The 288358-nt window shown below is 40.1% G+C and overlaps 3 protein-coding genes across 3 annotated transcripts; 2 read left to right on the top strand and 1 right to left on the bottom strand.

The window, feature by feature from the left end:
- The first annotated feature begins 51565 nt into the window (after window positions 1-51565).
- Window positions 51566-52755, top strand: LOC311188475 (small ribosomal subunit protein uS5-like). The gene has a single exon (XM_084259590.1). It carries the CDS (start codon window positions 51814-51816, stop codon window positions 52720-52722), a length of 909 nt encoding a protein of 302 aa, XP_084115716.1. The 5' UTR covers window positions 51566-51813; the 3' UTR covers window positions 52723-52755.
- Window positions 52756-57585: 4830 nt separating this feature from the next.
- KLHL31 (kelch like family member 31) lies at window positions 57586-61246 on the bottom strand (the record flags this gene model as incomplete). The annotated part of the gene is made up of 2 exons (XM_084229094.1): window positions 57586-58318; window positions 60075-61246. 2 exons carry the CDS (start codon window positions 61244-61246, stop codon window positions 57586-57588), a joined length of 1905 nt encoding a protein of 634 aa, XP_084085220.1.
- Window positions 61247-159442: 98196 nt separating this feature from the next.
- LRRC1 (leucine rich repeat containing 1) lies at window positions 159443-282545 on the top strand (the record flags this gene model as incomplete). Its single annotated transcript, XM_084257471.1, has 14 exons — window positions 159443-159601; window positions 204099-204216; window positions 236457-236535; window positions 240828-240917; window positions 254110-254166; window positions 254441-254504; window positions 255137-255211; window positions 257675-257819; window positions 259312-259430; window positions 261598-261681; window positions 270956-271071; window positions 278649-278821; window positions 279951-280087; window positions 282119-282545. 14 exons carry the CDS (start codon window positions 159443-159445, stop codon window positions 282275-282277), a joined length of 1575 nt encoding a protein of 524 aa, XP_084113597.1. The 3' UTR covers window positions 282278-282545.
- Between the last annotated feature and the right edge of the window lie 5813 nt (window positions 282546-288358).

Below are 288358 nucleotides of genomic sequence, written 5' to 3'. Positions count from 1 at the left end.
AACACAAAATATAAAGAAACAAAAAGACATACCCCTATCCCTTTTAATTCTGCCAATGGTACACTTATATACTAACCAGAAAAGTAATTTGATTAAAATAAATATATAGATATGAAGGCTCTGCAAGTAAATAAATGTGATTAAGCAAGAATATGATAGAAATATTGATTGATGTGTTCATCCTTCCACTTACTTTGCCCCAGGCATTGCCAACATGCAACCAATGATTCTCAGTCCTGGCTGCCTTTTCATGAAAATTCCACTGATTAATCTTTCCTACTTTGTTGGGAACTCCTTGTCCATCTTTCTTCTGCCTTTTCCTACAATTTTAAGTTCATTTGTTGACTTTTTAGTGGCCACCCAAAGAGTTGATGGATGGATGGATGGATGGATGGATGGATGGATGGATGGATGGATGGATGGATAGTATGGGTGGGAAGGTGGGTGGATGGATGTATGAGTTGAATATCTGATGTTCTTTTCCTATGTGTTTGTTTGATCTGAGGAACAAAGCAGAATGAACTTTCTTGTTAGCTGTGAAATCTGTCCTTATTTTTGCCAGCTGACACGGTTCTGCCAATGGTATCCTGTGGAGGTCTTTCAGTCTCACTTCTGGTTACATCAGATTTTTATCTTTAGGACTGAAATTTACTGTTCCTAAGGATTTTTCTCTAGTGTGCTCCTCACACATGTCATTGCTTATGACTGTAGGTTTTAACTAGAGCTGCTTATTTTTAGTTATAATCAAATGAAGCTGTTATTTTTCAGTTAATCAAATCCTAAATTCAACACTACAACACTCACTAGGGTGCATTAGAATTTGAAATCCTCTGTGAATTTAAGTACAGTTTTACTTTTTTCTCAACTTTTATTGATTTGCCAATCATTTCCATAATTCTATAATTTGGGAAATAAAACTTTACCCTTCCATGTGTGCACATACTTTACTCACCTGCCCCTCACCAAAGCTCCAATGCTAATGTCCTGTTACCTTCCCACCCTTTCCCCTCCTTCCTCCTGCTCCCTCTGGTAACTATTATATTCTCCATAGAGTCTAAGAAATTTTTTTGCTGATTTGTTTTCTTTGGTTATTTATATTCTGAAAATGAGTAAAACCATCTGGTAACTGTCTTTCACTTTCTGGACTATTTCACTTAACATAATCACCTGAAGCCCCATCCATTTTGTCCCAGAAGGCTCTATTTCATCATTTAAAATACTGAGTATACATAACACAATTTCCTTATCCACTTGTCTGTATTTGGGCAGTTAGTTTGGGTCCATGGCTATTGTGGATAGTGCTGCTACGAATATAAGAGTGCATAAATCTTCTCATATTAGTGTCTTCATATTCTTTGGGAAATATTTAGCAGTGGTACTGCTGGATTATCTGACATTTCCACTTTTACCTTTTTTTTTGAGGAATTTCCATACCATTTGTCATAGAAGCTGCACCAAATTACATTCCCACCCACAGTGGATGAGTGTTTCTTTTTCTCCACATCCTCACCAATATTTATTGTTTCCAGTCTTTTTGATCTAAGGCATTCTTGGGTAGGTGATGCCTCATTGTGGTCTTTATTTCCATTTCATTTACAATAAGTAACGTTGAGCATTTTTGCACATGCCTGTGGGCTATCTGAATGTCTTCTTTGGAGAAGTAGCTATGTATGTCTTTTGCCCATTTTTTGATTGGGTTATTTTTGGGGTTGTTGCATTGTATGAGTTCTTTATATATAATGGAAGTTAAGCCCTTTATATATAATGGAAGTTAAGTTAAGCCCTCACAGATGTGTGAGGTGTCCGTATCTTCTCCCAATCCATAGATGGCCTTTTTATTTTTGTGGCAGCTTCTTTCACCATACGTGCAATTTTTTATTCTCAGCTTACATGTTAAAATTATTCAAGCCCTTGATTTCTTTTTTTAAAATCATGATTTCATTTTAGAGTAAGATTCTGTTACTCTCTAGCCTAAAGCTCTGTCCTTTCCCAGCACTTGACAGAGGGGCCATTTTCCATCTCTCCTCTCATTTCAATCCTTATCTCTTAGCCTTGACTGTTGAAACTAGAGCAAATGTTTTCAGACACTGTAAATATATTGAAGTAAACATAGTGTTGGCGATGTAAGGGCAATGTTTAGACCTAATGCTAACCAAATAACAGATTCTCCCTTCTATGTAACAAATCTAAAAGCAAAATAGGGTTCATGGTATTGATAATGTCCAAAAAAAAAAAAAAAAGAGAAGGAAGACAGTTCCGTTACTACCATCTGCTTCACATGGTGAACAAAAGCACTAACATTTAAGAGTGAGCTGAGAAGAAAATACCTAACAAGGCAGAAGTTCTGGTTGCTAGACTAAAAAGGAGTGAAAAAGACTAAGACTCAGAGAGTAGGGAAGATGTGAGTTGCGGGGTATTGGAAATAGAGAAAATGAAGTTTCTTTTTTGTTCTTGGAAACATAGGGCATTAAGTTACAGTAAAGATGTGAATGGCACATTGATTTTTCTCTTGTAGGCATTCATTCATTTTCAAAAAATGTTCTTTGGGCACTCACCCCTAGCTAGGTGCTCTTCTGAATGCTTGGAATATCCATGAACAAAGCAAAGATGCTTGCCCTTGTGGGGATGACCTTTTAGCAAGGAGAGACACACAATACACTCAGTAAATCATTAACTGTATATACAGAAAGTTGTTATGGAAAAATGTGTTAGAACAGGGGATCAAGATGTTAGGTACATGGTCAGGACATGATATGGACTGGATAGGATGGTCATGGTAGTTAAACTTCTTGAGAAAGAGCAATTTGAGTAAGGACTTGAAGGAGATATTCAGTCAAGTGGTTATCTGAGGGAAGAAGATTCTAGGCAGAGGGAACAGTGCCAAGGCCCCATGCAGGGAGGGGCCTGGAATGGTCAAGGTGGGCAGCAAGGACATCAGTGTGATGGGAATGGAGTGATAAAGGGGGAGGTGACAGGAGAGGAGACAAATTTAAGAATTGCTCAGAGGTTCGTATATTCCCTTTAAATCCCCTTCTTCTGTCTCCCCCACTCTCAACTTCTAAAGCACTTCTATGATTTCCTCTGGAATTCATGCTCCATTCTCATAGACATATCTATAATGGCAGCCTAGGCTTGGAATAGTTTCTTTATCTTCTTGTTCTAATGCAGACTCTGCTTCTTTAGCCCTCCTCTAAGGGCAGCTTCTTCCATAACTTCATACCAGCAGGGCATTCTAATGGGCAAATAAGAATTATAAGATGTAAATGGATTTACCTGTTTCTTGAAGTTGCCCATGGGAGTGCCCATGAGAATGATAACTTACAAGATGACTTATAAGATGACTTGCTGGTGTATGGAAAAGAAGATCTGTGTTCTAGTTCTTGCTGTGCCAATTAATTGTGTAACATTGGTAAGTAATTTGATCGGAAAGACAAAGCATAATGACCTTTCTCGTTAAGTGACTGTCTTGTATGTTCAGTTTCATTCCTTGTGAAATGGGGATAATAACCTATCTTTCAGCTTTGTTGTGAGTGAAGATAAAATGTCTCTGAAAAAGTGTTTTCTGAACTACTCCGGGCTGAGCCCTTTCACTCTATATAGCTAACCTGGTCACTGTTCTGTTCCCTGGGAGTCCTCAGCTATGTTCAACCTGCTTACTGTGAGAACCTGAGGTGTCCCTCTAGGTGCTCGGTTCTGGAAGCATGCTCAGCACATGTGTGGGAGGCCAGGTGCTGGAGAACTAGTGCCCCCCACGAGTTGCCCTGAACCGATGGTGGACAGTAGGCCCCAGCTTCCTGGGGCCTACTTGGTTGGGACAACCTTGAAGTGTGCTCTGTTCTGTCCCCCAAAATTCCCAAAGGGACTTGTGCTCCTACTGTCCCCTGTGGGAACTTGATGACATACCCATTAGCAATCTCTCTCTCTTTTTTTATTTCCTTTCTTATGTTCTGATGTTTCCTGGGATTGCCTCCCAAATAAGTGATGGAACTAGAAGTTGGCCCTAGATTGTCTGGCTTCAAAGTTTATGCTTTTAACCACTAAATTATCATGTCTCTGACAGTGTTTCCAATTTGAATTGGATAAGAATTATGTTATGTATGTAAATGGATTTATCTGCTTCCTGAATTTAAAACAACTAGTCATACTCTTTAGATTTTCATAACTGCTTGACAGCTCAAGCAGATGCATGAGAAATCTAAATAACCCCTTTTCGGGTTCCTTTCTATGAGCTGTTGAATAATTCCCCCAAACACTACTGTACTTCTAAAATCTAAGAAGGACTTTCTTTGACTGCCACAGGTGATGTGTCAGCTGTCAGCGTTCTCCCCATCCTCACCAGGCACACATGGTTACAAGAAAATGAATTCTCTCCAATCTAAGATGCTCCTGGTCTACTCCAAATGGTGCTTCCTGGCATCTCAGTTCATTGAAGGCGGATAGAAAATCCCATGCCTCCATTCTGGGCTTTCATAATGGTCCAACCCTCATTCCTTCCACACCAGTTCCTGTTTCTTGAATCACAAGAAACACGTCCTGCTGGCTTGTCAGGAGGAAGTCCAACATCAGCAGGACCTTTGCTTACCACAGCCCTTCCTTGTTGGCTCTGGGGCCCTGGTCATGAGCTCAGCAACCCAGATTAGCTCTTTCTATCCTAGAGTTAATTTAATTTCATTGGTCCAACTTGTTAGCTCCTTATTTTCACACATCAGAAGTGAGGGTGGTTAAAAATTCAGTTTCTTGTCTTTCCAAAATGTACTCATGCAAATTGATCCACTCTGTTGCCTATGTTCAATTTTATACAAATATCTCAGCCTTGACTGAGATATACAACTTTGGTTTCAGTCTAATCCCAGGACAGTGTCTGCTGTTTTGTCCTTTAAACAGTTTTTGAAAGGGTCACCCATAAGGCAAAAAAGACTTGCTTCTCTGGGACAAGTTATTTAAAAACTCTTCTTTGGGGCTCACTCCTTCTTGAAATCCTGGGCAAAACTTTTTGGCCAGCTTCTGTTTTAGGGGGATGCTATTTTCATTAGAAGCTCTAATTCCAAACAAAATAAAGGTTAAAGTTATAGGAATAATTTCCTGCTCTCTGGGCCCACAAGTATATAACTTGTAGATTTCTAATTTTGTGGGAGAGTAAGTACCAGAAAGAAATGTAAAATGTCTCTCTTCCTATCTGTTAAATTGGGACAAGTATGATCCTAGAAATAAGGAAGGAAAAGGACACAGACTCATTAGAACAATTGAAAACTTGCTTATGGGGAGACTCTGCTGACCCACTGTAGCCTGTGGTGTTTGTCCATTTCTTTGTATTTTGACTCACTGTGGCTTATATCCACAACCCCACACAGGACTCAGCTTTAGTGCTCACAGTTCTCTGATTGTTTAATATATAATTCTTGTCTCCCTGGGTGGATGGAAAATTCCTCAGTGCCTACACAGTGTCTAAACACAGCAGACTGTTGCTTATTAACATGTTCTTGTCTTTAGGTAGCCATCAAGTCCTGTTCTCAAGGCTCTCACAAAGCAGGTAGGAAAGAAGAGGGCTTAATGTGGGATTACAGCAAATTTGCCATATCATTATGAATAAAATGCTTTTTTCCTCAAGTATTTCTGGTCAGGACAGCTGTATTTATTTTTCCAAATGGGTGTTTTCTTTGCTCTGTGTTCCTTTGGCACATCGGTCCCTTTTCTTACTATTTTTACAGTGTTATTTGTAAATAGACACACAAGGAGCCCTATTCCAGATATTCCTGCACAACATTTTAAAAGCAAAACGTTTCTAGTATGTGTAGCATGTACTACCTGTGTGCGAGGGACTGTCTCTGGGTTTGCCCAGTCGCTATCCACAAGTCCCTTCAGTAAGGGTGGACACATGATTTAGTTTTAGATTAGTGTATAAGATTTTTCCTAAACATTAGAGGAAATTCTCAGACACCAGCAGAATGGCCAAGAATTCAGTTCAGCTCAATTTTGACAGTTATCTACCCAGAGACAACCTCAGGTTCCATAGGCCAAGGGCTTAGTCTGCCAAGGCAGACCTCCACTTGAGACACAGTCACTCACACTGACTGGTACCTGTGCTCATGATTGACTGACTATAAATTAGAGATTTTTATGATCTGGCCTCAAGTTTGATTCATTTGCTAGTTCAGCACACAGAATTCAGGAAACCAATTTACTCTTAGATCACAGTTCATTACAAAGGACACTAAAGGATGTGACTCAACTAACAGGTAAAGAGGAAAATAGGGCAAGGTGCCCAGCAAAGGAATTTCTGTCCTCAAGAAGTTTGGGGTCCAGATTGGTGGCACCTGCTGGAAGCTCTCTGGTAACTCAACCTGGAAACTCTAAGGGCCTCCTTTTGAGCTTTTAGGGAAGTGTCATTATTTTGGCTTGATGGATTAACTCATTGGTCAGTGTGAATAGAACTCAGTCTCCAGCAGATATGTGGTGGGACTGGAAATTCTAATCCTCTACTCACGTTGGTTTCTCAGGCAACTGACCCCCAATCTAATTATTACCTAATTATTTACAGAAAGTTACCCTTATTAACATAACAAGAGGTACTTTTTAACATATTCAACTGGAAATTCCAACACTTTGGGGAACTGGGAGCCAGGAACTGTGGCTGAAAATCAAAATGCTATGAGAAATAAATATTTCAGTCATCTGAATGAACAAAATAGTCACCAGCTTGACCGATATATGTGTTTCTCATAAATCAAAATTATGCACCTATGAACTGTAAGCAGACGTCTTCTACCTAAGGTTTGTGGAGTGGCCTTGACTTTTCTAGATAAAAAGGGACAGATTTTCTTGTCAGGACCCTTCACTTTACTCTTCCTCACTTAGTCTAAGTGGTAATACTTTGGCACTTTTCTGCAGGTGGCATCTTCAGGAAGAGCTAAGCTACTAAGGCCAACACCAGGATTCTTTGGATCCATTGTCTCCCTGCTCTATCTCTCCACACCCAAGATTCTGTGTTAGGAATGTGACTGGTGGGAGCACTGGAAATGAGGTATGAGGAAATGAGGTATCTATGGGGTATAGATTTTATTAATAGATTTATAATAAATTTTTATTTTTAACAGTTTTTTAACCATTAAAGTAACACGTGCTTATTTAAAAAATTCAAACTGCACAAAACATATTCTTCTTGTTCCTCTAGAAGAATCGCTATTTATATTGCTTATGTTTTCCTCCCAATATTTTCAATTATGTGTATAGACCTTTATTTACACAAAAAGAATTTACATGATGTTCTGTCATTTGCTTTTGATACTTATACCATATTTTGTGTATCAAATCAATTCTTTGTTGATGAATGCTTGGTTGGGTTGTTTCCATGTTTTGACTGTTATGAATAACGCTGCTATGAATATCCAATATCCAATTATTACCTAATTATTTTGGGTGTATGCCCAGGAGTGGAGTTTTGGATCATATGATAATTCTATTTTTGATTTTTCAAAGAACTGTCATATGGTTTTCTACAGCAGCTGTACTTTTTCTTCACTTCCACCAACAGTGCATGAGGGGGTTATATTTTGGATACAAACTCTTATATACATCTATTTAATTGTTAAATATTATAATTTATAGGAATTAACCAAATTAATGTAAATTAATTCTAATTATTATATAATTTAAATTAAAGTTTGTATTGGGTTAAAAATAAATGTATAATTATACTAAAGATTAATTTTTTAGAAATATGTACACGTTATATCTAAAAAACCAAGAGGTTCAAGATTGAGGAAAAGAAGAAAGAATGTGTGCAGAAATGGATCAAAGTTAAGTGGGACATGTTGGGATATAATAATTGAATAAGGTTAAAAACTAAGCCCCTACTCCTGACCCAGCAGGCAGATTTAGGAGGCTGGAGTAGATAAGAGAATTGATAAGGTTGGGAACAAGACCATAAAACCAACCACCATGACAAGAAAAAAACAGCCCAGCTCCAGGAATGCAGAATCAGAAGCCAGAACATGCTTCCGTGTCAAAGGCCAGTGCTGGAGACAAGATATCCCAACAGATGGCTGGTACAAACTGGCACCCCAAGTTAGAAAGCCCACGAAAACAGAATATAAAAGAGAGCCTCAAATCCTCCTTAGGATGCAGACATCTCCTCTCTCACCCTGTGCTTCTCTTAGCAGTGTATTGCAATAAATCCACCTGTTCTGTTCTTCACTCTGTCATCCCTGTGCTTCCGACCCCACCCTAATTTTCTCTCTACAGCAGGACAGTTACAAGGATGACTAGAAAACACAGCATTTCAGCCACTGAAAATAAAGTCTGTTCATTATTGTAACAGTCATTATGTTCAGTTTCACTTAGAGTCATTTGTAATTGTGAAGAAAAAAACTGAAGGACGAGAAATGTTGGATATTTCAGAAACTAGTAAACAAGACTATGAACAAAAGAGTAAAAAAATGCCATTTGTAATCAATTTGACATTACTGTGGTCACCAATTCCCAATTAAAAAAATGTTTTTAATAGAATTTGAACCCAACTCAGAGTAAGATCCAGGTTACCCCAGAGAATCTATTTTACATAATGATTGATGTTTGTTGCGTGTGTTCTAAAGGCAAGTAGTTTCCTTGAGATATTTTCTTACACTCCAAGGAATCTGTCTTTATTCCACCCTGCTCCCTCCATGGATACTTTTAGCAGTAATACCACAACATTTGAGTATTGGCAAATAAAAGTTTTCAAAAATTTGAAGAATTTAAATGTAGTTTGCCATAAAAATTCCATGTTTCATCGTGACACTTTTTGTAAAATGGAATTATTCAAACTGTCAGCTTAGTAGATGGTTCTTTGCAGAAAACCAAAAAATTAGAGAAAAAAATAGTGAAATATTTTTACATGTGATTTTTGACATTATTTGCAAAAATAGTTTGCTTCATAGAGGAGGACAAGAAATTATTGAAAATTGAGATGCTGGAATTTTTTTTACATCATTTTTCATTTTTGCATAATGTATGCATTTTCATTTTGGTTATATTCCCCATACAATTTTTCTGACCCTAATCCCTCTTCTCCTCCCCCCGCCTCCCACTGTAGTGTATCTTTGGTCTATAGTTGCTTGTTGATTTTTACTTTATTGCAATTAGTCTTTTTCCTGGTCCCTTATTTAGGTTTTCTAAATTCCTGCTATGAGTGAGACCATCCGGTGTTTTTCTTTTTCTTTCTGGCTTATTTCACTGAGCATGATCCCTTTCAACTCCATCCATGTTGCTGCAAATTGCATAAGTTTATCTTTTTGAATGCTGAGTAATATTCCATGGTATATATGTACCACATCTTCTTGATCCAGTCATCTATTTTTGGTCATTTGGGTTGTTTCCATAGCTTAGCTATTGTAAATAGTGCTGCTATAAACATAGGGGTGCCGGTGCCCTTTGGAATTAATGTTTCTGTGTCCTTTGGGTAAATACCTAGGAGTGGAGTTGCTGGATAATATGGAAGATCTATCTTTAGTAGGTCAGGAAATCTCCACACAGCTTTCCACAGTGGTTGAACCATTTTGCACTCCCACCAGCAATGCAGGCGAGTTCCTTTTTCTCCACATCCTCGCCAACATTTGTTGTTGCTAATTTTTTTAAATGTGCCATTCTCACTGGTGTGAGATGGTATCTCATTGTGGTTTTGATTTGCATTTCCCTGATTGCAAGTGATGTTGAACATTTTTTCATATGCCTGTTGGCCATTTGCATTTCCTCTTTGGAGAAGTTTCTGTTTAGCTCTTCTGCCCATTTTTTGACTGGATTATTTTCTTTGTTTTTATTGAGTCTCATCAGCTCTTTGTAGATTTTTGTGATCAGTCCTTTATCATTAGTGCTGTGTGCAAAAATGTTCTCCCAGTCGGTGGGGTTTCTCTTTGTTTTTGTTATTGTCTCTTTTGCTGTACAGAAGCTCTTTAATTTGATGTAGTTTCAGCTGTTTATCTTTGCCTTCACTATCACTGCTTTGGCTGATGTGTCTTTAAAGATGTTACTGAGGTGTATGTCATGTAGTATTTTGCCTATATTTCCTTCTATATATTTTATGGTTTCAAGTCTTATGTCTAGTTCTTTAATCCATTTTGAGTTGGTTTTTGTGATGCTGGAATATTTTTAAGCTTAAACTATGGGTAATTAATGGCAATAGGACTGGCCACATCACTAATCATTAAAAGGATCTAATAAAATTGAAAGTAAATCAGTGATGCTTCTAGGAAATTATAGTAAGTTTGAAATTCTACTGAGAATAAAAGGAGAAAATACTTTACTTTTGATTGTATACCAGATGTAGCCCAGTATAAGCAGTTATGTTAAATTATTAGGTATGTTCACATTATGAATGTCACAAATAAAAGAAAATTATATTGACTTTATTGAAATTAAAAAAAAACTTGATATGGTCAATTTTGTGAAATTATTAATAAATTGTAAAAGGATGGTATTAACATAAAAAGCTCGTGGCCAGGGATTTAATAGTGCAGTAAGCCTGCTGGTCTATACAAGGTATGCCAGCTATATTTCCTCCCCAAATTGATGATGCCAACTTTCTGCAGCACTCAGTTCATAATCTTAATATGCAAAATGTTGCTTTTATGAATTGAAATATGAACCATTTTTAGTACTGAATATAACATATACTTTTTTGTCAATTCAATTAATACGTGAAATATTGTTTATTATAAAAATTATATTATAAACACCCATGGGCAGCAAAATCAATTATAATCAAGGCACTTTCTATACAAAATAAAAACATTTATCAAATATTAAAAGATAAGTGTATCATGCATTATGCTACAATAGAAATCATCTAGATGCAATAGATTACACATTTTTTGAGACTTATCTGTATGAGATGGTGTTTTAAACAAAAACACAAGACCACATATAACTTAAACACTAATAGTATATTACCTTTTTGTTTATAGCAAATGGAAAAAAACCTTTGAAAACATATTTAATGATTTTAGTGCCTTAGCAAGAGATATGTATATATTTCCAGAATTTGAAAACAAATTTTTCAAAAATTAAAAAATTGGAAATTTATAAATCATTGCATTAGAGTATTAATTGTTATAAAAGAAGTGCATATCAAACAAAAATTACAGAGTATAGATATCCTAATTTCACATTTCAAATGGACATAGTGAAAATTAAATAAAACATTTTCAGATTAGAATTGTTAACTAGAAGAGAGTTATTTTCTATGACTAGATCTGATTCAAAAACCATTGGCCACTGACTTAGACAATTCAAGTTCTACAAAAGTTTTATCTGAAATAGTTTTAGGCAATATCAGTAACTTATAATATAAAACCAGCATTGTTTTTGGATTTCCTAAATTTCCCAAGTTTTGCTTAGTGCAATCTGCCCAAGTTTGCAAGTGGACTTTAGGTTTTTTGTTTTTTTTTTTAAACAATACTAATCACAGAGGTGTACTGCAAAAGAAAATGAGATAAGCAAAAGACTATTTTGATTGATGAGTTTGCTTCCATCAAGACTAGGAAAATAAAATTATAATAAGCTCTGTTTTGATGTAATCAAAATATACTTAAGCTTTAAAATACCTGTTTTTCTTTTTAAAGATATACTTATTTATGCTTACAAGAACTGGGGTACAGGCCAGAGGTGTGTGGGGGGGTGTGAAAGGATTTACCGGAGACAGAGTGGGGAACAGAACTGGTAGATTGACTGAAATATACTGCTAAGGGGAGCAGTGGGCAAGACAGGAGAGGTCTGCTGTGCCATGTGGGTAGCTTCCTGGCCAGGTGTGGAACTTGTGCAGTGGCTGTGGATAGCTTCATAGGTTGCGTCTTAACCCCTTGTGCTACCAGGGAGGCCTAATACCTATTTTTCAATTGTTTTTGTTTTCTCTCTTGATAGAATAGATAACAGATCATAATTAAAAACTAATACTTTTCATTGTTTATTGTGCAGCCTTGTTCATTGATTTAAAAAAAAATGGAAACGTTTTAAACTTTAAAAAATACCTATTTTTCAGTTTTCTAGTATTTTTAACTATTTTAATGTCCTGGGGGAAATTCATAAAGATATGTTTATAGGGGTGCACAGTTTTGCAGTTTTTCTTTTGCCTCATGCTCCACGGTGGCTCACCAGGGCACTGCAAGGGAACATTGTTCAGCAACAGAAAGGAGCAAAGTCCTGAATCATACCACAACACTGCTGAATCTCAGAGCAAGGTAGAAGAAGCAGACTCAACAGGCTTCAGTCTGTATGATTTCATTTAGGACATTCTAAAACAGAAAAAAAACAAACAAGCAAATGTAGAAAGAAAAAGATAAATCACTGGATGTCAGTGTCTTCGAGTATGGAAAGGACCATACTAGGACTAGTCTGACATACTAGATTGACCCTGAATACATAAGGGAGGAATTTGGAGCTGTGGAAGCATTCATTCTCTTGATTATGGTCATGGTTCCACAACTGTAGACTTTTGTCAGAAACGTTCAAATTACATACTAATAAGGCTGAGCATTTCTTATTTTTGCAGGTGCAGTGAGTCCTGGACTTCACAGCAGAGCAGCATTGTCTTTGGAGAGGATTACTTGGCTAGGGTAAGAAACATAAATTGGGATAATAAGATACTAGAGACCAGAACACCATTTTAAATCTCGTAGAACAGCCTTGCTGTTCAACAAAACTGTTCACTATTTTTTTTTTTTTTTTGTCCTCGATTATTTTGGAGTTGTCTACTTTGCTCAACTTCCTTTATGGCCTATTATCTAGTTAACATCTTGATTGTTTATGGGGTCTAAGTGTTCCTTGCAAGCAGCAGAACTAAAATATTAACTGGATCCTCCAGAATTGCCTAACTCTACTTGAGGCTGAGTTCAACAGTCTCTTGGGTACAAATGTTTTCTCAAGGTTGGGCTTAATTACCTTTTAGTAAAATCTTGGCATAGGGACAGCCATATTCCAGGTGCATGTCAGAGCAAATGCTTCTAATCATTAGAGGTTTGCACCCACATCTCAATTATGTTTTTCATTATCCTCTTGGCAAGCTGACTGGGTTTCTAAATCACATGATGTTCCCCAAGGACTTTATATATTCCAAGATGTGTGTTTTCCTCCCAGGCGGCTGACTGCAGTAGAGTATTGTCACTCTATGTTTTTGTCATCCACTTCATAGATAGATTATGTAACCCTGGTAGAGAAGAATTTGATAACTCGGAGTTGAAAGAAACTTTACAGCCCTGCTATTCAAAATGGCCCACAGTCAGCTTCTGTGTTACCTGGCTATTTGGGAGAAATGCAGAATCTCTGGCTTAGCTCTAGGCCTACTAAATCAGAAACCATATTTTGACAACCCCCCAATTCTCTGCTCCTTCCAGCTCTACTCCTCTCTAGTTGTGAGTACATTAAAATTTGAGAAGTGTAGTTGTCACCCGGCCTAATTACTTATCAGGTACTCAGCTCAACTGTGTCAGTCTTACAAAGAAAGGACTGAAGAAAGGTTGGTTTATTGTATTTTGGCACCTTCGATTACTGTACATACACACAAAAAACTGTATTTACATTGAGGTCTTCTTTGTAAGAACAGTTCCATAACCCCCTGTTCAAACCAATGGGCCTAGAGGTATTCTGGTAATCTAGAATTGTGTAATAAAGTACTCTTACAACACAATATGAATATTGAGCAAGATATTACATTGATTATTTTGATATCACTTATCATGTAAATAAATGTATTTTAGCAGAAGTTTGATAGCACAAAGTATTTATAGGTACTATTAGATGTCATTTGCATTGCAGTGCTGAGAAGGATCTGCTTAAATATCTTCAGGTAGAGGATCATCTCAGAGTAAGAAACAAGAGCAAAGACTACCTGTGTGGTTGCTTTACCCCTACCTTTGTGGCAACCTATGTGAGATGGTGTGGGGGTGGGGGGACAATATTAACATTCACTCATACCGGTTAGAGATATTTCTGGGACTAGTCCTAGGTCCAGCTAAGCATTTAGCATGTGTAATGCTTACAGTTTAGAAATACTTAATGCTCTCATCCTAAATGACTGATTTATATAAATGGTTTAAATTACTCAAATTTGAGCAACATACTTGATCTCCTGTTCCAATTTCTCAATATTTCAGGGTTCTTTTTTTTCATTTCTATTGGTCTTAAAGTTATTCGTAGTCCTAGGAGTGGAATTGCTGGGTCACATGGTAGCTCTAATTTTAGTAATTTGAGGGTCTTCCATGCAGCTTTCCATGTGGTTGGACCAGTTTGTAGTCCTACCAGCAGTATAAGAGGGTTCCTTTTTCTCCACATCCTTGCCAGCATTTGTTGTTGCCAGTTTTTTTAATATAGGCAATTCTCACTGGTGTAAGATGGTATCTCATTATGGTTTTGATTTTCGTTTTCCTGATTATAAGTGATGTGGAGCATTTTTTAATTTACCTGTGGAGACACAAGGCAGGGAAGGGGGAAGGAGAAGGTTGTAGTGGTAGATGTAGTGGTGGAAATTTTATGGCAATTACACCTGAAGGGAGAATCAAACATTGTACAAAAATGAACAATTTTTGTGCAAGGATTTTAAAGAAAATAGATGATTAGTCCTACAGTGTGTAGTGCAGCTTATACTCGGTGTGTGTGTGTGTGTGTGTGTGTGTGTGCAGATTCCATGGCTAGGTATGATGCCTGTCCCTGCCTTCCTAGCCACCCATCATACTGAGGGAAGATGTAAAATATATATATTTAATAATTTTTAAAAAGTTATTTGTATATGATTACACTACACTTTCTGCCAAGCTGTGTATTTATATTGAGGTCATGTTTGTAAATAGCTCCACAACCCCCTATTCAAACCAATAGACAATACAATTTACATGTAATATTCCATCTTGGGGGCCTCCCAGGTGGCACAGCGGTTGAGCACTGGGCTGCGAAGCAGCCCACAGCCTCTACAGCGCCGGTTCAATCCCCGGCCGCCGGCGAGGGTCCCACATGGCGCACAGACCTCTCCTGCTGCACCCGCTGCTCCCCTCAGCAGTGTATTTCATCAGTCTGCCTGTTCTGTTCCCTGCTCTGGCTCTGGTGAATCCTCTCACCCTCCGATGAATCTGGCCTGTACCCTGGTTCTTGTATAAATAAATATTTAAATAAATCTTTAAAAAAAAAAAAAAGAATCTAACTTTATCCAGTGTGCTAAAACTGAAAATATTCGTCTCACCAAAATGTCCTGCAGCTAGAGGAACCATGTGACCATCAAAAAGCTAGAAAATTGATAAGTCGAACCACCAAAAGTTGGGGATTATCTATATATCAAAAAATGTTATGGCAAATGGCTCCATAAGGGAAGACAAAATAAACTTGTTACTGGATCAGGCCTGGGTTCTGGTGCTACCAGTCACTACAGATGCCAGTGAGCACAGACAGAAACTGAATCTGTAAGTGCTTTAAATTTTCACTATTCTGCCATGAATCTGAAAGAATAGTGGGTGTAACATCCCCAAGAAACTGTTCTGCCATCTCATCTTGAGTTGGCCTTTATATAATGAGTTAAACAAAGACAGTCATAAGCAAACAGCCCGTCACAGTTGGTGTCTGGTATTTGTCTTGTCTTGTTCAGCCCCCAGATCATGTTACCAGCCTCCAGGTTAGCTTGACCCTGATACATCTGATGGTGTCAATGTCTGGCACTCCTCGGAGCATTATTGGGGCAGGATTCTGAGTTTATAGCAAGGATTTTAGTTTAAAAAAATAGATGATTAGTCCTACAGTGTGTAGTGGAGCTTATACTAGGTGTGTGTGTGTGTGTGCAGATTCCAGGGCTAGGTATGATGCCTGTCCCTGCCTCCCTAGCCACCCATCATACTGAGGGAAGATATTTGTTTGGGAAGATTTCTCACAAATAAAAGGCTCTAATGTGTAAGAAGTGTCTTCAAACTAATAAATGGGAAATGGGAAATTGGATAAAAGATATAAAAAGACTACCAAAAAGGAAAAAAAAATGGCTCTTGAGCCCATGAAAATATGCTCAACCTCACTCATTATAAGGTAAATGCAAATTAGATTCACTTAGAAACCATTTTCCCTTATCAGATTGGCAAAGATCCTAAAGTTTAATTACACTCAGTGTTGAAAAAGGTGTGAGCAAACAGGCTCTTGCAGTTTAAATTGGAATGTAAATTAAGACAACTTTTACATCATTGGAGTAATTTTGTAAATCTTTAAAAATTACATATTTTTATGTCCTTTGACCCAGATTCCAGTTTTAAGATTTTTTTTTGAATAAATTTACTTGTGTGTGTAATAACATGTAAAAGATTTATCACAGCAAAAAATGAGGACTAGTCTAAATGTTTATCAGTAGGGGGATTGGTTTAGTAATGGAATATTCTGCAGCAGAGTATTATTTAAATGGTGGTTAAATCTCTTATAAAACTAATGTTTTACTAAGTTTAATAATAAAGAATTATTGACTATTTAAGCTATTTTATCTAAAATTACTGAACATTCAGGTTACATTTTGCTCCTTATTGTTAGGAAACTAAAATTTAATGTCACCTCACCTAAAAGAAAATTAAAGCATGTGTTTATGTGTAAGTTGTCTAGTTTAAAGGGATGATAGTATAATAGCTATTACAATGTCTTGCAATCTAAAGATTAGGAACTAGGATGTAATAACTCTAAATACAAGTAAAGTGACATGTTTAGAAAAGGAAGGAATGTATTGGAAACAGATATTTTAAAGCTCCTGTAAAAAATTTAAATAAAGTGATTATCCTTGAAATGTAATGGTATTTAAAAAATAATAAGATGAAAGAAGTGTTGAAGATCTGAGAGAGGTATCTTAAGAGAAGAAATTTTATGTGCTTGAAGGACTTGCTATAAGAATATTTAAGTTGGGCCTCCCCTGGTGGCACAGCGGTTGAGCGCTGGGTTGCGAGGCTGCCCGTAGCCTTTGCAGCGCCGGTTTGATCCCCGGCCACCGGCGAGGGTCCCACAAAAAAATAAAAAAGAATATTTAAATTAACTTTAATATCAGTAGTGTACCTGTGTAACAACAAACTTTAGTCCTTTTTGCACATGAAAACTTAAAGGTATTCTAAAGCTGCTTTCATTAATTCCTATAACAAATTAAAGACTAGGTAACCTGAAAATCTTGGTGCTCTTTTACCCTCAGGTTACTTGAGAAAAATCTTATTTTATCATCATTGCTCTGAACCTTGTCAAAGAAATAGACGAGGTTCTCTTAAAAATCCTTGTCACTCTGAGTAATTAAGTATTTTATAAAAATCTGTAAGTTTGTTAATCCTATGAGAACTTTGTTCTAAAATAGTAAGATTTCTATCTTATAGGGACACCTAAGACTCCTACTTTATATTTACCTGACCTGGTCACATTAACAACTTGACGATTTTTATTTTATGTATATATATATATATATATTTTTTTTTTTACATCATTGTTTATTTTTGTACAATATATACTTTTCCTCTCAGGTGTAGTCCCTGTAAGATTCCCACCACCAATTCACTGGTGAACCATCACCATAGTCCCTTGTACTCTTCCCTCCCCTGTTTAGATCCCCCTGCCACCCCCTCCCTTGCAGAATGTCTCTGATTTATAATTGCATGCTTATTTTTTATTTATTATTATTGTTATTATTATTTTTATTTTCCTGATCCCTTGTTTCCCCTGTAGTCCTCCTATAGGTGAAACCATCTGATATTTTTCTTTTTCCTTCTGGCTTATTTTGCTGCCCATAATCCCTTCTAGCTCTATCCATGTTGCTGCGAATGGCATGAGTTTATCTTTTTTGATTGCTAAATAGTATTCCATTGTTTACAACAATTTTTAGGACACATTAATTGGCTATATCTTAGAATTCCCACTTACACTCTTTCTGAGTTGTTCGCTTCCCTTAAACTCTGCCCAGCCCCTGCATCTTGTTGTTCACTCACTCATAAAGCAAAGCAACAATTGACATTTCTTAACAATCGACTTCACTCTTCTTGTTGGACTGGTGCAATCCTAAAATCTCTCCCCCTGCTTATTATAAAAACCCACCATTCTCCTACAGGAATCACTTTTCGCATTATTGAATGGTTTTTTCTTCCCTCCTAGCCTAAGAACTGCCTATCTACTTATCTTTCTCTAAGATGTTTCTTGTTACAAAGGGCATATTTTCATTGTCAGTCATTATCCGGCTATGATCCTGCCTCTATTAACATGGGTCTCTCCAAACAGGAGATGGAATGGCTCCTTGCTTACTCAGCAATTTCAAATTGTTTTCCAGGATTATGCAGGTTCATTCTTTTTATTCTACACCCACCCCACCCCATAAACACATTCAATCCCTGCAGCTTCTCCCTATTTGTTCCTTCACTATTGTGTCAATTCTCCCATTTCTCAGGCTCTTACTATCTTCATAGATAGTTCCTCTGCTATGGGCCTCGGACTCTTGATCTGGAGCACAGATTCAGATGCCCCTTGGCACAAAGTGCCTTTCCCTTCAGCCCAACATGCTGAATTAGCTGCTGTTATTTTCGTTCTTTCCTCATTCCCTTCACAGGCACTTAATAACCCTTCTGACTCATCAAGACATCCCCTGCCCTTCTTAACACTAATATTGATGAAGCCCTACCCTCAGCTTTCATTTCTTTACAGACTATGCTTTGTCAACGTGTTCATCCCATTTTCTTTGTTCACATTCGTAGTTATTCTGGCCTTCCAGGCCGTCTATCTAAAGGAAATGAAATACCTGATAAAGCCCTTAGGGTGTTCAACGTGTTTGTGGGTCCTATAACTTGCCATTCCTTTTTTCATCAAGGAGCTCAAAGTCTGGGGAAAATGTTTGACATTCCCCTTCTACAGACATGGGCTACTGTTCTCACTTGTGCTGTTTGTCAACTTTGTAGCCACACCTTTCTTTCAGGCATTAATCCATGTGTCACTCAAGCTAATGAATTATGGCAAATGGATGTCACCCACTTCCCTTCTTTTGGCTGTCTAGCTTGTCTTCATGTTACAATAGATACGTTTTCAGGATTTCCATGGGCCACGGCACAGGCCTGTGATCGTTCTTCTCATGTCATGCGTCATCTCTACTTGGCATTTGCTGTCATGGATCATCCTTCCTGTATTAAAACTGACAATGGCCCAGCTTATGCTTCTGGATCTTTTACAGCCTTTTTATCTCACTGGGGCATTCAACACATTGGCATTCCTTATAACCCCACAGCTCAAGTTATGGTAGTATGTGCTAATGGACTCCTTAAACTTTTTTTTAATAAAACAAAAAAGGGGGAATATAGAGAATAAGTTGTCCCCACAGAAACAAATATACAAAACTTTCTGCTCTTGATTGATTTGAAAGGCACCTTGACTGGGCAATTCTGACCTTGTATTGGAAATGCAAACTATAGATAATAAAAATGGTGGCCTAACAGGCCGCTTTGGATTAGCAGACCCACAAATTAGGAAAGTCTTGAGTAAGTAACAATATCTGTAATCTTTTGTGGTGTGTGTGTGTGTGTGTGTGTAAAATGCAAGGTATACACCTCTCAGTATATAATGTTCTGTGGAACTTGTGCGAAAGGAGGAAACTGTATGTGCATCTGCTTTTGCATGTGTATGGATGTATTTTTCTGTGAGATTCATGAGAAGATGATGTCATTGGTTTGACTTCGAGCAGAAATGAGTGGAGATCAGAGTTGGGGAAGAAATATCCCTTCTGTAACTTTTGAATATATTGCTTTCCCCTCAGCAGTATATTTCAGTAGATCTGCCTATTCTGTTCCCTACTCTGTCTCTGGTGAATCCTCTTATGCCCCACACCTCTGGTCTACACCCCAGTTCTTGTATGCATGAATAAATAAATCTTTAAAAAATTTGAATACCATTATGTATCTTATAGATTCATCTTATATACATTTCAAGAATGGATAAAAAAATTGTGGTGACAGAGGTCAGAATAAAATTACTTGTAGATAAGATAGTTACGGGAAGGAGCCTAAGACAACCTTCTTGGAGGAGACGAGCAGAGATGTCCTCTATCTTGAATTAAAAGGTGGTTACATAAGTAAATGCATATGGAAAAATTCATCAACACCACATTTGATATTTGAGCATTGTACAGTGTGTGTATCATGCCTTATCACACTTCAGAAAGTATACGCTTTGAAGAGTGAGATAGAAAATTGAGATAAATACAACAAAATATTAACATTCTGGGGAAAAAAAGCTTCAACTGTTTACCCTTATTTAGTTTTAAATTTTTTATAGAATTTTCCTGTGAGAATGTGCATGCATGTGACTTTCAGTACAGAGGAAAGTTGTGGCCAATCTGTAGTGTTCTTCTTTTTGTTTCCTATACATTGTAAAATGTATAGGAACAAGAGGTTAAGCGTCAGCACTGTAAGGCTGTCTGCAGCTACTGCAGCAGGAGTTTGATCCCTGGCCAGGGAGATGACCCACAAGGTACAGCAGACCTCTCCTGTTTCACCTGCTCCCCCCTCAGCAGTGTGTTTCAGTCATTCGGCTTGTTCTGCTCCCTACTCTGTCTCTGGTGAATCCTCTCACCCCCAACCTCTGGCCTATTCCCCGGTTCTTGTATGCATAAATAAATAAATCTTTAAAAAAATTTACTCTCTTAACACATTCATATGTATCATAGAGTAGAGTTGAGTCACAGTGAGTTGGCAATTCTCTAGTGAAAAGGATAGGTGGAGAGCTTGATTTTCTCTTCTTTTGCTGAAACCCAGAGACCTGGTCACATTTCTTTCTACTTTTCTTTCTTCTTTCTTATTAAAAACAATTCTTCATTGACGTCACTGCAGTATCTATGGCACTTTTCTATAACAGTGTTGGGTTGGTGTGTGTTTGTGTCTAGTCTCATACTAAGCATATACCCAGGTGTGAGTAGACTGAGCCATATGCTTTTAAGAATTTGATACTGGACCTTGCTCCCATGGCAAATGGTATTTCTAAACATTAGCTCAGTGTAGCTTTGAGTTGTGTACAATGAGTAAACAGCTTAAATGTGAGAGTGTGAATCAATGACAAATTCCTTTTGAAAGGGAACTTTGATCTCTACCAGAGCCCTGCTTGCTTCTACAGGCAATCTCTGTCTTTGCTTTTGGTGTAATGAATATGTTTTTCTGCATTGAATCTGTTTTCCCAGTAATGATGGGAAGGTGTGACAAGGCAACATGTTGAGAACAATGTTTGGGCCATAATGAGATAATATCAGGCATCAAAGGCAAGAAGTCCTGTTGTGCTGAGTCACTGTGATTTGGTTATTTTCTAGTGAAAAAAGATAAAAGGCAACTTGACTTCCTTTTTTTAGTTTTCTCTGTGAGGTAAGCCTGGGGGCACTGTCACAGGATCAGCTTTCATTCACTAAAGCTCCCATTTTAGGTACTTTTCTCACTTACACAATAAAACAGCTTAGCACAGGGACCTGTTCATGGGGGGAATCCAGTCTTTCTGGCTGCTTTGAATGCTCTAGGTGGGATTTGCCCCAGAACCTGAGGAGGGGTAATGTGGAGGAGTTGGAATTGATGCTCAGGAATTATAAGGCAGAGATTTGGATTCACAAACAAAGGAGTGTGTGTCTTTCTTTGTATTTCTTCATGTTACTACTAGGTGGTTGAGCAATTCACTCAAATTTGAACACAGTAGAGGTATTTCAAATTGCTTTAGAGAGAAAACCACCAAAAATATTCTTTGGGAAACTTACAATCTTTTGAAACACCAATAAGCATTCCAACATAGTTGTGGTAAAGAATATTTTGATAATAACAGCAGTTTACCTAGCAAGATTGATTATTTGTGGTAGATGTGGTGGTGATAGTGGATACAGAAGAATAAACTGAGACTGTTCTACTGAGGTCAGTGGTGTTAGTCTTCTGCTATCCTTTGAACAATGATAAGAATGCCAAGATCCCCTCAGGATAAAAGAGAGCTTGGAAGACTGGGAGGTTCGGGTATCTACTGAGCACAACCACATGCCTCATGATCTCCAATAAAAGCAGCAGTTATTCCAACAACAAAATGCATTTGTTTATTTGGAAGCAAACAATAGCAGAGAGAGCAGAGGGCATTATTGGAAAATGCCCTCTCTTTTATTGACACAGGCTAGTAGTTGGCTCCTGAAGAGAAGGACAGCAGTCTTGGTGAAGAGACTGAGCTTTTCTCCTATTTTCCAGAAGGGAATTCAGAACACTGGAAACCTGTTTACTCACCTGGTCTCTGTTATTACAAAGAATATTGTTCAGGAACAGCCAGATGGAAGAGATGCATAGGGCAAGATATGGGGGGGAGGCATGAGGTTTCTATGCCCTCTCCAGGTGTACCACTCTCCCTAATCACTAGGTATTCACCGACCCAGAAGCTTTCTGCAGCCCTCCTTTTGGAGTTTTTGCTGATACTTCATTACATAGACATGATTGGTTAATTCATTGACGATCGGCACTTGAATTCCACCTCTAACCCCTCTCCTTTCCCTGGAAATTGGGAGTAGGACTTTTAGTTGACTTGTATTCAGTTTTCTCTGACAACCAGCCTCCAAACTTGGGTGTTTTCCAAAAGCTACCTTACTTAACATAACAAAAGACACCTTTAACACTCTCTAAATGTAGGAAATTCCAGCTTTTGGGAGCTGTGAGTCAGGAACTGTGAATAACAACCAAATATGTATGAGAAATATTGATATATATATTTCATTCATCTGAATGAGCAAATGTAATATTTCCTATAAATCACAAAAACTCACCACTTCCCAAATCAAAGCCCTCCTTGAGACAGTTACCCCAGTCTGATAGCTGTGACCCTAAGTTCATCTGTATTTTTCAACCCATCTGGTGAATGGGCTAATATTGAATTTTCATTGTCACTCTTGCTTCTAGCATCTTTCTTCTTTCCAAGGTGAGTTCATGACTCTTCTTCCTCTTTAGGTCCACTTGTGGGATTCTTTCTCAACTCTTTATCTTTATCTCTTCAGGGCCCTCTTTTTTTTTTAAAGATTAATTTATTTATACAAGAACTGGGGTACAGGCCAAAGGCGCGGGAGGGTGAGACAATTCACCAGAGACAGAGCGGGGAGCAGATCAGGCAGACTGACTGAAATACACTGCTGAGGGGAGCAGTGGGCGAGACAGGAGAGCTCTGCCATGCCATGTGGGTATCTCCCTGACCAGCCGGGAATCAAACCCACACTGCAGAGGCTGTGGACAGCTTCACAGTGCTGCGCTCAACCCACTGTGCTCCAGGGAGGGACCTCTTAACTCCACTTAGCCCTTTTGGTTTTCTAAAACCTTTTTAAAATGTAAACCTTCAAGGAAAAACTTATTTTCTTAAAATTTCCTTATTCTAGTGGCTGTCTTAGAGGTTGTGTGAATAGGGTTTTCTTTGTACAATACTAACTTGTCAGCACATGTATACTTCATGTAAATGGTCTTAAGCTTTAGTTTTTACATGAAAGTATATTATTTCCCAGGACCTTTTTGTTTGGATTTTTCCTAAAATGTATCCTGTGATCTTCCCTATCCAGTGGACTCTAGTTAAATGTTGGTTAGTGTGAGTAACAATTAAAAAGATAATATTTACTCCTTTGAGCTAAGTAAATATTTAACTTGCTTAATATGACTGTGCCAATTTGTCCAGATACTGCCCTTTCCTGCTTTCAGGTAACTATTGTCTGTAGCCAATTTGTTGCTTCTTTCCTGGGTCTTTTTTTTTTTTTTTTTTTTTTCCTATCTAGCTCACATGTAAAGTACGGGGCTCATGCTGTAAATGAAGATGTGCTCGTAAAAGGTTTTATTACTTATGTCACATGCAACTGATTATAAAGACCAGGTACTCACTCTTGAGGCTGACTGCTTCTAAAAGAAGTGATAGGTTTTACTTGGAAGAGAAGGACCCCATGGAAACATCTAGTGTCAGATTGCTGGGGTTGAAGTTCAGGTTTTGCTATAATTCTAGCTGTGATTTTGGCCGAGATATGTAACTTCTCTGTGCTTCATTTTCCTCTGCTATAAAATGGGACTGACAATAATTGTGTTGATCTCTTAATGTTGCTGTGAAGATTAAATAACTAGATGTAACAAAGAAAGCACTAAGTACTAGCTACCATTATTACCACCACTACTATTTTTGTTTGCCTTGAAACTTCTTTGTATATGGATTCAAATGCTATACATAAAGATTCGTGAAAATGAATTTGTTAGATTTATTCACCCTTGAGGAATGGATTGTGGATGGTTAGAATAGCACACACCAAATTTTTCTGCTAAGGCAAAGCTAACCTTCAGAAGGAATAGGAAAGAGTGAAAACTAGTTCCTGTAATAGCAACTGCTCTGCTTGCTTCACAGCTACACAGCTGTTGCTTTGTCAAGACAACAAAAGGCTGAAGGGATAGTACAGATTAAAGGGGACTAAAGAGATAGGACAACGAAATGCAAGGGATGATCCTGTGTTGGTAGAATTTGAATATAGACTGATAGATAATGTTTGTTGTATCAATGTTAAGTTATCTAATTTTGATAATTATGTGATTATGTAAGATAATGACCTTAGTTTTGGTGTGTGTGTGTGTGTGTGTGTGTGTGTGTGTGTGTACACAGGGAGAGAGGGGAGAGAGTGAGTTGAAAAAAGGTTGGGAAAGCAAATGTGACAAAATGTTAACATTTGATAAATCTGGATTTTTTTAGGCTTCTTTCTCCTATTTTTATAACTTTTTTATTTTATAAATTTGAAATTATTTCAAATTTAAAGTGGAAAAATAAAGTCCTGTGACTCAGCTTTCCAATTTGCAAGATGAATGAATTTTAATTTAATTCTTTTTTATTTTATTTATTTTTTAGGAATGATAGTATTATGCTCTGAGATGCAGATTGGGACAGTTTGTCTCATTAAGTGTTTTAATTTAAAAATTCTCCAGAAATGACACGTTAAGGCACATTAATTATACGCTACTTTTGAAAAGAGTGAAAATATGAGAAAAAGTTAATAAACTATATTTACTGGTTAATAGAAGAGTTGATTTTTATTTATCCATTTTAAAGTCAGTTGCATGTGGATCAACTTGTATTGTTTGAAGAACTTAGTTTGCTCAATAACTAACTTTTCCCCCAAATTCTTTGCAAGTACGAAAGCAATAGTATTATCACTGTTGAAACTTATCATTCACCTGAAGTTCTTAATATAAAAAATGTAAAAGTTCTCAAAAAATACAAGTTATTAATAAAAAAAATTCTCCAAGTGAAAGGACAAAGTCATGCATTTTCTTTAGGTCAGAGATATGTACATTTAGAGAATAAAAACCTGTAACTAAATGATATCATCTTGATGTGTAACTTATCCTTCTGCTATATTTAGTTGGCTACTTCTCTTTATGTTTTTTTTTTAAAGATTTATTTATTTATGCATACAAGAACAAGAGTACAGGCCAGAGGTGTGGGGGGTGAGAGGATTCACCAGAGACAGAGCGGGGAACAGAACAGGCAGATTGACCAAAGTACACTGCTGAGGGGAGCAGCGGGCAAGACAGGAGAGGTCTGCTGCGCCATGTGGGTAGCTCCCCGGCTGGCCTAGGACCCAACTCGTGCTACAGAGGCTGCAGATAGCTTCAGAGTGCTGTGCTTAACCCCTTGCACCACCAAGGAGGCTCTTCTCTTTATGTTCTTATGATACAAACTTAATTTTAAAATTATATGACCAAATAGCAGCCGATGCTGGCTTACAGGTTAAAATGAATGTGCCCCCCACTTTTTTTCTCTTCTAAGATTTGTTTTTTATTTATTGAGATAACATTGATTTATAACATTATATAGCATTCAGGCATACAGCATTATAAATCAACAATAAATATACTATATTAGGTCACTACTAAAATTCCCTTTCAACATACAATGGACCCCGTTTGCCCACTTACCCACCTTTCTTTCCCATTGGTGGTTATTGATAACCCCTAATTTGGGTTTACAATCTAAAAGTTTATTTTTGTTTTATTTTGCACATTGTTTTGTTTCTCACACTTAAACATATGAGTGAGATCACACGATGTTCATCTTTCTCTGAATTATTTCACAAAGTATAATACCTTCTAGGTCTCTTGTTGCTACAAATGGCAGAATTTTTTTGTAGCTAAATAGTATTCCATTTTGTATATGAAACCAGGGCCCACAACTCGGACTGTGGGTCAAGATTGGCTCTTATTTCCACAGCCAGCTAAGTGACAAGAGCCACTGGTAAAACACTGATGGTTCCCCCCCCCCCATGCCAGAAGTTATTGCCTGTGGGCAGCCTCACCCCCAGGCACTGTTTCAGCAGAGTGGGAGTTTCTGGCTGCTCTAGCAGCCAGAGATAATTCCTCCCAGAGACAATGCTCTAGCCTTTTTGGCACCTGTATGGTAGAATAAGGTTCAAGCTAAATGAACCAGTCATATTCATCAGCTAATTAGTTAATTATTCAGTGCCAAATGGGCTGGTTGGTCCTAAAATGGACCAGTCAGTCACTTAGAATTGAAAATAGTCCAATCAGGCAGGAATCAACCAGGATAGGGGATCCTGAAAGAGAATATAAGGCAGGGCAGGTGCCAGCTTGAAACTCCACTCTGTACCTGTCTGCAGAAGAAAGAAGCAGCAGCCAACGGCTGACCTCCGAAGAGAGAAACTGAAGAGCTTTGCAGAGATTGGGTGGCTGTGCCTGCCTCCAGCCCTGTTGCTGACATCGCCTGAAAGGGGGAACACCAAAGGCCCTGAGCCTGATGTGTAAAAAAGCTGTTGTTGGTGGGGGCAACAACTCACAAAGCACTGTTAATGCCAGCGCTACCCAGCACTGCTGATGGGTGCTGCCACTTTGCATCCGGGTCACTCTGGAGAACTGTTTTAAACAGTTTCTGACCACTGGTGCCACCTCCAGGTGCTGCTGCCTCAGTTGCTGTCTGGTTCAGCACCTGGTGCTGTCAATCCTGACCTTCAGCCTGTTGCTGCCATGGACTGCTGTGAAGTCATCTCAGCAATGCCACCTGTGAGCATTGCTCCACCAGAGTGGGATCCTGGCCCACTGCTTACTGGGGTGCCATGAGCTCCAGGCCCTTATTATGAGCTTGCACCATCTTGAACAAGTGACCTTTTGTCTGAGACATCTGGACACTGCAGACACTGTCTGGGGGTGAGATAGCTGGCCGCTTGTGGCCTTAGAAACTCTCGTTTCCCTTGTTAAATAAAACCTCATTGTTGTTGTTCCCTGAAACTGAGTGGTCTTGCAATTGTGCATGCAAGTGAAAATCCCCTGATAGTGAGTGATCTGTCCTCTACCTGGTCACTGTCCTTTTGAGGCTATAACCTTGCTATTAGCTCTGTTTCATCTATACCACATCTTTACCAGCCATCTGCGATGAGCACTTGGGATGTTTCCAGCTCTTGGCTATTGTGAATAATGCTGTGATGAACATAGGGTGCAGATATTTCTTTGCATGAGTGCTTTCTAGGCATTTCGGTAAATGCACAGATGGGGGAATAACTGAATTATATGGAATTTCTACTTTCAATATTTTGAGGACTCTCCATGCTCTTTTCCATATGGCTGCACTAATTTTATATTCTCACCATGCAACCTCTTCTAATTTTGTACATTCAGTATCTCATCCAAACACTGAAAAATGATGAGCCCACATTACCATGACAGCCAGAAATGAAGTTTGAGTGGCAGCCAGAATCTGAGAGGCAATATCATAAAGTGGAAATCTTATGAAGCTTGACTAAGGACGCCTGTCAGGGGCAGACAAAGCTTTGCCCCAGACACACAAAATCTTGCTGGAGATTGAGAACTGGAGACAGTTACAAACCTGAAAACCAGGCAGAGCTGTTCTTCTGCTGTGAAGGTCGAAAATAAAAGAATAAACAATATAATTTAAAAGAGGGAAAAAGAAGGATAGAAAGAAGTCAAAGATAGTGATTCTATGGTCATCCAAAACAAAAATAATTTGTCAGGAAAACAAGGGTCATTTTATATTGATAAAAGATATAATCCACGATGAAGATGTGAAATTCATGAAGTTTTATAAATATAGCCTTAAAATAAATACAGGAAAACTTCCCTGGAAAACCAAGGAGAAATTGACAGAAACATAATTATTAGAAAAGGCACTAACATCTTTCTCAAGATTTGGTAGTGACTGAAAAATAAGGATGAATCAGAAGGGAGAGAGTGAATTTTACATCTTACAAGCAAAGACTGTACATTTTTCACACATTCATGGACCATTTACAGCAGCTAGTATACTAGGACACAAAGAGGATTTTTCTATAAACAGAAATGAAAAATTGTAGAAACAACATTTATATGATCATAATTGACATGCTCTAAGAAAAGTTTAAACTTAGCTCTTCAATCCATGAATTATCTAACAATTTTCAAAGTAAAAGTTATAGAATATGTTTTTTAAAGATTTATTTATTTATGCATACAAGAGCTGGGGTACAGGCCAGAGATATGGGGGGTGAGAGACAGAGTGGGGAACAGAACAGGCAGACTGACTGAAATACACTGCTGAGAGGAGCAGCAGGCGAGACAGGAGAGGTCTGCTGTGCCATGTGGGTTGCTCCCTGGCCAGCCGGGGGTCGAACTTGTGCTGCGGAGGCTGCGAACTGCTTCATAGTGCAGTGCCTAAACCCTTGCACCACCAGGGAGGCCCTAGAATACGTTTTTGAAGTTTTAAAGTTTACCTATAATCTGTAAGAGGATATAAATTTTAACACTATTTGTCACACCCCAAAAAATGCTGGAAATAACTCAAATGTCTGTCAATCAGGTACTGTCACCATCCATGGAGAACTGTGCAGCTGTGAGTGTCTATATCTATACTCTGAAGGATGGTTTTTTTTTTTTTTTTGTGGGACTCTCGCTGGTGGTCGGGGATCGAACTGGCACAGCAGAGGCTGTGGGCAGCCTCGCAACCCAGCGTTCAACTGCTGCGCCACCAGGGGAGGCCTCTGCAGGATGCATTTTTATCTGGAAAAAACAAGATAGAAAAAATATACTACTATTTATCAAAAATGAAGGGCAAAAATGAACATATATTTGCTTATAATTAAAAATTATAACAATAAAATGAGTTTGTTACAAATATTTAATTGATATCTGTAATGGGCAGAGAGGATGAAATATGGATAAAACTATACTTTCTCATTATAACTTGTTTTTTTTTAAATAAATGACTTTGGAACCATGTAAAGATTTCACATAATTATAAAAACAAATTAAATGTAAAAAGTAATTCCTAAAATTTGAAAGCAAAATAAAAACTATTACATTGAGTTAGTGGTCTAATTACACAAGCAGGAATTATTTCAAATGACTTTCAAAACTAATCATTTAATGTTTAAATCTAGTGGGGGATACTTTAAGAATAAAAAGAATTGCAAATGTACCTTAAGCTACTTCTAATTATTATGCAATTTGTAATAATGTTGGCAAATAAATGAACATTTATGTTATCAAGAATTATGATATTAGTCTGAGAAATAAAAGATATAATAGCATAGAAGCACAAACCCTATAATCCTAAACTTATATTGAAAAACATCAATATGAGCTCATGATGTATTTTCCTTAAAAGCATAGAAATGAAAATACTTGTCTCCTAGCTTTGCCCACCAACAAGTTCTAGAAGCAATGACTATTCCAGTTGCTGGTCCATTGCTAAATAACATCTAAAATGGAATCCAGACTGGGTTCTTAAACCTATTTCTCAATAAAAAGAACCTGGATTCTTAGAGAAATAGCTAGTTTTAAGACTGGGGCAGAAAAAATTCAAGAAGTGTCTGGAACATATTGTCACATCATAAAGCGAGAATATTTCAGTGACCACTAAGGAAAAGACAAAAAGGACTCAGAAGTCTACTTCACTCAGGTTTCACTGACCCAAAATGAGAAAATTGGAGCAATGGATTGAAACACAGCAGGCATGTTTACATTCATGAGTTCATAAAAGATTAAAAACTTGGGCCTTGCCTGGTGGCACAGCAGTTGAGCGCTGGGCTGTGATGCTGCCCATAGCCTCTGCAGCACCATTTCGATCCCCGGCCGCCGGCAAGGGTCCCACATGGCTCGCAGACCTCTCCTGCCGCGCCTGCTGCTCCCCTCAGCAGTATATTTCGTTGGTCTGCCTGTTCTGCTCCCTGCTCTGGCTCTGGTGAATTCTCTCACCCTCCCATGCTTCTGACTGTACCCAGTGCTTGTATAAATAAATAAATTAAAAAAAAAAAAGATAAAAAGCTCTTAGTTACCTAGAGAAGCTTCTAGGAAACTGACACATGATTTTGAGAATTTGGAAAGGATAGGGAAGAAAAGGAAAGGATAGAGCATTTATCCTATCTTCCTTATACTGACTGTTCCACAGGGTAACAAAATAGTTGAAGGAAAATTTATTATGTAAGTATTCTTGCTAAGATATGAATAAGGAATGAGAATTAGAATATATTGACACTGAATTAAATCATGGGTTTAGGCAAAAATTTCTAGTGTTACACAAAAAGATATATCTGGACATTACTTATCTGCTAATGAAAAGTCCTGTCACCTGCACCAGTGATGCCTTTTTGCTAAAATATCCCATCTATTTAGTGATCAATTCGATATCAAATTATCCGTTACAGAATGAGAGCACAGGAAGTGCAGGGGACAGCAAACCTGTCAGAAACACTGTGCGGATGAAATTAGAAAAACCCAAAATGTTGGAAATTCTGCAGGACAAAGTGACCCTGTTTTTTCACCCTGTAAATGGCAAGGAGGGACAGAGAGTGTATCTCATATACGGTCCATGCCCACTCATATCTTCTGTGCCTTTCACTGGGCTCAGCCTGACTTTAGCTGTCAGTAGCCGCTTCTCTGTGCTGAAGAGTTTTCCTGAGTCACATGCCTGGACCCAGTGCCTGGCAATTGATGTCCTCAGAAGCAGCTTTGAATGAATGATTAACTAAAGTAGATGAATATATACGGCAGCAATTTAAACTCTTAGGGGTATAGTTTTGGGGGTGAGGAGGGGAATGGTGGTGTATGTGTGTGTTTATACCTTTTCAAGAATTTTCCTGAGGGATTAATGGTCAGTCACCCACTGGTAAATGGCTCACCTTGTTGGTTGCTTTCCCTTCCCTGTATCACCTCTTCTCTCCCTGATGGCATCCCCTGCACTTCCCCAAAAAACTACATGGTCTTGAATCCCAGTCGTAAGGGCTATATCTGGAGGGACTTAAACTAAGGCAGAGGAAGAGCTATAAATTAAAAGATACTTAAGAGACTTGCAACCAATTACAGAATATGGACTTTGTTTGGATACTAAATCAAATAGATGATTAACAAAGCATATAAGACAATCAGGGAAATTTGAATACTGACTACATATTTGTCCAGATTTAAGAATTACTGATTTTTATAATAACAACAAAACACAACAAAGCAAAAACAGATAATTATAAATCAGAGACATCTGCAGGGGAGGAGGAGGGAGAGGGATCAGAGGGAGGGAGGGAGGAGCACAGGGGACTGAGGTGATGGGGCACGGGTGCATTGGGGAAGGAAACTCTATGGGGACTACACCTGAGGGGGCAGGGGGAAGCAAATATTGTTTAAAAATGAATAATTATCTAAAAAATAAAAAAATTAAAAATTAAAAAGGTAAAAAAAGAATTATTAATTTTCGGATAAACCTGTACTCCTGCTTCCCGAATGAGCTATTTCCTCCCACATCACTTGGCTTGTGTTTGAAATCAATAGTGTAGTGAATATTTACAGATAAAATGTCATTTGATTTTAAATAACGTGGGATAGAGTATGGCTGGGGATATTACACAAGGTTGGTGTGAGTGGATAATTATTAAAACGGGATGATGGGTATGTGAAGTTTCATTATATATACACTATTCTGCCTACTTTGTATAGATTGAAGATTTTCCCTAATTAATTACTAAAAAATAAAAAAGTTAGAAGCATCATGGTTATTGTTTATAACTGTGTTCTTAGTGCCTAAAAGTGATGGGTACATAACAAGCAAAGAGGCACTAAAGACATTTTTTGAATAAATATGTTGTGTCTTACATTGAGGGTTGCAAATATGGTTTCCTCAAAAAGGTCAGATGGTGTTTTCTCAATGTGTTTTTATTTATTTATTTTTTAAAAGATTTATTTTTATTTATTTATACAAGCACTGGGTACAGTCAGAAGCACAGGAGGGTGAGAGAATTTGCCAGAGCCAGAGCCGGGAGCAGAGCAGGCAGAAGGACTGAAGTACACTGCTGAGGGGAGCAGCGGGCGGCAGGAGAGGTCTGCGCGCCATGTGGGACCCTCCTCTGGTGGCCGGGGAGCAGCCAGGGATGGAACCGGGGCTGCAGAGGCTGCGGGCAGCTTTGCAACCCAGCGCTCAACCGCTGTGCCACCGGGGAGGCCCTCAATGTGTTTTTTTGTTTGTTTGTTTTATACTTTAAAATGACAGGTTTATTAGGAAAAGGAAAGGAAAAGAAGAAACGATCAGACAGAAGGAGCTGCAGCTGCTACTTTGCGAAGAGAAAAGGTATGTGAAAAGAAATACCTGCAGAGTCACTGGCAGGGAGGAGAGCTGCCTCACTGTGCTTGGAGTAGGCCTCTTGTGACCTGGAAATGGTAACTAGAGGTCAGTTTGAGGCCATATGAGCCTCAGGTGGTCCATTGCCAACACTTAAAGAATGCAGATTTTTTGAGAGTAGTGCAGACCTTGGAGGCTGAACAGCTCTGTTCTTACATCAGTTCTTGCCTGTCCCTTATCAAAGCAAGGTCACTCCCTGAGCTTTTACCCTTTTCTTAATCAGAGAAGCAATCACTGCTCTCCCTTTTATGACCTAGAAGAACATAGTTTGGGAGGGCCTCCTCCAGTTGTAGTTTATCAATGAACAGGTTCTCTCCCACTGGAAAAAATCTCATCTTGGGTGTGGGTTTATGGTAACTTACATCTGCAGAGAGGTGATCCTATAGCTCTGAATCATTGACACTATTTTAAACCAGTGTTACTTCAACAACAAAAAAAACCATACAAAATAAAAAAATAGGATTGGGCCCAAACAAAAAATCATAATTGCCAAATGAATAATGAAATAAAATTCTCATCTTTCTGCTCTTGTGAGGGCACACAAGTCTCCCCCGAGCAAAAGCCCTCTCCCCTCCCCCACCCCAACCCCTGCCTTATAAACCTATCCCTAAATTACATGCTCTTTTTGACTGACTTAATGAACTCTAAGGAGGTAAGTCCCCTGTTACCTGGAGAGGGAAGGCTGGATCCTATCAGGTGAAGTGTAGAGCTGTCCCTGTGCCTGCCTTGACCCCTTCAACTTTCAACCCTCTCTCCCTACCCCTATCTGGAGTTTTGCATATGTTATCTCCTTAGATCCAGTCTACACACACAATGGAAGAAACATCCATTAGAAAACTGAGGCTCAGAGAAGACATCATGCTACTTAGCTGGTGCTGACCCTGTCTAATCCTATGGCCTGTACTCCTGCCTCCTGAATGAGCTATTTCCTCCCACATCACTTGGCAGAAAACAGCCTTGTGGAAATAGGCCATGACCACTGTGTGTTGACCTGACACAGGCACCAGGGAAATAAAAGTTGTGGACACCTGGGGCTGGAAGTCAAGGATGTTCAAGGATGTTACCAGGATAAAGGGGGGTGGTGGGGCACTGAAAGAAGCTGTGGAAATAAAAATTTTCAAACTCACATTTTCCCTAAGGCCAGACCAAGTGTAGCTTGTTTTATAACAAAAATTAGCTGCCAAAAAATTAGCCAGAACTACCATTTGCAGGACATGAAGTTTTTGTTGAAAAGCCCAGTAGGCAGGAATCTCTTGGAACAGAATTTTATTCTAAATCCAAGATTCTTGCCTTTTATGTGCTCTGTGGAATGGAGTGTGCATGTCTGAGTGGGTATACATTCGCCATGACTCCCCATGTTTTATTTTTCCTCTTCACGTTGTTGGACATCTATCTAAATACCAGTCAAAGAAGCCAAGCAAAATACCTCCTCTTAAAGTTAAACCCTTCAGAAATGCAGAGATGGCTCTTTTAGGAAGAGGAGGATAAGTTCTGGTTATAGTGAAGTGAGGCAGCACATCAGTGGTTCCAGACAGGAGGCAGCCTCCCTCTTGCTCACCTTCTCCTCATAGGAAGTGGGGCATTGATGGACAGAAGAGAGAAGGCAGGTGGTGGGCCTGCCCAGAATTTCTACTGGTTTCCATTTATCCTTTCTCTGAGCTCCACTTCAGCATGCTTGAGACAAAGTTCATTTGTTTGCAAGGATTGAAAACGAATGGAAACTAGCTCAAGTAGAGGGGCTGTTTCCCGGGAGATATAAAGAGATGTCCTAGAGTCCTTTTGCCAGAAGAACAGGTGGACCTCCTGAGACTCTTCCTTTCTCACATTTTCTCCCTGATTGAGGTTACAACTGCTCTCTTCTATTTCCTGCAGTAATGCGCTCCTAGTGATGACTGTGCTGGAAGAGTTAATAAGCTCGAGCTCATTAAAAGAAAAGTGGTATTCCTTATAGGCATGATATTGCAAGTTGCTTCAAGGGATGTGTAAAATGCTCACAATAAGTCATGTTAATTTATATTCATTAAGAAAAAGCAATGAATCTTTGGTGTGTAACTTTTTCCAGGCCAGTGCAGGAGTGAGGTTTATGCTATCAAGACCTGATAATCAAGTAGATAATGATAGGGTGGCAGAATTCCAGAGTTTGGGAGTCACTGGGGGCGGTCGAATAATTCTTTCCTCCAGAAGGCATGTGGCTTCCAGCCAGCATGCCTCATAATTTGTTCCTTTCTCTTTTCTCCTCTATTTCCCACCCCGTTCTCATAGGCTCTCAGTTTAACTGGGACAATGAGGAGTGTAAGGATTTTCTGCCTACCCTTTTAACAATCCATATAGTTCTGAGATACATGGGGACTGGTCAAAATTGGGTGTGCTGTTCTGGTTCTTATCTTTGAAAGCTTTAAATTCTCTTCACCTTGTATATCAATTATTTGACCAGAGATCAGAGTCCAGAACATGAGATTTAGATGGCAAATCTGTGGGTTGTAAATAGCTACACAAAGTGCTTTGAATATACCCAGGTAGAGTAAGAGCCTAAGGCTAACAAACTGGCAGGCAAATTTGGATTCATTTAAAAGGGATGAAAACAGAATATTCAGGGGTATAGAGAAAAGAAATTGCAGCTTCTTACATCTCAGGTAAATGACAGATTGGTCATGTCTATTGCTGTGACACTGGCCCTAATGTACTACCCATATTACTATGGCAATTTCCAGAAGGTGGGACTTGATGAGTCACACACACAGAGTATTTGGTCAGGGTGACACTGGGATTATCAATGCAACTGGCAGAAAATGATCAAGAGTTGCCTTTGGTTAGATTAGATAAAAACATTCAGGGACACAGAGATATGGAAGCAATTTTCCTTTTTTGCTAGAAGAGGCTGATGCAATAGATTATAACAAATATTTGGGTGAATCCCTCTATCTAGGCTTGGAGGGAGTTCATGCCACCTGGTGTGTGGGCAGGAGGAGTTTCACTGGTCCTAAGCGCTCCTCCAGGGACCTACATGTACAGCCTCTTATTTTATGGCAAAGGGTGGGGCCACATTCCTGGTCCACTTGTGCATCACCCCAGAAAATGAGGTAGGGGAGAAGATACCCCTTTTATTCCATTTGGAAGAGTCCCCCAAACCTCATCAGTGCCTCAACTGCTTGGTCTAATTGAGAGGGGCTAAGTTAAGTGTTCTTTTTTAACCTAAAATTACCTGGGTGATTGGTGGGTTTACTTATGGACACTGGGGATTCAAACATAAATATTAGAAGATCTTAAGCCATTACGAGTTCAGGGTTTAGTGGGGAATATGGATAAATATTCATGATATTGAGAGATAAGGGTAGCAATCTACAAGGACAAGATACAAGGAATCTTCTGGGCTCTGTATTGGTACAAAAATAGGGTCTCTTTACCTACTGGCCAATATACCCCAGCTCCAGTTCCTCTAGATGAGACTTGGGTCTAAAGATGACAGATTATCTCATATCGGGAGCCATGCCCATTGTGTGAAATTCCCCAGTGGCCAATAAGCTATTGGTCTGTCTCTAGAGACCTATTAATTATTACCCATCCTACATTGCTGCTTCTAGAGCAGACACCTGACAGGAAGTGTCAGGAACAGGCCAGCACGTATTTGTCCCATATGATCTCTGAGACAGATCCTCTTCCCAGTCTGTTGCTAGAGAACCCTAACCTTTACTTCCTGATTTCTATCAGACTGTTTCCTGCAGCTCTTTCTCCCAGGGCCAGCTGGCTTCAGAGCCCAAAGATTAAGAAATCAGCAGTGGAGAGACTGAAAGCTCAAGAAATGAGCAGTAAACACCCTCAGTTCATTACAATCATAGATAGTTTGGCAGCTCTGGAAAGTTGATCATCCTTGCTACAAAGAAGTGCAGTTATACCAGATAAATATGCTCCTCTTACTCTTTGCAGATCTTTCACCAATAGTATTTAGGGAAAAATAATTTTTGTTGTGTACAAATTTATAAAAGACATTCTGTGAAGAAGATGAAAAAATGTTTTGGATACTTTTAAAGATTTAAAGATCGCCTATCTATTGGCAAAACTGAGTTTCAGTGACTTAAAAAATAAGAAAAGCAAATACAGGTATACTTACTGCCTTCACATTTTACTTAAAGGCACATTTTCCAATCATTTCTTCTCCACCTAAACATAAGAATTGAGAAATACTCAAAGGAGATAGTAGGTAAGACTAAGTTTCAGCAATCTGAAGTCAAACCCTGTTCTTGGTAGTATTATAGATGCTTAGTTCTAGAAACTCTCCGACCACCACGTAGCAATAAAGAAACAAGATCTAGATAAAATAATACTAGGTGCTTATTATAGTCAGGCACATTTCTGTGTTCTGTGTATAGTATACTTACTGTCTTAAAACATAAAGGATTAGCAGATGGTTCAGGTTCTGGTTTGTTCTGAGATGAATTAACCCAGACGCCCATGGGAAGACAAATTCAGCAAAAAGGGAACAGACAATATACTGTGTAGAAGTCCCTGTGGCTTAGTGGTAGAGATTGTCCATTGTGCCCTTAGGGGAAAAACAATGAGTGAGAGCAGGGCTGGCAGCTCTGCTGCAAAGCCTGGATTCAAAGGTGATCTGATGGGAAGCCAGACAGACAATCTAACAAGGCATTCATCCATGGGGGCCTTCCAGTGTGGCACAGTTTGGAATAAGACTGTGGATGTGGGAGCCTTGGAGGGAAGCCTCAGCCTTTGCAACAAGATGGCAGCTGCTTTTTTTAAGAGCACATTATTGTGTGAGTGTCCTGGAAGGATCCTGTGAAGGTCATGGGGTCTCCCATGATTTGGTGACCCAGGCAAAGGAGGGCATATTGTACAAGAATGGCAATAGCAGAGAGAAATTATACCAGATTTCATTCCAATGCCAAAAAGTGAGTAGAAACCAACTTAAGATGATGCTTTTATCACCTATTTCAAACATCAGAAGGCTATGCTATATACCATGACTCAGCATTTTCTTTCAGTTCTGGGTTTCTGATTTAGAATTGTACTGATTTTTGCAACTTCATTCTTATGATTACTTAGGATTTTCAGTTGTTTAAACCCTTCTTGATTTGCACCGATAGGCACTAATGCCAAGCTTTTACCACTAAGCTCATAGGATCATCATAGAAATGGCAATGCTGAGAGATTCATGGCAATATAGTACTTGTAATCCATGCCTTGGTTATTTGGTGTCTTGTATTCTTTAACCCCTAATCCCCAATGTAGCAATGGAAATAAAATGTTGGCAAACTTTTTCTGTTAAGACCCAGATGGTAAATATCTCAGGTAATGCTCAACTTTGCATCATAGTGAGAAACAATGATAGACAAAAACAAATAAGTTTGGCTGTGTTCTAATAAAACTTTATTTACAAAGCAGGTGTCAATTTGGATTTGCCATATGGGCCATCATTTCTGACCTATGATATAAATAAATAGACAAATACTCCGTATTTGCTAATACTCTGTATTAGCAAGTTTTTAGTTTTAATTATCTTTTCCTGAAATATGGGGGGGGGGGTAGGAGGAGTTCCCTTCTATTTTACATTTGTAACTTCAGAAACTAAAAACTTTAAATCAAACTTCCTGTCTGCTTTTAAAATTTGAAATGGGCTGAAATATGTTGTTCCAGGCTTTCTTTAAAGAGAGAGGCCAATTTGCTATTTTTCCTTTCCATGGAAGTTTTATGTATAGATGACCTCTGGTAAGAATTGAGTAACTTCTCTTAGATGTCCTCTATTCTTTCTCTCTCCCACTTCATTGACAAAATGACCTGCTAATAGCCTTTATAATTTTACAAAGTTAATTGTGTTAAAAGAACTGAAGACAAGGCAAATACCATTTCTTCAAAAATCAGAAAAATATCAAAACAACTGAAGTGAAAAACTAGAAGAAAGTTATCTCAGTTAAAATCAAGTCCATGGTCTAACATATTTGCTCTCCTTGTCTGAAGAATGGAGATGCTTGGACGAATGGGCAGGACTTATTAACTCTAAATTCTCTTTAACAGTTATCCAGTTCATCACCTGTTATTGGTGAACTCTTGGTGTGTTGAAATCCTTATCGCTGGTTACCTGTGAATGTCATGCTACTTCGAAATAGAGTCTTTAATCAAGGTAAGTTGAGGACATTAGGGCAAACCTTAATCTTACACTGTCAGTGTTTTATAAGAGGGAAATTTGGACACAGACATATATACAGTGAGAATGCCATGTGAAGACACAGAAACACACAGGAACAGAGGAAGCAGAGAGTGAAGTGATATAACTGCAAACCAAGAGTGGCACCCATGATGGCTGTTACCTTCCAGAAGCCAGAAGGGAAGCCCAGAACAGACTCTACTCAGCGCTCTCCAGAGGAACTGGCGTTGCTGGCACCATGATTTTGGACTTCTAGCCTCCAAGAATGGCGAAAGAATAAATTTCTGTCATTTTATTTCACCCAGTTTGTGCTAAGTGTGTCTCTGGTTCATAGTTTTTTGTTGATTTTGATTTTCACTTTCTTATAGTTATTCATTTTCCTGATCCCTTATTTAAGTTTTCTAGATTCCTGCTATGAGTGAAACCATCCGGTATTTTTCTTTTTCTTTCTGGCTTATTTCGCTGAGCATGATCCCTTCCAGTGCCATCCATGTTGCTGCAAATTGCATGTGTTTATCTTCTTTGAATGCTGAGTAATATTCCATGGTGTATCTGTATGACATCTTCTTGATGCAGTCATCTATTTTTGGGCATTTGGGTTGTTTCCATAGCTTAGCTATTGTAAACAGTGCTGCTATAAACATAGGGGTGCAGGTGCTCTTTGGAATTGATGTTTCTGTGTCCTTTGGGTAAATACCTAGGAGTGCAATTGCTGGATCATATGGAAGCTCTATGTTTAGTAGGTCCAGAAATCTCCACACAGCTCTCCATAGTGGTTGGACCAGTTTGCACTCCCACCAACAGTGCAGGAGTGTTCCTTTATCTCCACATCCTTGCCAACATTTGTTGTTGCTAGTTTTTTTAATATGTGCCATTCTCACTGGTGTAAGATGATATCTCATGGTAGTTTTGATTTGCATTTCCCTGATTACAAGTGATGTTGAACATTTTTTCATATACCTGTTGGCCATTTGCATTTCCTCTTCAGAGAAGTTTCTCAAAGGGGAATTCTTTGGTGTCTTTGTTTTCGTTTAGAGCTTTCTCTTATAATTTTCTCTGTATTTGATGACATAGGCATAAAGAACATGACATACCTGGCATAGCAGAATCACATGTAAGTACTACTATAGTTATTCTGCAGTGTTCTGGCATTACATTGGGTCCATTGTAGAGTCAACAAAAGCGATTTCCCAGGCAGAACCATAATAGCTCACATTTATTGAGTGATTCCTGTGTGCCAAACACCCCTGAAGGTGTTCAACAGCAGATAATTTTTCTTTCTCAGAACAGCCTTATGAGGCAGATGCAATGACTAGCCTCACTTTATAGCTAAAGGGCCTGAAATTGCTATGATGATAAGTAAAACTTGCTCAAGTTCACAAGGCTGGTAATGTCAGAGCTAAGACTATGAACCCATGTGGTCTGACTGCAATGTCTTATCTTTGACCATTACTTTGTTGGCTTTCTCCTTGGGAAATGCTCCCATCCTGGATCTGAATGTTATATTTTCCTCACTAAAAAATGAGTGTTTTTTCAAATGCCTGTTTTAGTGAATGCCAAATTTGGATCTGTGTACTTGGCCAAAGTTGCAGATTAGCTTTGCAGGAAGGAGACTGAATTGATGGTCTCTAAAGGATTCATGATTGGGTCATGATATAGATGACACTTGACCTCTGAATGATTAGAAACACGTGGGCAATATTTTAAAGTAGTTCCATATTTTTTACCCACTGAAAATACCACTTTCTCAAAATTAAATATTTTTTAAATCATACTATTATACAACAAAATTAATGATAGTGACTATAATTGTGCACTTTGTAATGAAGGTTTGGTCAATAACAGACCACATCCACTATGGCAGTCCCCAGTTCCTACTGCCTAGTGATGCTGTAGTCATTGTAACATAGTAATGTTTTGCACCCACAGCATCCTCACACATCTTGTGTTTATGTGTCCCTTGTTCTTGATTTAATCTCATATAGTTTTGTTCTTCATAGCCCCTAAGAATACAAAACCCCACTACTAATATTGGTAGTAAGAGTCCACATCAAGTGATTGACCTGGAAATGAAATTAAAAGTGATTAAGGACAACAAGAGTGGAAAATCAATGATAATTATTGCTCATCAGTCAGTATTTCCTATCCTTCCATAGCTGCGATTTTGAATAAGAACCACTGACAGAAGCTGTTAAAGGATCTGCTTCATTGAAAGCAAGGAGACTAACAAAAATTCAAGAATGGTCCTATATCAGATATGAAGAAGCATCTTATGATCTGGATTAAAGACCCAGACGCAGAAGCTTGTCCCTCTCAGCATCGTGACCATCGCAACCAAAGCAAAATGTTTGTTCATGATGTTGAAAGAAAGGCTGGACATGACTATGATGTTGAGTCTACTGCTAACTTCATGATGTTCATACAAAGAAGAAATTGCCTAATAATGCATTTTCCAGAATATACTCCTGCCATTAAGTGATGCATGACTGTTGTTGCAGGTCTACTTACTTCCTTCCAGAACACACATGGAGGTTGAGGGAGGGGGTGTCAAAGACTAAGGAAAAGAGGGCTAGAGTCCAATGGCTCTTCTAGAGGAGCTCCTGCAGGCCAGCAGCTCCTACTGTGGGAGTGGTCAAGAAGGAAAAGATTAGGGAAAGGCTGGGTCAGAAATGCTTTTTTTTAAAAAAAGATTTATTTATGCATACAAGAACTGGGGTATAGACCAAAGGTGCAGGGGTTCACCAGAGACAGAATGGGGAGCAGAACAGGCAGATCTACTGGAATGTACTGCTGAGGGGAGCAGTGGGCAAGACAGGAGAGATCTGCTGCCCATGTGGGTTAGCTCCCTGGCTGGGGGATTGAACTCTTGCTGAAGTGGCTGTGGATTGCTTCATAGTACTGCGACTTAACCCCTTGCACCACCAGGGAGGCCCTAATATAGGTTTAATATTGACTCATTATCACCAAATAATGGTTAAAATATGTGACTTACTATATGGCCAGCACTGTGCTATGTTCTTTAATTATATTTTACAGATGGGGATCTAAGACTTAAAGAAATGAAATAATAGGCCAAGTTTACAGGGCTCATAAAGAGCAAAGCGAGGATATTCTCTTACACACTCGGCAAAGAGTGCTATGAAGTCAGTTCCTGCCCTCAAAGAACTGGCTGTCTGGAATAGGAGAAAACATCTGCACAGTGATAGAAGAGAACTTGACATTTAATATTTATTGGGTATTGTGTATTCTATGTGTCCCTTACATGAATTATCTTATTAATAATCTAAATAATCCTGCAATGATTATGCTAATATTAGTATTACTCTAGTAGTGTCCCACTTACAAATAAAGTACCAGAGGCAAAGAGATTGCTAGTTAGTTGCAGGGCTCAGAGTCAGACGCAGGTGACCTATCTCAGAGCCTGGTTCTTACCCACTGCCTAAGCCACTGGACGACTCCGAGAAAGCGATATTTCTGGCTGATGGGGTCAGGGAGGAGTGGCAGGCATATGAGCTGAGTTTAGGGATGGAGGAATGTCTATAATAGGGGCAGAGGAAGGCATTTGTGCCTGGAATGGGTGGAGTGGAAGGACAGCAGCAGGAGAGCCGGCATGTGCCAGCCACTGGGACAAAGCAGGGAGCCCAGGGCTCTGGATGAAGGCAGGCCTTGCTTTCTCTTAAAATTTAAAGACATGATTTTTTTTTTCCCAGTTAAATACTGAAGAGAACAAACTTGACTGCGGAGCATTTGTAATTTGAATAAACATGTCTTTTTCTGTTCTGGGCAGCTGTTAAAATGACTTGTTAGAAAGCACCACTGTCTGTCCTACTTGGCACTCTGTGCACTGTGTGTACAAGGATGATCTGAAGTTGAGAGCTGGAATCTGATTCTGCCCTGGGGATCTCAGGCATTCCTCATCTACCCCGTTCTTCTGCAAGTCTAGGGTAGTCATGCAAGCTCCAGCTTATCCTTGCAAGACATCAAGAGTCCAAAGAGGGAAAAGATGTGCAAAGCTATTGAAGAAAGATGCTATGGAAATCTGAGAAATCAAATATTTTGACTACCCTGGTTAGTCTGTTTTTTCAACACACCATGGTTATTATTTTTTTTTTTATATTTTAAAAGGGCAAGTTTATTAGGAAAAGGAGGAAAACAGAGGCTCCTGCATAGCCCCAGGTGGGCAGCCTTGGGAGGGGAGCTGCTGCAGGTGCTTTGCAAAGGGAGAAGTATTGTGGGGATAAGATCAGGATGAGATCTGAGGTGCCTGGGTGAAAGAGTTCACTAGATAGAATGGGGAGCAGAAAAGAGGGATTTATTGAAATACACTGCTAAGAGAAGCAGTGGGCGAGACAGGAGATTGCTGCACGACACTAGTTATTAAATATTGCTCATTGGTAATTAGGTGTAGAAATACTGTAACCTACATTAATTTGGGGTGCCTTTGTATAGTCACATTTGTGATCTAATTTAATCTACATAATCATCTTATGCAGTAAGCAGGATGGTAATGATTAATTTTTTAGAAACTGAGCATTTTTTAGAAACTGTTTTTCAGAAACTGAGGCCCAAGCTATTTGGTTAGCAAATGATGGCTCTAAGTATAAAATTACAGTTTTTCAGCTCTATAAAGGAGACAATTAGGCAACAACACATAAAATTCTTGGCAAAATTCAAGAGAAGCAAGAAGCAGGACTTTATATAACTTTTTATATAACAGTGCTCAATTCACAGTAACAGTGAATTTCTATCTTTTTTTTTTAATTCAAAATTTGCTTCTTTTGCTTTGACCCCTCAGGATAGAATCTGCCAGACCTTCAGCAGCCCCATGAGGCTCTGCACAGCACAAACCCCTCTAATTACATGGATTGCATCAGACAGCAATAATTTGTTTATATATCTGTCTCCCCAGCCTTTCCTCCCCCATCCCCCACCCCTCTGGGACAGTCAGATAAGGTGTAGTCATCCTGGACCTTAGCACCTGGCAGGTTTCTAGACATAACAAAAGCTCAGGATGTAGCTTAGTTGTTTTCATAAAAGGAAAACTTATTTTGACTACATAAAGTTTAGAAACATTTAAACAGTGAAGAAAATTCTAAACAGAATACTGGTTAAAAATATATTGAAAAATAAGAAGCAAATGGTTGCAAAATTCTAAAGTAATCTTATATTAATAAAAATAAAAACATAACCAATTTGAGCTGGGGGTGGCTTTGTCATTTGTGTTTGTGTGCCTGTGTATGCGTGTGTGTGTATATGTTGTCTTAAAAACCAAAACAATTTGTATGAGGTAAATAGTTATCTTTTACAGATTTCTAGTAACAGCTGATAGGATATAAAAGTAATCTTCACACTTCCTAATGTCTCTACCTGGGTATGTCAACATTAAAGATGGTTTTAATAATAATGGACCTTTCATTTCAAAATGTCTATGTGATCTATACATAAATATGTATACTGAAAGTGGAAATAGTACCTGCATAAGAATTATGTAACCACCATCTATATTTGAAAAATACATTAGGAATTAAAATTCTATCAAATCCAAATAAGAGCAAAGGCAGCGTCAATTAAAAATAGTAGTTAAAATGAAAAAGATAAAATAACTTTTAAATGCAGCAAATCTCCTGTTGCTGTTGATGTCTAGGGATCAGGTGCTTTGAAAGTTGAATCAAAACTGAACATGACCCTGGATTCCACCATCCTCATAGCTTAACCATGGTCCTCAGGAACCTGATCATCCCAGGGGTGCCCTGGTTCTCTTGGGTGCCCTGGTTCTCTTGCCCAGGGTTGCTAGTTGAATAGCAAAGGCATTAAGTTTCTACTACTATTGGACAATTCATCCAATTTAGTGTCTTAAATCAGTGCAAAATTTATTACCCACACCTGTAGTTTGTAAGTCTGGGTGAGCCCAGCTGGCTTCTCTGCTCCAATTTCACACAGCTGTCCTCAAAGTGTTGACAAGATTGACTTTTCTGAAAAGGTTCATTCATGCTCTCCATGCTAATTTGTTGTTGACAGTACCCATTTCCTTGTGTTTTAGGACTGAGGTTCTCCTGTCCTTGCTAACTGTCAGGTGACTGTAGCTTCTGGAGGCTTTTCTCCAATCTTCACACATGGATACCCACCTATCAGAGCCAGCAGGGGTGCAGGGAATTCTTCTCACATTTGGACGCTCACTGTCTTCCTCCCCCTATTGTATCTCTGACTCTACCTGAAGAAACTTCTCTGCTTTTAAGGGTACAAGTGATTAGACAGGGTTCACCTGGTTAACGCAGGCTCATGTCATCTCTAGAACCTTCATTTCATCTGTAGATTCCCTTTTGGCATGTCATGTGACATACACACAGGATCCAGATGTTAGGGTGTGGACATTAATTAGCCCATTCTAGGGCAGCTTGGGAAAACTGGAATTTAATCTCTTTTTCAGCCAATTTTTGCCTTTATGGCCATTTTCTTTTCTTAGCTTTTTAAGTTTTCTCTCAATTGACAAAACAGTCAACAAACATTCTTGAACTTCTTTCCCATGGGAGATAATCAACCCAGCTTTTGGAGAAGAACTTTTCTCCAGGGTTCTGACAACACTAGAAGAGCACCAAACAGTTCTAGGACTTCTGGAAAGACAGTGATTTTTGTGGCAGCAGGTGCTGTGCAGTTCAAACCACAGCTTTGTCTCTGGTTGCCTGTGAGCCACAACCCATGGCATGGAGCCCTGAGGAGTGTTCCCACTCTGACCCAAACAAGTGCCTGAAGGGCAGCCCGTCAGTGGTATTGGGAGACAGGGAGGCCAGGCTCTATAAAACAGTGTTCTTTAACTTTGCTGTGTGAACATAGAGAAAGTGCACCAATAGGAAGTGAAATTATTTGTATAGTGCATTTGGGGAAAATGGAAAACAGCCTATAAACACTGGTCTCTCTAGGCTCTACCTGCAATCCTGCAGGGCTGCAATTTCCCTGTTCCTAGGAATCTCTCTGTTGGAGTCTTGTTTCTAGTTTTTTTTTTTTTTTTTAATTTTTGCATAGAAGATTTGGGGTATAGGCCAGAGATGGAATGGGTGAGAGGGTTCACCAGAGACAGAGTGGGGAGCAGAACAGGAGGATCGACTGAAATACACTGTTGAGGGTAGCAGCAGGCGAGACAAGAGAGGTCTGCTGTGCCATGTGGGTCAGCTCCCTGGCCGGGGGTCACACTCAGGCCAAGCAGTGATAGTGCTGAGACTTAACCCCTAGGCTACAAGTGAGGCCCAGACTCTCATTTCTGAATCAGAAAAAGCCCTCGGAGTGTCTATGGGCAGTCTCCAATTTTCTCACTGTGTCCATGTGGCCAGGAACATGGCTATCATCGAGAAATATTTAAAGAAATGAATAGTAACTGAAGTAGCTTTCATGTAAGGTAAGGCAATGAACTCAGAATGGCTACTTATTTAACTCGAGCAGGTAGCAACATAAGACATAGCTGTATCTGTGGCTATATCTCTGTCTATGTAAAAATACCATAGATCAGGTGGCTTAAACAACAAACATTTATTTTACACAGTTCTGGAGGTGGGGATGTCCAAGATCGGAGTACTGGTATGGTTGGATTCTGGGTGAAGACATGTTTCCTGGTTTACAGGTGGCCATCTTCTCATTTGTCCCCTCTCATGGTGCAGAGAGAGAGGGCTCACAGCCCCACTTCTAAAGACACTGACTCCGCCATGGGGCTCTGCCTTCATGACCTTATTATCTCCCAAAGACCCCACTTCCAAATACCATTACATTAGAGCTTCAACATATGGGTTTTGAAGACACACTTAGTACATAGCTATGTAACTATATATATGTGTAGATAAATAGATATAGGATTAGTGTCAGCATTTAGCTAATACTTAGTGCTTACTATATATATATATATAAATACATATACAGAGACATATATGTATACACACATCATTTTATAGAATACATACACAAACTTAAGAGAATATGTAAATACATATTCTATTTACTTATTGATACTTATTTACTTATTGATTATATATATAAGTATATATATTTTACCACAAATACAGAAAGCACTAAATAAACACTGGCTTGTCAAAACTAGTTCTTACCTGCTTCTGAAGATTTAGTAATAAAGAAAAAAAGCATGGACTTTTAAAAAATTTAACAGGGAAATAACTATAGAAATATTATCAATCTTCTGAGAATTTTTTTTTTAAGATTTATTTTTATGCATACAAGAGCTGGGGTATAGATCAGAGGTGTGGGGGCGGGGGGAGGTGAGAGTATTCACCAGAGACAGAGTGGGGAACAGAACAGGCAGATTGACTGAAATACACTGCTGAGGGGAGCAGCGGGCGAGTCAGGAGAGGTCTGCCGGACCCTATGGGTAGCTCCCTGACCTGGGATCAAACTCATGCTGCAGTGGCTGCGGTTAGCTTCATAGGTTGTGTCTTAACCTCTTGCGCCACCAGGGAGGCCCTTCTGAGAATTATTTTTTTTTTTAAAGATTTATTTATTTATTTATACAAGCACTGGGTACAGTCAGAAGCACAGGAGGGTGAGAGAATTCACCAGAGCCAGAGCGGGGAGCAGAACAGGCAGAAGGACCGAAGTACACTGCTGAGGGGAGCAGCGGGCGGCAGGAGAGGTCTGCGCGCCATGTGGGACCCTCGCCGGCGGCCAGGGATCGAACCGGTGCTGCAGAGGCTGCGGGCAGCTTCGCAGCCCAGCCCTCAACCGCTGCGCCACCAGGGGAGGCCCCTGAGAATTATTTTTAAAGATAGAAATACAGAGTAAAAGTTGTGTTGGATAACTCCTTCCACCTGTAATGTTTCCTAGCATTTTAATTTTTGGCTTCTGGCTAGTTTGGCAAAATTCTGGTTCTTATGGCTGTGTTTTATTGTGCTCACCCATAATGATTCAAGAGTAAGAGAAAGTGCTTTGAGTATAAACATGGATAGTTTAATGACTGCAATATGTTCTGCGAAATGCATCATGAAGTGGTTTCTCATTGTGCAAATGTCAGGGTGTAATTGCATAGCCCTAGAGGGTGTCCCCATAACACACCTAGCCTGTATGTAGGGACCACATCATAAATACCACCCACCCTTGACCACAGCTGCTCTATATGATTGTAGAGTAAATCCTCAATACTTACTGCTTAAATAAGTTTAGAATAGGAATTTAGCAAGCAGTGAGTCATGAGGGTTTTAGCATTTTATTCTTTCATTCATCCAACAAAGCATATAGATTGATCCCCTGATGTACACCAGGCATTATTCTAGACACTGGAGTTAGAGCAGTAAACAAAACAGAACAAAAGCAAGAACAGGTGTTTGATTTCAAGGAACATACTCTGAAAAGGGTGGCAGAACATAAAACAGGATCACACCCTAAGTGTACACTAGGATGTGGGGAGTAAGAGTTGAAGCCAGAGGGGAGGGCTTCCTGGCAGGAGCTATTGTAGCAGACAGTTGGAGCCATGGCCTGAAGCATCTTCAAAGCCATGCTTTGAAGATGGGAAAGGACAGGAAAGAAATACCCTGACCACTGTCTACTGTGTCTACTGTCTACTACCCTATGATTTTCTAATGCTTTCCTTTGGATAAACTTGCTGACCAGAGTCTGAGTCTGGAGAATGTGGTCCCGGAGCGGGGTGGGGGTACTGTCTCCCAGAGCACAGGACAGAGAAAGAACATGATCAGGGGTAGGGGACTAGGAATTAAATAGAGAATAACCTCCAAATATAGTCAGTCAGAAAACTTGTACTACATCTAAGCTCCTTGAGGACAGGCTTTAAGTGGGGTTTACCTTTCTCTTCCCCACAGGAGCCAGGGAGCACAAAACTTGGCAAGAAGTAAATGCTTGTTAATTTAATTGTTCCAATCTAAATGAGTATGCTGCAGGCATCAACCACCACTTGGGGATTCTGGTTCTTCATTGTCCCTAGAGAAACAGAATCTTTTTCCTTATGGTACTCCAGGAATGAGCTTGGTGCATGGTTATGTCCCATGGAAGTTTGGTAAACAAGGGAATGATTCTTTTTGCATAGAGAATTTCCTTTGTTATCTATGTACAGAATTGTGCAGAATAAAACATTTCTCAACTTGGAGTTCTGTAATAAATGGAAAGGCATCAAAAGTTTAGGGCAGAAGACTTGAGGGACAGGGCCTCTCTGGTGCCACAGGGGGTTAAGTCTCAGCACTATAAAGCTATCCGCAGCCACTGCAGCACAAGTTTGATCCCTGGCCAGGGAGCTACCCACATGGCACAGCAGACCTCTCCACAGTATTACAGTTGATCCTTCTGTTGTGCTCCCCACTCTGTCTCTGGTGAATCCTCTCACCTCTCCATACCTCTGGCCTATACTCCAGCTCTTATATAAACAAATAAATAAATCTTTTTTTTAAAAAAAAGAAGACTTGAGGGACAGATTAAAACCATTTCAGTTTCCTTCTTTCTTCTCCTGAGGAATCCTCTCTTCTTACAGTGATTAAGAATAGATGCATATATTTCCTCCTGTAGCCTCTACATAATATATCCTCCCCAAACCATCATATATTGGGAACCTCCCTGTATGGCTGAACTGAAAGAAATTTAGCTGCAGATGAATTGTTTACAGTCAGTATTGTTTCAGAGTGACAAAATCAAGAATATAGAGTCTTTTAGAAGTAGAGGGACAAAGACATCGAGGGAGGTAGAGGTGGGGGGTAATTCTGATATTAGATGGGTTTACTTGATAGTTTGTGGGAACCAGATTTACTAAAAAATTCAAGAGTTACAGAATAATGTATGCTGTATGTCTGTAAGGACTCCCAAATAAAAAGCTACAAGAGTTGTCTGGGTTTGTCCTTTAAATGGGGAAAGGCAAGATAAAATAGGGAGTTAAGTTCAAGTCTCATGACTGCAAAAGGAGAGAGGAGAGCACTGCTGTGGTGTGAGTAGACCCAGAGGGGTGTAGTTGATGAGGAGGTAGTTGGACTGGGAAGCGCCTTTCTCCATGGACAGCGAGGGAAGAAGGTGAGAGATGTGGTTTCTAAAATGTAATTGGTCATTGTGCAAGAGACAAAGATATTTAAAAATATTTCTTTTTCCTCCTGGGCTCACCTGAAGACCTTCCCCATAGCTCCTTGCATCTAGGTAGAGCCAAATGCCAAGTTCTGGCCAAAGAGATGTGGGAACTGATGCAGACAGCTTCCATGTCTGGTTCACCAAAAAACAGATCCTATTCTGTGTTGCCCTCTAACTAAAGGTAGAGATGTCCTCAAATGGAAAGAGACAGGATTTCTGAATTAGAACCTATGGTGAAACCTAATGTGAATAGAAAGCAAAAGCAATCAGATAAAAAGGCATAATCTCCCCATTCATATCACTGAACATGTCTTTCCCCTTTGAGGCCCAATGGTGGGACTGAAGGTGGCTCAGTGGAGAAATGTTTGTTATTATAATCAAGGTCTTGCACTTTCCATTTTGATATATCACCCTTTCTGAGCTAAACAATGATAACCTTAATAGTCACTTATTTATATTAAAATTATCAGTTGTTTACACGTCTATATAACTTTGGGGTTACATTTCACTCCTCCATATGTACATATGCTTCACTCATCCGCCACCAAACCTCCTGTGCGTGTGTCCTGTCCCCTCTTTCTCTGCCATGTTCCCTTTGGTAACCAGTAAATTCTTCACTAAGTTTAAGATTTGTTTTTCCATGTTTTTTTTTTTTTATTGTTATTTGTAATCCACAGATCAGTGATCTGTCTGACATTTATCTTTCACTTTCTGACTTATTTCACTTAGCATAATCACCTCAAGGCCTATCCATTATGTCTCAAAGATCACAATTTCCTGCTTCTAAATAGATGACTATATTCCACTGAGTATATATTTCATAATTTTTTTATTTATTCATCTCTTCTTGAGCATTTTGGTTGGTTCCATGACCTGGTAATTGTGGACAGTGCTGTATGAACATAGGAGTACGTAAATCTTTTTGTGTCATAATTTTAATATTCTTTGGGTAAATGCCTAGCAGAGATACTGCTGGATCATATGGGATTTCTATTTTCATTTTCACAAGAAATCTCCATACTATTTTCCATAGAGGCTGTACCAACTTGCATTCCCACCAACAGCAGATGAGAGTTCCTTTAAAAGCTTTTATTTGAAGATCGAAGCCACTTTTATAGCTATGATTGTATATCAAGGCGAAGTCCAAATGGTAATTCCTCTAAGATGAGTCAAGCTAACTTTATAAGGCTCTCCCCTGAAAGAGAAGGATAAGGAAAGAATGGGATCTTTAGGCTAATCAGAGGCTACTGCATCCACAGAAAAGTTCACGAAAAATGCCTTCACTTCCTCACTAGTCCCTAAGGAGCAGTCTGGTCTGAAACTGGATGGAAGGTTGGTGTTGGCATATAAGGGGTAATGCAGCTTACATCAAGGTTCATTAACCAACCTGTGAATGTGGCTAGAAAGGAAAACCAAGGGACTGAGTAGCTTGTTTCCAGGGACCATGGGTTGGCTTTCCTCTCTCTTTGAAGTTGTGTTCCCCTTCCTGAAATGAATTCTCTCTCTAATGCACTTCCACACCATCCTAGAAAGCATAAAGGTGAGTCTGAGTGTCTGATAGTCTTTAGTCTCTTTGTCAAGCTTCCCACACAGGGTACGTACCAAATAATTTTTCCTCTGATACATGCTACAGTGTCTTAGATGTATTTAGTGTCATCAAGTAATTTCAAACGTGTCAAGAATGGATTGATGTGGCCTCCCCGGTGGCGCAGCGGTTGAGCGCTGGGTTGTGAAGCTGCCCGCGGCCTCTGCGGCGCCGGTTCGATCCCCGGCTGCTCCCCGGCCACTAGAGGCGGGTCCCACATGGCGCACAGACCTCTCCTGCCGCCCGCTGCTCCCCTCAGCAGTGTACTTCGGTCCTTCTGCCTGCTCTGCTCCCCTCTCTGGCTCTGGTGAATTCTCTCACCCTCCCTCCCGCACTTCTGACTGTACCCAGTGCATGTATAAACAAAACAAACAAACAAATAAGTAAATAAAAACATGCCTCTATTAAAAAAAAAAAAAGAATGGCTTCTTCTCCGCGAACACACCAAATGGCGGACGACGCCGGTGCTGCGGGAGGGCCCGGAGGCCCGGGGGGCCCTGGAATGGGAGGCCGCGGCGGCTTCCGCGGAGGCTTCGGCAGCGGGCCCCGGGGTCGCGGCCGCGGGCGGGGCCGAGGCCGGGGCCGCGGCCGCGGGGCTCGCGGAGGCAAGGCCGAGGACAAGGAGTGGATCCCCGTCACCAAGCTGGGCCGCCTGGTCAAGGACATGAAGATCAAGTCGCTGGAGGAGATCTACCTCTTCTCCCTGCCCATCAAGGAATCCGAGATCATTGACTTCTTCCTGGGGCCGTCCCTCAAGGACGAGGTTTTGAAGATCATGCCCGTGCAGAAGCAGACCCGCGCCGGGCAGCGCACCAGATTCAAGGCGTTTGTGGCCATTGGGGACTACAACGGACATGTCGGTTTGGGCGTTAAATGCTCCAAGGAGGTAGCCACCGCTATCCGCGGTGCCATCATCCTGGCTAAGCTCTCCATCGTCCCTGTGCGGCGAGGCTACTGGGGGAACAAGATCGGCAAGCCCCACACCGTCCCTTGCAAGGTGACTGGCCGCTGTGGCTCTGTGCTGGTGCGCCTCATCCCCGCCCCCAGGGGCACTGGCATCGTATCTGCGCCTGTGCCCAAGAAGCTGTTGATGATGGCCGGTATCGATGACTGCTACACCTCGGCCAGGGGCTGCACCGCCACCCTGGGCAATTTTGCCAAGGCCACCTTTGATGCCATCTCCAAGACCTACAGCTATCTCACTCCCGACCTATGGAAAGAGACCGTGTTCACCAAGTCTCCTTACCAGGAATTCACTGACCACCTGGTGAAGACCCACACAAGAGTCTCTGTGCAGAGAACCCAGGCGCCAGCTGTGGCCACCACATAGAAGAGTTTATACCAGGAAATAAAGTGAATTACTCCCATGCAAAAAAAAAAAAAAAAAAAAAAAAAAAAAGAATGGATTGATGGACTGGTGTATGGATTTGGAGTGTAAACTTGTGGGGAAGCTTGGAGTTTTGTAAATGTTCAAAGAAAACTCAAAGAAACTCTAGTCACCAGGCTGGTACACTTGAAACTGGGACTGTGGTACCAGTTAGTTTCTAGTCTCTTTCTGTGGCTACAGTTTTGGAAAATTTAAAGAAAAATCATTGCACCATTTAGTACTTCCTAGAAATAACTAAGATGGTCTTAACTGAGGGTTATTATTTAACTACTTAATGGTTCAGCATCTTAGGTTGTTTACATTTCATTTGTTCATTTGGAAGGTAAGGTAGAAGAGAAGGGCAGGGAGGGTTTGCCTCCACAATACAATTTCATTTCCTAAGAAGTAGTTTCATTGCAAGTAATGATAAACCTGAGTCTGTGCCAGGGTAGCTGTGGTCAGAGTGGAAATGAAGCTAGAAACCACATTCAATCTATGATTTCTAAGGCAGTCAGGTCTGAGGTAGACCAGAATAACCTTCTGTATGAGTTACAGAACAAGGCACTATTGATGTTCTATACTTTTTTTCCTTTTATTAGTCTTCAAATGATTGGAACAGTTTTTCAATTATTTGTCATTTTTTTTCTTGTATTTTGCTGAGGTGAATCATAATGAAATCTGAATGGAGAAAAACAAACACCCCAATAATCACAGAAGGACACTTCAAACTCTCCACATTTGATCACTGACTGAGCTCATTTTGAATGAAGCTTTATTGATAGTGGTGAGTTACAGACACCACACACATTTCAGTTTGTTGTTCCTTATATAGTGCCAGAATGTTTGAAGCAAACAAAGATTTTTTTTTTTTTTGCCAAAAGTTGCTGAATAAATACAGAGATTTCCAGGAGTATCCAAGATATATATTTTGTTTCAAGTTCTATGAGAGGGAAGTTTAAATGGTCTATACCTTCTTAATGTGCTGGAGGGTAAATCTTTAATGTTTTAGAATATAGTTCTTGTAATCACCATGGAGGAGTGTTAGAGAAACTAACACTATAGTTTTTACCAGTGTGAAAAGAAATACTGAAAAATAATTCCTTTCAATGCTGCCTGTGCTAAAGACATATTCCCCAGTAGTTGGGAGGGTGATCTAGCTCATTTAGAGAAGATTCATTCAGACAAGAATTCAGAATTCAGGGAAGATTATATAAATTCCTTTTTTTTTTTTTGTAAGTCAGGAAAAAATTACCTAAAGGAAGTGATTTTGGGTTCTTTTACTTGGTAACTTAGATGAATTTTGAAGATTTTTGACCAGGATAACCAGCAAAAGATTGACTTTTTAATACATACTTCCAGGTAAACCCCTATTTACATGCATGTTTGCAAAATACACTTAGTATATAATTACTGCTCTGCCTCAGATTACAGAACTGTTCAGCACATTCTCACTTCCTTATTACTTCAACTTTACCTCTTCACTCATAACATTCATTACCATTTTAATCATCTTTAGACTACTCATCTGTACTATCACTGACCTTCTCTATTCATTACCATTCTTATAGGAGTAGAAATAAAACTCAGTGGATGCTAATGAAAGCAACTAATGTATGAGGAATAACAACCTGGCATCACGAGCCTGACTAAAAACAGACAGACCACATTAGAAGTCTGGCTTCATGGAGACTTGCACATTAGGTCTCTGACCTGTTCAGAAAGGGAGAGCTTGAATTCTATTATTTCAGCTGCTGGGGAACATGCTCTTTTTCAGATACAATGAACCATGCTTTTATTTATTCCTAGGGCTCTGGCATCACAAAAATAACAAGTCCTTTTCTCAGAAAAATAAAAGAAGTTCAGGGCTGGATCCTAAGATTGGGGAGTGTAGTTGAGTGTACACTTGAAGCACAATAAAATGAAGTAATTTTCCATTTGGGAAACATGGAGAAACTGTCAAATTTTCCAGGAGCAACTGCTTCTACATTTGGGTTAAAGAGTAAGTTTCACTTACACAGGAAAGGTGGCTCACATTAATTTGATTCTGTATGCTTTCTTTCCTTTCCATTGTTAATTCAGGAATACAAAACTTTCACTGACTTTATGTTCCATAATCTCTATCAATTTGTTATGTTGGAAAATCTGGTATTTCAAATTCACATTGGTATTTATTTATTATCTTAACAGCTGAAGCAGAAGTTAGAACAGCATTGCACCTAGGAAGATGGCAAACCCAGATATGTATTTTCTGAGTCTTTTTATAAACAATGTAGAAAGTATATTAAATTGTAATTTCCAATGATTTATCCAGGTCCGACATGTCTTTAGTTACATCTCTGGAAAGTTACTGCTAAGTTTTTGTACAAGTTCACTTATCAGATGCTTATGAAAAAAAAAGTTTGGTTTCAGCATCTCTCCTTAATCTTTCATGATAAAAGATTACAATTAATTAATTGTTATATCATTCCAAGCCTTACATCCTCTGTTTCAAAATACTTTTAAGATCTCAATTGGAGACACATCTATTGCACATGAATGAATTATGTCTGTTTGCTTATTTATGACTTCTAACCCAGTGACAAATCACTTTTTTCCCTCTCAAAATTAGCAGTATATTATAGGCTTCTCAATTATATCACAATCTATATACCAAGCTAAAAGATGTCATGGTCATTCTCAATAGTCTTTGCAAGTTGTGGTCCAAATAATTTATTAAAAGTGAAAAGTTTGTTTTACTGCCTAGGGTTGTGTATTAGTAACTTACATGCTTGGTGATTTAGTTTTCTCCATAAACTAGTTTGTTACTCAGTTTTACAGTGTAGGAAACTAAGGAGTCAAGGGAGCAGGTACCTTTAAATTGTTCTGTATTTGGAAAAACTCCTCAAGCTATGTGTGGGGTGAAAAACAAGCCAAGTGTTTTTTATATGGCTAACTCTTGTTCACAATATATAATGTTTATAGCCTTAACTGTTACCATTAAATACTTAGATTGAAATTTTCATGGGGGCAATGATATAAAATTGTTCCACTACTTATACTATGCGAACACTTTTCACAGTTCAAATAAAGTATTTTAAATATAAACATGGTAACTATAAATAACCTATCTATATAAGACAGGAGAGGGTAGGATTTATGAAAACCTAGTTATATTTCCAAATGTTTCAAGTTTAATTATTTAAACAGTTTGTTTTATTTTTCAAATTCCAATTGCACATATCCCATAATTGATAGGCTACATCCTCTGCAAGACAAATAAACTCTCCAAGAACAAAGTAATAAATTATAAGAAAGGAAAATACATATCATTTACTACAATCATTTTCTTGCTCCAAAACTTGGCAAACATTTAAGAAAAAATGATATTGAATGGATACAATTTTAATTTGCAAAACTAATTTGGAGCAGATGAGATAAAATAACAGAATGGGCATATATTATTTTGATATTTTTATGTGAAATGAATATGTTATTTTTTACTTAGGAAATCAATATATAATTTGCAGAATGATTATAATTATATATTGTGTTGCATATTTAAAAGTTGCTAAGAGAATAGATCTTAAGAAGTTCTCATCAAAAGAAAAAAATTTTTGTAACTATATCTGGTGATGGATGTTAACTAGATTTATTGTGCTGATAATTTTAAAATCTATATAATATCAAATCATTAAATGGTACATCTGAAAGTAATAAGAGGTTATGTATCAATTACACTTCAATTAAAAAAATCAGGATTGTTATGAAATGGGAAACAATGGCATTTACTAACAGGAAGACCCAGCCATCCTGTTATTGACAAATCCAAACAATTTCAAATGTTTCCTTCATTCTCATCCAAAAAAACAAAAGAAATCAAATTATTGTTATAGGTTGTATGACCTTCAGGCTTTAGAATCTTTAAGTTAGTGATTCTTAAGGGCAAGTTTTATATTTTGATATTCCCAGGACTTCTATTAGGGCCAAAGCTGCCTTTAGACATGTTGGTGTCCTTTTTAAAGGTGAAGGTAACGCTCTCAGGATATTTGAAATTCTTTTAATAGGGGACTAGGGCCAAAGTGCAGTCACTTGTAGGAGAAACAACATGATCTAAATTTACACTATACATTAAATGACTGTTAATAGTTCCTTCTTTGAGAGCAGGACTTTATGATAGAAAATGCCTGGGGCCCACGGCACAGAGGAAGAGCAAATCATTTCTAAACCAAAGGTAGCAACTTGACAGTCCTGGGGTGGAATTCCTGTCACTTTTCAGTCAGACTTAGTTTTGAGCTTTTTGACTTTGTCCTAGGATGCCTTCAAGAATCCTTACTCAGTCATGTAAAGGGAAATAAACTGCACTGGAATACAGAAGTAAATTTTAAGACCTTCTAGATACTGACAGATTTCCATTTTAAAATACGACATACAAATAAATATTTTAAACTTCCTAAAGAAAAAGAGAGGAAAACAAACTTTTGTACCTGAAGTCTTTTACTGCCATATGTTCCACGGGTACTAAAGTGTAGAAGAAAAATCTCAGCTGTAGGTGTTAACCATTATGCATTTAGCAAACACGCCAAGATGAACTAGTGCCTTTCACGAATTCTGTCTGCCACCCTGTGGTCGCTGAAACAAATGGTTTCTTGCCTTTGTTGATCAGAGCTCTGTATTTTGCTCTTACAACAACAAAGACGCAGAGGTAGATTAAAACCATCAAGACGCATGCCTCGATATATTTTAAAACACAATCATTGTAGTAAATGTTCTATATTTTCCTTTTCGCTAACTCAAAGCTTAATCACGAATACATATTTGTTCTTCCTGCATCCCCGCATCTACCTGGGTTCAGATACTGACTGGCACGGAAGACACCGAGCTGGCTCGGGATTCCCGGGTCACGTTGTTGGGCATCGAGAGGGTACAGCAGGACACGCCCACGGTCGCCTCGGGCAGCTCGTCGTCCTCCGTCCACTCGTTGAGCTCAGGGTTGAAGCACTGGATACACTTCTTGTACTTCTTCTCTCCCTCGTTCCAGCCCCCCACCAGGTAGGCGCGCCCGTGCAGCGCCGAGGCCCCCGCGGTGCTCACGCCCACCTGCAGCGGCGCCGCGTAGCTCCATTGGCGGGTCGCGGGGCTGTAGCACTCCACGGTCAGCACGTCCACGCGCTCCCCGCGCGGCCCCAGCTGACTGCCCCCCATCACATACACCCTGTCGCCCAGCGTGACGGCGCAGTGCCAGCCTCGGGGCGTGCTCAGGCTTGGCAGCTCCTGCCACGAGTCGCTGGCCGGGTCGTACGCGCACACAGAGCGCGAGTACGCATTGCCAATGTAACCTCCGGCCACCAGCACTCGGCCTTCGGTGACCGCACTGGCGTGGCAGCAGCGCGCCACCTCCAGGGGTGCCTTCGGCTGCCACTGATTGGTGGAGGGCACGTAGCACTCCAGCGAGGCCAAGCTGCCTTCGGGGTTGCGGCCGCCCACAGCATAAAGGAGCCCGTTAAACACGCTCAGGCTGAAGTGCGTGCGCTTCTGAGTCATGCTGGCCAGGTGTATCCAGGAGTTGAAGCGGGGGTCGTATCTGAAATGGCAGAAGAAATGTGACAGCCTTGTTGGTGGCTGCAGGTGAACCCATGGGATCCTGCAAATTATAACGTAGGCATCATGACACTTATTGACAGCCAGGGGGTGAGGAGCCTAGTGCAGCTCCACACCTGAACGTTGGTGTTTTGTTTATCAGCCAGTAAAAATGTATGACACTTGGAAAAGGCAAAGCAGGCATTGGGGGAGGGTGGAGGTGACCACTCACTGCCTTTATCCGGCCACTTAGAGAAAACCGCACGGAGACCTACTTTCAGTGCCCTTTGCGCTGTTTTGATATATCCACCAGCCAGAATTTAGGAGACATACATGTCGGAAAGAGGCTGGGAGCCGGGTTATTTGTAGCAATCAGAAAAGGGAACCTCACCACATTCAAGTCAACTCCCCCTAACTTCAGATACCAACCACCCCTGGTTCACCCCTAGGAGCTAATTGGACTTCTCCATTTCTCACAAACCCTTTGCTATTTTTTAAAAAAGATTTATTTTTATTTATGAATACAAGAACTGGGTTATAGGCCAGAGGTGTGGGATTGAGAGGATTCACCTGAGACAGAATGAGAACAGGCAGATCTACTGAAATACACTGCTGAGGGGAGCAGTGGGCGAGACAGGAGAGGTCTGCCTTGATAGCTTGATAGTGCTAAGTTTAACCCCTGCTCTACTAGGGAGGCCCAAACCCTTTGTTATTTATACACCTAATCTGGCCATTGTAGCAGTAGAGCCCAGTCACTCAACCAGTCTTCTTTCATCTGTTTAGAATCGTATTAGTGAACAGCATGTCCAAAAGCATCAGCAAAGCCTTAACTTTTGATACTTCTCTATTTTCCTAGTGTTTACCAGTAGGTAAGAGTTTTCAATTTAGGGACTTTCCCCCCAAGGCTCAAAGTACTATAAAAACAGTACTCCTTTGTTTTGACTCCTCTTTGTCTCACTTAAGCCTCCAAATCAAAACTTTACTATAGTTATAAATTAAAAGACTAAAAATCAATGCATAGCTTGCATTCTTTTAAATGATAAATACAGAATAAAGTGAGTGTTTTTCATGATATACTGTACAAATTTTCAGATCTTGTTCATTAGTTCTGTTTGATTTTGTACAAGCCTGGTTTTCTGAATATTTTACCTATATGGCAGTTTAATTTGCTATAAATACTCAATATATATATGGCATTTGAATTCCATTTTATGGAGGATTTGTTTTCACTCTTTCTAAATACATCAAAAAATGATGTTTTCTATGCTATTCTGCCTTTAAATATTTAAAATTAGCTGCCACATTTTATTTGCCAATTATGAATCTGACAGTCATCAGAGTCACTTAAAATAAAATTTGTATTGTTTTAGTCTTTCTTACCACTTAAGGTTAAAAAAACTAGATTTGTGCCCAGTGTCTTTCAGAAAGACAGTGTATTGCAATGAGCACCTGACTGGAAATGAGAAAATGTAAATTGCCGCTTACTAGAGGTATAAATTCTCTATAGCACATTTCTCATATGTAAAATCAAATTATTCATGTCTTGCTTGCACTTCACAGACTTGTTTTAGAAATCTAGAGTGCATGATATATGTGAGTGAATGCTTGTTATATAATTTGAAGATTGTTTATATATAAGGTGGCATTATTTCTGTTGATTTATGGAGCCAGTGAACTAAGTTAATAGGTATGACTAACTATGTCAGGTTAAATTCCTCAAACTATTGAGCCATTTCAGTTTCTGACAACGCATCAAGTACCTGCAGAAATTGCTGACTGCATGCTTGGCTTGATTTCTTGCATCATTCTGGTCTTCACCACCAGCCACATAGAGAAATCCATCCATTACAGCCACACACTGATTGAAACTCTTGGCTGGCATTTCCGTAAGCTTGCTCCATCCATTTTCAGGATCTCTATACAAGATGTCTCTACTAAGGGACTTCTCAGTAAGGCCTGGGCGACCCCCAATAGTGAGGAGGACTCGACAGGCCCCACGGATTCTTGTGCGCCTAGACTGCAATGTGTTTTGATGATATGGAAGCAAGTGGTAGTTCATAGCATCTACGAGAAGTTTGTGACAATCGGCATCTTGCATCATTCTTGGTACAGACTGAACATAATTGACCAGGTCTTGCGCAGAGATGGTGCCAAAGCGAATGTTGCTTAAAAGATCTGCAGCATGTTTCATTCTCTTTTGGTCAAATTCTAACCATTTCATTGCAATCTGGAATGCTACTATTTCAGAAGGCAACTGTAAATCATCATCTATAAGGAGTTCATTAATCTGCTCAAATGTAAGTTTCATAAAATGATCTGATTCTGCAAATTCAAGGAAGTTATCGCGGATAAATTTTTGGGCTGCTGCTTTGGCAGTTTTCAGGGAGTATGTTTCAGCAATGTTAGCGATATACATGCAGTTCTCAACACTCATTTCTCGTATCAGAAAATCACTGCACATCTTTACTAGAGTGTGTATCTGAAGATACACAGCAGCAGATATAATGCTTCCTATTGTATACAGGGAGAGAGTCAGTTTGCCAGTGTAGGCATAGGCAATGACAGTGGCCAGGCCCAGAGGTGAGATATCATTGAGATCCACTCTTTGGGTAGATGGGTCTTTTTTAAGGATGTTGTAAAAGTACTCACTGCATGAAGCCATCACTGATCTGTGAACATCAAAGGATTTGGTTTTGGTGCCAATGACTAAGTCACAAAGGAAGCTCTCCTGACGCATTTTACTTAAACCTTCCAGAAGGTTGGGGCCATAAGAAGCATCTGTTAATTCAGAAGAAATGCAATTAAGACCATTGCCTCCTTCCAGGAGCCCATTCAAAGCATTCAGTTTGTTTAGGGGGCTGTCTTCTACAATGATGGTTGTCTCGTTGAGATCTCCTTTGTTCTTTTTGACTGGCTTCTTTTTGGGAGCCATGTTGGCAACACGCTGACACAGGCAAGAGCTTGCTTAAAAAAAAAAAAAAAAACACAACAATGTAGTTTTGTTTTAACTGTGCTGTGAGAAAAAATTTTAATAATATTTTTTGATGGCATAATGTAGATTGACTCTCAAAAGTAGACTTAAAGACTTACATTAAATGAGATGAACATTTTACTGATAGTTTATTTCAGCATCAAGCATTGAAAGTAATTCCGGAAAGATTTATATTAGCCAATGAGACCCCTTCCTAGCTGTGTTGCCAAGTATTTTATGTAGTGGAGATAACCAAATAGTCTCTGACCTAGCTGTGTAGTCATTATAGAATAGTAGTTGAACATTATTTGAAGGGATTGGTTTACTCTCACAGAGAAAGTGAATTATAACTCCTCTGAAGTTTTTGTCAAGAAAATACTGAAATTCAGGAATCTGTGTAATATATAGAATTTGAATATATATACTTAGAGCTGGATAAATGGGACATTAAACATCAATGGGTAAAAGAAGGGAAGAAGGAAAGGGGGTGAGTAAATTCGATAAATGAGTCAACTGGTTAGGTATAAAGTGAGACTGTGCACCTGAAACCTATAAAATGTTATAAACCAGTGTTACTTCAATAAAAAACAAGAGAAAAAACTCAGTGGGTAAGGACTGTAATGACGGCATTAGTTCAACTGCTTTCTTCTCTACAGCGTCTTGCAGATGAATTAAATATCTAAATCACACACATACACATACAAATTTATAAGGACTAGAAAAAAACTAGTTTTTAAAAGAAATTTAGCATAGCAAATGTCCCCTTAAACATAACACATAATCCAGAAGCCATAAAGGAAAAGACTAAAATATCTGAATATAGGAAAAAAAAAAAAAAGAAAACTTCTATAAAACAACACCAACTATTTAAAAGACAATCAACAGGCTGGGAAAAGAAATATAACATTTTTAACAGATAAAAGGTTAGTTGACAACAGTTATGAGTTCCTACAAATCAATAAAAAAAAAAAAAGATAATCCAATCAAAACTAAGCAAAGACTATGATGAGGTAACTAGGAAGTTCATAGATAATTAATACAAATAATAAATATTTTTGAAAGCTAAACTAATAATAATCAGGACATTATTACCTGAAATGCAAAGATTCTTTTATTCTTTTAATTTTGGGGGTCAAATTTTATCAGATGGTTAAAATATTTCTAAATGTTTATAATATCAGATATTGTTGTGATACTCTCCATATATTGTGATAGCAGTATAACTGATACAGTCTTTGGATGACAACTTGGCAATCTATCAAAAATTGAAATGATTTTTATGTTTTGACACTAAAATTGTAAATATGGGAGTGTGCCTCATAGAGACATATTGGTGTAGAGATTATGTTTACATGGTCTCACATATTAAGCATAGTAACTACTTTCCCATTATCAATTTTATAATTCTCTGAACCTGATTTTAAACATGTATTAAGTGTGGTTTTAGTTCTTAATGTAGATCTGAACAATGCTGGTTTAAACATAAATTTGAAATATAAGTTTATCAAATAGGTATAAAGTATTTAAATATCATAGATTAAATTATTTTAGCTTTTTCTCAAAACATTGAGAATACTTGGATTTTTAAATAGATTTGATTTACTACATTGTAGTATTCCCTTATTGGAGGGAGATTACTAGTGTTGCTTTTTAAAATTTATTTTAAAAATTAAACAATCAATATATATAACTCACCAACTCCAGTTTGGTATATATTATTTCAGAGAATTGATTATACATAAATTTATCCCTGCATGTTTTTGAGCAGTGGTGTGGCAATAAAATGAATCTATATACTTGCCAAGTGTCTTCATTTTGTGTGAAGTGGTACAATATAAACTAATGTAGCCTGTGAAATTTTAACTTTGCATATTATAATCTCTAGAGTCATGCTGTCCTATATAAATATAACATGAGCCACACAGGCAATTAAAAAAATTATAGGAGTCATATTAAAAAGGTAAGAAGAAACGTGTAATTGATTTTAAGAATATATTTTATTTAACCTAATACATAAAAAATATTTTTAACATGCAGTTACTATAAAATTATTAATGTGAAGTGTTTTTTTTTAATACTAAGTCTTCAAAATCCATGCTTAATTTTATACAGTACATCTCACTTTGAACTGGCCAAACCTCAAGGTTTAATAGCCATATGTGACTGGGAACTATGGTATTGGACAGCAGAGCCCTAGAGCAAACAGTTAAAGACTGCAAAGTGTAGTTGGAAAATCAACAGATAAATTTAAATGGAATTCAAAAAAGAGCAGGAAAATTGGAATAGATGGACAAAGAGGTGAGGGAACAAAGAAAATGGATAATTTAATGGTAAACAGAAATCTAAGTATAGTAAAAGTTAATGAGTGAAACATTTTGATTAAAAGGCACGGACTGTCAGAATGGATAAGAAAGTAAGTCCCAAATTTATGCTGTTTACAAGAGACTTACAATAAATATAAAGACACAATGAAGTAGAAAATAAATGGCCGGAAAAAGATTTAACATGGAAATAATGGACATAAGAAGGCTAGACTGGCTATACTAATTATCAGGTAAAACAGATTTCAAGAACAACAGAATTACTAATCATAAAGAGTGGGCTTCATGGTAAAAGAGTTAATTCATCAGGATGATATAATGATCCCAAATATGTGTGTGTGAATGATAGAGCTCCGAAATGTACAAAGTGAAAAGTAACAGAATGGGAGAAATAGGCAATTCCTCACTTGTATTTGAAAATGTTAACTCTTCCTCAGCAACTGATAGAACACTAGGCGCCACCCCTCCAAAATCAGTAAACAGGTAGATTATCTCAACAGTATTAATTACCCTGACTTAAATGATATTTATAGAACATTACACCCAACAACCGCAGAGTACAAATTCTTCTCAAGTGTACAGGGTACACTTGAGTGTACTTTTCGCCAAGATAGATCCTATGCTGGGTGACAAAACATATATCAGTAAAATTTAAAAACATTAAAGTTGTCCAGAATATTCTCTCTGCCCAAAATGGAATTAAATTAGAACTTAATAACAATGAACTAGGAAAACCACCATTTGGAAATTTAACAATGTGCTTCTAAATAATCCATGAATCAAAAAAAGTAATCACAAGGGAAATTAGGTAACACATCAAACTGAATGACAATGAAAATACACATAAATGCTAGTTCCATTACTTATCCCAGGTGTGACTTTTTTTTTTTTTGTGGGACCCTCGCTGGTGGCCAGCTGGCCAGGGAATGAACCAGTGCTGCAGAGGCTGCGGGCACCAACCACTGCTCAATCGCTGCGCCACCAGGGGAGGCCCCCAGGTGTGACTTTTAATAGTTAACCTCTTGGCATTTTCACTGGCTTATCTCTGAAGTGAAGATAATAATAGTGCTGGCCTATAGGACTGTTGATAAAAACTTTGTGAGGAAATGTCCTTACAGTGTTTGATTGAGTATCTGGCCAAAAGTGTTTTCCAGAAAAGGTTTAAATTGTTTCCATTAAAAAGTGAATGTTGGCCTCCCTGGTGGCACAAGGGGTTAAGAAGCAACCCATGAAGCTATCCGCAACCTCTGCAGCAAGAGTTCGATCCCTAGCCAGACAGGGAGCAACCCACATTGCGCGGCAGACCTCTCCTGACTAGCCCACTGCTCCCCTCAACAATGTCTTTGGTCAATCTGCCCGTTCTGTTCTCCACTCTGTCTCTGATGAATCCTCTCACCACCCTCTTCCCCCCACACCTCTGGCCATACCCCAGCTCTTGTATGCATAAGTAAATAAATCTTTAAAAAAAAAAAGTGAATCTTTGAGAATAAAGGAATGAAGTAACCTGAGGAAGCTTTGGGATGAAATGAAACCAGAGAAAGCTGACACGTGGAGAAGCAGTCTTGAGGAACAGAAAGCAAAATGGACAAGCGCATACAGTGATCCAGAATGAGAGGTAGCAAATAGCAGCCAGGGGAAATTTCTGGAACATGCAAACTTTTTAAAATATTTTGAAAATATCAGGAAGAGAAATGGAATTTTTGCAATTACATAGACTGAGAAACAGATTGTTTTTATTTTGAGATGAATAAGGGCAGTTTAGACTGGGATGTTTAGAAAACTCGGGACATTTGGTTAAAAGCTCAGTAGGCAAAACAACAGATTACATGGAACAGATTGAATCTATGTGCCTGGGTTTAAGGATTCAAATTAAGGGGACTATTTTGGCGAGGTAATGTTGGAATGGGTAAGGTTTGCAGGTAACAGAATCTTTCTGGGTTCTGATACAGAAGGTATTATAAGAGGGGTGGGCATAGGAGGGAGAAGTTCATTAAAAGTAGACTAAATGCCTCACCTCTCGCAAGCAGGGAGGCAGTGACTCAGCATGGTTTGTGCAGACTAAGATGGCCGATGTCACGAGGGGAACAGTTGAGCATGAAGTATAAGGCCAAGGCATAGAGGACATTGGATGTGCCAGAAAGGGTCTCTACTTGATAACTTAGTATCTATCAAGAAGGATCAAGATAAATCCAGGAAGGAAGAGGGCAACCTGAGGCCCTAGTGAAATCAGGAAAAGTAATTCCAAAGCCCTCCTTCTCTTATTTCTTGTTGCCACCCTCGCTTCCTCCATTATCTGACCTTCACACTGCCCCAGGTGTTCCTTTGGAAACCATCATGATGCTCTGTTTATCTGAATTTTCTTCCACTGGTCCCATTTCCTCAAGGTCCTACTGTATGATATATTTGTCTAACAGAATGAGCCAATCTAACCAGTTAATGGACAAATCTACTCTTCCTCCTAGATATGCACATTTTTGCTATTGTTTTCTTAATTAGTGTCCTTCATATACATATTTCTAACAGAGTAGTCCCTGTGGGATAAAATATAACATATATTATATATAATATATATTGTATATAATATATAATATATACATATATATTGAAATGTTTTAAGTATATAACTTATCAACTTTTAATATTTGCTACTGCTTTAATATTTTAAATGTATACTTAGATATATATATATATATTTAAAGTAAGACAGCTTTTAGAGACTTCACAATGACTTTGCTTTATTTAGCTTTCTCTAGTGTGAGAAACAGGTTGGAGACCATTTCAGAGACTTCTGAAATCAGAGCCTGCAAACAATTTCCTGGTGGCAGGATTTTCCCAGGTATGCTTTCTTTCTTTCTTTTTTTTTTTTTTTAAAGATTTATTTATTCATGTATACAAGAACCGGGTACAGGCCAGATGTACAGGAGGATGACAGGATTCACCAGAGACAGAGTGGGGAGCAGTACAGGCAGACTGACTAAAATACACTGCTAAGGGGAACAGTGGGCGAGGCAGAAGAGGTCTTCTGCACCATGTGGGTATCTCCCCTGCAAACTGGGATCCGAACCCACGCTGCAGAGGCTGTGGACAGCTTCACAGTGCCGTGCTCAACGGCCTGTGCCACCATTGAGGACCCCAGGTGTGCTTTCTTTTTCTGGAACTGCCATCAGATCTATTCAGAAGTCTGCACTTCAGAGGTGAAGCTGTCCATCCACCTGCTGGGGTGTTCTCAGTCAGTACCATGTTCCTCCAGTGAGAACACTGCGGGCACCTCAGGGTCTGAGGATCTGGGTCACTTTGTCAAAGCAGCAAGAATCTTTGATGTCCGCTAAGCTGCAGAGATATGCACTTGCTCCTGTGTTCTGGTAAATGCTGTTGCACTGACCCTAATCTTCTACCATCCATCAGCCCCATGTCGGCCCTATTCATTGCTTCTCTCAACTTTAGGAGGATTGCAGGCCAGTAAGAATGGTAAGCACAGCCGCCCCAGGCCCTATTGCATACACTAGCTTATTATGGAGAATCAAAACCCAGAGACTGTGCTCTTACTAGACAGACCCTTTAACCAACACTCCAGTCACCTTGACTGGGGTCTTTCTGGGGAGTATGGACACTGACACACACACACACACACACACACACACACGCACACACACACACTCACATGACCAACCAGTATTTTCCCACAATCACATTTAAACAAAGAGTTAGGACATCTTTAAAGGGAAGAAGTTATAGAAGAACATTCTTAAGAGTGCATATATGAAAGGAAAGTGGATTAATTTGATCTACTGGATGTGGTCATCAATTTGATGTGGTCTTGATGTTGGGCTTCTAGGCTGATTTTATCAGCTTAAGAGGGTGACAGGAAAAGAACTGAATTTACAAAAATAAATTGCTCATCACTAGATCATACTAAAAGCAACTAAAAGGGATACTCAGTGTTTTTCTACAGTTATGCAAAGGCTCACTATGCATCTCCAGGTCACATTGTAAAATGGTCAGCAATGATGGTCACAAGGACAGTTGAAATGTGGCTGCAAGGATGAGGTTTTACAAAAAATGAATTACTGGGCCTGCAGCCTCTGCAGCATCCCAGATGGTGCACAGACCTCTCCTGTCTCGCCCGCTGCTCCTCTCAGCAGTGTATATCGTCAGTCTGCCTGTTCTGTTCCCCACTCTGGCTCTGGTGAATTCTCTCACCCGCCCGCACTTCTGACTGTACCCAGTGCTTGTATAAATAAATAAATAAATCTTTAAAAAAACGAATTGCTTACATATGTTTACATATAATTCAAAGGATAGTATAGCAGTTGACTCACCAATTCTGAAAGCATTCTAATATTACTGATTCAATTATATATATCAGCTCAAATTTAGATGAGGGTTTTACTTGCTGTTTTTATTTGAAAGTTTTTTTGCCTTCTCTATTTCTTGAATTGAGTGAGTGCCTGTGGCCAACTGCTCAGGGACTCCCCAAGCTTGGTAGCTGGGGCAATCACCATGGTTACCATCCCTCGGAGGGCTTTGCCTGGGGTTATGGTCTGCATGTGAGGAGAGCAGTCTTGCTGAACTGCACGTGGCTGGGAGAGTTTCAATCCTGTGTCTCCATTCTTCCTCAAGCATAAGTTGATTCTTGCTCCTACTCAGTGGGCCCTCGAGAGTTTTCTCCTTGGGATCAAAGGGAAGAAGAACTTTATAGGCACCTGCTGGATTGTTAGTGTCTCATACTTTTTACATGGCCCCTACCATAGTAGGACTAGGTGGAAAGAGAAGCAGGTCTAGCCACAGCAGCTGAGGTTGTGTAACCGGATGGGCAGTTATTTGGAGGTATTGGCAGTCCCTTCCTGTCCCTTTCCTTTTTGGATATAAGAAGAAACTGAACAGGGTGCAGAGTGTTGAAGAAGGCTCTCTAGGCTACCCCTTCACTCTGTGGAGGAAACCCCTAGAATCTCTGGTTGTAGACACCACAACCTTTTCTCTTTGCCCCATCCACTATCACCCACAGCAGCCTCTTAGGCTTCTTGGAAGAGCTGTTCAGAAAGGTAACAAAGATACAATTGCATGTACACCAGATATCTTAGCTCTTGTGCCCTTTTTATGATGATATGTCATGTATTCAATACCTGATCAGCCTTTGGGCAGTTACATAAGCCGCCACAGTTTTCATCATCTGTAGTGTTTAGCAAATTTAAGTGAATTATGTTAGCAATTCTTAAATATAAGACCAAGCTGAATTTATGTATTAAATGTAAACTGTTTCCTCTGTTTCTACCTAAAATAATAATTATATAGCTTGTGTTATTGAGGATTTCCTGTGCACTAAGCCCTTTAATACCTTGCATACTTTAAAAAAAAAGTTTTTATTTATTTTTGTGTAGAAGAACTGGGGTGTAGGCCAGAGTACGGGAGGTGAGAAGGTTCACCAGAGGCAGAGTGAGGGGACAGAACAGGCAGATTTACTGAAATACAGTGCTATGGGGAGCAGTGGGCAAGATAGGAGAGGTCTGCTGCGCGATGTGAGTAGCTCCCTGGCTGGGGATTGAACTCAGACCACTGCCGTGGGCCATTGTGCTGAGACTTAACCTCTAGGCCATCAAGGAAGCCCCATACTTTTTTTTTTTTAAATTTAAGCATCACTGAAATCCTAAAAGGTAGGCTATATTATGTTCAGTATTTATAAGAGAAGAAATTAAGTTTCAGAGAGAGATTTTAAAACTGTATCTAAAGTCACAGGAGTGTGCAATATGTAATGGAGCAAAGAATGAAACCCAGATTGAATTGTGATTTCCTGTATTGCCTCCCTTAAAACCAGGGTAGGTTCAAATCTGTAGCAGTTTAAAAAGTTTTCTTTCCAACATGAGAAGATAAAGGCTGAATGAGGCAAAACTGAGCTTTATAAAATAAAAATATGGATATGGAGAACAGCGAATTTTTTTTAAGTTTCCAAAACTGAAATAAAAAAATTGTCCTTTTGAATGTCAAGAAAGTTATTTAAGGACAAACAGAGCCTGTGGATTTCTTTATCTTACTAGGGGTAGTCGGGATATGAAGCACCAGTCGGTTGGATAAGCCTCCAATAGAAATAGGTTCAAGGTGGTCTTGCACAAATTTGTTGATCAGAAACTCAGAGACTTCCTTTGAAGTGTTAGGTTGAATTTGAAATTGTTAACTTTTGCGTAAAATCAATTATTATCAACTTTATATATAGTTCATCTTAGCTGGAGGCCTGCTTCTGGCTCTTAAGTGCAAAATCCACAGACTCTAGGCAACAAGTTAATTTCTGTTTTCCAATCTGGATTTAGGAAGCCGAGACATAGCGCTAACATTTTTGGCTTTTGTTTTATAGCAAATTTTGATAAAGTAGCTTTATCTACCTCTTAGGGTTTGTGTGTGTGTGTGTGTGCGTGTGTGTGTGTGTGTGTGTGTGTGTTTGTTTGCACGCATGCAATGGAGGATTTCATAAGGGACAGAGTAGACAAAAACTAGAGTTTTTGGACTATTGTTTCTTTGGTTGTTATAGAACTGAAAACTGGGTTTTGTTGTTCACTTTGCTCTAATATCTGATGGATTTGTGGCAAAATATCCAACCTTTTAAGACTTCAGTTTATTCAGCTGTCAGGGGAGATGTGTACCTTTTAGTTTCCAAATTTTTTTTACAGAGCGTTAAGAATAAAGAGTTGACTTTTGCTGTCACAGTTGTCAAAGTCTGGCCCTATACCACTTCTCCCCTGTATCATAATACCACTTCTCCTCTTCTGTATCATAATTCATTATCAGAAGTGGATGGACCAAGTGAGTTCTTTACCTGGGTATCATGTATCTGGGCCTGACTTCGCAAACAAAAATGTAAGATGTTTAGTTAAATTTGAATTTCAGATAAGCCACGTGTCATATTTTAGAATCCCATACAATATTTGGGCTATACTTACACTAAGAATTGGTGTGTGGTTTATCTAAAATTCAAATGTTGCTGGGTGTCCTGTATTTTATCTGGCAACTCTGCTCTGGCTTGTTTCAAGTGAGTCTGTGAATTCCATGAAATTTGGGGGCTATCATGAAACGTGTGGTACATGTGTGATTATGTACCTTGTTCTAGAGGGCAGGTCCACAGTTTCCATGAGGTTCTCAAAAAGGTCCAAAACTCAAAGTAGACCCAGAACCATTGAAAACTGTAACATAACTCTACCCACTTCTATGAGTGGGGAAGTGCATGTGAAAGCATCTATTTAAATCAAGTTCGTCCTGGTCTCTAACAGATCTCAGATGAGAACCTCTTAGAACTGATTATGGACAAGAATTATCACTTTATATTTAACAATATTCTTTGTCCCGCTGCCCTCCACCCTTGCCTCATGGGAGGTTCTCTACACAAGGCCAGTTAAAAAGCCATGTGTGCTAAAGTGTCACTGTCACTCTCTGGGATCCCAGAATGTCTTCTTGCCAAAGGGGCAAATCAGCTACGCCTGCTCCTTGTCCCTGCTGCATTCCGATTGCTGCATCTGTCCCAGCTCATCAGCACTGCCTCCCGGAATAGAAACACTGGTGTCTGCTGCTTGCCATTTTAAGTTAAGTCCAATTTAAGGGGGGGTTTTCCACTCTGTTATTTCATTTCCAACAATCTTTAACATGAAACATATGTCAGTGTAGCCATATGTGTGCACTTGGCACAAAAATGTGTTTTACACTTAAGTTAAAAATTTGTTCATTTTGCAGGAGGAATTTCTATTTTGTTAAGAGGTTATATTTCTGGGAACTCAAAGAGCTGTGTGATTTTTATGCTACCAATTTAGTAAAAACTGATTACATTTTATCTAAGTTTATCACTTTGGATAGTTTCTGATAAAAATTGGTATGGAATTCTAAACTTTGTGAAGAAAAACCAAGAATTTTATTTTTCCCTCCCTTCTCTATGAAACAGGAAGAAAAGGCTACATGAGGTGTTAGAGACATAAACTATTTTTAGAAATTATGTGATATTGCTGCTTGAAAACATGCGTCTCGTGCATTTCTATTACTACAACATTCTCCTCATCAAAGATCGTCCTTAGATTTCGAGAAAATGTTTTTCTGGCTCCCAACTTCAGCTCTGGGCAATGAGCAATCCGACCTAGCAGCGACACAGTTCTACAGCCACAAATACTCAGACACCCCTACCCTCTCCCACCCACACGGCATCCACACCCCAGAATCTCCAAGACAGGAACTGGAGAGCAGGCTCCTTACCCTCCTGTGTGAAGTGGCTTCCCTGACTTGCAATGAAGTTTCAGCAGCAGCAGATTCTTCCTGGGAAGCAATCTGTGGAGAAAGAGAGAGAGGGAAAAGGAAAACCCGTGGGGGAGCCACCAGTAGCCTGACAAGTCCCAGAGACAGCAGTTTTTAGTGTGACCCGTCGCTGTCCCCCTGGATGAGGCAGCAGAGCAGGAGCCTGCGCTCTCCCTGAGCTGGTGTGAGCAACTCTCCCTGTTTGGCCTTCAACTCCAGGCCACCCGGGGGCAGAGGGCGGGGCTCTGCTCGCTGGAGAGGGGTTGGGTTTCTTGACCTGCCCTGTTGTTTAAAAAAAAAAAGGGGGGGTGGGAGATTTCATTCAACCTGGGTGTAAGGAAAGAAAATAAATTTCATGCGTATTTAATTGTTGGAAGCAAGGATTAGAATGTATATACTTGGAAAGAAAGGAAGGTTGGAGATACAGATTAGCTGCTGGAGAGGTGAATAGCCTGGTCACCTCAGGTCCTTTGAGAAAACCAGTTTATAAATAGACTGTTTTTTAGAAGAGGAGGACATGTTGCATGTTTAGGAGGACAAGGTGCTTTCTACGGGCACTTCACATGTGCATTATAAGAGTCATAGCTTAATCTTGAAGTGTTCACAACCAGGCTTTTGTCATCCAGTGATCCATAGAAAGGTCTGAGATTAGCATATATTCTAGCACATCAGCAGGCTGGGGTAATACCATCTCTGGTAATGGTTCACATGAAAAACATTTCAGAGGATTATAACTGACCGCAAGCTTTTAATAGGCACCAAGAGTGAAATGGCTGCTTGAAAAGTTAACGTGATAGTAAGCGGCAATAATAGAAAAATAGATCATGGAAAAGAAATGATCTAGTTACTTTTCATTAGTCAGATAATGTGTTAAGCATTGTTTTGTTGCACACTGAGAAATTATTCTGCATCCTAAAAGAAGTTGGTTGGAATGGAGAAAACTTTAGGACTTACGCATCCTCTGAAGATCCTGTGAAGAAAAGTGCAACCAAGAAAAGACAGGATAGATGACACCGTTGAGTGGTTAGGGGCTGTTGTGCAACAAGGGACTTCTATTAATTGTGTGTGTGTGTGTGTGTGTGTGTGTGTGATGCTAAAAATTAGGTCTAATGGGTGAAAATTCCAGGGAAAGAAATTAAAAACAAGAAGGAAAACTCTAACTTAGTTGTTACTAAGTTCTTTTTTTTTTTAAATAATAAATTTTATTTTTATATTCCCCCATACAATTGCAAACGCCCCATTCTGACCCCAATCCTTCCCCTCCCGCCCCCCACCCCCCAAAAAGTGTCTCTGGTTCATAGTTTTTTTGTTGATTTTGATTTTCACTTTCTTATATTCATTTTCCTGGTCCCTTATTTAAGTTTTCTAGATTCCTGCTATGAGTGAGACCATCCGGTATTTTTCTTTTTCTTTTTGGCTTATTTCGCTGAGCATGATCCCTTCCAGCACCATCCATGTTGCTGCAAATTGCTAAGTTCTATCATGAAAATGAGCTCTAATGATGAAGAGGAGACATTTTCCTATGATTACTAGGATGGAAGCAAAGAGAAGCTGTAAGACTGGTGTGACATAGAAGGGACTCTGGCACCAGGTGGATGCTTGTGCTGTGTCATCTCTGATGTCTTTCCTGTTTTATGATTCAATTTGTATTGGCCTCTGATTTTCCTAACATCTTTTAACTCCTTGGGTAACATCTTAGTTACTTCTCTCTCCTCCCTTCTCCCCTCTCCTTCCTGATTGAAGTATTATTGACATATATATAACATTATATTAATTTCAGGCATATAATATAATGATTCAATATTTATATATATTGTGACGTAATCACTTCAGTTAGGCTAGTTAATATCTGCTGTCCCCATATGTTGTTACAAAATATTATTTTCCTTTTTTTTTTAATTTATTTATACAAGCACTGGGTACAGTCAGAAGCGCAGGAGGGTGAGAAGATTCACCAGAGCCAGAGTGGGGAACAGAACAGGCAGACTGACAAAATACACTAATGAGGGGGGCAGCGGGTGAGGCAGGAGGGTCTGTGCACCATGTGGACGCTCGCTGGAGGCCAGGGATTGAACTGGGGCTGCAGAGGCTGCAGGCAGCTTTGCAGCCCAGTGCTCGACTGCTGCGCCACCAGGGGAGGCCCAAAATTATTTTCCTTTTGATGAGAACTTTTAAATTATACTTCTGTTTGATTTCCAGTCAGCATTTTAGTAGGGAAATGCTGATTTTTTTAATTATTTGATTTTATTTATAGATTTTTAGCCCAGGACACATCAGAAGTAAATCAGAGGAGTTCTTTATGATTTATGTTACAATAATAGAGGACTACTTCCAAGTGATTGTTCTTATTTTTGTAAAGATTTATTTATTTATGCATAGAAGAGCTGGGGTACAGGCCAGAGGTGCGGGGTGTGTGTGTGAGGATTCACCAGGGACGGAGTGGGGAACAGAACAGGCAGATTGACCAAAGTACACTGCAGAGGGAAGCAGTAGGGGAGCCAGGAGAGGTCTGCTGTGCCATGTGAGTTGCTCTCTGGAGTTGCTTCATGGAGCTGGCCCGGGATCGAACTTGTGCTGCAGAGGCTGCAGATAGCTTTATAGGTTGTGTCTTAACCCTTGTGCCACCAGGGAGGCCCGCCAAGTGATTGTTCTTGATTCCACCTTCTGCAGTGAAGAGAGCATTCAATTCTATTCTCACTATGATAAAATCAGCCTTATGTCCATATTTATGATAATGATGATATAATTAGGGGAAGGTCCTTCAAGAAGTAACTGCTGGAACCAATACTGTTGTATTCAAGTGCTCAAGACTATTAGGTTCAGTTTTACTGGAACAATATTGACCTACTTCTTCATTTTTTTTTAGATTTATTTATTTATAGAAGAACCAGGGTACAGGCCAGATGTGCGAGAGGGTGATAGGATTCACCAGAGACAGAGCGGGAAACAGAACAGGCAGACTGACTAAAATACACTGCTGAGGGGAGCAGCAGGTGAGACAGGAGAGGTTTGCAGCACCATGTGGGTTTCTCCCAGGCCTGAGGGGATCAAATCCACTCTACAGAGGCTGAAGACAGCCTCACAGTGCAGCGCTCAACTGCCTGTGCCACCAGGGAGGCCCGACCTACTTCTTTTATAGACTATCACTTGAGGTAGAAGTATCATCACAAGAGGAAGAATAAATGGTAAAAATGGAAAATCTAATGGACACTTTAACTGAAAAAACATTTACAGAGTAGCTACTATATGCAAGCATTCAACATATAGTATGTTTGATATGCTGGAAATATACAGGAAATAGAACATGGGTAGAAAAAGAGCCGCAGACCATTTAGGGTAGGGTTACTCATTTCTGAGCACAAGAGAACTCAAAACTATTGCTCTGTTGGGTGAATTTGACATGTGTTTTATTTGGTCTTTACAATGTTTTTATTTTTTATTTAATTTTTAAAAATAAGGATGATTCCATGGGAGTATACCTTTTTATGAATAATCATAGAGTCAAGCAATTCTGAGATGGTGTATCTACACAGGAACAACAGCCAAGAGCTGAGTGGTGATTGCCCCTTTTGGATAGGACATGTGTTTTCTGCTTTTCAGTTTCCACATGTGGTTGCCCTGCACTTACCCCCAAGTGATTTTGCTCATTTCTTCCTGATCACCGGAGGCAACTGATCTTGCCATGAGGGACTCCCCATCAGGGTCCATTTTTAATCATCATGTCACTTGAAATTAGAAGTATTTTATAAAACTGACTTCCAGGTAGAAGACTAGACTAGAACCTCCTCAGTAAGCAGTTATCTAACCACTTTGGTTTTGCAGTGATGCGGTGATAGCAAATTCTCTGCAGCATCAAGAAGATCTTGCTTTCTTTTCCCTAGAATTAGCAACTATATTTATGTAAAACCCAAAGTCTTTTTTTTGTTTTTATTTATACAAGAGCTGGGGTACAGGCCAGAGGCGTGGGAGGGTGAGAGGATTCACCAGAGACAGAACGGGGAACAGAACAGGCAGACAGATGGAAGACACTGCTGAGGGGAGCAGCGGGCAAGGCAGGAGAGGTCTGCTGCGCCATGTGGGTATCACCTTGGCCGGCCAGGAACCCAACCAGCACTGCAGAGGCTACAGACAGCTTCACAGCGCTGCGCTCACAGTACTGCGCTCAAGCCGCTGAGCCACTGGGGGAGGCCCCCAAACCCAATGTCTTTGAAAGTTTGCTCTGTAGTCCATTTGTTCCAAGGGATGTTAAAATTGTTGCTACATATAAGGAAAGTTTCAGTAGTCAGTTATGTATACTTTTATCAGCAAAGATAAATCGCTGTTGTTTTTAGTGAAGGATTTTCAGAACCTTTAAAGTGCTATTGATTTCTAAAAGGAGGATTCCTGTATAGAGTTTTTCCCCCCATATATATTTGACTACAAATCCTGTCTTATGGCACTATCCCATGGCACATGTGTTCTACAGTATAATCTTGAAAAAATGCATATAGGAATTCTTAGGGATTGCTAACATTATTTTGTCTTACACTATTCCGCAAAAGTCAGTCATTAACAAAGTAAATCACATTACCCAGGAACACAGAAATTGAGGCTATGATGAAATTGGGTTGGAATCCCAAGATTCTATCTTCTAGTAGTAGCAAGATAGATGTGGAGAGTGTCATGCACTGAGCACTAAATTTGGAGAAATGTTCAAGAAGAAATAGTCTTAGTCAAATCTACAATATTGGAAGAGGAAACTCTGGTCACCTTAAAAAAGGAACATTGATGTTAATGTAGAATCAATGTTAACAACATAATAATCATAAAAGTGAGATGTGATAAGGAGAGTACAGAGGTAATTAATGGGGTTTAATCTTATTTTCACAAAGAACAAAAGCACTGCTTCCTTTAATGTTCTCATTTTATATGTATATATATTTTCACATCTTTTATCAAAACATGCAACACATGGTTGTGTTCTAATTTCTATGTCCTAGTAATGAGAAATTGAATAGAACACAATTCTCCAATATCATCAGTAAGTATCATTAGCCTCATTAAGCACAGGCCATCTAGCATATAATTCTCCTTTTGTACTCAGGATTTAATGTTAGCTGAAATATGTATACTAATATTTGGGGACATCTCAGGAATAATGGCATTGTCATCACCACTAGGTTAAGAATATAGTACAACAATAGTAGAGAAAGTTTGGAAGTCAAAAGTTATATATTCCCAAATCCCACCATCATATCACAGGAATTATTAATATTTTTACTGATTTGCTCCCCAAATTTTTTCATGTCCATTGTGTTATCATTATATTTTTTTATTGTGGGAAAAATATACAACATAAAATTTATCATTTTATCTACTCTTTGGAGTACAAGTCAGTAACATTAAGTATTCTCACACTGTGCATCCATCACCATCATTCATCTCTAGATCTTTTTCATCTTCTCAAATTGAGACTCTCTGTTCATTTTAAATAGCTTCCTAATTGCTCTTGCCCCAGCCTGGCAACCACCATTTTATTCTTGCTTTTTACTAAGTTAATTCTTTTTTTTTTTTTTTTTGAGAACAAATATGGCAGATTCATTGAAATGTATTGCTAAGAGAAGCGGTAGGTGAGAGGAGCAATCTGCTACACCTGTAAGTTAATTCTTTTAAAGATGTTCTTTACCAATTATTACCTATTGATAATAATTCTCTTTTTAGTACCTATATTGAATGTAATATTTGTGATATTTTTGATGACTCAATTACACTCATATATCCAAAATGGTTAAAGTTTTATTCATTCGCTTGTTCATTCATTCATTCAGCAAAAACTTGTTGCATTGTATCTTAGTCTGAATTTCCCTGAAAGCAGAGCACATGGCAGGTAATTTTGTGGGAAGTGATCCCAGGGGGCAGGAGGCCAAGGGCCTGGAAAAGGAGAGACAAAGAAAGTGCAAGAATGCATCATGGGCCTCCCCTGGTGGCGCGCAGTGGTTGAGCGTTGGGCTGTGAAGCTGCCCACAACCTCTGCAGCACCGGTTGTATCCCTGGCCACCGGCCAGGGTCCCACGTGGCGCGCAGACCTCTCCTGCTGCATACACTGCTCCCCTCAGCAGTGTACTTTGTCAGTCTGCCTTTTCTGTTCCCTGCTCTGGCTCTGGTGGATTCTCTCACCCTCCCGCACTTCTGACTGTATCCAGTGCTTGTATAAATAAATAAAAAAATCTTAAAAAAAAAAAAAAAAGAACGCATCAAGGATTTGGCAAGCTCTGTGGGCTACCGTGTGCCAACCCCTGGACTGCCTGTGAAGCTTTCTGAAGTGGACAGCATAACTGTCCACATTTTAAAATTAGAACATTTCACACACAAAAAACTAAATTTTCTATTTGTCTTGAAGTTAGAATCTCTCTCCACATACAGAGCCTGAATTCCTGCATAGCAACAGATAGATAATTCAACAGTGTTTCTTGGTGCTCTGGGATAACAAACTTATTTGAAAATGTAGTTTCTGAAATTGTATAGCAGTGTCCAGTCATGATGTAGGTCACAAAGATAATTCAGATATGCTTAACTAATATTAAAAAGATTTCTCTAAAACTAAAAGCAAATTGAAAATCCTTGTAGAGGATTCACGGACTCCAAAGGATGTAACACATTAGGTAAAAAGAATTACCCCAATAGGTAAAACATTTACCCCGATGAATGTGGAGAAATACATTCTAATGTAGTCCTTACCTGGTTTACCTCGCAGATTCCTCCAGATCCCTCAGGACTACCCCAAACATTATATCCCATGCAGAAACTGCACTGGTTTCCACAAGTCCATTCCCTGCATTTCCAATATACTTAATATTAGTTACTTCTTTCCCATTACATCATCATCATTCACAACTGTACTGTGGGCAATCTGAGAGAAAAAAAATTAATTTACAGTGTATTCCTAACATCTGAGCGATGATAGTTTATTATTCTTTATTTAATCACATATCCTTCAGGTCTGAGATTAAACATCATTGCTATAAATAAATCTTTCCTGAGTCAACTGACTTTACCAGAATCCCTGTTAGGCTTTTCAAAATAAGGTGAAGTTCTCATTCACAACACCATTACCATGGCAGTTAGCTGTTTGGGGGGAATTATTTGTCATCACCATCTCTACTAGATCCTCAAGACTGGGCCTCTATCTTCCTGTTCTCTGTATTGTAGTACAGTACCAGAAGTTACTCTCAAGTGGTTGGACAGGCATTCATTACTGTCCATGCATAGCCTGCCTAACGGCTGTCCTGCAGCTGCCCCATGCTCCTACTAACTACCACCAATCTGTATCTGTAAGTTTCATGAAATGGGGCCTTTTCCTCCTTTTGATTACCATTGTGGGTCCAGTCCATGGCCTCATTCAGGGTCTGTGTGTAAGGGGCACCACCTGTGCCCCACTTTACATCCTCTCAGCACTTCTACTCCAGTCTCTGCTTCAGTAGACAGTTCTGTGCAAACTTTCATCCACTTTGTGAAAGTATAATCTGTCATATCTTACCCAGGATCAAGTCTTATAGCTCTACCTTCTTGCTCTGCTGCTCCTCTGGCCCAAGGTGTGGAATCCTGGGGAACCCATTTGATACATAGGCATGCATAAGCCAGAATTCAGGATGGTAATATCTTGTGGGACCTCTCTGTGCCAATGTTCATGGTCAGAAAACAAAAACACAGGCAACATGTGTGCAATTCCCATTCTTGAGTGTCTTTGGACCTTGAGGTCATTGACAATACAGCACTATCCACCTGATGGCCACATTTATTGCAGTTAGAAGGGATTGCAGGATAGTTGTTTCTTGCAATGCTCACCTTGAGAGCCCTAACATTTACGCTGACCAAATAGGACAGGAATCCAAAGAAGAACTCAGCAGGAAGAAGTGGTGGTCTTGCTGGCCTGAGGCTGCCTCTAGAGCAGCATGGGGATGGTGCTGTACTTGGTGTTGTATAGATGGTGCTTTGTTGTGCTCTGCAAAATGGCTGAGTCTGTGAGTGTGGACCTAGAGAGCAACCTCCTCATGGCTCAAGCAAGGGCATTCTGGAGCAGTGTGTCAGCAGCATGTGCTCAAACATAAGATGAGACTAAACCATTTAGTTCTGATAATGGAATCTTTGGAATTTCTAGTTTTCTATTCCAGGTTGTAAGAGTGATGACTTTTGAGTGAGAAAACCCCTTTGATGTGGAAAATATGGGAATTGACATGAGAAGAGGGCTAAAGGCAGAGGAACTGGATTGTGGCAGAGGCAACTAGTTACCTCCATTAGCATCGATTTTCTGTCTCCTTAGGGTTAGTACTTTTCTAATTTTTATCTGGACATGCTGTCACCAAGAATAAAGCTCCAGTTCCCAGCTTCTCTTGCAGCGATGTGCTACTGTGTGACCCAATGTCATTTTAATGGGTAGAGAAAATTAATTTTTAAAAAATTCAGTGGTGCCAATAGGTTAATCTATTTGTATTTTTTTATTTTGTGTATTTTATTTTATTTTTTTAAAGATTTATTTATTTATTTATACAAGCACTGGGTACAGTCAGAAGCACGGGAGGGTGAGAGAATTCACCAGCGCCAGAGCGGGGAGCAAAGCAGGCAGAAGGACCTAAGTACACTGCTGAGGGGAGCAGCGGGCGCCAGGAGAGGTCTGCACGCCATGTGGGACCCTCCTCCGGTGGCCGGGGAGCAGCCGGGGATCAAACTGGCGCTGCAGAGGCTGCAGGCAGCTTCGCAAAACAGCGCTCAACCGCTGCGCCACTGGGGAGGCCCAGTCTATTTGTATTTTAAACCAATGGTGTGTAATATTGAACAAATCAGTGTTTTATTTTTTAGCTCTACCTTCTGGTGTTTTATTTATTTTAAGGAAATTAATTAAGTAATTCCAAAACTAGAACAGCAGAGCAAGGGAGTAAAAATTTCCTCCAATGCAGGATTTGCAAAAATAATAGTTGAGCAGGTAACATATCATCTTTTTTTTTTTCATACTCTGAACAAAGTAGTTTATTATTTGTTTTAGTCTAAATACAAGCATTTTTAAAATTAGAATACAGGATATCCTGAATTATGTGTGAGAGGTACACAGATTCCACTTAGCAAAGAGACAACTTGAATGAGAGAACAAACTAAATTAACACTAAAGAATGGCTCGTTCATGGTGGTTTAGGACCATGACTTTTGATAGAGTTCAAATATAGATAGAGTTGCAATATACAAATTAATAAATATTTGGCATGACACTTCTGAAATAATCATTCTACATTATAGAGCATTAAGAGAAATAGATAATTATTCCAACTTTAGGTGTTTGCCAGATCAAGTTTTGACAGACAAAATGATAAAATTTGAGTAAACATGGATATTGAAAGTCAATATACACACCATCATGATCCCCAGTCTGGTTCCTTTACCCAGCTACTCAGTTGTCATTAATATTTTAAGGATAATCTCAATTGTGTTCATGGAAAGTAGAATTTCTGTGGCTGACATTTTTCTGCTGGCTTATCCTCCTGCATATAATGTTTCCACTGTATGGAACTGGGTTCACAGTTGGCCAATTAATTTGGAAAATCACTTAAAGATGTAACAAGAGCAGTCTCTGTCCCATTTGAAGGGAGGTCTAGGAACACAAATTAAATTCATATTCAGTGTGTTCTATGTAAATTGGGTGATCAAAATGCTGTTTTTTGTAGCCTTTAGAAGTAATTCAAGATGGAGGTAGTATGTTGAGAAGAAAGCTAAAGGGATCAAATGGCGCTTCCCCTTTTGGGGGGGAATAGGGAAGGGTGTGCTTCCTTCCTTCTAAATCCACATGAGGGAGACTTTAAGAGAGTCACTTGAGGAACTTCATCTGTATGTGTCCCCTGGAATTCAGTGGTAATGTCTGAACCCTGAGGATGCTGTTAAGGTAAAGCATTGAACAGCCACAGGGAATGCAGTGTAAATCCTGACAAATGGCTTTTCCTTTTTGTAATGCAAGTGCCTGACTTAAGTTTTCATTGCCTCAGCAATGAAACAAAACTATGGTAGTTAGCATTTCCCCCATTCATCTGCAATGAGTTTAAGAGTGTTTTTGAAGGATCTGGTGATTCTAAATATATTCTAAATAAATCAGTTACATGTGTATCTTCAAATATTCTTTTGGCTTTCCTTGTAGTACAAATAAGATCTAAATGCCAAATGATAGTCCACTTAATAAACTCTCACAATCAGAATAGACCCTAAATTTTATTTTTATTATTATTATTATTTTTTTAATAGAGGCATGTTTTATTTATTTATTTATTTGTTTGTTTGTTTTGTTTATACAAGCACTGGGTACAGTCAGAAGCGCGGGAGGGTGAGAGAATTCACCAGAGCCAGAGCGGGGAGCAGAGCAGGCAGGAAGACCAGAGTACACTGCTGAGGGGAGCAGCGGGCGGTAGGAGAGGTCTGTGTGCCATGTGGGACCCTCCTCTGGTGGCCGGGGAGCAGCCGGGATCAAACCGGTGCTGCAGAGGCTGCGGGCAGCTTTGCAACCCAGCGCTCAACCGCTGCACCACTGGGGAGGCCCTAGACCCTAAATTTTAAATGAATATGTATTAAGAAGGACTAAACCAAGAAACCAGTTATTGACAAGCTTCATGAAATAGTTTATACTGATAAAGGTGATTTCAGTATTTTGGTGATGGGAAAAATCCTTTAGCAGCCAGTATTCCTTGCTCATTCCTAGATACAAAACCACTGGAGGTGGGAGTAGAGAAGTCCTTATCTATGAATTATCAAATGATCCTCTGCATTTGCTTTAGTATTGAAATTACTGGAACCATCCAATGGAAAGATCAGTAAGTTCTTCCTTTATCCTGCTCATTCTCCACCCTCCTATTTCCCAGAACACATGAAGAAAGTCCAGTAGTGTAATATTTCTGTATTTCCTAGCCTCAAAACAGGTTGTTGAGTGCTACACCTCCATGGTAATAAAACGAACACCTAAGGTGCTCTTTCTGATGCTCTACTTCCTCCTCCCCCAGCCCCGCAATGGGTGACTAACTACTCTTGCTCAGGAACCTGAGATCCAGAGGGTAAAGACCTCTCTGAGGAGGCGACATTTGAACTGAGCAATGAGCCATGCTGAAGGGAGCATTCCAGCAGAGGGAGCAGTGCCCGGAGTCCCTTTGCTCAGCAGGTGGCTTTCTCGGGAAGGCTACAGAAAGACAGTCCCAGTGACCTTCACTGTTCTGCTCCCTTCATGGGATATTATATATCCTGCTGTTCCAATGGTGGGGTGGAAGGTGCTCCTCTACTGCCCCTTCTCAGTCCTGACATCTCTATTATCCTTCCTCCATGCAGCCTTGGGTACATTTAAACAGAGCAAAAGAGAGGTGAGGCTCCCTTCCTGTTCGGAATTCATGGAGAAGAGATATCTGGTGGTTGAAGATGCCCCAGTAAGTCCCTGGGGACATGCTGAGAGATGAGCTGTGGAGCAGGTTTGCAAGGCAAGACTCTGCTGTTCAGTGAACAGCCCTCTTGCTATTTGTTTAGTAATAGTGAGCAAGCATGATTGATTGTGTGACAATGGCAGGAGAAACAGGGTACAGGGGGAACAACGGATAGTCAACTTTATGGGAGCAGTAACCAGAGGAGACAAAGGGTAATAAACTTTAATGGGGAACATGAGGGGACATGTTGGCCACATATGCAGGGGGTTCTCCCCTTGCAGGTGCTTGGTGTACTTTCCAAGTTACTCCCAGAGTGTCTTGGACCCTGACCATACCATCAGTCAATGGTTACCGAGGTGTCCCCAGCTACTCAAGGCAGTCACGCAAGAGTGCCCTATCCAACTCTTTCATACACACATAAAGTGCACAGAGAGGCCATGTGCACACAGATGCTAAGCCCCTAGGTAGAAGAGAGGCCACAGAGACACTGTCCCTTCTCCTACCTGGTCATCTTGTTATAATGACTGGGGGTGGGGTGGGTGAGCAGAATTGTCGGTTCTAGAATTGGTGTTTCTCCATCAACCCTGTGGGGAGGTGGCTCGCTCCAGCTGCTGAACATGGTAGTGCCATTTTCCCTCTTCTTTGGGTCTTAGGAAGTTGGGTAAATGCCTTTACCTTTTGTTGAGAATTTTACTAATACTCTGGCATAATAACATTCACCTTGGTAGTATTGGAGAATAAGGTCTGGGGTGTGAGGAAGATTTTGTGAGTCACTTAAGTCATGAAAAGTAGAATGGCTTTCAAATGTAGCTGCAGTCACACAAGTCACCAGTGAGAAATGTGAACTTGGGACGTGAGTTGCCCCTTAAGATTCCACTCTTGCTCTTGTGAAAATGAGCTGAAACATCTGCAAATGGCAGCTGAAAATGTTCAAAGTCTAGAGTAGGCTTTTGCCATTTAGAAGTGAGCCATCTTTAATGAATGCCTTTGCACCTGTTTATCTGAAACATCTTACAACAATAATCCCAAGGGAGCAGAAATATTTATACACTTGAATAAACTGGGGTTTGAGGAGGACTAAAACAACCAAATTTGTGAGCTTTAGAGCCAATATTGGTCAGGAGTTAGTGGATTTTTTTCCCCCTTTTCTTTTAAGCCAATTAAATAGGCTTCACTTTCCTTCTGTCTTATTATTAAGACTTGTACTTACTTGGTCATCATAAATCCATACATCTGGAGGTTAACAAAGACGTGATCTTAGCTGCAGGTTTGAAGGTTTAAAAATCATAGCATGGAGCGAAGTCAGACTTATACCCACAAAAACAGCAATGAGGGCAATAAGTTCTAAGACGCTGATAAGCTGAGTACTTCCCCTACTAATAGACACCATGCCGGGATCCAAAGAGTCCTTGAATGTGTGCCTTTCCTCACTAGCAAATGAAATTTTCAATTGAGAGAGCTGAGCTGTGCAGCTGGACAGGGTGAACTGCTTTGACAAGGGCAAGACATTCCCAAGTCTTATCCTGGCTACCTCCTATGAATTTCTAGAATATTACAAATTGAGAAGCAAAACTATTTGCTCACAGTTGGCATGAAGCTAAGGCATCATTTGTTGCAAACAGCCTGCCAGTGCTAAAAGAGGAATTCATATCATCAGTAGCTTAGATTACAGATTAAGTAGGTTCCAATTTGAGCTGTTTAAAACAGTCATGCTAAAATTAACCAAACAGCCACAGCCATGTAACTTTAAAAGTAGCATGTAGTAGGCAATCAATAAATATATGCTGAATCGAAGAAGAAAGTTTTCTTAATAGATGTTTATAAGGTGAGCAGGGAGGTATAATGGGAAGATAGGAGAGCTGTTGGATTTAATGTTTGTGATTTGAAGTTCTGCTAACCCCAGCTCTTGCAACACAGCATCCATTCATTTCCTTTAATCCAAAACTCAAAAGTAATTCTGGATTCTTGCTCCCCCAGGCCCCACGTTTACAATCTATCAGCATGTCCTATAAAGTCCAAGGCCAAAATATAACCAAATTTGTCACTCAGTTGTCCATGTCACTTCTCTGCTTAGAACCCTCCAGCAGATTCCACAAGACCCTTCATAAATGATCTCTACCATCTTGGTCACATCATCTGGTGGCTTCTACCCTCTTACTCAATACACTGTGGACACACTGGTCTATTTTCTAGTCCTCAGACATGGTTGTGGCCTTTGCACCTGCTGTCGCTGCTTCTTTGAATGTTCCTTGCACGGCTCCTGGTCACAGCTCAAGCATCGTCTCCTTAGAGACACCCCCTCTGGTCTCATGAGTCACTACTCAGTCACTCTTGATTAAGTCCCCGTGCTTTTTCACTTTACAGCTTTTATCACAATCTGGCAATCATTGTTTATTGGTTTACAATCTGTCTTCCTCAATAGAAAGTGACTTGATATGCCTTATTCACTTCTATAAGCCCAGCAGTTACTCACTTCTCAATTAATAATTGTTGAGTGAATGAAATGGAGGCCATTTTCTCCTACTAGTCTATTTGGATTGTGACCAAAAAAAAAAAAAATCAGGAAAGTGTAATATGTGACAGCTGATAGAAAACAGACGCTCTACTTACATACCTTCCCTGTAGTATGGGGAAGTGGAAGCTGGAGTTCTAAGATGATTTGCCCAATAGCATGTAGTTTATCAGGGGCAGAGTCCAGAAAAAAGTCAGGTCTCATGATCCAATCTGGCACCCTCTCTACAAAAACCATGGACAGGACCTGGCTCCAAAGCAATTGGATTTTGTGGGTGAGTGAACGGTAATAAGGAACACATGATGAAAAGCAGAAGAAAATATTATAAGACCTATTAAAACAAGGGATACATAACAAGATCCCATAATAACAAATAAAGGAAAATACGTGTGTGAGAAAGAAAGAGTAGTTATTACCATTAGCAAAGAAACTGGGGTCTATACTAGGGACCCCCATGATGGGCAATGTATGTGTGGAAAGCGTGTAGTTGCTGATATCTGTTGTGATATCAGACATCAGAGAGGGGAGGCCCCGTGGCAGACTAGAAGGCATACCCCACCTGCAGGCATTCACATTTACTTCTTTTTTATTTTTTCACATTTACTTCTTAAACACTGTTCTGGACAAATATAAACCTTTTATGGGATTGGATTCAGCCCAGGGATTGGATTGAAGGCAGTTTGAGTCTCTTGACATAAGCTCTAAGAATCTGGTTGGTTCTTCAGTTATACCAAATATTTAACTAACTTAAATTGTGGCCCAGTGGTGAGCAGATCTACGCTGATGGAAGAACTAATAAGAAAAGTCATCGGGCCACGTCTAAATCTAAGTCATCCTCTCTTTCTCCCAAAGCCATGCCAAGGTTTGATAAATAAGTGACTCTTTAGGCAAAATGTGACTCAGGTAATGTGGAGAGAAGAGAGAGTTGGCTTATTTGGTAATGCTGTGCACACTGAATTGTTACACATACTTGCACACACACACACAAACACACACCTGTAAAAGCACACACTATGTTTTTGTCTTTATGTGGGTTCCAGGCTATGAAAAATTGTGTCTGGGCCATAAAGATTGTCAGTTATTCTGGGGTTTATCCCTGGCTCTGGGGTTGGGATTCTAAAATTCATTATTGAATTTGGAAGGAAGTCTAGAAATACATTGGAGAACAATGACAATGAAAAAACCTGGGGAAGAGGTCTAGACATAAATATTAAGGATGGATATAGCAAGAGGAATGAAAAAAAGTTGCAAGCAATTAAAGGGAGAAAATTTTAAATTAAAGGATCTTTGGAAGGTGGGAGCACTACCCTGGGTTCCACCAACTAGTCTCCTTTAGTGAAGTTTAACTTTCTTTGTAGAATAGTCAGTGGGGTATATTCTAGGTAAAATAAATCAAAGCCAACTAACAAAAGCCTTTTCACAGGGACCACTAAAGTAGTAGGTCAACCTGACACCAGAGGAATTTTCTGGAAAATGTTAATAATGCAAAAGTTTAAGTCTTGGTTTATTTTTAGTAGAAAACTGTTTGGAGAACAAACATTACACCACACTGGTTGACAATGATCAATGATGTTAGTTAAATTTCAGTTAAATTAATACAAGATTAATGTCTTTAATATACTGGGAAGGAGGAAAATTAAAGAGTATGGCAGCTTTGTGTGCTTAACCTCAAGCAACCCTTCCTCTTCGCCCTGCTCTTTTAATGGTACACATGCTTGCCAGGTGGGCTTTGTTCTTCAATTTCAGTGCCTCTTTAACAATTTAGATCAGAGCCCAGTGAAGAGGCTGTTCATGTGGAGAGACAGCCTGTTATTGGGTTCATAGCCCAAGCAGAATGAGGAAGGTGGCCCACCTGGCGATGTGTGAGCTGGAGAATCAGCGTCAAGTCCAGGGAAGTGGACACCATATGGAAGAGCAGCTTGACTCGGGGTATTGGCACCCATGCAGAGTGTGGGTCCACACAGGGACCCATAGGTAGGCTTTCAAAACCCAGTGGAATTAGGAAAGCTGCCCCCCACCAGTGGGACCTAGAACTCCCCGGGGGAGAACAAAGGTGGGGTGAAGGAGGGCAGCACCAATAAGAACATGGTTATAGATCTAGATTAGGGATTGATTAGAGAAGCAAACATAACAAGAATAACAGACACCAGGTTTCTCACTCTCACTGATAGGAGCTAGAAATGTGGAAAGGAAGAAAAAAAGAATGAACCCTGTGGTTTTTCCTTTATCGGAATTGGTAATTTTAAATTTAATTTTTTCTTAGTTGAGAAAAGCTTTAAATAGCAAATTATTAAACACCATGGCAAGTGAGAGGGGAGGGGAGGAACATTGTAGAAGAAAGGAAATGGCTTTCTGTCTCTTTCCTGATGCTTTTCTTGAACAAGTGTCCCTGTGATACCAGAATAGGCTGGGTACTTGCTGCTGCCAATCGCTGCAGAAAGCCAGTGAGCAGAGATGGGAACTAAATCTGTAAGTTGCACTTTTATTTTCAGAAAGCTGGCCAGCGATCTGAGAGAACAATGAGCATAATACCCTAAAGAAGCTGTTCTGACCTCTCCTCTTGAGCTGGTCTTTATATAATGGCCTAGACAAAGACAGTCCTAAGCAGACAGCCAGTCAGAACAGTCTGTCACAGTTGATGTTCCTGGTATTTGTCACATTCAGCCTCCAGAACGTGTTATCAGCCTCCTGGTTATCTTGACTCTGTACATCCCAGTCTGCCTTTCCTGGTTAATTTCAAATGGCGACAGTGGTACTCATTCGGGCATCATTGGGGCAGGAGTCTCAGTTTCAAGCAAGAATTTTAGTTTAAAGAAAATAGGTCATGTGGTGCAGCCTCTGCTATGTGTATGCATGCAGGTTCCTACACTAAACACCCTCTCCTTTTGCCCTAGCCCCCTGTCACCTGCATTTCCACTTTGCACTGGCCAATTATGTAGTTCATCTCATTTCGTTCATTTTATCCAACCCCCACAGCCACTTCCTTGGTTCCCACCCAAATCTCTCTCTTTCACCTGAGTCTCTTGACCAGCTCACTGCCTCCTTTCTTGATGCCCTTCTACCCCAATACTTTCTCTAGTTTGCAAGAGCAATCTTTTCAAATGCAGATTCTGCTGACTTCTCTGCTCTGTGTAAACCACAAGATAAAGTTTTAGCACCTGTCCAGCCCTATCGTGTTCCAGCATCTCCTTGTGCGTCACTCATAGGAAATTTCTGTGCATCTATTCTTCGTTCGTCCATGCTCTGTCCAGTACTGCTCTTCTTCTATCTCAAGTGTTCATGTCATGCTGCCTTGGCTCTGTTAGTTCGTTGTGCAAGGCTCAGCGTTCTCAGCTGTGGCCGCTCTACCCGTAACGCCGTTTGGAATTGCTCCAGATTAAGTGAGGCACTTTCTCCTTTTCTTTTCTGAATTCATCTTTGCATATTTCTGTTGGAGCATACTTATTACATTGCATTCCCAGCAAGTTGTTTGCATTTCTTTCTCTTTCTGAGTCTATGAGTAACTTGAAGACAAGTTCTATTTATTTCTTTTTTTAATAGAATTTTTGTTAATTTTTATTAAAATGAAAATCCCTGGGTGTTCTGATCAAGCCCACATTTTAAAATACTGAATATTAAGCCAGGTTTTTTTTTTAATTTTTCAAGACTTCATTAATTGAGTTTTTTTAACTGCTTTTTTAAAAATTATTTTATTTTATATAATTCTTACATCATTTTTCATTTTTGCACAATGTATGCATTTTCATTTTGGTACTTATTCAAATATTATTGTTGAATGTCTAGTATGTCGTAGGCACTTTTAGACTAAGAATAATGGATAGCAACAAAACATAAATGGATTCACGGAGCTACAATTTAGTCATAGAGATAAAACCTTAATAAGTGAGTCACGTCATAGATTAAATTTCAACTCAGACAGCTTGAGGGAGTTTCATGGGCATATAATACAGCCAGGGGATCCAGAGAGGTCATTCCCAAGAAAGAGACGGCTAAGTGGAAAGTTGAGTAGGATCCACCATTTCCTCCTTGGGAGGGAGAATCCAGGAAGAGGGAGCAGCATGTATAAATATTGAGTGGTGGAAGAAGATGTTGAAGGAAATGCAAGGAGATTGATATAGTTGGAGCTAAGAGCTGATTAGCGAGAGTGAAATGAGATCAGAGAGGTGGGCAGGGCTGGGTTTTATGTAACACATCCCCCAAAGCATAAGAAAAACAACTAAGCAGAATTTGGGCATACTTTGCAGTGGCAAAATTAAAAACTATCTGGATAATAATAACAGTATGGGTGAGAGTGTGGGAAACTTTAGAATTCTATTCTAGAATGAGGGGGACAACTTTCTGGGGGTAGTTTGGTGAAGTGTATTATTTCTTCCTGTAATACCTTTGGCACAATAGTTTCATTCTAAAAATTTATACTAAAGAAATAATCAGATAAGGCCACTAAGATAGTATTATTTAGACTTTGCATGAGAATTTCACATAGGGGAAGTTGTTTCTTCTTTCTTGTTCCAGAAGGAATATCTTTTAAATTTTTTGAGCAAAATTTTAAATTTATCTGAATAAATTTTTTTTTCTTCTGCCTGTGTCCATAACAAAGTAAAAAATAACAAGTAAAAGTAAAATATTGGTAGTTGGCTTACTATTTTACTAGATTCCAAACATAAGGACATTTGTTGAGAATGTAGAGATTAACAAAAAAGCCCAACCACATGTCTGGCTGGATGTTGCTAGTTAAGGTGCTGTATGGGAGTCACAAATCACTGCCTGTCCATGCCAACTGTTTTTTTAAGTCACGAGATCTTGCAGCATGGCAACTTGGACACAGTGCTGCTTACACCTGCAAATAAATTATAAATAGATTATAAATAAAAATTAAAGTGATATAGGTGGAGTTCCATGCATTTTGAGATGTTGTCAAGGATGAGGGCTACCCACCATTCAGCATCATGGGTCTTGACAGAGCTCTCACAAACCGTAATGAGCCTTAACTCTATCCTAGGATTCACGAATAAGGATTGCAACATTTACCCAACCAAGAGACAAGAGATAAATTGACTTCAGTGATCCTGTTTCCTTACCTGTGAATTGGAGATGAGAATATTATTCCATCAGGTTATTTGGGGGGATGAAATCACCTAATATTGTTAAGAACTAAAGCCATGTCTGGCTCACTCTAAGTCCTGAACAACATCAGTTATGTTTATCTTCAACAGAGAGACAAAAAATGTCCAAATTAAAGAAGTTTGGGATTTACTGAGGAAAAAAATGTACACATGCACCCTCAAAATGCCTGCTTCTAGCAACCCAATCTTTTTGTTGCTAGCCCAAAAGTGACAGAAACAGAACTGCTAGTTTCCAAAGTTGTGAGGAAGGAGGGAGCCACTGGAGGCAGCAGGATATGAGATATAGCCAGGAATAAAAATATTGTGCTGGTGGGGAGGCCATGGGCAAGTGTGGAGGTAAACTTAAAGGAAGCAGACTTTGATTCAACATAAAGAATGCATGGTGACCTTGGGGAAAAAAAAATCATCTCTAGCTAGCCATGGGCTACATGATTTTCCTAGCTGTATAAGCCTCGAAAAATCCTAGTCTTCTTTTGTATTAGAGGTTCTGTCTTTTCCCTATGGTTTCTTGACATTGTTCAGAGATACGGTTTGTTGAGGTTCAGTGCAAATAACCTGTAGTTGGAAATGCCTGGATTTTTATCTTTCCTTTCCCATGCTCTTAGCTGTGTGATCTTAGATAAGTTAATTAACCTCTCTGTGCTACTGATGGTATTAATTACATCCACTCCAATAAGTTGCGGTGAAAATTGAGGTAGTCCATATAAAGTGCTTCAGAAATGACTAACACTTACCAAAATGCTAAGTATTATGTATATTATTCCTCTTTTCATCCTCCAGTCCGTGAATCTGGTAAATTTTCATGATGGTTAACATCTGTCAGGGTATATTTTTTTCCTTACCAAACCTGAGGCCCACCTGTCATTTTACAGTAACTTCCAACACTCTCCATCCTCTGCCACCGTGACCCAAAGGTTGGTTGCCAAAATGAAGTGGGTGCCACGAGAATGAAGCGACGTGCTATGTGATCCACTGGGGGGTGTCAACACCTCTGCAATGATGTGGAAGCTAATATTATTTGAGAACACCAGCTTTGGAATCAAATGGACCATGTTGAAATCCTGGCTCTGGCATTTGACAGTTTATATGACTTTCCACAACTTAGTCTGCATCTCAGTTTGTTCATCTTTTAATTAGCCTATGATATCTGCTGTGCTGGAGTCTACCTTGTGCTCTGACAGATGTCTTTTTGCCCTTCTTTACCCTATTCTATACCCCAGATGACACTAATAGCCTCCCTTGTCCTCTGGCTTCCATATAGGAAGCACCTACAGGTTTCTGTACACACCTTACTCCTGGGAGCTCACACACTAGTTCAGGCTTTTTTCAGCTGATGTCCTTACACTGTTCTAATGTCCTTACAGTACAAACAAAAAACTTGCCCATGGAATAAGGTAAGCCTGTGATTTAATACATTCTCTGATCTGATAGGAGTCTCACAGTCATTTCCTTCTTCCAACGTGTAACCTCATGCTGATGAAACCATGTTATTCATGCTTGTTTCCTAAACATGTCCATGCAGTCCCCCATCTTCCTGCCTCTGCTTCTGCTGTTCCCTGCCAGATCCTGACTGTACCTGACAAAATCATCCCTGTTCCATGCCTGATTCAAATGCCTCCACGGTATTCCCCTCTGTACTCCCAAACACAGAATTGATGTCTCACAGGAACTTTCCTCACACCGTGTCTATGTATCTTTCTCTTGACATTTTATCACTTCTTGCGTGTGTTTTAATTTAATGTTAATGTCCTTCTGTTAATGCTGTGAAGGAAGTTCATGGCTTACTCATCCTACACTCCCCATGCTGTTTTTTTGCCCACAGACGCTGCTCAGTGAATTCTCCAGTCAGGAATTGTGTGGTTTTTGTTGGTGGGTGAAGACCACAGGTTTGTTGAAAGAACTGGTGTTAGGGATTTCCTCACACAACACTTTCCCAAAGCTCTTCTTTTTGTGTGTTCTTCAGCCACATGACTAAGATCTGTATTTCAGTCCAGTTGTGCTCTGGGGAGGGCAAAGGGATGAAGAATAAATTCATCTCTAATCTTTCTTCTGGATCATTGCTACTTATAGTTCATGACAAAAACGCTGTCTAAAAAGGCGCTCCAGGGGTAACCCTGCATGAAGGATGATATTCCAGGCAGATGGCAGCTTCGGGGCAAGGGAAGGAAGAGTGTAAGCGGAAATTTTCACTCTGCCTGCCAACCAGGAAAAATAGAACACATCATCTAAGCTGGTATCTTTCATTCCCCGCTTGACATTAGGAGACATTGTGATGAATTAATGTTTGTGACTTAGTGATAAATTTAGTATATTGAACTTACACTTCATGTCCCAGTATAGCCACATGCTTTGGGGGACACCAAGGACTGGAGGCAGCATCTCAGCCCCTAATTCATTGCTCAAGTTTATGTGGGAAGCAAGATCTCAACACTAACATCCACAGCGAGGAGACATATGGATGGGGTCATCATTTGACAGCTCTCTGCCCTAATGTCACTCAGGAGCTGAACATATTTTAATATAATTTGAGGTCACGTTAGGTGAGTTAGATTCTCCACGCCTGATTCTCCAGGAAGAATTGAGGTTCCTTTAAGGCGTCTAGAGTAAACTAGTTTGCTTTGGTGGCTCCCTGCCTTTCTGACTCCTGACAGGCCCGTCCTTAATGTCTATCCTTCACCTTGGAAACTCAAACTAACATTGCCAGTCAAGTTCATTTCAGGAAATTGCCAGAATGGACTGCGATCCCGTTACTAGAGGCAGAGACAGCCTGCTGGGGTGTGCTGGTGTCAGAGAGGAGCAGGTTGGATTATCAAGTACCTAGCAAGGGTCGCACACATCCTCCTCTCTCCTGAGCTTCCACTTAACTGGTATTTAAAATTAGTTTGCAGGGCCTCCCCGGTGGTGCAGCGGTTGAGCGCTGGGTTGCAAAGCTGCCGGCGGCCTCTGCGGCGCCGGTTCGATCCCCGGATGCTCCCCGGCCACTGGAGGAGGGTCCCACATGGCGCGCAGACCTCTCCTGCCGCCCGCTGCTCCCCTCAGCAGTGTACTTTGGTCCTTCTGCCTGCTCTGCTCCCTGCTCTGGCTCTGGTGAATTCTCTCACCCTCCTGTGCTTCTGACTGTACCCAGTGCTTGTATAAACAAACAAACAAATAAATAAAACATGCCTCTATAAAAAAAATAAAATTAGTTTGCAGAGTTATGACTTAGAAACAAAGAAATGAAATTTCATGTATTTTAATGTCACTGATAACTACTTGACTGTTGCTTTGTTTTCCCAGCTACCTACTTCATAGGGTGATTGAGAGGGAAGGTGAGATACACTAGGTCAGAGTGTGTGGGGTGAACATACATAATCAGTAAGCAAAATATTAGGTGTTACGGATGGCCCCAACTTAGAGTAACTCTGTGTATAATTTTTCAAGTTTATTGTGGCGCAAAAGCAATATGCATTCAGTAGAAACTGTTACTTTGAATTTTGAATTTTAATCCTTTCCTGGGATCTTCATATGCCATTCAATACTCCCTGGCGGTGCTGGGCAGTTTCGACAGCCATGTGAGCATTCAGTAGTCTACAGTGTCTTCTACCTGCCATTCTAGAGTCCCATCAGAAGAAAGAGACATTGAAGATGCTGTTTTTCTAGCATCCCCCCTCATCTAGAATTCAATTTTAATTCAATGTTTCTTCCATTCTTCAGACCCCATATGCTTGCATCTGTGTGCATTGATCATAGGACCCATAGGACCCATAACAATGACCCTTAGGACCCATAACATCAGCTTTTCACTTTTAGTATAGTATTCAATAAACTGCATGAGATATTCAACACTTTATTATAAAATAGGCTTTGTGGTAGATGATTTTGCCCAACTGTAAGCTAATGTGAGTGTTCTGAGCATGTCTAAGATAGACTTGTCTGAACTATAGTGCTCGATAGGTAGGGTGTACTAAACATATTTTGATTTACAATATAGTCAACTTACTATGGGTTTATTGGGACATAAGTCTATTGGAAGTCAAGGAAGATCTCTTTGTGTAAAATCCATTGCTTGTTAGTCTGTCTCAACCTATTAACACCTAGAGAACTTGACATATATTTGAAACTTCCATGATTACAACTTAGCACTAGGTATAAGTAAATTCTTCACTGCTCCTTAGTCTTTATTACTATCTGACAATGTATCATAAAAGCAGAATTCTAATATTAACTGCTATTCAGTATCCCTCTTCCTCTTATATACGTGTATTTATTATAACTATCCCTCAACCTAGCATAGGTGGGATCAGAAGATCAGGACCCTCCCTATATCTCCACCAGCAGGGCTCAACTACTTGGAGCTGTTTGGGGAGTGACTTGAGGAGGGCCTTGATGCTCCCTCACTTGAGGTTTTTTTTTTTTTCAATCTAAAATGAATGGCCATCAACTCTTGCAGCTGCTCTGATGGCACCATCCAAAGGAAAGCCATTCTAAAAACAGAATCAAAGGGGACAAATGGTCTGCATAGAAATTATTTTGAGGGTTAGGAGGCAAGAGAATTAAAAAAATGAAAGTGTGCTCCAAGGAGGATAAGGAACATATAGAGTTGGGAGAAGTTTGCAGGTGTGATTTTTTTTTTTTTTACCAAAAAGCTAAAATGGCCAAGTTCACGGCTATGTAAACCCTACAGAGATTAGGTTAAACATATAAAAGTGTCAATATAGCTACAATCTGATGATTTAAAACTTTACATGACGATTCCTATATACACCTATGTTCTCAGTATTGTAGGGACCCAATTTAAGAAGTTTTCATGGTAAACCACTGGCCTTTAAAATGCTTTTCAACTCCTCAGAGAACATTTTGTTCCCTTAACTCCAACAGGCTACAGAGTATGGGCTAGCCAAATGCTCAGTGCCACTCCGGACATTACATTTGAGTTGACAACACAGAACCTTATCTAAGAGTTCCTCTTATTTCTGTGGGCTTCCAATTTTCCCTTTTCTTTCAGTAAGTTGAAAGTGGCCTAAATGAGGGGTAAGCAAGCATCAAATACCTACTATTTGAGTGGACCAATATTATCCCTGGAAGCCCATAGTTCTCTGTTTGGAACCACTGTTAACTTTTTTGGTCTATATTCTTACATACGGTTTTTAATAATTAGAGGTGTAATTATATATTGTTATCCTTTTTGCTTTTTTTTTCACTTATTTCCTAATTGTTCTTACCCAAATTACATCCATTGCATCTTTCAAATTACTTTGTCACAATTATGCTCATGTTTTAAAATGTAAGTAACCTGAAGTATTTACAGTAAAAACTAGAAAGCTACTCAACTTCTTTATACCCTCCACTCAAGAGGTACCAGTTCTGTGTATATTTTTCCAGAACTTTTTAATTTTGACGGTGTGTGTGTGTGTCCGTGTAAGCATGATTCTGTATAGAATAATTTTTCTTTACATAAACGGATCAACATAAACAGATTTGGACTCTTGCCTTTTTCATTTAACAATCTACTTTGGGTTTTTTATTTAGCAGATAAAATAATATATATATTTATATATTTAGCAGATAAAGTATATGATGCCCAGTTAAATTTGTGTTCCAGAGAAATGAACAATAGTATTTTCACTGTGAACATATTTCAAATATTGCATGAAACATTTATATTAAAAATGATTTGTTGTTTATCCAACATTCAAGTTTAACTGGGCATCTTGTCTTATTTCCTGCCAACATATTTCTATCACCATACATTTACATCTACCTCTGTTAGTTTAAGTTCCCCAGGTGTGTTGCCAGGCAACATCCCTTGATAGCAGAATTAAGGGTAATTTTTAACCTTCTGATTTTTTTTAAAAGATTTATTTTATTTATGCATACAAGAAGTAGGGTGTAGGCCAGAGGTGCAGGAGTGAGAGGATTCACCAGAGACAGAGTGGGGAGCAGGACAGGCAGATCTACTGAAATACACTGCTGAGGGGAGCAGCGGGCGAGACAGGAGAGGTCTGCTGTGCCATGTGGGTCAGCTCCCTGGCTAGGGTTCGAACTCATGTTGCAGTGGCTGGTGATAGCTTGATAGCGCTGAGACTTTAACCCCTGCACCATCAGGGAAGTCCTAACCTTCTGATTTTACTTCCTTTATTATTAACAGAAGTCTATTATATTAAGATGGTGCCTTAAAAGGAAAGTAGACCCTGCTAAGTAGAAGATTGCTTTGTCTAACTTGATTGTTAGGTCATGGAAACCTGGGTGTGAGAAGGTGCAACATTCAATTACTCTCCCTTCTAGAGTAGAGGGTACGTCCCCCCTGGGCAATCTGGAAGGAAGTAGGTGAGAAGACTAGTGCAGCACCTCAGAGGCCGTACACTCTCAACATTCTCAGTGCCTGGGCCTTATGGGGTTGGCAGAATCTTCTGCATGGGGTGTCCTGAACCTAGACCAGGACTGGCAGGGAGCCCCAGGTTTCCTGTGGGCTCCGGCTCCAATTTCCTCCTTTTAGGAGCTCTTGCTGACCCATTACTCTCCATTCTCACACATGGGGTTGACTAGGTGCTCTGAGGAGCTGAAAGACTTCATACCTGTAAGGTTTTGGGAGGCCCAGGGCAGGTACCAGGTCCAGAAAGGAAGCCTGGCGAGTGCACGTCTTTGCTGTCCAGCACAGCATTGCTTTGATGGAATTACCTGAGACTGGGCAACCAGAGTGGGGTTGACATGCTAATGTTGAGTGACAACAGTTGAGGTCCTAGCAAAGAAAATACTTTAGGAATGGCCCTGGAGAAAACAAAGAGGAGAAGAAAGGAATGGGAAAGTTGGGAAAAGAATGTTGCCAAGTTGACATAGGGCCTGAGGGAAACCAGGCCCTGAAATCCTGTGACGGATTTCAGAACATGTTCTGGTCATAACAACATACAATAATTGGTAGTCAGTATTTATACAATGTCCTAAGAACTTTGACCGGGTCTTTAAGAACTTTGCATATTCTCATTCAGTCCTCACAATGACCCTAGTAGTTAAGAGCTATGACCTCTCCCGGTTTACAAGAAAGATGGGAGAAGGGATAAAGAGAGGAAGGGAGAGCGAGAGAAGGAGGAATTGAGGCAAAGAGAAATTCGGTAACTTATCAAGACCACATGACAGCTAGTAAGTTCCTTTATGAATTAGATCTTTAAGAAATTATATAATGTTGTAATCTTTCCATGTCATGAAAATGACACGTGATGCTCATTTGAATGGTTACTTCAGGTGAAGTCTTCATTGGAAATGGTGGCTGCTTTTACATTTCACTAACCTTAAGGCAAAGAGAACCTTTGGGGAGGGAGTTTCTTTCAGGATAAATTACTTCTGAGAAGGCTTTCACTCATTTTCCTCAAAGTCCAACAAAACCTACTTTGGATTTTAGGCGATGTTATTTGGAATCAGAATCGCCGCCTCTTGAAGGAGGGTCAGGTCAGACGGATCACGGAGGCTTGCCGCCACCTGGTGGTGTTCTCTCCACCTTGCAAACCTGAAAATTGGACTGGGAAAGCTGCTAATAGTTCTCAGGAAGCCAGTTGTTGCTAAAGCCATACTGACACATTTGCAAGAACATGCTTTACCAGAAATTGTCAGGCGTGTGTTGGCAGTGCTGTCGCTCCAGGCAGAGAGGATGATTTGCTCCTGGAGGATGGAGAAATGAAGAGTTTCTAAGGGCGAGGGTGATGTGCTGCCATGATTTTGTGGGGTAGACACAGTGCAAACACCAGAGAGGTGTTAGGCTTCTGCTCTGCTATAAGTCTTCACTTTTTACCGTTACTTCACCTAATCCATGCAGACGAGTGCTGTATTTGCTTCTGATCTTAGCTTCTGCTTGTTGCAGTGAAACACCCGTGACAGAGAGACCCATATGATGCCCATGGTGCCATGGTTTGATGTGACGCTTCCCTGTGATCTATAAGTTTATCTTCAAAGGATATTTTATAATATTAACCATCTTATAACTCATCTTCCTGTTCATTTAATGTCTTTCAACTTAACAGTCTTGAACTAAACAATAGCTGTTAACCTTTTTACCAAAATAAGTATTCTAAAAATCCTGCCCCTACAGTGTCTTCTATTCTTACCTTTTTCAGAGGAGTGTTTCATCTTTGTGGGTCAGACTTTTTTTTTTTTTTAACATGTATATCCCTTTGTTTCTCAGTGCTCCTTATTCTCTTGGTTTTGACTCTGGTTCTCTTCCTCTTTTTTTTTTTTTAAAAAAAAAAAGATTATTTATTTATAAAAGCACTGGGTACAGTCAGAAGCACAGGAGGGTGAGAGAATTCACCAGAGCTAGAGTGGGGAACAGAACAGGCAGACTGATGAAGTACACTGCTGAGGGGAGCAGCGGGCGGCTGGGATAGAACCTGTGTTGCAGAGGCTGCGGGCATCCTCTCAGCCCAGCACTCAACCGCTGTGCCACCAGGGGAGGCCCTTGACTCTGGTTCTCTTAAAGCTGCAGTGGTCCAAATGCTTGTCAGTGAGCTGGCCCATCCCCCTGTGTCACCCCCAGGCCTAGAGACCTCTGAGACACTGGAGAGTGTAAAATCATGAGCGTTGTCTCTGCATGAAGGAGTTTTTTTGGAGATGGCCATCAGGGGCATCAGTGGGATGGGCACCCCAAAACAACTGGCTCCCTGAATGGCAGGAGTCTGGGATTTTATAAGGGGCAAAGGAATGTGAGGGAAGTATAGGGCTTCACATGCCCAGGTCTGAGGAGGTGCTGGACAATCAAGGTAACAGGAGCCCAGGAGTTTGACTTTGGTAGCACAGTGTCTTCTCAGCAATTAGCAGATGTTTGTTTCTGATGCCACTATTAACTCAAGAGACCCAGAGAATTTATTAGGGATGTAGCACAATCAACTTCCCAAGTTCCCCAGGAATACAGATGAAGCCAGTTAATCGTTAAGCATTAAGAGGAAATAAGATGGTGCAATTTAGTGAGTTAACAGTTAATCCTGAAGAGGGAATGCAAAGCAGTGGCTAGAGTGCCAGTTATTTCTAGTTTCCAGTCTAGGGGTGTTTTCTGTTGCAAAATGGAGGGGATCTGGATCCACTTCCATCCTTGCTATGTAACAGCCCTGTAGAGCTCTTCCTCACCCTCTTCACCTTTCTGCAGGTACAGCCTGGTGTTTAACATAGTATTCCTTCTATGTTTGGCATTGGTTCTGTTAGTATTTTTATAAGAATTTGTATTTTGTTTGTTCCCATGTTATTGGCTGAGCTGTCTGTTGCATTGGCTGAGCTGTCTGTTTCTTTTTCCCTGTAAGCCATGCTGTTTTTAATGTAAGGTGGTGAAGTCATTTTTAGAGATGTGGGTTCGGAGAGAGGCGTCCTTGGGTTAACTCTGGGAAAAGTTCTGCCAGAGCTCCCCTTTCAGAGAGTTTCCTAAGTGAGTTTCCCAGGCAAGTTTCTCCACGACACAGAGATGCTAGTTATAGCCAAAAGGGCAGGTTTATTATAAAAGGGAGAGAAGGATAAAGGACACTTGCATAGACACAAACGGGCAGAAAGGGCTGCCCCGAAAGGGACAGGTTTGCTAAGGCAGCGGCCTTCATGGTTGCAGGCATGCAGCCTTGGGAGGAGAGCTGCCTCTGCTGTCCAAAAGACATCAGGGAGGAAAAAAACAAAGGAAAAACAAAACAAAAAGATCACAAAATAAGACAGCAGAAATATAGTTATCAGTAATCACAATAAATGTATACCTTCTTCTTAAACCTCAGGAAGAATGTATCTAATTGTGAAAGTGCCTCCCCACTCCCTCCCCTTTGACACTGGAGCAGCCTCACAAATGGGGTGTAGCATCAGCCTTGAGGGAAGTACACCATAAACCCTGGCCTGGGTAGATTCCTAGGAGTGGAATTACTGGGTCATATGGTAGCTCCATTTTTAGTAATTTGAGGGTCCTCCACACAGCTTTCCATAGACCCAAAGGACACAAAAACATTAATATGAAAGGAAACCCGCATGCTTATGTTTATTGTAGCACTATTTACAATAATTAAGATAGGGAAACAACCTAAATGTCCCCAAACGGGTGACTGGATCAAAAAGATGTGGTACATATACACAACGGAATACTACTCAGCAATCAAAAAAGATAAACTCATGCCATTCACAGCAACATGGATGGAGCTGCAAAACAGTATTCTGAGTGAAATAAGTCAGAAGGGAAAAGAAAAATATTGGATGATTTCACTTATAGGAGGAATATAGGGAAACTGAATAAGGGGTCAGAGAAAAAAAAAAGACAAAACTAAACCCCTGGCCTGTCACCCCCAGGGGCTAAATGGACAACCATCACCTCCGGGCATCTGAAGGCATCTGGTCTGAGGCGCCTGCAGCTGGGACTGAGGTCATCTTGGTATGGATGGCAATGGCCAGTGCTTTCTTGTTCACTAAATGGCTTGTTCACTAAATGGCTGGCAAATCTGTAACATTCAAAGTGCAATGTACCCGTGAGGGAGATAGAGGTTGGGCGTGGAAGCTTTGTATCCAACAAATTTTCCCAAGGGTTGCAAAGCACCTGCCAGAACTGGGAGAGGAGAGGGATCCTTCTAAATCTAGAGCAGATGATAAGAATGAAGTGAGAGTAATTGTCTCAAAAGAGAAAGGACAAAAGTTGGCTTTTCAAAAAGTCAGGGGCAAAGGAGAAAAAAATTTAAAGATTTCTTTTTTTCTTCTGAATTAATATTCTCGCGGAGGGATAAGGCTTAGAGTGTTTAGCAAAATATCCCAGGTCTTTTATGTAGATTTCAGATAAAGAAGGCAATTGCTTGGCTATTGCTGTTTCCCTTAACTCTTATTTAAGGTAATCCTTCCAATAAAACAGAAGAGCACAGTTGATCTGAGTTTAATGCAGAAAAGAGAGCTACAACTGATTGCACTTCACTGTATTCTCTCATTTTCCAGAGATTTTGACCATCACCAGACACAGCCTGAAATACGCCATAAAGGACGAGGCCTCCACCTAGTGGATCACCTTTGTCAGTGTTCTGCTCTCCAGTAAGTATAACCCACATTTGCATTTCTAGGGCTTTGGAAATTTCCTCTTTTGAAATGAAAGTTCAAATTTTAAACCTGTTTTAAACATTACAAACTGGCTTTTCCTGTTGCTATTTTCCCATCAGATAAATAGTTCTTGGAGCTCTCGGTGTCCTGTGTTGGTTTCTCTGGGACATCCACTTATCTGTTGGATTAGTTAGAGTCTTTCTGATGGAAGAAATTCAACTTGAATTAATTTGTTTCTACAACCAGGAAGTCCAGCTGTGGAAGTGGCCTCAGAGAGTCCCAGCAACTAAGTAATGTGCAGCAGACAAAATGGGGACTCAGTAAGGGCTAGGTTTGCTTTGTTGTCCCCTTGCTCTTATACTCAGCACTCCCCCCACCCCCTTCATAGGCAGCTTTTCCCCAGGAGCCATGCAAAGAGAAAGAAATACAATGAGCACTGCTGAATGGGGACCTGTTCTGAGAAATGCATTAGGCAATTTCTTTGTTGTGCAAATGTCAGAGTGTAATTGCACAGCCTAGTGATATCGCCCACCGCACATCTATGTGGTCAGTCACTGAAACATAATTATGTGGTGTACAATTGTAGCCAATGACTATCTTTCAATTTCTAATCATTATTTGAAAATCTCAGAGGTTTTGAGAGACAGAACTTTAGATCTGCGAAAGCAGAGATTAACTGCTCAAATGCCTATTTCTCAACTGAAATGCTTATTTCTCCTAGAAATATCCTCTCAGACACACCCAGAAATGTGAGTTAATAGTTTAACTAGATATCTGGGTCTCTCATGGCCCTGTCAAGTTGACACATTAAAATTAACTGATAGTAAAAATTTTATTCAGAAAGGCAAAATAACACGATGAAAAAAAGTGCTGAGTCATAACAATGAGAGTAGGTAAATCACTGCAAACAAAAGGTTTGGCAGGCTTGTAGATGCTCTAAGATTAAGGATGCAGACTTGCTAACCACCACCACCACTCACGCTTCACAGGCCAACACTGTGGGGTCTGCAGTCCAAAATCCAGGATGAAGGCGGGAGGGAACTTCAGGAGCTGGGCCTGTTGCTCTGTTATCCAGAGATGAGGCTTAGGCCTCCAGGGAAAGGCAGAGCAGGAGCAAGTTCCAGATGCCCATCTGTGGGGCTCTAGAAATTAAAGGAACACTAGACATAAATGTTTTGCAATATTTTCTGTTCTACCCTCTATGTATCTTCTTTGTTTTTAGCATTTTCTCTGTGATGGTAGCTCTCACCTACAAACCATCTCAGTGATGAAGGTCCAAAAGTTGCACAGCAGCTGGGCCTCCCTTGTGGCACAGACGGTAGAGCGCAGCACTGTGAAGCTGTCTGCACCCTTTGCAGTGCGGGTTCGATCCCAGCTGGCCGGGGAGAAACCCACATGGCATGGCCTGTACCCCGGTTCTTGTATAAATAAATAAATCTTTAAAAAAACCCCAAAAAAACAAAAGTTGCACAGCAGTAAAAGGTTCAGTTCGCTCCTGGTGATCAAGAGAAGTGAGCCACGTTGCCCATGTCTCTAGCGGGAAGAGTCCGTCCTCACTGTGCAATGTCACCTGTGATTACATAACTCCATAGGCCTCCAAGTTCTTTTCACTTAGATTATCTAGAGAGTTTTCCAAAGTTAAATTAGAGAGTGACTGTGAGGGGTGGATAGGTAGGAGGAGAGAGACTGGGCATTTGTGTTTTTTGAAACTCCCCAAGTAATCTGAGGATGATCCAGGATTAAGAGCCACTATATTGGCACCCAGCACTACACACACACTTGGTGATTTAGATCGACATTTTGGAGTCCTGGAGATACTATTGCCTACTGCCTATAGCTCTCACCTCTGGGGACTGCCCCGCCTGGCCAGCGTGTTCCCAGTTGTGAGACTCTGCTGGCCCACCACTCTGCAGGCATGCTATTTGAGTGGCTCTGTGATTAGATTGCTGCTTGCTTTTCTAAATTGTTTTTATCTCAAACCTTCTGAAATCTAGAAAATTTGTGCTTAGAAAACAGTGGTGCTTTTTCTTATCGTGCATTTAGATTTTTTTCTTTGTCTTATATTCTGCAATACGGAAAATACTAAAAAAAAAAAAAAAAAAATCCCACTTTCTCTACCTTGCTTTTAGGCTTTACCCAGTCATTTCAGGTTTGGTCTTTGAGCCTCCAGTACCCTCAGTCATTGGAACTGGGAGGGAAATCCTACTTGCTTCCCACCCCACACCCCCACCTGACAGCCACTCTCTGGAGCTCATGCAGCATTTGGGACACAGCAGTCTCTTGATTAGTGTGAGTCTGCGGAGGGAAATGACAAACGAAAACATGTTTCTTCCCCCAGTTCTCAGAAGAGTCTCTGTCACATGGAAAGGGCTGAAATATTTAATAAACGAGTTATCACAGGCAAGAATCGTTTCTTTCAAAGATATACTAAATTTCAGTGTAATTCATGTAGTGCTTGTCTGCCTGCCTCACTGCTCTTAAACTTTAGAAATGATTCACACCGCGGGGTGAGAAAAAGCGGTGGAGAGTACGAAGTGTGGAGGAAGCAGTCAGTATTTCGTTCCTTGTAACTTTTTTCCCACTTCCCTTGGGGAGAAAGCACTGGAACGGAAGTGGTCTGCTCCGCCATCTAGTGGTGGTTGTGATGGAGAACACCTTCAAAGAAAATCAGGAATCTGTGTAGAAGCTCTGCCAGTGATTTTGGAATGCCAGCCAACCTGTATAGTAATCCATGTATTTTATATATCCAGTTATTAGCTCATCCTTCTTTTCTATGTTTTTTATAAATGATTTGGGGTCCTTTGGATAAGCGTCTGTATTTATATTCAGCAAGAGGATCTTTCCAAAAGGGGGCCTTGGTGTTTTAAGAACAGAGTTCCCAGCATTTTAAATGTCAGGGGTCCCAGCAGCATCTGTAGTTTTCAGCATCTGTAGCATCAAACGTTTTCTTTCCTCTGTACTCTAGATATTTTCCTATACAGTATAGAGGCACCTATGCAGATAAGGTTTGGTAAGGCTCCAGTTATTATAATCTCTTAGGGTGATTGGCTCAAATAAAACGCTATAATAACAATCCAGTGTAGCCCCATACATCTGACCCTATGCAACTCAAGATGTTATCAAGCCTCATCGACCTAAAGTTAATTTTGTTTCTGAATTTTGTTGTTGATAGTGGCAGTGGAGTGGTACTTTTTTTTTTTTTAAAGATTTATTTATTTATTTAGACAAGGACTGGGTACAGTCGGAAGCACGGGAAGGAGAAAGAATTCACCAGAGACAGAGTGGGGAGCAGAGCAGGCAGAATGACAAAGTACACTGCTGAGGGGAGCAACAGGTGGCAGGAGAGGTCTATGCGCTTGGAACTTTTTTTTAAGATTTTATTTATTTTTATACAAGAACTGGGGTACAGGTCAGAGGCATGGGAGGGTGAGAGGATTCACCAGAGACAGAGCCGGGAGCAGAACAGGCAGAAGGACCGAAACACACTGCTGAGGGTGAGACAGCAGAGGTCTGCTGCGCCATGTGGGAATCTCCCTGGCCGGCCAGGATTCAAACCTGCGCTGCAGAGGCTCTGGACAGCTTCACAGCACTGCGCTCAACCCACTGTGCCACTGGGGAGGCCCTTTTATTTGTTTAATTTTTAAAAATTTGATCATGACAAAGCTGTTACTGGGGCATTGGAGAAGAAGTCTTCCCCAATCTTGAGTATTACTGAAACCAGCAGCATTATAAAACCACATAAAATCTGTCGATGAGAGAAAAGAACATTCTGATTCTGATCTGACCTTTTTAAAGATAGGAGCTATGTGGAAGAGGAGGACAGTAGGGGAAAGAACATGGGATCTGTGACGAAAGTATGCCTATTACCTGGAAATTGTGCTGTTCCCTACAGCTTGTATTTCAATGGCAAAATGCAAACACTTCCTCCAAATTGCAGGCGAATTTTTGAGTCCCAAGTTTGTGGTTCATGGAGCAATTTGTAGTCACGGTTTCTTTTACAAAATGATGATGTTTAAGAACATCTTGTAATTAGGTCAAAGGAAAACAGTGTTTATTCCATGAGCTGAGGATAGGCTGGGAGTCTGAATTTTAATTAACACAGTGGTTGATTCACTAATGCCAGCGTCTGTTGTCAATGAAGGCATTAAAGCGTCTCACAGGTAACATTTTGCAAGGGGCTTTTTAACAGCAGTGCACATGGGTGAGTGAGGATGGCAGGCCAGCCCCTAATCCAGTCTGATGAAACTGCGTGTACTATTAACTGGATTCATCTCACCTGAAACACATTTGGGAGCATGTAAGAGATTTCCCAGTATATGTACATAGGGAGGACCTTGAAAATATGCATGTATTTACAGATCAAATATTAGGCCAAGCTTTTTTTGTTTTTGCTTCTTATGAATATATTACCTTACTCTTCAAAATATATACAACTACTACTTTGTAGTTTTTAATGAACCCCTCCAAAATGAGTAACTGTAATTGACAGAGAGATGTCTTAGATCAAGCTTTTTGAACAAGTATAAATAGCACGACTAAGGTGAGAAAACTCTGTTTTCAGGACTATATTACAGCTGACTTTAGAGCCCCAAAGAACTAGCATCAGAATAAACTGCAGCAGGAACTCTTATTCCACATTCTGTCTTTTAGCAGAGTTAAGTTCTTTGACTCAAATGTTGATTGCAGAGGAAAAAAATCTCCCTGGGAACCTGTGGGGTACTGCTTTGTCCCAGGCCCAGGGAGATTAAAATGTTATGACAGTTATGAAGTTCCTTTCTGGTAAAGCTCCATAATCCTGTGAAAAGTGTCAAAGAAGATTAATTATTAAAAAAAAGAGAATTTTACTTTGTGCCTCAAAAAGGATGGAGTAGAACATTAACTTCAATCACTCCAGTGTGGCAGAGATGCTCCATGACCCTGCTGCCCACGTTTCTGTGCTTTTTTTTTTTTTTTTAGAACTCTTTTTATTTTATTTATTTATTTTTTAAGATTTATTTATTCATACATACAAGAACCGGGATACAGGCCAGATGTGCAGGAGGGTGAGAGGATTCACCAGAGACAGAGCGGGGAACAGAACAGGCAGACTGACGAAATACACTGCTGAGGGGAGCAGTGGGCACGGCAGGAAAGGTCTGCTGGCCATGTGGGACCCTCGCTGGCCAGCCGGGATCAAACCGGCACTGCAGAGGCTGCAAACAGCTTCACAGAGCTGCGCTCAACTGCCTGCACCACCAGGGGAGGCCCCATTTCTGTGCTTTTGTAACACATTGAACTCGTGCTTGTGTGCGTGCGCGCACACACACACACACTAATCTCTTTCAATTTCTAGCAGAATATGTTTCCTTTCTGGTGTTTCTTTTTTCTTTATGTGAGAAGCAGGTTAAGGAGAAAAAGAATTACCTAGTGGATGGAGTAGGCTAGACATAAGAATTTTTATCTTTTTTTTTTCCCCCCAAAGGCATATACCTCAAGGTAGTCTGACTCTTATCTCCATAGTAAATCAGGAGGTTTAGATATGAATTCAAAACAATCCTGGCATCTCAGCACCTTCTTTTCCCTCCTGCCCCAAACTGCCCAACCTCAATTCTTACTTCCTTTTACTACCACCTGCTGCTGTCCTCCACTTGATGGAAACCTGACTTTGGAATCATTTTCCTTCTCATTTGTCTTCTCTTGGATCTTGACTGATAAAGAATGGGCTGGACAAAATATCACATGGACAATCTATCTTTGGGAGGTTCTCGCTTATGTATAGTTGTCAGCTGTCCATCAAAGCTGTCCATATCAAAAGATCTCCCACTTCCTGCCCACACTTCAATCTTGTGAGATAGGGGAAAGTAAAATATGGGAGTTCTCATATTTATTTATTTATTAAAAAGATTTATTTATTTATACAAGCACCGGGTACAGTCAGAAGCGTGGGAGGGTGAGAGAATTCACCATAGCCAGAACAGGGAGCAGAACAGGCAGACTGACGAAATGCACGGCTGAGGGGAGCAGTGGGCACAACAGGAGAAGTCTGCGCGCCACATGGGACCCTCAGCCAGTGGTCGGGGATCGAACCAGCGCTGCAGAGGTTGCGGGCAGCCTCGCAACCCAGCGCTCAACTGCTGTGCCACCAGGGAGGCCCGGGAGTTCTCATTTTTAAATGTGGGTTGTTGAGGCTGAAAATCTGAACAGAGTAGCCCTACACAAAATGGTGAAATATGCACTGCAGCCTTTAGCTTTTCCTCCCTGTCTTCTTTCCCTTCCAGACTTTCTCAGTACAGAACCTTCCAAGAGCAAGCTCTCAGCTAGTTCTGTCTTTTCTTCTCCACCTGTTTGGCTGGGCACATGTAGGGTCTTGAGGCACACTGAATTTTGACAAGGGGTCTTAAATCCTAGCAGTGACAAGCTTGTGGCTGGGGTCCTTCTCTGTCTCTGAGATCATGTCCCCATGGACGCTGGCCACGATGGGATGAATATGGTCAAGTTATCCCTGGATTAAGTCAGTAACTCTGAAAGCCTGGCCTAGGAAGCTGCTCCATCACCAGCATAATCTGCAAAGTAAGGATTTTCTTTAAACAGATGATTAACAGTATTTTCCAGTGTGAATTTCTCTTTGTTTTCATTTCCTTTTGGAATCTCAGAGGGATTTCTTAATGGTTTTAATTAATCAGCTATGCTATTTTTATGACATGCATTTGTTATTTACTTATTTTAAAGTTATACTTTTTTTTACATCATTGTTCATTTTTGTACAATGTTTGATTTCTCTCCTCTGGTGTAGTCCCCATAAATCTCCCACTACCACATCACCCGTGAACCATCAACACAGTCTCTTGTGCTCTTCCCTCTCCTTTTTTGACCCTCTCCCTCCCCTTCATGTGTCTCAGTTCTATAGTTTGCTTGCAAGTTTTATCTTTTTTTTCCTGACCCTTGTTCAGTGTCCGTATATTCCTCCTATAATTGAAACCATCTACTATTTTTCTTTTTCCTGCTAACTTATTTCACTGAACATAATCCCTTCTGGCTCCATTCATGTTGCTGTGAATAGCATGAGTTTATCTTTTTTTGATTGCTGAGTAGTATTCCATCATGTATATATGCCATATCTTTTTGATCCAGTCATCTGTTGGAGGTATTTAGGTTGTTTCCTTATCTTAGTTATTGTAAATAGTGCTGCAATAAACATAGGGGTACAGGTATTTTTTTGAATCAATATTTTTCTGTCCTTGGGGTAGATCACTAGGACTGAATTGCTGGGTCATATGTAGCTCCATTTTTAGTAGACTGAGGAACCTCCAGACAGCTTTCCATAGTGTTTGGACCAGTTTGAACTCCCACCAGCAATGTAAGAGAGTTCCCTTTTCACCACATCCTCGCCAACATTTGTTGTTGCTGGTTTTTTTGGTATGTGCCATTCTTACTGGTGTGAGGTGGTATCACACTGTGGATTTGATTTACATTTCCCTGATTATAAGTGATGTTGAGCATTTTTTCACATGCCTTTTTCACTGATTTCCTCTTTGGAGAAGTGTCTTTTTAGCTCTTCTACCCATTTCTTGAGTGGATTGTTTTTGTTGCGCTGTATAAACTCTTTGTAGATCCTTGATATAAATCTCTTATTAGTTGTGTGGAGTGTAAATATTTCTCCCAATCTATAGTGTGTCTCTTTGTTTTGGTTATTGTCTCTTTTGCTGTATGGAAGATTTTTAGTTCGATGTAGTTCCAGCTGTTTATCTTTTTCTTCATTTTCTTTGCTTTGGGGATGAGTCTTCAAAGATATTTCTGAGATGTAGGTCATGGAGTGTTTTGCCTATGTTTTCTTCCGTATATTTTATGGTTTCAGGTCTTGTATTCAGGCCTTTTAGTTATTTTGAATTTGTCTTTGTGGACATACAGCATTATTTAGATATAATTTTTTTCCCCAAAAAGAACAAGCTTGCATATGCAAGTCTGGATTCTTATTCTGATCTGCTCTTGGAAGATGTGTGACCTTGATCATCTCACACCCATTCATTCTACAAACATGAGAGTATCTGTTATGTGCCAGGCACTGGAATAGAATCATGAGGAAGCACAAGCCATCAGCTCTAATTGAGGCTTGGCCATGATATCCAAGAACAGAGAGGAAATTAAATCTGCTTGGGAGAAGGGAGGACCTTTCAGCTGTAGAAATTCAGCTCTAATGCTGTGAAATGCTCTGTAGCTGCGTTAGGTCACCAGTTTTTTGGAGACCAACTTATTGATTTGAAAATTATGCATTTCATTTCTGTTGGTGATGATGGTTAAAATTTGATCATGCCCATGTAACTTCTGAAATCTAAAGTTATCATGTGACTACTCCCAAATAATAGAGTTTAGAACATGCTAAGTCAATGATACCTTCCATCTTTTAATTTATGTTTATAACCAAACGTCAATTTTATAACCAAATGTATTATGTTGTTTTGTACAGTCAAGACCTATTTAGAGTTATCTAAGTGTTTAGTGATTTCTTTGCTTACTACACTTTTTAATCTCTCACTCCTTCCTCCTGCATTCAGTTTTGTTCTTTCTGGTATAGTAGCGTCTGCTAGGGGTACACTCTCAATTATTTTAATGATGTTATTGGAGCAGAATTTTAGGGTGAGGAATGTATTTCTTTGAATAATTTGAAGGTTTTAATGCACTGCCTTTTGACTTAAAATGCACTCATGTCGGGCCTCCCCGGTGGCGCAGCGGTTGAGCGCTGGGTTGCGAAGCTGCCCGCAGCCTCTGCAGTACCGGTTCAATCCCCGACTGCTCCCCGGCCACCGGAGGAGGGTCCCACATGGCGCGCAGACCTCTCCTGCCGCCCGCTGCTCCCCTCAGCAGTGTACTTGGGTCCTTCTGCCTGCTCTGCTCCCCGCTCTGGCTCTGGTGAATTCTCTCGCCCTCCCGCGCTTCTGACTGTACCCAGTGCTTGCATAAATAAATAAATAAATCTTTAAAAAAAAAATGCACTCATGTCAATCTAACAATTGCTCCTTTTGGATAATCTGACTATTCTCGGCAACATCTTTGTTTTTGATATTCTGCTGTTTCACTACAGTGTGTTTATGAACAGATTTATTTTTATTTTTCCTGTGCACAACTTCTTGAATTTTCTGGATCTGATGATTTAAATATTTCATCAATTCTGAAAAATTCTTGGTCATTCAATCTTCCAATATTGACTCTTTCCTATTTTTAAAATATATTTTCCACCTGACACTCCTATTAGAGACTTTTTCATCTTATCCTCATTGTCTTATCAAATATTCATCTCTTAATTGCTCTGTGACTCATGCTCTGGTTTATCTTCCAGTTGGCAAATGTTTAAATAGCCATTTCTAATCTATTTTGTGATTTTTAAAGTTTCAGTGGTATGTTTTCATTTCCCAGTATTGTATTGATTATTTTTTCTCATCTTGGCAACTTTATTTTTCTCAGATTTTTGTTTGTTTGAAGTCTAATTCTTAGACATTCAGTCTGTAGTATCTGCTGACTCTTGCTTGTGTGCCTTATAATTTTCAACTATGAATTTATATCCAGTGAGTCTCTGAGGATCTGTGAGGATCCTCTGAGGCCTGGATTCAAGGTGTACACTTATAGCAAGATTGCCTCTGTCAAATACTCTGGGGTTTGCGTATGTGTGTGTAAAATCTGGGGACAGTTTTTACATCACTCGCTCAGATTGGGAGTTGTTGAGTCAAAAGTGTGAGTCACGGGCCTCCCCTGGTGGCGCAGCGGTTGAGCGCTGGGCTGCAAAGCTGCCCACAGCCTCTGCAGCGCCAGTTCGATCCCCAGCAGCAGGGCGAGTGTCCCACATGGTGCACAGACCTCTCCTGTCTCACCCACTGCTCCCCTCAGCTGTGTACTTCGTCAGTCTGCCTGTTCTGTTCCCTGCTCTGGCTCTGGTGAATCATCTTACCCTCCCGTGCTTCTGACTGTACCCAGTGTTTGTATAAATAAATAAATAAATCTTTAAAAAAAAAAAAGTGTGAGTCCCAAGCCCATGTGAGGCTAGGTCTTGATAATGAACTGTCAGAGGAGACTTTCTTTTTTTCTCACTGAGAGCCTAGACTAAAATAAAAGTCCGAGTCATCCTCTAGCCAGCTGGTGGATTCACAGGAGGACATCTCGATCACTGCAGAGTTCTTCGAGTTCCATCTCAGCTCTCAGCACCACGTGGGGCCAGAGCGGCATCGCCCCTCATACGTACACAGCACTTACACACTGGGCAGCTGGGATGGACACTCTCCATCTCCTGCTTCCTCCCCGGCATAATCAAGTGTTTGTCTCCTCTGTGGGCTCTGCGTTTCAGTTTCCTCTCCAGTATTAGCTCCTGAGCATTTCCCAGTAGCTCTTGCAAATTCAGCATGCATTTAAAAGTATATATAATTCATCCACAGTTTCTAAGTGTTAGGGGAGCGGCTGTGTTTCCAACACCACTTAAATGTAGCTGCCTTGGACTAGCTACTGGCAACAAGGCCAGTTGAAGTTGTGTAACACGGAAGGCAGGTGGGAGAGGGGAGCTCTTGTTCTGTGACCTGATTTGTCCCCTGGTATTGCTGGGAAGGAGGCATAATGGCGACACATGGAAGAGAGACATTAGACACACTTAAGAGACACATGGGTGAGAGACACGTGGGAGGCTGATAATGGTAGCCGTTATCTTGATGTGGTATCTTCTTTTGTCTTTGTGAGACCTGCTTCAAAACTCTTTCCTAATGTTCCCCTCCAGAGTCTATGGTGTCGTAAACTTGTGGTGAGCTTTTGGGGCACAGTGGCCCGGATGCAGGTAGACCCTGTTTGACTGGACATTTACCCCCTGAAGGGGTGGATAACTTTGGGTGTTTTATTGGAAAACAGTTATCCTTTTTATTCTCTCTCTATGCACACTATTCTATTAAAGAGCTACTATACTGAGTATACTTCCTTTGTCTTTATGCAGCAATGGCAGGACCCCTTTTAGAGTGTAAATTTGGGGGTCCCTGGGTACCACTCAGTTGCAGGCTAACAGGTGTTTCATAATTAGAGGCTGTACTTTTTTTATATTGTTAGCAGTCTGCATCCCTAAATAATCTAAGAAATGTACACAGGAAGTTTTCACTGTTAAATCATTTTGTTATGTCAAATGGTGGACATATTAGAGAATTAGCCACAGCTAAGAAATTGCCACCTCAGAAACAGAGAATGGGGGAGTGAGTGAATAAAGAACAAAACTAATGCCTTTGAGACAAGAGATAAGCAGAAAATTATACAGCTTATGGGAGCCTTGGAGATTAATGTATTCGTTTATTCATTCATCCTTCAGTATTTGATGTTTACCATGGCCCAGAAAGTGCTGGGGATGCAGTTCCTCCTTTTATAAAGCTTGCTATCTGGTGGGTAGCAACAACAAAGTGTACAGTAAAGAAATGATTAAGTAACACATTTGCAGATGGTGATAAAGGCTGCAGAGAGGGCTGAGAGGTCTCAGCTTCCTTGAAGAAGTAACATTTGAGCCCAATCTTAAACTAAGAGAAGGAGCGAGCATGAGAAGTCTAAGGGAGAGGTCCGAGGCAGGAAGACAGTTCGAACTTCTGATGGCAAAGAACAGAGGGAAGCAGAGCGAGAAATCAGAGCAGACGCAGGGTCCCGGCAACACAGAAACCAGCTTTGCTCGAGTTGGCTCCCGCTGGGGCTCTGATCAGACTTTCTGTTCTCCAATCCCAGTCTTTCACATGCTACTAATCCCCTTGCCAGCTGTCCTGTTCAGCCTTGGCTTTAAGCAAGCTGTCATCAAATCGTTCTAAGTGCCCACATGAGCCATGAGGATACCTACAACACCTGCTTCTGGGGTATTTTGGATTTCTTTTTCTTGCTCCAAATCCTTAGAGCCTCTGCAATTAATGACTCTGTCTGTGAATTGTTGCACCTGTTGTTTTTATGTAATTCTGTGTTCACCAAATAACCACTAATTATGCCCTAGTACAATAAATGCCAAATGAGCTATTATGGTTTCAGAAGACAGAAAGGGTTGATTTATTGATAGAAAGATCTCTATCTTTCATTGTAAAATCCCATACACTTTTGTTCTGTATTGGTTCTATGCAGCTCTATTTGAAGTTAGCAAAAAGGACACACACACACACTTACATACACACATGATAGAACTAAAAGAAGAGCTTGGAATTTTGAGTTTTCCTTTTTGTATATTATTGAATAATAGTTGCACACTCAGTAGTTTTTTTTTTAATTTTTTTTTTTATAGAGGCATGCGTTATTTATTTTTTTATTTATTTGTTTTGTTTATACAAGCACTGGGTACAGCCAGAAGCGCGGGAGGGTGAGAGAAGTCGCCAGAGCGGGGAGCAGAGCAGGCAGAAGGACCAAAGTACACTGCTGAGGGGAGCAGCGGGCGGCAGGAGAGGTCTGCGCGCCATTTGGGACCCTCCTCCGGTGGCTGGGGAGCAGCTGGGGATCGAACCGGCGCTGCAGAGGCCGCGGGCAGCTTCGCAACCCAGCGCTCAACCGCTGTGCCACGGGGGAGGCCCCACACTCAGTAGTTTTAAAATGTTTACCTTATATCACTTTATTTTCTTGGTAATTATGTGAGATGATTCACTATAGGTATATTCACTATCTTTTACAATGATTTGAAAACTGAGTTCAAAGGGGAACTAATTTGTCCATGATGGGACAGCAGAAAATATTCCTGAGACTAGAGTAAGGGTAAAATGTGTGGTCTATCTCTTTACTAAGTTAATATCAACATTTACAACTTAGGTTGCATTAATTCATTTATAACTTAGCTTGCATAAATAGCCATGTCATTTCCTACTGGTAGTAGGAAGGCTGCTGGACCTAAGTTTTATTTTTAATAAACATTCATTGACCAAGCTTCATTATGGAACACAATATCAAAATAAAATTTTCAATTATTTTATATGCAGACATAGGTGATTTTATTTTCTGTATCTTATTTTTGAGGTCTTTCTATAACAAGTCAGGGTTTTCTATGAATCCTAAGATGGGCTATATGTGTGAGGCATTCGTCACATGAGATGGAGTTATTTTCATTAATCCTTTGGCTGGCAACTGAAAATAGATGTGGAGATGAGCATTGAGAACTCTATGCCCAGACATGAAAAGCACTTGGGGGAGGAGTGTTCTCGCACAATTCTGTTTTCCTAGGGCACCATCTTCATTCATTCTTAGTATCAGTGCTGCAAATGGAGCAGCTGGTGGCAACACTAGGATTTGTCAAATGACTTTTCTCAGTAAGCATCGACTCAGTACCATCACGTCACACCCATCCTCTTGAACTCTTTTCAGTACACACTTCAGGACAAGTTAGAACCCAAACCAGGAACTGAGAAGCTTTCTGAAATATCTACATTGCATTGTGGGCTTTGTTTTACTTGTTCTGTTTAAGTCTCTATACAGTCAGTCCTTGATGCTCCTTGCCTATAAAACACAACAGTCAGGAAAAGAGAAAAGGAAAGAGGAAGGAAGGGAGGAGAGGAAGAGGGAGAGAGGGTGGGAGGGAGGGAATCACACACATCCAATTTCTTTTTTTTAATTAATATTTTATTTTATATAATTCTTAAATCATTTTTCATTTTTGCACAATGTATGCATTTTCATTTTGGTTACATTCCCCATACAATTGCACCCCCCTTATTTTGACCCTAATCCTTCCTCTCCCCCCCTACCTCGCCCCCTTAGTGTGTCTCTGGTTTATAGTTGCTTGTTGATTTTGATTTTTACTTTGTATTAATTAGTCTTTTTCCTGGTCCCTTATTTAGGTTTTCTAAATTCCTGCTATGAGTGAGATCATTCGGTATTTTTCTTTTTTCTGACTTATTTCGCTGAGCATGATCCCTTCCAGCTCCATCCATGTTGCTGCAAATTGCATGAGTTTATCTTTTTTGATTGCTGAGTAATATTCCATTGTGTATATGTACCACATCTTCTTGATCTAGTCATCTATTTTTGGGCATTTGGGTTGTTTCCATATCTTAGCTGTTGTAAACAGTGCTGCTATAAACATAGGGATGCAGGTGCCCTTTGGAATTAATGTTTCTGTGTCATTTGGGTAAATACCTAGGAGTGGAATTGCTGGATCATATGGAAGCTCCATCTTTAGTAGGTCAAGAAATCTCCACACAGCTTTTCACAGTGGTTGGACCATTTTTCACTCCCAGCAGCAATGCAGGAGAGTTCCTTTTTCTCCACAACCTCGCCAACATTTGTTGTTGCTAGCTTTTTTTAATATGTGCCATTCTCACTGGTGTAAGATGGTATCTCATTGTAGTTTTGATTTGCATTTTCCTGATTACAAGTGATGAACATTTTTTCATATGTCTGTTGGCCATTTGCATTTCGTCTTTGAAGAAGTTTCTTTTTAGGTCTTCTGCCCATCTTTTGACTGGATTATTTTCTTTGTTTTTGTTGAGTCTCATCAGCTCTTTGTAGATTTTTGTGATCAGTCCTTTATCATTAGAGTTGTGTGCAAAAATGTTCTCCCGGTCGGTGGGGGTTCTCTTTGTTTTGGTTATTGTCTCTTTTGCTGTGCAGAAGCTCTTTAATTTGATGTAGTCCCAGCTGTTGATCTTTGCCTTCACTATCACTGCTTTGGGTAATGACACACATCTAATTTCTAACTGCATTCCTTGAATGGTTAAACTTTTGGAGGAAAGCAAACAAAAATAACACTTGGAAGCAAAGTATAGCTCGTCAGCTTATGTTAGGGTTATATTCCAATCAACCTTTCATAAGTTAAAAATATCTGAAATTGAAAATGCCTTTAATATACTTCCCCTAGCCTTCCTTAAATATGCTCAGACCACATACTTTAGCCTACAGTTGGGCAAAATCATCTAACATAAAGCCTGTTTTATAATAAAGTGTTGAATATCTCATGTAATATGTTGGATATTGTGCTGAAAGTGAAAACAGTGTATCGAGAGGGCTGGTTTAGCTTTAAAAGTGCTTGGTGGAGGGGGGAGTAACGTACTGCATATTGATAGCCTGGGGAAAGATCAAAATTAAAAATTCAAAGTATGGTTTCTACTGATTGCATATCACTTTTGTACCATCTTAAAGTAAAAAAAAATAAGTTAACCATTTGAAATTGGAGATTATCTCTATGGTCAGAATCTAAGTTCTCCCACTGATCTTTTCTTTATTCATTATTTTTTTTTTTCTTTTAAAGATTTATTTATTTATTTATACAAGCACTGGGTATAGTCAGAAGCGCGAGAGGGTGAGAAAATTCACCAGAGCCAGAGCGGGGAACAGAACAGGCAGACTGACGAAGGACATTGCTGAGGGGAGCAGCGGGTGGCAGGAGAGGTCTGTGTGCCATGTGGGACCCTCGCCGGTGGCCAGGGATCAAAGTGGCGCTGCAGAGGCTGTGGGCAGCTTTGCAACCCAGCGCTCAACCACTGCGCCACCAGGGGAGGCCCTTATTCATTAAGTTTTAAATGTAGCATGTCATATGTTTTGACATTGTAATGACACTGAGTGATGGAAAGGTGGTGGTTATTGAAATAGAACAATTTAAATGAAAAATTTATCTTTAAATTTTTGATATTTTGTTGTCATGGACTTTTTTTTTTTTTTAAAGATTTATTTATTTATTTATACAAGCACTGGGTACAGTCAGAAGCGCGGGAGGGTGAGAGAATTCACCAGAGTGGGGAGCAGAGCAGGCAGAAGGACCGAAGTACACTGCTGAGGGGAGCAGCGGGCGGCAGGAGAGGTCTGCGCACCATGCGGGACCTTCCTCCGGTGGCCGGGGAGCAGCCGGGGATCGAACGGGCGCTGCAGAGGCCGCGGGCAGCTTCGCAACCCAGTGCTCAACCGCTGCACCACCAGGGAGGCCCTGTCATGGACTTTTTGAAATAGAATTTGTGATTTTTAAAAATTATTACATTAAAATATTTATCTAAAAAAAGGCATTCTCTTGTGTATGAAGTTACAAAGATACTGCTAAACAGCTATGTGAAAGACACAAGCTGTGCAGAGGCCTCTCCTATATCAAACTTGACAGGTGGTCCTGATAACATGCCTCTGTAAAATGGTATAAATATAAGCACCAAATATGAGGCAACTAGAGATGCTTATAGACTCCATGGACATACTCCTAAAACCTTCTCCAAGGTTTGGTGAGAGTTGGTGGGGATTCTCTAAGAAGTGGCCTTGCACTTCCTGCATGCGGATGGATGCTGGAAATTCTCTTGACGGGTCCCTACCTACTTTGCATTGTCAGTCTCCCAGGCTTTGCAAAGAAGTTTATTACCTTCCCCTTCTTGCTGCCTACTAAATCATCTGCCTACATTACTGTAATGAGGATTTCCCACAACAAATCCATGTTCTAGTGATAAGCACTTCCCTTGACATAAGGGAAACCTTCCCATTCCACAGAAGTTAGCACTCCAGACAAACACTCTAACACAATATGGATACAGAGCAAAACCCCAGAAGCCATGGCTACACTGTCCTTTAAGTGGACAAAAAAATTGGCAACAGATTACCTATCACAAAGAAACTGGGGAAGGATATGTTTATTAGGGTGGGTTAGTTGGAGAAAGTTCTCTTCCAACATCCTTGCTTATAAGTTTTTACTTCAGGGCAGAAATTTAACTCTTGGATGAAGGGAAAGCACTTTAAAAAGTAGGAATTAAAAAAATTAAGATTAGCTAATGTTTATTCCAATGCTTTATGTGTAATCTCTCTGCAATCCTCAGCAGCCCAGCGAGCCGGATAGCTCTGTGAGACCTTTTTTTTATAGATAGGGAAATGAAGGTGCAGAGGATACCTTAAATACCTTATGTAAGGTCATACAGACAGGAAGGAATGGGGAAGAATTTGAACCCAATTTCACCCCAGGGCTTGAGTGCTCAATCACGAGGATATAGAACATTGCTAGCCAATTATGTGCAGGACATCTTACTAGAGTACATGCTCCAGAATCTTATGTTCTAGTAACTAAAGGAAGTCAAGAGTCTGGGAGAAGGAGGCATGATTCAAAGTCTAAAATCCTTTGCCTAGTTCTCATGGTCCTTTATTTTGTGATTCAACTTATTATTTTCCTAACCTAATCTCCTGCTACCTGACTCACTCTGAGAAGCTCATCTTTATAGCTGCATGCCATTATTTACTTGACCTTAATATGCTCTTCTCTGTCCTACCTGCAAGTCAATTTTTCTTTTGGTTAATTCTAACCACTCCCTATGTAGTTCTCCTTACACTTGAACTCACAGTATTCCTTTCTCATCTTACAATAACTAATGTGAGTCAGATATTATTCTGTATCCCTTACAGCTACCTCTCGTGATGTAAGCAATCCTTGAGGATACTTAGAAAAATGTTTCAGAGAGAAGGGATAGAAAATTCAAAAGCCCCCAAGGCAGGAGGCCTGTTGCATCTAAGAGTAGCAGAACAAAAATGAACTGAGTGCTCAAGACTAACAATCTTTACAATTTTTCAGGCTCTCCTTGATAACTCAACACTCATCCTAGCTTAGTGCACCGGTTATTTGGAATCTTATCACTATAGTTTTTCAGTAGCATGTGTAACTAACACTGGCCAAACTGTTAGGGAAAAAGACCTGGGGTAAGACAACAAGACTCAAAGGGAGACTATACCTTTGTATTAGGAGAAAAAAAGAAAAGGGAATAATTATATACATATGTAATTATATACATGTATGTATATGCATATATTCATATAATATAAAATAAATATGACCTTATAAACAGAATCCTTCTGCAGAGCTATGCACAATAATCTGAGTGAGGAGGGAAAAAAAAAAGAAAAAGTAAATGTATTCAGTCCCAAAGAACAGTACCAAATGCCATGGAAATTCAAAACCAATTAGGGGAGGATTGGCAGTATTCTATTTCTTTACTAGGGTGATGGTAACGCCAGTATTCTTTTGTAATAATTCACTGAGCTATGCACCTTGAACAACAGTTTACTTTTAAAAAGGAGGAAATATTTAAACATTTTAATTTAGTAGAGCATATGAAGGGGAATAATCTGTTCTCCCTGCTTCACAGCTGAGTTATTTATGAATGAGGTGGAAATGTGCATCCGGCTGACCGGGGGAAGAAAGTATTCTGGGAATAAGGATAATCTGAGTCAAGGAATGAAAGTGTGACACAGTTTGCCATAAGTTAGGGTTGTGTAAGCAATTTCATGTAATGGGCTAGGAGGAAAGAGAGAAGGAAGAGGTAGGAGGAGATTTGTGCCAAATAACTCAGATCTCATTATTCTGCAGGAAGGTATTGAACAGTTTTAAGTGTGAAAAATACGTTAAGATTTGCATTTTTAAAACTCTGACCAACTACAGATGGCTTAGAATAGACCCTTTTCTGAGTTCTCCTTTCACCCAACTCCAAAGATGGGGTGAAAGACAAGTCAGATCAGAGCCCAGAAAATAATGAAGCTACCAGAACACTCTCTCTCAGTCTCTGTGTCCTTGATCTCTGATGATTAGCACCAGAAAATCATGGGATGATCAGAACTGGATGACAGGCCCAGAATTCTCAGTGAAAATTGCTCCACATAACACACCTTAATGGCGTCTTAATGGTGATGACTGAATGATTATGTAAAAACCAAAATACCAGGACAGACATGCATACACTAAAGTACTCACCTGTGCATTAATTTGTTGTAACTAGTTTTTCCTGTCCCTCATCAAGTCAAACCCAGCTATTCCAAGGCTTTTCCTGGTCAGAACCAGTTATACCTGTTACAATACTTTATCTCCTATAGCTAGATTTTTAAAGACATATTTCCCCCAAAATTACAAACCAAGAAAATCTACCTTGTTAAAAATCACACAAATGGAAATCTAATAAACATACAAATGGATGTTCAACCTCACTATAAATCAGAGAAAAGCTAATTAAAATAACATTATTCTGCAATTATCATCTTGGCAAAGATTTAAAAGTCTGATAATGCAACTGTGGGAAAAAGGAAACTATTGTATACTGCAGATGAGATTGGAAATTTGTTAATTTGTTAGTGCAGCTTTTAACACTTTATAGAGCAAAAATGCACCTACTTATCAAGTCAGAAATACCACTTCTAGTTAGAAACTTGGTAGAAACTGCAGAAATTCTCAAACTGTCTATAATGAAAAGCCAAGTTTTTTTAAAAAAAGTTTTCCATGCTGCTCAGGAGCATTTTCTTTTGTAAAATAAAAGAATAAAAGTTAACATATATAATGAATAAATTTTAAAAACAAACATAAGCCTGAAAATTTTTTATTTTTATTAATAGACATAAATGGACTCAGTAGAAATGTTTTAAAAGTACCTAAAAGTTTACTGTCAATTTCTGTACTTATTTAATCATGAGGCATTAGCAACTCATAGTCTACAATATGATAACTGCCATCGGGATCTCTAGCCCATAAGAACAAGGGGACGCATTTAAGGAAGAATGTTCACTGCAGCACTGTTTTAAACATAAAATATTTAAATTCACTGTATGAGAGGAAAATAAACAGGATAGTCATATAATAAAATACAATATAGCAATTTAAATGAATAAACTAGGCCTATCCATATTACCGTGACTAAATCTTGAAATCAAAATATTGAATGAAAAAAATTATCAAAAGAATTTTTCTTTCATGATGCCATTTAATACATCTCAAAAATACTAAAAACATTTTATAATGTCCTGATGTATGTAAATATATTGATTTAAATTAAGTAATGGGGCCTCCCCGGTGGCGCAGCGGTTGAGCGCTGGGTTGCGAAGCTGCCCACAGCCTCTGCAGCGCTGGTTCGATCCCAGGCTGCTCCCCAGCCACCAGAGGAGGGTCCCACATGACGCGCAGACCTCTCCTGCTGCCCGCTGCTCCCCTCAGCAGTGTACTTGGGTCCTTCTGCCTGGTCTGCTCCCCGCTCTGGCTCTGGTGAATTCTCTCACCCTCCCGTGCTTCTGACTGTACCCAGTGCTTGTATAAATAAATAAATAAATCTTTTAAAAATAAATAAATTAATTAAGTAAGTAATGGGAAACTTCATACCAACTTCAGAATATTAATGTGCCTCTGGGACGTATGAGAAGGAATATGAGATCAGGGAATTTGATTTTATCTGGGATGTTTATTTCTATAAAGAATTGAAACATGTATAATGTAAATAGGATATGTATGTGTACAGGATACATGGTGCCATGTCATTTCCCTTTAAAATATATGTTTGAATTATTTAATAATTTTTAATGTAAGGAGGCAGTGAAACAGGTCTGGAAATTCACTACATCTTTGAAAAATCAAAGCAGTTTTTTTTTTTTTTTTTTTTAGATTTATTTACACAAGCACTGGGTATAGTCAGAAGCGCGGGAGGGTGAGAGAATTCACCAGAGCCAGAGCGGGGAGCAGAGCAGGCAGACCAACAAAGGACACTGCTGTGGGGAGCAGCGAGCGGCAGGAGAGGTCTGTGTGCCATGTGGGACACTCGCCCGGCAGCTGGGGATTGAATTGGTGCTGCAGAGGCTGTGGGCAGCTTCGCAACCCACCGCTTAACCGCTGCGCCACCAGGGAGGCCCAAAATCAAAGCAGTTTTAAGTGTCACAGTTTATTTGGTCAGATACAAGTGACCCTTGGACAACACAGGCTTGCACTACATGGGTATTTTTTGATAAATATTTTTGATAAAATTATCAATTATGAGATGTTATACATGTAAATAAATATGACTTTCTTTTCACATTATTTTTCATCTTTGATGTCTGGTGTGAGTAATAGGTATAACATCTACAGTGTTTATATCATATAAGACAATATTGAAGCAGGTACTGGCAGATGAGTCATCTGATAAACAGACAACATAAATGTTACTGATACTGCAAATGTATCTTCCTTATGATTTTCTTAGTAACATTTTCTTTTTTTAGATTACTTTAGCATTAGCATAATACATAATACCTATAATATACAAAATATGTGCTAATTGGCTGTTTATATTATTGGTAAAGGCTTCCAGTCATTAACAAGTTATTAGTAGTTATATTTTGGGAGAGTCAAAAGTTATATTGAATTTTTGATGCTTGGGGGTTGGTTACTCCCACCCTCTCTTTGCTCAAGGGTCAATTGTATATGTAGCTTTGGACAGATAAATTCAATCATATGGCACATTTTTTTGGTAAGAAGTTTTAGGTTGGTAGCAAAATTGAAGGGTAGATACAGATATTTCCCATATACCCTGCCCCCACACAAACATAGCTTCCCCATTGTCAGCATCTCCCACCAAATTAGTACATTTGTTCTAATTGATGAACCTACATTGACACAACATAACCAGCCAAAGTTCACAGTTTACATTACAGTTCTTCCTTGGGGTAGCATACATAGTGTACATTCTATGGTCTTGGACACATGTATTTGTTGTATACTTTTCATTTCAAAGTTTCTGTCTTAAAACTGGAATATTCCACAGACTTATTTATGGAAAAAAGCTGCCTGCTTCTGAACACAAAATAATCTGTGTGCCAGTCTCAAGTCTTCATGTAATAATGGTATGAATAATAATCAATTCCAAACCATAGAGGGAAACTTAGAGTTCCCCATTCCAACTTCCTCACTGTAAAAGAAATTATCTCTGAGGGTCGATGAATTTCCAAGGCCACACACTGATTGTTGATGAAACTAAGACCAGGGCTGGATATTTTCTATGTAAGAAAAGTCACAAGGAAGAAGTCACAAAGAAACAAAAATAAAACTCCATCTTCCTTTAAGTCTTGAATTCAGACATTGAAGTCCACATCAAATGAATGCAGCTGGGCTCTAGAAGCCAGCAAAGGCAAAATCATGCCAACAGCTTGATTTGTGTCCAGAGTTGTAACCTCCAGAACTCTAAAATAGTAAATTTGTATTGTTTTTAGCCATTAAATTTGTGAACAGTAGCAATAGGAGACTAATATAAACCACAACCTCCATGCTTTGAAGATAGCAGTACAGAAGACAGCACAAAGTGAATCTGCATTTCTTCTTTTAAATATCACTGTCATCATCCTGGAGACATTGGTTAAAATGGCTCCTTCATGGTCAGTCTGAGCCTAGAATCCACAAAATGAGCTGTTTCTTTTAATTCCCCCTAGTCCTATCCAGTTTTGTAACTTATAAGGCTGTGTGTGATCCTACTATATCTGATGACACAGTCTGAGCCTGAATCCCCGGAACAACCCCAACTCCTATCCCTCAGACAATTTCTTTTAGTCCAAATGCTGTGTACCGGTATTCCTTTACTTCTCCTGATCTTTATTTCAGATATTTAATCCAACTGATAATCTTGTAATCATCTCTTGGGATGTAGATAAAAAGTTCAATCCTGTAATAAATGGCACTTTTCATCCTAATTCTTCCCTTTCCTGAGGCAGCATCCACATCCATATCATGAAGAAGCAGAATATAGTGGGTCTGATCAGGTGACTTGCTTTGGCCAATGGAGTGTAAGTGACTGAAGAAAGATTAGTGAGCTGAGACACTTTCTGTAGTCATCCTCTCATATTCTGTGTGACCCAGTATGATAACATTTCATCCAAGTAGGTTGAGTGCCATGTAAAGCGCATATGAAACCAATCTGCAGCTTAGAAGCTGGAGCCCAAGGTCTGGAGTCAAGCACAGCCCAGTAGATTGGCTATTGTCTTGCAGACCATGAGCCTGAAGATTACTGTTTGATATCACTATGTAATTTGAGCGATTTGTCACACAGCATCATGGTGGTAATAGCTGACTGATACACTTCCTACATGAAATATTTTTTCTTTTTCTTTTTTAAATAGTTATTTTATTTATTTAATGCATATAAGAACTGGGGTGTAGGCTAGAGGTGCCAGGGGTGAGAGGATTCACCAGAGACAGAGTGGGGAGCAGAACAGGCAGATCTACTGAAATACACTGCTGTGGGGAGCAGTGGGCGAGGCAGGAGAGATCTGTTGTGCCATGTGGGTTGCTCCCTGGCAGGGGATTCAACTCATGCTGCAGTGACTGGCAATAGCTTGATAGCGCTGTGTCACCAGGGAGCCCCATACATGAAATATTTTCTAACCACTCACCCCCATTACATCCTTTTTGGGTGACCATTGTATGTTTCAGATTTACATATATTGTATGTTTCAGATTTAAATATGTCCCCAAGTTGGCCTTAAGTTTCTTGAGGGCACGTATCAGGTGTTATTTGACTTTGTAGGAGGACCCCTAGCATGAATCATAGACCATAGTAGGTCCCTAGGGTGCTTATTCTGTGAAAGGAAATACACTAATGAGCAAATGAATGGATAAAGGAGCACACTATTCCAAGCTTGACCTTGAAGTGGAAGATTGGGAGAGAAAGAAGTCACAGATTTCTGGACTGAGGCCAGTGTCACCAAATACATGGGAGCAAGTTCTGTTGGCAGGCAGAAGAAAACATATTTTTCAAATATTTGTGCTTTGTTCTATTCATACATAAATGCTATTACGATTATAGAGATGAATTTATTTCAAAGGAATATCAAATGTGTAGTTTGCTTGTTATGATTATGTGTTCCTCAGCTGATGTGTACAAGAAGAGCTCATCTTATATGAGGAATGGAAAGGTTTGACATTTAAAAGTAGTCCTCATATTCCAAAGTGTTGGAAACCACTGTTCTAGATTATTACTTTTTAAAGAGTTATAGAGAATTCAGGACTGTGCTGAGGTTTTTTTGCTTGTTAACTGGGAGTCTGTGTGGTAGTGACTTGGTGTGTAAGCCTGGCTAACTCTCCCCTGAGTCTCCAGGTCACTGCACATTCACATCATAAGGGCAGGGCTACTGTCAGACTTCAAGACACTTCAAAGAAAATTATAAGCTTTCATTCTCTCTCCACCCTTTCTATCACACAAGCTGTCACATCACTACATTTTCCAGCTAAGCCTTGGGTTGTAATTATAGTTATTGCCATAAGAATTCTTCCAAAAGTGAGCTTATTTAATAGGGAGAAGTTCACATAGACAAAGAAAAGGCTGTCAGTACAGAATATTGATAGAACACTGATAGTTGAAAACATGATAACTGTACACTCACTGTGGCAGGGAGTTGACTTAAACCATGTGCCTTCCTGTCCTAAATGTTTATAATTGTAAAGAGTTTCTTTGAAACTATTGAAGTCCTTTCTTTCTCTTTAGAAAGCTTATTTCCTTTCATTCTATTCCATTTAAAAGATGGCATCTCTAGTCTATGGATTAGATAGAAACAGTTATTTTTTTTTAAAGATTTATTTATTTATGCATACAAGAACTGGGGTACAGGCCAGAGTTGTTGGGGGGGGGGTGAGAGGACTCACCAGAGACAGAGTGGGGAGCAGAACAGGCGGATCTACTGAAATACGCTGCTGAGGGGAGCAGTGGTGAGACAGGAGAGGTCTGCTGCGCCATGTGGGTAGCTCCCTGGCCGGAGATTGAACTCGTGCTGCAGTGGCTGCAGATAGCTTCATAGGTTCTGTCTTAACTCCTTGTGCCACCAGGGAGGCCCCAAAACAGTTATGGTTTTAAGGGCATATTATGGAGGAGGAGAATGAAGGTCGAGGCGAAGCAACAGACCAAGGATGATTTCAGCTAGAATCCTTATCAGCTCATAAACAATGTTCAAGAGCTTTACTTAAACCATGATGTGTACATAACCTGTTGGGACTGAAATTCTAGAAAGTACATTAGGGAAATATTTATATGATGAACATGTGAGTGAGCTAGTAGATTAATGAATGATGATGACGATGATGATGATGATGATGATGAAGAGTGCTTCAGCCTAACTCTTCACACTCCCTTGATCATCCTACAGTCCTGTGGCAATGAACTTCTTGCTGTTTCCCAAATATTGTGCTTTATCCTGCTGTAACTTCTGCTCCCTTATCTTCCCCTGCAGCCCACTTGGTCAGTTCCTACTCAACCATCAAATCATGACTCCAGCTCCATACTGTGGTGCAAAATTTATGTTGCAATTTTCCCAGCACAAGGAGAAGAACCATGTATTTAATCATTGCAGCTAAGCAACTGGCTTGGTGACTGACACATCACAGTCAGCTTAATGCTATTTGACTCTTCCAGTGCTTTCCAAATCAGACCATAAATTACTTTACTACAGGATGATCTCTTCTACGATTTTAATTTATCTGTCTGCCTTCCTAGCATACATTAGTCTCTCACTCTGCCTCTGAATTGATCAAACAGCAAGAGAGGTAAGTCAGGTCTAGGTTTCAGGGTTATGAAGGAGAGCAAACCACTGGAAGAAAGCTGGCGGTAGTATCATCTGGTTTCCCTGTGGGGAAGAAACATAATTTAGGGATAGCAACATTTCAAAGTGACAAGAAGGCGATTGTGACATTCCAGAAAAAAAATCCTGGTTTCAGATTATTCCAGATTTTAACTAGCATCAGGCCAGTGGGAATACAGAGAATTGAGTGTGTGTGTGTTTGTATTTCAGAGATAGCACTTATGGAATTTAGCAGTTCATAAAAATGGGGCAAAGATAGAAGCATCTAGGATGACCCCAAGATAATTAGTTTGGGCAAATTGTGTGTCATTTACTACAGTGGGGTAATATAGCAGGAATAGTTCTACAGGCTGAAGGAGGAAGCTCAGTGTTGCTTTTATTGCAAATGAGGAATCTGTGGATCAGCCAGAAGATAAATATCTACCAGTAGACAGTTGTTTTGGGAGAGCACCCTGGATGGAGGATACAGGTTTCAGAGTCATTAGCAAACAAGTGAAAGTTGAAGGTTAGGTGATAACTTGCTGTGCCCAAGACATTGTCTAGAGTTGAGGTTCTGTGGGGCTGGACTGGGCTGGGAAGTTGTTGCAAAGGAGTTTCCCCACCTGAAAATGTCAATGAGTTGACTTAAACTTTGTGCTTACCACTGCTAAATATGTGTTAAATATGTGCTAAATCTGCTAACTATTTTAAAGAAGTGAGAATTATTGAGAGTGTGGCACCCTCTCCCTAGGGGTGACTGTCATTTTATTTTTTTAAATTTTTATTTATTTTTTAAAGTTTATTTATTTATGTATACAAGAATTGGGGCACAAGCCAGAGGTGTGGGGGGTGGTGAGAGGATTCACCAGAGACAGAGCGGGGAGCAAAACAGGCAGATTGACTGAAGTACACTGCTGAGAGGAGCAGTGGGCGAGTCAGGAGAGGTCTGATGCACCATGTGGGTAGCTCCCTGGCCAGGACTGAACTCATGCTGCAGTGACTGCAGATAGCTTTATAGGTTATGTCTTAACCCCTTGTGCCACCAGGGAGGCCTGTGACTATGTCATTTTAAAAGTTCCCTCTCTATGTCTGATATTACCTGCCTTCTTGAGAACAGAATATTCTCAAGAATATTCTTCTATAATAGCAGTGGATACACCAATGTATTCATACATGTTTAATTCTTCTACTAGATTCTGCACTATTTGAGGGCAGGAATTTTACCTTGCTCAAATACATCTACCCAGGACTTAGCATAGTGTCTGCCACAGTTATTCAAATGTTTTATGAGTCAAATTATTGCATTTGTTGTTGATTTCATGAGATATGGTTTGTCCCTGACATTTTAAATGTGTGCCAAGGAGGGCCCACAAGATTAAGTGATGTGGTCATGTCACTCAGCTAGTAAGAGGTTCAGCAAATACGTTGCTCTGGTATCAAACCAGAGCTCTTCTGCAACAACGCAATGTTTCTGCTCATTCCTAAATCTGCCGTCACCAGCCAAGAGCAGGCTAGGAGGATAATTGAGCAGCTGGGAGCAACATTTCTGGAAGACCTCACTAAATCAAACTCTTTGAACAGACTTCTTAAAATGTCTGGTGAAAAGAAGAGAAGATAAGAACAATTAGATATTAAACTCACTACACAGAAATACTCAGGCGACATGGGAAAATACAATAAATGACTAACTGAGGGAGAAATGTGTGTTACAATTCTTGATAAGCCTCACCCCTTTTATCTGATTAAGTACGGAGTTTGTTTTCACATGTTTCTTATTTGAATAAGATGATTTTTCAAACAGGATTTTAAACCCTTTGCTGCTCTTTAAGACTCACTTTACTCAAAAACTTGCTATGCAGATGCTGTATTTAATATAAAGAATATACACAAGGAAAAAGAGAACAATGCTGAGGAACAAGCGGGAACTAGAAAGGAAATTTTATGATTGATTAGTAAGGAGAAGAACAGTTTGGAAACCTGGTTCCTTTGTGGTTTCTGAACAAACAGTCCTGACTTGGAATCACCTCCTACCTACAGGATAACTCTGGCGCTGAGCTGGGCAGCCTCCTCGGGAGCCATGGAAAACCCGGCTGCCTCCAGAGAGCCAGTAGATGGAAGAGTGAAGAAAGGAGGACCCCGGAGAAGCCAGAAAAGCTTGAGATGCTATCCCACTGGGTGTATTTTCATGGAGGATAAGTCAGATTAGACAATTGTCTTTCTGATATAAGCTTCAGTTAGGAAGTGGTGCAAATATTAGGAGGGTGAAGGGCCAGCCGTTACTCAAACTTAATTGGAATTAATATAATCAGATTGCTTTCTAACAAACACTAGTGTTTGCAAAGGCAAGGGCTTGGGTTGGGTGCATGTTGCATTCTACCTGCTCTTCAAAGTCAGGGAATGTGGGCGGGCTTAAGGTCATGTGAGTCTAAAGGACAGTGATGGGGCGGAGGGAGGTGGGGTGCACACAAAGGAGAAGATCAAATTTGCCAACAAAGAAAAGTTGCTAAGGGCTGATGCACACTAGGGAAGGGGAAGGAATTCCCCTTCACTTTTCTTTTTTTAATCCCGAACTGGAAATCTTCCAGGAGCTTCCTTGGCTCCACAACTTCTTTCCTTTTTCTGTGCTTTGGGGTTCTTTGCTTGTCCTTTGCCTATAATGGCTGTGTTTGTAGTTATCTGTGTTGGCTTCCTTGATTGAGAAGGGGAATAACATTTAACATGAATCAAATGTACTGACTACTTTCAAATGATTTCATTTCAATCTTATAACAATCTTAAGAACAAGAGGCAAGGACTATTACCATTCCTAGGAAACCAAGGCTTCGAAAGTTAAGTATTTTGTTCCTATCACAAGGCAGCAAGGAACAGAGTAAAAATACAAACCCAGATCTATCAAAATCTAAAATCTTGCCTCCAGAGCTCACCTGTCCTCATGAGGTCCAGAGTCATGTCCTGGGCTCCCTCCCTTCCCCCTTACAGTACCTCGCACGGTGACTGGCAGACGGAAAGTGCTCAGCACATATTTATTGAATTGATTTTTAATTTGTCCATCTTTCTTTGGGGGTTTCAGGTTTTCTTAAATTGGCCTAAGGGCATTGTTATTGAACCAGGACACAGATTATTAGGGATGTATCAGACACATCCCTACCTGCCTCCTCTATTTCTCCCCCACTGCCTCGGCCACACACCTACACTCCACCCAACTCTGTGTCTGCATGAAAGGCCACACATCAGGGTACTGGAGCTCTTCCTCAAAAGAGCCAGACCACACCACAGAGAAGTGGGGAGAAACTCAATCAAGTATACGTGAAAGAGAGGAGGAAGCCGGGCAAATAAACTTTTTCTTTTCTTGTAATCTTTGTGAGGAAAGTCCCCACACTAGAGAACAGAAAATCGCCACTCACCAGCTGGAAAGTAGTGGCTGGCAGGGCAACTCATTGTCTCCTATGACCTTGCATTTTTCCTTATCTCACTTCCTTTTTTCCTTACCTGCACTGCCCTGGGCTTGTGTCTCCCAAGTAAAATGTCAGCACTAAGCCAAGGAATGGAGATACTACATATCATGATAGGAACAATCTAAGTAACTCTAGCAAGCATATACTTTTATGTACCTAGCCACAAAGACACAAAATATATTTATAGAGAAAATATTTGATGCCACAGGGAGAGCCTGGCGAATCCTAGATAAGGGTGGGAGATTTCACTGTACCTCTCTTACAAGCTGATAGGAAGATTTCAATAATCCTCTGTTTGAAATTGAGAAATCAAGTAAAAAAAAAAATCAGTAAGTCTATACCATATTTAAATGAGAAAAAAGGAATGCAAATATCCTTGAAAACAAAGAGGAGCCTAAAAATCCCATTAAACAATCATAACCCCATTTCCATGGAAATAAATAAATCAGTCATTAAAAAAATACCACATATTGGGCCTCCCCGGTGGTGTAGCGGTAGAGCGCTGGGTTGCGAAGCTGCCCACGGCCTCTGCGGCGCCGGTTCAATCCCCGGCTGCTCCCCGGCCACCGGAGGAGGGTCCCACATGGCGCACAGACCTCTCCTGCTGCCCGCTGCTCCCCTCAGCAGTGTCCTTCGGTCCTTCTGCCTGCTCTGCTCCCCGCTCTGGCTCTGGTGAATTCTCTCACCCTCCCGCGCTTCTGACTGTACTCAGTGCTTGTATAAACAAAACAAACAAACAAACAAATAAATAAATAAAACATGCCTCTATTAAAAAAAAATACCACATATTTGGACACGATAACTTTAGAAGCAGGAGAGAGCCCCATACTCAAAGCCAAGGTACTGCCCTCTGGCATCTGTGTTCCCCTGGGCAGGTGCTCACTGGCCTGGGTTCAGGATTCACACCCAAGTAAGATCACTCAGGAAATGAACCCCTGCTGGTCAGAACTCACCCTGCACTGTCAGAAGAGAAGGTGGCCTTTGAGGATCGGTGGTCTTTGCCCCCAGTCCCACCCATTTAACTCTCTCTACTTGAGGAGTCTCTACTTCTTAAGCAAGGTTAACTCCAGTACTGGGAGAACTGGGAGAAAGTTGGTGCCAGTGATTTTACTGAATTATGCATTTGAGATTCTTGGTGGTCTTTTATGAGTAAGCATAACATTTACCCTGTCACACTGTTCTCTTCCACTATATATTTGTTTGCTATTCTTTTGAGTTCCATTCTCCCTAAAGACACATTATATTAATTTAAAAAAAAATTTCCCCTCATGATAAAAGCAGTACCTATTCACTGTAGAAAACAGTAAGTACAGAAAAGCAGGAAGGAGAACATAAAATTCACTTATTATCGTATCATCTAGTTTCATATTTTATTTTAATCCTGTGACTCTTTGAAGCTTACTGACTGACTTTCTGGAAATTTTTATGGTTGGCCTTTTCCTTTCACCTTTATCCCTGCTATTTGTCCTTTTTACCTCTTCCCCTTCCTCATTTCCTTTACCTCTACCAATGCTTCATAAATAACAAATAGCCTACCAAAATTACAATCTCACTATAAATATTGTTTTAGCTCAGAAAGTTTAGGTGTAATATATCCATAGTGGAGACATGAATTTGTCCATCAGATTTGGTATTACAGGTAAATACTAGCATTAGTCATCTGAGGTGTGAAATGGGTAAGAAGCAGGAAAGAATCTGTACCTGGGGTTACCCCAAAAGCTCTTTCTCCCAGCTTTACAAATAGAGTTAACAGTTACCTTATTTACTGTGTTCTAGTAATAATGGTACATAGCACCTAGGAGCATTTACTGTGTCAAAACCTGCTAGAAGTTATATATGTCTGTGTGTATATGAAGTACTTCACATATATATATATATATATAAAGAAGTATCACACACACACACATATGTGTATGTATTAGTGGTATACCTCCCATTTTTGCAGATGAGGACACTGAGGTACGCAAAGATGAAATGATGTGATGCAAGAGATAATTTAGGAAGTTTATGAGAAATATTTCTAAATACCACATATTTAATGTCTGTTATATGTGATATTACACTTATATTTCCTAGGATAAATAGTTTATTTTTTTTTAAAGACTTATTTATGCATACAAGAGCTGGGGTACAGGCCAGAGATATGGGGGGGGTGAGAGGACTCACCAGAGACAGAGTAGGGAACAGAACAGGCAGACTGACAAAATACACTGCTGAGGGGAGCAGCGGGGGAGTCACGAGAGGTCTGTGTCACCATGTGGGTAGCTCCCTGGCCGGCCGGGGATTGAACTGGTGCTGCAGAGGCTGCAGATTTGCTTCATAGTGCAGTGCTTAACTGCTTGCGCCACCAGGGAGACCCGGATAAATAGTTTAAAAGTCAAATTCAGAAAAAATATTATGTGACAATACAAATGGCTTGTAAAAATTGTAAAAATAAAAGAGGTGACATGCTAATAAAATCTGGGACACACTGTAGATTTAGAAACCAAAATCAAGATCCCACCTCCAACTCAATGCAGCATCTGGGAGTTTTCCCACAGGCAGAGAAGATCAAAAATGGCACACTAGAGTTCTTGCTATATTGTATCCTGAGGGCAGTATGAGTGAGGCCTTGCTGGTAGACTTTTACAATAAAAAGTAGAGGTGGGTGGAGGGAGCAAAAAAACAAAAAAAAACCAAAAAAAACCCAAACGTAACACCCTTTACTTTCCCATAAATTATAAGCCTGTTAATTTAGTAGATATTTACTACCATGGAAAATTGCCAGTCTGGGTTTTTTAGACTGAGGTTCTACCTAAGGAGTAGGTAAGGAGCTGAGAGTTATTTCATTATTTCATACTGACCTTTATTGACTTCTAGAGAAATGTGTCAGAAATAATACAAGTTGTGCTTGGCTCTTACAGTCAATGCTCTGGCCATGAGCCAGGTTGCATGAGAGGTGTATGTACCTCCCCTCACCCAGGGGCACCACGGTCTGCCCCGCCCCTCCCCCTCCCGCCCCCCCAGGGCTCAGGGTTAGGCTTGACCCTGTCTCAGCGCTAGACAGCCATTTGTAGTAGATTAAATCATCACGTGTGCTGTCTGCCCTCCCTTACTGTACACTGCAATGATTTCATGCTGCAATCCTGCAAAGCTTGTGGCGGTCCAGAAGTTGAGGATGTTTTTCAATTTTTCACAAGGTCCTCTTTATGACAATGCAGGACACTTTTTTTTTCCTCTAGTCTCAGTTACAGGAATAATAGACTTTTTTATTTTAGGAAATTGTGAATGCACTCATTGTTTTGCTATAATAAAATGTAAAGCCCTATACTAGCCCTCTGTCTTAGTGATTAGGGGTTTTCAAAGCGCAGATATACAGACCTTATAGCATGCAGTCTTTGATTCTGTTTCTTCTATTTCTTTCTCCACTTATTCTTCATTTGGCTCCTTTTCTTCATTCTTTTCTTCAAGATTTTATTTTTTCCTCTGGCACATATATCTATATATTCCACTTTACATCTTATATGGAATAAAATAGGGTGTAGATAGATAAATTAAATAATTACTTCAGCAGTGATGTAAAAAAAATAATATAAAAAAATAATTACTTCACAAATAATAAGTATTCAATAGTGTCGCTTTAATCAGTGAATCTACAAAGCCATAGAAGTTGTGTTCCCTGATGATCTCAGTTAATTAGAATTTGTGAGCCAAACCTAGCTTATGAGTCTTTTCTTCAGTCCCATTTCCAGACACAGATGTCCACAGTGCCTTTGACAGCACTAGTGCCTTTGACAGCATGTGCTCCTCTTTCCTGCTTTGTGTCTTAATGACACAATTGCCTGGTGGTGGAGCCCACGCAAGTAGACACCCCCATTTCTCCTTTCTTTCTTTTTTTGTTTAAAGGTTTATTTTTATTTATACAAGAACAGTGGTACAGGCCAGATGTGCGGGAGGGTGAGAGGATTCACCAGAGACAGAGCGGGGAGCAGAACAGGCAGACTGATGAAATACACTGCTGAGGGGAGCAGCGGGCAACACAGGAGAGATCTACGCGCCATGTGGGATTCTCGCTGGCTGACTGGGATTGAGCCTGCACTGAAGAGGCTGTGGACAGCTTCACAGTGCAGCGCTTTGTGAAGGCCCTCCCGATTTCTCCTTTCTGTTCAGACTACCTGATTTATGTTAGGCTGGGTCTGGGAAATGGTGATTACAAGCATTATTCTGTTAAAGGTCATTTAGATCATAGATCTATTTAAAGGTTTCAGAAAAGCTGCAAAAGAAATTCATAGTGCAAAGACTGTAGGAAGCCAAAGTGCTAGTGAAAACATTTAAGAATCATACATAAAGACCTAAATAAACATTCTTGTCATTTCCTTGTAAAATTATTTTTTGTTTAAGCTGTTTAATTAAATTGTGATCAGTCCCTTTAAAAAATACTACTCTGGCCTCTGTTCATTCTGATTAGGGAATGCTGCAGTTCTACCTCAAGATTTCAGTTTCCACTTTAGACTCAAGTTTTATCCGCCATGGATATAGGAGTTCTGGGTAGGTTTCTAGGGATCTGTGAACTAACTGATATCATAGGCAAAATGTTTGAGCATAGAAAAATAGGCTTTAGCTTTCATGAGCTCCTCAAAGGGGATTGCCATCCAAAGATGGACTTGCTGCTCTAAGAGTAATTACAGGATGTTTTTGTTCCCTTCAGTGCTAATACCTGAAATTTCCCATTCTTTGAATTGAATCAGGGTTACTCTGACTCTCAACTCAATTTAGCCACAGTTCTTGAACCCCTTTAGTCTGCAAAGCACTATTTGGTCTATTAGGAAAATAGGGATAGTTCTCATCTGGTCCAGGCCTTCCAGGAATTACAGTCTGATCAAACCTTAATGTGCAAAAGAATCAACTGAAGATCTTCACTTGTAGATTCTTGTAGTTGTGGAGTAGGGCCCCAAAGTCTCTGTTTTCTTATACATAGAAGAAATAATAATTAATAGTTTCAAATACTTTCCATGTATGCCTGATGTTAAGTACGCAAACTCGTTTGCAAATCTGGACTTATGAAACAGGTAAACCAGGAGCCTTTTATGGGAACATTGGTTCCCATACTTTGCTGCATCTGGGAATCTTTAAATCCATTGATACCTGGTCTACTCCCTCAGACACCCTGAATTAATTGGTAAGATATAATGTGGGTGGGGCTTAGGGATTTTGATTGACTCTCCAGGTAATTCTAACATGCAAAAGTTAGGAACCATTGGTCTAGTAACTATCTTCATTGTCTTTGTGTCTGTCTTATAACTTCTTAAAGTGACTACAAAATTATGATAGAAAACTTGATTTCTCTGGGCCCCAAGCCTTCCACCTGAAGGGACATTTTGAACCTTCAGCTCAGACACTTTATAGCCATCTTCTGTTAGTTTATCTGAACCCTTTTCTAGGATCTAACTATTATATTTTTCTACTATGATAAAGGCTAATGTTGATATTCAAGCACAACCAAAAGAAATTGTTTGGGCAATTTAAAGTCTATATTATATAACTGTTCCAAAGTACAAAGGACCATTAACAAAGAAAATTTTCTATTATAATATGTATGATCCATATGAAAAGAATAAAATCTTATTGAGATATTTACTGGATGATTCAAATGAAAAAATATAGTGTGTTCCTGGATAAGAGGACTAGAATTATAGTGTCATAGATAAGCAGATGAACTAAGGAGTCAGACTCCTATTTGGACCACAGCTCTTCCATTTATTAATTTCTTGAACTTGAACCAGGATTCATGGGGATACAGGAAGACACATGTTATCAGGTCTCACAAAGACAGGGTGAAGGCTGTTCAGGATCCAACAAAGGTATAGCCTCCAGATGATGTAGAGCAGAGATTCCCAAACTTCAATGTGTGGGGGTCTCCAAAGCACAGAGATTCTGATTTATTAAGTCTGGAGTTGGGCCTGAGATTCTGCATTTACAACAAGCTCATGCTGGTCTGCAGACCACACTTTGCATAAAGAGGATCCAAATCTCTCAGCTGCTACTTGTTTAATTCCTTTTTCTGGTGCTCTACTCACCTCATGGCTCTTTCTCTATGTCTCTCCAAGTCTCTGTACTGGATGTCCTACTTCCAATCACTTGTATCTCAATTACTAATTCTGTAGGAGAAGGGAGAGAATTGATTTTTCTCAGGGTAGTAGAAATATAGGTAACTTTAAAAATACTCTTATAGCTTCCAAATGTTCTTTAATGAGCTGGCATTATTTATATAATCAGAACAAATTTTTTTTTGCTATTCATAACTAACATCATTACCATTTTGAATGCCTTCTATGCAATCTGGCCTTTCAGAACTAAAGCCCCAGAGAAATCCATAGAGCTGGAGAGAAAAATAGCAATTTGAGAAGCAGGAACAGAACCCAGGTCATTAAGAAAACATCCTAAGAACACAGTCATTGTCTTTGGAAGAAATTTCAGGATTTCCAAAGGGGTCAGCAAGCAGCATCCAACACAAAGAACCTGGTCTCTATGACGGAGGAGATTTCTGGTGTTCTTTTTGTGGGTGGCCCAAACTTGCCCTGCAGCTATGTGGACTCATTGTGGAAAGGAGAAGGGGAGCTTTGACACTCCATGATTATTTCCTTCTCTAGAAAACTTGCAGTGACTCCTGTATCTGGCATGCACAGTCCTTTGTCGTGTGAACACAGTTAAAAGAAGCAAGAGACGCTTATCTCAGAGCGCATGCACAGCAGCTAGACTCAGCCTGTGAGTAATGCGATATTTCTGAAGATTTGCACTCATTACTAACCCAGGTATTAGCCACCACAAGATGGTATGTTTCACGTCTTTTCTCTTTTGCACTAAGTAACTTCCTCAGAGAAGCAAAGCTTAATATAATAAAATGGGGAGCAAACCAACTTACACCCTCCCCTTCTACAGAAATCTCCAGGGTTTGACAGAAAACTGCTTCATAAAATGGTCTAAAGACCTTGGGCCTCTCAGTAGATCAGAAATGAATAGAGGTTCCAGTTTTGCTAGACTTCTCACTTTATTGCAAAGAAAGGGGTTCTCCTTAGACTGGAACCTTGTCTGCCCAGCAGGGCGTTAGCCCCTATCAGCAGCTGTGTAAATAAGTAGAAGATATAAAAGGGTTGTCTTTGGACTCAGGGGACCGGGAGACCAGCTCATCCTCTTCCTGTGGGTCCCCACTTCCTACCCCGAGTTGTCCTCAGGTACAAATTGCATTATCCTAAGATTGACCTTAAAGCTCCTTGCCCGTATTCCAGTGGGAAGGACGATTCTCAACACTGACCTTTAATGGGTTCTGCCTGCCCAACCCAGGTGGGGGTGCTTGGGGCACATGACCCTGCTATTAGCTCTTTATGGGCTCCTGCAGGTTTCAGACAGGGCAGAGCTGAGGTCCAAGCCATATTTATCCACTTAGTGCAGGAATAATTTATAACCCACAGTGTAGCCATTCTTCCATTATATAAATTGAGCCAAGTGTTATAGATATTTATAATTGATCCATGTAAACAGTTTCCCAATTTGTTTTGTTTTGCTGACATTCCTACTTTATCCCTGAAAAATTCAAGCACCAGCTGTTCCTCTTTGTTGTAACAAAGACTTTCTGTGGTGATGTGAGGCTGTTTACTTCTTTTTATTCATTTTTAAATTGTATTATTTTTATTGGGGTAACAATAGTTTAACGTCATTGTATATGATTTGGGGGTACAGGCTCACACCTCTTCAAATGTCTGTTACGACACCACACACACCACCAAGACACCCACAATCCTTTTGCTGTGCACTGTCGCAGTAATTCAGAGAAATCAAATTTTTAAAAGGAGGAAAGTGAGGGTGCCTCAAGGAGGAAGGGCAGGGAAAAATATGCCCATATTAGGGACAGAGCTGAGGAGCATCTTCTGGAAAACAAAAATGTTTAGTGAGTGATCCTTTTTAGATGTTCATTGATGGTGCATAGTTTAAACTCCCTCTCTCAGAAAATCCTCAGTAAAAAATATGGTACTAATGGCTTTGTGTGAACAGAATATTCAAGAACAAGTGAAGATTTCCATGATCTGGTAGATGCAAAGAGAACACAGACAGCACTCCTGGGCACAGGAGCTGTCCATTTGCGCACTATTTTCTGCTCACATTGCTGTATAGGTGAGTGTTGCCCCCTAAAATTGTCATGGTCACCATCTGCACAGCCATCTATGGTGGTCCTAAATTAAGAGTTAGCTGATATGTATATGGTGCCTTTTCATATCATTATATTTATAGTATATCACCCGTGACAGTGCTAGGATTTTATTCTTGCCAGGAGTGTCATATATTAGTAGTAGGAATGGTGCAATTAAGTGCAAAGATAAAAATGTAATGTAGCCTATGCTAAGTGACATTAATAGTGCAGAAAACTCCTCTGAGAAACAGTAGTCTTCTGAGTTGCTCTGTGAAAGCATCCATGGTCAGAGAAGTTGCGAAGCATAAAAATAAAGGCTGGGTTGGGGAGGTGGTCTTCCCACAATAAAATCTGCATTTATTTACCAAAATCATTTACTAACCCAGAGTTGCCCATTTATTTGAAATGGAATCCACTTATTTATAATACCATTTAAACATTCCAAGAAAGTGGAGCATGCTGTTGGAGAAGATATATGCTGAAGATTTAAGAAGGGAAGAAATCACTGGGTTAGAATTACTGTTGTAGAAATCAATGTTCAGATAAGCAGAATGAGGATAGAAAGAATGCCTGGGAACAGTGAGAACTGGGCAGGAAGGTAGGAAAAACACACAGTGAATTTGGAGACCTTTGACCCATGACTTTGGGAATGTTGAAGAGCTTAGTAGGAACCAGATTTTGAGAGTCTTAAATGTCAGGCTACATCTGTGCATGATGATAGATATTGAATGTTTTTGCATGGAAGACTGCCACGTCCTAAACAATGTTTAAGGATGATAGAGAAGACAGACAATAGAAGGGGGTCAATTAGGAGAATAAGTTGAGAAGACTTGAACTAGGGCAGTGGCTGTGATGAATGGAAAGTGAAGTGGATGTGAAGGGCCTCATACAGAGAGAATGAACGAGCAGTGCAGAGAGGGGATTACCAGCACCAATGGCTGCAACAGCAGCAGAAATAAGGAACTTGGGAGAGCAAGTTGATCTGAGAGACCAGGACAAGTTTAAACCTGGCCTTTGTTTCAAAGCTGGTGAGTTATGCCATCTGATACAACTGCAGTCTCCCACTCCTTCTTGCTCCACACAACGTGAAGTTTGGCTGCAAATATACTTTCCTTTGCAATACAGAGAACTGCTGTGTGTTTAGTAGCTTCTTCCTCACAATTAATTCAAATTGAAGTTATATATAATCAAGTAAAAATTGACTTAAGACATTCACAATTCCCTCCTCTGAGCAAACTCACTTACCTTTCCCTAGCAATAATAAATCTGTCAAATTTCAAGCAGCTCCTCTGTGCCAGATATGGGCTAGTTGTTTTATATACAGTCTCATGCTCACTTTCACAAGTCATACAAGGATGACTTTATTAATTTCATTTTTGGGAGGGGAAAGAAACAATAAACTGTGCTTCAGTCAGAGCACCCAATTTTATTTGCACTGGAACGCTAAGGCTCAGAGAGGTAAAGTATAGTACCTGTGGTCACACAGCTCGTTGGCTCCCAGTCCTGTGCACATTTCCTGACTCTTACTGAACATACTGTTCATATCATTCTGATATTCCCACTTTTTACTTTACTTCAAGTATTTTTTTTCTAAAGAACATCTCAGAAATCAATCACACATATTTTTCAGTTCTCCCTTTGCCCATCCTCAATCTTGCTTAACTCTTACAATATGATTTTTCACTCTGGTCCAGTAATGACAGGTACTCTTAAATAAAATTGTATAGGAATGGGGAGTGAATTCTTGGAAGCTGGAAGATTTACTTAGCACTTAAAGAGTGAACTCAGGTGCCTAGGTAGGTGTTATTGATGGCTGTCAGGCAAAAGAAATAAAGATACTCAAAGAAGAACCCAGCCAGACCTCTCTGGAATCAGGCCAAGAACTGGGCACTTTTCAGCTGTGGACCAAGAATGATGCCAGCTGAGTCCAAGAGAACAATCTAAGGGTCTGATGGATTCCTGAGACTTCATGCTAGGAGATGAGCAGGGCTCAGGTCTAAAACAGCCCAGTGTGGTGAGGCATCCTACCATAAGCATCCTCAGATCTGCATCTACACAAACAGTACAGGCTGCAAGATGCAGTGAAAATAGCAGCGCACTCTGCCTATTCTTAAGAATGATCTGTGGGGCCTCCCTGGTGGCGCAAGGGGTTAAGCACCGCACTATGAAGCAATCCAAAGCCTCTGCAGCACGAGTTCGATTCCCAGCCAGCCAGGGAGCAACCCACATGGTGCAGCAGACCTCTCCTGTCTCGCCTGCTGCCCCCCTCAGCAGTGTATTTCAGTCAGTCTGCCTGTTCTGTTCCCCACTCTGTCTCCGGTGAATCCTCTCACCCCCTGCATCTCTGGCCTGTATCCCAGTTCTTGTATGCATAAATAAATAAATAAATATATATATATATATATATATATATATAAATCTTTAAAAAAAATAGTGGTCTGTGGCTGCCCACTACGGCCAAACCTAACTGTGCAGCCTGAAACGACATTTGTCAAGTTAATCTTCAGTGGCCTGGGCTGAGGCCTTCTTGGAGTCAGTGATCTTTGAATCAGTTTTTTTTCTTCTTTTTTTAACATTTATTTTATTTATTTATGCATACAAGAACTGGGGTACAGGCCAGAGATGCAGGGGGCAGTGGTGAGAGGATTCACCAGAGACAGAGTGGGGAGCAGAACAGGCAGATTGACTGAAGTACACTGCTGAGGGGAGCCGCGGGGGAGTCACGAGAGGTCTGCTGGGCCATGTGGGTATCTCCCTGGCCAGGGATTGAACTTGTGCTGTAGATAGCTTCATAGTGCTGAAACTTAACCCCTTGCTCCACCAGGGAGGCCTTGAATCAGTTCTTCTTGATACCCTAATTCCATTTCCTGTAGCAGTTACTCTGTGAGCTTCAAGCCTCAGCCTCTATATTATACAGCTCCACTGTTCCTTTAGTATGAATTTGGAGACCCTTCAGTGTGAGAATTAATTTCCTTCCTCTCTACCTTAGCAAGTTCCTCAATATTTTCTTTTATCTCCTTTCATTGCCTTACCTTCCTTTGTGGAACTAACACTTGGAATTCTGCTCCTCCCTCCTTCAGTCATGGCTTCCCACACCTGCTTTTTCACTGTCTTCCTCCCTCCACTTCCACTTAGCTCTCTCTTATCTTAAAGGCTTTGCTTTCAATTTTCTGGCCTTTTAACTCTTTTTCCTCATGCCTTCTCCAGTTTCTACTCCTTCACCTCCAAGTACCATTAAACCTTTTGCCATTTGAATTCTACTGAAATGAAAGCCTCTTTACCTGGGAATCAGGATTTGGCCCCTTCTGCACTTCCTCCCACTTGTGACTCTCTCCTGTGATGCTCAGGCCCTGGGGCCCTCTCCTGTCCCTTCTTCACTTTTGCACCAGCTCCTCCCCCACAGTCTGTATGTAGCCAAGTCCTACGCTTCTGGCCTCTCCTTTCCTCCTCGTGCTTTCTTTCTGAATCATGGCAAAAGCTTCCATGACTTAAGCCATCTGCAGAGCACTGTCTAGCACCACTTCTCCAGCATGAAGATTTTTCTTGGAAAATATCTTGGAGGTTAGGATTTTTCTTAGAAAATATCTTGATCTGACTGTCCTAATTGGGCCTCAAAGTGCTCATCATTCTCTGCATGCCTTCCCTCCAGCTCACCTGGAGACAGGTCATTTTAATCATGAGCCAGCTCACAAATTTTATCATGTAGCATTTGTATCAATATGTTTGAATTCGGAGCTCCAACTGCTGGCTTTCTCCTTCCAAACTTCTCTCCCAGCCACATTAACTCAATTCTGTAAACAAACACAGATCCTATATCTTTGTTTATGTTTTTTCTTCCTCCTTACCAATTCTTTCGCCTAAGTTATATTCATTTTTCCTAACACAGTTCAAATGGTCCCTTTCTCAAATTGGTGAAAATAATATTAATATCACTATTAGATAATATTTACAAAGCTCTTATGTACCAGGCACTGTGATTGAGGTGTTAGCACGTTTAACATTTATCCATAGGGCAGGTACTTATCACCCCACTGCACAGATGCAGAGGCAGACTCAGAGAGGTCATGTGACTGGGCTGAGCTCACACTGCTAGGAAATGGTAGAGCTGAGAGTTCTGGGGTCTGTTGGATTCAAAACCCATGTTCTCTAACTTTCTTATTTGAATCTTCTTAGATTTGTTTAACTTCTGTTTTGTCACTTTTCTGCTTTCTGCTCTTGCTATTTATCCATTTATGTTATTCTATCAGTTTGAAAGCACCTTAATGATAGAGTTGTTTCTGATTTGTTTTGCTTATTTCTTAGATTGTGGCACAATGTTTTTCTTTTTACACACATTATAGGCTCCCAATAAATGTTTTATTAAAAGTAAATGTATCTTAATACTTCTTAATATTGCCCACGAAGGAATGGAGGAGTGGGCATGTATTTGTTTTATAGTTTTGTATTATTATTGTGAGCCAGGTTTGGTTCTAAACTGATTCAGCTTCCTGACCCTTGACTCAGCAGCATGAGCCTCACCTGGGAGCTTATCAGTAATGCAAAATATTGGGTCCCATCCACACTAACTCTATCAGAATCTGTTTAATAACATACCTGGTGGGCCTCCCCGGTGGCACAGTGGGTTGAACGCAATGCCGTGAAGCTGTCCACAGCCTCTGCAATGGCGGTTCGATCCCAGCTGGCCAGGGAGATACCCACATGGTGCAGCAGACCTTTCCTGTCTCGCCTGCTGCTCCCCTCAGCAGTGTACTTTAGCCAGTCTGCCTGTTCTGTTTCACGCTCTGTCTCTGGTGAATCCCCTCACCCTCCCACACATCTGGCCTATACCCTGGTTCTTGTATGAATAAATAAATCTTTGAAAAAAATAATAAGACACCTGGTGATTCCTATGTGCATTAAAGTTTGAGACAGTCTGCTACAGGCCCTTAATATCAATTGCAATCTTAGATTCATTCTAGATCATTTTTAAAATGAAAAAAAAAAAATTGAAAGAGTAGCTCCAGAATCTCCAAGGGTTCTGGGTTAAAAATTGTCCTGGACCTGTGCAGAGCTACAGAATTCCATGACATCATATGAGACACTTGAAAATTTCTCTTGACAAAACAAGAGAAGCTTCTGACAACTGAACCTGTATTTATTGTTAGAGCGAGAGAAAATCAGAACAACCCTCTGTGGATTCTCTTTTGGCATTTGGGAAATCCTCTATCTCCTCCTCTATGTCTGCACTGGTTAACCCACTAGATAGTTGCCAAGTATTTACTTAGTCCTCATCACGTCCCAGTCCTGAGCAAGACACACAATGACATCAGTAGCAGACTCTCAGATACCAATAAATGTTTGTAACAATGGGATAGAGAGAGCTTAAGGAAAATCGAAAAATCACAAAGATAGGCCATATGGCATTTCCATTCCCTTTTCATTAGTTCTTTTGCCATGATCTTCACCTGTCTTCAAAGAGCTGCTCTCTAGATTTTTTTTTTTTCCACATATCCCTAGATTTCTAAAGCAGGTGGTGTCCCTACATCAGGGCTCAGGAGCCTTTTCCTGCTATTGCTACTCTATCGATTTATCACAAAGGATTTCAGTTTGCCTGTAAATGAGTTGGTTTGAGGTTGTTTGAAAGACTCTCTCAACCTCCACCATTGTTCAAATGCCTCAGGAGATGGAATAATCATTTTAGCAGGAATCTGATATGAACTAGTCTTAATGGCATTAGAATTGCTTTTAAACTTAGGTTCCTAACAACCTAAGGGCCTATCAACAGATGACTAGATAAAGGAGATGGGGTGGTAGTTAGTCCACTAACTACTACTGAGCTATAAAGAAAAGATGAAATCTTGCCATTTTTGACAACAGGAATGTAACTTAACGTGATTAGGCTAAGGAAAATAAGTCAGAAGCAGAAAGACAAAGACTGGATTATTTCACTTATATGTGGAATGTAAAGAAACAAAGCGAAGGAATTGACAAAACCGAACAAAACAAACTTGTGGATTCTGACTGTGGAATGGAGGTTACCAGAGGGAATGGAGGTGAGTGAAAAGGGTCGAGGTGGTCCAGTGGCTTGTGGTGGGAGGCTATTGGGGTTTTGGTGGTGGGAGTGTTTAACATACATTTGAAGAGGTATAGCCTGTACCCCTAAAACACATACAGTGATATAAACCAATGTTGCTTCAATAAAATAAGAACAAAAATGAAAAATGTAGGTTTCTAAACATCTTCCTCTTCAAAGCAAATCAACAAGTGAATAATGTGGCATAACGGCACATGCTCTTATATTTTATCAACTTGTTCTAGAATCATGTTTCCCACTGTGAATAAATTGACATCACTTCCTCTGTTATATAGAATAAAAGCATTCCCATCCCCATTCACATTTCAATTGGTTGAACTCATTAGGAATCACTTTGTATAATTCTAGAGGGTGAATATAACTTCATTTCTATTATACATTTAGGCAAGGTGTCTCCTTTGAGAGGCTTTTAAAGGAAAATGAAATGTGTGCTTAAAGTGGAACACAACCTATATCAAGACTTTTATCATTTAGATCAGTGATTTTTCAAGAGAGACAATTTTGCCCCCAGAGAACATTTGGTGGTATCTGGAGATACAGATAGCACAGCTTGGGGGTGGGGGCATTGTTGGCAGCTAGTAGGTAGAGACAGGGATGCTGTTGATCACCCTCTGATACACAGGACAGATTCCACAATATAGTTACCCAAATCCCAAATTTTTATAGTGTCAGGTGGAAGAACCCTGATTTTGAAGTGCAGATAGTGTGGTTCAAACCTGTCTTCTAGTTCCTAAGCAGAAGTACTTTCTGGGCGTATGCACTGAGTTCTTGTTCAAAGCCAATTGAGATAAAAGTCATCACTTGGAGCTTCTTTAAATTTCATAGGGATAGGCTTGGTGGCATTCAGCTGATGGTAACGTAATCACCACTTCTGTCTTTATTTTGGGGCACAGAGTTTTAATTACACACGACAGCACCCATGGTTAGAAAAGAAAATTGTCATGATGGTATAAGAAGAAATAACCACTCCCAAAGGTCCTGGAAAAGTTTTAACAACAAAAGTGGTAGCCACTGGAAATCGAAATAGCTGAGCCCTCCTGGGGGCAAAGGCCATCAACCAGGCTGTGTCAAAAGGACCTTGTCAAGTAAAGGCTAAAATTGCCAACAGGTTCCCTGGGCAGGTTGGGGAGAGAAAGAACCAGAAAATTTCCACCAGTCTGTGAATTGCTCAAACACAGCACAAAAGGGAGTTGGCTGTGACAGGTTTTAAGCAGACAGTTACTCTAGCTGAGCCAGGAATAGAGTGACCTTGCAGATGTGTGATGAGCCCAGAGGAGGACATTTTGCTGTTTCACCGGATGTAGACTGTTTCCAACTAAGAATGCTTTTGAGTTAGATGCCTTGCAGTTTCTCTTGGTTGACTATAAATACATTGTAAAATGTAAAACTTTGCAGAATTTTTTGCCTGTTAGAGATATAAGGACACAAAGAAATAAGTGGTCGATATTGTTTACTCTTGTGTAGGACAGATAAGATTCTGAAACAAGGTGAATGTATAAGACATCAGGGAACCTTTGGGTCAGTGAATGCAAAGTGGTTTCCCTTTCTTCTCCACACTGGAAAAGGCCCCCAATTTATTTAGTGTTCTTTCAGAAGACAATGAAAGAAGATATCTAAGAAGTTAAGAATGATGGAAATGTATCTGGTGGTACAGAGTTTTGGGGAGAGGGGAAACACCTGGTGAACAGATCAGACTGTGGAATGGTTTTCAGGTGCTGATTTCTAATGTCCCAAGAAGAGAAGCCAGAGCTGAGGATCACATGTCCCAGCTACTAGCCCAGTGCAACTCTGCCTAAATTAGCAGGGGCCCTTCCTTAAGATGCTTTTCTGTAGTCCCCCACAAATAGACATAGTAATTATACAAGTATACAGTGACTACTACATCAAGAACCCCTGCTCTCCACTCCCACCTTTCCCTGAGTTGTACAAATGAACACAATCCCTGAAGCAGCAGCCCTAGTGACCATATCAATGTGTGTCAAAGGCTGAATTTTTACAATTCAGTGGTCCTAGTTCATCTCCAGTTAATGATAGCAAGCTATGCCAACTAGCAAATTCAGGAGAAATGATGAAACCAGAAGGAGCATCATTACTGCAGTTCATGTGGAAATAACTGATGTAGGCGAGGATCAGGAGTGCTAAAGTTATTAACTAGGTGAAAGTTTGCTGGAGAACAATATTGACATGGTGCCAGTTACTTGGTTTTCTTTTTGAAGAAACAAACCTGTCTTTTCTTTTTCTTTTTGAGTTGTTGAATTCATTTTAATTTTTTGAGTTTATGTTTAGTCTTTTATGTTTCAGTTAACTCTCCCAATATATTTTTACTGATTTATATTCTCTGCGATTATGTACTGCTGTGGTTGTGTATTCCTAAACATGTAAAAAATCTAAATAAAAATCTAAAAGGTGAGGAAAACATAAATAAAAAAGTAGTTATAGATTTTTCTCATCACATTCGCATCCCAAATTATTGTCTTTCATATGCACACTTTGGAAAGTATCAATTTTCTAGCTACCATTTTGTTGCTGGAGAAACTTCAGAAGACCAAGAATTCTCTGAGAATTGAACTTAATGATCAGCATGGAAGAAATAAAGGGCATGGTAGACAACTTGAAAAGGGCCCAAGTCATCCAAAAGGATCTCCTACATCCTGCCACTGAATGGTGGGATGGATCTTTCTGCTGGGAGAGACCCACATGTGTTATTTCCTCTGACTCCCTCCATTGCTGCAGATGTTAGATGAGTGATGATTTTTATGCTTTTTTTTGCATTTCACATTCTTCATGTGTTGCTCATTTTTACCATTTGCTTTGGGTTTCATGCCCCATTTCCTAGGATTCATCCTCCTGGGCTTTTACTCCCACCACAAACTGCTGGTTCATTTCAGAGCTACTTGTCCCATTATCAATACAAATAAAGTGGTTACTCTCCAAAGAATAGGCCGGGGTGGGAAACAGAGACAGCATCTACATACAGGCTGTGATGTATTGAAGGAGTGAGAGGTGAGCCATAGCTTTTTTCTTTTTTTCCAAATGTTTCCTATAATGGAGGAATCTGGTGGTTGCCATGTTAACCAAGTATCTACACTCAGCACCACAAATCTCCTGAGGAGTTCTAAAATGAAGTACGCAGCATCAGAGAATTTTACTATGCAGTACATTTACCAAAAATATTCAACCTGAATCTAATCATCATTTTATGCCTAATTTTCTTTTCACTGGAAATACAAGAGCTGGAGAAAGATGTAAAATAACACCATAGTGAAAGAGACAGATTCACCATGTAGCTAAGTCTCTGACAAAGTCCTTGTCATAAAATACATTAAGTTAAGCACTTTGTTAAATTAAAGAATATTATGTTTCTGCAGTTGTGGTAGGTGAATGGCAATACTTTTGTTTACTGAAAAATCTGCAAGCCAAAATAATATGTATCTTTAAATATGTTGATCATTATTTTCCAGATTTCCTCTTTTCTCTATCAATGAAAATGCTTATCAAAATATATTTACTTTGTTAAAAATCAGCATCAAGTAATATAAAAGTTTATAATGTAAGACAGCCATTCCGTACACTCAGGCCTATGCATCTCCCAGAAACAGTCACTTTTAACACTTTCGGCTATTTTAAAAAACATATATCATCATACCTATAAATATTGTGGTCTCACAACAGTTACTCAGTTTATCAATGTGAGACCTTCTGCTATGACACATGACGATTTAGTCTCTCATACGCCCCTTATATCTTTATCCTCCACTATAGTTAGATCATTGCCTTTATTTTTTAATTTTTAAAAAAGATTTATTTATGCATACAAAAACTGGGGTACAGGCCAGAGGGGTGTGTGTGTGAGTGTGTGTGAAAGGACTCACCAGAGACAGAGTGGGGAACAGAACAGGCAGACTGACTGAAATACGGTGCTGAGGGGAGCTGCGGGCGAGACAGGAGAGGTCTGCTGCGCCATGTGGGTCACCTCCCTGCTGGGGATGAACTGGCTCTGCAATGGCTGTGGATTGCTTTGTAGTGCTGCGACTTAACCCCTTGCACCACCAGGGAGGCCCTAGATCGTTACCTTTAAATTAATAAAAAATGATTGCATTAAAGTGTCACTGTAGAAGCAAGTGGTATTCAGTGATTGCACTACTTTTGAGTATGCCTCGTTTTCTCTTTATCTTACTCAGCACTGTCCCTTTCTTTTTGCAATGTTTACCTGTATAAGCCTTCCCTTTTTCTACAACCACACTTATTGGCAGCATGATATTTTGGGGTGAGACCCCTGCAGAGTCCGCTGTGCTGCTCCACCTCCATGTAGATCTCTAGGCCCCCTTCTCTGGAATGTCCCTTGAGGAGCTTCTAAATTCTCATCTTCCACTTTTGAGGCATACTATCTTGTTTTGTTCAGTATATTTTCTGGAAACTTCTTAAGACAGGAAAGAAACAATTTCTGAGGCTTTGCATGTCAGAAAGTGTTGTTACACACACATTTGAATAACAGTTTGCTGAATGCAGACTGGATTAGAAATCATTGCCCTTGACTTTTGGGAGGCATTGCTCTACTGTTGGGTATTGTTTAATTTTCTGATTGCTTATTGCAAAGAGTTTAGAAATATAATTGGCTTTTTATATTGGTTTTGCATCCTGTAGGCTTGTTGAGCTTATTAGTCTTAATAATTCTTTCAGTAGTTTTCCATCTATAAAATCATGTTATTTGCCAACAGAAATAGTTTTACTTCTTTTTTTCCAACCCAGCAACCCAGATGCCTTATATATTTTTTTTCTTGCCCAATTCCCATGACTAAACTCTAATTTAATAGTCAACGAAAAGCAGTAGAGTGAACATCCTTGTCTTGTTGCTGATCGTAGAGGGAAAGTATCCAGATTTTCACTGTTAAGAATTTAATCATGAAAGGATATTGAATTTTACAAATGCTTTTCTTGTGTCTACTGAGATGATAATATGATTTTGTTTTTTATTATCTGTTTGCTGTATACTTGACTCTGCTGAGTCATTTATATGCATGGCTTTATTTAATCAATATAGATAAGGGAACTATGGTATCAAGAAGTAACTTGCCTGGGTCACAAAGCCAATTACTTGTCTGAACCTTTGTCAGTCTGGTTTCAGTCTGAACCTCCTAAAGATAATAGAGAGATTGTGCTGTTCATCTCTACTGTACCCCACCTTTGTGGGGGTGTTCCTTCTGTTCCCTGCCCATAGGAGAAACAGTTGCTCTTCATATTTCTACAATATTCTGCTCATATCCTACTCAAACTCTTATTACACAAAATATTAGTTACGTGTCTGAAAGGTTCAGCTGGTACATTTTCATTCATCATCAATGTTATGAAGTATTTGCTCTCTTTTTTCATTGCAATTAGGATTGTAGTAGAAGTAGGAGATTCATTTGTACAGAAACCAGAGTTCAAAACCAGGTATCTTTTATTTACCTGGGGTGAAAATTTGGGCAAGTTATTTAACCCTCCTTTTTTTTTTTTAAAGATTTATTTATTTATGCATACAAGAGCTGGGGTATAGGCCAGAGATGTAGGGGGTGAGAGGATCCACCAGAGACAGAGTGGAGTACAGAACAGGCAGACTAACTGAAATACACTGCTGAGAGGAGCAGAGGGTGAGACAGGAGAGGTCTGCTGCGCCATATGGGTTGCTCCCTGGCTGGCCGGGGATTGAACTCATACTGCAGAGGCTGCGGATTGCTTCATAGTGCGGTACTTAACCCCTTGCGCCACCAGGGAGGCCCATATTTAGCCCTTCTGACCTGAGGTTACTTGTGGGTAATGTGGGGATAATAAGGCCAACATCATGAGGATCCTCTCATGAGGATCATGAGAATAAGCAAACACATGTCCCTAAGGTGCTTGGCACAGTGCTGATACAGTGCAACTACTCAGTGAACCTCTTCGACAGCTCTCTCTTCAACCTCTGCCTACCTTGATACGACTCTTCTGGTGCACCTTATATAGCATTCAAGCTGCACAATGTATTATCTTTTATAGCTTGTGTTAGTTATCTATTACTGCATTAACAAATCACCCCACATTAAGGAGCTTAAGAAAATTAAAGGTTAAGATAATCTCGAAGTTTCTGTGGCTCAGGGAACCAGAAACAGCTTAGCAAGGGTGGTTCTGGGTCAGCCTTTCACAAGGTTGCAGTCAAGATGTACCCTGGAGCTTTAGGGGTCTCAAGGTTCGATTCTAGGGAGACTATTTCCAAGCTCATTCATTTGGCTGTTAAGAAGCTTTAGGAGATTTGCTTCCGAACTTGCTCATGTGTCTTTCCAGAGGCCTGTCTCAGGAGATAGGAGTTGTTTCCTAAGAGCAAGCAATTCAAGAGAGAGCAAGAGACATAACCCTGGATGGAAGTCATGGACTTTTTATAATCAATTCTTCAAAGCGACATCTCATGACTTTTGCTGTTTTTATCAGAAACAAGTCACTACGCTCAGCCAACACTCAAGAGGACACAATAATACAAGAGTATGAATACCAAGATGTGTAGATCACTGGGGCCATATGAGAGTTTGCCTACCACATGGTTCAAATAGTCTTGGAGAGCTGGCCTAAGGATTATATGTCTAATCACATTTCATTACTTTTATAGAAAAAGTTAGTCTTGCCTTTATGTAAGGTACTTATGCACATGGGAAACATAAACACTACTAAACTGAGTAATGCACTGCACCAGTAAGTGCTTCTACATAGGCCACCAAATGATGATGGTGACTTCTTTTGCATAGCCTTCCAAGTTATAACACGACCTGTATCTCTAAGTTCCCATTTTATGCATAATTATACTTTAAGTTGGTTAATTTCTTAAAAACTATTTCCCCTTTGATTGTCTTCTTGGTACATTTTCCACTTCCTCCACTTTGTTCTCTAGAAAGACAGACACACACATACACACTCCAGCTTCCTTCCTCGGGGAGTGTCAAAGATCAGGGATGTGTCAAGGTAGAATATAAACACCATTCCCAGCTCATATTTGGAGGGCACCTTGTCCATGTGTCCAGTGAAGTCACAGTGCACTCCAACCATGATGACCACCCCAAGTGGAGTGTCACCCTGCCTGTGGATAATCATGGATCTTCTTTCCCCTTTCCTTGCTGGCTGCCTTAGTCATAATGTACTGGTTGTATTAATTTCCCATGAGGGGATGAAATAGATCAAATTTGACATTTGCACTTTCAGGTTTAAAAGGAAAATTCCATAAGCACTAAAATATTTATGATTTAACTATAAATCAACAAATATCAAATATGTATTATATGAAATTTTTATTGTATAACTATCAAAATATGTATTTTATATAATTATTTCTGGCTTAATAGTAAATGAAGATTAAGAAGGTAGGTCCAACAATGGAAGTTTGACATTTTGTGTTCTTTCAAGTCTATGAATTACTGAAAGTCTATTTTATTACAGACAGTATTTAATTATTGGTTTGTCTATGATTGCCAGTCATTCTATTAAAATTAAGAAATTCTGCTTTTGAATTATTCTTTCTCAGTAAAGCAGAGAGAAATGAGTCAGATGATTAAAGAAAGGAAGAGACAGGGCTTTGAAAAGGTGAATATTCTGAGGTGAATTGATTTGATATTGGGCAGGGGTGGAAGAAAAGTGATGATGGAAAAAACGAGGTACACTGGATGTGTATTATGAAATAGAGAAAAGTTTTACAAAACTGAAAACCTGATAGAATCATTTACTTGTAATGGACGTTGTGCCATTTACTTTTGCTAAAAGATATAATGAGCAGAACATGTTGAGGAAGAAGAATCGTAAAGACTTTTAAAGAGTTGTCAGAGACCTTATATGTACTTTGTCATCTCATCTGCTCTGGTGAGAGGGTCTCATAGATACTGAAGCACAGAAAAGATGAATTCTCTGAAGTTTACTGTAATATTGTTGAACAGCCAGGACTAAGACTCACTGAACTCCTAATTCAGTGGCTTTTTTTTTTTTTTTAGTAACTATTTTATGGTTTGGAAGAGTTTACCTCTTTAGTTAAAAATATGAAGTTTCTTATTTTATGTATCACTTAGTACATTAAATAATCTGAAATAAGTCTGTTAAGTGAATGTTCCTTATATTCTATGTGTATGTGGATTTTTATCCAGTTATGTTTTTAATGTGAATTTTCACTGATCTTTGTTATATAGCATGTCTAAGAGAGATTAAAACTGCCTTGTGAGGGTTCATGTTTTGATTGGCTTAGGCACAGTTTTATCTTCTTAGGTGTTTGTTGGAATAAATGTACTAAAATAAAATAACATCGTATTCAAGACTCGCACAGTTATACGTAGCTTTATGTATTAGATATGTACCTACAAAGTTGTACGCAACTTAATTTTTTAGTAAATAAAATTCAATTTCAATGCATTAAATAATGAGCCATTTAAACCGTACAATAAATCCTTTAAAGTAACAAAATTCTGAGACAGCAGGAATCATCTCTTCATTGAAATTTGCTATTAGATATCCTAATGCTTGATTTTCTTAAAGCAGAAAATACCTGCATGTTGTCTTCCTATATATTGATTCAGCTTTTCCAATAAAAGATTTATAGAGTAACAGGTACTGTTATTTCCACCTAAACCTTGAATTTCATGTGTCAATTATATTAACTCAATAAAACTGAATTTATAAAAAGATTTATCAATAATTTCACAACATTTTATTTTGATAGGTCTAAAATATGTCTTATTTCTCCAATCAAGTTTTCACCAATTTTATGACTGTGTAAACTTATCTGGAGAAACATGACCTCTTTCAGGTTTATTTTAATTAAATGATCAATAGACTTTTAGTTGTAGTAGTAGTATTCGAATCATCTGAATGACTGTGTTCATTAGAAAGGACATCGTTCTGCTCATTGATATTTTCTTTTTCTTTATTAAATAGTTCTTAGCCTTCAGTGAAAGCTTTGTGCTATATTGACTTCATTTATACTGTAGGACTCATAACTATAAAATAAGATGATATAAGAAAAGGCCAATCTATAGGATCTTAAATCCTTTATGGATCAAGGTAGAAAATAAATGAGGCATTTGTATTTATTTAAATGACTAAAAATACATTTTCATCAATGGACATGATGTATGTCAATAGCTCTTTTAAGTTGTAAAGCATTGTATACATGCAAATCTTGAGGACAGTCTGTGAGCCTCTGCAAGGCTTCTCCTCCTCTTCCTGTCTTTTGCAAGAGAATGAAATTGAGGCAGAGGTCTGCAGAAAGAGGGCCCCTCTGATGTAATCTCTTTTGCACGGAAATAATTTAAATGATATAAATAATAGAAATTAATTTATATGCCATTAATTTATATATTATTTACCCAAACAGAGCACTAGCAAGGTAGACTTTCTTTTTGCTGGTAACTGAGAAAAGAGTATTGACAGTGACTAATTCCTAATATGTAGTTTTCTGAAGTACAGAAAGTTCTTTTTCACTATATTAACCTACAATCTTCTCAACAGTTTTTTGATAGTGGCATTTTTCACCTCTTTTATAAATAAATAAAATGGATATTGGACTTAAATATGATTCATCCAATATATTATGCCCAGTAGTGGTGCATATAAATAGTGCAAAATTATGAGTCTTTATGCTACCCAAAATGACAGATAATATTTGGCCCATTTCCACCAGAGCAAAATGTTCAATATTTGACTCATCGTTAGCACATTTATTAGGAGATTTGGAAAAAATATAAAAGCAGATGAGACTCAAACTGCTCATTTGTGACTTCCCTGAATGGAGTAGGATAAACTCTTCATAATGTGAAAATTTGGATTGTCTATGTACTATTATAATCTGTGAAGCTAAATAAATAAATGACTATAATTAATGAAAAGCATGGCTTGAGTTTTCTTTTGATTGAGTTACTACCAGATTAAACTCCCCATAAATAATTATAATTCTGGACAAAACATAAAAACACAACTACCTGAAGGTACTGGAGAGTGACCCAAAGCAAGCAGTAACTGAAGGGGCATCTATACTGGAAGAAAGGAATGATATTGGGTGAGTTTTATGTTTTTACAACTTTTACAAGCATACAGACTAGTCTCCACCACATAGATGAGTTGAAACTTATGTTTAGAGCAGTCTGACTGACTGGAGGTGAGAGTTGGGGGTGATCAAGGTGGCTGGAAAGTGAGAGGGGCCCTTATTGTTCTTATGACTGTAAGATGCTCTTCAGCAATAATTATCAAGAAACTTTGAAAAAAAAACCAAAACATTTATTACAGGACCTGGAAATGACACAGCAGGGGTGGGGGGAGGAAGGGAGAGGAAGAGAGAGAGGGAGAGACAGACAGAGGAAGAAAGAAGAGGAAGAGGAAGAAAGGACAAGCGAGAGAATGCATGCATCAGGGGTTCTGCTTCTAATGGGGTTGCGGGTGAATGCTTAGGGTTTTCAGGCTCACTCTTTATTGGTGAATTTAAGTCACAAGTTTGAGAATTTAAAGCATAGGAAGAGAAACAACAAGTGGCCCAAATGGTCATTTATTGAAATAAACTAGAATTTCTAAAACAAGAGAAGACTCACTGGGGGAACTCAGCTTGGCTTTTTATCTGGCACTGTGAATGGCAATGTGTTTCCTGGAGGTAGCCATCCTTGAAGTGGATGGTTAGGGAAACAAGGCTTAAGTCAGACACTTGCATTACAAAAAGAGAAAACCTAATTGTCAGGGCTTGCATTATAGAGGTTTATAATACATATATAAATATAATACATTTGTAAACTGTAACATAAAGGGCTAGAGAGATGGTAAATGGACCTAGATAATTGCAAGGGTCTTATATTTCACATCTATTTGTATATTCTAAGTAAATTATGAAAATTTAATGATGCATACTGTATTCCCTAGAGCAAGCAATAGACAAAATAAAATGGGTTTAGAAAATATATCTGGTCAAAGATGGTGTGAAAGGAGGAACAGAGGGGAAAAATCAGATAGTACAAACAGAAAATAATAAAATAGTAGACTTTAAATCCAATCATGTATCAATAATTATATTAAATGTAACTGAGATAAATGTTCCAAATAAAAAACAAGAGATGGGGGACAGAATTTCAGTTTAATAGTGAAAGGAAAATTAAAGATTATAGGGTGGTGACTTTGCTTCTGATTATAAAGGTTATTGAATTTTAAACTAACTTACCCGTGAGATTGTGGGGTCTGGAATGTGGAGGTTGGAGTTTGAGTTCATATGAAGACTTGTTTAAAAATGTTGATAGCAACATTCAATTTTTTTGTGTGTAATACCTAGAGGTAGAAAGGCTGAATCATTAGGGTTAGTATAAGCTTATAAGAAACTTCCAAAATGGTTTTCAAAATAGTTTCCCCAATTTACACTCCCACCAGCAATGTATGCATTCTATGTAGTCCATATCTTCTGTATCACTTGGAATTGTCAGTCTTTTGATTTTAATTAATCTAAAATCACACTTTAAAATTCACATGCTCAAAATTTAAAATTCACTATGCCTGGCACATGATACGTACATTTATTAGTTATCTGTTGTTGTGTAACAAATCACCCCAAATTTTAGCAGACTTCCCAAGTTGGTGACCTGAGAGAGATGAAGATAAAAGTTGACTGCAGTGACTAGCCAGGAAACAGGAATGCTTGGGAGCCATCCTGAAGATGGGTTAATACAGTGCATTTTGAGTATTTCCTGATTGAATTGATGTGTGCCTGACACTCTGCTAAGCACTTTGCATACACCATCCTATTTAACTTTGATAATAATCTATAGAACTTTGTCTTCAATTGAATGATAAAACTGAGGCTATAACAGTTAATCTAACCAGTACTATTAAGCTATATGAATTCAAAGTCAGACCTCTCTAGACTCAAAGGCTATGGAAAATGAATGAATTACACTATTCTCAAAAGACACTGATTGCTATAGTGTTCTAAATTTTGCTTATATTGAGTCAGACTCATTTGTCTACGGGGAGAAAACCCAGAAATTATATTAACAGTGAAATCTTCAAATTCTTTAGGAAGATAAAGATTTTCCCTATTCTCCAAGACAAGATATTGTTTTTATTCTCCCCCACCCCCTTACCAAACTAGTATTTCAGATTCTTGACAGATCCTTGAAAACAAGGAAAGTCAAAAATTCTGTCACTGACTTTCCTTAGAGTCAACTCAACACAGTTTTGTGGATCCATTAGTGTGTATATGGCACTGTGAGAGATGCAGGCTCTACAAAGTGGGTGGGACAGGGTCACAATCTCCTTGGGATTAAGATGATAAGAAGTAATCATAACACAGGGAAGCATTAAGCACCATGGAGAGGCACACAGGGAATGTTCCTTGAGGGTTGAATTTTTAAAAAGGTGAGCCACATATTTAAAACGCATTTAATGTTTACTAAAATAATCTAGTGTGATAATCTCTGGAAGTCAAAATATTAAGGGGAGGGGGTCAGCCTTTATAGGTCTTTTTAAAAGCAGTTGGAAAACTTATAAAGACAGTGACTTACTCTTCATGTTCCTGTCAGGAAAAAGTTTTCCACCAAAAGTGGCACAACATGAACATTATATGTTGGTGAAATGCAAGGATGAAGGGAGGTGGGTTAAGGTTCAAAGTCAGGGTAGCCACCCCCCTCCCCAACATAGAAATTAAACCTGGAATGGGTGTGAAACGGAAGTTAGGAATTGACAAAAATGAGAGCTAAAGCAATAATGTGGGGATAGAGGGAAAGGGACAAGGCAGAGGTATCTGGATCTTTCTACAGACCTATTAGTACATTTGAAATGACACGTGTTCCTCTTTCCACTGACCCCAGGTGAAACTGTTTTGTGCACAGTTGGACTGAAAGGACAACCTGTGGCGCCGCACATGCCTTGAAAGACTAGTTACAGACCAAAATTTTCCCTGTACACTGAGCATGTTCAATGTTGAGTCTTGGTAAAAACATGGATTCTGTGGCTCTGATTTTTAACTTTGGCAGATGGTCATGGGTGGGAGGATGGGGGGTGAGGCGGAGTGGTAGACTCTGGGTGGTGTCACAGCATACCAAGCCGCAGGTGACGGGTGTTTGAGTACACTAGAGGGGGAAGCTGTGAAGAATGGGGGTGGGAGTCAGAGTAAACCCTGAAAAACATCAATGTGACTGTTTTTGACTTGGTGGGCAGTCACTTGTGAAGGAGCCAGCATGGTTAGTCGGATACAGGCAGCGCCATACAGTTACAGGCGAGGAGGGGAGCTTCAGTTTTGGGCCCTGGGTAGGTATGAGTACCTGGGTATGAGTACTGGGGGGGAGAGGGGGAGATACTGGCAAGGGACAAGGGAAGAGTTATCACTCAGCAGTGAGTCTTCTGGCTCCTACACAGCCACTCCTGCGAGGCTGTGATTTCCCCCTCCCCAGAGGTGAGGTGTTAATGAAGAGAAACACAGGAGCCAGACAGAGGCTGCTCACCTGGCAGCTCCTGAGCACCCCATCCCACCTCTCCCTTCCTTCCAACACACCAGCTTAGAGGCGGAGCTATTTAGAGTAGTGCACAGCTGGGGGCCAACATCTGGCCTGAACAGACCAGACTCAGAACTCACCTTTGCCAGCTTGTCTTTCTGCCCTTGGGCTTCTGATGGGGTGCACCTCCATCTATGGGCATCTCACTGACTTTCTGAGTCCCGAGCTTTTGGTGGAATGGGGTGTGTGTGTGTGTGTGTGTGGGAGGGGGGAATTTCCTCCTACTATATAGACAAACAGCGACTCCCGAAGACCTGCTCCCAGGTTACACAGCCTGCAGGCGGTGCCCGCGGCCCAGAGGGCACCTCTGGCCGGGACTACCTCGCAGGGCGCGGGCCGGCCCGCTCTCCCTCCTGGGGCTGCTGTCAGCAGCGAGCACACAATGCCCAGGAAAGTAGCAGCTAGGACTTGAAGACACCTCAAAACCACCCAGATTCCGGTAGCCGCGGGCGCCCACGGCACGCAAGGTACGCTTCGGGGCGGTCCCGCCTGACCCCGGAAGAGAAAGTTGTTTTGGGGAAGGGGAGCGCGAAGAGGAACGCGAGGAGCCAAAACTGAAAATCAAAGTTGTCCCGCACCCCGCAGGCCGTTCCTCCCCGCCTCCTCTTTGCCCATTTCCCTTCCCACCCTGGCCTCCCCGGAGGGCCGGACGCCCCCCAAGCCCTAGCCTGAGTGGGGGGGGGGGGCGACCCGCGCTCGGCCTGCAGGTTACTCGATCCCCTCCGGATCCAGGTCGTCGAGAAAACCCGGAGCCGAGCATCCCCGGGCCGGGAAACGCCCTCGGCGCGCGCCCACTCACGCGCATGCTCCGTGGCGCGCGGCCGCCGGGGAAGCTCCGCGCGGTAGTAGTCGGCGGCGGCGCGGCCGCGGGTGGGAGGGGACACGGCGGGCGGGCGGGCGGGGGCGCTGGGACGCTGCTGGGGCTCCCGCCCGAGGTTCCTGGCAGCAATCGGGACTGCGAAGCCGGGCGCGGGCGGGCGGCAGGACGGCGGGCGAGGCAGCCGGCGGGCGCAGAGGGGCAGCGCGCGGAGCGGAGCCGCCGGGCGGAGCGGGCTCGAGCCCGGGTCTCCGCGCCTCGGGTCGGGGCGGCGGGGGCGGCGATGTTCCACTGCATCCCCCTGTGGCGGTGCAACCGTCATGTGGAGACCATCGACAAGCGCCACTGCTCGCTCGTCTACGTCCCGGAGGAGATCTACCGCTACGCCCGCAGCCTGGAGGAGCTGCTGCTGGACGCCAACCAGCTCCGCGAGCTGCCCGAGGTGCGTGTCCAGCCTCACCTGCGCGCCGCCCTCCGGGGAGCGAGGCCCGGGCCCGCCGCCCCGCGCCCCTCGCGGGCCTCCCCTGCGTTCCCTTCCCCGCCACCCCTCTGCTGCCTCCTGACCCTGCCCGCGCGCCCAGCCCACGGGAGCCACCTCCACCAGCTTTCACCTGCTGCTTCTCCCCTGGCTCCCTGCGGAAAAAGTTCCTTTTTATTTCAGACCGAGCGACTTGATGTTTTCTGAGTAGTGTCTAGAGCTTGGGCGATTGGGGACGCGTTTCGGGCTTCCCCAAGTACTCATCCAAGTACTAACACCTGGCACCTGTGCCCGCGCAGGTGAGCAGCCAGGTGGTTCGGGCTGTCCCCAGCTGGAAAGGGCGGAGGGCGGCAACCCGATCCCGGGACCTGTCCCCTCGCCCCGCATTCTGCGATCGCAGACCCGGCGCGCCTCCCCTGTGGCCCGGGCTGGCCGGGGAGGAGGTGGGCAGCGGCGCGAGCGAGCCCTATTAATCTCGGCATCTTCCGAGGAATGTGCTCCGGGCCTTATCGCGGGAGGGCCGAGCCTCGAAGAGCTGAAACTTGGCCCGTCGGCCTTGGCCCGGGGAGCGGCCGCGAGGGGTGTGTGTGCGTCGGGGCGGGGGTGAGGGGGCGCAGGAGGAGAGCTGCCCCGGGGAGCTGGGGGCAGGTGCGGGCCGCCCGGGTGCTGTCTGCTTGGAAGGAGCCCCGGAGAAGGTCTGTAGAGGCTCTGTCCGGCGGGTTGACTTTGCAACCCTCTGTCCGCAGCGGCCACTTTAAAGCCTGCTGACTTTTCTCCGTGCACTGATGCGTTACCTCTTCCGAGTTGTTTACGTAAATTAATCACACTGCCGTGGCCCAACTAGTCTAGCGACACTTGCTGATTGTGCTTTAGTGGAGGGTCAGGGATTGCGAACTTTTAACCTTCGAGCTTGCCTCGGGAACTTGGCTTGAAAAAACCTTCAGGAGGAAGGTATCCCAAATCCAGGGGTGTGCGGAAGGTCAGTGTGCAGTAACTCCAAGGTGTGTGCAGGAAGTAGGGAGGCGGCTGGGAGTCTGGAGAGGACCCGAGGCCTGAGCCTGAAACTCCAACATCTTGCTTTGTCCTTCCGTTAACACAAAACCAACGCATTGTCACAGAAACGCTGGCCAGTCATAGGTTCAGACTTGTCAGAATGACCTGATAAGTTCTCCAGAGCTGACAGAGTGCTTTAAAAAACAGAACGGTGTATTTTTCTCAACGTTTCAAGTGTTGTTATTTCTTCTTGGATTAACTTTCCTGGGTTCTGGTGGAATTGATTGGATGGTTGGTTCTGTCTAATCACGGAGATTATCCTCACTAGGATCTTTGCAAAGCCCCTAGGCTTTATTTGGCTTAGAAGCAGAAAAGCCATCCAATTCCCCCAGGCATTTATTATTTTTCAGGCATTTTCAAACACATAGTTTAGCCTGGCCTTTAGCTTCTTTAAGTTCGACTTAACAGTCATAAACTCACTTTCTGCCTTAAGTTGTAATATGTTTTAGGCGTTTGCTGTTGCCAGAAATACGGACTATGTAATTTAATACTTTTCAGTGACTTCAGAATGAAGTTATTAGAGATTGAGTGAAAAGCTATTCAGATAGAAATGTTTCAGTGTTCTTTGTACTATTTTTAATTGTTTGTTTTTATAGCACCGGAAGATTTCCTTGGACTGAATTGCCTTTTCACTCCCTTCTGCAGAGTTTGTGGGTTTTCCTGTGATGTTGGGGGATTCAGTTTTTGGTATGGGAAATTAGGGGTTTCGGAAGTCTCAGGTCTATTGATTCTAAATGGAAATTTCTCAGAAACTCAAAGTACAGCTGATAGAACTCTGTAAGTATGGTAAACAAACAAGCTTTTCAAAGGCTAGAGGTGGTCTTGCTTATGGGCAGTTACTGAGCTTACACCTCTTAAATTAGTTTTATAGTTTGCAGGTTGTGTAAAAACAATTTCTTCCAGACTTATTGTGTGTCTGGGTGTTTATAACGCAGAAATGAGCAACCACCTTGAAATCACAGATACTTCATTCACAGTCTTTCCTTCAGCTGTTTGTTGTTTTACCTCCGAGACTTGTATCTTATTAGCACTGTTCCCTGCTGTCCCGCCCCCTTCCCCAAACTGTCTCCACCTGCCACAGCACTAACAGGCCTATTTGGGTGACAAACTTCCTATGTCCTTGTGTTGGTGGCCACATTACCTGTATATTCTTTTCTTTGTAATTTGCTTGGAACTACAGCCAAAGGGGGAACTGACATTCCCCCAACCCCTACAGCAGAGAGGCACATACTCTCTGGGATATTGAAGAATGCCTCCCGTCTGTCCAAAGATCTGCAACCTCTGATTTCCAACTTCCTCATTTTACAAATTGGGGCTCAGAATCCAGGAGGCTTTTCAAGCTGTTTAGATACATAGTTGCTGGTCTCCCCACTGTTCTTATAAGCCAAGTATACCAGTTTTAGACACTTAGCAGGAATCTGGCCTATTTGGCTTATCACACCCATCAACCTTTGGTTATTTGGCCCCTCCTGCTTTACTCATGTCATTAAAACTTGGCCTCAAACATTTATTGAACCTCCATTACTTGCTAGTTGCTGGGTAGCTAGAGACTAAAGAAGGTCATGATTCCTATGAGCTGTTCATGTCTTTGTGGGGAGATAGCTGACTTTAATACAGATGTGGTGAGTGTGGCTTAGAGCGGGTGCAGCAGTCATTAAACTGCTCATCAGCTGCAGACTAGATGGTTACTTACCTAATCTTCTAACCTCTCATGAACCTGCACCACTATCCCAGGCCTGGCCCTACTTGTAGCATAGATTTATCCTTTTCCTGTATTTTCCCATCACCTTCACACCTCCCTCCCCGCCCCCTCTATCCCTTTGGGGTGTAAATTAAGAGACAATCCTTTTGTAACCTGAAGGTGCCAGCATTTTTTTGCTCACCCTTGTGAGCAGAGACTGGCACCCAGTAGATCCTGCTCAACAAACAGCTATTTGTTAAATGAATGTTGTCCTGTGTGATACACATCTCCTCTGCTTCTTTGTTTTCCCCTAAGCTTATTACTCCTTTGGCATCTGTGCTTTTCTAAAAGAGTTAGAGAATATTGAAGTGGGAAGGAACAGAAATAAAGATCATCCACATGGTGAAATGGTTTTGTCTTCCCTGTGAGGTCTTTGGTAGTCTCTGTGCTTCCTCAGTGTTTCTCACACTGTCCGTTCTCCCCTCATTTTGTACTGATTCTTGAATGCCTTCAGTCTCTTTAGCATCAATATAGTTCCTAGTCTAGTAGGCAGGAGATATTCTGAATGAATACTTCCAGAGTTTGATAGCTTGAAATAATTGAGTTTTATCTTCTAACCTCTTAGAGCTCAGTTGATCTTTTTGATTGCCAGACAACATTATCTTAAATACCGACCCTTCGCATCATTCTTTCTCATATCCTGCTTTTTTTTTTTTTTAAGCCCTTACAGCACTCCCCACTACCTACATACTTGCTGCTTCTTTGTCTTCCCGACTAGCACATAAGCTCCATGAAGGCAGAGATGTTTTTGTTTGTGACTGACTGAGCCTAGGGCAGCATCTGGGCCACAGTGGGCACACAATGGCTTGTTGTATGACAGCATCTTCACATGTAGTCACAGGTAGGCTGCCACCATCTCTTAATCTCCCTTTCTGCTAGACACCAGTCTGTTGAAGCCAGCAGTGATGCCAAGTGGTCTTGTCAACCTTCGTTCTCCATTATGTTTGTGTTGGGTGCTTTCACTGCTTTATCTTTTTGAAATAATTGTTATGCGTTGTACATGTAATTTCTATGAATATGACTTCAATAGCTCTAGCTATAATACGTTAAGAGGATAACCATCCCCTCTTGGAATAAGTCCTTTTTGTCTTTAACCCACCATGCTTCAGTTCAGGTCTTGGCTCTTGAACTGCCTTCTCTACCCAACAGTTCCATTTCTGAGGGGCAGGGCACTTACTCTTCTGTGTCACCATTGATGGACTTACCCTTTCCCCTCCACCCATCTTCCCATTAAGTCTTCTCCTTTCTTCATTCAGAATGTCAGCGTTCCTGACTGCTTCCCCCTAGAGTCTCATTGTCCATCCCTGGTCATCTGCTAAGCCCCCTCCGGCTTATCTTGAAGGAGCAGAGAACATGCTTGTGGAATCAGATAGTTTTCTTGGGTATTCCCTTCATTTTTAAAAAATTAATTAATTAATTTTTATGTATACAAGAGTCGGGTACAGGCTAGATGTGCAGGAGGGTGAGAGGATTCACCAGAGATAGAGTGGGGAACAGAACAGGCAGACTGACTGAAATACACTGTTGAGGGGAGCAGCGGGCGAGATAGGAGAGGTCCGATTGCCATGTGGGTTGCTCCGAGGCCTGTGGGGGAACTGGCCCTGCAGTGGCTGCGGACAGCTTCACAGAGCCGTGCTTAACCGCCTGCGCCACCAGAGAGGCCCCTTGGGTATTCCCTTCAAACTGCCATGAACAGCAGTACCCACTTCATAGGGTTTTTCTGGGATAATGCATGCCGGTCACTCAAAGTTAGGTGTGAGAAGTATCTTTGTGGACACTGGCAAGACACTTCTATTATAATACTGTTTTTTATGCTGGTGGCTGAAGAATTGTCCTGGGAGTTTGTTAAAACTAGAGTTAAATTTTTGACGTTCTTTTCAATAATTAACAGAAGGCATAGCTTCTGTAATGTCTACATCTGACCTTACATTGAGAGGTGCTGACAGGTCTTAGCACCTCTATTTGAATGCTCCTTTGATTGCCTGTAGCTAAAGGGGAAGAACAGATGTGAATGTAATGCAGAGACCATGTGTTTGGGTCCGATGATACTGGAGGTTGCATGAACAGTTTTCCTGACAGTTTGCTTGAGAAGAGTGATGGGTAGCTGAAGGTGTCACTGAGCCCCAAGGTGCTACAGGCATGCAGAATTGCCAGGAATCTGCTTGTGGTGGTGTTTTATTTAATGTGTTGTAAGCAGTCACATCGTCATCTGTCATGTTAAATTATGCTGAGTTCTTTATTGGCTTTTATCAGATTTTTAAATTGTTTTACCTTATACATTTATAAGAGCTAAAGCTGAGGGAAGCGATACTGAGTTTTATGTTTGTTTAAATAGTACTATAATAAAAATAAGGCAAAGTTTAGGAGGAAGGGAGTCCAAGATCACATTTTCCCTTTATAGTGGTGATTCACCCATTTCTCAATCCAGGGAAACAATTCTTATTTCCCGGCTGTGACAGTTTGTTTGAGAAGAATGATGGGTAGCCGAAGGATTCACTGAGCCCCAAGGTGGTGCAAGCATGTAGAATTTTGAGGAACCTGCTTTAAACTGTTACCACACAGTTTAGCATTTAATTGTTTTCTGATTATTTTATATGTTGGCCAATTCCTCCTTCTCTCCCTTATTCCTCTCCTGCCCTCTTCCTTATTCTCTTGCCTCCACTTTACAGGTAAGGAAACTGAGACCTAGAGAAGTTTTAATTTACTCCAGGTTAGTGGGATTAGAGTCTTTTTAATTTAAAAACATTTAGGGAGTATCTACTGCATATTAATAATAATTATAATAGTTACCACCTACTGAGATTTTACTGAACTCCAAACATTGTATTAAGTGCTCTATATTTTTTCTCTTAAACTGGATAGCAACCCACTTTAGCCATTGTAATTTCTTTCAGTTTTGCAAATGCAGAAACCAAGACTTATTTTAGAAAGTTACTTAAGGGACTTGTAAGAAACTTGGCCAAGGTCATTTCTAGATGGAGCTTTTGACTCCAGCTCCAGGTGCGTTACCACTTGGGAGCCATCAGGGAGCCAGGGCTTGGCAGTGTGTTGATGCTTAGAAAGGGGCTTGTGCAGCAGACTGAGGCAGCTTTGAGGAGTCTCACGCACTCTGGGAGCTGAGAAAAGGCTTTAGAGATGGTGACATACCAAAGTGGAGAACGGAAAAAAAAAGTCATTGTAGCTGAAACCAGTCCTTTCTAGGTGTTTAAATGAGGGAAGCCTGAGTGGTAGGGAGTGACTGGAGAGAGGTTTGGGGCCAGATCATAAAAGGGCCTTTCAGTTTTCTTAAGGAGATGAACTCTGTCCTCTAGGCAGAGGAGGCCCATGGGCCCTGTGTAAGCAGAAGTGTGGTACAGTTAGAGCTTTGTTTTAGGAAGATAGTACTGGGACAGAATAGTGAGTGGAGATCCATCAGAGTCTGTTGGAGAGGTCTGGGCTGGAGGAAGCATGCAGCTCTTGTGAGGATGCACAGGGAAGATGCTTGGTCAGAGAGATTAACACTGGCATTTCCTGTCCTCGGGTTCAGTGCTCTTTCTTACTCTGCCACCTGCCATGCTGTACCAGCCATTCACGGCACCTCATAAAGGCTTGTGTAACACCGAGTATAAAGCATTCACCTCTTTTTGTGAACATACTGTATTTTCCTTAGTTGTGGAGTATGTCTGCAATCAATCCATAAATTGCTCATGAAGACATGGCAAATTTTGCACATAGGCATTGGCTCGGGGGGAAAGATGGACAGCCAGAAGTGTTAGGATGGGAAGAAGTTTGTTTATTATTGGGATTCAGGTAATTGTCAGGGTTATAAAAATGCTCCCTCATTGACACTGGTTGGTTCTATTTTTTTGAGTAAAATGAATGCATTCTATGTGTGGGCTGAGCCATGGACTTTGGTTTCATCATTCTCTGCTGATGCTTTAAAGGACTAGTACTTGGAGAATTTTTATTTAAGGCTAACTTGGAAGAAAATTCATTGCTGGTATTTTTTTTTATTACAAATAACTCAAGTCTTTGAGAAAAGCTATTCACTTAATAAAACTTTTCTCGAGTCATTCTTTTAATCTGGTAAAATACCAAAGTGAGCCGCTTCCACAATTACTCCTTCCCTCTTCCCAGGTGAGGAGAATGCACTGTATCCCTCCTCACAACCTTCCAGCTGTCTCTTTTTTTTTTTTTTTAAGATTTTTCTTTTCTTTTTTTTTTTTAAACATTTATTTATTTATTTATACAAGCACTGGGTACAGTCAGAAGCGCGGGAGGGTGAGAGAATTCACCAGAGCCAGAGCAGGGAGCAGAGCAGGCAGAAGGACCGAAGTACACTGCTGAGGGGAGCAGCGGGCTGCAGGAGAGGTCTGCGCGCCATGTGGGACCCTCCTTCCGTGGCTGGGGAGCAGCTGGGGGTTGAACCGGCACTGCAGAGGCTGCGGGCAGCTTGGCAACCCAGCACTCAACCACTGCGCCATCTGGGGGGCCCTCCAGCTGTCTCTTGAAGGCTACTCTAGAATCCTTCCATTATTCTCTCTGCCTGAAGTTGCAACTTCTGTACCGGAATCACTAGGTACTTGCAATTTCCTTAAAAAAAAAAAAAAAAAAACCCTTGACCACATACTTGAAATTTGGGGGGTAAAACATAGTTGATTTTTACACAAGAGGGTCAGAAATAGCAGTGTAAAAGCAATGAAGGCAAAAGTCCCAACCTCTATTTTGGAGTATAGATACTGGGTTTTGGGTGAGGGTACTATGAGCACTCTAGTCTTTCCCTCTGTCTGTAGAAATCTAAGGGAAAGTTTGCCTTTTTTCAGTTCTTTACCTGGAACACAGGGCTAGAAATATTAGTTCTCTGCCATGTAAGATAGCTATGAGGGATGTTGAGATCAGGGACCAGATCTTAGTAAATGCACAGAAGAAACTTCTGGTTGTCCATTTACTTTCTCTTGGGTATTATTTAGAGAACAGGAATGGTAATTTACTCACACATGTGTTATTTTAGAAGATTGAGTGGGGGGAGAGAAAGAGAGAGAGAGAGAGAGAGAGTGAGAGAGAGAGAGAGAGAGAGAGAGGAACTCCAGGAAGGTAGAATATTACATTTCTTTTTGGGCCTATTATTATTTTGAAGACTTTTCTTATCTAGGCTGTAAATTTTAGATCCCAGAGAGTTTGACTCAGTTCAAAGAAATTTGATATTTCTGTTTCCGAGAACCACAAGGAATGGATTTGTCATGTGGGTGGAAGGAGGTGTTACACCTAATTACATACAGCGTGCTGCAGACTGATTCCTGGGGAGTGTGGACAGAGGGAGAGGACGCTGTCTTCTCTGACCACTTGACTCTAGTCACCTTTCTTGCCACAACCCACATCCGTTTCTTAGGAAAAGATCGTCAGGAGGGGCTGTGGTGGAAACTACGTGTTCTGGTCAGATGAGCAGCTTTGAAGGCTAATGTGGCTTCTGGACCTCAGGCTGTGCTGACTATGACTTGATCTGGAAGATGATCAGATTTTGGAGCCTCGTGCTGTTAGTGTAGTCCACCTGACTTTGGGCCAGGATGTGACCTTCTTTCCCCTATTACAGGAGTAACATGTATTGGATGCGTCAAAGAATTTTTATTTTTTAAAAGAATTTTTAAAAGAACAAGCAAAGTGCCACTGATTCCTTTGAAGTGACGTCAGTCATTAACAATTTTAGAATGTATTGTTACAGATTTTTTTCTCTTCAGACATCACCATATATTTGTTATTTAAACTGAAAAGAGATTCTGTAAATTGCTTTTGCTGCTTGCTTATATTTACTTACCATTATGTCTTAGACATTTTCTGTATCAGTGTATGTAGATGTTTTTTACTATTGTGGGTGCTGTGACATTCCATTGTGTGGGATATGCCAGGATTGCTTTATTTAACTGTTTTCCTGTGGCTGGACATTTAAATTGTCTAATATCTGGCAGTGATAGGCCCTCCTGTTTTAAATGTTCTTGAATGTTCTGCTTTGTATACCCGTGCAGATGTTTCTGTAAGATAAATTGCAGGAAATATAATTTTTGATGATATTGATAGTACTAGATGTTGCTAGATTGTCAAAGATTTTTTAAATGAGAGTTGAATGGAAGCCTACCTAGAGAGGATAGAAATCTACTCACTGTACAGCTAAGGAAACAAGTCTAGAGAGGCAAAGTGATGCGTCAAGGGAAAATGAAGGTGTGCAGCACTCTGCATCCCCAGCTCCTGGGACGCTGCGTCTACGTGCTGGTTCTGGCATCCCTGCTCCCTTTATCCCTGACTGTGAGTCTTCCTATAGCCCTGGAAAAGCCCTCAGTAGACATTAGTCTTTCTCTAATAGTCACCCACACTTTCTACTCAGCGAGACAGGTTTGCCTCCATGGGACTCCAAATGTGGCTCACTGTCACGCTGGTGCAGTCCATTGCTATGGGCCCCTGGAGAGAGGGCTTGTTGGTGTGCAGGAAAGCAGGGCTCTGGTTTTTCATTGAGCGGGGGTTCAGATAGAGTAGGAAAGGAACTTTTGTGAGGTGATGTGATGTTGTTTTAGGGTGCAGAGACACCTTGACTTTGGGTTAATTTGGTTCTCTTTCTTTCTTTTTTGTTTGGTTTTGTTTTGTTTTGTTTTGTGTAGAAGAACTGGGGTGTAGGCCAGAGGTATGGGTGGTGAGAGGGTTCACCAGAGACAGAGTGGGGAGCAGAACAGGTGGATTTACTGAAATACACTGCTGAGGGCAGCATTAGGTGAGACAGGAGAGGTCTGCTGTGCATATGTTTGTTAGTTCCCTGTCTGGGGATTAAACTCAGTCTATAGTGGTAGTGCTGAGATGTAACCCCTAGGCCACTAGGGAGGCCCAGTTCTCTTTCTGGAGGAGGTGGGCAGGATGGTTTGCAGAATGTAGGGGCGAGGAAGAAAAGCTTAGGCATTAATTCGGTTGGATGACTCCATACATAGATCAGCACCAAGTAGAGACCCAATACCTTCATTTTTGCTTTATTTAAACCCTTTATCAGTATTTGGTGGTGTGATCTTTCTAAAGCACACATTTGATGAGTGCCTTCCTGCAGCAGTGGTTTCTCATCTTTGTTCAATACAACCTGGCAGCATTTTTGTCCTCTGCCTACTCCTTCCACTATTTTGCCCATCATTTTCCAACTTAACCTTATTTCAAGTTAGCTATGCCCTTAGTTACAGACATATTTGTTTATCCAGCTAAGTCTTCATTTTTATTATGCTGTCTATTGAGTTATTCTTTCTTTATTTCTTTGCCTGGCTCATTGCTCTTCATCCCAGGGGGTCCAGCTTAGGAGATAACATTCCCTGGAGAAGCTTTCTCTTACCTTCTCTGTGGTCTCTGTGGACACCCCTCTCTTTCCTCTTTGTAATTATCCCCCATGAAAATGAGTTCCTTAAAGATACATACCTTTCCTTTGCATTTCTGCTACTGCCTAACAGGGTGGTTTAACAAAGCAGGCATTTACTACATATTTGAGCAGCATTCTTGGGAAAGTTTTGAGCCCTTTTGGGGAATGGATTTAGAAATGGGTTTGGGCCACCCTTGTAACTGAGAATTTGAAGATTAATCTCAGGAGAGCTGACTTTCTACAGACCTTGCATGTATGGGTGGTAACCCTGGGTTTATGTATTTGTTCTTCCGGAACCAGCATTGCCACCTTGGGGAAATCCTTTGACCTCTTCCTGAGCCTCAGTTGCCTTATTTGAGTGATGAAAAGATGATTAGTGATTCAAGGTTCTTTTGAGTTCTGTCATCCTTGGACACTAGTTTCATGATTTGATGCCACAAGGTTCGCAGTTGTGCCACAGTTGTGCACATGCTCTGTGAGGTTGCTCAGTGAGGTTTAGTAGAACCGCAAGTCTTGGTTTAATCATTATAATCAAGGATTTGATAATAAGGAGAGGCTGTTCCAAATACTTACCCTTCTGTGGTCAGTTGTTGATTCCCAGAACCAATGAAGGAACATGATCAGCAGATTTTATTTGGTTAAAACACACACCCCCACACCCCACACCCAATCCATCAAACTTTGAACACTAAATTTTTCTCCTCTGTGTCAGTTGCATGTCTCTAGCTTTTAGAAATGAGGTAAAATGGCTGGAACTTTGTCTCAGAAAATGAACTCAAGCAGTTCAGAGGTGTTTCTCTCTCTCTCCCCCTCCCTCTCTCCCTCTCTTCCCTCTTTCCCCCTCTCTCCCTTCCTTCCTCCCTCCCTTTGGGTTGATTTGAGTACCTGAGAGACTGTATTTTGGGAAACTTAAGTTGGAGATTGATGATTAAGTGTACCTGTGTGGTAATACCTGACTGAATTAGCTTTTCAAGTAGTGTGTTAGGATCAAAGGCTACACAACTTTCTACCCTTTTGCTGAATCCTGATCCAAGTGATTGAGGAGTGGGGACTGTGAATGGATCTCTGATGGCTCTGACAGCCTGTTCCTCCTCCTTCCCTTGTCCCTCCTCTTAGTCAATGCTGCCTGTGCTGCAGGTATGTTCTGTCTAGCAAGACAAATAGCTCATCTTGTCTTTACCGAGCTTCCATTTGTGATAAAAGAGACAGCCAATTAAGTGGAAAAGCAAGTAAGAATTTCAGCTTGCGATAAAAACTAGAAAGAAAACAAAACAAGAGAAATAGTCCAGAGTGATACCAGGATGTTTCTATTTAACTCTGAGAAAGCTTGATGAGGTGACATTTGCACTGATACAAATGAGGAGGCTGTGTAAATGCGGCAGGCCTCCTTACAAAGGTTCTGGATGAGCTTGGCCACTTCGTGGCCAGAAAGAATACCACTGTGGCTGAACATTTCATGTGACAGGGAGGAGAGCAGGAACTCAAGATGAAGGTGTTGGCAGAGCTCATGTATATATAGGGGTTTGGATACCCTGGTGAGGAGTTGGGATTTTTTTCATCAGTCGAAATTACGGAGGATCATAAGTCCTTCAGATATTTGATGTCTGGTTTAGAAACTTTACCCTGTCTGCTAGTTAGAGATTAGTCTGTAGGGAAGAAGGGTTCAAGAAAGTGGGGAGAACTGGACAGGAGGTTTCTTTTTTTGGAAGGTTCTATATGGTAACTGGGTCTAGGGTGTTAGCACTGAGTAGTGAGATCTATTTTGTGTGTAAAGTCAAAAGACCTGCAGTTATATTAGATGTAGGTTTTGGATTTTATCAACTAGGGGAATGACAAAGAGTGATGTACAGAGCTAGGGAGGACTGTGAAAGGGAATGTGGCTATACAGGGACTGGTATTTGAGTTGGAGCATGTCAGAAGTTTTTATGAGACCTAGAAGTTAAGAGAGGAAGCCTGGTAATGATAATTATAATAAAGACAGCAAATATTTTTTGAGCATTGTGTTTCCCATGATTTATTTATTTACTGTTAACAACCATAGCTTTATTCTATACAAATAGTTTTATTTTACTGTTGAGGACACTAGGACACAGAGAGATGAATTAACTTGCTGTGGTCACTAGCTAGCAAGTAGCAGAGCTGGGGTGAAGCAGAGGTAGCCTGGTTTGATACCCGTGATTCCTAACCACTGGGCTTTCCTTCCTCAAGGTCACTCATGGCGAGACCACCAAAACAACATGTGTTGTCTATACCAAAAGCCACCAGATGAGCCAGGACTTGGGTCTGTTCAGTGGCAGGAACAGAGAAACACCCATGATTCCTGGGTTATTTTTGCATCATTAAGAAAAAGAGCACTGAGTTGAAATAAGGTCACCAAATATTAATGTTCTCATTTAGCATAATCTTGCAAAGATTGGTGGCACCCATTCTTTGGTTCTTAAAGTAAAAGTGCTTCTATTTGGGAAGACAATGGATATCTTTACTGAACATACCTAGCCTGGGTTTTATTGTAGTAGTGCTCTCATTGTAATTCTGCTCAGAATTATTCAGCTGTTAGACTGTCTCTGTTCTTTGAAGTTATAGCAGGTGATTAGCTTATGAGACAGTTATTACTCTTGACATTAAAGGTCAGAATTATAAAGAGGTCCTAAAGTATTTTCTGGAACTCTGCACATTATAGTACTGCTACAAAAAGATGCTAATAAACCTGAGTTAACAGAACTTAGGTGTTTACAGTGTTATATGTAGTAGCTAGTACAGCTATTCACATATCTTTCCCCCCCAAGATTTATTTATTTATGCATACAAGAACTGGGGTATAGTCCAGAGGTGTCAGGGTGAGAGGATTCACCAGAGACAAAGCGGGGTACAGATCAGGCAGTTTGACTGAAATACACTGCTGGGGGGAGCAGCAGGTGAGACAGGAGAGATCTGCTGTGCCCTGTGGGTCACCTCCCTGGCTGGACAGCAAACTCATGCTGCACTGGCTGTGGACTGCTTCATAGGCTGTGTCTTAACCCCTTGTGCCACCAGGGAGGCCCTTATTCACATATCTAACATGGCAAGAGGAAGCGAGGGGGCATGCCGTCTGCTTCCTGCATCTCTGGTAACTGTCTTGCTTCACTGGTATTTCATAGAGGTCAGGAGAAAAACTAGTCTACCTCTGCTCTTCATCCTTTCTCATTCCATCCCTCTTTTGCATCTTAATGTTTAAGAAGATAATGTGTGTACAGATGTATCTGTATGGTAAATATAGTAATGAGGTGTAGTTTATGTAGTCTTTTAAAAATGTATATATCTCGAAATGTTTTATTTCAGTTTTCAGGTTTAGGTCCAAAGTAACTGATCCAGAAGTGTCAGGTAACTTCTGTGGTTATGGTGCCCGGGTGACTTCCCTTACAGAGGGCTTAGCTGTAGTGGAGTGTATTTGCAATGCTCTTGACTGCAAATAACAAACAACTCAGCCTGGAAAGCGTGACATGAAGGAGGCATTCTGTGGTCCCACCTATCAGGAAACTTGAAGGAAGGTGATGTCAGGGTCCATTTAGCAGGTCAGAAGTGCCAGACACTGAAGAGATGTAGACTCGCTGAGCCTTTCTCCTGCTGCAGCTCCTCATAGGTGGCTTCCCACGGAAACGCATGGACAGAGTCTATATTGCACCTCCAATACTTCCCCCACCCCATTGTGGGAGGCAGGTTGGCAAAGAAGGCAAGGAATAGGAATGAGGGAGTTGAGAATGGATGTGGAGTGCAGTGATTGCTGTAAGAGAAGAAGGAAGAAGACATGTGAGCTGCCTGCTTCTTGCAGACACCTCCTTTTCCTGTCCGTGAGTAGTAGGTAATCATTACAACTCTACAAAGACACAGGAACCATCTGCCCAGGAAAAATCTCTGGCAGGACTAAGTTCTATTTGAAGTATTCTTAAAAAAATAAAAAAGAAAGAAACATGCACATGGAGATATTTCCTTTAGATTTTATTCTTATGGTGTGTGAGAGAAATTTTGTGGGAGAAAAATAAATAAGCAAATAAGTATTATTATAAATATTTTAAAGATGAAGTCACCAAATATACTATTTTTGAAACTTGTTAAATTTTGGTGACTCAGTGGTCTCATGTTTTTCAGGCCCCTGCGCCTTAGAGCTGTGTGCTCTGCTCAGTGGGTGTACCCTGCTGTGCAGATGCCTCCTCTGTAAAACCTTCCAGAGTCCAGGCTCACGTCTCTCATGCTGCTGTTTATAGGGGTCAGACTTTCCTGTGTGCCTGTTTGTTTCCCTCATTTTATCATCAGGGACTTGTTTTATGCATCTGTCCCAGGCATTGGGGAATACAGTGCCTTATTCACAGACACTGCTCCCAAAAAATTCTGCTGCATTGAAAAATACCGTTTTTGTTTTTTTTTTGTGGAGTAGTTTAGATACATAATCCTTAGCTAGTTCTCATTGTGCCTTACCACTCCCTTTTAGTGCTTCTGTGTGGGGAGTTATTCTGAGGGGCTGATGTTCCAGCAGTACAGCCTCAGTGGACTCTGCAGACCCTGCCTACAGCAGGGGCGGGCACAGCGAGGCAGCCTATACTTGTTGCTGGCCACCTGAGAGAGAGGCCTTGGAGGAGGCTGAGTCAGCACATCCTGCTGGCAGAGGGTCAGCAGTAGCCCAGAAAGATAACACGTCATTAGTCATGTTGACAGAAGGACAGTTCCTCTGCCTCATGCCTCTTATGGAGCTGTTAATGCAGAGTAAAATTGCCAAAGGGCAGGAAGTGTTTCTGAAGCCAAGGGCCTGGGCTGTCCACACTCTGGGTAACCTGCTCTCACCTTGGAAGAATGGAATGAATCCTCAGTTACCATTTTGAAAATACTAGTAACAGCTTGTTACAGGACTGCCTCTGTAGTATACCAGATGCACAACGAGGTACTAAAGCAGGATTTGTTTGGTCATCACCAAGCTTATGGGAAGGTTTTTAAAAGTCCTATTTTACACATGAGAAAACGGAGGTCAGTCCCTTGCCTAAGGTCACTCAGGTGGGAAACAAGTCCAAGTTTGCCAGACTCCAAAGCCTGATGCTTTTTCATTCACTGTTCTAGTTTCGCAGATCCCACTGGTGGCAGCCTTGAGATCTCTCCGCAGCTAACATGCTTTGAAGGCCCGCTGTGTTTTCAGGAACTGAGGATACAAAAGTGAGAGTTCTTGCCTTTAGGTGTCAGTTTAGTGATGGCCTCAGATGCTTGAATAGGTTGTGATTAGGCCTAGATTGTGGAGCTGCAGCAAGGGCTTCCTGGAGGTGAAGGAGAGGGGGCACAACACAGCTCATTGTTGGAGGTGTGGGATTTAAGAAAAGGGTGTCAAGGGATGGGTAGAAGCCCCATCATGCAGCCTTGAATGCCAGGCAGGGAGCTCAGCTTTTATTTTGTGGATGGAGATATGTCATCTTTGCAGCTTAAGCCCAGGAGTGCTTGCCAAACCTGAATTTAAGATAGATAGACCTGGTGGCAGCTTGTGTATGGGTTAAGACTAAAGATAGGGAGAATATTTTGCAGGTGAATAGGGGCAGAGCTTGGGGACTGAATGGATTGGAAATGGAGAGTCTGGTGGTTGTGGGGATTAGAGATGACAGTTGAGTTTTCAGCTTGAGTGACTGGGTACCACCCTCAGAATTTGAGGAATGAGGGAATGAATGCATGAGAATAAATAAAAGATCAACCCTGATAGTTTAGTTTTCTTAGTGAAAGATGAGGTAGGGCAGTCAGTTTGAAGAGGGAGGTGGGGTTGAGTGCGGGTGCTTCAGAGTGGTGAAGGTGGAAATGGAGCTCTGATGGGCACTGAAGCCAAGGGCCACCAGGGTGGGTGGGAATTTTTGGTGGCATCAGCTGTCATAGTTTGTTTTGTAGTCTAGAGTGTTCAGCTGTACAGGCCTTGGGCAGGGAAAGGTGGATTCTAGGTACCGGATTCACCTATAGAATAGAGAGGGTGGTGGGAGGAGAGAGTAGGAGACATTTGGGATTTCTGATGAAAAATTATTTGGGATGCTTTTTAGGCACAGAGAGTTCCAGGAAGGGTGGATGGCCTGAGAGAAAATTGTGGGAACAAGGCCATGGGAGAAGTCATGGCCAGGTCTGTAATATTGGAGCTGAAGACATGTGAAAGGAAGTAGCTCTGGGTGGGGTCAGTATTGCAGGTGTGACCCGAGAGTCCATGGGGACCTGCCGTGGGTGTGGAGGTCATCAGCCTGAATGGAGCCCAGGAGCAGCCAGACTTCCTTGTAGGGTGGATCACCTCCATTAGGGGTGACAGTGAGACACCTGTGGCAGGGGCGAGTGGACAGTGTGACAGGAGTTCTAGCTAGCGACAAACCTGTGATGAGAAAAGCATACCTGCCCTATGTGAAGAGGGCAAGACTCCCACTGTCAGATGGGGATGTGGACCTGCTGTTACTGCCTCACTCTGGGATGCCCCCGCCCACCCCCCCACATCAGGATTTTAATGTAAAATATCCTAATTTTTAAGTCTTATTCAACAATTTAAAAAACACACTATAAATCAAGTATGGAGGTTGACTTTGTGTGGACTGCACTGTGCACAGCTTGCCGGTTCCTGGGATGTGGCAGGAGGTGGGAATGGCCTCCCGGAGTCTTGGTACCACCTTACCTACTGTGGGCTCTCATTCCATTTGCAGGATGGAAGTCTTAAAGATAAAAAACTAAACCAGCTAATTAGTTTTCCAGTGGAGCTAATAGGAAATGATAAGAATCTGAAGCCCGTGGCTCAAGTGAACTGCAGATTGTGATAAAAAATTTGCCAGCTCAGGCCTCCCCTGGTGGCGCAGCTGTTGAGCACTGGGCTGCGAAGCTGCCTGCAGCTTCTGCAGCGCTGGTTCGATCCCCATCTGCCGGGCGAGGGTCCCACATGGCGAGCAGACCTTCCTGCTGTGCCTGCTGCTCCCCTCAGCAGCGTATTTTGTCAGTCTGCCTGTTCTGCTCCCCGCTCTGGCTCTGGTGAATTCTCTCACCCTCCCACGCTTCTGACTGTACCTAGTGCTTGAATGAATGAATGAATGAATGAATGAATGAATGAATGAATAAATAAATAAATAAATCATAAAAAAAATTTGCCAGCTCTTTCTCAAACTCCTGCTTCCTTTCTTCTTTTCTCAATATCAAATGGCCTAGTTAGTGCTCCCCCCTCCTGCCCCTATTAGTTTATTTTGTGATTCATACTTCCTCTTTTGCTTATTCACAGTGTTTTCTTTCCTGTGTTTTCTCATTTCTTCTTTCTGTATTGCCTTTTCTAGCGCCAATTAATTTTTTTATCGGATACAGCTCCAGTTAGTTGGTTAAAATAACATGTAAAGCAAAAGTTTCCTTGTAGTGATTTAAGTGAAAGTTTATATTCTCTATATTTCCTTTATGTTTTTTAGACTTGGTGAATTCTGTGTGTTGTGATTACAGGTAGTGAAACTTAGGTGCTCACATCCAAATACACATTTTGCCCCTCAAATTAATCGCTTTGTTTTATTCTCTATTTCAAATTATTGTTTATTCTCAGGCCAGCTGCAAATGAATTTGGTCATTACAGAGGTTTACAAATCTTTGTCCTTTCAAAAAGGTACATTTGCTGCTTGGGACAAGCTAAGAACTAAGACTAGAGAGTAAGGTTAGAGTAAGTCTGGGAAATGCCATAGTGCTGTGTATGGAGGACACATGGTCATGAAGCACTGACAAGTGTTGTTCTGCTCATCAGTGAGCCCAAAAGATAGCTCCAGTCGGGCAGGTACACAGATGTTTGAAGAGTGTGATCTGCTTGGAGCTTGTTCCACTTAGCCTTTACATTTCAGTCTTGATTTAAAGTCTCTGCATCCAGCCACACTGTGTTTTAAGTGACTGACAGTGAAATTTTACCATTTGTAAAGACATTTTAGTTAGTTCTTCAGTTAGTATTTTGGAGATGAATGTATGATTTCTATTGGTCTTTGAAGTACTAGAATAGATGTTGGAATCTGTGTTTTTTTTCTGGGCCTTTGGAGCTGTGAAATCTCTAGGTCATTGGAAACACACACACACACAACACGTGTGTGCGTGCTCCTTGACAAATCTCTAGGTTGTTGAACAACTCTCTTCCCACCCTTCCCCTCTCCCTGCCTCTGTTCACTAGTGGGGGTGCCTTAGTGGTTAAGCCTTGGTTGTTTATCAGAAACACCTGGGCAGTTCTTTTGAAGCAGGAATTCTGGTGCTCCATCTCCAGAGATTCTGACTCATTCTCAGTGTGTTGGACCCCAGGACTCCATAGTTTTAGCAAATGCCTGGCTGATGCTGGTGGCCCTGTGGCCATACTATGAGAAACACTAGTATGGTGAACTTTGTGCTTGAATGGACTTAGCTTCCTGTCCTATCTCCTTACATGCTCTTGCAAAGTTAGTTCACACCTCTGAGCCTCTCTTTTCTTGTCCTTCAATTAGAATGGTGTCACCATCAAGGAGAGGCTTTGTGAGGGGTGCATTTTACATACATTGAGAACCCAGCTATCTTTGGATGGTCGTTATGTTAACTGCCTACTGTTGGAAATAAAGGGTCTCCATCTCTACTCTGAACTTCTGGCATATTTGTCAGTGGGGAGTGTAATTATGACCCCTTTTATAGTTTTTCCTATGTTCTAGGGTCCAGTTCTATACGGGGAACATACAAGATAGGTAATGCTGGTATTTATGGGGTGACAGGTAGTTTCAAGTAATGAGAGTCTGTTGTGGAACTCTTAAATGATCACAATTTGAAATCTGCCTTTCCTTGTTCTCCTCTCTTCTCTACCTTAGGACACCTATCTTCCCTGTACTTGCACACACACAGACGCACAGATGCACAGCCCCACAGCAGAGCTTGTCCTGAGGAGCGGTGCCTGAAGCTTAGCACAGATCTAGTCCTCTCCCACCAGGTCACTGAAATATGGTGACAATTGTCTATGGACCTAGCCTGCCAGGGCCCAAGGCTTCAGATGGTAGGAGTTGGCCTCTGCTTGTTCTACCCCTAGGGAAATTAAGGCATCAGTTTTCAGTGGACAAACCCAGATGACGTTCTCCTTCCTGCAGACACATGAAGCCAGGACTCACAGCACACAGACTGTTGCAGTGTGAGACTTTTGATCTTGGCCAGTGTGATCTTTATCTTCCTGGAAGACAGGCAGTCAGTTTTTACAGAAATGTTTTATTTTTGTTGTTAATGCTAGCACCAAAAAATAATGCTTTGGTTTTGGCCCATGGTACTGTCAAAACAAAACATTTCCTGTATCCAGGATATAAGCAGGTTTAACAAGCACCCAAGCATGTTGCTGCTTTTAGTTTTCATCTGCCCTTTGTAACTTTTGAGGTGGAATAACTCTGCATTCTTTTCTTGCTAATCATTTAAAATTCTAACAGAAAGTTTTGCTTTTATAATGTGAGCTCCTCTGGCCAATGCATGAAGGTGCGTCTAATGTAATTCTAGTTTCAGAAGCAGTTTTTAAGTCAAAGGCTTTAATCTTCAATGCCTTTGACACTGGACTATTTCTTAGATATTTTTAGCATAGAAATTATGGTGAGCATGGTACCAAAGGGCACATTTTTTTTCTTGTTTGGTATGTTTCCTCATTCTTGCCTTGGTAATTATATTCGGGAAAATTTAGGCTTGAACTACAAATTAGATGTTGGGTCTATGTTCTCTTAATTATGCAGTAATAATTCTGTGTTTACAAGCTAACAGAATACATAGATAGATGTATTTTAGGAATCAGCCCTCTTGGTATTTCTCCTAACAGGCTCTTGAATCTTAGGCAAAGGAAACAGATGGGGGCTTCGAAGAGAAATCACTGAGATGGAAAGTTTAAGTGCCCAGTGAGTATGGAAATCAGTTAAAAAAAAAAAAAACCTTTTTGTGTTCATTTTTGAGTTATGAAAATCAGAACAGCCAAATTTATAATAATTGTGTTTGAATATAATTTTATTGTAACAGATATATAAATAGTAAAGTTCTTGCTAAAATTTTAAAATATTTTTAGGTACTTTGTAAACTAAGTATTTCTTTGTAAGTAACCTCATGAGGATTAGAGGGAAGGATAATAGACATGCATAACACCCTTTTGTTCCTGTTCTTTCTGATTCTTCCATTGCTACTTGGCAATGCTTTCATAGAAGTTGAATGGTCCGAATGCCCTTAAAAATCCAGCTCTCCTCCCCTTTAAAAACATTTCAACACAGTTATTTCATGTTACTGGAATGAGTAAGATGAAGAGAATCAGATTTTTATTTACTGCTTCAAGATTTTAGCAAAAATAATTCATTTGGTTTGATGTATTTGATACTGGCAATAGATTTTTTTTTTCTGGGGAGGGGAGGGAATCGTTTTTCTTTTTGTCCTTGGTTACAGAAGTAATATCAATTCCCATTTTGGAAACCTTGACCAGTACAGATCTTCTTGAAGAGCCAGAAGAAAGAAGTCGACCCCTAATCCCACCTGAGATTCCAGCCCTTAATTTCAGTGAGAGGCAGTTGATTGTCCGATGCCTCACCTCCATACCAACAAATTGGTCCCCTGAACTTGGAGGGTGTCCTTTACTCTCCAGCGACATAGTTGCCACCTGGCGCTGTAAATGCCTAGCACAGAGGTGTGTTTCTATGCTGGATTCTGCGTTCCTTGAGAGAAGGGACTTGCCTTAATGTTAGTTATGTAATTACTTAAAAAATATTGTTTAAATTAAGTTCCATGCATTTTAAGTTTGCATCATTTATTTGCATAAAACCAGTGCTGTATGCACATTTTTATTAACTCCCTACACATATTTTGAAGAGTACATTATATACTTTAATGTGTAATATGTAAATATGGTAAAACATTAAGACTACACAAAAAGTGTACAGAAGTGGAAAGTAGGTAACCCTTCAGCTGTTTCCCAAGCCTAGACTTCCCTGCAGAGGAAAAAAAAAAAACAAAACATGCTTCTATTACTTTGTTTCTTTCCAGAGATAATCTTCATATATAAGTTTAAAACAAATTATCTTTAAAAAAAAATCCTGCCTTTGGGATGTAGGGTAGTGGTGGATATGTCAGCGATAGGGCTCTTTTTAAGCCAAATTCCAGTTGTGTCTATTAAAATTGAAAATCTAGCACAGCAATTCCAGTTCTGGAATTGTGTTAGGAAAACAGAAGTAGCAGTGTCAAGATACACTTTAAAGGGTTTTTACTAATGCATTTTTTTTGCTGGCAAGAGGTTAAAAAAAAAAAAGGAAAAGGAAATAAAGTGAATGCCATTCAGGGGAATGGTTGAATGAACCTTAGTTATGGAGGAATTCTCTCGATGTATTTTTATTTAAAAAAAGATGGACACTGGTATTATTGTACAGTGTTTAGTTTTTATAAAACAATGACAGACTGTATGTGACTGTGTGTATGTCTACATGTGATGTTATGAGCATGGGGCATGGAGCATATTATGGGAGGGAGGTGTCAGCAATGCTTTATAAACTAAGTTTCTTCCTTTTTTTTTTTTTTTTTTTTTTAAAAAGTGCTCTTTAATCTTTCCTGAAATAGGCATCATGGTAATTGAAATGATTTCTCAAATCTTTTTCCTTTCACTTCTAGGGAATGACAGTGGGTACTTAAGCCCTCACTTAATCGCATTTCATAAATGCTTTTATCTTTTGGTCTATGACTCATCCTGACATGCATAGGAGCTCATGTGGAGCAGCCAAATGCTTTGGGTACGACAGGTTTGTCTTGGGTTTGAAATTGTCAGGAAGGGCGCTGACCCAGCCAATAACTAGGAGTGCAGGGCCATGGAGAACTCTGCAGTTAATTGCACTGGAGGTGAGAGACTGGACAAGTGGCACTAGTGACACTTGGGGGGATCATCAGCACCTGCATCAAAGCCCTATGGGATCAAAAAATGAGAATTGCTGAAAGCTGTGAGAAAGGCAAAAATTTAGGGTCAGATGATAACTGTAGTGTCTTGCCAGAAAGGTGAGTTAAGCGACAGAGTGATGAGAGGATGCAGGTTAAAAATGGAAAGCATTCTGGAGAAATGATGTTCAGATATCTTTTCTGGGTTTACATCTTAATATAATCCTTGATTGGCCTTCACAGCATTTATCGTCTTATCCTTCGCTGGATTTATGCTTCTGGCAAGCAGACCTAGGAAGGAGTGGAGGTGGATATCATTCAGGGGGACCTTGAAAAGTATTTGAAGAGGACATCATGTCTCTCCTCTCTTTACCAAAGTGCCTAAACATTTATTAAGTGAATATATATTCAGCCCTGGGGGAAAAGGCCATGGTGCTGTTAGCAGAACCCTAAATTATCAGTCATGAATTAAGGAGGTATCTTATCTTCTCAGATATCTGTAAAGGAGTCAACCTCCACTGTGCAGACCAAAGAGATGTTAGATTAGTTGAAGGGATGAGGCCAGCGGGGGCTCTGCCTGTGTTTGAAGAAACATATGCCACCATCTTCTCTGTCCTTGAGTTGACACAACTTAACCCCTGTATAATCTCAGTCTTCAATTAAAATTTTCTGGTTTGTCTGTTTTGTCTCTTTATGTTCATGCAGAGATGCCACATTTCAAGTTCTTTTTAAAATATGGTATCCCAAATGAGATTTACCAGCTAGCCGGAGAACCTTCATTTCATTGATTCTGTGTGTAATACTTTTATGAATGCCATCATAGGGCATATAAATGCATATGTAACTATCAGATTCATACTGAGCTATACTTTAATTAGTATATACAGTTTGGGGTATATAACTCTTGGACTTATTTTGAAATTTATAGTTAAATCCATCTCCAGGTCTTGTTCGTACAGGCTATCTTTGGGACCACATCTCCATTATATGATACAGAATTTTAGTTTAGTTTTTTTTTTTGGGGGGGTACAAATGCCAGACTTGACATTTCTCCTGGCTAAATTTAATATGTTTAGATTAGTTCTTTGACACTACTGAAGCTGCTGTTAAAGAGAGCTTTTTCAGGGCCTCCCTGGTGGTACAGGCAATTGAGCACAGTGCTGCGAAGCTGTCCGCAGCCTCTGCAGCATGCATTTGATCCTGGTCAGCTGCGAGGGTCCCACATGGCGGGGCAGAACTCTCCTGTCTCTGCCGCTGCTCTCCTCAGCAGTGTATTTCAGTCAGTCTGCCTGTTCTGCTCCCTGCTCTATGGTGAATCCTCTCACCCTCCCATACCTCTGGCCTCTACCCCGCTTTTTGTATAAAAATATATCTTTAAAAAAATAAAAATAAAGAGAGCTTTTTCTACCTGATTTTCGTACATTTTGGTGGTTTCAGGAACCCTGAAAATAAATGTATCATCACATGGAAAGAAGAGAGGAGTTGGAGACTGCATTTAAACTTCTCTTTTGCGGGCCTCCCCTCGTGGCACAGTGGTTGAGTGCTGGGCTGCAAGGCGGCCTGCAGCCTCTGCAGCACTGGTTCAATCCCCGGCCACCGGAGAGGGTCCAACATGGTGTGCAGATCTCTTCTGCTGCCTGCTGCTCCCCACCCGCTGCTCCCATCAGTAGTGTATTTCGTCAGTCTGCCTGTTCTGTTCCCCGCTCTGACTCTGGTGAATTCTCTCACCCTCCCGCACTTCTGACTGTACCCAGTGCTTGTATAAATAAATAAATAAATCTTAAAAAAAAAATTTCTCTTTTGCTATTTTCTAGTTATTTGACCTTTAATAAGTTGCTCAACTTCTTTGAACTTATGTTTACATACTCTTTCCTTGATATAAAATGGAAAAAGCCTTTATCTTACAGGTTTGTTATGAATGTAAGGTGAGCCCATGTGTGTAAAGCATCTACTGTGGACCTTGCTCGTAGTAGGCAAGCTGCTGCTGGTGAACATCAGCACCTTAAATTCACTAGTTAAAATATTGAACAGGGTGAAGCCTTGCATCATATCTCTATAATGGTTTCCACAGGTAGATATTGAGCCTACTGGTCAACATTCTTTGAGTAGACTTTGATTTTTTCAGCCACTGTTGAATCCCCTATTTTATCCTGCCCCCTATGTCTCTCCATTTTGTCCAGGATCCCATGTGAGGAGTTAATGTATTCTGGATGCCCTATTTAAGGATATAGAAAATTATTCATGATGTAAAGTTATTCAGAAAAGATAAGACAGTGTAGTGAAGTAACAACTTAAAAAAAAATTTAATAAGTGAAGTGGATATGACCAGAGAAAAGAACAGGGCAGCACACTAGAATGTGAATGCTGTTTTAGAGGGACTGTGGTGCTATAGTGTCAACCACATAGAAGAATCTCCTAAGGAACAGCTGACTTATTTGCTCTTCTCCAGGTGTCACAACATGTTTGCACTCTGTCATCAGAGAACAAGTAAGAATCTATCACTTGTACCAAACTTTCTCTAGATAATTGAAAGCAAAAATTACTTACTTTCCCATTACTTTGTGTTTTTTATAGTATGCAGAGTTTTCCCTTTAACTTTCTTTGCAGAAAATCATTTGTGCTAATACTCTGAAACATTCGTGGGTTCCCATGTGTCTATCTTGGACCCTGAGCGACTTGCTTAGCTAGCGTCTGCTTTTTCTCTATGGACAGACCTGACCCTCCTGGGCTTTAGTATAGGTAGCACTTGGCCTTCATGGACCCTTTCTCTCATAAAAATATTATCAGTTATGTGACTGTGACAGAGAGGTATAATCCATACTGGAGTCATTATTATATATTCATTTTTTTCCTTTTGATCTTAAAATATATTAAGACACTTTTGAGGGCCCCTTATACGTGTCCTGGACCCTCGGCACTGTGCCTCCTCTGCCAAAGGTTAAGTCACCCAGCCCGGGGACTCATCACTGTCACATGGACCCCTGCTGTGCTTTAAGGTGCATGTGATTAATAGTGGTGGTGCTTTCCATTTTCTACTTGGGTTTACTCACATTATTGGATGGAACTGTTGTAGAGCAACCCCGATACAAAACGGGGTGCCTGACTGTGGATCCTCACCCGCGCGCTTAAAAGGACTTATCAATGCTCTACTGCAGGCACACGTGAAAGGTTCATAAAAGGTTTATTTACAAAGGGAAGGGGAAATGAGGAAATGTACAGCTCTGGGAGAAAAGTGGGAGACAAAGTTTTAAATGAGTCCTACCCGATCCACCGATTAGGAATCCCAAAATGGCGCTCTGAGAGCTGGCCGCCAGCCAGGAGCGGTGAAGCCAGGAGGCGAGCGATCGCGAGCCAGACAGCCCAAGGCCCACGTGTTTGGTTTTTTTATATCCAACCTGGCTGCCCAACTCCACCCTCAGGTCCCAGCCACCCTCCCTTGGTGGTGATGGGATTTGTCTTTTCCCGAGTCTTGATGGCTTTAGTCTGGAGTGGGGGTGGAGTCCACAAAGCCTGTATAGGATTAACTCAGGACATCACTTCCCCCTAACAATTCCAATTGCTGAGGTGGTTCCAGTGGCTGTCTGAAAAGTAATCACTTGCTTCTCTTGGCACATTTTCTCTATTCTCTTCCAGGTTATTGTTCCTCAGTAACCTTTCTCCTAGTCTTTGCAGCTTCCTGCCTTACTAAAGATGAGTGTAAAGGGAGCATTTTTTCCAGTCACTGCTCTGGCCCGTGGTACTGATGTCCACATTAATGCTCAGCTTTCTAATGCTAGGCTGTAAAAAGTTTTTTTCCCCAAATGTTGTGAGATCGTTTTGTTCTTTCCTTTTTGAGTGCGGCCAGGTCAAAAGTATTTAGGCTTTGTCAACGATTGTTTTGAAGTAAAACTTGTTACCGAAAATATAATTACTGCGCTTATCATGAGTGGAGAGACTGTTTCTCTTTGTTCTAAGCCCAGCTGTATATTTCTGGGTCCTGTAAGAACAGCTCATCCACTGTTAAAGTGTCAGGTGGCTAGTAAGGAATACAGATCCTTGACAAGAAGAACATAGCAATCGAGGGAGGAAAATTGCAGAGGCGGTGGAGAGGGTTTACAGCAATAGCAACGATGCCAGAGAGAGGCCAGGGAATGCGGTTTCAACTTGCCTCTTTGGTCTTTAAACAGATGGGCAATACTAAAATAAAGGCCCTCAAAAAAGCTAGAGAAAGCACACTGAAATAATGTATGCCCTTGGGAATGGACGTGGTCCGCGAGAAATAAGATGAGGTTTATTGAATCAGTCTTGTAGCCTAACCCAGAAAGGCAGATTTGGTGTTTTGAGACCCAGGAGCACTGTTGGCATTCCATTATCCCCATAAGTGAGTGACTTGGAGCTGTGAATGCTTGTCTGCTAGGGGTTGCCAGGGAGGGTAAGTGTCCTGTGTTCATGTGGTTACTGGGCAGTTTGCCAGGGCCTAGTAGGCGTGTGGACAGTGGAGCAGTTGGTTCACATTTTGACTGGTTCACTCAGGATTGTCAGTCAAATGGTCACCTCTGTCTCTGACAGAGTATTAAAATCTCATTGACTGTAAGTACATTTTCTCTCTCTCTCTTTTTTTTTTTTTTTTTCATTCTGGCTTCTGCTAGCATAGACTTCATAATGTGAGGAAAAAAATGGCTACACAAAGAATTCATTCTCTGTGACATCTTGTTCTGGCAGACATTTAACCCCTTGGGCCTTCTTGAGTTACGAATGCCATCCCATCAGCGGGGCAGGGGCGCTCTGCCAGGAGAAGCATCTCCCGTGTGCTGGAAGCGGTTTTGGAGCAGCATTGCCACAGGCGGCATCCCTTTGGCTTTCCTAGCTCAGGTGTCACAAATAAACAGAAAGAGATCAGACTCTGGGGACGCATCCCCCAAGCTCGAACTTTAGGGTTTTCCAAATTTGCTATTTCCTCTGCTCCTCACTGTGATCACACCAGAGTTAAAGCTGTGGTTCTTGGCCTGAGCCATCAGGAACTTCACTCAGACATGTCATCCCCACTCAAGATGCTGTTCTAAATGACGTGACTTGTGTTTTGAATTGAAAAAAATATGCAGCTGGTGGGATCTTAATAAAAATTATTTTCCAGTGGAAAAAAAATTTAAACTGTAGAACAAGGAACTTCTGTTAGCGTGGGAAACGTTGATAGGCTTCAATTGTTGATTATAGCTAAAATTCCGTATTTAAAAGTTGTTTGTACCTCACGGAGAACATGAGTTGTTTCATAAATAACCTTTATGATTATAGCCTGTATCCTCATGAAAAAGCCAACTAAATGATGTCTTGCCAAACCCTCTCTTTTCTCCTCCCTTCCAATGCCCATGAAAAGTAGTGCTGTGTTTTTGCTACCTGACATGGTCAGTGTTTCCCTTATTTTTGTCTAATTTACTGGGGGATGTGACGTCATGTTCTCACTTGAGTTTTGCAATTTGCATGCTGTCTTCTTACCCCAGATAACCTGTAGATTGCTGTGCTGCTGCTTGCAAATACTGTACTTAGTGCCTTTAATTATAGGCCAAAGTGCATATCACAAGCTGTTATCTAAAAACCATGGTTAGTTTTGAGTGGGAGGAAGAAAATGTGCATGGAAATTAAACTTGGTAGATGAACTTAAGGTCAAGAAGGTGCTTTCTAGATCAACCACCCATCTGATTCAACAGTCCCCTTCACAGAACCTTGCAGAGTAGTCGTCTGGACAGTGCTTGAACAGAGGCTTCATGGTATCCCTAGGTGACCCTGTTGCATTTTAGTTCAGTATGTAGAGGGACGTTTTTCTTCCTTTACCCTCCTGCTCTTGGGCCATGCTGGGCAAAATGAATTTTTTTTTTTTTTTACCACAACATGAACCTTCAAATATTTATAGACCATTGGCATTTTCTGCAAGTCTCGCCTAACCTTTCTGGATACGACTGAATCTCCTCAGTAGTCTGCTGTTACTCTAGTGTGCTGAGTGTGTTCCACTATCCTCTGCAGTACTCATTTTTACCTGACAACCATACATGGGGAAAGAACATGACTTTTTTTTTAATACTTTTGGTTTGTGTAGTTCTTAGGTATGTTTCATGATGGCACTAGTTTCCAAATCATGAACATGTAGCAGGGGAGGAAGGTGCTTTGGATGTAGAGTTTCATAGTCTAGATGGAGTAAGAAGTTTTTGCAAAGTGACCAACTTCTAAAAATGTTATTATATTGCATTATGCTAATTTGGGAAGCCAGTCAGCCCTCTTAGACTGAGGGGCCTGGATGCCTTGTTATCCTCTCCATCTATTCAGTGAGCTCTCTTTACTGCCGCTATTTGAAAGTTAACACAGGGAATTTGCAGGCAAGTCATAGGGAGTCTTACAAATATTACAGGTGTGCTTTCTGTTTCTAGAGGGGTAAGGGCTCTCTGCCTGTCCTGTGGAATGAGAAAAAAATTTTTTTTCCATCTAGCGACACTAGAGATTGTGCTGTGTCATTATTCAGAATTAAAGAGAGTGCTGCTACTGAGCTGGAAGACCTTCAGATGAGGAGGAAGGGAGCTGGATTCTCAGCTGGATGCTTTCCTCTAAGCACCTGGTTTCCATAGCTATAAAACCAGGTCTGCAACTGCCTTTCCCAGACTTGACTGCTCATCAGAATCACTTGGGGATTCGGCCCTATTGCACACCTGCTGGATCAACTTTCTGTGGGTGGAACCTGGGAATCTAGTGCAGCAGACCTAGAACCTGTATGTGGGGGCAACTGGGGGACATGAGATGAATCAGCTTTTAGGACTATGATTAGATAATTGTTCAGCTATTCCCCATCTTCAAAATTGTGATTTTTATATTCTTGTGTTCTAACTTTCTATCTGATGTTGTGTATTCTTGTATTGCTCTGTTTTGTCCATCTTCTACCTCTGGTTATTGCTAGCTCCTACCCATTTGAGAGCTTACTGGCTGAATGTGCTGGAAGATTTTTCAAGCAAATGAACAGCTTGATCACAATTTTCTTTACTCTCCTTGCTGCCCTGACCACCATTCTCTCCATCAGTGCCAAAAAGCACTCTAGATCAGGGCATTCTTTTCTCTAGGACTCTGGGCTGCCACCACTTCCCACCATCTCTCTGCCTACCAGTGTAAAATGCTTGCTCAGGGCATGATCTGTGTGACTTCTCCGGATTGTACACCTGTCTCTGTTTTGGATCTCCTGATCTCCATAGCTGGTTATTTGTGTGCCTTGAGGGGGAGCCTGCTTGTGAAATGCATCTGGATAATCTTTAATTTAATGCATTTTTAATTTTGATCCTGAAGGGGTCACCCCTTCTTTCCACCTAGATCCTCAATGATTTATATTTAAAATACAGGAACCTCCCCTTGTCCTTCCCAGCCAGCTTGAAATAAGAAGGATGTCCCACCACACCCTGACTCAAGACTGCAAGAGGAGTAGAAACAACTCCAAATAGTCTCAGGGGTAAAATATTAGAAACCTGTGCTTGAAAAAGTGCATTGTTCTGTTGGGGTTCAGCATTTAAGCCCACAAGTGTGACCTGCTCCTCAGTAAGTCGTTACTCAGTTCGGAGCAAAGTGTGTGGGGTAAAGGGGGAATCTGTCTTTATGCTGATGTTCATTACATTACCCCAGTGTTCTCAAATTTAGTTTTATTTTTAACCCCTTTCCCTGTAAGTCTCTTTAGACTTACTCTTAATCTCTTCCTATCATGAAATTTTAATACCACAGACCACAAACAATTGTAGTAACTAAGACATTTTAAACACCATCAGTTTTCACGCCCTTGGGGACGTTATAATTCCTGTTAAGCTGGCACGTTTAACACTGGCCCTGTATTTCAGCATAAGGTTACCTGGCTTCCCCTTGGTTCTGTGAGGCAGCCAAGATTGAGTCCCAGTGATCAAAACCGATCATTCCAAAACTTGCTTGGATTTCCAAACCCTTATACCTGGAGATCATGCATTATCAGGTCTGAGGTGGGGCTTGGGACTCTCATGTCTGGGGTTAACCTTGGGGCTAAACGATTGCCCCTGTAAGTCTTCTTAAAATTCAGTGCATTTCATTCTTTCTCTTCTGACACAAAATCTACCTCCTCCTCCTGGTTTTCAGACTAGGGGTTGTAGGGATGGGGATGGTGTTGCTTACAAAACATCGATGTGCTCTTAACATTCTGAGTTGAAAATTAGAATCCAATTCCTAATAGCTGTTTTAATAAAAACAGTCAAAAACACTGTGTTACCTGGCTGAACAACTCTAAATGGTTGTGGTTTTCCAAGGGACTCAGTGGTGTGTATAATGTGTTATTACCACAGGGGACTTACTAATCTAGTGAAGGAGCAGAGACAAAGTGCTTTGGAGGAGCAGTTTTAATTTTGCCCTGTTAATTGGATGAAGACTTATGAGAGGTTGTGGCATTTGAGAGTGGGTGAAATGTAGAAATTAGGAGAAAGGTTGTTGTAAAGGCACAGTGCACAGCAGATGATTCATTGGGGCTAGAACATGGGGTGCTAGACCTTGTGGTTGTGGGGACCGAATTAGAAAGCTACTGGGGCAGTTGTGGGCACAGCTGGACACAGGACTTGCAGCATGTATGGCCTTTACATGCCACCTTGCCTTTCTAAAGTTCAATTTGTAGTAACTGCTTCCTGGTATTTCTGTTGGTGGCATGAGATGGGAGAAAGCACTTTGTAAAGTGTCAGAGAATGTTGATGATATTATTGGAATTGGAATATGCCCAGGTTAGAAGTACCTGGAATATGAAGCTAAGGAATTTGTACTTTGTTCTGTAATGAGTAGATAGTCATTGGAAAACTTTGTGAAGACACGTCTATACCACCAGGGGTGGAGTAGACTTGCACAGGCATAGGTGAGGACAGAATCTCAACATGCAGTGTTCCTAGGCTTGCAGAAATCCATTCCGAGTTCCCAACTCTGACCTACAAATGAATGTCTGGAGCATTTCTCATTTGAGAGTTGGAGGCTCACAGTTCAAAGGCCAAGAAAAAGAAACATGGGTAATTTGTCTTACCTGCTTCCCTTCCTGTTTTGTAATTAGAATTGGAGGCTGTTGGCATTGGCAGGGAGCCCAGTGATTTAGGTGAGTCCTAAAAGTTTACCAGCTTGATACTCAGGGCTTTGCTGCTAGTTATTCGCAGGGTAGAAGAGTCTGCTTCAGGGCCCCTGCGATGCTGAGCCAGGCAGGCTTTCCAGAGGGGACAGCTAACCCCAAGCGAGCCCCATCTTCTGACAGGCACAGCTTTCTCGTTGGCCGACTTCCTAGCCTTTCCTCCCACCCTGTGTTCCCTGTACACCCACCCTTAAGACTTGATTTACTTGGCACTCACTAGGTTGCGGAGCTTCCCTGAAATGCTTCCAGTCCTTTCATGCATGTTCAGTTCACTCCTTTGCCTTACTCTGTTTTTGATGATCTGATTGATAATGAATTGCTTCTTTTGATTGTACTTGCTATGTTTGGATGGTAGCTTGATCGAGTACTTGATAGACTGGGTTACTGGGCTTGTTAACTAGTATTTAAGGTCTCTTCTAGAGACTCTTTAAGCTTTTGGTCCCTAGCAGTGTGTTGATTTATGTGTTTAATGTCCTTTTGCTAGTGGTCCTTCTTAGCTTGTGAACGTGGAAGAAGACTTAGAAGGTATTGGCACGGGGCCTCCCCGGTGGCGCAGCGGTTGAGCGCTGGGTTGCGAAGCTGCCCGCGGCCTCTGTGGCGCCGGTTCGATCCCCGGCTGCTCCCCGGCCACTGGAGGAGGGTCCCACATGGTGTGCAGACCTCTCCTGCCGCCCGCTGCTCCCCTCAGCAGTGTACTTCGGTCCTTCTGCCTGCTCTGCTCCCCACTCTGGCTCTAGTGAATTCTCTCACCCTCCCGCGCTTCTGACTGTACCCAGTGCATGTGTAAACAGAACAAACAAACAAATAAATAAATAAATAAACATGCCTCTATTAAAAAAAAAAAAGAAGGTATTGGCACGATTCTTGTTTAGCATTTAGTTCCTTTCTAATCATGTGCTCTGAGAACAGTGAGATGTTATAATTGGATAAACTTACACTGGATCAGTTTTACTAACTTGGATCTAGGAGTGTATGTTCTGTGGTGGTATAAAAGTTATGATGATCGCTAATGTTTATTAATAACATTTCTTATATGCTGGGCACTGTTCTAAATACTTGACCTCTATTCACTCACCAATGGTCACTGCAATGTTGTGAGGAAGGGGTCCTTTTATTACCTTCTCTGACGAAGAAACTGAGGTATAGAGAAGTTGGCAACTTGTATATGATCACAGTCAGCCAGTGAACAGGGGAGCTGTGCTCACAGACTTGAGGCTCCACAGTGCTTCCTTGCCGTGCTGTTTATAGTTGGCAAGTAGGGACTTTGGACATGACTCTGAATCCCAGCACTGACACACCTGTGTAATTAGGCCCCGGTGTGTAACCTCTCTGTTTCAGTTTCATTACTTGTAGAATTAAAGTAGCTGCTTGGCTTGATTTGTATTATAGGATTAAATGAGATTATGTATGCAGAGCCCCTAGCCTAGTCCCTGGCACATCAGAGAGACTTATTGTTATTTTAGAACTGCTTTTATAAGGAGTAAAGTGTTGGAAAGTTTTTGAAATTAGACTTTTATTTTTTTTATTTTTTTAAAGATTTATTTATTTATTCATACAAGCACTGGGTACAGTCAGAAGCGCGGGAGGGTGAGAGAATTCACCAGAGCCAGAGCAGAGAGTAGAACAGGCAGAGTGAGGAAGTACACTGCTGAGCAGTGGGCGGCAGGAGAGGTCTGCGCACCATATGGGATCCTCACCCAGAGACGGGGATTGAACCGGTGCTGCAGAGACTGCGGGCAGCTTCGCAACCCAGCACTCAACCGCTGCACCACTGGGGAGGCCCTGAAATTAGACTTTTAAAGTCAACTTTAGCATTGCAGTATTTTAGTTTTAAATTGCTTTAACCTGTGCTTACCAGATATTTTTCTTTAAAAGAAGTCTTTGATGAGTCCTAAGCCAGTAATACCAGGTGGTTGAAGGTGCTTTGCAGAGAGAAAAGAAAGCAGTGGTACCAGGTCAGGGTCAGCCGCCCTGGGAGCTGATGGTATGACACAGTGAGTCATGATATGGATGAATAAATGATCTCATTGCCTTGGCTCATATACATCTGGGTAAGAAGCTGGACTCTCAGCTGGGTATAGGAGGTCAAGGAAGAGGAAGAAACTGTTAGGACCCTGGAGCTCCCGCAGATAATTGCCTTGGAACATATGGGGAGTGATTCATGCCATTTTTTTCTAGATAGGTGAAAACTTTCTTGTTTCCGGGAAGCCTGGGAGCTGTAGGAATGCTGTTGTCTTTCATACTTTACTTTGGGATTCGTGTCTGGGAGTATCCTATAGTATTCCAGTATTTCCGTTTTCTTAAATGATCTTTTTGATCACATGTTCGTCAAGAGATAGTTCTGACTCTTGAGAATATTTAAGGATGACGTATTGAATAAGTACTTAGTTTATAATAGTCTTTATCTCAAGAAACCAGCTGGTCAACAAAACACATACTCTGTCAGAACTTTTGAAAAGCTAGTTGCCTGAAGAACCCCATCCTTTGGTGCTGTGGTTAGCACGTGGAGTGTCTCACTGTGTGCCACCATTCAGCATTGCTGTGCATTCTTGTATTAAATGCATGCTAGGAATGTCAGTTTGGCTTCTTACCTAGGTTGCTGGTAAACAGTAAAAGTAAAATTTAAAGAATGTCTAAAAGACGTCTTACAGAAGTGTCTCTGAGACAGCTTTGCCTGTTTTCTTCACAAAGAAAGTGGACTTGGTAGACTTCAGCACTTAATCAGTGAACTGCAGACCATGGAGCTGAGTAGTGTCTCTGGGGCCCTAATGGCTTTTCTTGTTCCTTAAACAGTAGGGCGATTCAGAGTTCTCAAAATTAGGCCTGTGTGTGTGTGAGTCTCCATCTGGATTAATATTAGAATTTAATATTTAGTTCAGCTTGTGGATCTAAAATGTGGCAATCAGGATGAACGCTGTTTTGTTTTTGCATAACTGTTTGTGAGTTGCTAGGGAATCTACTCTGTTTTTTCCATCTTGCTTTTCTCCTGTTTTGGTCAGTCAGTAGGAAACAGTGTGAATTTAGTGTGTGAGTGATTTAAAGATAAGAGGACATCTATTTTGAAGATGCAAAGCTGCTCTATAAACATTTTGGAAAAGCAAGCCAGTCTAGATGGAGAGTCACTTATGAAGTTACTAAGTCGACTTACTTTAGTCTTAAAATGTGGTTATAGATATGCCGAAAATATTACATCGTAACTCATGTATTTTAGAGTCCATTAGAAAATGTCGAATGTTTGTCCACTATCAAAGTCTACGATGATCATCATACTTCTAAATGCTTACAATCTGAATAGAGCTAACAGTGACTTAGTCTATTCAAAGACCAAGTGGTGTATTTAAATTGGAGTTTTGTGGGACTTCAGTAGGTAAGCATCTGATGGTGGGGTTGTTTTTCTTTTGGTGTTTATTATATTCTATTGCTTAACTATGCATTTGTTATTACTGCAGGACTTAAACCATGCAACTGGTTGTTTGTTAGAGATGGAGTTTTGGCTGCAATTGGTAGTGTTAACTGGTTAGTCAGGTCCCTCCCCTACCCTTCAGGAGAACTTGATAATGGTTTTAAATAGTTTGGTCAACTGTCTTCAGCATTATTGAGCATAAGAGACAAAAATTCCCTTTCTTTCCCCTTTCCTTATAATTAATATGTACTAAACATTTACTATGTACCATTAAATGTTGCCAGAGGAGATTATGGTCTGGCTATTCTTAAATGATCTTAATCTGGTAACAGGTTAATCTTTTAAATGCTGTGTGGGACCACATTCCTCCATCTTGCTTGCTATCTGGAAGGAGCAAACTTTGGCTAGGGGCTGGTGTCTGTTCATTACTTCACGAGATGGAAGCATTAACAGGCAGACCAAGGTATTCACTTTTTGTTCCTTCAAGGTAAGAACTCATCAGTTTTGTCCATATCTTTTTCTTACCTCAGAACACCCAAGAATGTTGATTCAAATGCGGGTGATATTGCTAACACAGTGTCTCTGAACAATCCATTCTTATTTGGTGTCTCAGAGATATTGGCTCTTGTTTGAGTGGCCTGACTCACCATAAAATAGCTCAGTTGTAATTTTTGGTAAACTGAGGGAGCATAGTAACTGTAGTTTATAATGCCAAGATGTTTATTATTCTTTCATAGCATTTTGCTGCCTCATTTATTATGATTTCCACTTTCTGCTTTGTATTTTAAGTACTGGGCCACTGTCTTGTGTTGGCTGCTGGATGTCCCTTGGGAGTGAGGACTGTAGCTTGTTTGAATATCTTTTTCTCCAGTGCAAAACCCTGCATGTAGTAGGCAGATTATATATGTGGTCCTTGCTACTGCTTGTTAGCTTGGATAAGTTGTGTTGAATCCATGACAGAATGTCCACCAAGGGAATTTTTGTTCCGTTTGAGTCATAGAATGTTTTCCTGAGTACAACGTGTGAAAAATTCAACTGTATTCAAAATCCTGTGTCAAAATATAATACCAGTTTAATACACATAATTAAATATTTGCTTGACTTCTTGTTTGAAGCACATTTTTTTGGTATGCAGAAAGGGTAACCTCCATCCTTTCAAGTTTTGCTTAAAGATAAAATTCATTAAAGTTTGAAAGAAAAATGACTCATTCAGATAAATAGAATCTTTTATCTGTGGTACAAAACATCAGTGTCCCAAAGTCCAATAGTCCTCATGCATTTGGCTTAGTAAATTCTTTTTTCTCAAAAGATTTACTTTTTTAGATTTAAGAAAGATTTTTTTTTTTGTATAAAACCCCTATTATCATTTTCGTCCCCCCCCATTATGTTTATTGAGGTAAAGTAGGTTTTACATCATTGTACCTGCTTTCAATTATCTTAAAAAAAACAACAAAATAGGGATTATATATATATATTTAAAAGATTTATTTATTCATGCATACAAGAGCCAGGACACAGGTCAGAGGTGCAGGAGGGTGAGAGGATTCACTAGAGACAGAGCGGGGAGTAGAACAGGCAGATGGACCAAGACACTGCTGAGGGGAGCAGCGGGCACGACAGGAGAGGTCTGCCGCGCCATGTGGGTATCTCCCTGGCCGGCCGGGATCAAACCTGCTCTGCAAAGGCTGTGGACAGCTTCACAGCACTGCGGTCAGCCCCCTGAGCCACCAGGGGAGGCCCAGGGATTCTATTTTATATTCAATTTTACATTCTTTTTTTTATGTCCTTGGAACACATTTATTAAACATTATTATTTGTAATGTGTTAAATATTGTTAAATATTCCCCAGCAATGTAATAGGTCCATGCTTGAGTTTACCCTTCTGTGGAGCAGAGGTTCTCTGTTGTTAGAGTTTCAGGTTGATGCTTTTTCCCCTCTTGTCATGTCTGACCCTTCCCTGTGTGGTGCCAACCCTGCTCCTTTGAAGTCTTGTCAGTTCTCCATCTGTGTCATCAGCCTTTTTCTCCAGTCTGTGATTTGTCCTCTCTTTCAGGTTCTCAGAAATGTTGTCCTGATCCATCTTATTTTTATTAGAATTCTCCAAATCATAGCAAATACTGCTGTCAGCCTTATCCACTCTTTGATCATAGCACCATAAGTAAAGCCTTCCTGATTTCATGATTTTCAGGTGATTCACTCCTGAGCCATTTTAATTAGTGGGTGTTGAGGGGTAGCCTTGGGGCATTAATATCTTTAAGATTCATTATGTTGACAGCTCGATAATGTGTGAAAGCACCTTCAAAACATTAAAATTATATTAGCAAATGAGAGCAGATGAAATTATTAGTAGAGATAAAAAGACCAAAAAATTGGACAGATAAATATTTTTACCAAAGTAAGTGTAAATATCTTTATCATAAATACTTGAGTATATGTGCTGACACTCACTGGGAAAACTAATTTGCTTCTTTGAAATTTGATTTACCTGCTATTTTCTGGGGCCAGGAAAAGAGTCAGCATCAATTTCTTTGTGGCGTAAAGAAAGAATACCTGTGTCACCGAATCATGAACTGACTAAAAATTATATTTTAAAACAAGAGAGACTTTTTTCCCTGTAATCTGTTTATTTTCTTTTTGGGCAAATAAACAGGCAAAGAAATATATTTCTCCCTGCTTTAGATAATAAAGGATGTGATTTTTATTGAGGGATTAAACATTTTATGCCGGTTCAAATTTACTATCTGTTACCTGACTCCTACAGTAATACATGGATACAAACTTCCTATCTTGTGAATTAGTTTCAAATTCTTAAGTACTTGGCGATCTTTTGCATTCCAGTCTATGTCTACCTGAAAATTGTTCAAAAAAAAAAAAATGGAATTGTCAGTTGAATAGTCAGTGTACTTAGTCTTTTTGAATTTCACCCAGACTGCCCTGATTCCTGCTCCTTTGCTTCTACAACTAAAGCAAGCCTTTTAAAAAATAGCGTTTTTACTCTTTCATGTTATAAACTTGTATCAAATTTCTGTCTATTGCTTCTCCTTCTTTTTCAGCAGAGGGCTTTATCTGGAGTTGTCTCCCTGCCTGTGATCCTGTAGAAGTTGCCTCATATTCTTACCTGTTTATATTTCTTTTTTTTCTTGTCTGCTCTTTCTGCCTGCATTGAATTGGCAGCAACACCACTTCTGCGCTCTTACATGCAAGTTTCATTAAGCACGCTCCTCCTTCCCTTCTCAGCTCGTTAGTCAGGCTGGAATACAGCATGGGCACAATTTTAGTAGTTTCCCTCTCCTATCCTAGATTCCTGTCCCTCTTGACTTTGTTGTGCTAAGCTAATTAGGAATATAGTTTCACTAATGTTTTTGCTTTCCAGAAGGTTATCTGAAAATCTTTGTGATCCTCCAACATGTTTGTGCTTTGAAATTTTTCTTGAAGAATGTTATTAGCTGGCAGCAGTATCAGAGGAGCCACTAAATGTTCCTGAATCTCTTAGCTGGAGATAAAAAATTTTTAGACTGGTGCTTATGGGATTCAATTAAATAAAGCACTTGGGTATTCCTAGCTTAGTCTTTTATTCTTCATTGCTGTTTGCCAATTTGATGCATGATTTGACATCTTTATTGAGATCTAATTCATGTACCATACAAATCACCCATTTAAAGTACAGGATTCAGTTGTATTTGGTATATTCATAGAGTTATACAGTCATTACCATTAACTATTTTAGTAAATTTTCAACATCCTCCCTCCCTCCCCCCACAATATTCCCCATACCTACTAGCTGTCATTCCCTATTTCCTAGGCAACCCTTAATCTACTTTCTGTAATTTTATGCATTTTGAACCCCATGCTTATTCTGTTGTATACTAATAGGATTTTCATTTTTCTTGTTGTACATTGCAGGTGTTTTGAAATGCAGTCCTGTAATTTTTTTTAAACTAAAAGAACCCTTTGATCATTTAATGCTTATTTTTTACACAGGAAAGACAGGACTAGATAAGTCAATTACTTCAACTGAGAATGTTCCCATTCCACACCATTTTTACCAAAAAAAAAAAAAAAAAAAAACCACTTAAAATGTGCCCTGTTAACACTCATTTCATTAATAGTTGGTATTTTTGAGTGTTTCCCAAAACTCTTTCCATTTCAGATTCTGCATGTGAGATAAAATTTTTTAAATTCTCTGTTTTAGCCAACAAGTCATTTCACTATTTTGTGAATATTTCTTGATTATTTAAGTTTATTCAGTGTAGTATTATATTTTCTACATAAATTTCCTTTAGAATAGTCATTACTCTGTGATCAACCATAGAATTTTCTAGGATAATCTATCCAGCTTTAGTATGAATTCTTCTGTGGCATACTTTAGGTTCCTGCCTTATTTTGTTGTAGACCCTTTACTCTTCCATATTTTCCCACCCAACCCTCTTTTCAATGAGATTTTGACTGCTCCTTTCATATACCAGTGGTCACTATTTCTATACTCCCTTAAATGTGACATCATGCAAATTTTAAGGCATTGACCTCTAGAATCCTTGCAGCCTCTTCCTTTGCCCCCCTTTTTAAAAGATTTATTTATTTATGCATACAAGAACTGGGGTACAGGCCAAAGGTGTGGGGGGTGAGAAGATTCACCAGAGAGAGTAGGGAGCAGAGCAGGCAGATCTACTGAAATACACTGTTGAGGGAAGCAGCAGGTGAGACAGGAGGGGTCTGTTGTGCCATGTGGTTTGCTCCCTGGGCCGGCTCGGGATCGAACTCTTGCTGCAGTGGCTGGTGATAGCTTGATAGCGCTGTCTTTAACCCCTGCGCCACCAGGGAGGTCCCCCTTTGCCTCTTTTAAATGCTGCGCAGAGAGCTTTATGTAAGGAAACCACTTCATCATAAGCGGGAGGACAAGAATCCTGATGAAGAACAGGGGCACTCCAGCTGGCAGCTGGCACTGATTACCACCTGGTAAGTGTGAAGCCAGGGTGGATCTTCCAGCCATTTGGACTCTCAGTTGAATATTGTCACATGAGTCAGCTCGGTCAACGCAAAGGAATTGCCCAGACATCTCACAGTAATGCGAGAAATTAAAAATAAAATGTTTTTGTTTAGCTATGTTTGGAAGGACTTCTTATGCAGCAAGACTAACTGCTACATGTGGTTATCAGCATTGTGCAACATTGAAATGAGTACAAAATTTACACCATGTACAGCCTTTAGCAGATTTCCCAGAGTAGAAATTCCTTTATTAAAGGGTAGGGGCTATAACATTATCATAACCAATAGTGTTGTTTTTGGTCGCTAAGGTCACTTTTCCTTCGGATAGAATGTTGTTGCTTTTCGGGCCTCCCCTGGTGGCGCAGCAGTTGAGCGCTAGGCTGCAAAGCTGCCCGCAGCCTTTGCAGCGCCAGTTCGATCCCTGGCTGCTGGTGAGGGTCTTAAATGGCGTGACAGACCTCTCCTGCCGCGTCTGCTGCTCCCCTCAGCAGTGTATTTCGTCAGTCTGCCTGTTCTGTTCCCCACGCTGGCTCTGTTGAATTCTCTCACCCTCCCATGCTTCTGACTGTACCCAGTGCTTGTATAAATAAATAAATAAATCTTAAAAAAAAAAAAGAATGCTGTTGCTTTTCATTGTCATTAAATCTGAGTTAAAGAATTTAGTGCTGTTTTGTATCTTCCTTCTTGATTAGTAAGTAGCTTAAAACTTAGAAAAAACTTCTCTTACTGTTAGAAGAGAAGGGAATGAATCAGGTGTGGGAAATCTCATTAAAGTGATCAGTTGTTGAATAGAATTAGACTTTTGGTGGTGAACTTACTGGAACATACACACATGTTGATTTTTAGTGATGCATACCTGAAACTTATAAATGTTATAGTGCAGTGTTAAATTAAAAAGAAAGGTATAAAGGCCCAGCAACCCCCTCCCGTTTAAAAAATGTGTAAAATTTTCTCTTATTGTGAAATAAAGCACACAGACACACATGTGCACGCACAAAGTACCTGAGGTATAAATGTATTACTTATAACAAATTATAGAATGAACACCTGTAATCATTTAGGTTAAGAAATTGAACATCGCTAGGATTCCAAAGCCCATTACATGTCCTTCCTGATTGTAATCCTTTCTTATCCTTGCTTAGATTTTCTAATAATTGCATCAGTAAATGTGTACTCTTTCTGCCTAACTTGAATAAATGGCAATACTTCTTTATAGTTTTTACCATCTGTATATGCATCTATAAGAAAAACAATTTAGTTTTAGTAATTATTTCAACATTATGTAAATGGAATAGTATTGTAATCGTCTATATCTGGCTTCATCTGCTGAAGATAGCAAAGGTTTAAGCTTTCATTTTCATTGCTGCTTAGAATTTCAGTATTAGGATATTCCTCTCAGATCTGTCAATACTTACATTCTTGTATGTATTCTGGAATAATATGTCAAGGAGAAGTTTGGGCAATAGGGTGGCAATTTTAAATTGTTCAATAATTTTAAATTGATCCTTGGTCATAAGTTATAAAAAAGAAATTTTCAGGACTGAGATTTCCTATAACCCTTTTAAGAAGATGGGGGAGGGGGCTCCCTGGTGGTGCAGCAGGTTGAGCCCAGCGCTGTGAAGCTGTCTGTAGCCTCTGCAACATGGGTTTGATTCCTGGCCCGGCCAGGGATATACCCACATGGCGCAGCAGACCTCTCCTGTCACACCCGTTGCTCCCCTCAGCAGTGTATTTCAGTCAGTCTGCCTGTTCTGCTCCCTGCTGTCTCTGGTGAATTTTCTCACCCTCCTGTGCCTCTGACCTGTACCCCAGTTCTTGTATAAATGAATGAATGAATGAATTAATTAATAAAATCTTTAACAAAAAAAAGAACATGGGGGGTAGGTACTTATACTCCAACAAAAAAGGAGGCGAGTCACCAGAAATGGAGCATGGGAAAAAGAAATGTGTTGTTCAGCCAGTTTGAAGACCCTGTATTTACTATTGATAAAAGTAGTGGTGACTCTAAGAAGACTAGCATAATATGTGAGGGCAGTTTGGGGTTGTTCTCATGTAACTGCACACAGTGCATTCTGAGTGGGCCAGGGTGCTATAACCCAACATGGTAGAATTGAAGAATGGTGTCTGTGTGTTCCATCACATGATGGCTCTGCTCTGAGGCTCCCTGCCAAGACAGATCCATGAATTGTTCTTCATGTGCCCTGGCGAATGTCGTAGACAAGGCAGTAGGAGGTTTATAACTTGTTGAATTCTACTCCTCCCCCATCTAATGAAGTTGAAATTTAAAAGTCTGAGTAGTGTTGTCTCAAAATCATAAAAAACTAGCTAATTTACATTACGATCCCATCAGGATAATGAAGGAAGGATTTGAGGAATTCCTGTTTTTGTCTTGGGATGCTGTCAGATATAGTTTTTTTTTAATAGCTGGTATGTGCTTTTCACATTGAATAAAGTCGTATTTGTGACAGGCTATATTTGAGGATGCTTTTAACATGCAGAACAAAACTTGAATTGCTTGCAGTTATGATTTCTGTTGGATGTGGGGATTTGTAGGCTGTTATTTCCGCAGACATAAAGTAACTTATTATTCATTGTAGTTCTAAGTACCTTATTGACTTGATTTCTTGAATGGTCCCTGAATGTATGGAATTGTTGTAGTGATAGTTTTTGAGCTGTTACTATTATGCCTTTCCTAGAAAACAAAGTGAGATTTTCATGCTTGAGTAAACACATTGATGTATTATGAAACTGTCAGACTCTTTCAGCAATTGGCGTAAGCTCAATTATTCAAATATGTGGCTCCTTTGAATGGTTTTGTGTTAGCTAAAGCTTTAGTATAACCAGCATAAAGAAATTTCAGTACGTTTCTTTAAGAAATACATCTCAACTGTATGATTAAAGAAATCCAAAGGATTAGTTCTTTTGTTGAATGACTTCATTATCATTTATAGCTAATGGGTAGCATTCATTCTCTGGTATTCATAACTCATTTAATTAGAATAATTTTTGTTAAAAGCAATTTCAAATTGTTCATGCATTTTCCTTATCACCTTAACATCACATTGCTCCCATGTTCCCTTCCTGTCTGTCAACATGCACGCTTGCTTCTTTACATAGTATACCTGCAATTTTGTTTTATTTTTAAATATTTGCATTGCAGAGTAATACTGTGCATTGTAGTTTAGTTTTAATTATGTTATTATTTGCATTGCAAATATTTTGGAATACCTCACATTGACAATGCAAAGTAATACTGTGCATTGTAGTTTATTTTTAATTATATTACAAGGACAGATGCCCAAAATATTATTATTATGTCAGTGGAACTGAAAACCTATCGTGTTTTGTGTATCACCCATTTGATTTACAAAAGGTGGTCCCTTTTTGATTATATAAGTATACAATCCCCTTTACACTCTCTTCTCCCCTCATCAAAAAAAAAGGAACAAGGATATTTATTAAATATTAGTGTTGTATAAAGTTATCGTTTGGAGCACACTGTGATCTTAGTAGAGTCTTTTTCCTTTGTAAATTCAGTTTCTGTTTTTAGCAAAGTAGTAAATGCAGTTGGTTCTTAAAAATTCCAGTAAGCTGTGTGGTGTGACAATGAAGAACATCAGTCTCTTGACCTCCCTTTTTTCCCCTCCAGCTTTTGAGGACCATAGCTCTTGTTTCTTCTGATGTTTGCTTCTGCATTGCTAAATGGCTTGCTTTTTTACATTTTGACACCCCATGCTCCACACACTTTTTAATTATCTATTGATTTCTTTCTTCTGTAGAAAATCAGCCTCTAGTATTTGTAGTTTCTTTCTGTTCCTCTAAATATTGACGTCGTATGAATTTTAATTTTATCAATATATAAATATTGAAAATTAAGACTATTTTTCTTGGAATTAATAACTTTTTCCATTTTTGCTTGCCTTGTTCACTCAATGCTTGTTTGTAATTTATCACTAAGTGAATTTTCTCAGTGCTTCCAAACACATCAAATAATTCTTTAGGTATTTATTATTTGTTGTCTAAAACTTCCTCTGGGAGTCTTACTATTTTCTGCAGAGTGGACTGGTTGCTTGTAGGACCTCCTGCCATGTTGACATTTTGTACTCTCTTTATTTTGTCCTTGCAATTACTTTTGTGTGTGTATCACTTTTCTTGATTCACAGGTTTCTAGATCTTCAATTCTCTTCCTTTTATTTCCTTCACATTTTGATAGACTCGACAAAAGTGCAAGGAAGATAACTTTTTGATTAGCTCATTTGCTCCATGTCCTTATTTTTACTTGTCTTCATGCACTTTTTCTACACACTCTCTCTCATATACATATCTCTCCATTTCTTTAGTGTTATTTATTTAGTACAGTTTGAAAGACTTAAACGAAAAAGTAGCTCAATGACTGTGCTCATTCTGTCATGGTTAATGGAAGTATCCTATACAGATTCTTTTTTTAGATTGCTCAAAAATAATTTTTCTCCTCCAGATATTTGTAGGGTATTTATGTATTTTATGATGCACAGTAATGCCTTTTAAAAATGTCTTTCGAAAACATATTTTCACATGTTTTATTTAACATTGCCGATTTAACATCAATTTCATTAAGTAGAAAATATGACCACCTACTGGATAGTTTAAAGAAGTAATTGCTATTCTTGTTGAGTACCTTACTCATCTTTAAAATTTTTTAATTTTGAGGTAATTGTAGATTGATAGGAAGTTGCAAAAATAGTGCAGAGATATCCTTTTTACTCAGTTTATCCCAGTAGTAACATCTTTGTATGAGTGTAGTGTATAATATCAGAATCAGGAAATGGATATTGGTGCAGTCCTCACTAATATACATTTGTTTATTTTTAGAAATCACATTTTTTGAATTTCATATTGGGTAAAACATTTATTTTACATATATATGTGAGACTTATGTAAAACTATTTTGTCTTTCAGCAATTTTTCCAGCTGGTCAAATTAAGAAAGCTTGGACTTAGTGATAATGAAATTCAGCGGCTCCCTCCAGAAATAGCAAACTTCATGCAGCTGGTGGAACTCGATGTGTCCCGGAATGGTAAGAAAGATTCCTCTTATATTATCCATTTGTATCTTCTGATGCTGGGGTGATTTGTAGTAAATCTAACTGGATAAATTTTATTGGAGGTGATTTCCTGGTGGTTGTGAGAAAACTGTGTGTAAATTTTGGGATGAGATTAATGACATTGTTGAATAGTTTAGTTAACTTGTAAGTATTTGTCCCACCCAAAGAATTTAACCATTTTTAGGTATCAGTGTTCGTTTGAACTGACTCATAGGGTAGAGACTTGGCTTGGAAATCATGTGCCCTAGTCTTCTTCCCTCACCCCTGGTCTCTCCCCCCCTACCCCAAATGCCAGTTTGACTGAACATGGCATTGCAGGCTGGTGTGGTCATTGGTCCAGTGTCTGGTGGCTGTTGAGATGAGGGGAGCTGTTCTGAGGAAGGAATGATTTCTTCTGGCTGTGGTTCAGTTGCAGGGAGTGCTGTGAGAATCTCTCCCTGCGGTAAACAGGGTATCTTCTGTCATTTTAATACAGTTCCAGTTAGGCAGTTCTATCCACTTGATTGTGTGTGAATTGTGAATTGTGAATTTATATTGATTTCCAGATTTCACTATAATGTTGCATCCTTTATATTGAATTTCTAGTAGGGTTTTTGTATTTATATCCTGTTAAACCTCTCACTTTTTTTAAAATTTATTTTATTTATACAAGAACCGGGGTACAGGCCAGATGCGCGGGAGGGTGAGAGGATTCACCAGAGACAGAGCAGGGAACAGAACAGGCAGACTGATGAAATACACTGCTCAGGAGAGGTCTGCTGTGCTATGTGGGTTGCTCTGAGGCCGGTGGGGATTGAACAGGCACTGCCGAGGCTGCGGATAGCTTCACAGCGCTGCGCTCAACCGCCTGTGCCACCAGGGAGGCCCTTAACCTCTCACTTTTAATGGGTACCCTGGTTTAGCCTTGTGTTTTATGGCTCTGACATCACCCTCAAGTGGGCTGCCACCCCTGCTTGTGCAGCATCTTTGTTTAATTGCTTTTAGTTAAAGTGGCAGCTCCCAGTTGTCCTGTCCTTGGTGATAGAATTCAGTTCTTGTGAGGAAATGACACTAATTTTTTTCAGGTTAGACCCTAATATGCTCTCAGTTATTTATAAAAATGATAATCTTTTCTTTTTCTGATATCACACACCAGTTTTGTTTTTGCTTTCCTACAGAAATATTTACATTTCTTTTCGATGAACTTCAGGTTTGGGTCTTTCAGGCCCATGTCTTCTACAGAAACCCCAGAGCCCAGATGCAGTATTTTTCTGCAGATCATGGTTATAATTCAGCAGTGATAAATGGTATTTGATTGAAAACATGGTAAAGAAAAACAGCTTTCCTCTTTTTAAATTGCTGACATCTGTCAGATCCCTTAAGTTGGAAACTGTCTTTAGGCCAAGCCGTATGTTCTTGACAGAGAGTGCACTTGAATTTTTCTTAAGAATTATTTCTTACCTTGACATCACTAGAAAAAGAAGAAAAAATATTTTGGGGAGTTTGTTACAGAGTGTCTTATTTGGTTGTGGGAAACTCGAATCTGCTTAGTATAAAGAGTAATTGTCAGGATGGGGGTGGAACTGATAGTCTCAAAGTATTGGCGTGGGGTTCACATCTGACACCATCTTTGGGTTTTGTGATTTCTGCCTTAGAGTGTGTCTGCTTCTGTTTGTGGGTTCTCTTTTTTCCCTCCCTGTTGCCCTACTCTCTTGGAAGTGTCCTCTCCACATCCAATTTGTTGTAGTCTCTCTCATGCACATTTTGGCTTCTGCTCCTCCTGTGGCATCTGTTTGCCTCTTCCCTTGTGTCCCTTTATACCTTCCAGCATGTTGATAAAAGAAGCTAAACCTCCATTGCAGTCAGTGTCAGGACATGAAAAAGTTTCCTTTCCTTGTTTGACCTTTTCTGCAGTAATCAGATTCTTGAGAAGAGTTTCCACCTTATCAGGCTCTTCTAGGAATGCTGAGGGGGAACTTTGATTCCTGGAGTAAAATTAGACCTTTCCTGATGTTCCCTTGTTCAAATGAGGGAGGAAAGACAAATTTCATGTTTCTCTCCTAAAGCCTCTCTAAGTTTTTAATAGTCATTTTCTAGGTCAAGAAGAGCTGCCAGTAATCTCTAAACACTGACTTTTGTGGCTTTGGTTTTTTATATTTCAGACATAAAGTCAAGGGAATTTTGTGTTGTCTTAGAAAAAGAGTGTGCGCTTAGGGAGAAAGAGGGAAATGTTTGTGGGTTATGTGTATGCTGTGGGGACCTTTTCTGAGGTAAAAGTAGAGACTTGGGATGAACACAGTGCATATTGTCTCTTCTCCAGAATGATTAGGTGCTTGGGAGAGAGGACCCTGGGTCAAAACCTAGGATCTCCCACTCAGCACCCAAGTGACTTTGGGCAGCTCCCCAACTCCCCCAAGGTGCTGGGACTTGTTCTATGAAGGAGTAGAACAGGGTCCTGCCACCTGTAAAAATCCAGTGAGAGGTAAGGAAAGTAACTGAAACTCATGTCCTAACTTAGTACTTAGTGGGTTATTTTTTTTCTTTTATTAATCTTGTAATTTTCTTACGTTGTTCATTTTTGTACAATATATGGCTTCTCCCCTCAGGTGTAGTCCTTATAAATATCGACCATCACATCATCTGTGAACCATCACCATGGTCCCTTGTGCTCTTCCACTCCTGTTTGGATTCCTTTTCTTCCCACTCCCCTGCTTTTTAAGCCTTAGATCTATAGTTGCCTACAAGTTTTGTCTTTTTTTTTTGTTCCTTTGTATAGTTTTCCTATATTCCTCCAATAAGTGATAGCATCCAATATTTTTCGTTTTCCTTCTCATTTATTTCACTGAGCATAATCCCTTCCAGCTCCATCCATGTTGTTGCTAATGACATGAATTTATCTTTTTTGATTGCTGAGTAATCTACTGTGGATAGACACTGCATTTTCTTGATCCAGTCATCCGTTTTTGGGCATTAAGGTTGTTTCCATATCTTAGCTATTACAAATAGTGCTTTAGTAAACATAGGAGTGCAGATATCTTTTTGAATTAATATTTTGTGCCCTTTGGGTAGATTCCTAGGAGTGAAATTGCTGGTCATATAGTGGATCCTTTTTTAATAATTTGAGGGTCCTCCACATAGCTTTCCATAGTGGTTGGACCTGTTTGCATTCCCACCAGCAATGTTAAGAGATAACTGAAATGAAGGAAAGGCTGATTAGTTTTTTTTTCTATGCCTTGCCAAAGAGGTCATGAGCTTATTTCATTTATGGGGTAAGCAATGTTAAGAGGGTTCCTTTTTCTCCACATCCTTGCCACTATTTGTTGTTGTTAGTTTTTTTTAAATGTGGGCCATTCTTATTGGTGTGAGGTGGTATCTCATTGTGGTTTTGATTTGCATTTCCCTGATTACAAGTGATGATGAGGCTTTTTTCATGTGCCTGTTGGCCATTTGCATTTCCTCTTTGGAGAAGTGTCTTTAGCTCTTCTGCCCATTTTTTGACTGGGTTGTTTACTCTGTTTTTGTTGAGTTGTGTAAACTCTTTGATATAAGTCCCTTATCAGTTGTGTGAAGTGGTGGATTATTTTTTAATCAGGCAAATAGAAAACCATATGTGGAATAAAGAAACTAGATGTTTCCTCTGAACATAGATTAAAGGATGCTTGAAGTACATTACATTGGTATTTGAGTTATGTTGTGAAGCTTTCACAGAAAGCACATGGGCTTCAAATTATGCTCAGATTCCCGAGGTAAAGAGCATACACTTTTTTCTTGGGTTCTGTTTTCTCTGTCCAGTTCTTAGCCATTGGAGGAAATGAGCTCTAGATTTGTAAGAAGAGATATTACCTCGTAGTACCATCTTGCTATCCAAGAATCTAGGCAGACTTTCTTGAATCATGAACACTGCCAGAAGGGTTAGTAATTTGAATTTTATAGTCTGTTCTGTAATTTGACTTTTATGACAGTACTATATTATTATCCATTTATTTCAATTTTCCCCCAAGGTTTAAGGTACATATCACCAGCATGATTAGAGATGATTTTAAGTGATACTGCCAGAATGCAACTTTTACATTGAATCATAGTGAGAAAGTTAATCCTTAAAAGTTTTCTTCTTTTGGATTGCCTTTTTGTAAAATTTAATAATGCTATGTTTATTATTACATTTATCTTTTCTGTCTGGTTGTGATTATAGCTTTCTATTCATGTTAGTAGTTTAAAGAAATTTGTTTCCTTTAGAAATAACTCTTACTCAAGTTAAAAAAGTAGATTTAAAAGAAGAATGTAAATAATAAAGAATACAGGGGCTCTACCAGTATGGCAAAATTGTAAAGGTGAAATAGAGATAACCAAAGTGAAGGAAAGGCTGATTAGTTTTTACCATGCCTTGCCAAAGAGGTCATGAGCTTCTTTCATTTATGGGGTAAGTAATATTGCATACAAGAAAAACATGGGGACTGGACACCCTGGCTAAGTACTTGCAAACTGAAGTTAACAAGAAACTAAAAGTTAGTGTCAGTACAAGTCATCAGTAGTACCAGGACTGCACTTCTGTGCAGGACTACTGTGGTCTGTAGCTGTGAGTTTGATGAAATCTAAAGCCATTTTTGAAGCTTGATGAAATGACCTGGCATGACATCGAGTCTTAGTGTTTCTGAGTATGCCTGAAAACACTAAATCCAGAGTGCCTGGAAGTCCTGCTACTTATTTATGAACAGTTAGCCCCCCATATTTTGGTAACAGCTACATACACCCACACCAGAAATGTGATAGAAGCCAGTTTTCACCCATGTAGACTTTACCCTTGCCACAGTCAAGCCCTTGTTCCTTCCTTTATTACATAATTCAGGCTTAAGTTTAGTGTTGTTTAGCACACTGCACCAGGGGCTGGACTTAATGTTACAGTGGGAGGGGCTTCTTGTCACTCAAAGTTTTACAGCAGACATCCAGTGAAGGGAAGCCCCATCACTCTGTCCTCCACCTCATGGTTGGAGCACTAAACACTTTCCATCCCAAAAGCTTGCTTTCTTTTCTTCCCTTTGCAACCATCACTTTGCAATCATGAACCCTTTCTCCATTTGAATTTTCACCATTTCTTTTGTTAGGAAGAGCCTTTTTAATATAGAAAAAATTTAACTGCATTCTGCTCACTATTAATTCTAGATAACAAAACCTACATTTAAAGTGGAGGTAGACAGTAATTGGATTCTCTAAGTTTTCTAACCACCTTTCCATGCTGCAGTGTTTTTCAGGGTACAATGTTTAAATGTGAGGATGCATAGAAACCATTTTAAACACTGAAGAAATTGGAATACATTTTGCAAATACATCCTTCCTCCTCTTTTGGACAAAGTGAAGAAACATCAATATTTTAGCAAATAAACCTGAAAATCTGTCACAATTTAATGTTGCAAATTATTAAATTCTAACAGTATCTTTGCTTAAAATGTTTTTTAAACTCTTGAAGAATTTGTAGGCTAATATTTGTATTATCATTGGGCCAATAATTTTACTTTTTTAGTTTTTAAATTTATTTATTTTCTTATATTGTTGTTGATTATTTGATTTCTCCTCTCAGATGTAGTCCCCATTGTTCTCCCATCACCATAGCACCCGTGTGCTTGTCCCGCCCCTGTTTTGGCCAATAATTTCACTTTTTAGAGTGGATTGGTTTTTAAAAACAACCAAAAACTATTTAATACCAACTTATGTAAATAAATAGAACAATACTTTACAACTCAAAATCTGCCTCAGATAGCAATTTCAAAAAAGCACATGCATATAAAAGTAAATTATTGTTACTCTTCATTATATTAATGTGGTTTATTTCCTCTTATCAAAAAATTGTGACTATACTGCATAAGTTGTAGGTTTATATAATTTGTTTTCCCCCTTTCTTTTTTTTAATTAGCAGGTTTATAATAGAAATGGTAACCTCTGAGTTGAGATCAACACCTCTGAAAATATTTTTTTAGGTCAACAAGCTATTCAGTTAGTTCCAGTTTCTAAATGCTTTGTCTATTTTAGGTGGTTCTTTATCTTCCATGTCTCCCTCCCCAATTCATTCATTCTCTCTGTCTTTACATGCTATGCTGTTAGGTGTTGAATTTTTCAAAAACGGTGGTGGATTACACAGAACAGCTAAATTACAGAAGCATAAGTAATTGCAGTGGTTTCTCCTGAAATAAAACAAAACCCCAACATGTGGGATGACAGTTTCTGCTTACTTTTTAATTAGGTAATTTAGGTTGATATCAGAGTAACAGTTTGAACTCTATATGTGATTGAGAATGAGTTACATTATTGCTGCATCTTGACTTTTGAGGTTGCCTATTTAGTCATGTAAATCTGGTTGAGCCAAGGGATGTCAAGCCTCCAGGCAGCTCCATGCTTGATGGCATTCTTTGTTAGGATGGTGACAGCAGTGTGCTGCTGCGACTGCAAACAGTATTGTGAGCTTATTAGAAAAGATGTATCTTAGACAGGGGTGAGGAGCCAAGAAGGAATGAGGAATTTAGGAGCAGGACTAAGAACTACAATTTGAGGATTATATATAGAAATGATTTGATATTAAAATAAGCTTTTTAAGTGTTGAATTAATCTTCAGTCTAACAATGTGCTCAAAGCTAATAATGAATTATGATTCTGAATTCTTTTTCAATTTGCAAAGATTGAAGCCTGCCCTTTTTAAAAAATGCATATACTTATCAACTATGGTTCTTAATTATTTTTTTGTGTCACGCAAAATTTATTGAATACCTCTTGTATTTATGTAAGAATCTTTGCTGAATTCTTCTGTTCCTTAAGGAGGTACACTACAGGCACAATAGCAATGTCAGGAACTGATCATTAACACTATTTCACTGCTCATGTAACATTAGTTACATGGATTAAGTGCTGGGGTCAGCAGAGAGGTGTCAGTAACAATGTAACTGATTTGAAAGGGGCTTGAAGGTGGAATGAGGTATTTTTGGTGAAGGTAAAAATCAAAGAAGTCTAACAAATCTCATACTTTAGTTGCAAATTTGAGGTCATTAATGCATGTCAGCTGAGTGTCATTGTTACTTATTAAATAATTTGTTCAAATGTTTGCTACAGACTTAAGGAGTCAATGATACTATTGAAGATGCAAATTGTTACATCAGGGCCTGTGCTTCAAAGTGCTAACTTCCACCAAAACAGGAGTTCTCCTTTGACTCAAACTAAATGCATATAGCCACAGTGTGAATTTATTGGAGGAGGAAGCCACATCACAACAATATGAGTATAGAATTCAATTGGCAGCAAGATGGGGAAGGTTATGAATCTCTTGGCAAGGCTGGGGAGACTGGCAATGCATGCAGGGTGGGTGGGGTCTGGCCCCAAGCGTTCCTGGCAACCTTTGCTCTATAGGGGAGGGAAGGGCCACTCCTTAGAGTGAAAGTCTCTGACTGTTCTCACCCAAATCTGGAGAAGGCATCAGGGGTACCGGCATGGAGCCTGTCCTAAGTCCAATTTAAGTCTCAGGTTGACCTAAATTTGATGCCTATTTTATACTGTTTTTCACAGGCATATTATCAGAATCAGCTGTTAATTTTGTTTTAGGTAGATAGAACCTCTTTACACAGGTTTTTGTCTCTCTTTGCCTTTCATATGTATGCTTATCAGTATTTTCATACAAATAAGTGCTTGCTTTTTTAATTGATAACTTTTTTAAATTAATAACTTAGTTCTGATCATTACAGTATTAATACCTATGATACAAATATCTCAGTGCTTGTCTCTTAAATATTCAAGGAAAATCTTAAGATTTATCAAAAATCCAAAGAAGTGCTTAATGCATAGCAATAAGAACTAAAGCTTCATGTGTTGTTATGGGAGTCTTTTCTCATGGTGCAGCTGACTATTACTGTGCTATAAAGGATCTACTTTGTCAGGTGACACACTAAACTCTGTGGACTAGTCAAGTTAGACTAGTGATCTTTAAAAAAATGCCAAAATCTCAAGGATGACACACAATGAGGAACTTTATAGTGCACAGTGTGTGTGTGTGGGGAGGGGGGGAAGGGGTGTGAGGCAGTACATGTAGGATGAGAAGGTAGGTGGTGAGTGGCTCTGCTCTATACAAAGAACTAGGCTTCCTTCTTGTGATGCTTCATTTTCATTCAGCTCTTGGCCTCCAGGTTCCTCATGAGAGGGAGAGGAAAAGGGGTGCTGTGCATGGGTGATTTTTATGGGCCATACCAAGAAGTGGTGTGCATTTTGTCCTTCCATTTTCTGTTGGTTTCTTTTATGTCCCCACCTTAATTGAAAGGAACTAGGAAATGTAGTTGTTATTTACTCAAGAAGAAGAAAAATCTGGCTATTTGTAAGCACTAGCTTTATCTGTCACAATCAACGTTTAGATGAATACTAGAATTGTTTGATTTTATGTCATTGGTTGTACACAGGTCTAGTGTACACACACACACGATTCTGTTGAACTGCCATAATCTTCCAGTGAATGACATTTATAGGAAATTCAGATGTATGCTCAAAGAAACAGGGTAGATTTCCTTTCTACATCTGCACAAAAATGTACAAACCCAGGAATAGATTAAAATGCCTGGCCTCTGATTTGCTATTAGCCAAAAACCTGTGAAAATATACATGATGTTTTTAATTTGAATTTTTAGAAACTAATTTACATTAGATTTTGAAAATTAGTTTTATGTTTCAGGAATGTTTGAAGCACTTGCTTTAGACAATATGGGATCATCAAAAGTTTTCAAGACAGGGACCACATCTTGAAGACATTATTTAACCTCTTTGTGTCTCAGTCCCTTTATCCGTAAAATGGAGATTGTAACTACCTACCTGACACAAGTAGTGGGCCTCTTAAAAGAGGCCGTGTATGTATAATGCTTACAACAATGCCCAGGACATAATGAGCTCTCAAAATTAGCTGCAGTGATTAATCCTCTCATGGGTTTTCATTTTGGGTCAGGAAGGTCTGAACTAGGACTGAGAGAGTAAGAGAACAGGGCAGGGGAGAGTTCAGCGGGCTTGAAGGATGAGCCATACAGGCGGGGGAATTTTCTGCCTGAGGTCATGTCTGGGTACTCAATACCGTGTGCCAGGAGGTGTGTTGTTTCATAACACTGTATTTCATCTAATCCACAGATTTCTCCTGTGAGAGGGTTAGAGCATGGTAGGATGACTGAGGAGAAAACAGACACTTGAAAAAGTTGTGAGGTGCCCAAAATCACACCCTTAGTTAGTGGTAGGACTGAAATGAGGAACCCAGAGAGGTAGAACTTTTAATTATTTGGAGCCTACCAAAGATGATAAAGGGAGGGCCAATAGTTTCATTTGTTTTGAAAGAAAGGATATAGACAATACTATGATTAGATACACTCTGAATTTGGAGTAAAAACTGGGAAAAATCATCCTAAGATACTTAAACTCATAAAGTCTACATTGTAAATGGATTCAACCCCCTGTGGAAGTGCTTTGTGAAGAGATGCTTTGTCAATCTTTCATGGCCAGAAATGGAATAGCATTTAAGAAGAGATTTGGGCCTTTTTCAGTAATCTTGATGTAACACTTTTAAGGTAATTTGTTGTGCAGTCTTGGCAGAAGATCACAGTCACAAAAGATGGGTGCATTGCCAGAAGTATAGAACAGGGAAAACCATAAACTAAGACTTGGAAAGAGAATTGATTAGGCGACACGAATGCCCTGGGTCTCTTGGAAGTAGTGTAGCTCATTCCTATGGAGATGATGTTGTTGTCTCTGATTACTAGTGAATTAATTAATCCCTTATTCTTTACCAGGGTGTGAGTATTCACTGAACACTATGATGGGGCATTTAATCCTCTGATCTGGGCACTGAAGAGAGGTGATATCCTGACATTTGGACTTTAGTACCTGGTTGCATTAGGATTCAGAGCCCTCAGTAAGTCCCATGTGAGTCATCTTAGTGTGGCATGTGACTTCTTAGTCTTATATTCTCTAACAAACTGTCACTGACCTGGTAAATAGATGATTCACCTGATAGATCTCTCCCATGGCATATTATGCAAAACTCTGCTCCAGCATCTAGTGAGTTCCCTCTGAAATTATTTGCAATATAGGGTAGCACTCATTTAGCAGGTTTTCTTTTATTTCTCTCTATAGAAGATGTGAATTACATTTGATCTACCCCTGAGAAGACTAGGAAGAGTACCGTGAGAAGGGTAGAGAAGTGATTTACTGGGATCATTTCTTTTATATCTTATGTTTTATAATGTGCTTTTTACTGCTGGTGTATAATAGTGAAATACAAAAGGAAACATTGTCGAAAAGCCAAGAGAACTGTGAATATATGTAGCATCAGAATGTATATTGGGAGCTTACTGTATACAGGTTAAGAGGCCAAACATATTGTGTATATTATTTCCAGGAAGTAAGCTTGCCTTTTCTCTTTATAGATAAAAAATTTGAGTCTCATTAATACGTCACAGGGATGTAGTACATAACTTAGTAACTGTAGTTAATAATAATCCTGTATGGCTTATTTGAAAATTGCTAAAAGAATAGATCTTAAAAGTTCCTATCACAAGAAAAAAGATTTGTAAGTACATATGGTGACAGATGCTAACTGGGTTTATTGTGATGGTCATTTCACCATATATATATATATATATATATATATATATATATATGTATTAAATCATTATATGCTATATACCTGAAACTGATACAGTGTTATGCATCAACTATACCTCAGTTAAAACAATGAAGCTCAGGGCCTCCCCGGTGGCGCAGCGGTTGAGCGCTGGGTTGCGAAACTGCGCGCGGCCTCTGCGGCGCCGGTTCGATCCCCGGCTGCTCCCCGGCCACCAGAGGAGGGTCCCACATGGCGTGCAGACCTCTCCTGCCGCCCGCTGCTCCCCTCAGCAGTGAACTTCGGTCCTTCTGCCTGCTCTGCTCCCCGCTCTGGCTCTGGTGAATTCTCTCACCTTCCCGCGCTTCTGACTGTACCCAGTGCATGTATAAACAAAACAAACAAACAAACCAGCAAACAAATAAATAAAGCATGCCTCTATAAAAAAAAAAAAAAAAAACAATGAAGCTCAGATTAAAAATTTTGTCTTTGATTGTGTGACTAAAAATAGTAAAGCTGGTTTTTGATCCCGAGTTTATTAGACTCCAAATCATAATTCTCTGTGTTATAATAATTTTATATCCTACTAACCAGAGGTAATTATCATTAATGTTTTTATGCAGTTTTTAAAATTTTTTTTGTTTTACAAAATTGGGATTATGTAGCATGAAGATAAATCTATCTTGCTTTTATTCATTTAAGATAGGTTGGGAGCAGTTTCCATACCATCATTGCTAAACACTTAAGTGTTTAAAAATTAATCATTGCCTCTTGCCTTTTCATCTTTCTGGCCAATATATGAACAGAACTGTAACTTTCACACCAATAGGAAGCTGTAGGTTTCAAAGGCTTGGTGTAAGATAGGTGGCTAACAAGAAGGAGAATTTCCAGAAGGATGTGATAAATTGAAAGCCATCCAGACAGAGGGAAGAAAGAGGTGAGTAAGCAGTTTAGAAGTCTCTGCCTAATTAGGATTCCTGTGTTGAAATAAGTCAGGGAGGCACAATTACCCCTTAGGGCCATGTGGTTACAGAGGTACAGCTGGAAAGAATGTGGGCAGAAGCTGACCAAGCATAAATGCACAGATGTTTTTAAGGTTCTGTGAAGCAATCAGTTCTGTATTTACCTAACGTATATTTTGTTTGTGAAAGTGCTTGTGGAAAGTACCATTATACATTAATAGTTGATGTCTTGAAGTATTTAACTTTGTTGTTCAGTCTTTGATGGTGGTGCAAATTGCTAAAAAATAGGCCTTCTTCCTTTCAGTGGGCCTGATGAGTGGTGGGTCAAGAGGAACAAGTGGGTTGAACAAATAGGAAGTGGGAGGACCAACTGCCAATAACTTGACACATGCCCCAAGCCAGAGGCATCTTGGAGACCACCCCTCCCCCCCCACTTCCAACACACACACACACACACACACACACACATTTTAGTACCTTGTTCTATTCAGGGACTTTGCTTTTTCATAATTAGAGGAAAAGTTAGCCACTCTCCATCAAGGTCCTTGCCTTTGACTTCTGTTACTGACTCTTCCACCTTCAGGTTTGACTGATTGGAGCTTGGAAAAGAGACCATCTCTCTGTAGTTTGCAGGATACTCTGAGCAGATGCTTTGGTCTTCTGGAGCCCTTTCCTACTGCCAGTTTAATTTATTCCTATCTTCCAAATCCCTCTTGGCCTTGCTAACAACTGCTCTGACCTCTCTTAGGGATTGAAAGGGGAATAGGCAAACTCAGATGCTCTAAATAAAGGCAGCATATTTTACTATGCAAAGTTCAGCAAAGCACTAATGAAGTCTTGACTAGAACGTATGTTTTACTGGTGATAAGGGCCATAGGAGTAGGAACAGATTTTCAGAATGAATTTTTTTCATTTAGCCAACACTCTTTGAGCTCTGTGCTAGGAGATAGAATAGCAGGCAGTTTAGTAATGGCTCTCAGGATTAAGGATACAGATGAAAGGGGAATGACCATTTGTGACGGCAGGATGGTGGAAGTCCTGTCTCCGACACATGCCAAGTCGCCAAGGAATAGGTCATCATTCCTGGGGAAAGGAGGAAAATTAAAAGGGATTTCTGGGAAAGATGACACTCAAACTTTGAGGAGCAAGTAGCAGATAGAGACAGAGATGTACATGAAGGACATTTCTGGGCATACATGTGTATGGAAGGTTTGAAATGATGTAATGAATTTGGAAAGTGCAAATTACCAGAGTGCCATGGCAAGAGATCTAAGTAGAGAGGCAGACGGCAGCACTACCATGACAGACTTGTGCACCTGGCTAAGGAACGCTTTCTCAAAAGCAGTAGGAAGCTTGAAAAGGGTTTCCAGAAGAGCAATGGTTCATGTCTAAATCCTGGCACTAAAAGGGAGTGTGGGGTTGATGGAGGGCGGCATGCAGGGCGGCATGCAGGGCACCAGATATCCACATTGTGAGGGAGAAGGACTGAAGAGTGGAACAGGAGAAAAAGAGATGCTAGTCCAGCCATGACGGCATCAAGTGAGTGGCTTGCTGGATTGGAGGAGACCCAGAAGAAGGGACCCAAGCTGAGGGGAAAGGTGTTTATTTGTGGGCACATGGAAGAAGAGATGCCTGTGGGATCTCCAAGTGTGGATGCTCGGCAGGCAGCCAAATATAAGGGACAGAGGTTGAGGGGAGAAAGTTTTAATGGGAGACAAAGGTTGGGAGTCGGTCATGTGGAGGTGACAGTTGAAGGTACAGGTATGAATAAGGTCACTCAAGGAGAGAGAGGATTTGGAGTTAGAAGAGTAGATGAGCCACCAGAATAACCCGTTGAAAGGGAAAGGGGAGGAAAAGGGGTGCTTATAAGATTCTGAGAAGGAACAGCAGAAAATTTGTCAGCAATTTTGACTGGTAGTGTAAAAGACAACCAGCAATAGAAGGGCAGACCGGTGTCATCATGCCAAACATTGTAGAGGTGATGCATCCTGTGAGCTGGAGCCAAAGCTTACAGATTAATGGATGACTTTGCTTTCATGGATGGAACTGCCCAGGACAGGGCCTAGGGCCGGTGGGAGTGGGGTGGGGGCTGGGAGCTCCATTGCTAGAAGAGTGGTGAGAAGAAACCTGAGAAAGACACTGGGAAGGAAAAGTCAGAGAAACAGGAGAATCATGAGAGTTTTGCTTGTAATGTGCAGGGGAACACACTCAGAAAAGCTATGAGGTAAAATGGGATAAGAACTGCCAGAAAACGTGGACTGAAAAGTTTCCATTGAAATAACAGCTGAGCAGTTATCTGTGATCAACTGCAATGTCAGAAGTGGTTTACAGCACACATTTCTTGTTTTATGCTTTACCCTCGATATTTTTTTTTTTTTGTGAAATCAGAGGAAGGTTTGAAAAACACTAGCAATCATCATTTCCTGGAGGAAATGGCAGCAATGACTGTTTCCTGCAGGATCTGCCGGTTCTAAGGGATGTGAGTGATTATGAGGGTGGTGTATGTCTTAGACAATTATGATTAATGGTGAGATTTCATAACTCTCTGGCCATGATGCGTATGTGTTTGATCAGTGTCTGGCATGGGAACCAGTTATCCAGGCATTAGTGTTTGCTCCCAAAGGTAAAAGGTAGGGATAACCAGTCTCTTAAGATTTTTTTTTTTTCTGGAGTGTGGTATTTAGCTGTGGTTGGGACCAGAATTAACTCTGTACATGTTAGATCTGGTCACTTCATATTAGGTGCTGAGGACCACAGATAATGTTCCTTCTTTTCAAGATCCCTTAATTGCCTTTGAACACTTGTGTCTCCAAATTTATTTCATCTTGGGATTTTTTTTTTTAATTATAGAAGTGGTCAATATAAAAGTGGAGTCAAGAAAAGGGACAATCGATAACCTGCCTTTCCGCTTCCAGATTCTTCCTGCCCTGGTGAAGTTGCATACCACACTGTATAGGGCTTATTTTTTATGATATCTCTCTCCTTCACTGAATTATGAGATCACCCTGACTTCTCTTACTCACTTCTGTCTGCTTCTGCAACATAGCCTGACATAATCAGGGTCCATTAAAAGCAAGTTGATTAGATAATGGGTAAATGAACAAATGAATGATAGGGTGATCTCTTGGGCTTCTTCCTTAGGACTGTTGCTTCCATTTCTTCCATTTATCATGACAGAGAGGAACTGGATACAAGAGGAAAGCATCTGTATTTGTCACTTTTTGATTTGTAGGAGGGGCCCTTATTATATAGATGGTGGTGTGTGACAGGGTACAGGGTCTGCAGTCCATTTATCCAGCCTACGGGTGCACTTCTCTTGAATTATGTGAACAGTGTGAATCTGTTCATAAGCTGGTAGATGACTGGCAGAGAATAAGTTAAAGATGACAGGCTTAGCACTTCCATGGAGTTACAAAGTGTGGTATTTATAATGTATTTCAAGGTTTTAAAAAGAAGCACATTGGCACTGCTGCATTAAGTTCAAACTGTCTAAAACTTTTGCTTTGCATTCTCTGCGTGTTGGGGGCTGGGGAGTGGCACAGTAGAGCAGAAGGAAGAGTCCTGTCCAAGAGGTGACAGCTACAGTCTGTCCCCGGAGATGTCCAAACCATGGGGCAAAACTGGATTTGTAGTTTTAAAAGGGGACATGGCGAAAAAGATGACAAAGATCAGCAGATAAGAATGCTTTGCTGATCATCATAATATGGAAAAAAAGGACTTTCAAGGATGAGGAGACAAAGAAATTTAGACTTTGGATTAGGTCTTCCTCACTTGGAGCTGTTTCTTCAAGGTGGACTCTGACACCACCTACATAAGAATCTGTGTTAACATTGTGTATTTCTACCTTATTTCACGATTAAAAAAAGTGGAAACTTCCAGAGCCGGATCCCCATAGTTTGCTTTTTAATCTACAGGAAAACCCATATACATTTAAATTGGCTCTCAGAGCTATTATATGTAAGAACTGGATGGGGCCACGCTGGTAACCAGCATTTATGCTGAAAAAATGGCAAGCTTGTTTCTACTTCCCTATTTCCCAAAACAATCTTCACAGCCCTGCAGGCCCCATCCAAATTTAGAGGAAAAAAAAAGAAAAAGCTTGTTTTTGCTGAGGGATAACCTAGGTTATTATAATAATAGATGTTAAACTTTGGAGTAGGCAAAAGTCACTGTACTTACTTAAGCCACTGTTTCATGGGGTTAGCAGAATGTGAGAAAGGTCAGATTGTAAAGTCATAATACTTTCAGTAGTAGTATAATACTTTCAGTAGTAGTATAATACTTTCAGTAGTAGTATTATGACTTTACAATCTGACCTTTCTCACATTCTGCTAACCCCATGAAACAGTGGCTTAAGTAAGTACAGACAGTGACTTTTGCCTACTCCAAAGTTTAACATCTATTATAATAACCTAGGTTATCCCTCAGCAAAAACAAGCATTTTATTTTTTTTTCCTCTAAATTTGGACGGGGCCTGCAGGGCTGTGAAGATTGTTTTGGGAAATATGGAAGTAGAACCAAGCTTGCCATAATATGTCATCTTCAGAGTGAGAGTCAGCTGAAACGGTATATCTTATACTGATTTCCCTGTCTTGAATTTTCTATAATTTGTAGACACAGCATTGGTTCTGAAAAATTCCCTCAAAACATTGAATTATGAGAGATACTCATTGTAATTTGAAGAAAGAACTTTAAAACATTCATCCATTTGGTGATGACAGGACATATTTGCATGCCTATTAGTATGAATGCTTTAAGGAGACAATACCAACTTTCAGGTATAAATTCTGATGTTTCTTTCTAAGAAGTTAAAAGCTTACAAATGTCATACCTTTTCATGTGTCAGTGGACAACGTACAATTTTTAGTTCTTAGGTTTTTTTTTGACAGCATTAATAATAATGTGTTTTTGAGCTTTTTTATTTTTTATTTTTATTTTTAAAGATTATGTATACAAGCACTGGGGTATAGGCCAGAGGCGCAGGGGGGTGAGAGAATTCACCAGAGATAGAGCAGGGAGCAGAACAGGCAGACTGATGAAATACACTGCTGAGGGGAGCAGGGGGCACGACAGAGAGGTCTGCCATGCCATGTGGGATTCTCGCCTGTGGGGATTGAACCCGTATGCGCGCTGCAGAGGCTGCTGACAGCTTTACAGCGCTGCACTTAACCTGCCATGCCACTGGGGAGGCCCATTGAGCTTTTTTAAAGAATACCTTTTGTATTCTGTTTTATAGCTTAACCTCTTTTTTTTTTTAATTTTTAATTTTATTTATTTCTAACATCATTTTTCAATTTTGCGCAATATATGCATTTTCTTTTTTGGGGGGGTACCACTTTGGATATAGGAGACTTTTTTTTAAAGTTTTATTTATTTATTTTATTTTATATATTTTTACATCATTTTTCATTTTTGCACAATGTATGCATTTTCCTCTTGGTTATAGCTGGCTCAACCACTGTGGAAAGCTGTGTGGAGATTCTTCAACCTGCTATAAAGATGGAACTTCCATATGATCCAACAATTTCACTCCTAGGTATTTACCCAAAGGACACAGAATCATTAATTCCAAAGGGCACCTGAACCCCTATGTTTATAGCAGCACTATTTACAATAGCTAAACTATGGAAACAACCCAAATGCCCAAGATCAAGAAGATATGGTACATGTACACAATGGAATATTACTCAGCAATCAAAAAGATAAACTCATGTAATTAACCTCTTATTTTTAAGGTTGGTTTTGAAATTATTTTATCACAGGTAGAGAGGGTTTCTTAAAAATTGATTTTATTCCATTTGCTAAATGGCAAATGCTGGTGATAGGGATTTTTTCTATAAGTTTTGTTTCAAAATAAAAATGTTAAAATGATTTTCAATTTAAAATGAAAGAGGGGCCTCTCTGGTGGCACAAGGGGTTAAGTCTTAGCACTATGAAGCTATAGGCAGCCACTGCAGCACAAAGTTAGATGTCTGGCCAGGGAGCTAACCCACATGGCACATGTTCTGCTCTCCATTCTGTCGCTGGTGAATCCTCTCAACCCCGCCCTGCATCTCTAGCCTACACCCCAGTTTCATATGGATAAATAAATAAATCTTAAAAATATGCATTTAAAAAAAAAGAAACATGAAACATGAAAGGGGACAGTTCAATTACATGCACACAGTCTCCATTTTCCCACTCTTTCCCTCATTTCTTTCCCATCTTCAACTAAATGACAAAGCAGCTTTTCCAATTGTTATGTGCCTGTTTTACCTCCCATTTGAGGCACTCTAACAAAGCCTTCAGTACAGCCTATAAATGTGGCTGTGCTTCCATCAAAGAGTGGAAATAGCTTTATTATGGAGGTAAATTGCGGATAGAAGCCATCAGTAATTGTCAGATACCACTCGAAAATGACCAGGGCTGCATTAGCATTGGTTTCTAGCCTGGCTACATATTAGATTTACCCGAGGTAGTTTTTAAAAAATACTGACTGAACTACAGTCTAGGCCAATTTATTAGACTCTCAGCTGATGATGGCCTTAGGGTTTCCTAATTATGCATCTAGAAAGAGAACCAGTTTAGTTAAGTGCCTTGGTAGTTTTGATTCAACCATAGTATTCTTTTATCTAAATCTGTAGGACTGCTGAGTCAAAATGTAGGTGCTACCTAGGACACTAGCTAGACCTGGTAAATCAATTGCTAGGAGTGGGACCAGTCCTTTTATTAAAGTGCTCCAGGTGATTCTCCTGTACCCTGAAATTTGGATTGCCTGGTGGTTTTGTTAGATCCTGGTTAAAAAAGTGTACTGGGAAGAGCTGGTGAAAATTCCTGAAAATCAGTGTTCTAACTGGTTTACTGGACCAAAAGGCTTCTCCCTGCACTCTGGAGATTTATATAGTTCTCTCCCAGCCCTGCACCCCCTCTGATATGTATGTTACCCAGATAGTATTCTGAGGAGTCTGAATGACTCATTCCAACCTTTGATCAAGTCTGTCATTCAGCAAACACTGTGCATGGTATGGTGGGTGTGTGAATGGTGAACTGTGCAGTAGAAGGTGTACTTAACAAAGTAACACAGAAACAGCATGGGATCAGGCCCGTAGGGTTGTCCGGGGGCTGATTTGCAGTTCAGAGGAGGAGGAGGGAAAGATGCTCAGGGTCTAGAGAAGATGCAGGAGATTTGAAGGAAAGTTGAAGACTTCTGCATCAAAGCATTTCTCCATTGAAAGACTTCATTTTCATAGAAAATTTTGTACATAAATGCTAGTAGTTGTAATTTTTTCCATAATAAATAAGACTGATTAAAATGAGCTGTAATTTTGAGCTGATAAATACAAATACTGGTTTTTAGCTTTTGATGTTTTAGTTGCTGTTGTCCTGAGGTTTATGTAGCCATGAATTGGAATCATGTTTTTTGTTTGGTGAGGAGGTCAAGTAAAAAGAATGCCAAACTGCTCACATTCCCCTCACCCTCTTACATTATGAAACATAATATTTACTATAATGTACTTTTATTTTTTCTCTTTGGTTTATATCTTTTTTGGTTTGTTTTGGTGAATCAGGACCTTGTTCCTCCGGACATGTTTGTGTTTTTTTAGCCAACTCTGCTGGGGAGGAAGAGTTGAGGTGTAAAGGTTATTTTGGTAATTGTGTCTGGAATTAGGTGAAAACCTATTAGACTGGGAACTTTTTACTTGCAGAAGTACTCAGACTCCAAAATAAAACCTTGACAAAGGGTTTCTCTGTCCTGCCTTCTCTTTCTGCTCTGTGCTGTGTCTGCTTCATTCTCCCTTCACAAATCCTGGGAGGGCTGCTCAGGGGGGAATTAGGTATTTGTCTACAATGATAGCTGCCTCCTGGGTGATTCTGGCGATTGGAATAATACGAGAAATGGGATGATGCCTTCGAGAAAAAGATCTCCATTTAGCATTCTTTTTCTGCACACCCAAAGGAACAGCTGTGACAACAAATGCAGACTTGGATCATGGATTCATATTTAGTCTTATTTGAGGATTCCAGATATTTTTAAGCAGGGTTGAGTCAGACAACCAGCAGCACAACATTCAAACTGTCTCCATCAGCCAAGCTGTTTGGCACACAGGGACCTTGTTTTACTCGAGTAGTAAATAATTCCAAATGAAGCAATATGATGTACTGATTGTGCCCAAAGTCACAGCATTCAGTATTTTACTACAGCCTGTGAGTGTCTCTTTCTACATGTTCCTTCTTCTCCCTGGGAGTGGTTTATTTCTCACAGCTTTTGAACTCTGTCTTTGTCCAGTTCTTGAGTCATGGTTTTTATGTATAAGAGGATCCTACAGTCTCCACCAGTGTCACGCAACCAACCTCCCTACCTCCTTCTTGAAGAATGCCTAGTAGGTCACGTGTTCATTTTTGCTGAGGACAGTTTCATACTGTGGCAAGTTGTATCCGTCTTAAGGGCATGGGGCTTTGTCGTTTTCCTCTGCAATGGTGGGAGAGCTTATTCCATAAGCCCTTTCTCAGCTGTTCGGCTCTTTCCATTTCAGCCTCTGTCCCCTCCATGGAGCCATGTTTCTCCAGTCTGCACTCTCCAGTCTTTCTCTCACAGTACTCCCTGCCTCTTTGTTGCCTTCGAGCACAGGTGGGAATGGACCACTACACTTTTTTCATTCCGGTTCTGCCTGCCACCCTGCTCACCTGCGGATTTTCCAAACAAACAACAAAAAAATCAAACCCTAACACATTAAAATGAACTTTTCCCTTGTCCTTTGTTTTCATCTCAAACTATAAACTCTTCGTCACACCCCCAAATTGCCATACTTTTTGGAGGGCATGCTCTGCCCTCTGTGTTATTTTGTTTAGATTTATTGGAGAGGTATAAGTTTTTAAAAAATGGAATTGTGACACAGGATTGCTAACTCCTTATTTTGATAGGAAAAACTATCACCATCATTTCTTAAAAGACAAAGAGTTTTCAACTCTTTAGTCAGGATATATCATCTCTGATTAGACAATAGTTCTTTTAAATAAATAAATTTGGTTTCATATTTGGAAAACCACGTCAGCTCTTCTCATCTTGCAGACCACGAGCACTGTATCTCAGCCTAGGGTTTAGCAGCTACTGTTGTATACTCCCTTCCTCTTTATTTACTATCTTCTCTTGATATTCATTGACTTCTCCACCTTTGTGGTTTGGCTTTGCTTCACACACTCTGTTTGTGTCCTCTCAGAGATGACAGCAAGTTCCTAATATCCACGTCCAGGCCTTCCTTACCTGGTGGTTGCCACGTCGACACTCCCTTGACTTCTTGGCTCTGTTGCTGCACTTCTCTTCCCTGTACCTGGTGGGTGTCCCCTGCACCCACAACAGGAGGTTGCCTTGCTTCCTTCTCAGCTGCTTATTCACCCCCATCTCTTTGCAAAACGACTGCCAAGTGATAGCTCAGAACCTCAGGCTTGTGTTTTGACCTCTGCTATCTCTCTATATGCATTTCTTCTGGCCTCCTTTATTCCAGCATGCTTGGAGCTTATTGAATCCGACTGTACAGCTCCTCGCAACTACTTCACAGTCTTCCTCAGCTCTGAGGCAGATGAAATGGAATTTCAAAGCCCCTCTTCCGCATGTCAGCACAGTGACAATTTAGTTAATGTTTTTGAGCCTACATCAGCATGTGCTGATGGGACTAATACTATCTAACTCAAATACTGACACAGAGAGGCAGGATTAGAGATGATGCATGCAAAATGCCAGCCCCCATACCTGGTATGTAATCAGCCCACAAAAATGGTAGCTCTTCTTGATTGGAGGTACACAGTCAAGTGGTATATAAGGGCTTTTAGGAGAGTAGCTCCTTTCTTCAGAGCCATACATGTCCTTCTCACTGATTTTGAGTCTGTCCCCCACTGTTCTCTCCGTGTCGAAGATTTTTCCCAGGTGTCCAACTATGTCCCCCTTTATCTTCAGTGAAAACAACTGCCAGGAGACTAATTTCAAAAGAGGTGTCTCTGAACCATGGGCATTCAGGTAGTAATTTCAAATCATCATCTAAAGTAGAAGTATTGTGCTGAAAACTCTAAAGTATCACATAGTTGAAAGGTGGGGCATATGTGTCTATCCATGGTGGAGGTGGGGAGTATGAGTACACTCATTCATGGCACTGTGGCTGCCAGCTGGAGCATTAGCACCATCAGCTCAGTGCTGGCCCAGGTGGCCATGGTGCACATTCTTACCTGGAGTTGCTCTAGCATTTGGAAGAATGTGTGTGAGCAAGAGTATTAACTCACGGGCCTCCCCGGTGGTGCAGCGGTTGAGTGCTGGGTTGCGAAGCTGCTCGCAGCCTCTGCAGTGCTGGTTTGATCCCTGGCTGCTGGGCGAGGGTCCACATGGTGCTCAGACCTCTCCTGCTGCGCCCGCTGCTTCCCTCAGCAGTGTACTTTGTCAGTCTGCCTGCTCTGCTTTCCGCTCTGGCTCTGGTGAATTCTCTCACCCTCCCGAGCTTCTGACTGTACCCAGTGCTTGTATTAAAAAAAAAAAAAAAAAAAAGAGTAGTAACTCACTAAATGAATTTCTCTCTCAAAGGGGAGGGACAGTGTTGGATGGGAAGATCAAGTTCTTTATAGCCCTGGTTTTGCTCTGTGTCATCACAGTATTTTAACCTTGTTGATATTATTGTAGAAGGTGCTTAAGATAAATGCTGAGTGTCCATGAGAAGGGAAACCCAAGCTGGCTTAGCTATAGCTCATGTCTTCTACATTTAAAAAAAAATACCAGAAATACAAATGTAATTGAACACCAGTTGGGAAGTCATTCATCTTGAGCAAATCTCGAGGTTGCTTATTGAATACTGATGTAGAGTTTAGGGAAGGGTAACAGTTTCTGATATCCAGGTCCATACTTGTGAATTGCTAGATTCCTGATAGGCTCACCTCTGTACCCTCTAAATTCTTGTAGGGCGGCTTATGGGGTGCTTTGTGATAGCACTATTTTTTTTATGCTGTATTATTTTTGTTTGTCACTGATTGGGTTTAACATGACTTCTTGACCTTTATGCTCTTGCACATTTCTTTGTCTAATATTGGATACAGACCACACAATACTTATATAAGGACCTAGTCTTTCTCCGTTGGCAGAGTTCTTGATATTTTTTTCCTCTAGCTTGGATGTATATTGGATGTGTGAGGGGGACAAGAAAACAAGCTTCAGATCCTACAGGTTGATATAGAAAGTAATGTACGGGCCTCCCTGGTGGCGCAAGGGGTTAAGCACAGCACTATGAAGCTATCCACAGCCTCAGCAGCATGAGTGCGATCCCCAGCCGGCCAGGGAGCTACCCACATGGCGCAGCAGACCTCTCCTGTCTCACCTGCTGCTCCCCTCAGCAGTCTATTTTAGTCAGTCCACCTGTTCTGTTTCCCACTCTGTCTCTGGTGAATCCTCTCACCCCCTACATCTCTGGCCCGTACCCCAGTTCTTGTATGCATAGATAAATAAATCTTAAAAAAAAAAGAAAGTGATATATACTTCATACAGCCACTCTGTGACACTTGGCAGGGAGTAGTCTTTCTCTCCTCTCCTTTAGTCCTTTACATTTGTGAATAGTTGTTTTCACTTGACATTGTTGATAGTTTCTTGGAAACGGAGACTTTTAAGAACAAACATGTACAATGAAACCAATTATACTGTAGGCTAACTGATATCAACAAGAGTTAAGTTCCTACAGTACAGTTCTCGCCACAGAAACATCAAACTTATAATTAAAGATCCTAAACACTTCTAATATCAAGCAGTTATTTGTATTCACTCATTCATTTTTCAACCCACTTACTCCAGTGTAATGTAAGTGGGGTTGGAGTTTCAGGGTTCCCACCCTGCATGGGATGCTCTTCCTTCCATTGCAGGGCTCACTCATATGCACACCTACACTCGCTTGGGCTGGGACAATGTCAACATGCCAGTGAACCTAGCGTGCACATCTTTGGGATGTAGGAGGAAGCCAGAGCACACAGAGGAAGTCCATGTGTGCACGGGAGGATTGCAGATGCCACACAGACAGTGACTTCCACCGGGAATAATTTTTTCCCCTCATCAGTGTTACACAAGAAGACATTCAGAGAAATGATGGTGTTCAGGGACCTGCAGAGCTCTGCCTAATTATTTATTGTGTACATCATCTCATTTTACCCCTCAGTAGGCTCAGTTGGTGGGTGAGGCAGAGAAACCAGAAGCCCCTTTCATGAGGAAATGGAGGCTAAGAGCAGTTGATGTTAACTCTGTTGAGTGAGGATGTGGGCCAACTGCCTGCCAGGGGCTGTGTTATGTACATGCTAGGGAGATGCTGGAGACAGTAGCGATCTGATCCCTGAACCTAGTGGCAAAGCAACATATATATATATTTTTTAAAGATTTATTTATTTATTTATTTATACAAGCCCTGGGTACAGTCAGAAGTGCGGGAGGGTGAGAGAATTCACCAGAGCCAGAGCGGGGAGCAGAGCAGGCAGAAGGACCGAAGCACATTGCTGAGGGGAGCAGCGGGCAGCAGGAGAGGTCTGCGCGCCATGTGGGACCCTCCTCCGGTGGTCGGGGAGCAGCCCGGGGATCAAACCGGTGCTGCAGAGGCTGCGGGCAGCTTTGCAACCCAGCGCTCAACCGCTGCGCCACCAGGGATGCCCAACATATATATATTTTAAACAGAATGGAAAAGTTCTTTATTTTATTTTATTTTTTTAAGATTTATTTATTTATTTATACAAGCACTGGGGTACAGCAGAAGCGGGAGGGTGAGAGAATTCACCAGAGCCAGAGTGGGGAGCAGAACAGGCAGACTGATGAAGTGTACTGCTGAGGGGAACAGCGGGGGCAGGAGAGGTCTGCGTGCCATGTGGGACCCTCGCCCTGCGGCCGGGGATCGAACCGGCGCTGCAGAGGCTGTGGGCAGCTTCGCAACCCAGCGCTCAACCGCTGTGCCACTGGTGAGGCCCCGAAGCAACATATTGAATACATTTTTTTTAAAGATTTATTTATTTATTTATTTATTTATTTATTTATTTATTTATTTATTTATTTATTTATACAAGAACACAGGTACAGGCCAAATGCGTGGAAGGGTGAGAGGATTCACCAGAGACAGAGTGGGGAGCAGAACAGGCAGACTGATGAAATACACTGCTGAGGAGAGCAGTGGGTGCGACAGGAGAGGTCTGCTGCTCCATGTGGGATCCTTCGCCGACTGGGATCGAACTGGCACTGAAGAGGCTGTGGACAGCTTCACAGTGTGGCGTTCAACCACCTGCACCACCAGGGGAGGCCCAAATACATTTTTTTAAAAGATTTTATTTATTTATTTATACAAGCACTGGGTACAGTCAAAAGCGCGGGAGGGTGAGAGAATTCACCAGAGCCAGAGCAGGGAGCAGAGCAGACAGAAGGACCGGAGTACACTGCTGAGGGGAGCAGCAGGTGGCAGGAGAGGTCTGCGTGCCATATGGGACCCTCCTTCAGTGGCAGGGGAGCAGCCTGGGATCGAACTGGCACTGCAGAGGCTGCGGGCAGCTTCGCAACCCAGTGCTCAACCGCTGCGCCACCAGGGAGGCCCCCCCCCCCCCGAATACATTTTTTATAGATTATCACCTTTAAGCAAAGTGCTTCCAAGGAGAAGGATTAGGTACCAGGGAGGTCTAAAATATTTGAGGAATCAAAGAAGATTTAAATGAAATTTTATGATACCATATTGCCTTTTTGCCAGTAGTTCTAATTACATTCTCTTTCATTTTAGGAGCTACATTAAGCAAGACATAATTATGAGGCATTTTAATATTGTGTACTTAATCAAATACTATATTTAATTTCCGTAGTAATTCATAATTGAGAATTAGTAAAATTATCCATACTGTAGAATTAAAATTCTAAGAGCTTTCTTACTTTGATACTTTTATATGTAATGTTTGAAAATGAATTATTTGAATTTTTAGTTAAAAGAATTAGGCAAATAACACATTTAATCTGAGTGAAAAATCAGTTGGAAGGGTGCTAGTCCTCCTTTGCTCCCATCCACTGAGTGGCTGAAGATTCAGAGATGATTCTGTCCGTGGCTCTCACTGGGGGCAGGCGTCAGTGGCTTACAGTACAGCAGCAGGGCACTGAGGAGTAGTTTTACAATTTCTTTTGACCGCAGTCATTGTTTTTAGAGACAAGGTAACTTTATGGTGGAGAGCACAGATTCTGGAGCGAGAACATCTCAGGTCAGATTCTGGCCTTCCTGCCTTTTTGCTGCACAAACTCACTAGGCCCTTACCCTTTCTTGACACTTAGTAAGTGCTCAATAAAATTCAACTGCTGCCATTGTTTTTTTTTTTTTTTGATTACAAGTTTGTAGGTTAAGGGTGCTCAAAGTGCAGTGAGACTGGAACCATGGGAAAGAAGCTGGTCTACTCTTGGATAGAATCCAGGTCTCTGTCCTTGTTAGCACCTTGTACTAATTAAGCTGACAAATCCACCTTGCTGTGAGGAGAGTAGGGGTGATGCAATAAGTGTAGATGATTACTTACATAGCTCTTGCCCCATTTTCAATAATAAAACTTCAGCTTTCCAACTTTACAAATAATATGTCCTGAGGTTTAAAATGTTAGTCTTTGCCATTGTACAAAAAGACAAATTAGGTAATCGCTTTCTTCAAACATGTCTCATCTCCCTTAACTTTGTTTCCAAATGCTGTCATTAATTAGATCACCTTAGAGAGTAGCCACAAAAAATATGTAAGACTTAAAGTCTTGTTTTGCTTAGCATTTCATAATACTCTCAGTGGAGCAATACTAGTATTGTAACTTACTAGCATCATTATCGATAAGTTTTAAACCTGGAGAAGATATAGTTATACAGGACAAGAAGAAATGCCAGTGAGTAATTTCTTCAGAAAGAACTTACTGTGAGAATGGCATATATTAAAAAAACTAGCAACAACAAATGTTGGTGAGGATGTGGAGAAAAAGGAACTCTCCTGCCTTGCTGGTGGGGGTGCAAACTGGCCCAACCACTATGGAAAGCTGTGTGGAAATTCCTCAACCTGCTAAAGATGGAACTTCCATATGATCCAGTAATTCCACTCCTAGGTATTTATCCAAAGGACACAGAAACATTAATTCAAAAGGGCACCTGCACTCCTATGTTTATTGCAGCACTATTTACAACAGCTAAGCTATGGAAACAACCCAAATGCCCAAAAATAGATGACTAGATCAAGAAGATGTGGTATATATACACAATGGAATATTACTCAGCAATCAAAAAAGATAAACTCATGCAATTTGCAGCAACATGGATAGAGCTGGAAGGGATCATGCTCAGCGAAATAAACCAGAAAGAAAAAGAAAAATACTGGATGGTCTCACTCATAGCAGGGATCTAGAAAACCTAAATAAGGGACCAGGAAAAAGACTAATTTTAATAAAGTAAAAATCAAAATCAAGAAGCAACTATAAATCAGAGACACACTATGGGGTGGGGGGAGGAGGAAGGAGTAGGATCAAAACAAGGGAGATAGGAATTGTATGGGGACTATAACCAAAATGAAAATGCATACATTGTGCAAAAATGAAAAATGATTGTAAAAATATATATTAAAAAAGAAAGAAAGAACTTACTGTGCTATGCATGGGGGCGGAGTGTAGGGAGTAGATCATAGACAAAATAAACTGTCTGCCCACAGGACTCCATGAGAAGAAATGCTCTGGAAGTTTTTAAACTCACACATACTTAGAAGGAACCTCAGTGATCACTAAGTCCGCACACTCCGCTGCAATAGGGCCTATAAGCTGTGATAGCTTTTCAGGGAAGGGTGAGGTTCCTCTTGAGGATTCTAGACCTATGGGAAGAGTCCCTGCTTCCTTGTAGAACATTGTAGACCAAGCCTATGTGTGACTTTGTTGGGGTAGAGGCTTGGGGAAGTTGGAATCTCAACTTGATGTGTTCAAAATAGATACTACACAAAATAGATGATGAAATGACTATAAAGAAGGATAGGAAATGTTCTTTCAAATCACTATCTAAATGACAAAAGCTGTGGTGAAAACTGTGTTCTGTCTCAGAAGCCCTTAGGCTTCTAGATGGTAGTGGATTGTTGTCTCCTGAGGTGTTGGTGACTTTTTGCCTTCAACCAGTTTAGGGCAGATTGTGAATTTCCTGTATACAGGCTATAGTAATGGCTATATTGGTAAACTACAGGTTTTTTTTTTTTTTTTAAAGAAGTACAATTCAAAGCAATTTATTAATAAATAATGATAGCTAAGAGTGGGTCCAAATTAAAGGTTATTTTAAGAAAGTTGTAGGGAGATTAATTTTACCATCTTTCTTAGACATTTTTTAAAATACCAAATTGTATACTTTTATTTTTGAGCATACGTGAGACAAGACCAACCCTAATTAATGAAAAGTATGATCACATTTTTTGTTTCTTTATGTAGACTAAGTTGAATGTTGGCAAGTAAGAGTTTTGAGATACACTCCCAAGTAAGTAGATGAAATTCTCATTATTTATAATGTATGTATATAAATTGATGTTTCTTTAGGGTTTAATAATTTGTGCTTTTCAGTAGCTAAAACAATAGCAAAAGCCCTCAAATCCTTATGTCTCTATTAGTAATTCTAGTCTTAAAATTGTTTGCCCTTGATTGGAAAATAGTGGTCCTCTTTGTAAGCCTTCCACCCAAGATGGACAAAAGAGGTAAAATAGAGTATGCCATGTGGTTTTATGACCCTTTATCCTTAAACAACCCTAAGCTGGAGTTATGACTATGCTTATTTTATAGAAGAGGAAACTCCTGATCTAACTACTGTAAACAGCTCAACCTGGCAGTTGGTAATCTGCTATCAAGAAATCTTTTTAGCCTTCCCAGCTACTCCCAGATTGAGTTCAGGCAAAACTGCTGTCAGTTCCCAGGGCGGCTCCTCTCCTCACTGTGCTTCAGATGTCACAGTCATTCCTGTTTAAAGCATGAAACAGTGTCCTTCTTTGTCTAGTTTTTTCCCTTCTCTTAAGCAGCAGTTATGGTGTTATATGCTGGCATTATTTGAAATGTCTGTTAATGCATTTTACAGATAAGGAAATTAAAGCATAGGTAGGGCAAGTAATTTGCCTGAGGCCACAAACCTAGTGAATGTACCAATTGCTCTTATGGCTATTTGGTTTTGATGGAGGACAAATTGGAAATAGAGAGAGACAATTTTATTTTTTTTAAAGATTTATTTATGCATACAAGAGCTGGGGTACAGGCCAGAGGTGTGGGAGGTGAGAGAATTCACTAGAGGCAGAGTGGGGAGCAGAACAGGCAGATAGACTGAAATACACTGCTGAGGGGAGCAGTGGGTGCGACAGGAGAGGTCTGCCACACCGTATGGGTTGCTCCCTGGCCGGGGATTGAACTCTTGCTGCAGAGGCTGTGGATTGCTTCATAGTGTGGTGCTTAACCCCTTGCGCCACCAGGGAGGCCGGAGAGAGACCATTTTAGAGAATATTTTATCATCTAGATGATTGCGGCCTGAACTAGGTTGGTAATAGTAACAATGGGCAGAAAAAGATGTCTAGGAAAAGTACTTAGAAAATATGAGAAGGATTTGGCCATTGGATGTGAGTGGTGAAAAAGGTTTCAAGTAATTTTCTATGTGGTAGGTGGTAAGCCTAGGCTTCATTGAAAAGAGATAGATGATAGCTCTATCTGTACATATGTAGATACACCCATGCTTGAGTGTACACACACACACACACACACATTTATACTGTCTTTTATAAGAGATCTGGGGCTAAGCAGGTTTGTTACTGGTGACACAGAGTTAACACCTACCCTGTGGGGATATTCCATGACTGAAATGAGAGTGCAACTTGTCCTTGCAGAAGCTTAGTAATGTTAATTATTCATTTATTCAATACCGCTGCCTGCTTATGCTTAATACTTTATCAGCTTGGGGGAAACAACTATGTAGTAGACAAGGACTCCACAGCTTTTCTTTCCTGTGAGTTTAGAATTTAGTCAGGGAAACTGAATATCACCAGCAGTTATTTAGTTAAAATGGTAACTGATCTCACAAAAGGTGAGGCTGGAGGAACCTGAGAACAGGGGACTCCTACATAATCATGGAGCCCAAGGAGGTGTCCCCTAGGATGTGACATTTTATCTGGGTATTTAAGATTGAGTAGATATTCCCATTTGTTAGTTTTCCATTCAGACAATTGCTAGTAACTTGCTTAAATCAGAATTCTTCAAACCACAGTATTATCTTCTTTGTCTAAAACTCTCTTTTTTGGGGGGGCGGGGCACAAAGAAATTCTTTTTGGTTAAGTTGGGAACATGCCTATAGTAGAAAGAAATGATCTTTGGATCTTTTGACCTATGTTCTGTTTGCTCATCTGCTACTTCTCCTTTGTATACAAACAGTTTAGCCTAAGGAGGGAATGCCTTTCATTAAACCAACCTCTTGGTCAGCTCCTGGATTGAGTCCAACTGTGTTCTCTGGCAGTTGCTTTTGTTATCCTCAAATCCCTGAATTCCAGATCAGCCCAGACTGGAGTTTCCTACAGCAGCTGTCTGCTTTGTTGGATCATCTTCTCAAGCGTCAAGGATGTTTCTGATACTTTGATGCCCAAAGTTCTCTACCTAATTGACACACCTTTCTTTTTCTGTTTCCCTGATTCTCCGCTATTCCCCCTGTTGGGTGGAACAACAAACTGGAAAATTTATATCTTAATGTCCAATTTGATCCACTTTCTTGGCACTTATGAGATGACCAGTCCTCTATCTTAAAAAACAAACACAAAAACAACTGCCCATTAGGACCTGAAGAAGTGGCCGAAGAGGGACTGTCATGGAGTGCACAGACTGACCAGCACCTTTCAGACTGAGGAAAATCTGTTGTGTGATGTTGCCACATTTGCCTGGGTATCAGTGCTAATCCTGTAGTAGATTTACATATGTTTATTCATTCTTAAGCATGGTAGTGTGTCAGCACTCAGTGAAACAAGCCTGTAGCAGTGGACAAGTCACTTCATCTCTGTGCAAAATGTCCATTTTGTACAATGAAAGTGAAGTAATTTATTTTTGAGAAGATTAAAAAGGGTAATGTGTGTGAAAGGGGGCCTGCTGCTGCATTTGTACCTCCGGACCCACAAATGTTTGCTTTAAAGATCCATTCTAGATATATTTAGGAACAAGCCCTGTCTGTGTGTGTTAGAGAAGCTATTACATTTATGAACTTCAGATCATGGTGTGTGTTCTTCACTACTTTATAAGACTATGCAATGCTGAGAATAGTATGAAGATAATGTTACCATAAACTAAATGTTTTCAGCGTTTAACTTTGAACTAAGAACTTTTATGTAGCTTCTGATTACTTTGAGATTGTTGGACCAGGGCACCCATTTTTTCCTTCTCTCTGCCACCCCCACATTAGAAATATTAGGTGTTTTTTGGCTCAGCTTGCATTTGTCATACTAGTGGAAGAAACAGCATGACACCAGGAGAACCTTTTCTAGTTTAGCCTGTCTTTATATTAATATTTCCAAAATAAATATGTTTTTGAAATTCAGCACTATGAACTAACCTTTTAAAATCCTGAAAGTTATAATCTCAGGTTTTGTACCAAAAGAAACTGAGATTTAAAGTAACAATTTTGGTCATTTTAAAATCACAATGTTTAGTTGCCAGTGAACATGGGCAAAGATATTCAGCATTAGTAATAAAAGGAATATGAACCAAAATGTTGCCAGAGCACTTTAATAATAACATTGGCATTTTTTATTTAATTTAAGAGGAAAAAGCCAGAGGGGGAGAGATGCTGAATTGAACACCATATACAGGCTGATGGAAGTGTAAATAGGTGTAACTTGACCCTCTTTAAAGCAATTTAATGATATTTATTAAGTGCTGTGGAGATGTTAATGCCTTTGACACAGTAATTACACTTCTGGGAAGTTAGCCCAAGAAAATAATCAGAAATGGACATTAATATAGTTACAACATTAGGAACTTGGAAATAATCTAAATGTCCAACAACAAGGAATTGACTAAATGAGGTATGAAAAAATACACAGTGGGAATTTTCAGCATTAAGAATGTCAAACTATTTGGAAAAATAATAATGGAAAATTTATAAAATAATGTACAGTGAAAAAAATCAGTATTAACCTGCTATTTTAAAGCATATTTATACATACACTCTGTGCATATGTATTGTATGTGTGTATGAGTGTAAACTAAAAACATGTATCAGATTATAACATTATTTCTTGGGTGATAAAAGTATTCTTTGGACTTTTCTGTATTTTCCAAATTGTTATATTTACAACTAGGTGAAAGTATATAATTTAAAAACATGTGCTCTGGAATATTTTGTACTGATGCAGCCATGCAAAAACTTAAGGAAAAGAAGGCATAATGGAAGTTACTACAGAATGCCCTAAGTGACATTTGTTAGGGTGGTAGGACTTGGTGGTGGAGGCTGTTCTTAATATTTTTGTTTGTGCTTCTGATAATAATATGTCTTCTATTAAGAATGCAAATAAAACTAATGGTAGACAAACACTTTAGAAAGCCATGCCACATTTGAATCAGGTAATAATTTTCATATAATCTTTTGTGCCTGTTGGTTTCTTTTGAGGATGATGAAAATTGGTAACAAGCATGGTTAATGATAGACATTTTCTTTATTCCTACAGATATTCCTGAAATCCCAGAAAGCATCTCATTCTGTAAAGCACTACAGATAGCTGACTTCAGTGGCAACCCACTGACCAGGTAACCTGTCTGCCTGCTTTTCTGCCTATACTATTAACAACATCTTTTTTGAGGACCAAGCAAAGAACACGAACAGGTTATCCATGTTGAAGATACTTAGATGCATCACTGTCTTGTCAAGATATTTATTTGTAAATAGCACTGTGTAACACAAGACCCACTATGCTGTTGATGGAACTCTGAAGGATGTTAGGGGAAGAGGGGGGGCTGAGTGAGTGCAAACAGGAGTGAGGAGTACATTGCTGAAGCAGTAAGATTAATTGGAGTAGTTTATAAAACCACTATCTACCCATTTTGTTTCGTGATATAAAACTGATTTTTGAGTTCTAAACTCTCAGAAAACTTATCCCATAGTTAGTCCAAGAAAAGTCCTATTAGAGATATGTTTTATTCCTGTAATAAAACATATTTATAGCATGTGTAATAAAAATGTATTTAGTATCTTAGTTTTACCCTAGCACCCTTTTAGTTTTTAAGCTCTACCTACACTATTATTTTCTCACTTTAGCAGCAATTGTGAGGATTTCTTTGGGTTTATCCCTCCACATAAAACCTCCTCACTGTTTTTGCTACTGATTTCATCTTTGACACAGCACACTGCCTGGGCAGAGCTGAGTGGCTCTGTTGTGAACCCTCCTTGTGTCTTGAGGCTCAATCCCGAGCATACTGACTGTGGCCTTTGGTGCCTGTGTCGCTGTGATAATGAATTGGTATCGACAGGTGATGCGAGAAAGGGCTTTGTTCTAGAGGTCTCTCTGGGCCAGATGGGTCCATTTCTCAGGTTTCTCAAGACTCTGTAAGCTACCTCAAAAGAGGGGTATGCTTCCCTACTTTATTATACCTCCCCCCCCCTTTTTTAAGGATTTGGGAAAATTGAGGTTAAATGAAAATTTGAGATTTATCTCTCTGGTCCAAACTTGCTTGGAACTTCTTGGGTATAGAGTGCTGGGGAATGCCCTGTTTCATTTTGTTTTCCTCATATCTGCTTATTTTAAAAGAGTAATCTGGTGTAAAAATACTTAGGTTTTCTTCTTTTGAATTTCAGTGATTAAATTAATAACATTTATTTTTAGGAAAAAATTGTAATTGTATTAAGCTCTAACTTAGGAGTTTTCTTACTTATCACTGTCTCCAAGTCTTTTTTAAAATTAATTAAAAAAATTTTAAACATCCTTGCTTATTTTTTCACGATACAGGATTTCTCCCCTCAGGTGTGGTCAGTATAGTTTCTCCACTGCCAAAGTGCCCACAGCCTCTACCCCTGCACTCTCCTCCCCTTGGTTTTCTACTCTTCCCCCTCCCTCCTGAGTGCCTTAGATTTACAGGCTGCTTTTAGGGGTCACTCTTAGAGTTTCTCTTTGTCTAATCCTTTGTGTGGTTTCATTAGATTTCATATGTAAGCGAAACCACCTGGTATGTTTATCTTTCTCCTGACTTACTCCACATAGAATAATCCCTTTCAGTTCCATCCATGTTGTTGCAAATCCCATGGATTTATCTTTTTTATCACAGAATAGTAATCCATTGTGTGTATATACACCATATCTTTTTGATCCATTCATCTGTTCTGGTGCATTTAGGTTGTTTCCATATCTTGGCTGTTATAGTGTTGCTATAAACATAAGAGTGCAGGTTCCTTTCAAATGAGTGTTTTTGTGCTCCTTGGATAAATACTTAGGATTGAAATTACTGGGTTATGTGGTGGTACATTTTTAGTCTTTTGAGGAGTCTGCACACATGGGGCTGGACCAATCCTATATCCTCACCCAGGGTGTAATAAGGTTCCTATTTCTCCACACCCTTGCGAGCATCAAAATCACAGTGAGATACCACCTCATACCTTTGAGAATTGCCCATATCCTTAAGTTTTCTTTTTTTTTTTTGACCATCATCTCTATAAGTTTTTTTTCCACAATATTTATGTAGCTCCCTGTTCCTATAAAATAAAGTGTAAGCTCCTTGATGTGCTGTGCTGTGCGTGCCTCCTCTCCTTCCGTCTGACCTTGACGTGTCTTTCCACTTCATTGCCTTCAGTTGCCCATGTCAGACCTCATGCTCTGCTGTAATAAATTACGCGTAGGTCAATCATTTCATGCCCTTCTTTTCTTGATTGTGCCAGCTCTCACCCTCCTTTCAGTTTGCAGCTGGAGCATCATGTTTCTTTGTGACGTCTTTCCTGTTACTCCCTGTAGTTCCCCCCCCCCCCCGCAGCCTATAACACTCTACATATTTCCTTCCACAACACTTGAAATTTACATTTAAGTTACTGCTTTGACCAAGACTTTTCAACTAGGTTGAGAAAGTTCACTTGTATTCCCTACTATAATTTCTGCAGTGGAGTAATTGCTCTGCCAATGTTTATTGCACTTAAGGTCACTTGTTGGATTAGACACGGGAAATACTCATTATGGTGTTCTTGAGGGTTTTTTTTTTTTTAACTATTCAATTACTTAATCCCCTTTCCTACTTCTTTAGTCTCCCTTTCCTGATGTCTGAGATGGCTTTACCATTGTCTCAAAACTCTTGACTAGAAGACACCCACATTGTATGAGGCCTTGTCTGGTTTTTGCCCTGGACTCATGTTTGGCAAGTTTCTTAAAGGAAAGCCATTTTAATTTGGCAGGTGCACTCTTTTCAGAATTTAGACAGTATTGGCCTCCCTGGTGGTGCAGCGGGTTAAGCACCGCAATATGGAGCAATCTGCAGCCTCTGCAGCACAAGTTCAATCCCCAGCTGGCCAGGGAGAAACCACATGGCGCAGCAGACCTCTCCTGTCTCACCCGCTGCACCCCTCAGCAGTGTTCTTCAGTCAATCTGCCCTGTTCCCCATTCTGTCTCTGGTGAATCCTCTCACCCCCCACATCTCTGGCCTGTACCCCAGCTTTTATATGTATAACTAAATAAATCTTTAAAAAAAGAATTCAGATAGTATCTGTGAGTTGAAGGGACCTTTAAAGTTATTTAATGACTTATTTTATGGCTGAAGAAACTGAGACTCAGAGAAATTAAATGACTTCTCAATCGTGCAACCTCTGAGTGGCAGCTCAGACTAGAATTCCTTTCTTCTAACCTGGGTCTGTGCTTCCTCATCATATCACACATCACATAACAGCCAGAAAAAAGCAAAATCAGCAAGCAAAAATATTTTTCTTTATATTTAAGATCATTTTTGCTAGTTTTAAGATTATAAAATAGTATATACTTCTTGCTAAAAATCCAGGCAGAATAGGTAAGTCTCACTTTTTGATTAATAAGTAAAATATCTCATATCTGTTAAACTATGGATGAGGTTTCAACTACGTAAAAACTTTTCCTGAGATTCAGTAATTATGAAAATGCCAGTTTTCTAGGGTCTCTTGTCTTGTAGGACTTAGATTTGGCTTGATGTTTGGAATTACCTATGTTAAAAGTCAAACAGTAACCTAGGATTTGTTTTTAAGAAATGAACCTAGAAAAAGGGAAGTAGTGAGTTTAATTTAGAGACTATCACTAAGGCAAGAAATCCACCACCCACCAACCTCCACCATGAGAAAATGAGTTACATGTTCTGTCATCTTTATTAGCTGGTTTCCGTAGAACGACCTTCAGCATTTTAGATGCATTTAGGGCTTTTTCACTTCAGTAGTTTGTTTCTCTCCTTAATACTGGTAACCATAGAAATATTGAAAGTAAACTTTCTTTATATGTTTTATAAGAATTATTTTATTTTGGAACTTTGCTGTTCTGTAGAGTTTAAGGGAAGTCTAAAATTTTCTTTTTCTGTAGAACATATCAAAACATGTAATTATCTCAAATGATTGGCATCTTAAATGGAGGTAAAAAATGTTATGGAAGTAGCACTTGGTTGTCAGCTGCTCAAGTCTCACAAATCCATACCTTTTACTCTGGGGGATAAATTATTGAGCAGCTGTCTTGTGTTTTCTTACAATCTTGTGGGCTAAAATTTCTCTTCATTTTCTGCTAATCAATGAAGTATTTTCTCTTTTAGGCACTTTTAGCTGCAGCAGCTATTATTATTTTTTTTATAGCGCACTCAGATTCACATTTTTCACCCTTTAGCTTTCATACTTTCACCATTTAATTATTTCTGGATCACCCTATAACATGTATTTATCATCTCCTGTGTTTTTTAGGTAGACAAAGTTCTTGTTTTTTCCCTTATAATGCTATATTTAGGAAGACAGGGCAGGCATGCCATATATCATAGAATCTTTAGAGGTTTATTTCAGTTAGCATACAGAAGACATCATCATGCACTGTATATGCATTTTTCAAATAACTTTTTTTTTCAGATTACCAGAAAGTTTTCCTGAATTACAGAATTTGACATGTCTTTCTGTAAATGACATCTCATTGCAGTCCCTGCCCGAAAATATTGGCAAGTAAGTTTTCAAGTCATGTTTATATCTATAAGGGTGAAAAGGTATCTATATCCTCAAATACTCAACTCCACCTTCCTCTCCTTTTACAGTTTGTGTTTTTCTACTCAGAAAGCCACTCACCCAGTCTTCAATATCACTCTAAAGAAGGTCTTGTGGGCCAGCCTCCCATGTTTTTTTAGTTTTCTAGTTGCCTCTAAATTTTAATAGTTAAAAGAATGCTGTTACTTGTTTCTAGTGAAAAACCTAATTTGTTTGGCTAGGAAGCTTTCTTTAAACAGATGGATTTCAGAGTAATTAATTTAAAAAAAGTCACATGTATCATATAGGTGGTTAGTAAAGTCTGTAGAAACTTCACTCTCAGTAATTTTAAACCATGCAACAGGAGAGAGCCAGGAAGAAACTCCATTGTGTCCCTGAACAGAGGCTGTTTCTGACAGTTTGCTGAGCCCCTAGGCCTGACACTAGGGAGTGAGAATGGTACATTTGGAGAGCAAGCTTGGAATGGGGACAAGGGTGAGATGGGATGGGCACATTTCCACATTGCTGGCTTAGTGGTCAGGGAGAACAGCCATGGCAAGAAATAAAATCCTTTGAACAAATTGTATGCTGGTGAATAAATGTTCTATTATACATCCCCAAAGATGAATTAATTGCATTATCTTAGCAGATCTTATCTGTACCTCCAGGACATACAGTGAGTTAAATCATGGTACCAGTTACAGAGGAAACAGTGTTTTACCGGGGATTTTCTGCTCTTGATCTTCACTTTTTCTGTATCAAATAACATATTTCTAATTCATGTAATAGCCGTTTACAAACCCAAACTGACACTGTCTTCCTGCTCCTCAGTGTCTCTGGTATATGATTCCCTCAGTAACTTCCCTCCTTTCTCTACCAGTGCCCTTCTCTCCTTTCACTTGAAGTCTTTTAAAAAAAAGTTTAATGTTTTGAAGGAAAATATATTCTTATTAAACCAGAGTGCCCTCTCAATTCCCACTGCTTGATTTTTTTTTTTCCCACTGCTTGGTTTTAATGGAGAATGTTACTAAATAATCATTTTAGAATAAATTACAATAATCTTTGTCCCATCTTTTCTGTTAATGTCTGTACCAATGTTCAGGAGTTGTTGTGTGTAGGCATTTTCTACCAATAATAGTGGTAGTATTTTGTTTTTAGACTTAATCAGCTTGTGTTCCTATTGCAACCTAATGTATACTAGTTGTTTCCAAAATAAAATGCTACTTTGAGTTTGAATGCTGGGGTGAATGATCACTTGGGAAGTAAGGACATGGTGGTGGTGATAGTGTTAGGGTGTCATGTAACTGAATGAGCTGATTGTCATTGGGTCAATTTATGCAATTAAATGAGAAAGAGAGTTTCCAACTCCTGATTGGTAATAATTTTGTTACCATAGCAAAAGAGTGTACCATGTGGATTTAAGATTCATGCATGCTAGAGTAATAGCTCTTTTTACTTAGTAGAAAGAAACTGTCAAAGGAATAAACACCTCAGTGGAGAAGGTGGGCTACCTATGGTGTTGGTGTCTTACACCATGCTGAAAAGGCACTGGAAATAGATGGAATGGTGAATTGTTGAGACCTCATAAATGCAGAAGTATGCTATACTTTAAACAAATCATTGTCTGAAACTTAGGAACGATTCTTCAACTTTCCAAAGAAGTCCCAAATAATTTTGTTAGAGCATTTAACTGTTTAGTCACCAAACAACTTCTCAGGGATAGCGTGGTTTTGTAAACAAGGCACAAATATTTTATATTCCAAAAAAATTAAGAAAGATATGAAAAGGCCATTTAAATTATTGATACCTGCCGCGATATTTGTGGAGTTTGAATTAAGAGATTTTTGCAGTAACTCATACCTGCTTATTTGGTCAAATGACTCAGCCACTTTAGCATCTGCATTTTGAACATCAGTGGAACTAGCACTTCATTTTTTCCTTTTGGTACCTAGCCTAGTACTTGGCATCAAGCAGCAAAACTGTGGATTTCTCAAGGGCTTGGACCCCTCAGGTTGAATAGGAGTATCCAGAGTGGAGGAGAGACCCAAACTCTTATGAAGGGACAAGCAGGCTCCTGGGATCTTGAAGCTGGGGCCCCCTTAAGCATTGTTCCCATCGTGTCTTAGAGGGGTGCTTGGGGCTTGATGCAAAGTTGGAATTGGGTGCGGCTCTGCTGTGTATTTCTACTCATCTGCCATCATAATTGGATACTCAGTTCCCTGGCCTGAGTAGCTTTTTCTTAATGATTCTAGCAATACCTAACAGTTCTGTTATTAAATAATTAGGTCCAAACAATTTAAGTGTTTTTTTGTCCTAACAACTGAATAGTGTTTGAAAAGACAGTACAAGTAAATTGAAAGAATGGACATTTTTATTTTATTTTTAAATATCCCTAATTATTTACAATGAGATAGGGATACCTGTTGGGCACTGCTCAGAGTCTCAAACTGCCACCTCACTTCCTTTCACATATTGACTGTCAGCTGGGTCCTTGCCTTTTATCACAGCAATTGCTGAAAACCAAGCTTTGCAAAGATGGGATGACCTGAAAGGGATGTGTTGTCTAATGTAGAAGTTGAACTTATGAGCTGCTATGACCATGTAACTCTCAAACGTAAAATACTCTGCAGAGCTTCTCTCAGTCTGCTGCTGCTCGCCTGGTGCCTTGGTGCACAATAGCTATGTGTTGTTGCTATCTTGAGTACCTGAGTGCACTGCTGTGAGTATTTGGGGGGTATACAGCATCAGACATTAGTGTATGGACAGAAACCTGCTTCACTGATGCTGGTGACTGTGCTTTCAGTTCATTGGGAAGCATTCCTGTTTCTGTTATACACTCTGTGGTTACAATGTCAGGTAACCAAGCCATCAGGGTGGTTAAGCAAGTTGCAGTAGAATCTTTATAATACCTTGTAATGAGAAGAAGAATGATCATGAAAATCTTTTGAAGTACACAGAGGAGGAATATGGGCTACTTCATGCAAAATAGCACACCTTTCTTTTACCAAAATAAATTTGTTCCAAACTTGCTGACCCTTTTTTATGATGGCACATTACCACATTTCTAGTCCTTCAAAGTAAAGGTGATTTTTAATGTTGAGGAACTAACTTACCCTGACTGGCTTGTTTTAAACACTCTTTTTACAATTTAAAAAATGCCATGCTTTCTGATAAGTTTTCATGAACAAGCAATTGATGGCCGGGGTGATGGTAATGTATTGGTCAATTTTTTTACAAAATCCTTTTTCATAATCAGTATGGTTAAAAATTGGCATTATGATTAATAAATGCTGTAGATAGATGCGGTTTTTGATCTACCTTTGCAAAATATCTTTTTTTTATCCATTATAGCGATTTGATCAAGTGTCAAAACAATTTAGAGTCAATTGTTTTGTCCCTAAATGTAAAACAAAATAATAGATTATTATTAATAATAATAAAAGATTTTCGATCCCATTGCTTTCTCACTGAGGACCAAAGAGAATTTTGAATCTTTAATAAAATATTAGTAAATGCTTTTCTTTGGTTTTTATCTTCTACTTTAAATATATGTATATATTTATATATAATACATAGCATATATATTTTAAAAATAACTAAGGATTATGAAGTTTACTCTTAAATATATGGAGACCATCACTATTCTGGTATAGAATGTCTGGGAGTCACTTAAGCCTGAGACTAATGGTTCTCAGACTGCTTTGTTGGGCCCTTAGCAGGCCAGCTCTTCAGGGCATTGTGAAGAGTTAACCAGTGCCCTGCTGGGTAGACTGTGCTGAGACCTGTTTACAACTCTGTTATTAACTATTTTATTTTGGTATTGGTATTACATATAATATTTGCTTTTAAAAATTCTTGTTGCAAATATTTTCAAGATAGGTTTGCAGATCACTGTTTCACATACCTGTTCATCATGGTAGTATGCATTGTGGAGTTTGTATTGTAATGTAGATCCTACCCAGGTTTGCTCAAAACAAGCAGGGGGGTTCAAAGCCCTTCAGAAAAATGAACTTTAACTTGTCTCCTCTCTTTCCAAACTGGGTGAGGTTATTTCTTACCTAACGATTTGAAATTTTACCTCTTTTGTCAAGCATTCTCCAGTGATTGGAAGAGGTAAAATAGATCCCCAAATCGCAGGTTCCCTGACCTGCCCTTTACTGCCCACATAATTAGCAATTTAGTCCTTTGTACACGGAAATCTATTTGTTCAGTATTTAATTGTGTGTATGTAATTAGTGTGTGCACCTGGGTCACCTTGTACCCTGCAATAGCGGGGGGGGTCTCAGTTGTTAAACTCTCTGTGTCTGTTTTGACCCTGGTGTTGCTTGACACACTTAACAATGTGTGTGTCAAGGCGTGCAGTGTTACCACCTTCACCCTGCTTGCTTCCACCCTGACATCATGCGTAATCCATTTAGGTCTGGAAGCTTTGTTCGAGGACCACATTAGCCTGTTCCTGCACAGTCACATGTTTTGGCTTACTGCTGCACACTCAGTTTCTGTAACAATTCGATATAAAGAAATAAGTATGAAAAACTGTTTCCATTGCTGTTATGGGAAGGATCCTTCTAATGAAGAGTAATTATTGTTCTTTAATATTGCATTATATCCCCAGTATAAGGAATCATTAGGGAGTGGTTTAAAAAATATGTATTTTTAGGGAAAAATACCTTACCAGAAGAACTGGTAAGAATTTTCCTTTTAATAACTGTTCTGACATCACATTTCCTTTTCTGCTTTTGTTGCCAGAGAGCTCAGAATTAATTCCCATGATCAGTAAGAGCAGCTGCATTGATTTCAACGTGATGAAGGGAACTGAGGAACTGGGCGAGGAGGGTTGCTGACATTTACAGTGGGATAGATGCTTCGTTAGATACAGACACTTTACAACACCTGTTCTCACATGATTACTGTTGACCCTCTGGAGCCTCATTGGCTTTGTCTTGACAGGGGGGATAAATAGTCTGCTCAGGTTTGTGTCACCGGTAGATGGTAGAGCAGAGATTTGAACTTAGTTTTTTCCTTGAAAAAACTGCATTTTCTGTACCACATTTTATCTCACAATGAACACATTCCTTCCTTCCTCCCAGGACTCTAATTTTCTTTTTTCATCAAATTTTTTGCATATTTATACTTTGCAAATATCTCTTTAAATCCCTTTTAGAATAGGTTGGAGTAAAATGAATAAATGACTACATATCATTGAAGATGCCAATTGGCCTGGAAAGGCAGCAAGAAGGAGACATGTGCAGAGGAGTCTTAGAGTTCCAAGGCTTGGATAGACTTTAAGAGAACTATATGAATAAAATTGTTTTTTTCAAATATGCCCTTGTAAATTGTACCTCCTGACTGATGACTTTTTAACTTGACACTGACTAAAAACATTTGGGAGATTCCATTGTTAAAGTCAGGAAGGATAATTTTGCTTTTAAGTCGTCTTTCTGTATTGGTAAAATGTATTAATGTCTTCCTAAAGGGTATATTAATACTGAAAATATTTTTCTTGAGATTAGTTGTCTCAGTTTCTACTCAAGTAAATTATATACTGCATTTTTCACTTTTCAGAAATGGGTTTACCTGAAGATGGATGTAATCTATATAGAGAATTCTAAGGAATCCACAAAAATCTGTTAGAGCTGATAATTGAATCTAACAAAATTAATATAGAAAAGTTGTATTTCTGTGTATGAGCATTTGAACAATCTAGAAATGAAATTAAGAAAACCATTTTATTTACAAAGCACCAAAAAAAGAATAAAATACTTCAGAATGACTTCTGTTGGGTATGAGGTTTCTTTTTTGGGGGTGATGAAAATTTTCTGCAATTAGATAGTATTGGTGTTTGTACAATTGTGTGGGTTTATTAAAAGCCACTGCTTGTACACATTAAAAAGGTTTATAGTATGTCTATTATATTTCAATGAAAAATAAGAATGGACCTTAGGCAACCCTGAAGTTAGTACTGTTGAAGGGTGATATTATACCTGGAAAACTGATCTAGTTCTTGCAGGAAGTACTCTGTAACAGCTTTACGAGTGATGTGCTAAGGTCATTTTTTCGTAATTACTGGTACGTGGCTACTGGTTCATGTATCCAGTATCCAGGGTCTCCAGAAGATTCAGAAAAAGTACACTGGGAGTGAAAGTTTTGAAAGGTTACAGAAACCCCAGTGGGAACTAATAGAAAATTTTGAGCACCGGGGAAGCCTATGCTTCTGTGTGGGGGCATGCTGCTTTGTCTTTATGTAACTACAGCCGTGACACTTCATATCCTTTCTCATGAAAGAAGCTAATAACCCTCTTCCCACTAAAAAAAAAAAAAAAGTAAAAAGTATTCAAATATCAGTCCAACATATCTAAATAAATCTACCCAGTTAAGTTTCTTCTTCCAAAGATAGCATTGCCGAGAAGGAATATATGTAATGGACTGGTACAGTGCACAAAATATAGTTCTCAGCCACAAAAAGTTACTATCAATAGACATCTTATTAGCTAGTAGAGTAGAACAAGTAGATAGTTCTTGGGTTCTCAGATTGAAATAAAGCATGTGGGTCTGATTTTGTGTCTGCTACGTTGGGGAATGGTAACTTCATTTTGAGTGGTCTAGGACTGAGTGTGTTCCTTAGCCATAAGGTCTAGTGCAGGCTTTTACCCATGTATTAGGTGCTGCCTAAGAGGAATAAATCTTATTTTTGAAAATTGTTGCCTTACTCAGTGTTCTTTATTGACGCCTGGGAATTGCTGTAAAATATTGTTTCAAAATCAAAATCAAGTTGAGTGCTGGGCTGCGAAGCTGCCTACAGCCTCTGCAGTGCCGGTTTGATCCCCGGCCACCGGTGAGGGTCCCACATGGTGCGTAGACCTCTTCTGCCATGCCCGCTGCTCCCCTCAGCAATGTCCTCCCTCTGTCTGCCTGTTCTGCTCCCTGCTCTGGCTCTGGTGAATTCTCTCACCCTCCTGTGCTTTTGACTGTACCCAGTGCTTGTATAAATAAATTTAAAAAAAAAATCAAGATTTTAGAAAAATTTGTAGAGCTAGATCACCATAAGGAAATTTGTAACCAGAGATTTTTTAAACACTAATTTGGTATTAAAAGAGCAGAAATATTGTAAATGTGTAAGTCCTCTTATCTCCATCAATATTATTTCCCCCATCAAATATTATTGCCATAAATGTTTATAAATGTTACATTTTAATGGTTTTATAATATACTGTCATTTGCTTGGACTACCTTAATTTATTTTTTCTTCAGTTTTTAAATGAGTTGGCCACAAAATGGAAAAAAAAATCTAAGTGGATTAAAAAGCATTAAAAAAAATATAGTGGAGAACAGATGTAAATTCTTAAAGTAACCACTTTATCCAGTCCTTGAAATAGAGTCCTAAAAATACAGTTGCCCTACATTCTGAATTTCAGAGTACAGTTTTTGTCCCTGCTATCATGCATTTGTAAAACATAAGTGTGCTAAGAAGAAATGCTTCAATGCATTTTTTTCCTGCGGGAGCTTATTAATTGTTGTTGTTTTAACCCCATTTGGTGTTAGAAATGGTGGGAGTTACAGGGAGAATGGAAGATCATGTTTTTTCTGTAGGAGCAAGAGGAGGTCATTCTAATAGAATGAAATTTAATTTGCCAGAAACCAAAATTGAAGGGTAAAGTATCTCTTAATATTGGAATGATTAAAAAAGTTAAGGTATATATAGACAGCAAGTACTATGTAAGTAATTGTAAAAAAAACAAAGACAAAATACCTACTATATATAAATAAGAAATGAGACAAAATTCTGTGATGTGAGGAAAGCCAAGTGCCAGATGTGTGTAATGTTACTTTTTGTATGAAAAATAGAGATAAAATTACATATTCATGTCTTATGGCTTTACATAAAAGAAAACTGCATAAATACATGAATAAATAACAAAAAAATGGTGATTTCTTACAAGAAGGGTCTCAGTTGTACCATAGAAGCTGGATAGATGACTAGATGAGGGACAGTGGTGAGAGGAAAACTTAATACTGCCAGTGTTTTACTAATATTTAATTAATTACCTGCTCATAGAATTCACACAACAACTCAAAAAGTGAGACAGCAGATGGTGTGTGATTAAAAATGCAGATTCCTTGGTGAATCCTGACTTTGTCCATCACCAGTGATATAAGCCCTTCTTCAGGTTCCCTCTCTCTGCTTTCTCTTTTTCATCCAGAAAAGGGAAACCTGTAGTGCTTTTACCACAGTATCTGTCATATATTAAACTGCCAACATCATAATTAGTAGTAGGAATATGAAAGACCAGTAATTCTCATATTGCACAGCAAATGTCTAATTGTTAGGGTCTCCTTGTTTTGCTTGATCCAGTGATTATGAACCTGACCTCTGAAGTAGACAGAATCAATGTTCAGCCTTTCTCAGCAGTGTGTTCTTAATTAGGTGCTAGAAGAGAGGCAGAGATGTTTGAGTTGAATTGAATATGTTTCCTTGATGGGACAGGCAGGGTCCTGAAGTTTGCTTGAAGATGCTATATTCTGAACACTATTTGTTCAACTTTGTATTAATGTCTCTGGTTTATATCTTCTTTCAGGCAGATCCTCTTTTACATCAGTTGACTAGCTTAGATCATACCCTGAGGTTTGAGCTTACTTAGGAGACGGGAGTCAGTTGTCAAACTGTTTCTTTACTTTATTCCCTGTCAGCACACAGACAATTAAGGGCACTGTGTGGTTGGTTAAAAGTTGACAGGTGTCAGCAGCTCTAGTCCTTCAAGGAGGCCTTCTATAGTGGAGATGACTCCAGGGATTAATGGCATCTTGTAATAGTCTTTACAGAAGACTCTGATCACACTGCTAAGCTAGCCGACTGTGTTTAGGGACAGAGGCTGTCTCATGGAAATAAGGTATAAACTGGCCTTGCTAACTTGAAGGGAAAATATATTAGGTTCTAACTGCCATGGTAGATATGATTATATTTATTTTAGGGAAAATTGGGGTACAATAGTGAAATACCTCCACTGAGCAAATTCAGCTGGTCAGTGAGGGTCAAACCAGAACTTGAGCCTCAGGTTTCTTACTTTTCAGACCAGTGTGCCCAGTTTAGGGTTCACTTTTGGCACTGAATCTGGGGAGTCTGACTAAATGTCTGAGTTCTTCATTTTGAGTAGTCTAAACTGATGCAGAAAGCTTACTTCAGAAAGTCTATTATAGGGCCTCCCCGGTAGTACAGTGGGTTGAGCACAGTGCTCTGAAGCTGTCCGCAGCGTCTGCAGCGCAGGTTCAGTTCCCAGCTGGCCAGGGAGATAACCACATGGAGCGGCAGACCACTCCTGTCTCACCCACTGCTCCCCTCAGCAGTATTTTTGGTCCATCTGCCTGTTCTGCTCCCCTCTCTCTCTCTGGTGAAGTCTCTCACCCTCCCGTGCTTCTGGTCCTATACCCCAGTTCTTGCATAAATAAAATCTTTTAAAAATATTATATACTTTATTTTAAATTAATTTTTATGTTTGTAAGGCTACAAAATATGTATATTTTGTAACATCTGTACATCCATATTTTATCTGATATTCCAAAATATTAGAAATTAAGATGTTTTATGGTTAGAACTTTTTTTACTTAACAGGTTATTATATTTGGGTGTTATGATGGGATGGGTTTTATGCTTTTGATCTAACATATTATTATTAAGTTCTGTATATCTGTGAATCTGGCATTTTGCAGTATTTCTGCTCAAGTATTTAATTTTAGTAACTGGTTTATACCTTCTCTCAAGACAAAATTTAAAGATACTTTATAAATGTGTGTCATATTTTTAAAATGACATTTCAACAAAAATCTTTGCTGTGGTTAAGAAGGTAAAACTTGTTTGCCTGACATTGATAGGCATTTTTTATTTTTTATTTATTTATTTATTTTTTTTAAACTTTTTTTTTTTTATAGAGGCATGTTTTTATTTATTTATTATATTTGTTTGTTTTGTTTATACATGCGCTGGGTACAGTCAGAAGCGCGGGAGGGTGAGAGAATTCACCAGAGCCAGAGTGGGGAGCAGAGCAGGCAGAGGGACCGAAGTACACTGCTGAGGGGAGCAGCGGGTGGCAGGAGAGGTCTGCGCACCATGTGGGATCCTCCTCCGGTGGCCGGGGAGCAGCCGGGGATCGAACCGGCGCCGCAGAGGCCGCAGGCAGCTTCGCAACCCAGCGCTCAACCGCTGCGCCACCGGGGAGGCCCGATAGGCATTTTTTAAAAAAGACTTATTTATACATATAAGAACTGGGGTACAGGCCAGAGGAGTGGGCCTAAGAGGAGTCACCAGAGACAGAGTGGGGAACAGAACAGGCAGACTGACTGAAATACACTGCTGAGAGGAGCAGCAGGCAAGTCAGGAGAGGTCTGCCCCACCATGTGTGTAGCTACCTGGCTGGGGCTTGAACTTGTGCTGCAGATTGCTTCATAGATTGCATCTTAACTCCTTGTGCCGCCAGGGAGGCCCGGTAGGCATTTTTTTTAATTGCAAGTCCTCAAAAAAAAAAAATGAAGAATAGAAATACCATATGAGCCAAAGAATTTAAAAACATTAATTCAAAGACAGGTATGACCTCTCCCCCATTCATTGTAGCATTATTTACAGTAGTCAAGAGTTATAAATAACTTAAGTGCCCATGAGCAGATGATTGGGTAAAGGAGATATGGTATATATATACACATGATGGAATACTACTCTGCTAAAAAAAATGCAATCCTGTCATGGTAAGTGAAATAACTCAGAGAAAGGCAAATATTGTCTGAGTTCAATTATATGTAGAATGTAAAACAATGGATGAAAAATTAAACTAAATGTTTAGAATATAAGAAAAAAATTGTGATTACCAAAAGGGAAGGGGAAGGGCGTGAGTAAACCAGGTAAAAGGGAGCAATTCTGTGGTGATGGATGGAGCTAGAATTCTGGTGGTGAACATAATGTGGTGTTTACAGGTGTTGATTTATACTGCCACACACCTACACACATATAATGTTATAAACCAGTGTCACTTCAACTGAAAAAAATTGACAGTGTTTTTAAGATTTTATATTGTAAAGAGAGTTCCAAAGAATGGAAGACCATTGAAGCGACTTAAGGTAGAGGGGCAGGAGACTGGGCTTTAGGCCAGATTTGAATTGTGCCTTTGGTGATGTCTAGTGGACCTCACACAAAATCTCACTTTCCTAATTGTGTTACGGTAGTATCATCAAGTCATTGGTGTTCTGGGCTGTTATCAACGAAATGAGATGACACATGGGGGCCCTGCATAGTGCCTGCTGCCCTGGGTGGCGGGGGTGGGGGGCCCTGTTCCCTGCTCTGTTCTCTCTTTCAGGTCGGCAGCCTCAGACCAAGGCTGCCTCCCTTGGTTGACACTTAGCAGTCAGACCTGTGTAAAGCTGCCTTTTAAGATGCTTTTGATGATGCCCAATGAATAATATTTTTGAAGGAAAGAGGGATTTCCCCCCTTTTTTAATTATTGGATGTCTTGAGTTTGTCAAAGTAGGTGTGAGAGTAATGAAAGTTGAATAGATAAAATGACAGTTCTAAAAAAAAAAAAGATAACATGACAGTTCTGTCAGTAATTTTAAAAACACAAATGTGGAAATGATTAACCAAATGATTTCCCTCTCTCCAATAAAACTGACAGATTTTACATGAAAATTTAAAGTTCTTTATTTTAAATCATTTACAATTACTTTAAAAATGTTTCCTACCAGCCTTATTGATAGATTGCTTTTGAGTGGAATACTTCTTACCTCCCTTTCCTTTGCATTATTTCTTTTGTGTAACTTGACCAGAGAAAGTAGAATTAGATAACTGTAGCTTCCTACCTGGTGAGATTTTCTTGAGAAACAAGACATTTTCTTGGTATTCAGTTAATATTGATAATATTTACAAAATAGAACCTAGAACAAGTTTGATAGAACAAATAGAACAAACCAAGTTTGTTCTTGCTTTAATAGTGGAAACTATTATTTTGTTTTCTAAAACTGGAGGAGATACAGAATCTGAACACAGTGTAATTAAAATACATTCTCAGACACAGAGGCTTTAGGTTTATATATATATATGCTGTTCATGCAAAGCAAACTTACATTTTAGATGTTAGGAAACCAGCTTTGTTAGTATTCATCTCACTGGCTCTTATATTAGAAGGAGAATGGACGATTTAGAGAGATTTGAGTGTTAGAATAACATCTGATTACTTGTGTTCTCTGTGCTTACAAATGAAAGTCTTCCAAATCTGGATGCTACTGTCGGCAAAAGCTTGAGTTTTCAGTTGGTATGGAGCTCAGTACCGTGTCTGTTTGAGTAATAGACTACTCAGTTGTTTTTGAATCAATACATTATGCCACTGTTGGCATCATTTGAATGTACGAGTTTCTGGTGATGCAGAATTGCCACTGCCTGTCAAGATTTTAGGCCCCGATAATCAGTGTGTGGGAGAACATCTGTGTTTCACTACGCTCCTCACAGACATGGATCACACCCGAGAGACAGGACAGTCTGCTGAGAAGAGTGTCATTCTGAGGTTTAATAAAAATAAAAGTCACTTTATTATAGCTGCCATTTATTGACAGGTCCTATCTGTGTTTCAGGCACTTGTGAGGTGCCTTGTTACATTCACTCTAATGCATCTAACTGGCAGTTACTTCCATAGTGCTGCTGCCTCGTGCTCTGTGAGTTTATGCTCTTAGGTAGAGTACTGGGATGCTACTGTCAAACAGGGAGGGATGGCCTCTTTCCGATGTTTGGAAGAAAAGCTATGGGCTCTGTAAGAGTAAAGGCGTTGCTGTTTTTTTATGGCAGCAGCACATTTTTGACATTCTAAAGTCTAGAAGCACAATCCTCAGTGTCTATCTTCATTCCAGGAATGGTTGTTTCCTAGTGAATTATTTCCACAGCCCAAATGTTCAGAGTATTTGAATGTGGGTACCTTATAATAATAATAATACTTTTTAAAAATTGAACATTAAAATTTGGGAGGTAGAAATTATGTTGTTTTTTTTTATATTGTTATTGGTGGTGGGCACAGATAGTTTTCCTCTGGGAAGTGATGTACAAAGTTTTATTAAGAATTGCTATTGTATAGTGTGTGTTTGGGGAGCAGGGATAGGAAGAATCTCAGGAGTTTTCCTTAAATTTTTTCCTTCTGTTTATTTCTAGTCTTTATAACCTGGCTTCACTGGAACTGAGAGAGAATCTTCTTACATATCTTCCTGAGTGAGTCTCTGGGGAAAACAAGGGGAGAATTTTGCACTGAATGAATTTTTTAAGCATTAAAAAACAACCAAAGAGATGTTTTGTCAAAGAGATTCTGTGTCTTTTGGAAAGTGTCACAGATGCCAGCCTCCTCTTAATAGCCCTTCCTTTGTAGGTTTACCATAAAATCCAAATAAATCTTATTTTTAGAAACTAGTCCAACTGAGGAATACTATATTACTCAGCATTTCTGGGTTCTAAGAGATGATTTTTATTTATTTATTTTTTTAAATAGCTCTCTTACCCAACTGCGGAGACTTGAAGAACTTGATTTAGGAAACAATGAAATATATAATTTGGTAAGTCTGTATTGAAGAGAGATTTGAAGTTAACTGTTGTAAGTGGTCGCAAAATTTGGGAGGGGAGCTCTCTGGGTGTGCTTATAACCCAGTATTTCCTCAGATATATATCGACAGCTTGGGAGAATTAAAGACTGTGTTTTAGTTCACATAGTTTAACTCATTTCTTTTTTATGCTTAGTGAGGTAATGTGTTGATTTGCAGCAATGTATATTTTGGGATTATGGGTTCACATCTCTATAAATGTAAGTTATCACACAGCCTGCCACCACATCACCCATGATCCTCTTCCATACTGAGTCCCTGTTCCCCTTTGCTTCCTTCCCCTTCCACCTGCTCCTCTCAGTCCCCTTTTCGTAGCTGCAATTCTACATTAAGGTTTCTAGGCAAGTTTAATTATTAAGTGCTGTAATTCAGGGGTGGGGAGATTCAGGATTAGAGGTGATGGGCATAAGTGGAAATGACTAACATTCTTGGAGAAAATGGAGGGCATTTGTGGGAAGGATATTTGAGAAGTTTCAGCAGATTATTTGCCATGGTACCTAATTATTGTAGAATTAGGAATCCATCTTTCTTAATGCAAGATTAAAAATTGGATCTTAGTTATCATAACATTATTTTTTTTGTTTTAGCCAGAATCAATCGGAGCTCTCTTACATTTAAAGGATCTCTGGTTGGATGGGAATCAGCTGTCAGAATTACCTCAGGTAAGTGGTAATTTTACACTGTCTCCTCCAGAATATAAAACAATGGCCTTGTGTATTCCCTGCTTCTATGTGAGATTTTCTGTAAGAGGGATTCTAAGAACCAAAAATGTTGGTTGAAAAAAGCACATTTGGAAAAATACACTGAGCATTTATCATGCTGCATTGCCATAAAAAAAAATGCAAAACTTAACCCACCATTTCTAAAGATGGTAAATATATTCTTTAGTTTTTGAATTCTGTATTTTATTTCATTCTTATTACCCATATGGCTTACTTCAAGCCCAGCAAATTTGTAAATTACTGGGCCCACGATTCTGGTGGTATGCGTTTCTCCCACTTTTGTGATGTGCCAAGTGTTACGGGATAATTTTGACCACATTTTGCCCTGTAATAGTTGATGTAAAAGCAGTGTTAAAGCCTTTTATGTGTTTTCCAGTATTGCCTATGGGCTAGCTGGCAAGTCATGATGTTCAGGTTTTTCCTACTGTTATCGAGTGTGGGAACCAAGTTCCAAAGGAAATGGAGCCTTGTATGAACTAAATACACAGCCAGCTTGTATTGTCTTATTAAGCAAATCTGCCTTCTGGTTAGATATGAGAGAAACCTAGAAAACAAACAATAATAACAACAAAAAGTAGGCGTGTTCCCTTCTTATTTCCTTTTCTCCAATTACTACTAAATTTTATTTCTTGTTCTATCTTACAGTCTTTAAAGTCATAATATATTTCATGATGGTCTAGGTGCTTTTAAAGTAATACAGGTGCTGTCTTTGCTCAGCTGTGAGATCCAGTTGTGATGGAGCTGAGCTCTAGGTGGGGAATGCCGCGTCCATGCAGGCAGGGCAGCACTAGAGGAAAGTACTTAAATAAAGTTTTAATTGTAGTTGTAGCATTGACATGACATCATTCATTATGACTATTGGAACTAAGGAACTAATGAATATTTCTGTGGTCTTGGATGGCTGCATTTGGGAAAATGGGATCAACAACTGATGTGGGTGAGAATTTGATGAGTAGTTGGATTTCTGCAGGAAATGTAGGGGAAATCCCGGTTAATACAGCAATCAAAGGATGGGGGGGAAATACCAGGAAGTTATCAGGAAAATAATCACGTTTATGAGACATGAAAAGGGAAGAATATGTGTATACAGATGTGCATAAATGATTAGAAATGACTAAGTTTGAAAGGTCACCCCCTGAATGCAAAGCTCCAATGATCAGGTTATACAGAATTACTTAAAAATTTCATTTTCCTCTTTTGTATAAACTTCTATTAAACCAGGACTAAACACACCAGGCAGTATAAATCAGGATCATTTTCCTGTCTTCAATGATGACACAAAGAAAATGATAGAAAGACATTGTTAAAATGAATAAATAAAAAGGTAGACTGACTTCAGGGATCTGAAATGAACAGAGGTGTTATCTGGTTTCTTATAAACAGGAAATAAAGGAGTGGCAGTCATAGGATACATTTAAGGTAGTAGATAGACTGGAAAGAATAGATCAGAACAATTAAACACACATTGAGGAATTTGTACTTATGTGGATTTTTTTCAGTAGGAGGATGGTCTGATTACATGACTAGAGCTGCTGTATTCTAGGAGGGAAACATGGGAGCACAGGTTGTAGAACAGACTTGGGTGGGGAAGACAAGACCAGAGCTAACAGCTCAGGTGAATGGGGCGTGAAAGCTGAACTTTAATGTCATGCCAGTGGAAATGGGAAAGTGGAGGCAGCATAAGAAAGAAAATGATAGTTTTGTGAATGTAAAGTATAAGATAACTCTTGAGTAGAATGTTAGACCACTGGCACTTTCCCCAATCTGGATAGACTGCTTTCATTAAAAGCAGCATAGTTGCTTCTCTTTTCTATTAATGTTAAATGCTAAGGTGTGCGGGGATCAGTATGTTTCAGTTTTACTGGAGCAACTGCATGGATGTTTGTTGTAATAAGTACTACCTGGCAGAGGATATATAAAATAGATGGTTTCTTAAGAAAATTTCAGGGTCACCCTGATCTGTAAGCTACTTAGTGATTGATCGCAAACTTGGAGAACTGTATTCTAGCCTGCTTTTTTTTTTTTTTTTCCTAATTGTGTCATTGAAGTAACTTCCTAAAATCATTGTTCTCTCTTGTTGCATGTGTCTTTATCTGTTAGGTGAGAATGATTTCCTACTTCCTAGATATTAGAGGGCTTGTCATCCCTCCCAACTCTGCGTATGTGATTTATTCCGCTTCCTGTTTTCACCAGAAGGGGTCTGGAAATTTACTCCAGTCTTCACGATTCAATACACACACACACACAGACACACACAGACAGACACACACACACAACCTTAGGGCTGCTTTGGGATTTTATTGGGAGAAATCACAGTAACAAATTCTGTGCTTTGTCTTTGTACTATGGCAGGCTGAAGCATGAGTTTTTTTTTTTTTTTTTTAATCTTTGTCACTGATGTAGGAAATAGGAAATCTGAAAAGCCTGTTGTGCCTAGATGTCTCTGAAAACAGGTTGGAAAGACTTCCTGAAGAAATCAGTGGCCTGACTTCATTAACGGATTTAGTCATTTCTCAGAACTTACTAGAAGTGATTCCGGATGGCATTGGTACGTATGGAAAATCACTGAAGGTGCTGGATATTGTCTTGACCATCTGGAATGCCCTTTGACCGATTGGTCACCACTTCCAGGTGCTGGGGACGTGGCTCCTCTTGTTAACTCCTTGTTTGTTTTTAAAGAAGTAATGCAAAGTATGTTTAATACAATTTGTTTCCTCTATGCAAGTTTTTCTGTCATCCTGTTTTGGTAGCAATTATAGGTATTAGTACTTGCCAGTGTTGACTCATTTCTACTTCATTCACATCTTACTTCAATGATTTCAGTAGGGATTGACCCACATAATAGAATAGGTTTCAGACATATGAACATGTTTATGACAAAGTAACTTTGACCTAGGGAGGGGCTATTAAAGGGAGAATGGTCTGCCTGAATGGAATCTTCTCTAGCACATTGAGGATACTGATTTATTTAAACCATGCTGTGCTTGCTTCCTTAAAAAAAATTAGTCCTGACATTTCCTATACCATAAAGGAATTCAGTCCAGGATGAGAAAAATAAGTACAGACAGAAAAGGTATAAACAGATGTGAACTGGCAGTTCCATTATAGCAAAGCCACTTAAAAATTGTAAGAAACAGTATTTAACCATATAGTCATCATAGGGTTGCCGACTGTGACCTTCATTTAACTTAACATCAAAGGAAGTTTTTGAACCATTTTTAATGCTTAGAGAAGCTGTGTGACAGAAAACCACTTCCTTTCTGGCATCTAGTCAAGATGAAAGTGGTAACTGATAGTAGCAACTGAGCAGGAATATGGACATTGCCTTTTGGTTAAAGCTGGTTGGAAAATGGATGGGGATTTTGATGCTAGGCAGAAAGGTTCACTGAGAATTATATGGCATCTGAAAGCAATTGTAGGAACTAGGGATGTTGCGTTTCTGGGAATAGGAAGAAGTAGGAGGCAGGAGATGGCTGACTTAAAGCATTTCAAAGGCTGTCATGAAGAAGGAGGAATAGATTTGTTATATCTTCTAGTTGAAATGGGTGAAAAGAAAGAATCAAAGAGTTTTAAAAATTTGTTACATAACATATGTATAAATAGTTTATTATAAGGTTCTTCTTTATACTGTCATTTTATTTATAGGTGGCAAAATAAACTGTACTTTATTGATTTTTAGAAAGGATGATTCCTGGAATAAGTTTGAAGTCTCTTTTCTGTACAGGAAGCATCTCCTGTTCTTAAAGATCCGTCATGAGCCAGCTGTTTGCTTTTCTTTAAATTTTCTGACTTTGATAGGATATTTTTAGGTAATGACTTTTAAAATGATTTGCTTATAATTGCTGACTGTTTTTCATGTTCTGAACAAATTATTTTAACTCTCAACCTTTAGTGAGCTAGGATTTCATAATTTGAAAAGCTGGATGAGGGGGAAAAAAAAACAAATAACTGTTTAAAAGAAATAACAACTGCAGATAGGAAATACCAAGTGATTATTTGAATACAATTGTAGCTAATGAGTTTAAATAACACTTTTACAGGAAAACTAAAGAAACTGTCGATCTTAAAGGTGGATCAGAACAGACTCACACAGTTGCCCGAAGCAGTTGGGGACTGTGAAAGCCTCACTGAATTAGTTCTTACAGAAAACCGGCTCCTGGTGAGTGGTTTGCGCATGCAAATGGCTATTTATAGTGTGGTTTCTATATCATAAATACTTATTAGGGTAGAGTCTACTTATTTGCAATTTGAATGGACTAAGTGGAAATTTCCACATGCTACATCTAAAAAAGAGACTTGTGAAACAAAGGCGATTGTGACATTAAGGCGATTGGTTTTTAACCTGCTTACATGAAGAAAATGGCATTTAGATTCCATGTCAGAGAGTGGGTCCTTCTTGCCATGCTTTCAGTACTAGGACTGACTGACATCTCACAGACCTCCCCAGGGAGGTGGGGGGTAAACCACTCTCCATGGCTGATGCCTCTGCCCGGGTATCCAAGGGTGTCCAAGGACTAATGAGGAAACATTGTTCTGTCTAGTTTCTTTGAACAAGTGGGAAAAGTTTGAGAGAAGGGAAAGATATGTGGTTGGCCAGGGAGAGCCTTGGTTAGGGTTGTAGGAGAAATGTTCTTTTTAAGCTAGCCAGAGAATGGTATTTGATGGGCTTTGATTTATGATCTTACCCTGCCCTATTAGTCAGGGGTGGAAGTGAGCACTTGGACCACTCTTCCCCTACCCTGGGCAGAGGCGGGGCACACACCTCCTGCCAAGACTAGCTTGGCATGGGGACTCCAAATCTCAGTTGCCTTGTCACTTCCTACTCCTGCCTCTGCTTTTATCTCCTTTTTCTTCTCTTTTAGCTGTCTTGAGGACACTGTTTTTCCTCCGTTTACTTTTGTACCTTTCTTTTTTTTAAAGATTTATTTATTTATACAAGCACTGGGTACGTCAGAAGCACGGGAGGGTGAGAGAATTCACCAGAGCCAGAGCAGGGAGCAGAACAGGCAGAAGGACCGAAGTACACTGCTGAGGGGAGCAGCGGGTGGCAGGAGAGGTCTGCGCGCCATGTGGGACCCTACCCTGGAGGCCGGGGATCAAACCGGCGCTGCAGAGGCTTCGGGCAGCGCTCAACCGCTGCGCCACCGAGGAGGCCCCCTTTCTTTATTTCTTTAACTCCATCTTATCGATTTATTTTTTACACTACTTCTCCTTTTATCCCTTTCTCCTTTCTTTATAAAAAGAATAACTAATGTTCTTTACATGAAAAGAGCCAAAAAAGATAGCAAGAGTAGACTAAGGACACAGACTTGGTGGGGGAGCCCAGCAAAGTCTCTCCTCAGGTAGCTCAAGCAGCCTCCTCTGGCAGGTGTGGCTAAGAAGACCAAGTCTTCCAATCCTGCGTCATGGTTTTTGGCCTGCACATCATAGTCACAGCAGTTATTAAAAATATATTCACCTATGGATTTTATGAAGACACCCCCCGACCCAGTCCCTGTGGACTCTGGCTTGGTTCCTACAGGGCCTTGTGCTCTCCTCACAGCTCTCTCTCCCTGACCTCAGACACCCCTGCTCCGGGTTCTCATTCCCTGCCCTGGCCCTCTGACTTCCACAGTCATCGAAGCTACCATTTCAGTGTGGTTCTCGAAGGTGCAGGCAGGGAAGGGGTGAATTTTGAGGGTGAAATTTGAGGGTAAATGCTCACTTACTTAAATCGAAGAGCCTTCATTTCTTCTTTACTTAAGTGCTTCTCTGTTCCAGCGCTGTGCTTCTGATTTCATTTCATTGCAACATGATATCATTTCAACACAAATGTAAATTCTATAATTCCGTATTCCTTAAGTAATCTTTACAAATATCTGATGTTGGGCCTCCCCGGTGGTGCAGCGGTTGAGTGCTGGGGTGCGAAGCTGCCTGCAGCCTCTGCAGTGCCAGTTCGATCCCTGGCTGCTCTCCGGCCACCGGAGGAGGGTCCCGCATGGCGCGCAGACCTCTCCTGCCGCCCGCTGCTCCCCTCAGCAGTGTACTTCGGTCCTTCTGCCTGCTCTGCTCCCCGCTCTGGCTCGGTGAATTCTCTCATCCTCCCGCGCTTCTGACTGTACCCAGTGCTTGTATAAATAAATAAATAAATAAATAAATCTATAAAAATGTTAATTAAAACAAACAAACAAACAAACAAACAAAAAAAACCCCCAAATATCTGATGTTCAGGAAAAAATATTTCTCTTATAGGATGAGCTTATATTCCTAAGTCCTTGAAAAGATCTTTTACTGTGACCCATGTTCCAAATATTTGTTAAATTAATAATAAAACATTATTTTAACAGACCTTACCTAAGAGCATTGGAAAACTTAAGAAGTTGAGCAACTTGAATGCAGACAGAAATAAATTGGTGTCACTACCAAAAGAGGTATGTGCTTTTTACAAACTAGCATAATAATAATTATAAAATAATAATATCAACCCACAAGGGATCAAAATGCCAAATACTTTAAAATCTTACATGGTACCATTTAAGGACATACACACTCTCATCTGTGAATATAGAGATGGTTGGGGGAATTATATGAAAGAATGAATTTCAACAACATTAAAGAGAGTAGGTGAGTTTCCCTGATTGTGAACCATGCTGGCAAAGGTGAACTGGTCAGATTTTAAAAGGGAGAAAGACAGAGATCAAGGTTTTGGGCTTGATATCACAGAATGCTGACACCATGGACAGAAATGGAGAATTCGGGAGTTTGGCAGAGGAAGCAGAGGACTTTGATGTTGATTGAGTTTAATACAGTTAAACTGCTTCATAAGCCATGGGAATTATAAGAACGGTTTTTGACGCAACCCTGACTCTAGGCACTTGTACTGGGCAACGTTCACATCCGAGAAAGAGTGAATGAGCTCTTCACAGAGATGTTCTTGTAGAGGAAGGCAAATGGTAGCGAAGGCCAGATTCTTGGGATATTTCTGTCAGTGTTCCAAGTGGGAGAAAAGAGACAGCCACCATCCATTGTGGAGAAGTAGCTGTGCAGACCTAGAGGCATTTAAATTCTGGCAAGGGAGGTGAATAGGAAAAGAATGAGGAGGAAGCCCACAGTAGATCAAACAAGGAGGCTTGTAATGCGTTGTTTAAAAAGAAGGCTTACTTTCTGTTTGGAACAAGGAGAACTTGATTGGAGGAAGTTAGTATGGAGCCTGATTTTTTTAATTATTAGTATAGCCTACAACTAAATGTAAGCCCTCTTCCCCCTCCACCCACCTCAATCAAATGAGCTATTGGTGAGCTCCTTCCCCTCTGCCAGAACCTCATATAAAAAGGTGTGGTTTTGTGTGACAGATCAACGTCCAGGGGTGGCTTTCTTTGTGTTTCTCCATTTTGACCCATTCCATCATATATCTTGACATACTTTCAAAGCTGCCACCCAACCAGCCAGAAGTTGAGGGGTTCTTATTTTCCTAGGGCACTTCTCGAGGTGTCTGAATTTGGTCTGGTTTCTGCTTTCCTTTCTTGAACTTGGTCTTCAGTCCTGGGTGTCTCAGGCTTCTCCCTGGCATCTAAATAAAACTGTTTCCAGCAGAGAGACTTAAGTCGACATCTCAGCTAAACTGGGACCCAGCTGAAACTTAGGCTAATCAACACATTTCAGTTCTAATCTCTGGAACCAAAGTGATAAACCAAAACACAGCTGATATTCTGAATATTAATTTCACTCTTGTTGGTTAGCACATGCAGATAGGTAATAGTTTGGACACATAAATGCACACAGAGAAGTAGAAGGGATTTATATCTTTCCTTTTCAGTGTCATGCACCATACTAGATGTTTTCGTGTATGTTAATTCATTGACTCCTCACAACAGCTTTAGAGGTCGTGAGGCTGTCCTCATTTTACAGATGAGGAAACAGAAGCTAGAGAGAAGCTGTCCTTGCCAGGGCTCACAGAGCTGGGAGTCCCTAAAACCAGGTTCCAAAGGTCAGTCTCCTGAAATCCAGCTCCCTGCTCTTTCACTGGCTAGTCAAAAGTTGGCTGCTCAGGTCATATAGGTTCAGCCACCCTTTCCATCTGTGTGGCTGGAGTAAGGCAGGACCTCAACTCGGTAAAGAAAGGTCAAATTATCTTTAGTAGTGTTTTAGAAAATACTGGTAATATACCAAGTGCATTAATGTGCATTTTAGAAAATTGATACATTCTTGGAGTAGGTTTCAAGGTAAATGGCAAAGAGACCTCTTTTAAATTCCCACAAAGTTTCATCACATGCCCCTAACTCTCCTTGCTTTTTTTTTTTCTGTGTGTGTGTGTGACCCTCACCGGCGGCCGGGGAGTGAACCAGCTCTGCAGAGGCTGTGGGCAGCCTCGCAGCCCAGTGCTCAACCGCTGCGCCACCAGGGGAGGCCCAACTCTCCTTGCTTTTTATTCTCACTTTCAAAAGGACACGTTCTAGACAGGAGCTTTAAAAGTGTATTTTTGTAAAACCATCACCATCCTTTAGCACTAGTCCTCTTTTCACTTTAAGAGAGTGACACTTGTGCTGTTTAGCTGGTGCTACCTCGTATGTGCCTCGAGGCATGAATTTTTTTTGTAGCACAGCTTTTCATGATATGAAAATATTTCCACCCTCAAAGCATTTTAGTTATCACATTTTACCCATTTTCTATGAAATTGCGGTTTGTTTTCTGGCATCTGAAGTTTTAAAAAGGTATAAAAGTATACTTCTTTTCTTTTACTGCCTGGTAAACCAGAGGATGTTTGGATTTTTAGGAATCACTCTTTCCTGCGTACCTTCATCCTCCTCACACACACTCAGCTCCCACGGTAGGAAATGCGCTGAGCACATGTCCACATGTCTCCAATTCTGCCGCGGCTCACAATTTGGTAGCCCAGCAGAAATGGTTGAGTGCTTGCCTCTGACCATCGGGCTGAGTCGCCAAACCACTGAGAGCCTCCTGACCTCCAATTGCGTCATGTTGGTTTGGGCAGCACCTTTGTGCCACTGTCTCTGTGAGTGAGTGTGGAAGGCCCTGTGGCTCTGTGTGTGTGTGCGTATGTGTGTGTGTATGTGGCTTAGCAGAAGGGGGAATAGCACCTGTGAATGTGTCTGTGCACAAGTGTGCTCTCACTCCAAGCTTGAAACCATTTGATCAAATTCTGCACCCTCCTGATTGGATTCTTTTCTTTTAAGACTTTACTACTTTCTCTTAAATAAGTATGTTGCATGCATGACATATCTAAACTGAAATGCTGACCAATTCAATTTATATGCCAAAAGTCCATAGTTGTATTAATTGCCATTGGTCTGATACGTTGTGTAGTTCCTTTTTTTCTTTGTCTTTTTCTTTTAATTTGTTGGTATTGTATATTGTCAATATTAAATCATAGATCCTTAGTCTTAGCAAGATTTATTTATCTTTTTTTTTTCTCCAAATGGTTGAGGGGAAAATGTTTGTACTATGTGGGTCATAATAACAGATTATGTTTGTGTTTTGTGGTGTTATTTGTAGTAAACATTTGCAAATCAACGAATGTCTCTTGTTTTCTTAATTGTTAGCTGCTTGGAAATTTAGAAAAGTCAGGTAAACTTGTCATCTTGTAAGTATTGTTCAGATCACAGTTCCATCTCTAACTTCCATGTTGCTTCTTAAATGCATGAAGACTCAAATCAGCTGACTGCTTTGTGTGTTCCTCATTGTAAAATATTGGACATTTTCCTCTAGATTCATTTTTTTTTTAAATGACTGCATGGCCTGGAACCATATTTTGTTATGTGTTTGTCAGATTTGTTCAAATTATTCTCTATCAAAAGAATGCTGTTCTGTGAGTTATATTTTAAGTTATTCAGAAATTCTGAAAGGCATAATTTGGCAGCTCATCTGTCTTCACAAAATTCTGGTTTGTCGGCACGATTCTATTTCTAATGGAAAGGCTAGATTTGCTTTATTTGCTACATGTGGCATGCTTCTGATTTTTCAAGCCACTTATTGTGTCTTTTATTCCTCATCCTGTTACTTATATATGCTTCCGGAGGCTCCCTAAAGCCTTATTTTTGGTGGAGGAAAGAATTCAGAAGAGACTGTGTTGCAGTATGATTCATGGATAGAGAGGGAGTTGGATATATGTGTTCATGGGTATGATGAACAGTGATCCATAACTTTATAATTTTTCCCCAGTCAAATATTACTGTTAGCCAACCTGGACTATAAAGACTTTCTGCCTGGAAGAAATTAAGCATATATCCAAGTTTGGAGTCCAGTCTTTTATTTCTATCAAGTCAAAATGAAAGTGATCTAACTATGTCACACTTACCCATTCAAGTAAGATAAGATAGGATTTGAAGATCATTGACCAGCCCTTTTTTTGTTGTTGTTGTTAAATTAGGTTACCTGTAAATGTTAATTACCCATAAATAGTATTATAATATTAAGAAATATCCATGGTAATAGAAGGTTCATTTTGTGGTTTGATTTCTTCCTTATTATAGTTTAAAATTATTTTTGTGTAAATTTCCTTCATATTCTAAAATGAATTTTTGACAACTAACAAGACAGCATGACCTAAAAGTATTAAAGTAAAATACAGTTGACTATTGCATGTCAAGATGGAGAGGACTTCCTAAACTTGACAGAGGAAATAAGTCATAAAAGAGGCAGTTGATGGATTTGTCTTCATGAAAATTAGAGTTCTGATCTTTAAGAAGGTAATGGCAGCCCGGGGGCATCACAGAGAAGGAGATCCTACATATCTAGAAATTTAACCTAACAGTGAAGGATTTACACTAAGAATGTGCACAAAAATATTTCTTAAAGTGTACATAGGAGCAACTAACATGTGCCAACACCTTACCAAGTGCTTTTATGTTTATTCCTGTCTATTTTTCTGCCAATAGTTCCACGAGGTGTAGCTAAATCATTATCAGCCTCTACCAGATTATAAAACTTAACTCAGAGAGGTTAAGAAACTTGCCCAATATCACACAGCAAAGAAATGGCAGAACTAATGTGGACTCTTTGTTGAGAAATCTGGGGTACATCTGTAGGATGAAATAATTATGTGGCCAATAAGATGATTTTAGAAATTTAATGACATGGGAAAATGTTCTTGATTTCATATGTGAACAAAAGTACTAAAAGCCATAGTGTTGTTTCTAGTTCTGTTAACGTATATATGTATAATCACAAATGCATACTGATAATACTGAAAGATTGTACCTCAGAATGTTAATACTGATTTTCTCTTTGTGGTAGGATTTGTTTTGAGTTATTTTTTTCATTGTGCTTTCATGTGTGATTATATATGGTTCTATTTTCCAGTCACATAAGTTTTTTATAATTAGCAAAGAAGAATGCCATAGCTGTTAGTGGATATTTTGATGTCAGTGGTCCAACAACTCAGGGAGTCCCAAAGCCACACAATTTCCAGAATATTTATGAGGTAGGGAACATTTCAATAATATACCGCAGATGATGATGGGAAAGGCAAAAAGAGCCTTTGGTTTCTAAAATTACACATACTATTTGTCTTCAAATTGTATTTAGACCAGATTTTGCTTAGTGTACATTTTCCTTTTCGCCAATCAAATGTGAGTTTAATTCTGTTAGAAATAATATCACAATAAAGATACTGAAGGAAATAAAATTTCCTTTATATTTTTGGCAGGCATTCACAAAGTAGAATATAGGCAGACAAAAGTGGCCAGTATGGACTTTCTTTTTAATTCTGATTATCTTCTTTAAGGTAATGTCACCTGCAGACAGTTAATACCTAGTAAAAGGTGACTTGACTAAAGGTTTGCTCAGTGATCCGTTGGTCCCATCTCCTTGAGATGGATTAAATCAGTGCCAAACAGTTAAGGACAATATCATCTTGAATTAAGAGACACAAGACAGCTAAACAAGAATTCTCAACTGCATTCTGTAGTTTTTAGAGAATCCAAGTCCCACCCCTTGTATTCTGGGAAGGCACTATTATGTGGTTTAAGGGAGGTTTAAAAATACCAGCTTCCTACATAAGTGGTAATAAGTTATTTAAACAGTCACACTGTTTCCCAGAATTTCTAAGTGATAGATATTTTATCCTCATGACCACTTAGGAACCGGTAAACTGCCTCCTGAATCCAAAAGAGAAAGTGAAAATACATATGAATTATATATATATATATATATATATATATATGTATACACGCACATACACACACACATATACAATACAATACTGAACTCATGTCAGGTCCTCACTATTGCTAGTATGAAGGGTCACTGTGATACAGGAAGGCATTTTTTTAAGAAGTTCTGGCGGGTTCAGGAAGAGCTTTCTAGCATCTGCACAGTTTGAACAATGTGGTAGGTGGCTGAAGTGTTAATTGCACTCATCATCTGGATCTGGAATTTTCACTGCTTAGAAAAACCATAGCTACCCTATTCATTTGGCGGCAGCAGTAAGCCCGATTCTGTGATAGCTGCTAAATTATATATGTCGTGTCATTGAACTTAATCCTTATTGTTACTTTTGGTTAAAGTAACATGTCCAAACCCACAAAACATCTGACTGAGCCTAAATTCTAACTCATATCTGTGTGATCTCAAAGTATCCACTCCCTCCATTGCACCACATTCCCCTTTGACGTCTATAAAGAACTATATGTTTTGAGTTACGGTTTTGACTGTTTAATAGTGTTTTCTGAAAGTCAAAGTTTCAAGCCATCCCTTCCTGGCTGTTTTGGAACGAGAGCTCTGTTTGTGTGAATGTTGCCTGGGACAGCTTGTGCCTTTGAGGGGTGATTAAGTCTTCCCTAGCACACTGTGCGACAGACAGACAAATTCTTGTGCTGGCTTTGTTGGCATTGTTTTCAAAAACCATAGACAATGGGGATCAGGAGGTCACTCTACTGACAACCCAGAGCGCCTAGGAGGCTCTTAAATGCAATTGTTTTCCACCCTTTGACGTCTCAAATGGGTGTGAGATTAGAGTGGGAAAGAAAAAAAGAAAATAAATAAATGAGATGTAAACACAGTGGAGAGCTGCACATTCCACTGGGAGTTAGCATTACTGCCCTCCCCTCCCCCCAGTACCTAAGGAATGTTAACTTGTCTAGAACTTTCATCCCTCTAACAACTTTTAGAGCGCTCTCTGACCCACTTTAAGTAGTTTTTTTGAATAGACAGTGTAGACCTGTGATACACATTGAAAATGCTTACTTGTCTCAGGGACAGTGTCCCTAAACAGATACCTCACAGTGGCTGAGGGCGTGCACAGCTTCATGACAAAATGGCCCAGATCACCAGGGATTCTTGGCTCTGCAACATCCAGGAGCAAATTGTTCCACCAGGAGGATCATGTAAATGGATATTCAACTGATATTATCTGCTCTGTCTCCCTGGAGTACCAAAAACCCAGGCCAGGATGGCATTGCTGTGGGGGGTCCAGACTCAGCCGTGTGCTGACCTAGAAGACTGTCCTCTTCCCCTGGAGCCACTCCTGAACCTCAAGTTCAAGGCAGGCACTTCTCCACATGGGGCAGGATGAGACGGAAGGTGTCCTTGGACTTCCTTCCCTTGAGTACATCTTTGTTGGGATTTTCTAAATTTATCACAGAGACTCCGTCCTTAAAAAAAGATCAGGGTTTGATTCCTTTCCTTCTGTTAAATTCCTGGGCAACTGATGATTTCCTTCCTCATGGCAGGGAAGCCATGTCAGACCCCACACAAGCTTCTGTTACACATCTCTTTTAATACACAATGCAGAGGTCCTATATTTATAAAATAGGAGAGAGGTCCTATATGTATAAAATATGAGAGGTTCTATATTTATTAAATATGAGTATCACTCTAGTGATACTAGGAAAATAGTTTTGTTGTCTCCATTACTACACCCAGAAACACGTAATAACTTTTAAGTAGCAACCTTTCACTAGTAAGTAAATAAATAACCATACATTTGTGAATACACCTAAATGAGAAATGCTGGTAGGTAGACAGGCTTCCCACATGGGGAGACAGGATGAACACTGTACTTTCCAAGTACCCTAATTACATGTGGTCACCTGCCAATCAACAGTTGCTCAGTGGGTCTGAAGAATCTTCTTAAGATAGTTGTGCTGTCAGGAGGTTAGTGTAGGGAAGACTTTGTGGAGTAGAGAGTGTTTAGTTAATTTTGGGTGGTTGGTAAGACTTAGAAAGAAAGACAAAAAACATTTCTGTGAGATGCAGCAGTATCAAAATTACAAGCTATGTTTTAGAGGACATTTTGGCTGGGATGGGAAATAGGAATACTAGAAATAAAGGGGACTCTCTACAAATCTTCCTCCATATCTGGGAGTTTTCGAGGTGACCAGAAACAAAATGTTAGTCTCTGTTTTTGTGTTTATTTATGTTTTACTTTCATTATGGTAAAATCCTGTGGTTAAATCTATTATTTCAGGATCTTTATATTAATTCGTAAAAGAAGCTCTGCTAAGATTGTGCATGAGGGTAACTAGGCAGTAACCTTATCAATATGTATTCTGCTTTTAAGATATTATACATACTTATTAAACATATATTAATAGAAAAGAGCAGGAGATATATTCAAATATCATTGCAGATTCGAGCCTCTTGCCCCTCCCCAAGTGGGAGACTGTGGAATATTTTTCCATGTGTCAGACATCAATAGATTCCTTCATGAGCTTCCCTAGCAGTCACTCTAGGACAGCAAGTTTAAGAAGAATGTCTTGCTGTGTGGAGCCCTGCAATATGCTGTGTCTGGGACCCAGCTATTTCTCTGTGCTCCCTCCCCCCGTGGTTCAGCTTTCTTGACTGTAAATATCACAGCCAATTTGTTCAAGAGAATCACTGAATTCTTTTGCATTTGTGTTCTTTTTTGAAGATCAGATTCATATAAAGCTCAATTACCTTTTGAATTGCTTATTTTAAAAAAATGGTCATCAATTTCAGAATAAATGCATATGTTGACATATGTGCTTTTCTCATCAGGTCATAGCTGAGGAGATTAATGTGTATGTGTTTATAAAATTCACTGTTTGCTAAGACACTGTTGATTTTGTCAGTTGTCAACAGAAAATGAAGTTACCAAATTAAATTGTGAATGACCAAAAACTATTTAAAAATTATGCCGTGGGCATTAATGTACTATATCATCTGTTAGCTGTCTCTCTCACACTGTCTTTTTTAAATAAACTGTAACACTGAGAACACTGAAGGTAATATAAAGAGCAGGTGGTCAAAGAGCTCTGTGTGTGTGTGTCTCTGTGTGTGTGCGTGTGTGTGCATGTGTGTGCTTGTGTGTGTGAATGAGATATCTTTGACCTAACTTGCAACTTGGAATTCTTGAGTTCCCATATTAAATAACAATTATCCAGACCTGTGTAGCATAATACATTTAAGAGATGCAGTTTCATTAGATAACAGTGGAAATTAACTTTCTTTTCAGATTGAAAATTTTGTTTATTTTCTACATTTAATTTAGAACATGTGTGTTTACTGTTTTACAGAAATTTCTGTGAACTTATTTAGACTCTTCAGGATTTTGTATGATTTTATTTAATCATAAATAAAAGGCTTACTGGGCATCAGTGAGCCTTAAAATCCTGTAGAATAATTTTATGCAACCTTGTCATGCCATTTGATAAACAAGATACTCTGCTCCTACCCCACCTCCTTCAAAAGACCTGGGCAAAAGGTGTATTTTCTTTTCCACTGTAGATTGGCGGGTGCTGCAGCCTCACTGTGTTCTGCATGCGTGACAATAGACTGACTCGGATACCTGCAGAAGTGTCACAGGCAACAGAGCTTCACGTCCTGGACGTGGCAGGGAACAAGTAAGTGTGTTCTGTTTTGTTTTACTAGAGAGAGTTGTCCATCCTCTCCACCTTTGTTCTGCATCTTCACAGTCTTGCCTTGGCTTCGTCATGCAGAATCTATACCAATTAAGTTGAATCACCCAGGCCCTGGGAGTTCTAGTTCAGGAACTAGAGTGACTTAGCCCGATGAAGTAGAGGAGGTCATGGAAACCCTGAGCATAGAGTGCTTTAAAGTAAATATTTCTGCAGAAATCCTTTCCAGGATGTCAGTGCATTGATGTAAAGGAATGATCACTGCTTGAGAGCTGGGAGACAGGTTTTACCTTAACTTCTGTAAGTTGTCCTGTACCTCAAAGTTTCCTCTTCTGGAAAATGAGCTTGAATGAGTTTGAACTAGATTTTAACCAGGGGTCTTGATGTGCTCTGCCAGTGACTCTGAGCCCTCTGAAATTGTAAATTCAATTATATTCTGGGGCATTTCTCTGGTGGGAGGATCTATAGTTAATGTCAGAATTGCTGAGCGATTCATAGGCCGCGAAAAGCGTGGAATGTCAGACTGGTATTGCCAAAGTCATTGTAGCACCATTTCTCAAGTTCTGTGGTCAGAGATCATGTTGGACTGCTCACCAGTTTCTGGAACGTGCCTTCTCTTCACTTTTGTAGAACATGGATTTGTTTCAATCATTCTGAACTAATATCTCAGATGTCACGTGCTCTTCCTTCCTGCTAAACCTACACAAGCTGTTCTTTCTGCCTGGGACTCTCTATTCTTTATCACTCAAGCTTTTATTTTCTCCACATGCCTTTGTCTCTCAGCAGGCACATTTTAATTATTCCCAGGAGAGCACTCACAGCACTATGTAATAACTGCTTGCTTATGTGTGGGTAGCCATCCTAACTTAAAGTTACCTTAAGTGAGATATAGCTCATGTGTCATTGTATCATTTGTGCCTTCACAGTGCCAGAGACACAATGGATGCCTGGTAATATCTGTTGATTGAATTAAAAAGTTAAAAATCCTAGTTTTGCTGAGTATAAGGAAGACCACTGTGAAATAGATCACCTGCTTCATTTCAAAAATGAATTAAAAAATTGCTTTTGAGATAGGAAAAATTGTACTTAGCCAGGGGAAGATAATCAGTGAGTTTAAATGGTAAATACCAGCCATCTGAAGAATGTTTGGGGGATTGTGTCCTAAGTTCTGATTAGCCGTTCACTTATGTTAGAGACAAGTCCCTATTTTTCCTTCTTGCTAATGGACTATGGACAGCAGTGCTAAATAAATAGCAGTGTTTATCTGGGTCCTGGAAATGAGTTATGACCTCAAGGAATGTTCATCTTTTCAAAGTAAGTGCTTATAGGACATTTTGATAGATTCTTTAGACCACTAAATGGTTACGAAAACTCAAGATGCTGTTGAGCTGAATGTTGATATTCTGTTGAGCTAAACAACAAACTTATAGCATGAGAAGGATTATTCTCCCTTGCTCTCTTGCCTCCAGCAGTAGAAACTCAATGACTTCAAACCTCCCCTGATTCCTGCTACACTGGTGAGCATGAATGTGCATCACCAAATCTTGAAATTTTTGTATTCTGCTATCTAAAATTTCTTTTCCACCTGAGTAGAGGTCTCATTCTCCAGGTCTCAGAAGAAAGGGAAGTTTAATTTTTATTATGCTTCGACTGGGTGGAGAAAACCCCATTAAAAAGTTGAGTGGCATGGCTGTCATCTGAGTCAGTTAAGTGTGTCATTTAATCCATGATATATAGATTCATGACCAAATTTTAAGCCTATTAAAATACTTAATTACACTTATTTAGAGTATCAGTATAGAAACTAATAAAAAAAAAAAAGGCTACCATGTCAGCCTTTTAACTTGCAAAAAAAAGTCGTACCATGGGAAATCAGACCAAATTCAACAGAAGATTCTGCCTCTTCTCTCAAACATATAAAAGTGGCAAATGGCAACAGGGAAACTACTTATTAGTTTCCAAAAGCTTTCCTTTTTAAGGATAATGGATAGAATAAATTACAGCAAGGATGACTGTGAGATGTCCCTTGAAAACTAAACATCTAGCCTTCTGTGAAAGGAACAGGAGGCATCTTGTATCATCAGCTATCCCTTAATTTTTATTTTATTTTTTAAAATTTATTTATATGCATTTTACATCATTGTTCATTTTTGAACAATGTTTGCTTCCCCACCTCCCCCCTTTCAGGTGTAGTCCCCATAGAATTTCCTCCACCAATTCACCCATGCACCATCACCTCAGTCCCCTGTGCTCCTCCCTCCCTCTGATCCCACACCCTCCCCCTCCCCTGCAGGATGTCTCTATACTCCTTAGTTTTTAGAGAAAGACTCCTCCTTCCTCTGATCTTTCTACCAGCCACACAAATTGGGCATTTGAGTATCTGCCTTACAATGTTCAGAGTACCAGTACTATACTAGAAACAGGGCTGACGATGGGAAAATAGTTTTACCTTTGAATTTTATTGCTTAAAAAGCTAAATAAAAATATTAAAGATATAACCTCACACTTATTTAAACACCTGTTATAAAAAAAGACAAGAGATAGAAAGTGTTGGTGAGGGTGTGGGGAAAAAAGAGAACTCTCATACACTGTTGATGGAAATGTAAATATCCGCAGCCACTAGGAAAAGTAGTGTGGAGGCTCCTCAAGAAATTAAAAGTAGAACTATCATGTAACTCAGCAGTTCCATTTCTGGGTATAATATCCAAAGGAAATGGAAGTAGAATCTTGAAGAGATAGCTCTACTCCCATGTTCATTACAGCCTTTTTTACCATAGCCAACACATGGAAACAAGCTAAGTGTCTACTGACAAGGTGACTGGATAAAGATGTGATGTGCATATACATGTATATATACATGCACATATACAGTATACAAAATGTATACACATGTATACATATATGCAAAATAGAATATTACTCAGCCATGAGAAACAAAAGAAATCTTGCCATTTGCAACAATGTGGATGGATCTCGAGGCATTATGCTGCATAAAATAAATCCGACAGGGAGGGAGAGTCAAATACTGTATGTAATCTAAATAATCAGACTCATAGAAAGAGAGAGCAGATTGGTGGTTGCCAGGGATTAGGGGTCGAAAAAATGTGGACATTTAGATTAAAGGAACACAATTCCAGTTATAAGGTGTTTATGTTCTGAGCCTCTATTATACAGCATGGTGACTATAGTTAACAATATTGTATTATATATTGGAAAGCTGCTAAGAGGGTAGATGTTAAATGTTCTCATCACACACACGAACACACACACCCAAAACAGTAATTACATTAGGTGTGATGGAGGTGTTAACTTGCACGCCTTGTGTGGTAATCATTTCACAGTATATCACATTGTACTTTTTTTATTTACAATTATATCCCAAAGTTGGAAAAATGTTATTTTAAATATTAAAAGGTAAAACACAATACAATTGTGTAGCCACAGTCTGGAATACTAACCAGTTAAGGACTGAGATGATTCCTTCATTAAATAAGGAATAAGTGACATGGATACCAAGTGATATACCAAGTTACCAGAATACCAAGTGTTAAACAGTATATAGCACCCCTTTTTTATTCTTTAAAGAACTTATCTGTTCAATATACCCAAATATTAATAGCAGTTCCCCTGAGGGAGGTGTGGAGACTCGAGTGTATAGTCTACTTTTACTTTAGATATTTTGATATTTAAATTTTTCACTGATTATGCTCTGTCTATATATCATTAAAACAGTTGTAAAAAATATGCTTAGAACTTCTAATAGGAGGTAAGAAACATTTTCAATTGTGTAATAAGAATTCAACCATAGGTTAAGTTAGTACATTAATTAATAGGCCTTTTTTTTATTGTTAAATAAATTTGACAGAGCAGTTGTGATGAAGTTCAGAGGTGGGAAAGGTTGCTTTGTCTGGGCTGGTCATGGTCATAACTGGAAATGAGAGGCTCACGGTTTGGTGAATTGAACCAATTCATTTGCTGTAGTCCTTATACTATTGATGGAAATAGCCACTGCAGTGTTTTTATTTTGGTGTATGTAGTCCTAAATAGAACACGGAGATGTGTACAAATGGGACTGTGGTTTCTTGTGTTCGGTCTATAGTGTACAGAAGGTACCCAAATAAACAAAAAATGCATTATTAACTCCTGTGGAAAGTAAGCATTTTTTTCTTTTTCCTACATGCATGGATGTCTGGGATGGTTCACTCACAGAGAAGCGTGTGTCTTTTTTCCCCAGACTGCAGTGAGTCAGTGAGAGCGCTGCTTGGCCTGCAGAATCTGTGTGAGCCTGGGCAGGAACAAGGTCTTTTCTCTCTTTGATATCAGTGGGATCACCACTGTTCACAAGACGCTTATGCACAAGCTTGTGTGTCGTATGTGCTCGGCCAGCAGAAACCATCTTCATGTCAGTGCTTTGATTCTTTGTAGGAAAACTGGTGTTTGCTCAACTCGTTAATCTTACATGGCTTGGTTGAATGTGATTACAAGGTCTGCTGTTGTAGAGTCTAGTAATTTATTTTAGCTTTTACCATGTGATTTGTCATCTTTAGAAGTTATTATTTATTATTGTTGCTCCGTTTAGCCTTTTATTTATATATTTGCTTTAGCATTCAGCTGGGCAGCCAGTATTCATCCAAATAGGTGAGGTGGCCATGTTTGAGGACTTGTATTTTAAGTTCTTTTGAATGTTGGCTTTTTTCCTTTTGCTCCCATGGCTAAGAAAGGTAGAGATGCTGACTATGGATTTCTTGCCAAAAACTAGGAATAGACTTTCAAGAGAAATTATCCTTTTGTTCAATAAAACAATGTGGAGTTAAATGTAATTTAAGCTTTCACAGTATATTCCAGATATTCCTTTAATAAAAAAGGCAATTTCCATGCCTGGCAAATACATGTCTTGTGGGCATTTGAGTATATGTGCAGCAGCCTTTGCAGAGAGGGAGAAGTAATTTGTTGTATAAGCACAAGAGATTTCACTTTCTATCACACTGAAAGAAGCAGTAACTCAGTATGAGAAGAGAAGTTAAAATCTGCTGTTCTCTCAAAGCCTCTGTATCCTCCTAATGGTGTGAACATGTCAGTGCATTGCGTGGATTCTGGTTGGTATTTAAAAATACACATATGACATCCATTCTGACACTCTTTTGTGCAATATGTTAGTATCTGATGCCTGGAGTCTTTCCAAGGATACTTTAATTTACACAGTTCTCACGGCTGCTTTGATTTGAAGCCCAACTCCCATGTGCGGTGCAGTTCCACCATGCGTGCTCAGCCCCGGGCCAGGACACCTGTGGGGCTGGGCCAGCTTTTCTGGACTAATTGTGATGAAAAGAAAGTGTTTTCTCACCTCCATAATGAGCACATTAGAAATCTTCTGCAAAAAATGCTAATTGTTCTTAAGAAAAGTTTGTTAATGCATTTGTTTTAACAGTCTCTTTGATCATTTTTTTTTTTTCACTTTGTTAAAGTAACTTAACCAGTTTGTGTTTATATTTACTTAGGCTTATTTTGTAATGCTGGAGTACAGCTGCTTTTAATAATTCTACAGAGTTCTAGTTTAGTTTTCTTAAGTCTGTCAATTTGAAATGGTATGGATTGGTAATAATACAATATTAATCTATTGGTAATCTCTATAGGTACTTCTCCCAGGTATGTTAACTGGAAATAAATCTACAATTTTTTTTAAAGATTTATTTATTTATTTATTTATACAAGCACTGGGTACAGTCGGAGGCGCAGGAGGGTGAGAGAGTTTGCCAGAGTGGGGGGGGGGGGTAGCAGAACAGGCAGACTGACGAAGTACACTGCTGAGGGGAGCAGCGGGCATGGCAGGAGAGGTCTGCGTGCCATGTGGGATCCTCACCAGTGGCCGGGGCTCGAACCAGCGCTGCAGAGGCTGTGGGCAGCTTCGCAGCCCAGCGCTTAACTGCTGCGCCACCAGGGGAGGCCCAAATCTACAGTTTTTTAAGGGAAAAAGCCCCAGGAATATATGCTGTTATGTAATTTCTTCTGGAATTAATGGGCCAGAGATTTAAGAAAGTGTAATTCATATTGTAGTTAACATAGGGTGATTAGCTCCTTGTTGTTAGCTTATGAGGTTACGTCTAAGATTGATCCATAATTTAATACATGGAGCTATCCTTTGAGTGAAAATACTTGATCAAATGTAACTTTGATTCTTTAAACCCTATATTTCTGGTATCTACAGAGGATTTGGTTGTTTTCAAAGTGAAATAGTAGACTTGTGCAAAGCATTGGCTTTCATTAAAACAGTGTTTTCAACCCTCTGCACTAGGAGCTTTTTAGACTGAACGGTGGTTTGTTGTGAGAACTGTTCTATGAATTGTAGAATGTTGCTTTACTCAATGGATGCTAATAGTGCCCCCAAATATATTTACAGACATTGTCAGTGTCCTGTAGGGTCCAGTCACCCCTGATTGAGGACCACTGTTCTGAGGTGGCAAGTACTGAGTACATGATTGTTCTTGTAGCAATCTTTTTTTTTTAAGATTTATTTATTTATGCATACAAGAGCTGGGGTGCAGGCCAGAGATGTGGAGGGTGAGAGGTTTCACCAGAGACAGAGTGGGGAACAGAACAGGCAGATTGCCCGAAGTGCACTGCTGAGGGGAGCAGCGGGCGAGACCAGAGAGGTCTGCTGCGCATGTGGGTTGCTCCCTGGCCGGCCGGGGATGGAACTCATGCTGCAGAGGCTGCGGTTGCTTCATAGCGCAGTGCTTAATCCCTTGCACCACCAGGGAGGCCCTGTTCTTCTGGCAATCTTTAGTAAACAGATCTGACTGGCCACAACCAATCTGTCAAATATTTTTGTAAAAATGAATATAGAATTAATCAGTAAGTGTCATATTAAAATTTTTGAAGTCTTTAATATATATTAAATCATTTGAAACTCAAACTATCTGACATTGATAGTAATTATAACTTGGGAATCCGAGAATGAGGAGCTTTCCAGAAATGGAAAGATGAAGGTTGAAAGAAGAATGCCTGAACTTATTTTCCTATAGAAAGCAGATGATGTTCTTTAAAATTGGTCTTAATCTTTATTTTAACTGCAACTTAAACTCTTCAGCATGCCAGGTATCTCCTTCCTCTTTCTGATAAGCCATGAGCTGCTGTAAACATGTCATCCCGCTGCTGCCTGCCAGTCCTGTCAGTGAGTCATTTGCCACTGAAGTAGGAGGAACTCAGGCTTCTGGTTCCTTCCACACTGGATTTTTGTATTTACTCTTTAAATTGAAACCTCCTAGTCAAGACTGAATAACGTGTTTTATAATTTCCTCATTTTTTGTCCTATGGCTTCGAGTTCCTGATGAGAGAAGTGATTGCAAAAAAGGGAAGCACAGTAACCTATTGAAGACTCCACATGGAGAGAGTAAATCAAATATCTTATAAGTATAAAATCTTTTACTATAGACATAAAATCTTCAATCCTGAGATTGAAGACAATCCCAGGAAACTGCTACAATTTTTTTTCCTGTTTGTGATAAAAAACAGGACTTAATTGCCAAGTTGAGGTCCTGATGGCTCCTTTTATTTTAAATTAGGTTGCTACATCTGCCTCTTTCACTGACCACCTTGAAGCTGAAGGCACTGTGGTTATCTGACAACCAGTCCCAGCCTCTGCTCACGTTCCAGACAGACACAGACCACACCACGGGAGAGAAGATTTTAACTTGTGTCTTACTTCCTCAACTGCCTTCTGAACCTAGCTGCCAAGGTGAATTTAACTCAAGGACAGTATTCAGATGGCCACAAGAATTAGTAGGAGCTGATGTCTGCCTCCTGTGCATTTTGCCTGTGAGGCCACTTACTCCCTCATCTGTATTTTGTCTGATCTGCCCCAAAGCCAACCCTGTTGCTGAGGTCATTATCGGTCACCTCTTTTTCTGCACTTTTGCAGAAAAAGTGCCGTTTTCATCAAATTCCTTGAATATCCTTTTGGTTTTGAATTATAGTTAATGCTGAAAATACAAAATATTGTAGGCTATAGAGCTAGTTAAAATCCAAACCTATGGTCTGGTGGATTAGTGTTGACCATCACTGGTAAACTACTTTTAAGCCAGTGGGTTGTTTCGAGTCATTGTACCTTTGCTTTGTAAATTATGTTTCAAAAATATTCGCACTAACATCAGATAGCTATTATAAATTTCTTGCTGAGAACTGGTTTTGATAAAAGAGAAACTAGAGTGTTCTGAGAGAATAGGAGTTCCCAAAGTGCGAGGACTCCATAATCACCTTGCCTGTCTCAACTTTTGTAGATGAGCTTTTAAGACCCCAAGAGAAAATGCGCAAGAGCGTGTAACTATGGAAAGTACTCGTGTCATCATGTGTAGCCACCAGACTATCATAAGACAGTTTTGGAAGGTAGTATAGAAAAGAATTACGCAAAAGAAAGGAATCGGAATTACTATGACATTCTGTAATGAAATACTCAACATTAATTTAGCAGATATTTTATATGATCTCAAATAGAATTATGCATTATTGAAAAGAAAGGGCAACTCTGTTCCAACTTTTTCTTTTAAAGCCAAGACAGGACTTTTTCTCTTTTCTTTCTTTCTTTTTTTTTTTGTGGGACCCTCGCCTGCGGCCAGGGAATATCCGGCGCTACAGAGGCTGTGGGCAGCCTCGCAGCCCAGCGCTCAACCACTGCTCCACCGGGGGAGGCCCAGGACTTTTTCTTTTAAAGCCAAGATAGGTTGAAACAATGGTGTGCCCTCTTTATTTTTGTTGTTACACCCCTGGTTCTCCTGTAGATTTTGCCTACTTGACATTAGATTTACTGCAGAGCAGTTGCCAGTCACAGCAGCCTGAGTTCCCTGTTGATGTGGTCTTTGTCACCACAGAGAACCTGCCCCGCTGTGGCGCGCTGGAGAGCTTGGTGAATGATGTCTCCGACGAAGCCTGGAATGAGCGTGCAGTAAACAGAGTCAGTGCAATCCGATTTTTGGAAGATGAAAAAGATGAAGAAGACAATGAAACGGTATGGATATGGAGATTCTTGGTCTTCATGGAGATTCAAAATTAAAGGTCCTTCAAGGATTGACCATGGCACCTGATAAGGATTTCTTTTATTTCCAAATAGTCTGTTCCCCGTTTTGCCTTCAGCATTTAAAGATTTAGAAATGAAACTCTCGGTACTGATTTATCAGATGTACACTAGGCAAATGGAACTTTTGGGCTTTTGTTTGAATCATTTATGGTGCTGCTTTTTCTTTCTTTATGATCATTTGCCCTCCTGTCCCTGTTGTTTCCTTAGAACTAATTGGAAATTTGCAAATGAAAGCAATTCCTGCTCCTCATCACCCCCCATTTATATCTGTGCCATGTGGGTTCCATTCACATTTCCTGGTGTAACTCAGCTTGACTTCTGCTGTCCCTGGACTACTCTCTCTTTTTTTTTTTTTTTTTTTCAAAGATTTATTTATTTTCACAAGAACTGGGGTACAGGCCAGAAGCATGGGAGGGTGAAAGAATTCACCAGAGACAGAATGGGGACCAGAATATGCAGACGGACCAAAAGTACTGCTGAGGGGAGCAGTGGGCACAACAGGAGAGGTCTGCCACACCATGTGGGTCTCTCCCTGGCTGGCTGAAATTGAACCCGCGCCGCAGAGGCTGCATAGCGCTGCACTCAGCCCACTGCACCCCCCCCCACCCCCCCGCCCCGCCCGGACTACTCTTCACATAACCAGACCACCTTCCCCTTCATGCAAAATGTTTTGTGATTTGAGTTGGATTTTCTCAGAAAATCGGGAATCCATTTGAAAGTCCCGCTCAGCCTAACTTTCAAGTGTCTCTCAGCCATGCAGCATCTCCAAGAGTTAGTCATGACTCTTGATCTCTTCCTACATGTTGTCTTTAGCTTTTTAAATTCCTTAACTCTGAGATTCTCCTAAGTGGAGCTTACAGGGAATACCTGCATTCCTCAAAACAAAGGGTGTTTTTTTAATTATTGCCTAGAGTCTGTGTTACTTCACTTGTTACCAAGTAAGATTTTATCCACTTGTCATGGTAAAGTGCAAAATAGGAATCAGTTACTTCATTGCCTCTCTAGTGCCCTTGCAGTATTTTGCTAACCTGTGTTAGCGCTGTGTAAAATTCCTGGGCATGGCATTTAAAAGATGTAAATACTATTTTATGAGCTAAATTGCATGTAATATTTTAACTATCATTTTAAAAAATTGCCCATACCCTATTACTTCACTTCCAGCACTGTGGTCTGTGTTAGAAGAATGCTGGCTTTCCTCAGTTGATCATATAAATAGCACACACATTACCAAATGAGAAAAGAAGTCCTTTCTGCCTTCCTTTTTCCCTTCAACTCCCATGCCTCCAGGGTTGACAGAAGCCAGAACCACTTTGGGTAATAGTAGAACATTATAGTGATTTTAATTTAGAATTTTTCCCCCTTTTATCTTTTTCTTCCTCCACACCCCACAATTAAATCTTATAAATGTTTCATTTTTTTTTTCTCGCTGTTCATAGAACTTTTTAAAAAAGATTTATTTTTATTTACTTATGCATAGAAGACAGGGGTGTAGGCCAGAGGTGTGGGGCATGAGAGGATTCACCAGAGACAGAGTGGGGATCAGAACAGGAGGATCTACTGAAATGCACTGCTAAGGAGAATAGCTGGAAAGACAGGAGAGGTCTGCTGTGCCATGTCGGTTAGCTCCCTGGCCGGGGATTTAACCTCATGCCTACCACAGTGGCTGGCGATAGATAGCTTGATATCGTTGAGACTTTAACACCTGCACCACCAGAGAGTCTAAAACTTTATTTTTAACTTATACTAATCTCATAGTTTAAGAAGTTTTCTGAAAATAATTCTTACTACTGGTAGGCATTTGATAAATGGGCCTAGCACCAAAGAAAGCTTCCCCACCTTCTCTCATTCCTAATCTCTGAGAAGGTAAGGTTTGTCTTGGAATGCTAGCTGCCTGGAAGCTGAAGCTGTGTGATTGCAAGAGAATGGAACAAAACCCAAACACTCACTCCACTTTGTTTTCAGAGAACACTTCTGAGGCGAGCCACTCCACACCCCGGGGAGTTAAAGAACATGAAAAAGACAGTGGAGAATTTACGGAACGACATGAATGCTGCTAAAGGACTGGATTCCAACAAAAATGAGGTCAATCACGCCATTGACCGAGTAACCACTTCTGTGTAGAATTCACCTCCAAGTTTTACCTCCTGTGTCTTCCCCTGCTGTTGAGATGGTCCCATCTGCTTCTGAGGCAGTCCTTCGTCTTGGCCAGAACCTGCAAGTTGCCGCCTGTGTGGCATGTGGGATGCTGCTCTCTCCAAGGAAGTGCCTTACTCTACTCCGTCAGCCAGTCATCACCCCAGTGCTCTCCCAGCATCGTGTTTTTTTTTTTCTTTCTAATTTTTAGTTATTTGTGATGAGTAGAACACACTACTGTAAACAGCTGACCTTCATTTTTGTCTGTGTTGGGGTCAGGGAGCGCAGGACGGGGAAATTTTATCCTCCTCCCGCCCATACAGTGCTGGGACATTTTGAACCCAAGTTTTCTTGGGCCTACTGATGAGAGATAGTTTTGTGTATTGGGAAAAATCGATACTTTTTTAAACCCTTTTTTGGCAGCTCAGATGGTGTAAATTTAAAAAATTTTGTATAGGTATTTCATAACAAAATATATGTATTTCTTTTTTGTTATTTTATCTTGAGAACGGTACATATTTTAGTATTTGTGCAGAAACAAAGTCCTAAAGTATTTGTTTTTATTTGTATCATCCACTCGTGCCTTACTGTATTCTGTGTCATGTCAAACCAAGTGTAGACAATAGCATCCTGAAGCAGTGCGATGAGACTCGGAATGTGGTACTTTTAAAGCAGTGTTGGATTTCAGTCTATAATCTACCTGTCAGATTTGTTTTTAACCAAAAAAGAAGAATTATCACTGATTTGTAAATTATATGAATTGATTTTTTTAAAAAATGGTGAACCAAAGGATTAGACTGCTAATATTTTACTTCTTACACGTTAACTTCTCATGAATGAATCTCTCATAATGAGTGCAGTGTCTGCTTGTTACCTGCTCGGGAAGTATGTGCCATTTGTAACATAAAATAGAGCAGAAAAGCACAAAAAGAGAAAGCTGGATCAGAAATTCAGTGGGTAAATTATTTACTGCAAAAGAAAGTGTGATTTTTATTGAAGAAAGCTTTAAAAGTTTTATATCAAGATATAAAACCACAATAAAGCAGAGTAATCTACAACCATAATAGAAATGTTGCTATCTTTATAAGTGCAATTTAATGTGTAAATAGTTTGAATCAACGTGTAACAAAATTATTGCTTCTTCAAGTTGTCATTTAAATCTGCTAATTTAAAGGGAAGGGGGGAGTGTTTTGGTATGTTTCTGTTGATTTCTTCTTTCTTTGTGTAATGTGATAAGAAAAATGAAAAGTGCCAGTCACTGTGTGGTGTCTAGGAAAATCATGTTTGTGGGTTTTTGTTTGTTTCTTTCCATGAAATAAAGTCACCCTGAATATTCTCCATACAGTTTTAAAACTTAATTATCACCTAGTATGTAATATGTAATAGGTAGTAAGTTCTTGGCCACTGCTGTCCCTCGCACTGAATATCTGAGACTCTTCAGTTCTGAGTTCTCTCCCGTCCAGGAAGAAGCCCAGAAACGTCTTCAGCTCTGGTGGGTCACTGAGCTGTGGCTCTGAGGCTGGTTGGATTCCTTAGGAACCTGCTTTCACCCGACAAAATGACACCTTCTATTACTACTATGCATTTACTTACTGGAGTCACTTTGGTTTTTATGTTGTTTGTGTATCTTTTTAAAATGATTTATTGAGTTGAAAGTAGCACGGCTCGCCAGTGGGTTTTGGCTAGTCAATTTAGGCCTCATCCCCTAACATCTGGATGCCCATTTTTGCCTTTGCTTCATTTTAAGATTTTTGACATTCTTTATTTTAAGTCAATTAAGATGATGCCACAAACCCATGGGCTAATAGATGAACAGATTGGTTTTATTTAAAGTGCATTGTCTTGATGCTAAAGAACGTACAGAACTTGCAGTGTTTTGTTTTCATTTTAAGTCTGCCCTATGCTGCTTTGCTTGGCTTCAGTGAGGCAGAGATGGGCAGAATCGTGTGTTTACCTTTGGATGTGCCTCGTTATTTGCCTCCTTCCTATGCACCTGAATGTTTTGTTTGTTTTCAGTTTTTGTGATTTTTGTTTCTCCCTCCCTTGAGAGGGAAAAGATGCCTTCTTCCTCATCATTTGTACTGGCTATCATGCTCTTTACCTTCAGGATGTTGGGACCAGGCTCTGTTTTCACCATGGACACACCACCAAATGGATCCAGCTGGAGAAGCTGCCAGCCTTCCCAAGGAGCCACTCTTGCAGTTACAAGGAAAACTTAATTACCTGAAGGGTGCCTTTCCCTTGTGAGGCTGGTGTCAGCGGTTCCTGACCTTTATCTAGGGAGCATGTTATACAGCACTGCCAGCCCCCCTCACCCCGCCCTGCCATGGTCTGCCCCTCCTTTGGGAAAGGGAGGAGTACTACCATGTAGGGGCCTGTGTTTGTCTTGTGGGAGTGACAGGTAGCAGCAGGAAAGATCAGTATGACCTGTTCACCCACTTTTTTCACTCTCTGATTTCCTTTTTTTAGCAAGGAAATTACATCTCAGTGTATAAAATAACCTAAGGGAAAAAAAGGTGGGGGATATGAGATAATGAAAGTCATTGATGATGAACAGAAACACAGATAAGACTAGAACTGTTTACCTGAGTGCCTTTTTTCCCCCTCTGTAGAGTTTGGAGGAATCATCCTGTCCTACCTGATCTTTCTAGCTGAACACTTCCAGTTCTAGCCAGACACCCAGGAGGTGCAGAAGCGCGGTGGGACTGCTGCCAGCCCTTGCATGGCAGCCCTGCTGTCCTTGTGAAATCTCCCACACCTGGGAGGACATGCTCAGGGATGGGGTGGAGGCTGGGAAAAGTGCTCTTTGTCAGAAAGTGACTCGGAATAGTTCTGACCCTGTAAAAATGACCAACACCACCCCCACTTTGGGCTTGGGACAGCGTGGTGAGGCTGCAGGTGGGGAGGAGCTGCGGGGGCTGCTATTAGCAGGAGGCCATCAGGGATGCTGCGGTGCGGGCACTTCCCTGGAGAGCTGGAGCTCGATTTAGCAATTAGTGTTGACTTACCTCACCCAACTTTCCACAGAGCCAATTTAACAAAGAACAACAAACTTTTATTATGGAAAATTCAAAATACACAAAAGTGGAGAATTAGATAATGATCCCCCTAGTATCTATCACTCAGCTTCACAGCTTCAGTTGTCAACACAAGGCCAATACTAAGCTGTTTTTTTTTTTAATTTTTTTTTTTTTAATAGAGGCATGCTTTATTTATTTATTTTGTTTATACATGCACTGGGTACAGTCAGAAGCGCGGGAGGGTGAGAGAATTCACCAGAGCCAGAGCGGGGAGCAGAGCAGGCAGAAGGACCGAAGTACACTGCTGAGGGGAGCAGCGGGCGGCAGGAGAGGTCTGCGCGCCATGTGGGACCCTCCTCCGGTGGCTGGGGAGCAGCCGGGGATCGAACCGGCGCTGCAGAGGCTGCTCAGCGCTGCAGAGGCTGCTGGCAGCTTCGCAACCCAGCGCTCAACCGCTGCGCCACCGGGGAGGCCCCAATACTAAGCTGTTTTAAATGGACCAACTTCTGTTTTAAAATAAATCTGTAAGAAAACGATAGTGAAATAATTTAAAAACTCAGGAAAAGCAAAGAGCAAGTATATCCTTTAAAAGTAGCTCTTTGGAGTTAAATTTGTGAGCGTGGACATGGCACAGCCATTGGAATCAGATGGGGCAGCCTTGCCTGTGTTTTTGCATAAATTACTTAATCTCAAATGGGCCCCTGGGCCTTGGAACCTAAGATGGAGTAATCTCTTATGTACATAAGGGGGCCATACAACACAAGATCTCTGAAGCAGGAGGCTGTTAATATTAACAGGCCTGACTGATGTCATTACTGGGGTGTTAGTAGACTGCAGTTGACGCAGCCGTATGTGATCCCAAGGAGAGTATTCCCCAGGAGTGAGGACGCCTAATAGTGCTGTGGCAGAGAAAGCAGACGACCTTCTCACTGGTGGTGTTTCTGTAGAGACCCATGACAGATGAGGGAAATTTTGTCAACTCAGCATGGACAGGGCAGTGGTCTCCTGTAGCCCTCTCGTAAGTAGACTGATTGGCTAGCTACCCGCAAGATAAAGCTACTTTCTGTCAAGGAACTATAAAACACCTAATCCGGGAAAGGGTCTCTTCACACGATATCTTCTCCTTTGCCATGCCCCCAATTTTCTTGGTTTTGGTTGTCTGTGCTTATGCTTTTTGGTTTTTTTCTTTGAAGATTTATTTATGCATATAAGAGCTGGGGTACAGGCCAGAGGTCTGGGAGGTAAGAGGATTCACCAGAGATGGATCTGGGAATAGAACAGGCAGACTGATGAAATACACTGCTGAGGGGAGCAGCGGGTGAGACAGGAGAGGTCTGTTTTGCCATGTGAGCTGCTCCCTTGCGGGCCGCGGATCGAACTCGTGCTGCAGAGGCTGCGGATTGCTTCATGGTGTGGTGCTTATCCCCTTGCGCCACCAGGGAGGCCTTGTCTGTGATTATTTTACTGTCATATCTTATTTTACCTTTGATTTTCATAGGTTCCTTCTGTTTTTACTTCTTGCTCTATTCTCTCTCCCTATTAAAGGGAAAATTCTGAGGCTTTCTATATCAGGAGGAGTGAGTAAAGTTAAGAAGTGGATTCTCCACGGAGGAAACATCTACTGGATACCAATAAATGCACCCGGGTTTGGGGTGTGTAGAGTACTCTCCCAACCTGCTGGAGTGTTTTCTTTTTTAAAAACTGACAGCTGGCGGGAAAGGGAAACCAACCAGAAGAACCTGATCTGGTTACTTTTGTTCAGCAGGCGGTGTGGAAGACTGGAGACCAGTTTTGAGTTTTTATGCCTCACGGTTGGCCAGAGGACAATGTAATTTTAAACTGAGAGTGGGCAGTCACTGTAACAAGTCAAGACTTGAGTTTTAGCCAAAGGCCCTTGAGTTCTGACTGGGCAAGAATCTGATTGGGTTGATTTTCCAAGTTTCTTTTCAGACAGCAGCATTTAATTTCTGTCTAATACTGAGCTTTTATTTGGTGTAGTAAGGTAGTAGTCATAATGGCTGCTATTCACTGAGGACTTACTATGTGCCACACACTGAGGTAAAACTGAACACAGTCTCCGTTATCTGGAACAATCCATGAAGTAGGTGGTGGTGGCATTTCCATTTTGCGAAGAAGAGAAGTAATATTCCAGTTGTTTGAATAACTTTTCTGAGATCAGATGGTAAATGACAAAACTGGAACGCACATTGACTAGAATATGTGATCTTGATTACACCCCTATTTTACTTTGCTCCCTCTTAAAGATAAAATACAGTGACCCTATAATTACACTTAGCTTTGTATTTATCATAGTGGTGATTATTCAGTATTAATTTATGAATTAATTTATTAATTTATTGATTTAGACTGAGGTTATGGACAGAAACTGGCATGGAACTGAAAGAGGGTTAGCCACCGTTTATGCAGACTTGGGCTGTCATTTGGGACTAATTCTAGTAAATGTTATGGAAGCCTACACCCCTCCATCTGCTCATACCCCCTAGCATGTTATCCTGTGCTAAGGGCTATTAAATGCTCAAACTTCATGCAGATCTCAAGAGTCTTGGGAGATAAAATATTTGATTAGTACATGACCAGAAAAAAAAAAATTGACATGTTTTTCTACATTAACTGAAGTGGCAGTCTGCTAACCAACTCTCTGACAGAGTTTTAACTTGTTCCAGAGATTGGCAGTTAGCTCTAGAATGAGCTAATGAGTTCGGAATGACTTTTATCCTCACCACCTTTAAGAGCCTGCTCTTGGAGAAAAGACAGATAATGAATACTTGGAAATCAATAGTGCTGCAACCTGACCTTAATGCTATTTGGGGGAAATAAGCAAAGTGACGCATGATTTATCATTGAAGATCCTTCTTTTAAAAAGCACTGATGTGAAAGATTTGACAAATAGTGATTGCTCCTATTTAGGAAACATCAAATAAGCAGGAAACAAAGAATAGATAATTGTGACTAAGCAGTGTTTAATTTTATTTGAAACTCACTCTACATCCTAATTATAGAAGGAGGCCTAACAGAGTCTTCACATGGC

Source organism: Talpa europaea (genome assembly GCF_964194135.1).
Source record: "Talpa europaea genome assembly, chromosome: 2".
NCBI classification, from domain to species: domain Eukaryota; kingdom Metazoa; phylum Chordata; class Mammalia; order Eulipotyphla; family Talpidae; genus Talpa; species Talpa europaea.
This window is presented reverse-complemented; position numbering and strand designations above follow the sequence as displayed.

What these genes read in the sequence shown, in the direction of transcription:
- LOC311188475 (XM_084259590.1), top strand. Translation starts at nt 51,814, where the DNA reads ATGGCTTCTTCTCCGCGAACACACCAAATGGCGGACGACGCCGGTGCT.